Source organism: Heterodontus francisci, chromosome 7 (genome assembly GCF_036365525.1).
Source record: "Heterodontus francisci isolate sHetFra1 chromosome 7, sHetFra1.hap1, whole genome shotgun sequence".
NCBI classification, from domain to species: Eukaryota; Metazoa; Chordata; class Chondrichthyes; order Heterodontiformes; family Heterodontidae; genus Heterodontus; species Heterodontus francisci.
The window spans coordinates 115,254,054-115,539,990 of NC_090377.1; the positions used below are offsets into that span (position 1 = coordinate 115,254,054).

The following is a 285,937-nucleotide window of genomic DNA, read 5'->3' on the forward strand; positions in this document are numbered from 1 at the left end:
GAAACTGTCCGATGTTGGGATGCACGTTCCTGTTTCAGTAGCTGTCAGCTGTGAAACTCTGCAATGCTTTTAACAAACTGAGCAAACACAAAGCTGCTGTGCTGAGCACTCCTCCCTGCAACTGTCACAGAGAGCAAGGTGGGGGGGAAACAAAAAGAGAGAAGGGACAGAGGGAGAGTAACAAAGAGAGGGAGGGGGACAGAGAGAGAATGGGAAATCAGAGGGGGGGCAGAGAGAGGTGCGGAAAACTTTGAGAGGGGAACAGAGACGGGGGAACAAAGAGAGAGGGGGACAGAGAGAGGGCGGAAGCAGAGAGAGAGGGGAAAAACAGAGAGAGGGAGAAAACAGAGAGAGAAGGGGAAATCAGAGCGAGAGGGAGAACAGAGAGGGAGGAAACAGAGAGAGGGGGCAGAGAGGGGGAGACGAGGGGGTGCAAAGGGGGGACAGAGAGCGCGGGAAACATGGAGAGCGAGGACGACACAGAGGGGGGGAAACAACACAGACAGGGGGGAACACAGTGAGAGAGAGACAGAGACAGAGAGAGAGATCAAGGTCTCTCCTGACAAATAGACATCTATCCAGAATACTCTGCATCGCTACATCAAGTGTGCGAGCAGAGCTGGACTATTAATGCAAGCAAAAACAATGCCAGGCATGTCACTAAATCAGTTTTCAATACAGTGATGAGAAAGTAAATCAATAAATTAGTCTTCTCATTTAAAGCTTCTTCACAAAAATGCACATTTTTGTTGTTTTTATTAGTAAGATAAATTTTTAATGCCTTTATCTTTTGAAATTTGCTCACTGCCCCCTGCACTGCGCAAAAATCGTAATGCGGCCCTCTGTCCAAAAAGGTTAGACAACCCAGCTTTAGAGTGAAGACCGATGCAAAATACCTGTTCAATTCCTCTGCCATCTCCTTATTTTCCATTACTAATTCCCCATACTCACTTTCTATAGGACTGCCATACAGGCCCCCACCTGCCAAGAATGAGGCACATTAATTTTGCCACATGGACATTAAATTTCAATTTGTTGCTGGGAAGAAGAGAAGGCCTTTGACAAGGAATTGTCAGGCCCCTGGCCAGAAAGACATGTTTGCATATTAGCAGACAGTATTGGAACAAAGGAGCTATCCCCTGCTCCCATACAATACACAGAACAGACCTGGTCAAACCAGTGACTCATGTGATCACCCTGCTGGCCAACTTGGGGAGTGTTAAATTGTAGAGACACTGTTTGAACTGGCAGAAGGCAGTTTTGCTCCGGAACTGAGAACATCTCTCTCCTGTCTGCTCCCATCTCTTTTTCAGCAGCTTCAGAATCCATTGAAGACTCATGAACCCTAAGAGAGAAAAGTGTTCTACAGTGAACAAGATTTAAGAAGAATATTGGGCCCCAACGAAAAGCAAGCTCGACCTACAAGCAAGGACTATACAGTGAGCTCGAAGACCCGTAACCAAAAACTCCTCAGATATTGCCTCAAACTTTTCCACTTTATTTCTTTTGCTCTTTTCTGTTTCTATTTGCATGTCTGTATCATGTGCGCATGCTAGCGTGGGCATGTTGTGTATCCATAGGCGCCAACCAAATTAGAGTTTAAATTTAAGTTTTAATAAAATTTCACCTTCTTTAAATCTAAGAAAATCTGTTTGTGCTCATTTCTTTACCTTGTAATTGGAAAGTAGTGAACAAGGATTCACAAAAGGGGGAGCTAAAAGCACGGTGTGTTTAAAAATAAAACCCTGTTATAGTAAGACCAGGTGAAGACTGAAAGGGAACCCTAGACCCCTTTCTCACCTGGTCGTAACAGAAATTTGGGTGCTAGTGTCCAGGAATTGACCCACAGACAAACAAGAGAAAATGGAACTGGGAAGCCAAATTGTTCCCAATCAAAAAAGAGCAAGATTAATACAGGTTTTCTTGTGGTTGTGTGTGATTGAATACTAACACGTCTGCAACTGAAGCGAGTAGCTCTCTAAGCCAGGGTGAAGTAACTTGGAATAAGTTAAAAGCACTATCTATGGAAGAGTTGAGGAAAATGGCTGAGCAGCATGGGATCACTGTATGTGGCAAGGCTAGGAAGTCTGAACTCCTAAGGTTAGTGGCCAACCATTTTTCCCTTGAATCTGAAGACGCAGAAGCAATGTTAGAAGCAGACCCAGACAGGGTACTGATAGCAAATTTACAATTGGAACAAAGGAAACTTGAATTAGAAGAAAAAGAGGAGAGGCAGGAAAGGGAGAAAGAAAGAGCCTTCCAGAAGGAATGTGAAGAAAACAAAAGGCAGGAGAGAGAGAGCGAAAGAATATTCCAGAAAGAATGTGAAGAAATTGAGTTGAAACGGCTTGAGTTAACCAGGGGGTGACAGAGTCACCCCAGTGAAAGTATGGCCAATATGGAGGAGCATAATTCAGGGCTAGGTACAAAATTGCTAATACCTGCCCAACTAATTCCAAAATTCAATGAGGAAGATGTGGAGACATTTTTTGTGTCTTTTGAGAAACTGGCAAGGGGACTAAAATGGCCAGTTGAGACCTGGTCTCTTTCACTGCAAAACAAGCTAACTGGAAAAGCCCATGAGGTTTATTCCGTGTTGCCAGGTGAGAGTTCATCAAATTATGAATTGACCAAAAATGCTATCCTCGGAACATATTAATTAGTACCCGAAGCCTATTGCAAAATGTTCAGAACCCTCAAGAAGCAAGCTAATCTGGAGTTTGAAAGAAGTAAGCAGCTGGCTTTTGACCAGTGGCTGAGGGCTCTTAAAATACAGCTCAGCTATGAGAATCTCAGGGAAGTAGTTCTGTTAGAGGAATTTAAAAACTCTCTCCCACTCTCCATAAAGACACATGTAGAGGAGCAGTGGGTTCAGAGAGCCCAGCAAGCGGCCATTCTAGCTGATGAGTTTGCTTTAATTTATAAGTCGGTTTCCCGGGGGGAACCTTTCCTAGTCACCCCCAAAAATCTGAAAAGGACAAAGGGTGGGAAGCTGATATCTGCCCAGGCAGTCCTGGACGAGAACAGAAAGCAGGAGACACAGGGGGCCCTCCTCCAGCCAAAAAGGAATGTGGTGTGAGCAAGAGTGAGACCCGGAGACCTGTGTGCTTCCATTGTGTAATAAAGCAGGACATTTAAAAGCTGACTGCTGGAAACTAAAGGGAAAACAGGTAGGATTAATCAGGGCATACCTGCTCAGTGAAGATAGGGACAATGATGGAAAACACAGCAGAACAAGCCATGTCTTTAATTGCAGTAAGAGACCCAGGGAGCTTATTACTGCACATGCAGGAAAATTTAATAGGATTCCTGAAGGTCACCAGGGTTTTGTGTTTGAAGGGAGAGTAACCCCATACCCTCGAGTGGGGCCAGCAAGCCCATAGTAATTCTCAGGGACACAGGGTCATTAGACCCATTTTACTGGGAAAAGACCTGACCTTTCCCCCAGAGAGTGCAGTGAACACCAGTATAGTGGTGGATGGTATTCGAGGGCAGTGTATGCCTGTACCGACCGGGTGCACCTGGAGTGCGACCTAGTTTCCGGATCAGTGACTGTAGGGATTGTCCCTAGTTTGCCTGTGGACAGGGCTGACCTTCTCCTAGGTAATGATCTGGCAGGGGTGAAGGTGGTAGCCCCCCAACTAGTGAAAGAAAGACTGCAGGAGGTCAGAGAGACAGGGCAGTGGCAGGAGACAGTACCCTGCAGTTTCCCTAAATGTGTAGTGGATCAGACCCTGATCAAACCAGCTCCCCCAGAAGAGACTGTATTGACACTGCAGGCAAATGACCATGAGGTCTGCCTGTCCAAGACTTGCTTTGGAAAGTTAGGAGGCCCAGGGAATGAATTAAATGGATTTTCCCTAGCTGAGGCTCAGCGAGCTGACCCAGTACTAAGAGAGTTATCACAGGCTGCCCTGTCTGAAATTGAAGCAAAGGGAGTCCCTGATTGCTACTATTTAAAGAATGAGGTACTGATGAGGAAATGGAGTTCTCCTCAGAGACCTGAGAGCAAGGAGTGGGCAGTAGTTCACCAATTGGTGGTGCTGCAGAGGTACCGGAGAGAAATACTAAGAAGGGCTCACGAGACTACAGTAGCTGTACATGCCGGTAATATGAAAGACCAAAGCCCACATAAGACAGCAGTTTGACTGGCCAAAACTCCACAAAGATGTGGTGGAGTACTGCAGGAGTTACCACATGTGCCAGGTTGAGGGGAAACCCCAACCTACAGTGAAACCTGCACCCCTAAGTCCTGTGTTAGGAGGACCCTCCAGCAGAGGGCTGGTGAATATAAGGAACCTCTGCCGAGAACTAAAGGGGACTGGTAGGCACACGGCTGGCAAAAGGTTAGACAGGGAAGGGGAAAAAGTGACCAAGAGGGCGGGTTAAAGGAAGTCCGAGAGGAATGCCGGATGAAAACCCCGACTGTCCTGTTAGCCAACCCCGAAAAATGAGAAAAGTTAGACCCCACATCCTCCTACGTAAATGCAGACTCTAGAAGCACCCCACCAGACTTGCTAACAGCATTTACAGAAACCTACAGAGACAAAGAAAGACCTCTAAGCGGCAGAGAAACCTCATAATTGCCCTTATTTAAATACTAGTCTTAGATCCACTGTTCTCTCCCTCAAACTGAATATAAAATTCAATCATATTATGATCACTGCTGCCTAGGGGTGTCTTCACTATGAGGTCATTAATTAATCCTGGCTCGTTGCACAATACCAGGTCTAGTATAGCCTGCTCTCTGGTTGGCTCCAGAACATGCTGTTCTAAGAAATTATCCCAAAAACATTCTATGAACCCCTCATCTAGGCAACCTTTGCCCATCTGATTTTTCCAGTCTATATGTAGATTAAGATCTCCCATGATTGTCGCCGCACCTTTCTGACAAGCACCCATTATTTCTTCCCTTATACCCCGTCCTACAGTATGGTTACTGATAGGGGGGCTGTACACCACTCCCACAAGTGACGTTCTCATCTTGACCCAAACCACTTCTATATCCTGCTTTCCTGAACTTAGGTCATCCCTCTCTATTGTGCTAATACCATCATTATTTAACAAAGCCACCCCTCCACCTTTTCCTAGCTTCCTGTCCTTCCTAAATGTCATGTATCCTTCAATATCCAGGTCCCAATTTATGTCATCTTGCAGCCAGGTCTCTGTAATGATAATCAGATCGTACTTATTTATTTCTATTTGCATTATCAGTTCATCTGTTTTGTTTCGAATGCCACATGCATTTAGATACAGAGTCTTTAGTTTTGTCCTTTTATTATTTTTGTAACATTTAGCCTTGTCTGCTGATTTACTCTTAGATTTGTACTCACTGTTCCTTCCTGTCACAGTCTAGTTATCTTTTCCCATATTAATACTTATCCCTCTTGCCTTGTCGCTATTCTTTGATTTACCACATCTTCCCAAATTTGATCCCTTGTCCCAATATTTAGTTTAAAACCTTCGCTACTTCCCTAGTTATGCGGCTCAGTCGAACACTGGTCCCAGCACGGTTCAGGTGTAGACTGCCCCAATGGTACAGCCACCACTTTTCCCAGTATTGGTGCCAGTGCCCCACGAACTGGAACCCACTTTTACCATACCAGTTTTTGAGCCACTTATTTATTTTTCTCATCTTATTTGCCCTATTCCAATTTGCATGTAGCTCAGGTAATAATTCAGAGATTACCTTTGAAGTTCTGCTTCTTAATTTGGTGCCTAGCAAGGATCCTAAACAAGGAGCCAGTGTAGGTCAGTGAGCATAGGGGTGGTGATTGAATGGCATTTGGTGCAAGTTAGCACACGGGCAGCAGAGTTTTGGATGACCTCAAGTTTACGGAGGTTAGGATGTGGGAGGCCAGCCAGGAGCACATTGGAATTGTCAAGTCTAGAGGTAACAAATGTCTGGATGAGGGTTTCAGCAGTGGATTAGCTGAGGCAGGGGCGGAGTCAGGTGATGATATGGAGGTGGAAATAAGTGGTCTTAGTGATGGCACATGTGGTTGAAAGCTTATCTCGGGATCAAATATGACACCAAAGTTGCGAGCAGTTGATGAGCTGTACATGGACTTCCAAAAGGCATCTGATAAAGTGCCACATAATGGGCTTGTCAGCAAGGTTAGAGCCCATGGAATAAACAGGACAGCAGCAGCATGGATACAAAATTGGCTGAGTGACAGGAAACAGAATAATTTTGACTGGTTGTTTCTCAGACTGGAGGAAGGTATATAGTGGGGTTTCCCCAGGGATCAGTTTTGGGACCCCTGCTTTTCTTGATGTATATTAATGACCTAGACTTGGGTGTACAGGGCACAATTTCAAAATTTGTGGATGACACAAAACTTGGAAATGTTGTGAACTGTGAGGAGGACAGTGATAAACTTCAAGAAGACATAGACAGGCTGGTAGAATGGGCGGACAAATGGCAGATGAAATTTAATGCAGAAAAGTGTGAAGTGATTCATTTTGGTAGGAAAAACAAGGAGAGGCAATATAAATTAAAGGGTACAATTCTAAAGGGGAAGCAGGAGCAGAGGGACCTGGGGATATATGTGCACAAATCATTGAAAGTTGCAGGGCAGGTTGAAAAAGCCGTTAATAAAGCACATGGGATCCTGGACTTTATAAATAGGGGCATAGTGTACAACAAGGAAGTTAAGATAAATATACCTGTATAAAACACTGGTTTGGCCTCAACTGGAGTATTGTGTCCAGATCTGGGCACCACACTTTAGGAAGGATGTTAAGGCTTGACAGAGAGTGCAGAAAAGATGCATGAGAATTGTCCCAGGGATAAGGAACTACAGTTACATGGATAGGTTGGAGAAACTGGGGCTGTTCTCCATGGAGAAGGGAAGATTAAGAGGAGATTTGAGACAGGTGTTCAAAATAATGAGGGGACTGGACAGAGTAGATGAGAAGAAATTGTTCCCACTGGCAGAAGGATCCAGAACCAGAGGACACCGAATTAAAGTGATTGGCAAAAGAAGCAACAGTGACATGAGGATAAACTTTTTAATGCAGTGAGTGGTTAGGATCTGGAATACACTGTCTGAGAGTGTGGTGGATGCAAATTCAATTGAAGCTTTCAAAAGAGAATTGGATAATTATCAGAAGAGAAAAAATTTGCAGAGATATGGGAAAAAAGCAGGGGAGTGGGACCAGGTGAGTTGTTCTTGTGGAGAGTCGGCACTGACTCAACGGGCTGAATGGCCACTTTCTGTGCTGTAACCAGCCTCCAACAGTTGCCAGGGAGAGGGATGGAGTCGGTAGTTATGGAATGGAGTTTGTTGCAGGGACTGAAGACAATGGCTTCAGTATTCCCAATATTTAATTGGAGGAAATTTCTGCTCATCCAGTACTGGATAAGCAGTCTGACAACTTAGAGATGGTGGAGGGCTCAAGAGATAGGTGAGGTCGAGCTGGGTATCATCTGCGTACATGTGGAAACTGACACTGTGCTTTTGGATGATGTTGCTGAGGGACAGCATGTAGCTGAGAAACAGGAGGGGTCTGAAGATAGATCTTTGGGGTATACCAGAGGCGAAGGGGAAGAGAAACCATTGATGGCGATTCTCTGGCCAAGATGAGATAGATAAGAATTGAATCAGTTGACAGCAGTGCCACTCAGCTGAATGATGGTGGAGGGGTATTGGAGGAGGATGGTGTGGTCAACTGTGCAAAAGACTGCTGACAGATCGACAAGGACGAGGAGGGATAGTTTACCTTTGACACAGTCACATAGGATGTCATTTGTGACTTTGATAAGAGCTGTTTCGGTACTGTGGCAGAGGTGGAAACCTGATTGGAGGGATTCAAATGTGAAGCTCTGGGAAAGATGGGCACGAATGTGGGAAGCAACAACACGTTTGGAGAGGAGAGGAAGTTTGGAGATGGAGCAATAGTTTGTAAGGACGGAGAGGACAAGGATTGTTTTTTTTTAGGAGAATAATGACGGCAGATTTAAAGGAAAGAGGGACAACACCTGAAGAGAGAGAACCGCTAATAATATCGGCTAACATAGATACCAGGAGGGGAAGCTGGGTGGTCAGCAGTTTAATGGGAAGAAGGTCAAGAGAGCAGGAGGTGGGTCTCATGGACAAGATGAGCTTGAGGGGAGATAGGAGAGAAATTAGAAAAAGTTGCAAGTTTAGGGCTATGGCTGGGTGGGGGAAGGGAGGGGAGATCTTTAGAGGAAATTTGGCCTGGTGGGCTAGGGGAAGGGAGAGAAGTGACAGAGAAAGATGATCGGATGGTCTCAATCTTAGTGACAAAGAAATCCATGAGCTCTTTGTACTTATTGTTGGAGGTGAGGGTGGAGGAGACAGGGGAAAGGGGTTTAAGAAGACGGTTTGCAGTAGAGAAAAGAAGCCGGGGGCTATCTTTGCATTCCAGGATGATCTGGAATAGTGACCAGTTTTAGCAGATGAGAGCAGGACCTGACAGTGCTTTACGCCAGATCTGGTGGTGAATGGCTAAACCAGTTGTCCGCCATATCTGTTTAAGTCTGTATCCCTTGGACTTAAGAGAGAGATGAGAGCCATATCAGGGGTAACGGCCAGGGTGAGAGAGGGTAATGGTTTTAATGGGGATTAGGGCATCGAAGGGGGAGGTGAGGGTGCGGTTGAGCAAATCAATAGCTGCAGAACTGTTGTGGTGAATGGAGGGTCAAGTAGCTGGACAGTTGGGATTTTAAAAGTGCAATTCTAAGTGAACTGGGGGAGAGTTTTTGCCAGGGGCTGATACAAAAGGAAGTAGGGTTCGAAGGGGGAATGAGGATGTGGGTGGGAGAGTGATACAAGGAAGTGATCAGAGATGGCCTTATCTGTGATTGATACTATGGGGGTTACAAAACCACATAAGATGGCAAACTCAAAGGGGGTGGCTGTGAATATGGGTTGGGGAGTTTACATGGAGGGAGAGGTTAAGGTTGGATAAGAGGGCAGTGAACTCAGAGGAAAGAGAGCATGATGAGTTGAGATGGAGGTTGAAATCATTGAGAATAAGAGGTTGCTCGGTGCAGCGGGGGGGAAAGCAGTGAAGATATCTCGGTGAGAAAATTGGCATGGTACTTGGATGGGCGGTACAGAACCAGGATTTTAAATGAGTGGCGAGAGGGGTGGAACTAGGTGAGATGCTCAAAGGAGGAGAAAGTGCCAGAGGAGTAAGGGGACAGACCAAGGTGCGATTTGATTATAAGAGCCACACTGCCACCGCAACAGTCTGGGAGAGGCAAGTGGTGAAGGGTATAGCCAGGCAGGAAGGCATCAGTTAAAGGGAAGGTGTCATCACCCCAGAGCCAGGTTTCCGTCAAGACCAAGTTTGTTGATGCAATCATTCAAAATAAGTTCATGGATTGCAAGGGTCTTGTTCTTGAATGAACGGACATTCTGGAAGGAGATGTGGAGAGGGAGGTGATAACTGGACCACTAGCAGACTGCATAGGATCAGCACAGGGAAGAGTGAGTTAGACAGAGGAGAAGATTGGAAAGATCAGCCCCCAGCCAGCATGCTGGGTGCGGAGGTCGGTGAGATGGTAGGATGGGGTAGTTGTGGTTGCTACTCTTCAGGAGGCAGTGACAGGTTACTTGATGGGTCCTTTGGAGAATGCCAAAAGAAGCATAGAGGGAAGCTGTAGACTTATCTCAGAGGGAGTTAAGCCTGGGATGGCGACTGGAGAGCAGGAAGGTCGAGGAGTACTGAAGGATTGGGGTATGGATTTTGGAAGTCAGTGTACCCGAGAGGAGAGAAATGAAAGAAGGCGTAACGACAGGAGTTAGAAGGGTCGAGGAGGGGTAGAGAGAAAATAAATAAAAAGAGGGAAGAAAATAATAAAGTGGAAATGGAAGTGATGGGTTTGGGTCCGGTGTGGCAGCCAAAGTGCACCACTCAAGTTACAAAGGCTGCTTACAAGCATTAACAGCAATTCATATATCCTAGTAGTGACCAAGGAATAGAGACAATAGGTGAGAGTCCAAAGTTAAAGTCATAAGTCCTGCAATGGGTTAAAGTTAACAAAGCTAATTGGGAGTCAGTGCGCAGCATCAACAAATCGTTGTCCAAGTTCAGAGACAGGTGTGGCGGGCAAGTGGAGTCCAGAAGTTATTTGAAGGCTGGAGTATCAGAGGACGCACTGATGAAGGAATTCCCATTGGAATAAACATCCAGGACAGGTGCAGAATCAGTTGCAGGGCAGATGATGACGATCATTGGAGAGATATACAGTTCTGGAAAGAGCACAGCATTAGAGGAGCCATTTAGAACTGTGTGGCACTAGAGAGGGCACTGTGCCATTCCCCGCCCCAATCCCAATACCTAATCCCATTCACAATACCCAATCCAAGACCATTCCCTATACCCTAAACCATTCCCTGCACCAATCCTATAGGATCATAGGAGCAGGAATAGGCCATTCGGCCCTACGAGCCTGCTCCGCCAAATCTCCGATAGCCAATTCCATTTCCTGACCCAATTCCATTGCAAGTCCTGATCCCATTCCCAATACCCGATTATTATGTCTCAGTCCCTCCCACTGCGCCTAAGCGCTTCCGGTGCAGCAGACAGTGTTTCCGGTTCATGTGGTAGACGTTTTGACCATGGGAGCTGGGCCGGAGCTGCCGGATTACCGGAGCTGGAAGGCAGAGGAGACCCCGCTGGAGGCTGTACAGGAGAGGCTGCGGCGGCGGGGCCTGCGGGACCCCTGGGTTCGGTGGGTGACTGAGAGGGGGCGGTGGGGTAGGGGAAGAACTATCTATGTGACCTCTGTATGTGCCTGATTTTTGAGGTTAACTGTGTGTTGTCCATGCCGTGATATTCTGCACTAAGGTTGCGTGGCCTGATTACATTGAGTCTACAGCACCGAGCAGGCCATTTCCCCACCCTCACTCAACAGTGGCTAGCCCTGTTGCCTCTGAGCCAGAAGGTCATGAGTTCAAGTTCTCCAAAAAAAAATGCAGCAAAAAATCAAGGCTGATACTACAGTGCAGTACTGAGGGAGTGCTGCACTGTCGGAGATGCCGTCCTTTGGATGAAACTTCAAACAGAAGCCCCATCTGCTCCCTCAGGTAAACTCAATAGATCCCCTTACGCTATTTCAAAGAAGGGTAGGGGAGTTATCCCTGATGTCATGCTCTTCAATCAACATCACAAAAAGAGATTATCTGGTCCTTATATTGTTTTTGAGACCTAGCTGTGCACAAATTGCCTGTGGCGTTTCCTACATTACAACAGTGGTTATGCTGCAAGCGCCCCCACTTCCTGGATTGTAATACACTTTGGGACGTTCTGAGATCAAGAAAGGTGGTGTATAGATGCGTCATTCTTTTTAACTGGTCCCTGTCAGTGTTTATGCTCTGCACAAGTCTCCAGCCACTCTACTTATCTTGCCCTATTAGCAACATCCTTCTATTCCTTTTACCCTTGTGTTTATGTAGCTTTTAAATGCATCTGTGTTATTTGCCTCATCAATTCCCTGTGGTAGCGAGTTCCACATTCTCGCTACTCTCTGGGCAAAGAGCTTTCTCCTGAATTTCCTTTTGGATTTATTAGTGACAATCTTATATTTATAAACCCTAGTTCTGGTCTTCCCCACAAGTGGAAACATCTTTCCAGCTACCCTATGAAACCTTTTCACAATTTTAAAGAACTGTATCAGGTCACTCCTCAGTCTATGCTTTTCTAGAGAAAATAGACCCATCTGTTCAATCTTTCCTGATAGTTATAACCCCTTGGTTTTATTATCCTTGCAAATCTCTTTCACTTTCTCCAGTGCCTCTATGCCCTTATGACATGGAGACCAGAAATATGTGCAGTACTCGAAGTGTGTTCCATACAAGTTTAACATAAGTTCTGTGCTTTTCAATTCCATGCTTCTCCATTCTAATTGGTTTTATCAATACTGAAAATTTGTTTGGAACACTTGGAGGCATGCTGGTTACTGAGCTGCTGTGAGCATTTGTTGATGTTGATTGCAGGGCGAAAGTACTGACCAGCTCCAGCTGCAGATTCTCTGCTGGTTGGAGTAGGGTTGAGGGATAAATATTGGTTAGAATACTGGGGCTAACTCCCCTGCTGCTCTTAAAATAGTGCTGTGGGATCTTTTACATCTACCTGAGAGGTGGACAGGGCCTTGGTTTAATGTCTCACCTGAAAGACGGTGCCTCCAACAGTGCAGCACTCCTCAGTACTGCACTGGGACTGTCAGCCTAGATTTTTGTTAATTAGGACGATTTGGAGCCTTACGAAAACTCAGCAGTAATTGTGCCTATTTGGAAGTGTGCACGCTCTTGATCATGGGCAGTTGCTAAGAGCAATGTCTGTGTGATCCTTCTCCCTCTGACTGTTCACCTTTCCCACTGGCAGGGACAGGTCTATGTAAGCCCAGCTGTCTGATGGCTGCCTCACTGACCTATGCCCAGGGTGCCACGTGACCGCAAAGCACCGCCACCACTGACTGCTCACAAACTACTTAGCACCTGGAGACAGGAAGCAAAGCAGGCATACAAGCCAGCATGCAGAGGAATACTACTGCATGACGCATTGGCTAGACTTCTAGCTGTACACAGCCTTGGTCAGACTCTATCTGGAATGCTGCAATCAGTTCTGGACGTGGCACCTCAGGAAGATTATATTGACCTTGAAGGATGTAGAGTGCATATTCACCAGAATGATAACAGGGCTAAAGGGGTTAAGTATGAGAAAGGATTGCATATATTCCCTTCAGTTTAGGAGGTTGAGGGGTGATCTAATTGAGGCGTTCAGAATGTTAAATGACTCTATAGGGGAAATAACTTTGAAATTAGAGCCCCACTCCATTTAGGAGTGGAATCAGGAAGTATTTCTTCACAAAGGATGTAGAAATCTGGAACTCACTCCTCCAAAAGGCTGAACTGAAATTTTCAAGACTGAAGTAGATTGATTTCTTTTGTGTATAAGGCTATTAAAGGATATAGTGCAAAGGTGGGTAAGTGGAGTTGAGGTACAGATCAGCCATGTTCTGATTGAATAGCGGAACAGACCAGCAACTGAATTGCCTCCTCCTGTTCCACATGTAAGCCAACGACACCCAGCTGTACCTCACCACCACCCGTCTCAACCCCTCCACTGTCTCCATATTGTCATACAGCCTATTTGACATCCAGTACTGGATGAGTAGAAATTTCCTCCAATTAAATATTGAGAAGACCGAAGCCATTGTCTTCTGTCCCCACCACAAACTCTTCCCTAGCTACCAACTCCATCCTTCTCCCTGACAACTGTCTTGAGACTGAACCAGACTGTTCAACCTTGCTTTTCCCACTCCCTCTGCCCTCCAACTGCACAGTCTTCACACTTGCCCATCCCTCTCCCAGGATTTTCCTTCAGGCTGTCTATTGTCACCAGTCCAAACAGCAAATCAGTAATTTGTGTTGCTGTTGCTATTGGAAGCCTGTTGTTCAGCTGTTCTAAATATACTTGACTGCACGGCAGAGCTTGTGGCAGGATTGACCAAGTTTATACCCTCAGGTATTTGACCCTCAGATGAGCTTCCATCGCTAAGACTGCCTATTTCCACCTCTGTAACATCGCCTGTCTCCATCCCTGCCTCAGCTCATCTGCTGCTGTAAAGCTTATTCATGCCTTTGTTACCTCCAGACCTGACTATTCCAATGGTCTCCTGGCTGGCCTCCCATGTTTCACCCTCCATAAACTTGTAGTCATCCAAAATTCTGCAGCCTATATCCAAATTCACAGCAAGTCCCGTTCACCCATCTCCCTTGTGTTCACTGACCTACATTAGCTCCCGGTTGAATGACATCTCGATTTTAAAGTTCTCATCCTTGTTTTCAAATCCAACCGTGGCCTCGCCCTCTCCTAGCACTATAATCTTCCCCCAGCCTTACAACCCTCTGAGATCTCTGTGCTCCTCTTGCGCATCATCGATTTTATACATTGTGCCATTGGCAGCCGTGCCTTCAGCTGCTAGGGCCCTAAACTCTGAAATTTCCCCTCTCAACCTCTCTCTTTGCTCCTTTAAGAGTAAACCTACCTCTGGCCATCTACCCTGATAGTTCCTTACGTGACTTGGTGACAGATTTTGTTGACACTCCTGCGAAGCACCTTGGGGCATTTTACTATGTTAAAGGTTTTTAAAAAATCTTTCATGGGATGTGGGCGTCACTGGCAAGACTAGCATTTGTTGCCCATCCCTAATTGTCGTTGACAACTGAGTGGCTTGTTGGGCCATTTCAGAGGGCAGTTAAGAGTCAAGCACGTTGCTGTGGGTGTGGAGTTGCATGTAAGCCAGACCAGGTAAGGATGGCAGATTTCCTTCCATAAGGAGCATTGGTGAACGAGATGGGTATTTACGACAATTGATAGTCTCAGTAATGGTGATTATGAAACTCACTTTCAGTTCCAGATTTTCATTAGTTAATTGAATTTATTAAATTCCACCAGCTGCTGTGGTGGGATTTGAACCTGTGTCCCCCTGGGTATTAGCCTGGGCTTGTGGAGTACTAGTTCAGTGACATTGCCACTACGTCACTGTCTCTCTGACCTATATAACAAGTTGTTGATCAGTTGGGCATTAGTGATTTCCCCCTTTCTTTGAGGCATTGGTTGTCTATTGTCACCAGTCTCAACAGCAAACCAGTGATTTGGCTGCAATTGGTATTGGAAGTGCGTCCTTCAGCTTCTCTAAGTACATGTGACTGCGTGATGGAGTTGTGCCAGGGTTGACAGAGTTCATAGCCAATCCCTTAACTATTTTCTTTGCCTTGTATCTTCACAGCAATGAGGCCTGGAGGTTCAGTGGAGGCTTTGCTAAACCAATTGCCTTTAGCGATATCTTCTTTCGAGGCTTCAAGTGGGGGTTTGCAGCATTTGTTGTGGCTTTGGGTGTCGAATATGCACTATTATCTCCCAAGAAGAATGGAGGACATCACTAGAGAATGAAAACTGGAGAGCATTGCAATTATGCGGAACTTTCAGCATCTCCCCACCTTTCCACAGTCGGTGGGCTGTAACTAGTGTATGAGATGAGAAGCAAACTTCTGTATAGAATAAAACAATCTTGAATCTGCATCTGTGCGCTCAATCATATGTTTCTTTTGCAGGTTTTTCTCCATTGATTTCCTCTCCCTCTTTACTCGTGAAGCTGGTGACTATCCTATACCTGTTGCAGTGCTCATTCTTGTTTTTCCAGAGGGAACTGCGCCATTAGCTCTGGTGTTCTCCCAAGGATCTATCCTTGATTCTGTCCTATTGCTCATTTACATGCTGCTCCTCAGTGACGTCATCCAAAGGCAAGTCAGGTTCCATGTGTATGCTGACGACACCCAGCTATAGCTCTCCACCACCTTTCTTGACCCCTCCACTGTGCTGTCCAATGGATGAGCTGCAATTTCCTCCAGTTAAAGATTGGGAAAACTGAAGCCTTTACCTTTGGTCCACACCTCTGCCTCCAACCCCTCCCTCGCCACGATCCAGGCTGTTTGCAATGTCAGTATCCTATTTGACCCTAAGGTGAGCTTCTGACTCCCATATCCTTTCCAGCACCAAGAACACCTACTTCCACGTCTGTAACATCACTGATTTCTGCCCATTTTGGATGAGGGTTTCAGCAGCACATTTATCACTTCCAGACTATTTCAATGCTCTTCTGGCCGGCTTCCCATCTTCCACCCTACAAAAGCTTGAGCTCGCCCAAAACTGCTGCCTATTTCCTGGCTCACATCGAGTTCCATTCACCCATCACCCTCTGCTCACTGACCTACATTGGCTCCCAGTCCCCGAATGTCTCTGTTTTAAATTTCTCATCCTTGTGTTCAAATCCTTCTATGAGCTCACCCCTCCCTATCTCTAACCTCCTTGAGCCCTACAACTCTATACACTATTTCTTGTCCACCCCTGACTGCCTTCACCCCAGCCTTTGGCCATCTAGGCCCTAATTTCCACTGTAAACCCCTCTGCCTCTCCACCTTCTCCCCCTTTTAAGAATCTCCTTAAAGTTTTTGACCCAGCTTTTACTCACCCATCCTAATATCTCCTTTGCTCATTCAGTTGTTTTGTCTAATTTACACCCCTGCAAAGTACTTGGTATGTTTTGTGACTTTAAAATTGCTATTTGACCATAGCAGCATCACTTCACTGCTATTGTCACCCAGTGTCCATATATCTGCAGTTTAAGCAGGGGCATTAAGGCCAACTACAACACCCCAAGGCCACTTGTGCTGATGGCTTAAGTTGTTGAGACCAGATAGGGAACTTAATACCTTCCTGATCTGTGTGGTTAATTAATGTGGTCAGTCACTGCAGGAACACAAATGCAATATTTAAACACCCTGTACAGTGTTGGAGGAATCTTTGCAAATTTTCTCTAATGGAATTCCCCTTTACTACACAAACGGTTATGTTAGTGACTCAAGTGATTTCCGGTTCTGTGTTAGTAGATCTTTGGATTGACTGTTGGAAGCTCCGAAAGTGCTGGTGGTAAGTCTGGCTGCAAGAGGTCCAGTCTGTTGTTTGGGGGAGGGAAAAAAATAATGAAAGTCATGGCCAGAGTCTGCAGGAACAAAGTGGATGTGTGCAAGTTAATCTTTGGTGCAAATCAATGAGGTGACAGCAAGCTATGTGCTGAGTCGTTCAGCGGAACAGGTACCAGTACAAGGCTCTGACTCCTCCTTCCTGTGCACAGTGCAGTGAAATACAGGGGGTGTGGGGGATGGGATGGAGGGTGGGTGGTTGATGGGGGGGGGATTGGATGGGGGTGATTGGGGGGTGGAAGGGGTTTGATGGGTGGTTATGGGGGATGGGGGATTGATGGGAGATGGGGTGGGTTGAGGGTTTGATGGAGCGGGTGATGAGGGATTGGGGATGGGGGTGATTGAGGGGGTTGATGGGGATGAGGGGTGATGGTGAATGGGTGTGATCGGTGGGTGGTTGGGGATGATATGGGGTTTGATGGGGGTGGGGGGAGTGATTGGGGGTTTGATGGGGGTGGGGGGTAATTGGGGGATTTGAAGGGGTGGAGATTGGGGGGTTTGATGGGGAAGAGGGGATGGGGGAAGGTTGGAATTTGAAGGGGAAGAGGGGGTGTGTGTTGGGGATGGGGATGGAAGGGGGTGGAGAAGATGGGATGTTGAAGGGGAAGGGGGGGTGTTGATGGGGATGGGGGGGAAGGTGGGGGTGTTGGGGATGGGATGTGTTGGGGGGGGGATGGGGTGTGTGTTGGGAGGGATGGGGGAAGGGTGGGTGTTGGGGGAGGGGGGCATTGATGGGGATGCGGGGGAAGGGAGGTGGTGTTGGGGATGGGGGGGGAAGGGAGGTGGTGTTGATGGGGATGGGGGAGAAGGGAGGTGATGTTGATGGGGAAGGGGGTGTGGATGGGGTGGAAGAGGGGGGTTGTTGATGGGGAAGGGGGTGTTGGGGGGGGGAAGGGGGTGTTGATGGGGAAGAGGGGGGTTGTTGATGGGGAAGGGGGGTGTTGGGGGGGAAGGAGGTGTTGATGGGGAAGAGGGGGGTTGTTGATGGGGAAGGGGGGTGTTGGGGGGGGAAGAGGGGGGTTGTTGATGGGGAAGAGGGGGGTTGTTGATGGGGAAGGGGGGTGTTGGGGGGGGGAAGGAGGTGTTGATGGGGAAGAGGGGGGTTGTTGATGGGGAAGAGGGGGGTTGTTGATGGGGAAGGAGGTGTTGATGGGGAAGAGGGGGGTTGTTGATGGGGAAGGAGGTGTTGATGGGGAAGAGGGGGGTGTTGATGGGGAAGAGGGGTGTTGACGGGGGAAGGGGGGAAGAAGGGGAGTGTTGACGGGGGGAAGAAGGGGAGTGTTGACGGGGGGAAGAAGGGGAGTGTTGACGGGGGAAGGGGGGAAGAAGGGAGTGTTGACGGGGGAAGGGGGGGGTGTTGACGGGGGATGGGGGAAGTGGGGATGGGGATGAAGGGGAAGTAGGGATGGGGATGAAGGGAAAGGGGAGATGGGAAGGGGGGGAATTGGGGATGGGGATGAAGGGAAAGGGGAGATGGGAAGGGAAAGGGGAGATGGGAAGGGAAGGGGGGAATGGGGATGGAGGGAAGGGGGGAATTGGGGATGAAGGGAAGGGGGAGATGGGAAGGGAAGGGGGAGATGGGGATGGAGGGAAGGGGGGAATTGGGGATGGAGGGAAGGGGGGAATTGGGGATGAAGGGAATGGGGAGATAGGGAAGGGGGGAATTGGGGATGAAGGGAAGGGGGAGATGGGAAGGGAAGGGGGAGATGGGGATGGAGGGAAGGGGGGAATTGGGGATGAAGGGAAGGGGGAGATGGGAAGGGAAGGGGGAGATGGGGATGGAGGGAAGGGGGGAATTGGGGATGAAGGGAAGGGGGAGATGGGGATGGAGGGAAGGGGGGAATTGGGGATGAAGGGAAGGGGGAGATGGGGAAGGGAAGGGGGAGATGGGGATGGAGGGAAGGGGGGAATTGGGGATGAAGGGAAGGGGGAGATGGGGATGAAGGGAAGGGGGAGATGGGGAGATGGGAAGGGAAGGGGGAGATGGGGATGGAGGGAAGGGGGGGGGGAATTGGGGATGGGGATGAAGGGAAGGGGGAGAAGAGAAGGGAAGGGGGAGATGGGGATGGAGGGAAGGGAAGGGGGAGAAGGGAAGGGAAGGGGGAGAAGGGAAGGGGGGGATGGAGGGAAGGGAAGGGGGAGATGGGGATGGAGGGAAGGGAAGGGGGGGAATTGGGGATGGGGATGAAGGGAAGGGGGGGAATTGGGGATGGAGGGAAGGGAAGGGGGTTGTGGATGGGGGGATGGAGGGAAGGGAAGGGGGGTGTGGATGGGGGAATGGAGGGAAAGGAAGGGGGGGTGTTGGTGGGGAAGGGGGGGTGTTGGGGAAGGGGAGATGGGGATGGGGGAGACGTGGGGATTGATGGGGATGGGGGGAAGGGGAGAGGTTGATGGGGATGGGGGGGCGAAGGGGAGAGGTTGATGGGGATGGGGGGGCGAAGGGGAGGGGTTGATGGGGATGGGGGGGCGAAGGGGAGGGGTTGATGGGGATGGGGGGGCGAAGGGGAGGGGTTGATGGGGATGGGGGGGCGAAGGGGAGGGGTTGATGGGGATGGGGGAAGGGGAGGGGTTGTTGGGGATGGGGGGAAGGGGAGAGGTTGATGGGGATGGGGGGGCGAAGGGGAGGGGTTGATGGGAATGGGGGTAAGGGGAGATGGGGCTGGGGGAGACGTGGGGATGGATGGGGGGAAGGGGGGGTTGATGGGAATGGGGGGAAGGGGAGATGGGGCTGGGGGAGACGTGGGGATTGATGGGGATGGGGGGAAGGGGAGGTTGATGGGGATGGGGGCGGGGGGAGGTTGATGGGGATGGGGGGGGGCGAAGGGGAGGGGTTGATGGGGAAGGGGAGGTTGATGGGGATGGGGGGGCGAAGGGGAGTGGTTGATGTGGAAGTGGGGGTTGATGGGGATGGAGGGGGAAGGGGGGGTTGATGAGGATGGGGGAAAGGGGGGGTTGATGGGTGATGGGGGTGTTGATGGGGGGGCGTTGATGGCTGATGGGGGGGTTGATGGGTGATGGGGGTGTTGATGGGTGATGGGGGGGTTGATGGCTGATGGAGGGGTGATGGGGGGTTGATGGGGGTGATTGGGGTGATGGGTGATGGGGGGGTGATTGGGGGGTTGATGGGTGATGGGGGTGTTCAGGGGGTGGGGTTGATTGGTGATGGGGGTGTTGATGGGTGATTGGGTGGGTGATGGCGGTGTTCAGGGGGCGGGGTTGATGGGGGGGGGTTGATGGGTGATGGGGTGTTGATGGGTGATGGGGGGTGATTGGGGGGTTGATGGGTGATGGGGGTGTTCAGGGCGCGGGGTTGATGGGGGGGTTGATGGGTGATGGGGATGTTGATAGGGGGGTTGCTCGGTGATGGGTGGGGGTGATTGGGGGGTTGATGGGGGTGTTGATGGGTGATCGGTGATGGGGGGGGTGATGGGGTTGTGGATCGGTGATGGGGGTGTTGATCGGTGATGGGGGGGGTGATTGGGGGGTGTTGATCGGTGATGGGGGGGGTGATTGGGGGGGGGGTTGATGGGTGATGGGGGTGTTGATCGATGGGGGGGGGTGATTGGGGGGGGGGTTTGATGGGTGATGGGGGTGTTGATCGGTGATGGGGGGGTGATTGGGGGGTGTTGATCGGTGATGGGGGGGTGATTGGGGGGTGTTGATCGGTGATGGGGGGGTGATTGGGGGGTGTTGATCGGTGATGGGGGGGTGATTGGGGGGTGTTGATCGGTGATTGGGGGGTGTTGATCGGATGGGGGGGTGATTGGGGGGGGGGGTTGATGGGTGATGGGGGGTGTTGATCGGTGATGGGGGGGTGATTGGGGGTGGGTTGATGGGTGATGGGGGGTGTTGATCGGTGATGGGGGGGTGATTGGGGGTGGGTTGATGGGTGATGGGGGTGTTGATCGGTGATGGGGGGGTGATTGGGGGGGGGTTGATGGGTGATGGGGGTGTTGATCGGTGATGGGGGGGTGATTGGGGGGTGTTGATCTGTGATTGGGGGGTGTTGATCGGTGATGGGGGGTGATTGGGGGGTGTTGATCTGTGATTGGGGGGTGTTGATCGGTGATGGGGGGGTGATTGGGGGGTGTTGATCGGTGATTGGGGGGTGTTGATCGGATGGGGGGGTGATTGGGGGGGGGGTTGATGGGTGATGGGGGGGTGATTGGGGGGGGGTTGATGGGTGATGGGGGGGTGATTGGGGGGGGGTTGATCGGTGATGGGGGGGTGATTGGGGGGGGGTTGATGGGTGATGGGGGGGTGATTGGGGGGGGGTTGATGGGTGATGGGGGTGTTGATCGGTGATGGGGGGGTGATTGGGGGGGGGTTGATGGGTGATGGGGGTGTTGATCGGTGATGGGGGGGTGATTGGGGGGTGTTGATCTGTGATTGGGGGGTGTTGATCGGTGATGGGGGGTGATTGGGGGGGGGTTGATCGGTGATGGGGGGGTGATTGGGGGGGGGTTGATGGGTGATGGGGGGGTGATTGGGGGGGGGTTGATGGGTGATGGGGGTGTTGATCGGTGATGGGGGGGTGATTGGGGGGGGGTTGATGGGTGATGGGGGGGTGATTGGGGGGGGGTTGATGGGTGATGGGGGTGTTGATCGGTGATGGGGGGGTGATTGGGGGGGGGTTGATCGGTGATGGGGGGGTGATTGGGGGGGGGTTGATGGGTGATGGGGGTGTTGATCGGTGATGGGGGGGTGATTGGGGGGTGTTGATCTGTGATTGGGGGGTGTTGATCGGTGATGGGGGGTGATTGGGGGGGGGGTTGATGGGTGATGGGGGGGTGATTGGGGGGGGGTTGATGGGTGATGGGGGGGTGATTGGGGGGGGGTTGATCGGTGATGGGGGGGTGATTGGGGGGTGTTGATCGGTGATGGGGGGGTGATTGGGGGGTGTTGATCGGTGATGGGGGGGGTGATTGGGGGGTGTTGATCGGTGATTGGGGGGTGTTGATCGGATGGGGGGGTGATTGGGGGGGGGGTTGATGGGTGATGGGGGGGTGATTGGGGGGGGGTTGATGGGTGATGGGGGGGTGATTGGGGGGGGGTTGATCGGTGATGGGGGGGTGATTGGGGGGGGGGTTGATGGGTGATGGGGGGGTGATTGGGGGGTGTTGATCGGTGATGGGGGGGTGATTGGGGGGTGTTGATCGGTGATGGGGGGGTGATTGGGGGGTGTTGATCGGTGATGGGGGGGGGGTTGATGGGTGATGGGGGTGTTGATCGATGGGGGGGGTGATTGGGGGGGGGGTTGATGGGTGATGGGGGGGTGTTGATCGGTGATGGGGGGGTGATTGGGAGGTGTTGATCGGTGATGGGGGGGTGATTGGGGGGTGTTGATCGGTGATTGGGGGGGTGATTGGGGGGTGTTGATCGGTGATTGGGGGGTGTTGATCGGATGGGGGGGTGATTGGGGGGGGGTTGATGGGTGATGGGGGGGTGATTGGGGGGGGTTGATGGGTGATGGGGGTGTTGATGGGTGATGGGGGGGTGATTGGGGGGTGTTGATCGGTGATGGGGGGGTGATTGGGGGGTGTTGATGGGTGATGGGGGTGTTGATTGGGGGTTGATGGTTATTGGGGGAGGGTTGTTGGGGTATGGGGGGCGGTTATAGGGGCCTGTGCGCCCGGGCTCTAGTCAGAGGAGAGAGCGGATCGTAGGCTGGGATAGGTCCCGTTTCAGCCGGACCCGGATCCAGTGCAGTCCTGAGCGGGGTGCGGAACAGCCCAGATTCTGGGCCGGAAGCAGTTGTGTGAAGAGCTTTCGGTTTTATTTTCTCTTCGAGGATCGAGCTGAGGTCTAAGTGCAAGCCCGGACACGCGTACGGGTCGGTGTGATTCACTCCTGGGTATAATGCCTGAACTCCGCCCCGGGAACCTCCCGTTTCGCTGCTGGGCCCAGACGGAGGAAGATGTTGGAGGCCTAGGCCCTCAGCAGCAGCGGGTTAGAGTTTGTGGCCCAGGCTGGAGACTGGGCTTGTACTTTCTCCAGTATAGAGCGTGGTGGGGGAGGGGGGGATCTAATTGAAATATTTCAGATGATTAAAGGAGTTGATTGGGTAGAGAGAGAGAACTGGTGGGAGAGCCCAGAACAAAGGGGGCATAACCTTAAAATTAGAGCAGGGAACCAAGGTTGGTGGACTGAGCTAAGGTACAGGTATAGATGGAACAGGCTTGAGGGGCTGAATGGCCTCCTCCTGTTGCAATCAACAGACCAGGGGAGCTGAAAATCCTGGAATCAGATCAGCAACACCTCATTGAAAGCAACGGGAGGAGTGTTGGGTGCTGCTAGATGGACAAATCACAATGGGCTAAATGGCCTTCCTCAGTGGTAACTATGTTGGGAGGATGAGGCTCACTGCAGGATAGACAGATACAGATAGATAGAGATACAGCACTGAAACAAGATCTTCGGCCCACCGAGTCTGTGCTGACCATCAACCACCCATTTATACTAATCCTACACTAATTCCATATTCCTACCCACCTGTCCCTATATTTCCCTACCACCTACCTATACTAGGGACAATTTATAATGGCCAATTTACCTATCAACCTGCAAGTCTTTGGCATATGGGAGGAAACCGGAGCACCTGGAGGAAACCCACGCAGAGACAGGGAGAGCTTGCAAATTCCACACAGGCAGTACCCAGAATTGAACCCGGGTCGCTGGAGCTGTGAGGCTGCGGTGCTAACTGTGCCGCAGTGGTGAGCACTTACTGGATAGTGTGGGGTAAAGAATGTATACAGGCAGCAGAGGAATGGGAAGCTTCAGTCACTCGACTCCAAACTGGGAGTTTCCTGATCAGATCAGCACCAGGAACTCTGAGCAGTCCACCGCGGGTGTTCCCACCTTTGGTGTAAACTGGTTAAATCAAATCTGCCGTTTTCCTTCAGTTGCAGGAGTCCCTTTTACCTGGATGACAAGCCCAAAGGAGGAGGGCCTCTGATGCACAGCCGGTTCATGCATGCAATGGGCAGAGAAGCCATCATAATAGAGGCGGTGGAATGTTTGGGGTCGCTGAGCAGAATGTGGTTGAACATCGGCATCAGCAAGGAGCAGTAGGTTTGTAAATGGGGAAAGGTCCAAGGAATGAGCTGAAACCTACAGGGGTTATCACTGAGAGAGATGTCAAGGAGGGGAGGGAAATCAGGACCGGATTAAAATTGTAATATTGAATAAGGAGAATAAACAACCACACAATGAAAATGAATGGGAATAAAACAAACTGGCTCCAAAATAGATCAGTAAGGAAATGAAACTGGGAATAAGGAAATGTCAACTGTTAGACTAAAGAAAAAGAGCAAGACGGGGGAGTGGTGTTGGGTTTTGCTGAAAACATGGAATAGGGGTATTGGCGAGAGGAAGAAAACTGGGGGAGAGGGGTAGAGTTTTAATGAAACAGGATATTAGAGGGAGGGAGTTGAGGAGAGGGAGAGAGATTGGGTAGGGAAGAAGGGTTTTATTGAAACAGGAGACAGACTATTGGCAGATGGGGAGGGGAGACTGAACAATAGAAAATAGCTAACTATTAACTGTATATTATCTAATTGTCATGTGTTAAATACAGTGTAAATCTCCTTCTACACTGCCCCATCAAACACTCCCAGGGCAGGTACAGCATGGGTTCAATACAGAGTAAAGCTCCCTCTACACTGCCCATTAAATGTTCTGACCTAGAATTAAAAGTCTTAATGGAAAGTGTGGAGCCCTCCCCCTTGTTTCTAATACTTGCTGAGGTTCCATGGGTGTCAGTTGACCTGCAGTATGTCACCCCAAGCATCCACTCTGTGTGTGTTGGTCTGCCACGTGACTGGGGTGTTAATGAGCTGGGTGAAGATCCTGTCTGCAGTTAGCTACTTCTTGTAGGGATCACTCGCACTGATCAGTGTTGAGAATCTCAGCTGATAAATCTACCCATTGCCTAGCTCCAGCATGCTGATGCCTGACTGTGGTCATGATTGAGTGCATCTGAGCAAGTGCAGCTTTAGAATAAAGCCTGGGATTTTTCTCTTGGTCATGGGGCCAGTTGCACAGCACTTGGAGTATCCTGAACCAAAAAGCATTTATGGTCACTTAATTGATGTTCGTCTCCCCATTTAGGCCTCCTTCTGAGTTTCGTTAGATGCGAGAAAGGAGAAGTCGGTGGCGTCATCAGAAATGAGATCGCAGCACGAGATTATCAGTCGTTGGAACCTCAGCTTCCTCTAAGGGATCGTTGGGTTGCTTGCTTCAACCTTCTATGATGTTTAACCAAGGTGGTAGAGACATCAGAACTCTGGCTGTGGAAATAGCTGGCGAACTGTCACAAGAGGAAAGTGTCACCTTGGTGTATTTGTGCCTGGATTTTGTCAAAGACTACTCAGCCATTGGGGAAGTGAAACAGCTCTTCGAGATCCTGAGCAAGCAGAACCTGCTGAAGTTCGATTTCCTGACTGAACTGCTTTATCGAATAAGGAGATTCGATATCCTGAGAAGAATGAAGGTTGACCTGGTGTGTTTTGAGAGAAGTTTGAGAGCTGGTCAAGGATATGTGTCTTTATACAGGTAAAATTAATCTCTGAGTAATGGGATGGGTTCTATCCCTCCTGCCTTTGAAGGAAGCTAGGCTTCTCCATTTCCAACTCCCCTGAATATAGCGGATCACGTTCTGTTGGCAGCTGTGCTAAGCAGTTGTTTGCTGCAGTATGTGGCAATTTGTAGTGAATAGAGTCAAGTACAGCAGCAAGGAAGCTAATTTTATTCCCCAGGCTATTGTGCTCACAGTCACCCAACATCGCAATGCTCAAATTATCTTTTATGTGTTTTGGCTGGTCAGTGTCACCTTATGTCGGGGGTGGGGCGCAGTGTCGGTGACTCATCCAGGTAATGGGATGTGGATCCGATCTGAATGTTGATCTGCTCGTAGGAATGAGAATTATCCATTCAACCCCTCAGGTCTGTTCCACAATTCAAGTAGACCATGCTGATCTGTATCTTAACTCCATCTACCTGCCTTGGTTCCGCATTGCTTAAAATTCCCTTGCCTAAGTTGACCCCACAGCCTCAAAAGCTTTTTGGGGGACAGCGTTCCAGACTTCCACTGCCTTATGTATGAAGAAGTGCTTCCTGACATCATCCCAGAATGGCCTAGTTCCAATTCTTGTTCTGGACTGCCCAACCAGCCAAAATAGTTTCTCTTTATCTATCCTGTCAACTTCTTTAATCATCTTAAACACCTCAATTCAATTACTCCTTAATCTTTCATATTTAAGGGAGTATGAGCCTAGACTATTCAACCTGTTGGTACAAAGATAGGTGGGAAAGCAAGTTGTGAGGAGGACACAAAGAGTCTACAAAGAGACATAGATAGGTTAAGTGATTGGGCAAAAATCTGGAAAATGTGAGGTTGTCCAGTTTGATGGGAAGAATAAAAAAGCAGAATATTATTTAAATGGAGAGAAACTACAGAACGCTATGGTACAGAGGGACCTGGGTGTCCTCGTACATGAACCACGGAAAGTTAGCATGCAGGTACAGCAAGTAATTAGGAAGGCAAATGGAATTTTGGGCTTTATTGCCAGGGGGATGGAGTATAAAAGTAGGTAAGTCTTGCTAAAACTGTACAGGGCATTGGTGAGACCATACCTAGAGTACTGCATACAATTTTGGTCTCCTTGTTCGGGGAGGGATATACTTGCATTGGAGGCAGTTCGGAGAAGGTTTACGAGGTTGATTTCTGGAATTAAGGGGTTGCCTCATGAGGAAAGGTTGAGCAGTTTGGGCCTATGTTCATTGGAGTTTAGAAGAATGAGAGGTGATCTTATTGAAACATATAAGATTTTGAGGGGGCGTGACAGGGTAGATGCTGAGGGGATGTTTCCTCTTGTGGGGGAATCTAGAACTAGGGGGCACAGTTTCAAAATAAGGGGTCTCCCTTTTAAGACTGAGATGAGGAGGAATTTCTTCTCTCAGGAGGTTGTTAATCTTTGGAATTCTCTTCCCCAGAGAGCAATGGAGGCTGGGTTATTGAATATATTCAAGGCTGAGCTGGACAGATTTTTGATCTACAAGGGAGTCAAGGGTTCTGGGGGCAGGCAGGAAAGTGGAGTTAAGACCACAATCAGATCAGCCATGATCTTATTGAATGGCAGAGCAGGCTTGGGGGACCAAATGGCCTGCTCCTGCTCCTGTTTCATATGTTCTTATCTTCGGTGCTCATAATTTAACCTTTTTAGCCCTGGTATCATTCTGGTGAATCTAAGACAAATATATCTTCCTGCGGTGCCAGAAACTGAATGCAGTACTCTAAATGGGGACAGACCAAGGCTCTACATCTGTAACATAACTTCCACCCCTTTGTATTTCAGCCTCCTTGAGATAACTTTCCATTAGCTTTTTGAATTATTACTGGGGTTCTGGGTAACAGACTGTTGATGCGTTCAGAGTAACTAACTGATGCTTTGCATCTCTCTCTCTCGGTAATACAGGTTGCTGATGATGGACATCAGTGAAAATCTCTCGCAAGAAGATTTGCAATCTATTGTATTTTTATTACATTGTCAAGTACCGAAAGGCCGCCAGGAAGCAGTGAAGGTAATTTCATCATGACTGTGCTTTCCATCCTGGACTCGGGTCCATTGATGGTGGGTGCAAACCGCAGTTTGTGCGTAGGGAAGATAATTTTGGGGTGTGTCAAGTCAGCCCACCATGACCAAACGCTATAACCTGCAGCTCCTTTCATTAACCCAGCTATTATCTCCTATTTATTTTAGTTTCACATCGCAGAACAAGAAATTGCATCTTGACAGCATCTCATCACTGCTGTCAGCAAAGCACCAGATGAGTTACAGCCGCAGCTACTGTATAGATGGATGCTGCAGCCATTTTATGCACAGCAAGATCCCAAAGACGCACTTCATGCATAACAATAAATGGTTATATAGTCTGCAGCACAGAAAGCACTTGTTTTATTGATGAGTTTCCTCTGTGGCTCCATATGAAATGCCTTTGCATATACACATACACAACATCCACAGCATTGCCCTTTTCCATATAGTCCCTCACACTGCTGTCTTAATTTCCGAGCACTAGAACCAGCATTTGCTTCCTCGTTTGTTGGATTAGCCTGATCCAGAAAGCCATCCTGGACACATTTCCTTTCTGACACTCCCTTTTCTCTTTCATTCTCCTTTCTGTTTCCTCAACTAATTTTTTTCCCTTCAGGTTTTCTCACCCCTTCCCAGAGCACTAGTTTTTTTTAATATATTATTGTGGAAGTGGGCAAGGTGGTGGTGAGCCGCTGCCTTGAACGGCTGCAGTCCATGTGGTGTACATACACCCACAGTGCTTTGGGAGGGAGGGAGTTTCAGGTTTTTGACCCAGTGACAGTGAAGGAATGATATAGTTCCAAGTCAGGATGGTGAGTGACTTGGAGGGGAACATGCAGGTGGTGGTGTTCCCATGCGCCTGCTGTCCTTGTACTCCTGGAGGTTGGGTTTGGAAGGTGCTGTTGAAGAAGACTTGCCAAGTTGCTGCAGTGCATCTTGGAGTACACACTGCTACCACGTAACTTTGGTGAAGGGAGTGAATGTTTAAGGTGCTGGATGGGGTGCCAGTCAAGTGGGCTGCTTGGTTCTGAATGGTTTCGAACTTCTTGCGAGTTGCCTTATCCAGGCATGTGGAGAGTATTCTGCCAGAATCCTGACTTGTGCTTTTGTAGGCGGTGGAAGGGCATTGGGGAGTAAGAAGGTGAGTTACCCGCCACGGAATACTCAACCTCCGACCTGCTCTTGTAACCACAGTCTTTATGTGACTGGTCCACTTAGGTTTCTAGCCAATGGTGATCCCCAGGATGTTGATCGTGGCAGATTCAGCAATGGTAATGCCGTTGATGTCAAGGTTAGACTCTTCGTTGATGGAGATTGTCATTGCCTGGCACTTCTGTGGTTCGAATGTTACTTGCCACTTATTAGCCCAAGCCTGAATGTCATCCAGGCTTTGCTGCATGTGGACACTTCTGACCTAATGATTGATGAAGCAGCTGAAGATGGTTGAGCTTAGGCCACTACCTTGAGGAACTCCTGCAGTGATGTCCTGGGACTGAGATGATTAGCCTCCAACAAAACAACCATCTTTCTTTGTGCTAAGTATGACTTTAACCAGCGAAGAGTTTTTCTTCTGATTCCCATTGACTTCAATTTTGCTAGGGCTCCTTGATGCTACATTTGGTCAAATGCTGCCTTAATGTCAAGGGCAGTCACTGTCACCTCATCTCTGGAATTCAGCTCTTTTGTCCATGTTTGGACTGAGGCTGTAATGAAGTCTGGAGCTGAGTTGTCCTGTTGGAAGCCAAGCTGAATATTGGTGAGCAGGTTATTGCTGAGTAAGTGCTGTTTCATAGCACTGTCGACATCCCTTCCATCACTTTACTGATGGTCGAGAGTAGACTGATAAGGCAGTGATTGGCTGGATTGGATTTGTCCTGTTTTTTGTGGACAGAACATACCTGGGCAATTTTCCACATTGTCTGGTAGATGCTAGTGTTGTAGCTTTACTAGCACACCTTGGCTAGGAGCACAGTTAGATCTGGAGCACAAGTCTTCAGCACTGTAGCTGGGATCCTTTCGGGGCCCATCGTCTTTGATGTATCCAGTGCGCTCAGCTGTTTCTTGATCTCATGTAGAGGGATTCAAATTAGCTGTAGACTGGTATCTGTGATGGTGGGGATGTTAAGTGGAGGCCGAGATTGATCATCCACTCGGCACTTCTGCTGAAGATCTTTGCAAATGCTTCTGTCTTGTCTTTTACATTCATATACTGACTCCGCCATCATTGATGATGGCGATGTTCATGGAGCCTCCTCCTCCCATTAGCTCTTTGATTGTCCCCGACCATTCACATTGGATGTGCCTGGAATGTAGTGCTTTGATCTGATCTGTTGCTTGTGGGATCACCTTAGCTCTGTTTTTTAGCATGCTGCTTCTGCTGTTTTAGTATGCCATAGACCTATGTTGTAGTTTCAGCAGGTTGGCACCTCACTTTTAGGTATGCCTGGTGCTAGTCCTGGCATGCTTTCCTGAATTGCTCATTGAACCAGGGTTGATCCCCTGGCTTGATGGTAATGGTAGAGTGAGTGATATGCCGGGTCACGACGTTACAGATTGTAGTTGAATACAATTCTGCTGCTGCTGATGGCCCACAGCGCCTCATGGATGCCCAGTTTTGAGCTGCTAGATCTGTTCTGAATCGATAGTGCCACCTGACACAATGGAGGATGTCCTTGGTGTGACGTTACTCTCAGCCCTGTTGAAAAGAAGTCCATCCATCCTGCCCCAGAACTGGGCCTACTGCCCCAGAAATTGTAACCCTTCCCTCCTACACCATCTCTCCGGCCTTGTTCATCCAGCTTGTTGATCTAACAATTGAATCACCCAATATACTTTTTGAAAACCTTTTTGTCCACCATTTTTTTTTCTTAGGTGGAATTTCTGATATCTTTTTAAAAAAAAAGTTGTAAACCAAGTTACATATTACATAGCATGTGCGACACAGAAACAGGCATTCAGCTCATCGGATTCATGCTGCTATCTTTTATTCACGTGTTTCCTCCCACCCTACTTCGTCTCCCTCTATCAGCATATCTTTCTATTCCTTTCTCCCTCATGTACTTATTTATCTTCCACTTGAATGCATTTATGCTATTCGCCTCAACAGAGGACAGTTCATAACATAAGAAAGATTGAACTCCATTTTCGCATCCTATTCTTAGATTTTAGGGCACCACATGAATATATCGATTTCAGTTTTGAATACACTCAATGACTGAGTATCCATAGCTCTCTAGGGTAAAGAATTCCAAAGATTCACGTCCCTCTGAGTGAAGAAATTTCTCCTTAGCTCAGTCCTAATTGGCTGATCTCTTATTCTGAAACTATGCTCCCTAGTTCTTAGTCTCCAGCCGGGGAAAACACAATCTCAGCATCAACCCTGTCAAGTCTTTTAAGTATTGTATACATTTCAATGAGATCACCTCTCATTCTTCTAAACTCCAGAGAGTATGCGCCCATTCTACTCAATCTCTCCTCATTACACAGCCCTCTCATCCCAGGAATCAATCTAGTGAACCTTCATTGCACCTCCTCTAATATATCCTTCCTTAGGTAAGCAGACAAAAACTGTACACAGTACTTCAGGTATGGTCTCGCCAAAGCCCGATATAATTGCAGCAAAACTTCTTTACTCTTATACCCACTTGCATCCCCCCCCCTTGCAATAAAGGCTAACAACTATTTGCCTTCCTAATTGCTTGCTGTACCTGTATGTTAACTTACTGTGATTTGCATACAAGGACACCCAAATCACTCAGAATACCAACATTTACTAGTCTGTCACTTTTTAAAAAAAACAATTCTATGTTTCTACTCGTCCTACGAAAATGGATAATTTCACCCATCCCCACATTATATATTGTATATATTATCATCTTCTTCTTCGGCCTCCTTGTCCAGGGAGACAATGGGTAAGCCCCTGGAGGTGGTCAGTGGTTTGTGGAGCAGCACCTGGAGCGGCTATAAAGGCCAATTCTAGAGTGACAGACTCTTCCACAGGTGCTGCAGAAAAAATTGGTTGTCGGGGCTGTTACACAGTTGGCTCTCCCCTTGCGCTTCTGTCTTTTTTCCTGCCAATTGCTAAGTCTCTTCGACTCGCCACACTTTAGCCCCGCCTTTATGGCGGTCCGCCAGCTCTGGCGATTGCTGGCAACTGACTCCCACGACTTGTGATCAATGTTACAGGACTTCATGTCGCGTTTGCAGACATCTTTAAAGCAGAGACATGGACGGCCGGTAGGTCTGATACCAGTGGCGAGCTCGCTTCACAATGTGTCCTTGGGGATCCTGCCATCTTCCATGCGGCTCACATGGCCAAGCCATCTCAAGCGCCGCTGACTCAGTGGTGTGTATAAGCTGGGGATGTTGGCCGCCTCGAGGACTACTGTGTTGGAGATGCGGTCCTGCCACCTGATGCCAAGGATTCTCCGGAGGCAGTGAAGATGGAATGAATTGAGACGTCGCTCTTGGCTGACATATGTTGTCCAGGCCTCGCTGCCGTAGAGCAAGGTACTGAGGACACAGGCTTGATACACTCGGACTTTTGTGTTCCGTGTCAGTGCGCCATTTTCCCACACTCTCTTGGCTAGTCTGGACATAGCAGTGGAAGCCTTTCCCATGTGCTTGTTGATTTCTGCATCGAGAGACAGGTTACTGGTGATAGTTGAGCCTAGGTAGGTGAACTCTTGAACCACTTCCAGAGCATGGTCGCCGATATTGATGGATGGAGCATTTCTGACGTCCTGTCCCATGATATTCGTTTTCTTGAGGCTGATGGTTAGGCCAAATTCGTTGCAGGCAGCCGCAAACCTGTCCATGAGACTCTGCAGACACTCTTCAGTGTGAAATGTTAATGCAGCATCGTCAGCAAAGAGGAGTTCCCTGATGAGGACTTTCCGTACTTTGGTCTTCACTCTTAGATGGGCAAGGTTGAATAACCTGCCACCTGATCTTGTGTGGAGGAAACTTCCTTCTTCTGAAGACTTGAACGCATGTGAGAGCAGCAGGGAGAAGAAAATCCCAAACAGTGTAGGTGCGAGAACACAGCCCTGTTTCACGCCACTCAGGATAGGAAAGAGGTCTGATGAGGCACCGCTATGCTGAATTGTGCCTTTCATATTGTCATGGAATGAGGTGATGATGCTTAGTAGCTTTGGTGGTCATCCGATCTTTTCTAGTAGTCTGAAGAGACCACGTCTGCTGACGAGGTCAAAGGCTTTGGTGAGATAAACGAAAGCAATGTAGAGCGACATCTGTTGTTCGTGGCATTTCTCCTGTAGCTGACGAAGGGAGAACAGCATGTCAATGGTCAATCTCTCTGCTCGAAAGGCACACTGTGCCTCAGGGTAGACATGCTCGGCCAGCTTCTGGAGACTGTTTAAAGCAACTCGAGCAAAGACTTTCCCCACTATGCTGAGCAGGGAGATTCCACGGTAGTTGTTGCAGTCACCGCGGTCACCTTTGTTTTTATAGAGGGTGATGATATTGGCATCGCGCATGTCCTGGGGTACTGCTCCCTCGTCCCAGCACAGGCAAAGCAGTTCATAGAGTGCTGAGAGTATGGCAGGCTTAGCACTCTTGATTATTTCAGGGGTAATGCCGCCCTTCCCAGGGGCTTTTCCGCTGGCTAGAGAATCAATGGCATCACTGAGTTCTGATTTTGTTGGCTGTATGTCCAGCTCATCCATGACTGGCGGAGACTGGGCTGCATTGAGGGCAGTCTCAGTGACAACATTCTCCCTGGAGTACAGTTCTAGGTAGTGCTCAACCCAGCGGTCCATTTGCTTGCGTTGGTCAGTGATTGTGTCCCCTGATTTAGATTTGAGGGGGGCAATCTTCTTGATGGTTGGCCCAAAAGCTCTCTTAATGCCATCATACATTCCTCTGATGTTTCCGGTGTCTGAGGCCAGCTGAATATGACTGCATAGGTGTTGCCAGTAGTCACTTGTGCAGCGCCTGACTGTTCTTTGTGCAGCGCTTCTGGCTGCTTTAAGTGCTACGGATGTTAACTCGCTGGGGGCTTTTTTGTAGTTCAGCAGTGCAATGCACTTAGCGGTATATATTATGTGGATATATTACACTCTGTCCCCTCATCTAAGTCATTGATATGGATTGCAAATAGCTGAGGCTGAAGGACTGACCCTTGCAACATTCCACTAATTTACACCCTGCCATCCGGAAAATGACCCATCTATTCCTGGGTACAGATGGGATTGGACTGTTCTAGAACCTGGATGGACAGCAGTATCGGGTTTTATTGGGTTGATATTAATCAGTCAGATAATATTGGGTTATAATTTTGAGCATGTTCCTCTCTGTCTGCCATTCAAATTGGGATCTGTTCCCAAGCTAACGGAGGATTTCTATCTGCTAGACTTTCCTAGATTTAGTTGTCGATCTGGAAAAACTCGGCAAGATTGATGTGAATAATTTGGAAGTGGTGGAAGATTGTTTGCAGACTATTGGGAGAATGGATCTGAAAAAGAAGATCTTAAAATACAAACAAATGGGTGAGTGTGATTAAGCACTGGGGAGTGGGCAAACACTGGACAGAATAAACATTGGGGAGTGAACAAACAAGGGAGAATTAACACGGGGCGGGGGGCAAACAAGGGAGAATAAACACTGATGGAGGGGACAAACCACTGACGGAGGGGGTAAACACTGACGGAGGGAGCAAACACTGGAGGAGGGGAATTGCTGGGGTTATAATGGTTGGAGGGAGTTGCAGGTTATTGCTGGGATTGTATTGGTTAGACGGAGTTACAGTGTATTGCAGGGGTTGCCTGACTAATCTGATTGAATTTTTTGAGGAAGTGATTAAAGTCCTGGACAGGGGAATGTCTGGATGTTATATGGGCTTCCAGAAGACATTTAATGAAGTCCCTCATAAGAGACTGTTAGATAAAGTTGAAGTTCATGGAATTGAAGGCAAATTATTTACCCAATTAGGAAATAGTCTAAGCAGAAGGACACCGAGAGTAGGAATAATGGGCAGGTACTCTATTTAGCAGAATGTGACTAGTGGGATCCCACAGGGATCTATGTTGGGGCATCAACTATACGCCCTATTCATTAACGACTTAGCTGATGGGATGGAAAGCCACATTGTAAGCAGTGTAGATGGAAGCACAACATTCCAAAGAGATATTAATAGATTAAGTGAATGGGCAAAACTGTGGCAAATGGATTTTAATGTAGGGAAATGTGAGGTCATCCATTTTGAACCAAAAAGGATAGAACAGGGTACTTTCTAAATGGTGAAAAGCTAGAAACATTGGATGTCCAAAGAGAGTTGGGGGATGGCGGGGGGGGGGGGGTGTCCAGGAACAAAGTTCACTAAAATGTCGTGAACATGTACAGAAAATAATCAAAAAAGCTAATGGAATGCTGACCTTTCTATCTAGAGGAATAGAAAACAAGGGGGTAGCCGTTATGCTTCAGTTATACAAAGCCCTGGTTAGACCACACCTGGAATACTGAGAGCAGTTCTGGGCACCACAATTTAGGAAGGATATATTGGCATTGGAGGGAGTGCAGTGTAGATTTACCAGGATGATAGCCAGACTGCAAGGGTTAAGTAAGGGGACAGTAGCATAGTGATAATGTTATGGGGCTAATGCTCTGGAGACATTAGTTCAAATCCCTGGTTAGACCACACCTGGGGGAATTGAAATTCAGTTAATAAATCTGGAATAAAAAGCTCATCTGATTAAGAGCGACCATGCAACTACTGAAGAGTCGTAAAATCTGGTTCACTAATGTCCTTTAGGGAATGAAATCTGCCGTCCTTACCCGGTCTGGTATATATGTGACTCCAGGCCCACAGCAATGTAGTTGACTTTTAACTGCCCTCTGAAATGGCTGAACGAGCCACTCAGTTGTATCAAACCGCTTCAGCAAAGTTGAATAAGAATAAAACTGGACAGACCATCCGGCATTCATCTAGGCACCAGAAAACCCCCTCCCTAACGGCACTGTGGGTGTACCTACACCACACAGACTGCAGCGGTTCAAGAAAGAGACAAACCGCCTGCACAAGGGCAGTTAGGGATGGGCAATACATGTGCGGCCTAGCCAGTGATGCTCACATCCCAGAAACTAATTAAAAAATTACAAGGAGAGATTACACAAGCTAGAGTTGTGTTCCCTGGAATTTAGAAAGTTAAGGGATGATTTGATCAAAGTTTTCAAGATATTAAGGGGAACCGATAGGGTAGAGAGAGAATCTATTTCTGCTGGTTGGGGACTAAGGGGCATAATTTTAAAAATAAATAGAGCTAGATCTTTCAGGAGTGAAATTAGGAAACAATTCTTCATGCAAAAGGAGGTAGAAGTGTGGAATTCTCTTCCACAAACAGCAGTTGATGCTAAGTTATTTGTTAACTTTAAATCTGAGTTTGATGGATGTTTGTTAACAAAGGTATTTTTATTAAGGGATACGGGGCAAAGGCAGGTATATGGAGTTAGGTTAGAGATCAGCCATGATCTCATTGAATTGCAGAACAGACTCGAGGGGCTGATTGGCCTATTCCTGTTCCTATGTTAGATTGGCTAGAGGGAGTTACAGGTTATTGAAAAGGTTAGATTGGTTAAAGGGAGTTGGAGGTTAGTGACGATACTGTTGTAATCTCTGTCCGTTCTCATTCTCAGGTGCGTGTGCTCCTTCTGTGCGAAGATCCGATGCCTATCAGAATGTTATCCCAATTTCTGTTCCCTGTCAGGAGCATGGATTTGAGCGCACTCAGGTAGATATCTCTGGCAGTTATTAACAGTGTTGAACCAGTAAAGCATTGGGAATGTTCATAAATAAAGTTGAGTTTTGGAGCCTCCCAGCACCTCCTTTTCATATTTCGCACCTCACTCAGCCTTTGATAAATCGAGAGGGTGTTTTATGTCAGAACAAGCGCTGACTGGAGTTTGTGTGTATGTGTGGGATTAGCGGGGCTGGGTCTCTGGTTAGTGAAGTTGTGTGTGTGTTTGTGTAGTTAGCAGGGTGGGTGGGTGGTTATGCATGGTTAGTTTTCTGGTTCTCGCTGTATCTTTACGTTGCTGTCATTCTCACGTACCTATCAGCAGGTGAGCACTCTACTGCCGGTGTTTCGAAGCTGCAACAAGGATCAGTTATTGAGACAGCACGTTCACTCAAACTGCTCGAGATCATCAGAGGCCTCATGTAAGTAGCGCAAGCTGAATCCTGATATTAATCTCTGTGCCTGGTCTATGGGAGTAGTCACCTTAGAGTCCTAGAGTCATTTACGACACAGAAGGAGGCCATTTGACCCACCGAGTCCATGCCGGCTCTCCACAGAACTGTGCAGTCAGTTCCTTCTGCCAACTTTTACTAACCCTTGTGTTATGGTTAGAATTTGTGCGCAAACTATGCTCTGTTTAGAATTTAAGGCTTGGAGGATTGTGTTGGGATGGTTTAGGACAGAGAACAGGGGGAACTTTTTTTCATAAAGGGGTGTGAGGCTGTAGAATTCACTTAGTGATTGAAGCAGACACCATGTCAACATTTAATAATGAGTTAGGTAGGGGTAGAAGGAAAGGGGAGTAAAGGGATATGGGATTAGGATACCGCTCGTGTGGAGTGTAAACACCACCAGGGACTGGTTGGGTTAAACAGCCTGTTTGTGTTGTGATTTCAAGGTAACTCTTGTGCTCCGACCACTTCTTGGGCCTGGATGAGCACAGTTAAATGGAGTAACTTCAAAACAATGCAGCAGACTGCTGGGCACCTGAAATGGGGGAGAATGCCTGATGTTTCAGTTGCGACCCCTGATCAGATCCAGAATGAAGCTGCAGACTTGCTTAGTCTTGGTCTGACCGTTTTTTGACTGACTGAACAGTAAATGGTGGGGTTAAGGTGCTTTGGCACTGCCGGCTCTAGTGACTGGAGCAGAGCCTCCCCCTGAAACCTTCGCGCATTCTAGTGCACAGTCTGGTTTTGTTCCTCATTAGCTGTTTCTTCATATGTATGTGGAGTTTGGGGATTAACTGAAGGTTTAGTTACAGAGAGGGATCAGCTGCCTCACTTGTCGTACCTGCTTTTACTCTGCAGCTGAAGAGCATCATTCAGAGACACTGAGTAACCCAGTGCCCGAGACGGCCCAGGCTTCTGCACCAGGAACAGAGTGTGGTGTGCAGCAGGTAACAGTTGTCTCACATCGATGGAAGGACATACACACATCTGTGGGCTGGGCGGGGTAGTGACCCAAATTTGGGGAGGGGGTTCATACATTGGGGTAAAAAGTGCATGTGGAGGGGAAATGATGGAGCAGAGGAAGAAGGGTTGCACAAGGGAGGAGGATTGAATGCGGGGAAGGTGGAGTGGGATTCTGCATGGCGATCACAATTCCAAGTGGGGAAATGTGCGACCCTGGCAGATGTTGGATGAGGAGAGGATCACCGGCAAATATCCTGTTGAGGCTCCCGTGTCCTTGGGTTCTGGGACTGGGTACATGAGGTGGCAAGTGTCCTTAGGACCATACCCTCATGAGAGACAGCCCCTCTGGGTGAGGTGGGGAGTGAGGTTCATGCCTCCGTCCTCTACAGCGTGGAAACAAACCCCTCCACACTCCCCCCGCCTCCAAACGAATTAGGGATGACAGCTTAGGATCTGCTCTGTGATGAATGGTTCATAAACATCGCTGTTTAAACCAGTGCTGTGCTGCAGGCAACTGAGCCCACACCGGCCAATCAGCTTCACCGTCTGTTCTCCAGTGTGGTGCTCGAGTATCAGCTCAGCACTCCCGTCTTCTCAGCCTGACTTTTATGTGCTAGCGCTCTCATCTCTGAGCCAGAAAACGTGTAGGTTCAAGCACTACTCCCAAAGCCTTGAACACAAATTCTAGGCTGGCATTCCTCAATGCCAGTACCGAGGGAGTATTGCACTGTTGGAAGTGCCGTCTTTGGGTTGAGACCCAAAACCAAGGCCCTGTCTACTGTCTCATACTCAGGCCTAGGGCAGAATTTAGAGACGAGCAGGGGAGTTCTCCCCAGTGTCCTAGCCAGCATTTATCCCTCAACCAACATTGGTAAATCAGATGACCTGGTCATTTATCTCTTTGGTTTGTGGGAACTCACAGATCCCGACAACCGTGATTGTACTTCAAAAGTAATTGATTGGCTGTGAAGCACTTCCTGAAGTTGTGAAAGATGTTATAGGGATACAAGTTGTTCTTTGCAACACTGTGCTCTGTGTTACAGAATGTGCTGGAGAAGTACAGGATGCAGAGCACGCCCCTGGGCCTCTGTTTAATCATTGATTGTATTGGAACCGATGCAGGTAAGATGCTGTAACCTGGTCTGTGTGTGAGTCCATCAGCCAGTTGTAAGCACTGTGTGTTGTGACAGTGGTGGTAAGTGACCAGTAGCCTGGGCAGGCTCACCAACTATCTGTGCTTAGACAGCATCGTCAACATAATAGAATGTCCCAAAGTGCTTCAGATGCCAAGAACTGAATGCCAAGTGATGGAGGGAGAAGGTTATGGGCTTGCTGTGGACTAGGGCACCAGATTGGGAAGTGAAGTTCCAAATGTGTCAAAGTGGGTAGTGGGCCGAAGCTGAGGGAATGGAATTTGAAAGCAGCTAACCCGGACACACACAGCAGATTGACATTTCCTCTGTGGTACTGATGGAACAGATATTGTATGAGGGAGGCCCCCCATTACTAGTGACTCCTTATTCATTATCCCATTACTGGTATATCACCACCCCCCACCCCCATCAATTCCCAATGTATTGACCCCCCCCACCAAATTCCTTGTGTACTGGACACCCCCTCCCTCCATTCCCTGTGTACTGACTCTGTCCTCTTGCTCTCTGTTGGTTTCTTCAGATTTATTGAAGGAAACATTTGAGGCTTTGCAGTTCCGGGTTCTCCTCCACCTGTATGTAGAGCTGGATGATCTGAAGCAGATTCTGAGAGACACGTCAGAACGGAATGATCTGGCCGCCCTCGACTGCTTCGTGTGTTGCATTGTGAGCCGCGGGACGCCGGACAGCATATTGGCGATCAATGGGAACAGCCTCAGGCTCTCCTTTGAACAAATCCAGCAGTATTTCAAAGGGCAGAGCTGTCGGCCCCTACTGGGTAAGCCCAGGCTCTTCTTTATTCAGGATTTCCTCACAGCCACGAGCGACTCTGACGATGAATTGGAGACAGACACTGCTTGGAGTAATGGAGATGCCATTCAGGCTGACGGTAATGTCTGGGAGGAAGTAGTCCCTCAGGAAGCAGACATCCTGTGGAGTTGCTGCCAGGTGTCTGAGCGTCTGCTCTACCAAGCACCCCAGCAACCATCATCCTTCATGCGCACGTTGTCGGAGTGTCTGCGGAAACATCAGCACAGGTGAGTTCTGGAGGTGTCAGGTACACCAGGTAAACTCCGAGCCCCCGCCACAGGTAAACCTGGAGCCCACGCCACAGACCATCTTGGACAATACTGACTGCTCTTCTCTCTGGTCAAACCCCAACCTCTCATTAACTCGGGAGACGATCTCTCTGTCTTTTCTCTTGTACAACAAAATATTGAATGTGGGCAGCGTACAGCCCCCACCAGGCTCGATAGAAATGGGTCAGATGGTTATTGAGCAGTGCCTGCTCTATTGGTAATAATAACAGAAAGTTCTGGAAATACTCAGCAGGTCAGACAGCATCTGTGGGGAGAGACACAGTGTTAACAATTACTTGTCCCATTACCTTTTGCCTTACATTATCATCCCTTTTGTTATTTAATCTCTCCTGTCTTCCCCCCGCCCCCCCACTTGACCTTCACTGTTGTTCTTTCTCCTCTCTCCCTGCCTCTGTACTTGCTTAAAATCCATTACAACTTTTAACTTTTTCCAGTTCTGATCAAAGGTCACAGACCTGAAACGTTAACTCTGTTTCTGTCTCCACCGATGTTACCTAACTGGCTGAGCTTTTCCAGCATTTTCTGTTTGATTTCATGTTTCCACATTCTGCAGTATTTTGCTTTTGCAGATTTTATAGGGATTGGTCAGATGGTTATGTGTCTGCATTGCTGGGTTTCCCCATATGTGGTCTCATTGATGGCACACGCATTGCTCTCCGTCAAGAACTAACCATGTTTTGTAACAAGAAGGGGTCCACTCCCTGTGTGTTCAGCTGGTGTGTGGCCAGAGGTAGCAAATAATGCAGGTTTATGCCTGGGTTCCTGGCAGTAGTTACAATGCCTTCCTACTGCACCATATTCTCCTGACAAAACCCTCTCCTCCTCGGCACTCCCAACAGTCCCATTTACAATCTGAACCGCTCTTTCCAACCGCATTCTGAATGCCTTCATGGGCCTTCCTCTTGCATAACTAGGTAAGAAAGACTTAGCGATTAGGTTTTAGCATCAAGCCTAAGCAGAGACAAAGATTTCCTGCTGGAAGCACTTGGTGTGAGAAGGGGCAGAATATAATGTTGCCAAGCAGCCTACAGGTTTTGTCCTGTAGCCTGAAGCACTCACCACAAACCACACCCATAACTTAACTTGCTCCTCGACTGGGGAAAGGACCTGAATGGATGCTGTCCCTACTCCTGACTTCACAACCTCCCCACGTGTGCGCTTGTCCTGAAAGAAAGACGGGAGAGATTTAGTGGTCGACAAGTAAGAAGCTTTGGGGATGTGCATGTCAAGATCAAATAGTGACACTGGAGTGAGTAGGTGAAGGCAATACTAGTGAGGAGAGGAGGAGATGCAGAGTGTGGCTTAGGAATAGGGGGAGATGGAGTGAAATGTGCTGCAGTGAATGGAGGAGAATGCTGGTACTCAGGAGGGTGGGTGCTGAGTGCTGGGACCCCAAGTAATGCAGGTTATGCACAAAAATGATGGAAGATTGGAATTAGGAGTCTTAGCTTAGCAACCCGAGTCAGGTCATTTAACTTGCTATAGTGCTCCCATGACCTGGGGGCATTGCTCCTGGTGCTAACACCCTCTGTCACCTGTGCCAACTGTGGCCGAGCAGCTTAGCAGGATAACTTTCAACCACCTGATAAGAAGAGGACATCTCTCCTGCTCACTCCTCCTGGCACCCACTAAAGCAGCAACTTTGTGATAGACCCTCAGTGACAGTTTCCCACAACCAAAATGAACATCCCCTATAAGAGATGTAGGCTGCCTTTAAATGGCACCAGGACCCACCGCCCGCCCTTGTTCCATGAGGTGAGCTGCCAATCAATATTGCGATTAGTGCTGGTGGCTCACGTATGGATTCCTAGTTGCACCCATGTGATTGGATACATGCTCCCTGCACAGCCCCATTCTGAGTCCATGTGAATTTCTATCCCTGTGTGTAGCCACTTGAGACTGGGATTGTGAAAGACTGTGTGTGGTCATAAACAGGTCAGCAGGATGGGCAGATAGGGGGCAGCTGCAGCCCAATATGGAAAAGAGTGAGCTACTATATTGAGGTAAGAATAGAAACTCACTTTTAATGGTGAAATATTAGATGGAATCAAGGAGCTTGGGGAATGAAGAGACAGGAGCAGACCATTCAGCCCCTTGAGGCTGTTATGGCAGACAGTAGCGTAATGGTTAAAAAAGCATCGGGATCCTTGGCTTTATTAATAGAGGAGTAGAATACAAAAGCCAGGACGTTATGGTAAACCTTTATAAAACACTGGTTAGACCTCAGCTGGAATATTATGTCCAGTTCTGGGCACCACACTGTGGGAAAGATGTCAAGGACTTAGAGAGGGTGCAAAACAGATTTACTATGCTATAACAGTGAGAGATTCAGGTGTTTGTGCAGCAGGTCTCACAGTCTGTGATTCAGGTGTTTCCACTCTTTCTCTCTCCCTCTCATTCCAGGTTCGATTTGGTATCGGTGCTAACCGAGGTGAACAAACAAACTATGCTGAGAAACCGGCGACTGACCGGTGAGGAGCCTGCGCCCCTGGTCCTCCGACATACCCTGAGGAAAATGCTCATCTTCCCCTGATTGCACTCACAGCTCTCACATTACTCTGTAACCTTTGTTAGGAAACAGACTGATCACAATATGAAACCAACTTCACTATTACAAGAGCAGTCTCCGAGCATTGATGCCTGGGTGCCTAAAGAAGCAAGGCTTGAGGCACTGGGCTCATACAGGAGAGGAGACTCCAGTCCACTGAGAGATCTAGGCTGGGTGAGAGGGGTCTAAACTGGGGTAGAGGGATCAAGGGAAGGGAGGGATCTAGACTGGGATGGAGAGAGAGATCGAGGCTGCATGAGAGGGATCAAGGCAAGGAGGGATCTAGACCAGGGTAGAGACACCAAGGCAGGGAGGGATCTAGACTGGAATAGAGGGATTAAGGCAGGGAGGGATCTGGAGTGGGATGGAGGGAGGGATCTAGACTGGAGTAGAGGGATGAAGGCAGGGAGGGATCTGGAGTGGGATGGAGGGAGGGATCTAGACCGGAGTAGAGGGATGAAGGCAGGGAGGGATCTGGAGTGGGATGGAGGGAGGGATCTAGACCGGAGTAGAGGGATGAAGGCAGGGAGGGATCTAGATGGGATTGAGTGATCTAGGCTGGGCAGGGAGGGATCTAGACTGGGGTAGTGAGATCAAGGCAGGGAGGGGTGGAGGAATGCTGTGTGGACTATCAGAAGCACAGAATGCTGTATTATTTTTCATGTAATAAAACATTTCACTCAACGTGTTCAATTTGAGATCTTGTAACTGCCACTGTCATCGTTACATTTTTCAGTTCTGGGGCCTTTTCATGTTATCCATTAAGTGTCCTAAAAGTGTGATTACATGTAGTGTAGGTAATAAAGACATCCATTAACCAGAGTACTGGCTACAGTTCTGGGCCCTGGTACCCCCACATCTGGGTACAGGCTACAATTCTGGAGCATGGTCATCAACAGCTGGGTAGGGGGTACAGTTCTGGGTACTGCGGTGGTCATACCTGGAATACATAAGATAAGAGATAGGAGCAGGAAAGGGCCATTTGGCCCCTCAAGCCTGCTCTGCCATTCAATAAGATGATGGTTGATCTTCCACATCAACTCCACTTTCCTGTCCTTTTCCCATATCCCTTAATTCCCTCAGTGCCCAAAAATCTTATCGATCTCAGTCCTGAATATACTCAACGACTGAGCATCCACAGTTCTCTGGGGTAGAGAATTCCAAAGAACCACAACCCTTTGAGTGAAGGAATTTCTGATCTTAGCCCTAAATGGCCGACCCCCTATCCTCAGACTATGACCCCTTGTTCTAGACTTTCCAGCAGTGGAAACGGCCTCTAAGAATTTTATACATTTCAATGAGATCACCTCTCATTCTTCTAAAATCCAGTGAATATAGGCCCATTCTACTTAATCTGTCTTCATAGGACAACTCTTACATCCCAGGAGTCATAGAGAGATACAGCACTGAAACAGGACCTTTGGCCCACAGAGTCTGTATCTAGTGAATTATCACTGTATCCCCTCAAAAGCAAGCATGTCCTTCCTTAGATAAAAAGACCAAAACTGTCTGCACTCAGCACCTTGCTGTATGCCTGTGAAACATGGGCAATTTATAGATGCCAGGAAAAGAAGCTCAATAATTTCCATCGTCACTGTCTGCGGCGTATTATAGGTATATCCTGCTAAGACAAAATCACAAATGTGGCTGCCCTCTCGAAGGCAGAGCTCCCAAGATTGGCACTAATCAAACAGAGGCGGCTTTGGTAGTTAGGGCACATCCGTAGGATGGAAGATGGTCGCATACCCAAGGACGTTCTGTATGGTGAGGTAGCCAGGGCTAGACAACCCAGTGGGGCGCCCAAAGCTTTGCTTCATAGATGCTTGCAAGCATGACGTGAAGGTTCTAAATGTTGACTATCGCAACTGGGAGGCACTAGCTGGTGAAAGAGGGAAATGACAACACATCCTGTGAACTGGTGTGCACTACCATGATAACCAGTGCCTACAGCAGCTTGGCAACAGGTGCCAACGCCAAAAACAACAACTACAGTGTCATTTGGCAGCTTCATGCTGCCATCAGCAAAGGTGCACCAAGAGAAGACACCCTGCTGATTGTCCATCATCTTTCATAGATGGAAGGATGCCAACCTAACCAGCAATTCCAGGTGTGTGCTCATGAAATACCTATATAATTGCAGCAAAACTTCCTTATTCTTATACTCCAATTCCCTTACAATAAAAGCTAATGTACCATTTGCCCTCCTAATTGCTTACTGTACCTGCCAGTATAGTATAGACTAGTATAGAGTTGGGGTCAGCATGCGATGAGTCACCAGGCATGAGTGGCCTGCAGTCAGGGAAAGAATAGTTCATTTGTCAGCTCACTGGAGGGCGAGGACTGGCCTGCCAGACAGCTTCCTGTTGCTGTCGATAAGCATGGATGAGTCTGGCTCCAATCTGGCAGAGGGTATGTTGTGGAGCTTAACCTCTCCACAGCCCTCTGCTCCATCACCCTGTCATCCTGCAGTCCCAGAGGCATTGCCACTGCTGCCCTCCTACCTGTTGCAGCCTTTGTGTGGACCGGTCACTTACTCCTCTGCCCTTCCCCACTCTCACCACCACCATGAGGGTGTAGCAACAGTCTCCGGCAAATCCAGGAGCTCGCAACACCCTCCAAAAACAGTCCCTGGTGCTTTGGGAAACTGCAATAGAAAAAAATTGCTTGAAAGTTCTGGTGATGAGGCATTCCGCCAAATGACTTTGACGGTCTGCTCGGGGAACCATCCGACAGGATCCACCGTTTCCTTTTCCCGTAGGGCCTTGAGGACATTCCGTGCAGACCACTGCCTGATGGACCGGTGGTCAAAGGTGTTTTCCCGCAGAAACTGCTCCACGAAGGATAGGTGGTACGGCGCCGCCCAACTGCATGGTGCGTTCCGCGGCAATGTGACCAGGCCCATCCTTCGCAACACCGGGGACAGATAGAACCTCAGCACGTAGTGACACTTGGAGTTTGCGTACTGGGGATCTACACATAGCTTGATGCAGCCGCACACGAAGGTGGTCATCAGGATGAGGGCCACGTTGGGTACATTTTTCCCGCCCTTGTCCAGAGATTTGAACATCGTGTCCCTCCAAGCACCAAGACGTAGCTTGGCTGGTGGTGAGAAGGGCCCTCCCCGTCAGATCCTTCATGCACACCCGAAGTCTCGCCCCCTCCGCACAGTGCCCCCGCGTTGGCTGTGGTGGGGAAGAGACGGTCGCCCACCTCCTCCTGGAATGTGCCTTTGCAAAGCAGGTGTGGAAAGAGATGCAGTGGTTTTTGTCAAGGTTCATCCCAAGCAGCTCTGTAACACAGGAGTCTGTGCTCTACGGGCTGTTCCCAGGGACGCACACCGAGACAAACATCAACTGCTGCTGGAGGACTATCAATTCGGTGAAAGACGCCCTTTGGTCTGCCCGAAACTTGCTGGTCTTCCAGCGCAAAGAGTTGTCCACCACCGAATGTTGCAGACTGGCACATTCCAAGGTCCAGGACTACGTGCTGAGGGACGCACTAAAGCTTGGGGCAGCCGCAGCAAAGGCTCAATGGGGAAAGACCACAGTGTAAGGTTCCCCCACCAAGCTGGACTGAGGGGCTGGAACCATGGGAAGCCCCTCGAACTGTATCGTTAATATTCTCAATTGCTGTAAATGTAAAACTGTAATTGACATGACAATTGTGAAACGGAAGGGTTGGGAAGAAACTCATGACATTATTGAAAGAAACTGATCTCTTTTGCAATGTTTGTATTTTTTCGTGCTGTTTGGAAACTGTTTGGCAATGTAATTTTTACAGATTTTTATGAATAAAGTATATTTTGGAAAAAAAAATAGAAAAAAATTGCCTTCCCTGCAAGCACTGGGTATTTGCACTGTTTTCCTGGATATTTGCATTGTTTCCTGGGGTATTTGCACTCTGTTTCCAGGGTTTACCAGGGTAATTGCACTTGGTTTCCTGGGTAATTGCACTCTGTTTCCTGGGGTATTTGCAGTTTCCCTGGTTAATTGTACTGTGTTTCCCAGGTTATTTGTGTTCTGCTTCCCTGGGTATTTGCACTGTTTCCTGGGGTAATTGCACTTTGTTTCCTAGGGTAATTGCAAATTGTTTTTCGGGGTATTTGCACTCTGTTTCCCTGGGTAATCGCACAGTGTTTCCCTGGGTAATTGCACTTTATTTCCTGGGGTAGTTGCACTGTGGTTTCCTGGGTAATTCCCGGGGCATTTGCACTCTCTTTCCCTGGGTAATTGCACTTTGTTTCCCGGGGTATTTTCACTCTTTTCCCCTTGACGTTTGCACTCTGCTTTCTATGGTAATTGCTCTCTGTTTCCGAGGGTGCACTGTGCTTCCCTGGGGCATTTGGACTCCGTTTCAGTCGGTAATTGAACTGTGTTTTCTCGGGGTAAATGCACTGTGGTTTCCTGGGTATTTGCACTCTATTTCCCCGGGGTAATTGTACTTTGTTTCCCAGGTTATTTGCGTTCTGTTTCCCTGGGTATTGCACTCTTTTTCCCAGGGCAGATGCAGTCTGTTTCCAGGGGTATTTGCATTCTAATTCCCGGGGTAAATTCACTGTGTTTCCTCTGGGCAATTGCACTCTGTTTCTCCGGGATAATGACAATCTGTTTTCTGGGTGTTGTTCAGGGTATTTCCCCGGCTCCCGGAACCATCACTGCTGCAATGACTCAGCTCTCAGTCACCGAACACAAACTTCCGCATCCGATGATGAGGCCGCAGACCGGGCACCGATTCTGGTCGGTTCCGCCGCCGCCGACCCGGTACTCAGGTGAGTGCTGCTCGACCGCCGCCGCGACACAAACACAGGGAGCAAATCAGAGCCGCCACGGTCCCGGCCTGTCCCCGATCCGAGGGGCTGGAGCCGGCGGCAATGATACTGATACGTTCCGCAACAGCGATACAATGTATCCCCGGCAATGTAACTACTCTCGATCCGGCAACAGTGTAACAGACAGGGTAAATCAGCCAGTATTCCTGCTCCTGATCACTATCCAGTGATCCCTGAGTTAGAGAGACATGGGAAATCAGCCAGGCTTCCTGCTCCTGATCATTATCCAGTGATCCCTGAGTTAGAGAGAGGGGAAATCAGCCAGGCTTCCTGCTCCTGATCACTATCCAGTGATCCCTGAGTTGGAGAGAGGGGAAATCAGCCAGTGTTCCTGCTCCTGATCACTATCCAGTGATCCCTGAGTTAGAGAGAGGGGAAACCAGCCAGTGTTCCTGCTCACTATCCAGTGATCCCTGAGTTAGAGAGACAGGGGAAATCAGGCAGGCGTCCTGCTCCTGATCACTATCCAGTGATCCCTGAGTTAGAGAGAGGGGAAACCAGCCAGTGTTCCTGCTCCTGATCACTATCCAGTGATCCCTGAGTTAGAGAGACAGGGGAAATCAGGCAGGCGTCCTGCTCCTGATCACTATCCAGTGATCCCTGAGTTAGAGAGAGGGGAAATCAGCCAGGCTTCCTGCTCCTGATCACTATCCAGTGATCCCTGAGTTGGAGAGAGGGGAAATCAGCCAGTGTTCCTGCTCCTGATCACTATCCAGTGATCCCTGAGTTAGAGAGAGGGGAAACCAGCCAGTGTTCCTGCTCCTGATCACTATCCAGTGATCCCTGAGTTAGAGACAGGGGAAATCAGCCAGGCTTCCTGCTCCTGATCACGATCCAGTGATCTCTGGGTCAGAGAGACTGGGGAAATCAGCCAATGTTTCTGTTCCTGATCACTGTCAGTGATCCCTGAGTTAGAGAGACATGGGAAATCAGCCAGTGTTCCTGCTCCTGATCACTATCAAGTGATCCCTGAGTTTAGTTTAGTTTAGTTTAGAGATACAGCACTGAAACAGGCCCTTCGGCCCACCGAGTCTGTGCCGACCATCAACCACCCATTTATACTAATCCTACACTAATCCCATATTCCTACCACATCCCCACCTGTCCCTATATTTCCCTACCACCTACCTATACTAAGGGCAATTTATAATGGCCAATTTACCTACCAACCTGCAAGTCTTTTGGCTTGTGGGAGGAAACCGGAGCACCCGGACAAAACCCACGCAGACACAGGGAGAACTTGCAAACTCCACACAGGCAGGACCCAGAATTGAACCCGGGTCACTGGAGCTGTGAGGCTGCAGTGCTAACCACTGCACCACTGTGCCGCTTAGAGAGAGAGGGGAAATCAGCCAGTGTTCCTGCTCCTGATCACTGTCCAGTGATCCCTGAGTTAGAGAGACAGGGGAAATCAGCCAGGCTTCCTGCTCCTGATCACTATCCAGTGATCTTTGGGTCAGAGAGACAGGGGAAATCAGCCAGTGTTCCTGCTCCTGATCACTGTCCAGTGATCCCTGAGTTAGAGATAGACAGGGGAAATCAGCCAGTGTATCTGCTCCTGATCACTATCCAGTGATCCCTGAGTTAGAGAGAGACAGGGGAAATCAGCCAGTGTTCCTGCTCCTGATCACTATCCAGTGATCCCTGAGTTAGAGGGACGGGAAATCAGCCGGGCCTCCTGCTCCTGATCACTATCCAGTGATCCCTGAGTTAGAGAGAGAGGGGAAATCAGCCAGGCCTCCTGCTCCTGATCACTGTCTAGTGATCCCTGAGTTAGAGAGACAAGGGAATTCAGCCAGTGTCCCTGCTCAGGATCACTATCCAGTGATCCCTGGGGTTGGTGAGATGGGGAAATATGCCTGGGTGGTGGAGATAGGGTGTGGAAAAGGAAGGGTGTGTTTGTCAGAGTTGGGAGTTCACACGGTCTGTGAAGGGGTTCTAATGCCCATGTACTCTCTGCCAATGCAGGCATTTGAAGCCAGGATGGATGACACCAGTTTCCAGTTCCAAGCTCTTCTCAACCACATCAGTGAGAACCTGGGCTCCGATGAACTGAAGGCTATGAAGTTTCTTTGCCGAGATTTGTTGAACAGCAACCGGCTTGGAAAGGCTGATTCCGGGCACAAACTCTTCAGCTCTCTGCAAGAGCAGGGCCTTCTCGATGTGAACGATAACTTCATTGTCGCGGAGCTCCTGTACCGGATCAAACAATTCAAGCTCCTGAAGAAGATGAATTACGACAGACATCAGATCTGCAAGGAGCTGAAAGTTCCCGGGAAAGCAAGGATCTCATCATACAGGTGAGTTCGATGTTACTCATGGCCGACTGCTAGTTTGCCGACCCTCCTTCACACTCATCTCAGGTGGTTTGCAATGAGGGGAGCTGCTAGGGCTGCCTAAGCTGTGTGACGTCTGGCATTCCCTGCTGCTTCCCACTACAGCTGTCAAATCACATGGCCAGCAGTGGTGAGTATTCCCACATCTACAAATGAGCCGATCTCACCAGACACTGAAGCTCCCAATGGAGCAGCGGATTGGGGGAGGGGAACAGGAGAGAAGGACCACTGTTTAAAACAAAAAGTTACAGTATTTAAACATACCTGTACCTGCCCTGGGAGTGTTTGATGGGACAGTGTAGCGGAAGCTTTCCTCTGTATCTAACCCTGTGCTGTACCTGCCCTGGAAGTGTTTAATGGGTACAGTGGAAAGGGAGCTTTACTCTGTATCTAATCTGTGCTGCCCTCAGTATGTTTGATGAGACAGTGAACTGTATGAAAAGTTCTAAACAATATACCTTCACTTTCATTTTTGAAATGGATTTCTAATAGTTGAGTAGTTTTGCACTGAGTCAGATTCCTTCTCTGAAGAATTGGAGAGAATTCCATTTGAGCCAGCTTGCTCAGCTGCTGAGACCTGATTTATGTTGTAAACTTGCTTCTAATTGCAGACAGCTTTTGTTTGAGGTGTCAGAGGATATCACTATGAAGGACTTGGAGACTGTGAAACTTTTCTTGCACAACCATCTATCCAAATCTAAGCTGGAAAGTATCACAGTAAGTGCAATGGGTTGTGTTGTATTTGGTATCTAACACATTCCAGCCTGTATTATCTTGTGTACAGCATAGAATTTTATAGCACAGAGACCACTCAGTCTATCGCTCCTGCACCTTCTCTGTGAAAGAGCTATCCCCTTAGCTGCATTCCCCTGCCCTTTCCCCATATCTAGTACTTTGTTTTTCACTGAATTTCTTCTAGAATTTCAAAATTAAGAACAAAGAACAAAGAAAATTACAGCACAAGAACAGGCCCTTCGGCCCTCCAAGCCTGCGCCGATCCAGATCCTCTGTCTAAACATGTCGCCTATTTTCTAAGGGTCTGTATCTCTTTGCTTCCTGCCCATTCATGTATCTGTCTAGATACATCTTAAAAGACGCTATCGTGCCCGCGTCTACCACCTCCGCTGGCAACGCGTTCCAGGCACCCACCACCCTCTGCGTAAAGAACTTTCCACGCATATCCCCCCAAAACTTTTCCCCTCTCACTTTGAACTCGTGACCCCTAGTAATTGAATCCCCCACTCTAGGAAAAAGCTTCTTGCTATCCACCCTGTCTATACCTCTCATGATTTTGTACACCTCAATTAGGTCCCCCCTCAACCTCCGTCTTTCTAATGAAAATAATCCTAATCTACTCAACCTCTCTTCATAGCTAGCGCCCTCCATACCAGGCAACATCCTGGTGAACCTCCTCTGCACCCTCTCCAAAGCATCCACATCCTTTTGGTAATGTGGCGACCAGAACTGCACGCAGTATTCCAAATGTGGCCGAACCAAAGTCTTATACAACTGTAACATGACCTGCCAACCCTTGTACTCAGTACCCCGTCTGATGAAGGAAAGCATGCCGTATGCCTTCTTGACCACTCTATTGACCTGCGTTGCCACCTTCAGGGAACAATGGACCTGAACACCCAAATCTCTCTGTACATCAATTTTCCCCAGGACTTTTCCATTTACTGTATAGTTCACTCTTGAATTGGATCTTCCAAAATGCATCACCTCGCATTTGCCCTGATTGAACTCCATCTGCCATTTCTCTGCCCAACTCTCCAATCTATCTATATTCTGCTGTATTCTCTGACAGTCCCCTTCACTATCTGCTACTCCACCAATCTTAGTGTCGTCTGCAAACTTGCTAATCAGACCACCTATACTTTCCTCCAAATCATTTATGTATATCACAAACAACAGTGGTCCCAGCACGGATCCCTGTGGAACACCACTGGTCACACGTCTCCATTTTGAGAAACCCCCTTCCACTGCTACTCTCTGTCTCCTGTTGCCCAGCCAGTTCTTTATCCATCTCGCTAGTACACCCCGGACCCCATGCGACTTCACTTTCTCCATCAGCCTACCATGGGGAACCTTATCCTTACTGAAGTCCATGTATATGACATCTACAGCCCTTCCCTCATCAATCAACACGCAGATAGGAGGTTTGGTAAACCTTGGGGAGAAGTGTGAAAGATTCCAGGAAGACCACTGGGGTTGGGGGAATGAGCGAGCCAGGTGGCAGATGCAGTTTAATGTGAAATATATGGAGGAGGAGGAACAAGGAATGAGAGTGTACATTAAATGGAAAGGGACTAGAGGGTGTGAATGAACAGAGTCATAGAGTTATACAGCACAGAAACAGGCCCTTTGGCCCATCGTGTCTGCGCCGGCCATCAAGCCTATCTATTCTAATCCCATTTTCCAGCACTTGGCCTGTAGCCTTGTATGCTATAGCGTTTCAAGTGCTCATCTAAATACTTCTTAAAAGTTGTGAGGGTTTCTGCCTCTACCACTCCTTCAGGCAGTGCGTCCCAGATTCCAACCACCCTCTGGGTGAAAATTTCTTTCCTCAAATCCCCTCTAAACCTCCTGCCCCTTACCTTAAATCTATCCTCAATAACCCTTGGCTAATAGAAAAAGTTTCTTCCCATCTACCCTATCTATGCCCCTCATAATTTTGTATACCTCTATCAGGTCTCCTGTCAGCCTTCTCTGCTCTAAGGAAAATAACCCAAACATGTGCAGTCTCTCTTCATAGCTGAAATGCTCCAGCCCAGGCAACATCCTGGTGAATCTCCTCTGCACCCTCTCCAGTGCAATCACATCCTTCCTATAGTGTGGCGACCAGAACTGTACACAGTACTCCAACTGTGGCCTAACTAGCATTTTATACAGCTCCATCATAACCTCCCTGCTCTTATATTCTGTGCCTCGGCTAATAAAGGCAAGTGTCCCATATGCCTTCCTAACCATCTTATCTACCTGTGCTGCTGCCTTCAGTGATTTATGGACAAGTACACCAAGGTCCCTCTGACCCTCTGTACTTCCTAGGGTCCTACCATCCATTGTATATTCCCTTGCCTTGTTAATCCTCCCAAAATGCATCACCTCACACTTCTCAGGATTAAACTCCATTTGCCACTGCTCTGTCCATCTTACCAGCCCCTCTATATCGTGCTGTAATCTAAGGCTTTCCTCCTCACTATTTATGACACCACCAATTTTCGTGTCATCTGCGAACTTACTGATCATACCTCCTATATTCATGTCTAAATCATTAATGTACACTACAAACAGCAAGGTTTCCAGCACCGATCCCTGCAGTACACCACTAGTCACAGGCTTCCACTCGCAAAAACAACCCTCGACTATCACCCTCTTCCTCTTGCCACTAAGCCAATTTTGGATCCAATTTGCCAAATTGCCCTGGATCCCATGGGCTCTTACCTTCTTAACCAATCTCCCATGCTGGACCTTATCAAAAGCCTTACTGAAGTCCGTGTAGACTACATCAACTGCCTTGCCCTCATCTACACATCTAGTCACCTCCTCAAAATTCAATCAAATTTGTCAGACATGATCTCCCCTTGACAAAACCATGCTGACTATCCTTGATTAATCCCTGCTTCTCCAAGTGGAGATTAATCCTGTCCCTCAGAATTTTTTCCAGTAGTTTCCCTACCACTGATATTAGACTCACCGGCCTGTAATTACCTGGTTTATTCCTGCTACCCTTCTTGAATAATGGTACCACATTCACTGCCCTCCCTCTCCTGTACTGGTACCTCTCCTGTGGCCCAAAATAGAGACCCAAAAGTTCATATACCATAATTCTCTGAAGGGCTGAGTGAAGGGAGATAAAACCATTAACAGAGCAATATCAATTAGGGTTTTTTTGGAGAGTGTAAGAGTTAAGCAGTAATAAATATATGCCAATTAAATGGTTCGACAAGAGTTTGAGTACTGTGTATAGTTTTTGGTGTCCCATTATAGAAAGGACATTAAGATTATGGAGACAGTATAATGTGGATTCACTAGGATGATGCCAGGAATGGGAGACTATAGTAATGAGAGACCAGAGACAATTGGACTGTTTCCATCAGAGCAGAGAAAGCTAAGAGGATATGTAATTGAACTTTTTAAAATTAATGAATGATTTTGTTAGAGTGAATAAGGAAAGACAATTTGTTCTGTTTGAAGAGTCAGTGATGAGGGGTCATCAATTTAAAACTGACTTAGAATGAGGAGGGAGGGAGAAGAGCTTCCTTTGTACCGAGGGTTGGTGTATGGGCTTCTTTGCCCCAGGAAGTGGTTGAGGCAGAAACCATTGCATCTGATCTACATTGACTGTGCAGTCTCAAAGTCGTCAATTTAAAATACTCATCCTCTTGTTCAAATCTTTCCATGACCCTGCCCAGCCCTATCTCCCAAACCGAAGTCCTACAACTTGTCCTGACTCTCCCTTCCAAACTCTGGCCTTTTCTGCTTCTCTCCTCCCTCTCACTCCGCTATTGGTGGCTGCGCCTTGAGCTGCCTGGGCCCCAAGTTCCGGAAGTCCCTCCCCACTCCGCCTCTCTATCTCCCTTGTCTCCTTTAACACCATTCACAAAAGCCATCTTTTAGACCAAGCTTTTGGTTACCCCTCCTACTTTGCTTTTGTACAATCAAAAAATTACTGTTTATATTTAACATTGAGATGTTAATATATCTTTGTCTGATTAACCCTTCACTAACAGTTTGTAGTGTAACTGTGATGCCTCTCCCTCAGACAATGCTGGATGCCTTCATTGAAATGGAGAAGGAGGAATTGCTGGAAGAAGATAATATGGAGCTTCTGAAGGACATCTGCAAGCAACTTGGAGAGTATTTAGTGAAGAAGTTTGATCATTACAGACAGGAAGGTAATGGCCATTGAGCTCAGCCTAGTGTATGACTGGGGGAAATGTGGAGAATGGTCTGTGAGCATGAGTCTGTGGCCACGACAATGCAAATTACAACACCCCAATTCACTTCCTTAAAGAGAAGCTCCCTTTCTGCTGTGTGATATAGATTGGTGATTTCATTTAATCGGCCAGCTCTGATTGACTCCCACCTCAATCCTGCCCCCTTATTCCCAGAGTCCAAACTCTCCAGGGGTAACGAACCACTCAGCCCTTTGAGCCTGATCCATCATTCAATAAGTTCATTGGTGAACTGATTACTCCACATTTCCATCTACCCCCAATAACCTTTCACCCGCTTGCTTATCAATAATCTATCTACCTCTGCCTTAAAAATATTCAAAGACTCTGCTTCCACCGCCTTTTGAGGAAGAGAATTCTAAAGACTCACGACCCTCTGAGAGAACAAATTTCTCCTCATCTCAGTCTTAAATGGGCGACCCCTTTTTAAACAATGACCCCTAGTTCGAGATTCTCCCACAAGGGGAAACATACTTTCCGCATCCACCCTGTCAAGACCCCACAGGATCGTTTATGTTTCAATCAAGTCGCCTCTTACTTTTCTAAATTCCAGCGGATACAAGCCTAGCCTGTCCAATCTTTTCTCATAAGACAGCCTGCCCATTCCAGGTATCAGTCTAATAAACATTCTCTGAACTGCCTCCAATGCATTTACATCCTTCCTTAAATAAGGAGACCAGTCCTGTACACAGTACTCCAGATGTGGTCTCACCAATGCCCTGTATAACTGAAGCATAACCTCCCTACTTTTGTATTCAATTCCCCTCATGATAAACAATAACATTTATTTTATTTATTTAGAGATACAGCATTGAAACAGGCCCTTCGGCCTACTGAGTCTGTGCCAACCAACAACCACCCATTTATACTAATCCTACAGTAATCCCATATTCCCTACCACCTACCTACACTAGGGGCAATTTATAATGGCCAATTTACCTATCACCTGCAAGTCTTTGGTTGTGGGAGGAAACCAGAGCACTCGGCGAAAACCCGCACAGTCACAAGGAGAACTTGCAAACTCCGCACAGGCAGTATCCAGAATTGAACACGGGTCCCTGGAGCTGTGAGGCTGCGGTGCTAACCACTGCGCCACCCAAATAACATTCTATTAGCTTTCCTAATTACTTGCTGTACCTGCATACTAACCTTTTGCAATTCATGCATTAGGACACCCAGATCCCTCTGTATTTCAGAGCTCTGCAATCTCTCACCATTTAGATAATATGCTTTTTTAAAATTCTTCCTGCCAAAGTGGACAATTTCCCACTTTCCCACTTTATGCTCCATGTGCCAGGTCTTTGCCCACTCACTTATCCTATCTATATACCTTTGTGGTCCCCTTATACCTTCTTCACAAGTTACTTTCCTACCTATCTTTGTGTCATCAGCAAATTTAGCAACCATACCTTGGGTCCCTTCATCTAAGTCATTGATATAAATTGTGAAAATTTGAGGCCCCAGCACAGATCCCTGTGGCACACCACTCGTTACATCTTGCCAAACAGAAAATGACCCATTTATACCTACCCTCTGTTTCCTGTTAGCCAGCCAATCTTCTGTCCATGCCAATATGTTACCCCCTACACTATAAACTTTTATTTTCTGCAATAACCTTTGATGTGGCACCTTATCAAATGCCTTCTGGAAATCTAAGTACAATACATCTACTGGTTCCCCTTTATCCACAGCACATGTAACTCCCTCAAAGAACTCCAGTAAATTGGTTAAACATGATTTCCCTTTCACAAAACCATGTTGACTCTGCCTGATTACCTTGATTTTTTCTAAATGCCCTGCTATAACGTCTTTAATAATAGCTTCTAACATTTTCCCTGAGACAGATGTTAAGCTAACTGGCCTGTAGTTTCCTGCATTCTGTCTTCCTCCCTTTTTGAATAAACAAGTTACATTTGCTATTTTCCAATCTAACGGAACTTTTCCCGAATCTAGGGAATTTTGGAAAATTAAAACTAACACATCAACTATCTCACTAGCCACTTCTTTTAACACTCTGGGATGAAGTCCATCAGGACCCGGGGACTTGCAGCCCGCAGCTCCAACAATTTGTTCAGTACCACTTCCCTGGTGATTGTAATTTTCTTGAGTTCCTCTCTCCCTTCCATTTCCCGAATTACACCTAATACTGGGATGTTACTTGTATCATCAATAGTGAAGACCGATGCAAGATATCTGTTCAATTCATTTGTCATCTTCTAATTATCCATTATTAATTCCCCAGACTCATTTTCTATAGGACCAATGCTCACTTTGTTAACCCTTTTCTTTTTAAAATATCTATAGAAGCTCTTACTATCTGTTTTTATATTTCTAGCTTGCTTTCTTTTGTACTGTAATTTTACCTTCTTTATCAATCTTTTAGTCATTCTTTGCTGTTTTTTATATTCTGTCCAATTCTCTGACCGACCTTCCATCTTTGCGCATTATAGGCTTTTTCTTTAAGTTTGATATTATCTTTAACTGTTTTAGTTAACCACGGATGGTGGGTCCCACCCGTGGAATTTTTCTTTCTCATTGAAATGTATCTATTCTGCGTATTCTGAAATATCCCCTTAAATGGTAGTTGGGGGGGGGGGGGGTGGTTTCTCAGTTGGCCTCAGTTCCAGCTTGCAGGGGGCAGCGGCCAGTGGATGGTGGGAGGGTAAGCGGATGGTGGTCAGTAGGCAGCGGGTAGTGGATGGTGGTCAGTAGGGGGCAGTGGATGGCGGTCAGTAGGCAGGGGGCAGTGGATGGTAGGTAGCGGATGGCGGTCAGTGGGGAGCAGGCAGTGGATGGTGGTCAGTAGGCAGTGAGCAGTGGATGGTGGGCAGGTTAAGCGGATGGCAGTCAGTAGGCAGGGAGCAGGTTAAATGGATGGCGGTCAGTAGGCAGCGGGTAGTGGATGGTGGGCAGGTTTGGATGGCAGTCAGTAGGCAGTGAACAGTGGATGGTGGGCAGGTTAAGCGGATGGTGGTCAGCGGGCAGTGGATGGTGGGCAGGTTAAGCGGATGGTGGTCAGTAGGCAGTGAGCACTGGATGGTGAGCAGGTTAAGCGGATGGTGGTCAGCAGGCAGTGGATGCTGAGCAGGTTAAGCGGATGGTGGTCAGCAGGCAGTGGATGGTGAGCAGGTTAAGCGGATGGTAGTCAACGGGCAGTGGATGGTGAGCAGGTTAAGCAGATGGTAGTCAACGGGCAGTGGATGGTGGGCAGGTTAAGCGGATGGTAGTCAACGGGCAGTGGATGCTGAGCAGGTTAAGCGATGGTGGTCAGCAGGCAGTGGATGGTGGGCAGGTTAAGCGATGGTGGTCAGCGGGCAGTGGATGGTGGGCAGGGTAAGCGGATGGTGGTCAGCAGGCAGGGCAGGTGGCTCATGGTGAGTGCTGGACAGTGGGCAGGGTCGTCCACGAGACGGGCAGTGGTTCCAACCTTCCGTTCAAAATGGCTAAAGAGAGCAACAAAGATCAGTGACAGCTCACAACAGACCCCGGCACTCTACTCCTCTCCTACAAACATATGATTTTGGAGCAGGAGTAGGCCATTCAGCCCCTTCGAGCCTGCTTTGCCATTTAACAAGATCATGGCTGATCTGATAATGGCCTCAACTCCACTTTCCTACTATTGCCTACCCCCAATACCCTTAGAATCCCTTGTTAGTCAAGAATTTATCTACCTCAGCCTCCACCCCTCCCCGCCCCTTTCCTGTCCTCTTCCCTCTCCTCTCCTTTCTCCTCTCCAGGGCCCAGATGGGCTCTATACAGATCTAGTATTTGGGGCCGTTCCTTCTGTGTCTGCACTGTATTCGACTTCTGGAAATCAATGGGTGCTGGGTCTGACTGTAGGAACAACTACTCCCCACTCGAGATCCCCTACCCTAGCACAGATGGATAGTTTATATCTAAACTTGTAACTCTGCGGCCCTGTTGCTGATCTGTTCCTTTATTAATTCAGCAAGCGGGCAGGGTGAGAAATCTTCTCCGGTGCTGACTCCGACTCCCGAGACTGCCCCTTATGTTGTGATTCCTCGAGAGCCACCATATGTTGTCAGTATGCCTCATGCTCGTTGTGCTGTTAAGAATGGCTCATGTTCAGGGTGCACAATCTGACTAAGGGGACAGGCACCAACCATGAGTTCAGTGAGAACCTTTATAAAGCTCTGGTTTGTCCCAGACTGGAGTATTGTGCCCATTTCTGGTAACCACACTTTAGGAAGGATCTGAGGGTCCTTGGGAGGGTGGAGAGGAGATTTACCAGAATGATTCCAGGGATGAGGAATTTTAGCTACAAGGTTAGGTTGGAGAAGCTGGGGTTGCAATCCCTGGAGCAAAGGAGATTGAGGGGAGATTTGATAGAAGTGTACAAGATTATGATAGGCTTAGATAAGATAGACAAATAAAAGCTGTTTCCATTAGTTGATGGTACCAGGATTAGGGGCCATCGATTTGTGGTTCTGGGCAAGAGATACATAGGGGATGTGAGGAAGACCTTTTTATGCAGCGAGTGGTAATGGCTGGAACTCGCTGTCCAGGATGGTGGTGGAAGTGAAGATGATGAATGATTTCAAAAGGAAACTGGATGAACACTTGAGGGAAATAAACTTGCAGGGCTATGGGGATAGAGTGGGGGAATGGGACTGATTGGATTGTTCTGCAGAGAGACAGCATGGATTTTATGGGCCAAATGGCCGCTTCCTGTGCTGTAATGACTCTGAGAGGAGGAGGCAATATGAGAAGAGGAGAGCTTTGGGGAGGAAATGTGGTTGGAGGTGGAGGGAGTGGTTGGGTGGGGGGATGGGGATAATGAGGGTAGGGACTGGTAAGGGATGCAAGATGCTAACAACAGGCCCCTCCCATGCACTCTATGGGAGCTGGGATAACCCTTCTCCAATAATAGGATTCTCCCCCTCATTGTGAGCTGGGATAAACCCACTCCAAAAATAGGATTCTCCCCCTCATTGTGAGCTGGGATAACCCTTCTCCAATAATAGGATTCTCCCCCTCATTGTGAGCTGGGATAAACCCACTCCAATAATAGGATCCTCCCCCTCATTGGGAGCTGGGATAAACCCACTCCAATAATAGGATTCTCCCCCTCATTGGGAGCTGGGATAAACCCACTCCAATAATAGGATCCTCCCCCTCATTGGGAGCTGGGATAAACCCACTCCAATAATAGGATCCTCCCCCTCATTGGGAGCTGGGATAAACCCACTCCAATAATAGGATCCTCCCCCTCATTGGGAGCTGGGATAAACCCACTCCAATAATAGGATCCTCCCCCTCATTGGGAGCTGGGATAAACCCACTCCAATAATAGGATCCTCCCCTCATTGGGAGCTGGGATAAACCCACTCCAATAATAGGATCCTCCCCCTCATTGGGAGCTGGGATAAACCCACTCCAATAATAGGATCCTCCCCCTCATTGGGAGCTGGGATAAACCCACTCCAATAATAGGATCCTCCCCCTCATTGGGAGCTGGGATAAACCCACTCCAATAATAGGATCCTCCCCCTCATTGGGAGCTGGGATAAACCCACTCCAATAATAGGATCCTCCCCCTCATTGGGAGCTGGGATAAACCCACTCCAATAATAGGATCCTCCCCCTCATTGGGAGCTGGGATAAACCCACTCCAATAATAGGATCCTCCCCCTCATTGGGAGCTGGGATAAACCCACTCCAATAATAGGATCCTCCCCTCATTGGGAGCTGGGATAAACCCACTCCAATAATAGGATCCTCCCCCTCATTGGGAGCTGGGATAAACCCACTCCAATAATAGGATCCTCCCCCTCATTGGGAGCTGGGATAAACCCACTCCAATAATAGGATTCTCCCCCTCATTGGGAGCTGGGATAAACCCACTCCAATAATAGGATTCTCCCCCTCATTGGGAGCTGGGATAAACCCACTCCAATAATAGGATTCTCCCCCTCATTGGGAGCTGGGATAACCCCACCCCGAATAAATGCATCTCTGTCACCATCCTTTGACTGTATGAATGGAGACACAGAGGCCCATGATCAGTGTCTGCCAGGGGACAGGGTGTTGGAGAGGGTACTGCAGAGAGACCCTGTCCCATGTTTGAGTTCTACTGATAGGTACTGGAGCAGGCAGAGGATGGAAGACTGAGAGTGCTGATGGATACTGTGCAGCCAGAGTGTTACACTGCCCTTTGCTCTTTCACCTGCCACCTGACCAGCTCTGTGTATCCAAAGTTTTCAGTTGATACTTTAGGATTGACAGGGAACCTATCCTCAGACATAATCGCTTTCTGTTCAATGCAGGAATGGCCGAGACCCCTCAGGTTGCTCGAACCCCATAATTCATTATCGGCGGTATTGAGACAACTTGCTGGTGCGTTTAATTACACTACCGGGATTCACTTGGTAGCTTTTATCTTTCCTCTGGTCTTAAGTCTCAAGGGCAATTAGGGATGAGCAACAAATGCTGGCTTTGCCCGTGATGCTCACATCCCATGAACAAATTAAAAAAAAGACAAGTGACATGCCGTCAAATTACAAAAAAAGATACAATTAACAGATATTGGGTAGAGTGTGAATCTTGTGTTCCATCCGATCCTGCGTGTTTCCTGTCAGTCAAGTTTAGTTAAAATTGCATCCTGTGTGTGTGTGCCTGAGTGTGACTTTGTGTGTGTGCCTGAGTGTGACTGTGTGTGTGTGTGTGACTTTGTGACTGTGTGTTTGTGACTGTGTGAGTCTCTAAGTGTGTGTTTATGACTGAGTGTGTGTGCATTTCCGTGTGAGTGTGTGTGTTGTGTTTGTGAGTGTGTTGGTGGCTTGGCTGTAATGCCCCCAGGTGCGAATAGCTCATTTCTTGCATACAGAGGTTAATGAAAATCATTTTAACAAGTTGTCCTTCTGCCCCCTACCCTGGTTAGTTGACAGTGACAGACTGGGTCTGCAGACTCCACCTCTAACCTACCCTCTGTTTTATGTTCATATTTCAGTCTCACAGGATCAGCAAGCTCCTGTATCGGATTCACATAGCAACATCACGATTCAAGGTAACCAAATCCATCTGGAGAGGGGAGAGAGATGGACAGTGTTGGAGAGAAGAGAGAGTGAATAGACAGAGAGCTAGGGAGATGCTGAGAGGCAGAAAGCAGATGGTGAAAGCGAGATTGAATGAAAGAGGAAGGCACTGAGTGACAGAGGAGATGGAGCAAGAGTGAGTGAGTGTGGGAGACTGGGAAAGAGAGAGAAAGGTGAGAAGGCGAGAAAAAGGTAGATGATGTGTTGGAAAGTAATGAATGTGACTCCCATTTCTAAAAAAAAAAGACAAGCGACATGCCTTCAATTACAGACGAGAGTCTCGCCCTGACTGTATGGAAGGTGTTTGAGAATATGATGAGGGATCAATGAGGATGTATTGGGAATGGCAGTGTCTGATTGGTGAGAGCCAGCTAGGGTTAGGAGGCGCAGGTCAGGTCTGCCCAGTGTCCTAGGGTAAGGAGCTCACGTGTCTGATGGCTGAAGGGTGAGGCAGTGGATGGTATCAGTTGCGTTTCAGGAAGGCATTAGATGGAGTGCCACATAACAGACTGATTGATAGGGTACATGCCCCTGTGATAGATGGCAAAATATTCATCTGATTGAACAGCTTGGGAGGAATGCAGAGGAGATTCACTAGAATGATACCCGGTTTCCAAGAGATAGATTATGAGGAGAGATGGCATAAACTAGTCTTGTATTCCCTGGAATATGAATGGTTAAGGGATGATTTTATTGAGGTTTTCAGGATTTTGATGGGAATTGAAAGTGTAGACAGTGAGAAATATTTTCCACAGGTGGGGCAGTACAGCACAGAGGACATAACCTTAAAATTAGAGCCAGGCCATTCGGGAGAGAAGTTAGGAAACATTTCTTCACAGTAAGGGTGGCAGAAGTGTGGAACTCTCTCCCATGAAAAGTAGATGCTGGCTCAATTAATAATTTTAAATCTGACATTGATAGATTTTTGCTAGACCAGAGCATTAAGGGATATGAAGTCAAGGTGGGGGATGGAGTTAAAATACAGATCATGTCATGATCTCATTGAATGGCAGAATAGGCTTGAAGGGCTGAATGGCCTTTTGCTGTCCCTGTGTAAAAAATGTTTTGTGGGGAGGTATCAGGTGGAAACCAATTACCAGTGGAGACTTCTTGGTCTGGGCGCTGATTGTAATCTCTATAAAGTGACCGAGAGGCTGAAATATTTTCCTCTGATTGTAGGCGACTCCAAACTGGGTGCTGTGCTGCTCAAATATAATTCAAATTTGTATGGGTCCAGAGAACTTGGATCCAGGAAAGTTCTGCTGGGTGCAGCATTTCAAGGACAAAGAGACAGAATTTAAAATTAAAATTGCCTAAAGAAAATTGGGAATTTTTAAAGGCCAGGATTCCGGTATGCTTTATTTAACAGCTTTCTGCCACCTTCAAAGATTTGTGTATGTATACCCACAGGTCTTTCTGCTCCTGCACCCTGTTTAAAATTACACCATTTAATTGATATGGCAATGATGTGAATGCAGTCGGAAATGCAGCATTTGCCGATAACCTACCCCTTTTGCTTTTTTGCAGATATGAGGGAGCAGGATGGCAATACTTTCCCCAGCCAGAGTATCACCATGAACTCTCAGCTCCAGGTGGGAGTAATTCACGCACCTGCACCGTTTACTGATTCTCTGCTCTCGTCTAGTCTTTCCTGTTTAGTTTTTTTCATTCAGCTCCTAAAAATTAGAAATACTGATGGAATGTTAGCTTTTATCAGAAGGGTGCGAGTTACAACAGTGTGGAGGTTATGTTAGTTGTATAGAATTCTAATTAGACCCCATCTGGAGCACTGTGCTCAGTTCACTCAGGAAGGATATATTGGCTTTGTAGTGCAGATTCACCAGACTGATACTGGAGCTCGAACGGTTAAATTATGAGGGCAGGTTGCACAGGCTGTCCCCTTGAATGTAGAAGATTAAGGGTTGATCTCATTGAGGTGTTTAAGCTAATAGAGAGATATTATATTCTCTGGTGGGGGAGTCTAGAATAGGGGGGCATTTTACACAGAGGGTCCTGAAAATCTGGAACTCGCTCTCCTTAAAACCTGTTCATGCTGGGGCTCAATTGAAAATTTCCAAACTGAGAGATTGATTGATTTTTGTTGGATTAGGGGATTAAGAGATACAGAACCAAGACACACTAGGTGTGTGTGACTGATACTTAACAAACGGAGAATGTTGGGGACTGGATGCAGTGGTAATTTTCGATATTGTATCTCACACTCTCTTATTTGCAACAGAGTCTGGGCAGGTACAAAATGGAGAGTAACCCAAGGGGCTACTGTGTCATAATTAACAACAGTAACTTCAAAGAGATGCCAGAACGCAGAGGGACTAACGTGGATGCAGGTAATTATTGGAATCATTGACTTGTTGTCCCTGAACCTTTGTAGCTCTGGGCCTGGTGAGTGAGGCTGGAACCGTTTCACTATTGGGCCAACTTCTGTCCCCACAGAGCGACTCGAGAGGGTCTTCAGGTGGCTGACGTTCCAGGTGATCCGGTTCGAGAACCTTACGGCTGAAGAGATGCGAGAGAAAATGAACTGTTACCGGGAGAAGGATCACACGTCCCATGATTGCTTTATCTGCTGCATCCTGACCCACGGCGAGAGGGGTGTGATGTGTGGCACAGATGGAGAGCAGATCCCCATTCAAGAAATCACCTCCTTATTCTCGGCCTCACAATGCCACTCCCTCCGGCAAAAGCCCAAGCTCTTCTTCATCCAGGCTTGTCAGGGCTCCAAAAAACAGGACGGTGTTGGCATCGAGTCCAGCAGGGTTGAGACCGAGTCCAGCAGGGTTGAGACCGAGTCCAGCAGGGTTGAGACCGAGTCCAGCAGGGTTGGGAGCGAGTCCAGCAGGGTTGGGGCCGAGCCCAGCAGCGTTGGGGCCGAGCCCAGCAGCGTTGGGGCCGAGCCCAGCAGCGTTGGGACCGAGCCCAGCAGGGTTGAGACCGAGCCCAGCAGAGTTGAGACAGTGCCCAGCAGCGTTGAGACCGAGCCCAGCAGGGTTGAGACAGTGCCCAGCAGCGTTGAGACCGAGCCCAGCAGCGTTGGGACCGAGCCCAGCAGCGTTGGGACCGAGCCCAGCAGCGTTGGGACCGAGCCCAGCAGCGTTGGGACCGAGCCCAGCAGCATTGGGACCGAGCCCAGCAGCGTCAGCCCCATGCTGGAGTCGGATGCAGTCAGCAGCACGAGTGCCACCATCCCTGATGAGGCAGACTTCCTCCTGGGCATGGCAACAGTGGAGGGATACGTCTCATTCCGACATATTCAACAGGGCACCTGGTATATCCAATCGCTATGCGAGAACCTGGAGAAACACTGCCCCAGGTACCAGGCCTGCCCACACTGACGGGGGAAATGGGGCACTGGGAGCACATGTGGTGGGGAGGAGAGAGCGTGGGCCACACGGGGAAACAGAAAGTGTGGGACACCCGAGGTGAGGCAGACAGTTGGACACGGAGAGAGGGAGACAGAGTGGGACACATGGAGAGAGACACCAAGAGAGATGGAGTGCATCACACGGGGAGAGAGAGTGAGAGAGAGAGAGAAACTGTGTGTGGGACACACAGGGAGACAGAGAAATGGGAAGAGGGATTGTGAGACAAATGGGGAGAGAGGGAGTGGGGAGAGAGTGTGGGACACATGGGGAGAGAGAGATATGGGGAGAGGGATTGTGAGACAAATGGGGAGAGAGGGAGTAGGGAGAGAGAGTGTGGGACACATGGGGAGAGAGGGAGTGGGGAGAGAGAGTGTGGGACACATGGGGAGAGAGAGACATGGGGAGAGGGATTGTGAGACAAATGGGGAGAGAGGGAGTGGGGAGTGAGAGAATGGGTTATGCACAGTGAGTGTGGGACATACAGGGAGTGAGAGTGTGGGACACAAAGAGTGGACATGTCTCGGGGTATCAGGAGTGGTGGTTGGGTGTGTCGTGTATCTCTCCCAGCACAGGCTGCTGGCCTGCTCACTCGGCAGGACTGGCCTGGCCTTGTTGCACTGGGAGTGACTGCGATGATTGGAGCGCCTGTAACTGTAACTGACGGGACTGTCTGTTCCTTTCCAGCGAGGACCTGCTGAGCATTCTGACCATCGTCAACCGGGATGTCAGTGTGAAAAAAGACAAGAAAGACAAGACTCAAATGCCGCAGCCCCGTTACACCCTCAGGGAGAAACTTTATTTCCCCGTGACTCAAAGCTTCAGTAATTTCATCAACTGCTCATAGCGTCTCCACTGCAGTGCCGGGAGCAGTGAGCTAGGGTCTCCTGTGGATCCTGGGGTCCCTGATGATGTGTGCTGGATGGCAGGGGTAGAGATGGTGGATGGAGTCTGTCTGATCTTCTCTGTCTGATGGACTCTTTGTTTCAATGGCATTGCTGCTGCTTAAGCCGAACCCTGGGCTCTGTGTCTGGGTCTGCTTTGAGCCAAAGTGAAGAGTTTATATATTACACCGTTAGGCAGATTATTTTGCAATAAACTTGGCAGTGTTTTCTAGCAAATTTTTTTTACATTTTATAAGAATTAAAAAATTGAAGCAATTGTGAGGGGCTGAGAGTGAGGCTTTAACTTAATGCTGAATGTTCTCTGCACGAGCTCTGACTTTGTATTTCCCTCTCTGGCTGTAAGATAATCTTGTGCGTTTCTTCCTTGCTGAATCCTCCCTTCCCTCCCCAGCAGTACCTCATCCGAGTGGCCATTCCTCATCTGCCAACACAGGCAGTTAGTGTGACTGGGTCATTCGACCAGGGCTAGCATTGCAGGCAGGTTAATCCTCTGCTCATTGGCTGCTCCCACCCATTGTCCAGCAAGGGTGGCTAGATGCAGTGCGGGGCAGGTACCCAGAGTGAGATTCCCTGCCTTAGCCCAGGGGAGCTACTATATTCTGATCACAGACCCACTCTGAGCTTCTCAGTGAATAATAACGTATTGCACATGTTTCAACTTTGAAGAGTGTCTTACCTTGAAAATATGTATCGAAAGAGCAGATCCACAATTTTAAATTAGCAAGTTTATTACCTGACAGAAATTACTGTGACTGTCCCTTCAACACTTGATTACTGGTGCTCTGTTGTGATATGTTCACTCTTCACACCTGCTACTGTTCACACTCCCTCTATTGTTCACACTCTGCCGCTCACACGCACTCCCTCTGCTGCACGCACTGTCTCATAGATGTCTTTCGTTTCTCTAATTTCTCTCAGTGTGAGACACTTGGAGGCATAATGTCACCTGCGCTTTAATTATTGTTTGCCTGTGTCAGTGTCTATGTGTATGGTTGTATGCATTTCTGTCTGTGTCTGTGTGCAAATGCAGATACACAGGTGTGCATGTCTGCGTGTGCTTGCATGTGTTCGTTCATGTCTGTGCACTTGTGTGCATGTAAACGTGAATGTGTATTTATGTGTGTGGGTGTATTTCTGTGCCTGCATGTATTTAACCAATAAATTCTCATAGATGTAATCAGTCTTTCCCTGGCTGATGTGCGAAGGCTGAACCCTCACCCTCCTGGCTGGAGGATGTCTGCTTATATTGAGAAGTGCCAGCAAAGAGATTGGGCACCTCTGCTATTGTCTTCCATGCTCAGTCCCATTGCCCACTGTGGCTGCTCTCCTTCATTATCTCCTCCACTGGTGTCTCCTGACCCAGAAACTCGATCAGCTCAAAGTAGGAGAAGACCCAGGGCCTGGTGATGCTTTGTGACTGCTCCAGACCGATAACCTCCACTAACAGGTTACGATGAAACATTAGGTCACGTTCCATCAGCCCCTTTTGCCTGGAAGAAAACAGTAGACAGTCAGTAACAGGGAGTGAGATTCAGGAGGGGTGGGGGGTGTGCATCACGGGGGGAGAGAGGGTGGGGATCGGGGTGGGGGGGAGAGAGCGAGGGGATGGGGGGAGAGAGAGTGGGGAACGGCGAAAGTGGGGATCACGGGGGAGAGAGGGTGGGGATGGGGCGGAGAGTGCATGGGGAGCAGGGGGGGGAGAGAGAGTGGGGAGCAGGGGGGGGAGAGAGAGTGGGGAGCAGGGGGGGGAGAGAGAGTGGGGAGCGGCGGGGAGAGAGAATGGGGAGCGGGGGTTAGAGAGAGTGGGGAGCGGGGGGGAACGAGGGTGGGGATGGGCGGGGGTGGGGATCGGGGGGAGAGACAGAGAGAGTGGGGATCAGGGATAGAGTGAGTGGGGATCGCATGGGAGAGTGGGGTTTAGATGGGGGTGAGAGGAGAGAGTTGGTTTGGTGGTACGAGTGGAAAGGTTGCAGTTAGATCATACATGAGAAGTTTCGGGTGCTCTGAGCCCTAGTGTAACAGCCACTCAGATATAGGGAGGGTGAGACGGCCAGGCCCCACCTGGAGAAAGAGAGGCTCATGGCAGCTAAAAGGTTCTGGTCCAGTCTGGGAGTACAGTGCTCTGTGTGCCTGGGTTCAGTCCGGGAGTACAGTGCACTGTCTGTCTGAGTCCTGTCCGGGAGAACAGTACAGTATGTGTCTGGGTCCAGTCTGGGAGTGCAGTGCAGTGTGTCTGGGTCCAGTCTGGGAGTGCAATGCTGTGTGTCTGGGTCCAGTCTGGGAGTGCAGTGCTGTGTGTCTGGGTCCAGTCTGGGAGTACAGTGCTCTGTGTGCCTGGGTCCAGTCTGGGAGTGCAGTGCTGTGTGTCTGGGTCCAGTCTGGGAGTGCAGTGCTGTGTGTCTGGGTCCAGTCTGGGAGTGCAGTGCTGTGTGTCTGGGTCCAGTCTGGGAGTACAGTGCTCTGTGTGCCTGCGTCCAGTCTGGGAGTGCAGTGCTGTGTGTCTGGGTCCAGTCTGGGAGTACAGTGCTCTGTGTGCCTGGGTCCAGTCTGGGAGTGCAGTGCCGTGTGTCTGGGTCCAGTCTGGGAGTACAGTGCTCTGTGTGCCTGGGTCCAGTCTGGGAGTGCAGTGCCGTGTGTCTGGGTCCAGTCTGGGAGTACAGTGCTCTGTGTGCCTGGGTCCAGTCTGGGAGTACAGTGCTCTGTGTGTCTGGGTCCAGTCTGGGAGTACTGAGCTGTGTGTGCCTGGGTCCAGTCTGGGAGTACAGTGCTCTGTGTCTGGGTCCAGTCTGGGAGTACAGTGCTCTGTGTGCCTGGGTCCAGTCTGGGAGTGCAGTGCTGTGTGTCTGGGTCCAGTCTGGGAGTACAGTGCTCTGTGTGCCTAGGCCCAGTCTGGGAGTACAGTGCTCTGTGTGTCTGGGTCCAGTCTGGGAGTACAGTGCTCTGTGTGTCTGGGTCCAGTCTGGGAGTGCAGTGCTGTGTGTCTGGGTCCAGTCTGGGAGTACAGTGCTCTGTGTGTCTGGGTCCAGTCTGGGAGTACAGTGCTCTGTGTGTCTGGGTCCAGTCTGGGAGTGCAGTGCTGTGTGTCTGGGTCCAGTCTGGGAGTACAGTGCTCTGTGTGCCTGGGTCCAGTCTGGGAGTACAGTGCTCTGTGTGTCTGGGTCCAGTCTGGGAGTGCAGTGCTGTGTGCCTGGGTCCAGTCTGGGAGTGCAGTGCTCTGTGTGCCTGGGTCCAGTCTGGGAGTGCAGTGCTGTGTGTCTGGGTCCAGTCTGGGAGTACAGTGCTCTGTGTGCCTGGGTCCAGTCTGGGAGTACAGTGCTCTGTGTGTCTGGGTCCAGTCTGGGAGTACAGTGCTCTGTGTGCCTGGGTCCAGTCTGGGAGTGCAGTGCTGTGTGTCTGGGTCCAGTCTGGGAGTGCAGTGCCGTGTGTCTGGGTCCAGTCTGGGAGTACAGTGCTCTGTGTGCCTAGGCCCAGTCTGGGAGTACAGTGCTCTGTGTGTCTGGGTCCAGTCTGGGAGTACAGTGCTCTGTGTGCCTGGGTCCAGTCTGGGAGTGCAGTGATCTGTGTGCCTGGGTCCAGTCTGGGAGTGCAGTGCTGTGTGTCTGGGTCCAGTCTGGGAGTGCAGTGCTGTGTGTCTGGGTCCAGTCTGGGAGTACAGTGCTCTGTGTGCCTGGGTCCAGTCTGGGAGTGCAGTGCTGTGTGTCTGGGTCCAGTCTGGGAGTGCAGTGCTGTGTGTCTGGGTCCAGTCTGGGAGTACAGTGCTCTGTGTGCCTAGGCCCAGTCTGGGAGTACAGTGCTCTGTGTGCCTGGGTCCAGTCTGGGAGTGCAGTGCTGTGTGTCTGGGTCCAGTCTGGGAGTGCAGTGCTGTGTGCCTGGGTCCAGTCTGGGAGTACAGTGCTCTGTGTGCCTGGGTCCAGTCTGGGAGTACAGAGCTCTGTGTGTCTGGGTCCAGTCTGGGAGTACAGAGCTCTGTGTGTCTGGGTCCAGTCTGGGAGTACAGTGCTGTTTGGCTGGGACACTGTGACACTCACCGCAGTAAGAACACTGCTTCCTGCATTGCCTCCTCCATCAGACACTTGCTCCTCTCTCCTTCCTTCCTCCGTCGTTCTTCTTGATACTCCTTCTCTTGCTGTTCTTTGATCTGCTTCAGTCTCAGGTACTCTAGTCTCTGTGGTTCATCCATTCCCTTCAGGAGCTGTTCCTCCTCCTCCAGCTGCTTCTGCCATTCCCTCTGCAGTCTCTCTGTCTCCTCTGAGATTGGAGCAAGGGGACAAACACACACTGCTTAGACACTGCACACACCAGCCTCACCCCTTCACCCCACCATCCCTTCATCTCTTAACTCGTTCCCACAGGTCTTGTCTCTTTCTGTGCTAAACATCTAAACACCTGGTGTCCTCCAGAACCGCCCATGTGATGTATGTTTGGTTAGTCTGCTCCCACCTTAGTATGTTTAGTTAGTTTAGCTAAGAGACATGTACAAAGGGTCCTGGGTGTTCTTGTCAATAAGTCACTGAAAGCTAACATGCAGGTGCAGCATGCAGTTAGGAAGGCTAATGGTATGTTAGTCTTTATCGCAAGAGGATTTCAGTACAGGAGTAGTGAAGTCTTGCTTCACTTGTATAGAACTGTGTGCGGTTTTGGTCTCCTTACTTTAGGAAGGATATTATTGCCATAGAGGGAGTGCAACGAAGGTTCACCAGACTTGTTCCCGGGATGGTGGGACTGTCCTATGAAGAGAGATTGGGGAAACTGGGCCTGTATTCTCTGTAGTTTTGAAGAATGAGAGGTGATCTCATTGAAACCTACAAAATTCTGAAAGGGATAGACAGGGTAGATGCAGCTAAGATATTTCCCCTGGTTGGGGGAGTTTAAAAGTTCTCCCTGTGTCTGCGTGGGTTTTCTCCGGGTGCTCCGGTTTCCTCCCACAAGCCAAAAGACTTGCAGGTTGATAGGGAAATTGGCCATTATAAATTGTCACTAGTATAGGTAGGTGGTAGGGAAATATAGGGACAGGTGGGGATGTTTGGTAGGAATATGGGATTAGCGTAGGATTAGTATAAATGGGTGGTTGATGTTCGGCACAGACTCGGTGGGCCGAAGGGCCTGTTTCAGTGCTGTATCTCTAATCTAATCTAAAACCAGGGGACACAATTTCAAAATAAGGGGGAAGGCACTTAGGACAAAGATGAAAGATTTCTTTACTCAAAGGGTTGTGAATCTTTGGAATTATCTACCCCAGAGGGCTGTGGAAGCTCAGTCATTGAGTATGTTCAAAGCAGAGATTGACAGATTTCTAAATACAGATGACATAAGGGGATATGAGGATAGTGTGGGAGAAAAGGCATTGAAGTGGATGATCAACCATGATCATACTGAATGGTGGGGCAGGCTCGATGGGCTGAATGGCCTACTCCTGTTCCTATTTTCCTCTGTTCCTACTGAGTCTTCAGTAATTTGAACATTAACTCTTCTATTCCATTCTAGCTATATACAACTTTACCTACAGCTGTGTGACTCCTCTGAGGTTGCTGCATCTCCCTCCAAGTCTTTCTCATATGTGATCTCTTACATCATCATGATGGGATGTATTCCTTACACTGTCTCAAACATTAACCCTTTCAAACCCTTATACTGCATCTCCCCCCAAGACTTTATCCATATTTGTATTTATACATTCACTTTTATATTTTTACATACTATCCCATCTCCCCCCAAGTCTCTGACATCACAGGAGGCTTCACACCTCTCCCTGACAATGATGTTGTTAGACGTGGGAGATCGGTAATCTTTCTCTGAACTCTTGTTTCTTGACTTGGACGGCCTTCATTGAGGTGTGTAGTATCCGATGCTTTCTGAATTTCAGCTTCAACATCTGGTTCATCCAAATGTATGACTGATTGATGTCTTTAATGAATAGGAATACAATTCCTCCTGTTTCTTCTTATAGCACCTTCTGAAATATGTACTAAATAAGATCACTGTTGATTCTCATCTCTCTAGACAATTACTCCTTCTCTACCTTGGTCTCGTACCCATACCTTTTGTCCTTCTGTCAACTTAGGTAGGTTCCTGGTATGATATTTCCTATTATAATTATAGGCTTGTTGCTTTCAGTAAGACTTCTCTCTGTCTTGAACTCTCTGATAATCCTGGACTTCTAGCCCTGGAAGTAACTTTTTGGGTAGGATTGGAAGTTGTGTTCCAAGCTTCCTTCCCATCAACAGTTCTGATCCACATAGTAATGGAGTAGTTCTGTAATTCAGGAGTGTCATTTGAAAATCTTCATTTTTCTTCAATAGTGCTTTGATAGTTCTGGCTCCTCTCTCGGCTTCATCATTTGATTGTGGATATCTAGGGGAACTTGTAAGATGTACAAATCCACGGTTTTCTGCAAAGTGCGTGCAGTAGTTGTTTGCAAATTGTGGTCCATTATCTGGTCAGGTATACCATGTGTTGCAAAGATTTCCTGTAACACTTGAATGACTGTCTCAGCTGTCGTGTGCAAATGTTTGACCTCAATCCACCTTGTAAAGTAATGGATGACAATCAGGTAGGATTTCCATTAAACATAATAGATCCATCCCCAGATGTTCCCACTGTCACAGACCTGTAATTACGTTTACACCTCGGATTAAAAACAGTGTGTGTGCCTTTAAGACTCTGTTAAAAACAGTGCACTTTTAAGGGAGAGAAACTTCTGGAATTTTTGAAACAGTGTGTCACAGCTGCATTCTTTGTTACCCTGGGCAACAGCAGGAGAGAGAGAGAGAGGTCATATGGTAATGTTTCCATTTTGACTGTGTGTAGAACTGGCAGAAACAGGCTGAGACCAGTTAGAGATTAGAGATACAGCACTGAAACAGGCCCTTCGGCCCACTGAGTCTGTGCCGAACCACCCATTTACACTAATCCTATATTCCTACCACATCCCCACCTGTCCCTATATTTCCCTACCACCTACCTATACTAGGGACAATTGCTAATGGCCAATTTACCTATCAACCTGCAAGTCTTTGGCATGTGGGAGGAAACCGGAGCACCCGGAGGAAACCGACGCAGACACAGGGAGAACTTGCAAACTCCACACAGGCAGTACCCAGAATTGAACCCGGGTTCCTGGAGCTGTGAGGCCGCAGTGCTAACCACTGCGCCACTGAGACTTTCCAGCAAGGCAAACTGAAGAGAAAAGGAGCTATTTTATTCTGTATCAGCAAAAATTCTACAGGAAGCAACAAGCCAAGTTAATTCCCTGAGTAAAAAAAAGAAAAGCTTTTCTTTTTTAAGAAATTGTTTTGCTTGCTGTGCTCATCATCCTAAGAACTGTTTAATGCTACTGCAGCTGAAGAGTTGAATGCCTATCTACCAAAGGACTATTTTCATCAAATCCAGATGAAGACTTCAAGTGACCTTTGACCATTTCCACACTGGAAGACCTCATCGATCAGGAACGTAATCCACAAAAACTTCCTTATTTTATTTATTATCAAGAGAGCTAATTTTTGAAAACTCCACTTTTAAAACCAGTTGACTGTTAGTTTTTGAATGTATGTGTGTGAACGAGGGAGTTAGATCAAATTAAGAAGTTATAAGGTCTTTAGACATAGGTTTATCTTAATAGTGATTAAGATTTAGTTTTTTAAAAATGAATAGTTAACTTGTCTAAAGATACCTGGTTTGGTCTGTTTCAATCTGGGGTTACTAGAATGTTTAATTTGGTTGTTTTTCCGATTGGGTGTGAAAGCTTAAATAATATGCTGTGACCTGTGGAGTGACGAGACTGAATTGACAGTGCGTTGCTCCTGCCGCGATCGTAACACCATAGTCTGGTTGGGAATTGGGTTGAGATAAGGGGTTCCCTCTGACCCTGTCTGTGCACTGTGCATGCCTGGCAATTAGAAATAATTTCTTCTTCTCTCGATATTCCTGGCCACCACATGGATGACTGAGCTTGTACTCTACATTTCGTTACATCCACGTGACCCTGGTGTATTTTCTCTAAGATGTCTACCCAGAGTGAGTCCGGAATCACCAGCCTCTCATCATATACCAGGAAATCATCCACAATAGTAAAGTGTCTTCTGTGTTTGAAGAAGATTTTCATCACTGTACCACTGGGACGCAGCTGTGGCCAACCTTGAGTGCAATATTAGTGGATACAGATGCATTCCTCATCTTGCATCTGAGCATGATGAATCTCTTGGTGCTTTTTTGCGCTTGCCGGCTATTGTGATGCAGTGAACGGAGAATATGACTCAGTCTCATTAATAAAGTTAACATCCTGTTGTGTAGGATGGTCAACTGTAGCTCTGGACAATGCATCTGCTGTTGTTTGCAGCTTGCCCTGTACATGTACTGTTTCATACGTGAATCTCATTAGCCTCAACTGGAATCTCTAGATTCATGGAGGCACCCCAATGAGTTCCTTTTCATCAAGTAAGGAAACTAGGGATTTGTGGCCTGTCTCTATGACAACCTTTAAGCCAATGATATAATTTTAGAACTTCTCACAAGCCCATGTGACTGTGAGAGCTTTTTTCTCCGTGAGGGCGTATCTCGTCTCAGTCAATGCGCATGACGCATAATAAACAGGTCTACAACATCCATCTGACTATTCTTGAAAAATGACTGCCCCTAACCCTGTAGATGAGGCATCTGCTGCAATTGTGATTGGCAATGAGAAGTTAAGATGTGCTAAGATATCCGGCAAAATCAGCATCTCCTTGATCCTTTGAAATGCCTGCTCCTGGTATGCATCCAAACACCATGCTTGAGCTTTCCTTAATAGTTGTCTTAAGGGTTCAGTAACTGGTGCTAGATTGGACAGAAATTTTGTCAGCTGATTAGCCATTCCAAGGAATCATTGAAGATCTTGGACAGCAGTAGGAAGTGGGAATTCACTAATGGCTCTTGTATTTTGTGGGTCTGCCATTACGCCGTTGCCACTGACAATGTGTCCTAAGAAACAAATAGACGTTATCGAGAATTCACACTTTTCATTAAATGTCAGGCCTCCTTGTTGACTATTAAAAACTGCTCTAACCCTCAGGTCATGTTCTTCAATGGATTCACCATAGACTAAGATGTTTTTGTATGGCATATTACTCCTTTGAAGCCCAGTAGAATATTCAACATACCTCTTTGGAATATTTCCAGTGCTGATGTTATGCTGAATGGTAAACGATTAAAACAAAATCTGCTGAACCGAGTAGTGAAGGTTATCAATAACCTTGACTTCTTATCCAAAGGAACTTGCCAAAAGCCATTATTTGCAACAAGCTTCGTGAACAAGGTACTTTTGGATAACTTTGCCAAACTTACGTCCACTGAGGACATTGGATGAACTTCTCTTGCCTTATTAAGTTAAGTCTATACAAATGCGAAGATCATTGTTGGGTTTAGGAACTGGAACCATTCTCGAACACTCCTCTGTAGGTTCAGCGACAGGAGAAATGACTCCCATCCTGGTCATCTCTTCTAGCTGATGTTGGACTTACTCCATTAGTGGGTGTTGTATCTTCCTAGGCGTGAAATGACATGCTGGTTTAACATCTTTCTGCAATGTAATGTATTCGGTCTTCAGTCTTCTTAGACCAGTAAATAATTTTGGAAAGTGAAATTTTTGGAAGTGATTCCTGGATTCTTGTTGCTTAACTTCTTCCACTTTTCTTATAAGATGAAGGTCAATACAAGCTCTTCTATTTAAGAGAGAGAATTCCTGATTTCGTAGAACTTACTGTGTTTCCAATATCTGCTTTCCCTTGTACTGGAGTGTTGTCTGTAGCTTTCCCTTGACTTTCAGTTCAATCCCTCCTGGGCCATGTAACTGAGTTTCTGTAGGTAGCACGTATGTATTGATAACTATAGTTTATTGTCTGATAAGACCATTACACTTGCTCCAGTGTCTAATTTAAAATTGGTGATATGTCTGTTGACATATGTAGATGCAGACCAAAGTGCCTGATTAGGATCACTGATCTCACCAAGGAAGTTTTCTGAATTCTCTCCTGGTGGAGATTATTCAACTTCATTAATGACTCCATGCTTGCAGACTTTTTCTTTTGAACTGGTGGGAGTAGAGATTTTACTCTGGCACATCTTCCCAAAATGGCCTATTTTCTTGCAGTGGAAGTATTCTGCTTTGTTTGCAGGACACTGTTCATGCCTGTGGGTCTTTTTGGTGTCACAGCGCTGGTGGGTTTAATGGTGTCTTGCACATTTACCCTCCCCACCCCCCCAACCCCCGCCGTGTACCTTCTTTTCTAGTGGTTCGTTTATAACCCTCTGATTAAGGAACTGTACGGTTGCTGGAGGTTTCCTGAACCAAGGTCTCTCTTCACCTCTCAGGATTGTTCTTCTGGACCTCTGCTTGTCTCATCAGCTGAATTGCTTTGTTTAAGGTGAGGTCTTTCTTAGACTGTGATAAATCTGATAAAGATTCATCAGCAATACTTACTACAATGCAGTCTCTTATTAATTCTGCTTTTAGGTCTCCATATTTGCATCCTTCAGCTAGTCTGTAAATGTCATTAATCAAAGCATCAACTGTTTCACCTTGTTTCTAGACCCTTCTGTTATAAAGTGCCCTTTCCAAAATCTTATTGTTCCTCAGGTTGAAATAGCTATCAATGGCTTTTAAAACATCATCAAATTTCTCTAATGTTTCATTAATCCCTTGTCTTGCAATAACATCATCTGCTATTGCTCCAGTGGAATACAGCAATGTATTAACTTGCTCTGCTTCAGACTGGCTGTCAACTTTGGAAGCAATTCTGTATCTCAAAAATCTTTTTCACCAGAGTGACCAACTTTGAGTTTGATTTGGTCCTTCCATGTGTCCAAACATCTCTGGAATTGTGAATTTAAAATCCATGGCTTTCTATTTGGTTTACTTTAAAAAATTTTCCCTCCGGTATCGGAAGTTTCCCACACTTTTCAGCCTCGCATTGACTCACGCTGTGGTCATTGTTTCTCCCGATGAAATCTTACTGCTGGACTCTGTATTTATTTCCTTCTTTCTTTAAACGCAGTTTTGTAGTGTTTTTGCGATACTCTTTTTACTCCCTTCACTTAGAGTATTGAGCAGTTGCTGACTTTTTGTTTTGTTTCTTTCACTACATGTAACGGTGCCAACCTTGTATCTGTCCTCACTAAGGACTTTTGATTTTCCGGTGCTGCCTACCTGGTGCCATTAGGAACAAATTTTTATCCTCTTTAAGTGTTGCTCACCAGATCCCTGACCATTGCTTGGTTTTCCGACTCAGCCTGCGATTGCTGGGGCAGAATTTTTTTTTCACAGACTACCTGCCTCTGTGGTGCAGCCTGAATGCATCTACAAGCCGATTCCCCGGCTCTCTGTGCCTCCTTCATCCACGGAGCAGCTCTGGAGCTTTTCCACAGCCTCTTCTCGAGTTCTGCAGATCTGGCTGCACGTGAAGAACCACTGCTGTTCACCACATTGTACGTTTGGTTATTCTGCTGCCACCTTAGTATATTTGGTTAGTCTGGATAAGAGAGCTTACTGAGTTTTCAGTAGATCCAATATTAACTCTTCTATTGCATTGTAACTATATACAGCTTTACATAAGTCTGTGTGACTCCTCTGAAGCCATGCTGCATCTCCCTCCAAGTCTCTCTCACAGGTGATCTCTTATATCATCATGATGGGAGGTATTCCTTACACTGTCTCAACATTAACCCTTTCAGACTGTTATACTACACCATGTGGCTGGACAATGTTGACTTGGTGCATGATATCATAGCCCGATCCCACATGCAGTTTCCATCATATGAGACCCCTATGACCAGCTGGAAGCAGCTTATCAGTTGCTGGTCATGTACAGTGGACTTTATGTAAAACTACTTGCAACGCAACAGCTTCCTCACATTTGGTCTTCCATTCATGCAAAAGATGCACGTGTTCCCTGTCTTTTGTCAGGTTCAATCTTGAAGTCTCTATATACTATCAAGCTGTGAACTGAAGTAATCACCTTTAACTCTGTACTTACAAAAGTTTAGCAACTGTGATCCTTTCTGCATGTAACAATAATTGGGCCTTGAACCTTGGAACTTCTAAGGACTTTATGAAAATAATCTATTGAATGGCTGTCCATGTACTAAGCTTTCTCTCTCGTGCTTGCTCCAAAGAAAACACAGGCAGGATTTACTCAGCAATTGCACTTTTTCTGTTTATCTGAAAGCTGTTGATGTGTCCAGTGGGCGGATTATTCTGAGTCTCCACCTTCCTCCCCCACGTCATTATGGGACCTCACACACTTGGGTGACTTATCGAAGAGTCCTGGGTGCATTGCTCACAGTTTGTTTTATCCGTGGATGTTAATGAATGGAAAATTGCAGTCAAAATTAGGAGGTGTTTTCATAGGATAGATGGGGAGAGAGAGTTTCCAGTGACAGGAGGGTTGGTAGCCAAAGCGCACAGATTTAAGATAATTGGCAAGAACCAGAGGAGATGGGAATTTTTTTACGCAGTGATTTATTATCAGGAATGCACTGCCAGAAAGGGTGGTGGAATCAGAAACTTTCAAAAGGGAATTGGATAAATATCTGAAGAGAGAGGGTGGGGTGGGGTGGGGTGGGGTTCGTGCAGCTAACTGGACAGCTCTTTCAAAGAGGCGGAATGGACTCCTTCTGTACTGCATGATTCTATGATACGATAAACCTGCGCTTTTCCAATCAGCCACCCGTTGGGTGTGAGGCCTGTGTGTGGCTCAGGGTTTCAGCATATTCCACCCCATCTATGTATGTTTTGATATGGAATGCACTGCCTGAGAGTGTGGTGGAGGCAGGTTCAATTGAAGGCAATTAAACTGTTAGATGTGAAGGAAGAATGTGCAGGGTTACAGGGAGAAGGCAGGGAATGGAACAAGTAAATTGCTCGTTCAGAGAGCTGGTGCTGACACGATCGGCCGAATGGCTGCCTTCTGCACTGTAACAATTCTGTGCTTCTGTGATGGTGCCAGCTCATCCCGCCCTGATTGGCAATTCAATCTTTGGGTTTTTCTACACTCTCCATTGAAGGAACCTGTACCAGTGTTTACCTGGGTAAAGCACTCAACTTCAGTGAGGGGGTCTCAACTCTCACTGTACTCTTTTGGCAAGATTAGCACATGCGCCATTAGACTGAGACCCAATCTCCAGAACCCACCTCTCTCTCCTCCTGCCCCCTCTCTCTCTCTCACTCTGCTCCTCCCTCCCCTCTCTCCCCCTGCTCCTGCTCCCCTCTCTCTCCTGCACCCCTCTCTCCCCCTGCTCCTGTTCCCCCTCTCTCCCTCTGCTCCTGCTCCCCTCTCTCCCCCTGCTCCTGCTCCCCTCTCTCCCCCTGCTCCTGTTCCCCCTCTCTCCCCCTGCTCCTGTTCCCCCTCTCTCCCCCTGCTCCTGTTCCCCCTCTCTCCCCCTGCTCCTGTTCCCCCTCTCTCCCCCTGCTCCTGCTCCCCTCTCTCCCTCTGCTCCTGCTCCCCTCTCTCCCCCTGCTCCTGTTCCCCCTCTCCCCCTGCTCCTGGCCCCTCCCTCTCCCCCTGCTCCTGCCTTCCCCCTCTCCCCCTGCTCCTATACCTTCTTTCTCCCCCTGCTCCTGCCCCCCACTTTCCCCCTGCTCCTGCTCCCCCCTCTCCCCCTACTCCTGCTCCCCCCTCTCCCCCTGCTCCTGGCCCCTCCCTCTCCCCCTGCTCCTGGCCCCTCCCTCTCCCTTGCTCCTGCCCCCTTCTCTCCCCCTGCTCCCCCTCTTCCCCTGCTCCTGCTCCTGCTCCCCCTCTCTTCTCCTGCTCCTGGCTCCTGCCCCCCTCTCTTCCCCTGCTCCTCCTCTCTCCCCCTGCCCCCTCCCTCCCCCTGCTCCTGCTCCCCCTCTCTTCCCCTGCTCCTGCCCCCTTCCCCCGCTCCTGCCCCCCTCTCTCCCCCTGCTCCTGCCCCCTTTCTCCTCCTGCCCCCCTCTCTCCACCTGCCCCGCTCTCTCCACCTGCCCCCTCCCTCCCTCCCTCTGCCCCCTCTCTCCCACCTGCCCCCCTCTCACCCCCCTGCCCCCCTCTCACCCCCCTGCCCCCTCTCTCCCCTTCCCCCCTCTCTTCCCCTGCCCCCCCTCTCCCCCTGCCCCCCCCTCTCCCCCCTGCCCATCTCTCCCCCCTACCCCTCTCTCCCCCCTGCCCCCTCTCTCCCCCCTGCCCCCTCTCTGCCCCCTGCCCCCTCTTTCCCCCCTGCTTTCCTCTCTCGCCCCTGCTCCTGCCCCCTCTCTCCCCTGCTCCTGTCCCCCTCTTTTCCCCTGCTCCTGCTCTCTCTCGCTCGCTCTTTCTTGCTCTCCTCTCTCTCTACTCTCTCTCTCTCTCCCCCTGCTCCTGCACCCACTCTCTCTCTCTCTCTCTCTCTCTCTCTCTCTCTCTCCCCCCAACCCCCCCACCCCATCCTCCCGCTCCTGCCCATATGTGTCGCAGTGACATCTCCTGTACATGTACAGTACACAGTGGGTCAGTGGGAGCTGAAGTCAGTGTTGGTGTTCCTGTAGACGTATGGGCCCCAGTGATGTTTGTTGCACACACACCTGCTCTCTCTGCCAGGCTCCTCTCTTTTCTGTGCTGTATTTCCTGGACCTTTCTCCGATACTCCTCCCGTTGCCTCTGGTCCCATTCCCGTTCTTGCTGCTCCCTATGTCGTCGGCTCTGCTCGGCCTCCTGCTGCTGTCTTGCTTCGTGCTCGTGCTGTTGCTTTTTATTCCTGCAAATCACAAGCAAAGGCTAGACGGGCGATCAATTGTTGTGGTGGGGTGGGGGGCACCACTTGCGCCATTACCACGTCAACAGGCTCAACTGCAGGTTATATGTCTGTGGGAGGGTGGGGGAAGCGGCCAGAGATCCCATACGTTACTGTACCAATGCGCAGGCTCCTCCTTCATTCCTCAGGAATTGGGTGAGATCCCCCCCTAACCCCAGCCACCAGCTGTGCCAGGGGCTGTCTGGGACCCTCAGTGTGTAACCTGCTGGTACCATTGCCCCTGACTTGGTGCGAGGGTGGGTGAGCTGCTGTACAAACACGACAAATAGTAATTGAAAGCTAACTTATCCACGTCCACAAACTGCTGCTACCTGATCTCCTCCTCTTTCCTCCTCTGATCGTCATCCAGTTCCTGTTGGATTTGTTTCTCTAGCTCCAGTCGCCTCTGCTCGCTGCGATCCTGTTGTTCACCATTAGGCCGCTGTCGACCCTCCAGCCTGCTGCTCCCTGACTGTATGAGGTGCTTTGACCCTGGTACAGCTGAGGTCCCCAGCGGGCTTTCCTAATTGGACATAAAGGCAGTTAGCGTGCGGCTCCCAGTAAAAGGCTCCCACTGGATTTTAACACAATTGCTGGGGAGAAATAGCTTTAGGCCCATTTTGGAGCCTGAACAGGAAGATTTGCCCACTTTACCAGGAAGAATATAGGCCCCTTTATCTCAACAACTTGACTTTAAAAAAGCACCATTAATGTAGTAAAACATCCCAAGGCACTTCGCAGGGGCATTAAAAAACAAAATTTGACATAAGGAGATATTAAGTGAGATGACTAAAAGCTTGGTTAAAGAGGTAGGATTTTTAAGGAATGTCTTAAAGGAGGAAAGCGAGGTAGAGAGGTGTTGGGTGGGAATTCCAGAGCTTAGGATCGAGGCAACTAAATGGTGGAGCAAATCGGGGATGCTCAGAGGTTGGAATTTGAAGAGTGCAGATATCTCGGAGGGTTGTTGGGCAAGAAAAGATTACAGAGATAGGGAGGGACAAGGCAATGGAGGGATTTGAACACAAAGATGAGAGTTTTAAAATCAAGATGTTGCTTGACTGGGAGCCAGTGTAGGTCAGCAAGCACAGGGGTGATGGGGGAGCGGGACTTGGTGCAGGCATAGACAGCAGAGTTTTCAATGACCCAAAGTTTACAAAGGGTGGAATGTGAGAGAATGTGAGAATGGGGAAGCACTCCCATTCCTCTTGGCCCACACGCAGTGCTGGAAAGGTACCTAACCGCTGGATCTTCCCTTCGGCTGCTGGGTTTCCTGAGGTCCAGGACACCTGGCCGGCCAACAAGGGTAAAACCTAAAATGGAGGTAAAATCTGAGGCATGCAGCCTCCCTAAAATATTTAAATGAACAGATGGATCACTCGCCTCCTGTTAAAGGTGAAAGTGGCTGGGCTCAAGGTGGGTTGGGTTTGAAATAAAAACAAGAAATGATGGAACCACTGGGTTGGGTTTGAGTTTGAGATTTTTAACACAGCCCAAACCCATTCATTCTTTTTGCCGGGGGGGGGGGAGTGGGGGGTGGGGGGTGGAGGGTGGCGTTAAAATTCCCGCCACTTAATCAGAACAGCTCTGACTATTTCTCTGAATACACCAGTCTTTCCCACTCAGCTGCTGACTGACCACTTCCTGTGCCGTATGCAAATTTCACACTGATATATTCTCCCAGTATCACTTACTCCAGTTCGTTCTCGCCGCCTGCCCTGATCCGTCGCTGGGCCTTTGGTTGTGGTGTCAGTGAAGGGGGAGTTTGGGTCCTGGTCAGCAGTGATGGCCTTGACTGCTGACACCGAGGTCGGAGTGTTCCTTCTCCTCGGTGAGTGTAGGGCCCCACCTGCCTCAGAGCTGGGCTGTGCATCCTCCTCTCTCTCCTCCTCATCACCACCCCCTCTCATTGCCTCCTTCTTCCCCAGTTTGGAAGTTGTCTTCTGCTTCACCGGAGGCAGGTGTCGTTGCCTTCCTATCGTTTCCCTGGGCCGTCCTAAACAAATGAAGGGCAGGTTTGATTTACTTTCCAAGTTCAGTATGGCTACTATTCTATCAATTCCATCTGGATGAGCTAGTGAAAAGCAATCGAGAGCATTAGAGGGAGTCAGTGGACACACTCGGGGCTGGGCGAGTCAGTGGACTCATTTGAGACGGGGGAGTCAGTGGACTCACTCGAGACGGGGCGAGTCAGTGGACACACTTGGGGCTGGGCGAGTCAGTGGACTCATTCGAGACGGGGGAGTCAGTGGATTCACTCGAGACAGGGCGAGTCAGTGGACTCACTCGAGACAGGGTGAGTCAGTGGACTCACTCGAGACGGGGGAGTCAGTGGACTCACTTGCGACGGGGGAGTCAGTGGACTCACTCGGGGCTGGGGGAGTTTGTGGACTCACTCGGGTCAGGGCGAGTCAGTGGACTCACTCGGGGCTGGGGGGGTCAGTGGACTCACTCGGGGCTGGGGGAGATTGTGGGCTCACTCGGGGCTGGGGGAGTCAGTGGAATCACTCGGGGCTGGGGGAGTCAGTGGACTCACTCGGGGCTGGGGGAGTCAGTGGATTCACTCGGGGCAGGGGGAGTCAGTGGACTCACTCGGGGCAGGGGAAATCAGTGGACTCACTCAGGGCAGGGGGAGTCTGTGGACTCACTCGGGGCAGGGGGAGTCTGTGGACTCACTCGGGGCAGGGGGAGTCAGTGGACTCACTCGGGGCTGGGGGAGTTTGTGGACTCACTCGGGTCAGGGCGAGTCAGTGGACTCACTCGGGGCAGGGGGAGTCAGTGGACTCACTCGGGACAGGGGGAGTCAGTGGACTCACTCGGGGCTGGGGGAGTCAGTGGACTCACTCGGGGCTGGGGGAGTCAGTGGACTCACTCGGGGCAGGGGGAGTCAGTGGACTCACTCGGGGCCGGTCGAGTCAGTGGACTCACTCGGGGCCGGTCGAGTCAGTGGACTCACTCGGGGCAGGGGGAGTCTGTGGACTCACTCGGGGCAGGGGGAGTCAGTGGACTCACTCGGGGCTGGGGGAGTTTGTGGACTCACTCGGGTCAGGGCGAGTCAGTGGACTCACTCGGGGCAGGGGGAGTCAGTGGACTCACTCGGGGCAGGGGGAGTCAGTGGACTCACTCGGGGCTGGGGGAGTCAGTGGACTCACTCGGGGCTGGGGGAGTCAGTGGACTCACTCGGGGCTGGGGGAGTCAGTGGACTCACTCGGGGCAGGGGGAGTCAGTGGACTCACTCGGGGCCGGTCGAGTCAGTGGACTCACTCGGGGCTGGGGGAGTCTGTGGACTCACTCGGGTCAGGGCGAGTCAGTGGACTCACTCGGGGCTGGGGGCGTCTGTGGACTCACTCGGGTCAGTGCGGGTCAGTGGACTCACTCGGGTCAGGGCGAGTCAGTGGACTCACTCGGGGCCGGTCGAGTCAGTGGACTCACTCGGGGCTGGGGGAGTCAGTGGAATCACTCGGGACGGGGGAGTCAGTGGACTCACTCATGACAGGGGGAGTCAGTGGACTCACTCGGGGCTGGGGGGAGTCAGTGGACTCACTCGGGGCTGGGGGAGTCAGTGGACTCGCTCGGGGCTGGGGGAGTCAGTGGACTCACTCGGGGCCGGTCGAGTCAGTGGACTCACTCGGGGCCGGTCGAGTCAGTGGATTCACTCGGGGCTGGGGGAGTTTGTGGACTCACTCGGGTCAGGGCGAGTCTGTGGACTCACTCGGGGCAGGGGGAGTCAGTGGACTCACTCGGGGCCGGTCGAGTAAGTGGACTCACTCGGGGCCGGGGGAGTTTGTGGACTCACTCGGGTCAGGGCGAGTCAGTGGACTCACTCGGGGTCGGTCGAGTCAGTGAACTCACTCGGGGCCGGGGGAGTTTGTGGACTCACTCGGGTCAGGGCGAGTCTGTGGACTCACTTGGGGCCGGTCGAGTCAGTGGAGTGATGGCAGGTCAGCAGCTGAATGTGTTTGACCACAGGCTGTGCCAGTGACATGATTAGGAGATACCAGGACCTGTCAGTGAGGCACATGCCGGCCCTGTGACATGTTTTATTCATTCACGGGATGTGGGCATCACTGGCAAGGTCAGCATTTGTTGCCCACCCCTAATTGCCCTTGAGAAGTGGTGGTGAACCACCTAAAACTGAGTGGTTTGCTCGGCCATTTCAGAGGACATTTAGGAGTCAACCACATTGCTGTGGGTCTGGACTCACATGTCGGCCAGACCGGGTAAAGATGGCAGATTTCCTTCCTTTAAAGCACCTTCGTGAACCAGATTTCTTTTTTCACAACAATTCAGTAGTTTCTGGTCACCATTACTGACACTAACTTTTTATTCCAGATTTATTTAATTAATTAATTGAATTTAAATTCCCCAGCTGCCATGGTGGGATTTGAACACATATCTCTGAATCATTAGTGCTGGCCTCTGGATTACTAGTCCAGTAACATCACCACTATCGAACAGAACCCCTAAGGGATATCAGCATCAGGAGCCTTCAAGACCACCAGTGACATCACCAGAAGTTGCACGGCAGCCCAGTGACACCATTCCCATATATCTCACCTACAATAAACTCAGCACGTTTATTGTTCTTGTTTCTCTCATTGTTCAGGCCCGATGCCTGGTTTGGCCCCTGTGAGTTCCTCGGCCCTGATGGTTTGTTTGGTCCCGATGCCTGGTTTGGCCCCTGTGAGTTCCTTGGCCCTGATGGTTTGTTCAGGCCCGATGCCTGGTTTGGCCCCTGTGAGTTCCTCGGCCCTGATGGTTTGTTCGGGCCCGCTGTCTGGTTTGGCCCCTGTGAGTTCCTCGGCCCTGATGGTTTGTTCGGGCCCGATGTCTGGTTTGGCCCCTGTGAGTTCCTCGGCCCTGATGGTTTGTTCGGGCCCGATGTCTGGTTTGGCCCCTGTGAGTTCCTCGGCCCTGATGGTTTGTTCGGGCCCGATGTCTGGTTTGGCCCCTGTGAGTTCCTCGGCACTTCAAAGCTGCTGGGCACTGAGTCGTTGCCCTGAGTATTTGGATCTTGATTGGGATTTTTCTGTCCTTTCTTTCTTTTGCTCTTTTGTTTCTTCTGTGGACAGAAAGCAATTTTATAAACATTTGTTCCTACATTGTCCTCAGGCTGGACACCTACTGACTCAATCCTAGGCCTCATCCCAGAAAATACACTCATTGCCGAGTCACAGCTCATACAGCTATATGTGTACCTGGAGTTTTCATCACATGACCTCCCAACTCTAAATGAGCCCCAACCACTGCACCACCCCCCCAAACAAACTGCATTTCCCTATCTCCAATATTTTATAACTATTCAAAGAAAATGAAGCCACACCATTTTTTAATGCCCTGGTAATTCTTTTCCTAACTTGTTCACAGCAACATCCAGTAGATTGATATTTAATTCCAGGAGACTCCAGGACGACTCAGGAGGTCTGGAGCCTGCTCCCAGTCTGGATCCATCAAACTGCTCCGATAGGCCCTAGGCCAGGCAGAGCAACCTGCTCCCAGGCCCTCGGGCCCACGCTGGACAGATTAACCTGCTCCCAGGCCCCAGGCCAGGCAGATAAACCAGCTTTGGCAGCTATTCAGGCCTTAATTTAGTTACCCTTCAGGCCCAGATGGAGAGGATTTCCACTGTGTCTAACTCACGGTCTTGATTCCAGTGCTTCCCTCGCTGAGTTGGTTCCACAGTTTGGCCTCCTGGTCTTCTGCATCTGTCCCAGAATCCTCTGTATCCACAAGGCCTTCCTTTACCAGAAGATTTCTCCTTCCACTGGGATTGGGGGAACATCCATCATCACTGCACAGAACATAACACAGCCCACAGTTAAGCACCTGGAGGGACACTGAAGGGAAAGGTCTGGGTTTGGAACCAGGACAGCAGCATGCTCATCCATGCCTGTCCAGTATGGAGGGGAGTCTGGCCACCGGTCCCAACTAAAGCCGTGTCATGCTCTGCACTCAGCAGAGTCCTGATGGGTTACAGAAGGGCAGGAATCTCCTCTTCAAGATTGCCGTCTGTCCCACTGTACTCACCCCAGCCACAACACAGGGTGTGGGGAGGTGGCGACAGTACTGACAGTGAGTAGGGGAATCTCAATGAGTTATTTCTCTGTTACAGAGGCTGTTTTATGGGAACAATCCCTCAGGTGAGATCTGTGTCTGAAGCCCTCTGCACTCTCTAATATAAAGTGGGAGAACGCAGGAAAACCTGCAAACTCAGAGAATGAAACAGCACAGAAAGAGGCCATTCAACCATCATGTCTCTGCTGGCTCCTTGAAAGAGCTATCTAATTAGTCCCATTCCGCTGCTCTTTCCCCACAGCCCTGAAACTTCTTCCTTTTGAAGTATTTATCCAATTCCCTTTTGAAAGTTACTATCGAATCTGCTTCCACCGCCCCTTCGGACAGTGCTTTCCAGATCACAACAGCGTAAAAAAAAAAATCACATCACCCCGCTGGATCTTCTAACAATTACCTTAAATCTGTGTCCTTTTATTACCAACCCTCCTGCCAATAAAAACAGTTTCAACAAATCTGCTCTATCAACAATAATAAAGTAACACTCACACTGCATGGAGACTGCACAATGTCCCCAGCTCCTCAGCTGTAGATAAGCTGCTAGGTTCTGTCTGGGGCCAACCTGACAGGGAGGAGATCACAGCAGATTTTCCATGATTGGAACCTGGGGACAGAGAATAGCACAGTCAGTGAGAAAGGTGCTTGTCTGGTAGCAGATCCACATAGCACTCCAGCGGAAAGGGTAGCAACACAGTATTCCTGAAAGTCAAGAGTTCACTCCAGCTTTCTGTTTAAAGAATCATAACATTTTCATCCTGGTTAGATACAGAGTAAAGCTCCCTCTACACTGTCCCCATTCAACACTCCCAGGGCAGGTACAGTACGGGGTTAGGTACACAGTAAAGCTCCCTCTACACTGTCCCCATTCAACACTCCCAGGGCAGGTACAGTACGGGGTTAGGTACACAGTAAAGCTCCCTCTACACTGTCCCCATTCAACACTCCCAGGACAGGTACAGTTCGGGGTTAGGTACACAGTAAAGTTCCCTCTACACTGTCCCCCATCAAACACTCCCAGGACAGGTACAGTTCGGGGTTAGGTACAGAGTAAAGTTCCCTCTACACTGTCCCCCATTAAACACTCCCAGGACAGGTACAGTTCGGGGTTAGGTACAGAGTAAAGTTCCCTCTACACTGTCCCCCATCAAACACTCCCAGGACAGGTACAGTTCGGGGTTAGGTACAGAGTAAAGTTCCCTCTACACTGTCCCCCATTAAACACTCCCAGGACAGGTACAGTTCGGGGTTAGGTACAGAGTAAAGTTCCCTCTACACTGTCCCCCATTAAACACTCCCAGGACAGGTACAGTTCGGGGTTAGGTACAGAGTAAAGTTCCCTCTACACTGTCCCCCATCAAACACTCCCAGGACAGGTACAGTTCGGGGTTAGGTACAGAGTAAAGTTCCCTCTACACTGTCCCCCATCAAACACTCCCAGGACAGGTACAGTTCGGGGTTAGGTACAGAGTAAAGTTCCCTCTACACTGTCCCCCATCAAACACTCCCAGGACAGGTACAGTTCGGGGTTAGGTACAGAGTAAAGTTCCCTCTACACTGTCCCCATTAAACACTCCCAGGACTGGTACAGTTCGGGGTTAGGTACAGAGTAAAGTTCCCTCTACACTGTCCCCCATCAAACACTCCCAGGACAGGTACAGTTCGGGGTTAGGTACAGAGTAAAGTTCCCTCTACACTGTCCCCATTAAACACTCCCAGGACTGGTACAGTTCGGAGTTAGGTACAGAGTAAAGTTCCCTCTACACTGTGGTTCTGAAGTAGAGTCCTAGCTGATGCGAGTCATTAACTCTGTTTCTCTCTCCACAGATGCTGCCAGACCTGCTGAGTATTTCCAGCACTTTCTCTTTTTATTTCAAATTTCTACCATCCGCAGTATTTTGCTTTTCATTATTTTGTGATTGTGTAGTGTTCTTTGCTGCTTTGTGTGTTATTCAAGACGTAGATTCTTTAAATGTTTTATTGGACAGAAATCTCCTGTTGAGCAAGAAGCTCACACAGCCCACGTGCGGGGATGTCCTGAGGATTAGTTTATAATCCACCCCTTACCCTGTGCAGCATGTTTCATGTCCTGGGCTGCCTTTCCCTCATGTACTGAGTCGTAGACTGAGCCCTGATGGGACTGATAAGGTTGACGCAGATTTCCATCTTCATCCAGCATCATCTCCTCCAGATAGCCAGGGGCTACTGGGCACTGGTGGTTGCCCTTTGTCCTTCTGTCCGAGCTGACCTTTGCCCCTCTGGCTGTTCCGTCCTCTGGTCTTCCTGCCAATTCAACACTCATTTGATGTTAGCAGAATAAAGGCACAAGTCACCAGTTTAAACTCTGGCCTCTCATCTCCTCATGGTCAGTTACTCCGCGACTTCCCCTTTAATGAAATGCCCATCGGTGGGAGTTACACGCAGGTTTCCTGGATCTGCTCAGTTCCCATTGTGAAAAACAGGTGTAAAATGGGTGTAAGCAGCGGAACTACCTGTAGACCCCCCTGCAACCTTTAAAAAGACAGTTCAGCCTGTGCTATGCAGATTGCAAACAACCAGGTAAAGAGAGGGAATAGGGCTGGGCCCTCTCACTTCACTTGCTACAAACACAGTGCATTGTCACAACAAACTTTTTTATTAGATGTACAGAGTTAGGACCCACTCAAGCACCATCAGGACCTGGATGGCAGCAGGGCAGGACCTCATCCAGAAGGACACAGTGCTTCACGGATGGAGACACCCCCGACCCATCGCAGAGCAGCTTCAAGGCAGGAGGCACAAGATCCCTGGGTGCAGCTGCACCAATCTGGCCAGGGGCGTGACTCATGCTGCCAGGAAGGAGGTGGCATTACCACTGTCCGACTTCCTCACCCCCAGGACTGGCACTCAGTCCAATTCCCTCACCTCCTGGAATCCTGACCAGTGATGCACAAAAATCAATGTACTCACCAGGGCTGGCAAGGTAACAGACTGGGTACTCTTTCTCCTCTCCTTCCTTGCCCACCTTGGGCACGAGAAACTCTTCAACCTCTAAAGCAACACTTCCACAACTAACCCTCCACACCGCTCTCCAGTTAAGGACGGTTCTGTTTCCTGCAGTATGTTACACAATTCTCCAGCTCCAGTAACTGGAACACACATCCCAAAAACCTCTTCCTCCACTTAAACAGCCTCACAACCCCCTCATCTCTTACTTCAGTTCTCCCACACCCCTGCACACACATTCAACAGCCCACCTTACCCTCATTCACTCCACTGCCTGCCATACCCTCATTCACTCCACTGCCTTACCCTCATTCACTCCACTGCCTTACCTTCATTCACACCACTGCCCGCCTTACCCTCATTCACTCCACTGCCTGCCTTACCCTCATTCACTCCACTGCCATACCCTCATTCACTCCACTGCCTGCCTTACCCTCATTCACACCACTGCCTGCCTTACCCTCATTCACTCCACTGCCATACCCTCATTCACTCCACTGCCTTACCCTCATTCACTCCACTGCCTGCCTTACCCTCATTCAGACCACTGCCTTACCCTCATTCACTCCACTGCCTGCCTTACCCTCATTCACTCCACTGCCTGCCTTACCCTCATTCACGCCACTGCCTGCCTTACGCTCATTCACTCCTCTGCCTGCCTTACCCTCATTCACACCACTGCCTCACCCTCATTCACACCACTGCCTTACCCTCATTCACTCCACTGCCTGCCTTACCCTCATTCACACCACTGCCTTACCCTCATTCACTCCACTGCCTGCCTTACCCTCATTCACACCACTGCCTTACCCTCATTCACTCCACTGCCTGCCTTACCCTCATTAACTCCACTGCCTTACCCTCATTAACTCCACGGCCTGCCTTACCCTCATTCACACCACTGCCTTACCCTCATTCACTCCACTGCCTGCCTTACCCTCATTCACACCACTGCCTTACCCTCATTCACTCCACTGCCTGCCTTACCCTCATTCACTCCACTGCCTTACCCTCATTAACTCCACGGCCTGCCTTACCCTCATTCACACCACTGCCTTACCCTCATTCACTCCACTGCCTGCCTTACCCTCATTCACTCCACTGCCTTACCCTCATTAACTCCACGGCCTGCCTTACCCTCATTCACACCACTGCCTTACCCTCATTCACACCACTGCCTTACCCTCATTCACACCACTGCCTTACCCTCATTCACTCCACTGCCTGCCTTACCCTCATTCACACCACTGCCTGCCTTACCCTCATTCACTCCACTGCCTGCCTTACCCTCATTCACACCACTGCCTTACCCTCATTCACTCCACTGCCTGCCTTACCCTCATTCACTCCACTGCCTTACCCTCATTCACTCCACTGCCTGCCTTACCCTCATTCACTCCACTGCCTGACTTACCCTCATTCACACCACTGCCTGCCTTACCCTCATTCACTCCACTGCCTGCCTTACCCTCATTCACTCCATTGCCTGCCTTACCCTCATTCACACCACAGCCTGCCTTACCCTCATTCACACCACAGCCTGCCTTACCCTCATTCACTCCATTGCCTGCCTTACCCTCATTCACACCACTGCCTGCCTTACCCTCATTCACTCCACTGCCTTACCCTCATTCATTCCACTGCCTGCCTTACCCTCATTCACACCACTGCCTTACCCTCATTCACTCCACTGCCTGCCTTACCCTCATTCACTCCACTGCCTTACCCTCATTCACACCACTGCCTTACCCTCATTCACTCCACTGCCTGCCTTACCCTCATTCACACCACTGCCTTACCCTCATTCACTCCACTGCCTGCCTTACCCTCATTCACACCACTGCCTTACCCTCATTCACTCCACTGCCTGCCTTACCCTCATTCACTCCACTGCCTTACCCTCATTCACACCACTGCCTTACCCTCATTCACTCCACTGCCTGCCTTACCCTCATTCACACCACTGCCTTACCCTCATTCACTCCACTGCCTGCCTTACCCTCATTCACACCACTGCCTTACCCTCATTCACACCACTGCCTTACCCTCATTCACTCCACTGCCTGCCTTACCCTCATTCACACCACTGCCTTACCCTCATTCACTCCACTGCCTGCCTTACCCTCATTCACACCACTGCCTTACCCTCATTCACTCCACTGCCTGCCTTACCCTCATTCACACCACTGCCTTACCCTCATTCACTCCACTGCCTGCCTTACCCTCATTCACACCACTGCCTTACCCTCATTCACACCACTGCCTTACCCTCATTCACTCCACTGCCTTACCCTCATTCACTCCACTGCCTGCCTTACCCTCATTCACACCACTGCCTTACCCTCATTCACTCCACTGCCTTACCCTCATTCACACCACTGCCTTACCCTCATTCACTCCACTGCCTGCCTTACCCTCATTCACACCACTGCCTTACCCTCATTCACTCCACTGCCTGCCTTACCCTCATTCACACCACTGCCTTACCCTCATTCACTCCACTGCCTGCCTTACCCTCATTCACACCACTGCCTTACCCTCATTCACTCCACTGCCTGCCTTACCCTCATTCACACCACTGCCTTACCCTCATTCACACCACTGCCTTACCCTCATTCACTCCACTGCCTTACCCTCATTCACTCCACTGCCTGCCTTACCCTCATTCACACCACTGCCTGCCTTACCCTCATTCACTCCACTGCCTGCCTTACCCTCATTCAGATCACTGCCTTACCCTCATTCACTCTACTGCCTGCCTTACCCTCATTCACACCACTGCCTGCCTTACCCTCATTCACTCCACTGCCTTACCCTCATTCACTCCACTGCCCGCCTTACCCTCATTCCACTGCCTGCCTTACCCTCATTCACACCACTGCCTTACCCTCATTCACTCCACTGCCTGCCTTACCCTCATTCACACCACTGCCTGCCTTACCCTCATTCACTCCACTGCCTGCCTTACCCTCATTCACACCACTGCCTGCCTTACCCTCATTCACTCCACTGCCTTACCCTCATTCACTCCACTGCCCGCCTTACCCTCATTCACTCCACTGCCTGCCTTACCCTCATTCACACCACTGCCTTACCCTCATTCACTCCACTGCCTGCCTTACCCTCATTCACACCACTGCCTGCCTTACCCTCATTCACACCACTGCCTGCCTTACCCTCATTCACTCCACTGCCTGCCTTACCCTCATTCACACCACTGCCTGCCTTACCCTCATTCACACCACTGCCTGCCTTACCCTCATTCACGCAACGGCCTGCCTTACCCTCATTCACTCCACTGCCTCCCTTACCCTCATTCACTCCACTGCCTCCCTTACCCTCATTGACACCACTGCCTTACCCTCATTCACTCCACTGCCTTACCCTCATTCACACCACTGCCTTACCCTCATTCACTCCACTGCCTGCCTTACCCTCATTCACTCCACTGCCTTACCCTCATTCACACCACTGCCTGCCCTACCCTCATTCACTCCACTGCCTTACCCTCATTCACTCCACTGCCTGCCTTACCCTCATTCACTCCACTGCCTGCCTTACACTCATTCACACCACTGCCTTACCCTCATTCACTCCACTGCCTGCCTTACCCTCATTCACACCACTGCCTGCCTTACCCTCATTCACTCCACTGCCATACCCTCATTCACTCCACTGCCTTACTCTCATTCACTCCACTGCCTGCCTTACCCTCATTCAGACCACTGCCTTACCCTCATTCACTCCACTGCCTGCCTTACCCTCATTCACTCCACTGCCTTACCCTCATTAACTCCACGGCCTGCCTTACCCTCATTCACACCACTGCCTTACCCTCATTCACTCCACTGCCTGCCTTACCCTCATTCACACCACTGCCTTACCCTCATTCACTCCACTGCCTGCCTTACCCTCATTCACACCACTGCCTGCCTTACCCTCATTCACTCCACTGCCTGCCTTACCCTCATTCACACCACTGCCTTACCCTCATTCACTCCACTGCCTGCCTTACCCTCATTCACTCCACTGCCTTACCCTCATTCACTCCACTGCCTGCCTTACCCTCATTCACTCCACTGCCTGACTTACCCTCATTCACACCACTGCCTGCCTTACCCTCATTCACTCCACTGCCTGCCTTACCCTCATTCACTCCATTGCCTGCCTTACCCTCATTCACACCACAGCCTGCCTTACCCTCATTCACACCACAGCCTGCCTTACCCTCATTCACTCCACTGCCTGCCTTACCCTCATTCACTCCACTGCCTTACCCTCATTCACACCACTGCCTTACCCTCATTCACTCCACTGCCTGCCTTACCCTCATTCACACCACTGCCTTACCCTCATTCACTCCACTGCCTGCCTTACCCTCATTCACACCACTGCCTTACCCTCATTCACTCCACTGCCTGCCTTACCCTCATTCACTCCACTGCCTTACCCTCATTCACACCACTGCCTTACCCTCATTCACTCCACTGCCTGCCTTACCCTCATTCACACCACTGCCTTACCCTCATTCACTCCACTGCCTGCCTTACCCTCATTCACACCACTGCCTTACCCTCATTCACTCCACTGCCTTACCCTCATTCACACCACTGCCTTACCCTCATTCACTCCACTGCCTGCCTTACCCTCATTCACACCACTGCCTTACCCTCATTCACTCCACTGCCTGCCTTACCCTCATTCACACCACTGCCTTACCCTCATTCACTCCACTGCCTGCCTTACCCTCATTCACACCACTGCCTTACCCTCATTCACTCCACTGCCTGCCTTACCCTCATTCACACCACTGCCTTACCCTCATTCACTCCACTGCCTGCCTTACCCTCATTCACACCACTGCCTTACCCTCATTCACTCCACTGCCTGCCTTACCCTCATTCACACCACTGCCTTACCCTCATTCACACCACTGCCTTACCCTCATTCACTCCACTGCCTGCCTTACCCTCATTCACACCACTGCCTGCCTTACCCTCATTCACTCCACTGCCTGCCTTACCCTCATTCAGATCACTGCCTTACCCTCATTCACTCTACTGCCTGCCTTACCCTCATTCACACCACTGCCTGCCTTACCCTCATTCACTCCACTGCCTTACCCTCATTCACTCCACTGCCCGCCTTACCCTCATTCACTCCACTGCCTGCCTTACCCTCATTCACACCACTGCCTTACCCTCATTCACTCCACTGCCTGCCTTACCCTCATTCACACCACTGCCTGCCTTACCCTCATTCACTCCATTGCCTGCCTTACCCTCATTCACACCACTGCCTGCCTTACCCTCATTCACTCCACTGCCTTACCCTCATTCACTCCACTGCCCGCCTTACCCTCATTCACTCCACTGCCTGCCTTACCCTCATTCACACCACTGCCTTACCCTCATTCACTCCACTGCCTGCCTTACCCTCATTCACACCACTGCCTGCCTTACCCTCATTCACACCACTGCCTGCCTTACCCTCATTCACTCCACTGCCTGCCTTACCCTCATTCACACCACTGCCTGCCTTACCCTCATTCACGCAACTGCCTGCCTTACGCTCATTCACACCACTGCCTGCCTTACCCTCATTCACTCCACTGCCTCCCTTACCCTCATTGACACCACTGCCTTACCCTCATTCACTCCACTGCCTTACCCTCATTCACACCACTGCCTTACCCTCATTCACTCCACTGCCTGCCTTACCCTCATTCACTCCACTGCCTTACCCTCATTCACACCACTGCCTGCCCTACCCTCATTCACTCCACTGCCTTACCCTCATTCACTCCACTGCCTGCCTTACCCTCATTCACTCCACTGCCTGCCTTACCCTCATTCACACCACTGCCTTACCCTCATTCACTCCACTGCCTGCCTTACCCTCATTCACACCACTGCCTGCCTTACCCTCATTCACTCCACTGCCATACCCTCATTCACTCCACTGCCTTACTCTCATTCACTCCACTGCCTGCCTTACCCTCATTCAGACCACTGCCTTACCCTCATTCACTCCACTGCCTGCCTTACCCTCATTCACTCCACTGCCTGCCTTACCCTCATTCACGCCACTGCCTGCCTTACGCTCATTCACTCCTCTGCCTGCCTTACCCTCATTCACACCACTGCCTTACCCTCATTCACTCCACTGCCTTACCCTCATTCACACCACTGCCTTACCCTCATTCACACCACTGCCTTACCCTCATTCACTCCACTGCCTGCCTTACCCTCATTCACACCACTGCCTTACCCTCATTCACTCCACTGCCTTACCCTCATTAACTCCACGGCCTGCCTTACCCTCATTCACACCACTGCCTTACCCTCATTCACTCCACTGCCTGCCTTACCTTCATTCACACCACTGCCTTACCCTCATTCACTCCACTGCCTGCCTTACCCTCATTCACACCACTGCCTGCCTTACCCTCATTCACTCCACTGCCTGCCTTACCCTCATTCACACCACTGCCTTACCCTCATTCACTCCACTGCCTGCCTTACCCTCATTCACTCCACTGCCTTACCCTCATTCACTCCACTGCCTGCCTTACCCTCATTCACTCCACTGCCTGACTTACCCTCATTCACTCCACTGCCTGCCTTACCCTCATTCACTCCACTGCCTTACCCTCATTCACTCCACTGCCTGCCTTACCCTCATTCACTCCACTGCCTGACTTACCCTCATTCACTCCACTGCCTGCCTTACCCTCATTCACACCACTGCCTTACCCTCATTCACTCCACTGCCTGCCTTACCCTCATTCACACCACTGCCTGCCTTACCCTCATTCACTCCACTGCCTGCCTTACCCTCATTCACACCACTGCCTTACCCTCATTCACTCCACTGCCTGCCTTACCCTCATTCACTCCACTGCCTTACCCTCATTCACTCCACTGCCTGCCTTACCCTCATTCACTCCACTGCCTGACTTACCCTCATTCACACCACTGCCTGCCTTACCCTCATTCACTCCACTGCCTGCCTTACCCTCATTCACTCCATTGCCTGCCTTACCCTCATTCACACCACAGCCTGCCTTACCCTCATTCACACCACAGCCTGCCTTACCCTCATTCACTCCACTGCCTGCCTTACCCTCATTCACTCCACTGCCTTACCCTCATTCACACCACTGCCTTACCCTCATTCACTCCACTGCCTGCCTTACCCTCATTCACACCACTGCCTTACCCTCATTCACTCCACTGCCTGCCTTACCCTCATTCACACCACTGCCTTACCCTCATTCACTCCACTGCCTGCCTTACCCTCATTCACTCCACTGCCTTACCCTCATTCACACCACTGCCTTACCCTCATTCACTCCACTGCCTGCCTTACCCTCATTCACACCACTGCCTTACCCTCATTCACTCCACTGCCTGCCTTACCCTCATTCACACCACTGCCTTACCCTCATTCACTCCACTGCCTTACCCTCATTCACACCACTGCCTTACCCTCATTCACTCCACTGCCTGCCTTACCCTCATTCACACCACTGCCTTACCCTCATTCACTCCACTGCCTGCCTTACCCTCATTCACACCACTGCCTTACCCTCATTCACTCCACTGCCTGCCTTACCCTCATTCACACCACTGCCTTACCCTCATTCACTCCACTGCCTGCCTTACCCTCATTCACACCACTGCCTTACCCTCATTCACTCCACTGCCTGCCTTACCCTCATTCACACCACTGCCTTACCCTCATTCACTCCACTGCCTGCCTTACCCTCATTCACACCACTGCCTTACCCTCATTCACACCACTGCCTTACCCTCATTCACTCCACTGCCTGCCTTACCCTCATTCACACCACTGCCTGCCTTACCCTCATTCACTCCACTGCCTGCCTTACCCTCATTCAGATCACTGCCTTACCCTCATTCACTCTACTGCCTGCCTTACCCTCATTCACACCACTGCCTGCCTTACCCTCATTCACTCCACTGCCTTACCCTCATTCACTCCACTGCCCGCCTTACCCTCATTCACTCCACTGCCTGCCTTACCCTCATTCACACCACTGCCTTACCCTCATTCACTCCACTGCCTGCCTTACCCTCATTCACACCACTGCCTGCCTTACCCTCATTCACTCCATTGCCTGCCTTACCCTCATTCACACCACTGCCTGCCTTACCCTCATTCACTCCACTGCCTTACCCTCATTCACTCCACTGCCCGCCTTACCCTCATTCACTCCACTGCCTGCCTTACCCTCATTCACACCACTGCCTTACCCTCATTCACTCCACTGCCTGCCTTACCCTCATTCACACCACTGCCTGCCTTACCCTCATTCACACCACTGCCTGCCTTACCCTCATTCACTCCACTGCCTGCCTTACCCTCATTCACACCACTGCCTGCCTTACCCTCATTCACGCAACTGCCTGCCTTACGCTCATTCACACCACTGCCTGCCTTACCCTCATTCACTCCACTGCCTCCCTTACCCTCATTGACACCACTGCCTTACCCTCATTCACTCCACTGCCTTACCCTCATTCACACCACTGCCTTACCCTCATTCACTCCACTGCCTGCCTTACCCTCATTCACTCCACTGCCTTACCCTCATTCACACCACTGCCTGCCCTACCCTCATTCACTCCACTGCCTTACCCTCATTCACTCCACTGCCTGCCTTACCCTCATTCACTCCACTGCCTGCCTTACCCTCATTCACACCACTGCCTTACCCTCATTCACTCCACTGCCTGCCTTACCCTCATTCACACCACTGCCTGCCTTACCCTCATTCACTCCACTGCCATACCCTCATTCACTCCACTGCCTTACTCTCATTCACTCCACTGCCTGCCTTACCCTCATTCAGACCACTGCCTTACCCTCATTCACTCCACTGCCTGCCTTACCCTCATTCACTCCACTGCCTGCCTTACCCTCATTCACGCCACTGCCTGCCTTACGCTCATTCACTCCTCTGCCTGCCTTACCCTCATTCACACCACTGCCTTACCCTCATTCACTCCACTGCCTTACCCTCATTCACACCACTGCCTTACCCTCATTCACACCACTGCCTTACCCTCATTCACTCCACTGCCTGCCTTACCCTCATTCACACCACTGCCTTACCCTCATTCACTCCACTGCCTTACCCTCATTAACTCCACGGCCTGCCTTACCCTCATTCACACCACTGCCTTACCCTCATTCACTCCACTGCCTGCCTTACCTTCATTCACACCACTGCCTTACCCTCATTCACTCCACTGCCTGCCTTACCCTCATTCACACCACTGCCTGCCTTACCCTCATTCACTCCACTGCCTGCCTTACCCTCATTCACACCACTGCCTTACCCTCATTCACTCCACTGCCTGCCTTACCCTCATTCACTCCACTGCCTTACCCTCATTCACTCCACTGCCTGCCTTACCCTCATTCACTCCACTGCCTGACTTACCCTCATTCACTCCACTGCCTGCCTTACCCTCATTCACTCCACTGCCTGCCTTACCCTCATTCACACCACTGCCTGCCTTACCCTCATTCACTCCACTGCCTTACCCTCATTCACTCCACTGCCTCCCTTACCCTCATTCACACCACTGCCTTACCCTCATTCACTCCACTGCCTGCCTTACCCTCATTCACTCCACTGCCTTACCCTCATTCACACCACTGCCTTACCCTCATTCACTCCACTGCCTGCCTTACCCTCATTCACACCACTGCCTTACCCTCATTCACTCCACTGCCTGCCTTACCCTCATTCACACCACTGCCTTACCCTCATTCACTCCACTGCCTGCCTTACCCACATTCACTCCACTGCCTTACCCTCATTCACTCCACTGCCTGCCTTACCCTCATTCACTCCACTGCCTGCCTTACCCTCATTCACACCACTGCCTGCCTTACCCTCATTCACATCACTGCCTTACCCTCATTCACTCTACTGCCTGCCTTACCCTCATTCACACCACTGCCTGCCTTACCCTCATTCACTCCACTGCCTTACCCTCATTCACTCCACTGCCTGCCTTACCCTCATTCACACCACTGCCCGTTTTACCCTCATTCATTCCACTGCCTCCCTTACCCTCATTCACATCACTGCCTTACGCTCATTCACTCCTCTGCCTGCCTTACCCTCATTGACACCACTGCCTTACCCTCATTCACTCCACTGCCTTACCCTCATTCACACCACTGCCTTACCCTCATTCACTCCACTGCCTGCCTTACCCTCATTCACTCCACTGCCTTACCCTCATTCACACCACTGCCTGCCCTACCCTCATTCACTCCACTGCCTTACCCTCATTCACTCCACTGCCTGCCTTACCCTCATTCACACCACTGCCTTACCCTCATTCACTCGACTGCCTGCCTTACCCTCATTCACACCACTGCCTGCCTTACCCTCATTCACTCCACTGCCATACCCTCATTCACTCCACTGCCTTACCCTCATTCACTCCACTGCCTGCCTTACCCTCATTCAGACCACTGCCTTACCCTCATTCACTCCACTGCCTGCCTTACCCTCATTCACTCCACTGCCTGCCTTACCCTCATTCACACCACTGCCTGCCTTACCCTCATTCACTCCACTGCCTTACCCTCATTCACTCCACTGCCTGCCTTACCCTCATTCACACCACTGCCTGCCTTACCCTCATTCACTCCACTGCCATACCCTCATTCACTCCACTGCCTTACCCTCATTCACTCCACTGCCTGCCTTACCCTCATTCACACCACTGCCTGCCTTACCCTCATTCACACCACTGCCTTACCCTCATTCACTCCACTGCCTGCCTTACCCTCATTCACACCACTGCCTTACCCTCATTCACACCACTGCCTGCCTTACCCTCATTCACTCCACTGCCTGCCTTACCCTCATTCACACCACTGCCTGCCTTACCCTCATTCACTCCACTGCCTTACCCTCATTCACTCCACTGCCTGCCTTACCCTGATTCACTCCACTGCCTTCCCCTCATTCACTCCACTGCCTGCCTTCCCCTCATTCACTCCACTGCCTGCCTTCCCCTCATTCACTCCAATGCCCGCTTTACCCTCATTCACTCCACTGTGGGACAACTGGCCATTGAATACACACTAATGAAATTGACTACTGTAGGGGACTTCCCACCTTTAAACCCCTGAGCCCCTTCAAGGGCATCGCCGGGTAGCCCATGAGCACTCAGTTAACTGTTGTCTGCATGACAACAGAAGGAGCCATATCTTCTCCTGAGATGTCCTGACTACAGGTGAGTGGGTGGGAGAACCCTGTGAGTCATGGTCAGAAGCAAGTGCAGGTCTCTGTCGAGAAAAGTCCGAAGGGAAATGTGTTCAGAACGTGTTTCGAGCTACAGAAATCATTGTATGAAGTTTGCAGAATCTTCAGGATCTCAGACTCTTCACTTTTATCTGTCTCCACTCATCCTGGTGCCTGTACCTCACTCTGAGTACCAGGGGTGAGAGTGGCCAAAGACCAAAAGGTTTGTAAATCAGTGGCCGAAGATAAAAAAGTCTGAAAATGTTTTTTCACAAGGAATCATGTAATGATAGCACTGTTAATGATCTGTAATATCCTGATCTATTTCCATAATGTGCTATTAGACTGCTAATAAAATGAAGAACGAGGTGTTCTTAGCAACTTTGCCCCATATAGCTGCCAGGTCTCAGACGAAGGGTAGTATAATAGCATCTAACATACATTGCAGCTCATTTAGGGTTAGACATGTAGAGACAGGAGTAGGAGGCTAATGACAAACAATAAATTCAGTTAAGCTAATTGTACAGAATTTTTTTTGGTTTTCCTAATAATGTAACTGTGATCAATTAATTTGTTCGATGATGCAGCCAAACTGGGCAGAGGAGTTGCAGTTCGGACTAGAAACGTATGCAGCACAGCTTCCAGGCCCCTTCAAATGTGTTGACCGCTCACTCCCCACCCCTACCACACCCACCCCCCACCCAATTGGCCGCTTGCTCGCTTGCTTCCTGCCTTCCCGCACCACCACCCCCCAACCCAGTGGGCTGTTCGCCACGCGCCTGCTCGGTGGGTGGTGACATCATTATGTGGTGGAATCAATACATGCAAGCACAGATTCATACTGGCAAGTGCTTGGATGCACTGATGACGTTGGCGATCACTCTGCGCGTGCTCTGCATTGTCAGGAGACACAGTGTTCTTTTTAAAGTCGGTCTTTTGGTCAAGGTAGGAGAGGAAGAAGCCAATGGCAGATTCCTGAAACCCCAATGTCGGAAATCTGCCATTTGGCAGAAATGTCTCATTCCTGCTGAGCACACAAGCAGATCAATGCCAGGAAACTCCCATCTGCTGTGTCCAATGTGTCTCAGTCTCTCACCCCGAGTGGATTGCTGTCTAGTAGGGTTGTGGCCTAAAGTCAGTGTTTGAATGGCCGCCTGGTGAGTGGAGGCTCATCCTCCAGTCAGGCTGTCCCTTACCTGCGGAATTTCCATCAGGGTCAGTCCGTCTCCGACCCCTTTGCCTGAAAGCCTAAAAAAATGAGCAGAAAAGAAATGAGGTACGAAGGTTTCCCAGTCTGTGAGAATATTCCGAACAGAGCTGTAAAGCAGTGAATATTTTGACTAAAACAGATCAGATACTTTGCACAGGCTGCCGGAGCATCCCTCTATAACAGGAGGAGAAAGCTGAATTGGAACAGGACCTCCAGCCTTTGGCCCATTGATGAGAGAACCAACACAAAGCCCTGAACAGCCTGTGGATCACCTCAATGAAGCATTCAGGCTTTATATGAACCACCAGCTGAGCTCAAATCCTACCTGCCGAAGCCGTGAAATTGGATTCAATAAATTGGCATCAAAGAGGGAATCTGCCAGATTGTTATAAAAACTCAACTAGTTCGCTAATGTCCTTCAGAGAGAGGAACATATACCCACCCCCAACCCCCAACCTCAGCCCCCACTCAACCCAGTCTGGACTACATGTGACTCCAGTCCCACACTACATGTTTGACTCTTGGGGCAACAAGGAAGGACTGTAAACCAGGTCTTGCCAGTCACCATCATTACAAGAATAATTTTTTTTTTAAAGAACTGATGTGTAGGGAGGCCTGGATTCTAACCGCTCCACGTCACTTACTGGTTAATTCTGGGCTTCTAACCTACCTTCGTACCTTCCTGCCCAGTTATTCTGACCAGCAGGCCTTGTTTGCCCTGCACTGGTTTCAGCTGACATGGTGCCTGGTGAGGGGATCGCAGAGTCAGTTCCCTATTTTCACATCCTTCTCATACTAGAGGCTCTGGTGGGTTTTAGGGCCTCTCAGCTGATCCCTACGACAGAATCTTCTCTCTGACTGAACGTTGCCCAGCTGTTGCCACAAAGCTATCTCAGAGCGGGTACCATTCCTCAGTGAGGAGCCTTGTGTAGGTTCCCCCCTGCCCGAGTCTTCAAAAGCAACGAGACTCAGGAGTGGAACTGAATGACTTACCCAACTCAGGGAGTCAAAAAACGTCACCGATCGTCTGTGGGCTACCACCTGACAACTCTTCGAAGCCAACACCTCCAGAAGCGGTGGCACACAGAATCAGAGAATGCTAAGCTTCTCAAAGATCATCACCTTCCTTATCACCCCAAGCCACATCATATAGAATCCAAATGCAACTGGGAAAAGGGAGGGGATTAATCCGTTCAAGTCAAACCAGAACAGTCCCAGTTACCTCAGCCCCAGTCAGTGACAGAGGACACAAGACACCAAACAATAATGCAACTTCCTTGAATCCCAATCTCTGTGGCTGAACTCTGGCTGAGATTATGGAGCAGGCTAGGAAAGACCCAAGCAGAGGATGGCATCAACGAGTGCCTCCTCATTGAGGCCTGTGAACAGACAATGCTCCTGACAGCTTTGGCAACTTCTCAAGATTCTGAAGTCAGTCATAATAGACCACAAAACCAAGCAAAGACAGAGCGATCAGGCTAATGATTTATTTGGAAGAGCTGGAGCAGAGACGTCACCTCAAGTGCCTTCACTTCTCCATATCAGGATTTAGGAATGTTGTGGGACCACCTTAGGAAGGGATCACCTTAAGAATGGACCACCTTAAAAGCTGTAAGTGAAGGTCACCAGAGGAAATGATGTCGTGTCACACATGACCAGGGAGTTTGGGTGTAGCCTTGACAGAGTGAGATGTGTTTATATGTGGCTCATGCAGTAACTGTTTGCAGATATAGCTTGACTTGGCCATCTGAGAGAAATAGACTTGCAGGGCTATGGGGATCGAGCCGGGGAGTGGGACTGACAGCATAGCTCCATGGAGAACTGGTATCGAATCGATGGGCCGAATGGACTCCTTCTGTGCCATAAATGACCCTATGACTCTATTGACTCTATGACACCATATATATTCTACTTTAAGTTATCATAAAACCCCACATTTTCTTTGGATATTACTGGCAGTCCTTTGAGCCTTACAGTAGTTTACACATCAAAGGAACATTTTACATGTGGCAATGTTTGGGATATATTTTTTCTGAAAGCCACCAAATATTACGTCGTGGCAACATTTGATTTTTTCTGAAGAAACACCAAGAGCAAACAACCAACAATCGATTGCTTACCTGGAGTGGCTAAAGATCCGGCAGGAGACCCTGCAGCACTGCAATGAGCTAAGGTACAGACAGGATGCAGGGAGGTTTTGAAACTCTGTGAGTACAGCAGGCAATTTGCCAGGAGATCGGAGCTTTCAACTAATCTGGCAGTGGGTCGAAAAATTTGAAAAGCAGTAGCTGAAGCCATAACTGTTTTAGTTTTCCCATTTTTTTGCTTCATGGGTGGGGCCTAACCTGAAAAGGGAGGGAAGAACTCAACAGCACCACTGGAGGCCCACAGTACAGTGAGAAAGCCTGGTTGTGACAGCTGCTGGTACTGCAAGCTGCAGCCTTCTAAAAAAAACCTCTCAGGTAAAAAAAAGCTCACAGTTAAAAAATAAGAGCCAGCCTGTATAAACAAAGAACAGCTCTCTCTCTTTAAGAATGAAACAATGTAGTCTCATTCTTAAAGGGGCAGGCCTGCAAAAAAGAATCTGTTTAAACAAGAAAAAGGAGATGTGCCTTTGAAAAAAAAACCTGTAAAAAGACCTATATTTATACAAAAGCAGGATCATTAACACAATGGCTTTCAGATATCAAATTATAGATTGGAAGGGGTTGGACATAGCGTCTGAATTTAAACTGTTTTGACAACGAATGGGACTGTGTTTCCTGGATCAAGAAGTGAGTGAACCAGAGAAATAAGCTATCAAAATCAAGATCACACTGGGTAAAGAGAGCCTGCAATGGATTAATACATCAGGATTGTCGGCTGCAGATCAGAAGGACCCTAGCAAGATATGGACTTTGCTGGAGCAAAAACTGAAGGTAAAGATCAATTTCCGAGTACATAGTTTTGAGCTTACGACCTACCGGTAAAGACAAGGTGAGTCCATTGACCAGTTTGTGGCAAGATGCCGAAACAAAGCTCAATATTGTGACTTTACTGATGCTGAATTGTCAGAACGGGTTATAGAGCTGGTAATCGCATCTACCCCACTAGAGGCCTTTCAAAAAGACCTGCTAGAAAAGTAGAAAGGGCACACCATGGATGTGCTTCTCAGTCATGGGAGGAAATTTGAAGCCATCATGGCTGGGAGCCAACAGTTACAAGCATTGGGGTGGCTATGATGATTGGTACGGTAACCAAGGCTCAGAAGTCTGCTAAGTCTTGTGGCAAATGTGGCCTGACTCACCCAATTCACAGTTGTCCAGCATACCAGGACCAGTGCAAAGCTTGTGGCATGTGAAGACATTGAACAAGGCAATGCAGAAGGCCGAGCTCAGATACTGCACAGAGGAATGTGGTAGATCACGTGCAGAGAGAGTGTCTGCAAGACAAGATGGAAAATGCAGCAAAAGGTATGCCAGCACACAACAAAAGTCCAAGTAGGTACATCAGGTCAGCAGAGAGGCAGATTGTCAGGAGGACAAGGATGAAGAATGCACTTGTGTGAACAGCGAGCAAGCATTTCACATAGTTAATTTGGATCAACGTGTCAAAAGTGCAAATATTCTGCCCATCTGCATACTGAAGGACATGTATCTAAAGAAATGGGAATCTGTAATACGACCCACCACAGCTAGGCTGACTGCCTACAATGTTTCTCCAATCAAGTGCATTGAAATGATAAACTTGCAGTGCAGCTACGGAAGCTCCGAATGGCTACCATAAATGTCTTATATTGTAGACGCAACTGGATCAGCTATCACAGGGCTTCCGGTATGCTGAGATTTCTGAATTGTCACAATACGAGGTCAGCACTGCACTGGTAGGTATGCAAGGTTGCAACACGAAGTGCATTGAGTTGGTTAGAGACCTGAAACTACTTTATCCAGACAGGTTTGATGCAATCGTCAATTTCAAGGGTGATGCCATATCACATGTGAGGGAGGATGCAGTTCCTAATATTAATTTGCCAAGGAAGTGCAACGTGCACATTCAAGAGAAGCTTAAAGTGAATCTGGACGAGATGGAGTGAAAGGGAGCCAAGTACACCAGCATTTCAGTTGATGCAGCTCCATTACCTGCATGCTGAAGAAAGATGGCAATCTCAGGATTTGCTCAGGCCCACGGTGACTGAATTTAGCCCTCAAGACATGCCCACATAAAATCCCGATCCTGGAGGAGCTGAATCCTCAGTTTACTGGTTCTAAGTATTTTTCAAAGCTCAAAGCAAAGCATGGCTACTGGCCTGTCCACTTAGCCAAGAAGTCCCAGCTACTCAACTTTTAGAATGTCATTCAGGAGATACTGTTTTAGATGGTTACTGTTTGGTTCATGCATCAGCCAGGGCATTTTCCAACAATACATGGACAGGATAACGGAAAATGTCCTGGGCTGTACCTGTATAGCCGTGACGTTGCGGTGGCGAGGTGGACCAAGGCAAAGCATGACCGAAACTTGCATTTGCTAACACTGACCGCTCGTCGTGAGGGCCTTGTGTTTCATAGCAAGAAGTGCCAGGTCAACGTCAGGCACATCAACTTCTTTGGGTCAATATATTCCGCCACAGGAATACGCTCAGACCCAGTTAAGATCAAAGATATCAAAGCCATTCCAACTCCTCAGTACCAGGAAGACCTATATCGGTGCCAAGGCCTGTTCAACATTTTGGCCCCGTACATCCCCAATTTCGCTGAGTGAACAGCACTGCTTAGGGAACTGCTGCATAAAGATACCCCTTACTTGTGGCAGGAAGACCACCAGCAGGTGTTTGAGTCTTTAAAGTTAGCTCTGTCGAGTCAAGACAGGGTGCTACAGTATTACAACCTGACCAAACATACTATTTTATTCTTTTTTTAGAGAGAGATTTACTCTGTATCTAACCCCTTTTTTTTGTTTTTTGTTTTTTTTCTTTTTCTTTTAAAGGTGGCCTTTATACCCCAGGCCCCTTTTATGTATTTCATGTCAAGGGGTCTTTATTCCTCAGGCCCCCTCTTATATACATTTTATAAAATAACTTTATTAAAAAAAAAACTCAAATTAAAATGCCATTCTCGGCGTCAATTATGCACTCCAGTCCCCGCAGTTCCCACCGGCTGCGGAAGGCCTCAAGCGTACCGGCGGACACCGTATGCTCCTTCTCCAGTGACACCCGGGTGCGAACGTAACCGTGGAAGAGGGGCAGGCAATCAGGGAGGATGGACCCACCCCCCGACGGCCCGCAGCCTGGACCTGTGAATTGCCACCTTGGCCAGGCCCAGGAGCAGACCGACGAGGAGATCCTGCTCCCGGCCCACGCCCCTCCACACCGGGTGCCCAAAGATCAGGAGCGTGGGGCTGAAGTGCACCAAACAGACCATGCTCGAGGTCGACGTGTCCCAGAGTGGATTAGGCGTGTGCATCATGCAGGCAGTGAAGCCAATCGCCTTCGCATTGAAGAGTTTGTCGTAAAGCCAATCCAATTATTCTAACATCGAAGGTGAAACGTTAGCTCTGGTTTTTGGTATGGCTAGGTTTCACACCTACTTGTTTGGAAAACATTTTCCCATGGAGACTGATCACAAGCCACTTGAAACTATATGATGCAAACTACTCACCTGTGCTCCTCCGCGGTTGCAGAGGCTTTTGGTGAAGGCCCAGGGCTACAATTGTGACATCTGATCTAAATCGGGCAGCAAAATGGTCACATCGGACACTCTGAGCAAGTTGCCTAACCCGAATATAGATGCAGATGTCTCACAGATTTGCATGTCCACAATGTGGATACTGTGATTGAAGATGTCCTGAAAATTGACCTCATGAGTTTTGGACCCTACAAATGTGAGCAGCTAAGCGATGAGATGGTATGTGACCCTACTCTATCGTTGTTGTGGAAGGTGATTGTGGAAGGAAGGCCTGACACCATACAGGAAATAATCCAATTTCTATGCTGTTTGTGGGTGTATAGAGATGAGCTCAGTATATCACAAGGATTGATTTTCAAAGGTAAACAAGTCCTGATACCCGAGGCTCTGTGTTCTGAAATTCTAACCCAACTGCATCAAGGGCATTTAGAAATAGAACGTACCAGACGACCTGCCAGAGAGACGGTCGACTGACCAGGAATCAACAGTAATGTTGAGACAGTGGTGAAATCCTGTGAGGCATGTCAAAGTTCTCAGCCAAAGCAACAGAAGGAAACCCTTGATTCCAGATGAAACACCTTCACATCCATAGGCGAAGATCGGCACAGGTATATTTCACATTTAAGGTGATGATTTCCTCCTTGTTATGGATTACTTCACCAAGTTTCTGATCATCAAGCAGATACAAAATACATCAGTGCAGTGGTCGCTGATATAGTCAGTGCTCTGTTCAGCCTATTTGGTGTGTCGGAAGAAATTATCTCCGATAATGGACCGTAATATGCAGGAAGACCATTCCAAGACATGTGTGCCAGGTGGGACTCCGTCAGGTGACATTGTCACTACATTATCCAAAGTCCAATGGTATGACTGAACACATTGTGCGCACCATCAAATTGCTAATTTTAAATTGTCGACAGACAGGACAAGATCTCAAGGTTGCAATGCTGCACCTCTGAGCTACTCCATCAGACATGGGCTTACCGTCACCTGCAGAGTTGATGTTTGGAAGGCAGGTAAGAACTACCCTGCCCAGTCATCATCACTCTAAGTTTTCCACAGTAAAGGATATACTTCTGTCAAAACAAGGGAAGATGAATCGTATGACAGGTAAGCAGGACCAGAATTAGCTAGATTGCGAGTAGACAGAAGGTCAGAGTCTTCAATCATGCATCGGGATCTTGGTATCCTGTAGAGGTTGCTAGGATATGCGACCAACCCAGATCGTATGAGGTCCAGACACCCAATGGTGTGATTCTCAGATGGAACTGAAGTCAACTCAGAGAGCTGTACGTCAACAGTACATGTGACAATCCTGTGGCATTTTGGACATGTTCAAAAACAAAGTCTGTAGATGAATGTATGAAAGTACAGAGGCTCCGAGCACAGAGGACGAACAAGCTAACCAGAGTTCTGAGTCACCAGAGTCTCAGAGGAGTCATCAAGACGAGCTCAGCTCTGGGAAGAGGTTTATGATAACAAGATCGGGACGAGTAAACAAACCTCCGCTACGTTTTAGAGAGTGTTAAACTTGCTCACTTGTAAATAACATTTTGTTTTAATATGTGTAGTTTGGCTGAACTGCAACATCATTGTATATTGTACATATGTTTTTATCTTTGACGAAAAGGGGGGATATTGTGGGACCACCTCAAGAAGGGACCACCTTAAGAAAGGACCACTTTAAGAGTTGTAAGTGAAGGTCACCAGAGGAAATTATGTCGCATCACACATGACCAGGGAGTTGTGGGTGTAGCCCGACAGAGTGGGATGTGTTTAGATGTGGCTCATGCAGTAACTGTTTTTGTGTGTGTGTGTGTATATATATATATATGTTCTACTTTAAGTTATAATAAAAGCCCATATTTTCTTTGGATGTTATTTGTAGTCCTGTGAGTCTTACAATGGTTTACACATCAAAGGAACAAGTATTATTACAGGCAGTGCTCCGGGTACACTGTCCCCATCAAACACCCCCAGGGCAGGTACAGCACGGATTAAATACAGAGTAAAGCTCCCTCTACACTCTCCCATCAAACACTCACAGGACAGGTATATATAGCACGGGGTTAGATACAGAGTAAAGCTCCTCTCAAAAAAAAAATGGGGTTAGATACAAAGTAAAGCTCCCTCTACACTGTCCCATCAAACATTCCCAGGGCAGGCACAGCAAGGGGTTAGATACAGAGCAAAGCTCCCTCTACACTGTCCCATCAAACACTCCCAGGGCAGGCACAGCACGGGGGTTAGATACAGAGCAAAGCTCCCTCTACACTGTCCCGTCAAACACTCCCAGGACAGGTACAGCACGGGGGTTAGATACAAAAAAAAAACAAAAAAAAAACGGGGTTAGATACAGAGTAAAGCTCCAAGAAAAAAAAACAGGGTTAGATACAGAGTAAAGCTCCCTCTACAATGAACCTCAGCTGTGTCGAGATGACATTTGTTTATTTCTTGCACTGGCCATTCTGTAAAGTCCTTTCGTGGTCACTGGGGCCTGTTTGGAGGTCAGATCCCATTGGGAGAGATACCATTCCCCCCCTTGGCTGAGTTCTGACGTATTTGCACAGTTGTGCATTGACAGTGCTGTAATGTAGGTAAGCTTTGCTTAGTGGATCCAGTGAAGCAGAATTGTGCCCTGGAGAAACTAACATGACACTGACCTTCCTTGTATGCCTTTGTTCTGAGTTCATGTGTGTTGACACTGGAGACTGACAAAGCTCTCCGTCGCTCCCGTAAACAATGTCGCCAGCTACATCAAAAAGTAATCAGAAGGAAGGGATGTCACTGAATAAAACTGAATCAAAAAAATCTCACACCTCAGAAGGAGGTCATTCAGCCCATCATACTTGTGCCGGCTCTTTGAAAGAGCTATCCAATTAGTCTACTCCCTTGTGCTTTCCCCATATTCCTGCAGATTTTTCCTTTTCAGGCATTTATCCAATTCCCTGTTGAAAGTTACTACTGAATCGACTGCCACTGCCCTTTCAGGCAGCGCATTCCAGATCACAACACCTTGCTGCGTAAAACCATTTCTCCACATCTGCCCCTCTGGTATTCTTCTCAAACTTTGCCCAAAAAAAGGAAAGATTTTTTCTCCGTCACTAGACTTTCATCATCCAGTCGTCTGCCTTGTATAAACATGTAGACAGGTTTACTGATCTCCCGCTGGGAGCAGGAGACACCGCTGGGAATAATTCCCAGTTCGGGTGGGCGCCTGACATGCAGAGAACACAGAAAAGGCCTCCCTGGGACTGGGAAATCCACCCTGGAGGAATTTGTATGTGTTTGGTCTGTGAGAGACTGAAAGATTTTTATTCACGGTTATTTCTTCCGACATTACTTAATCCCAGGAGCTCAGGCGCAGGTTGACAGAGCAAATAATTCGGGTCCCTACGTACATGTTGCACCAGGGATCACTGGACAGTGATCAGGAGTCATAAGGTTGCGGGTTTCAGCTGCACTCCACCAACTTCAGCACATAACCTAGGCTGACACTTCAGTGCGGCACTGAGGGAGTGCTGCACTGTTGGAGGTGCTGTCTTTAGGATGAGCCATTAAACCGAGGCCCCATCTGCTGTCTCAGGTGGACGTAAAAGATCCCATGGCACTATTTGAAGAAGAGCAGGGGAGACCTCCCCTGGTCTGACCAATTGGTCCTGACCAATATTTATCCCTCAATCAACATCACTAAAAAACAAATTAAGTGGTCATTATCACATTTCTGTTTGTGGGATCTTGCTGTGTGCAGTTTGGCTGCCACGTTTCCTACATTATAAGAGTGACTGCACTTCAATAGTACTTCATTGGTTGTAAAGCGGTTTGGGATATCCTGAGGATGTGAAAGATGCTATATAAATGCAGGTTTTGCTCCTTAACTGCAAACAGTAATGGGCTTAATGAGACTGATTCAATCAGTTCCCACAGTTTTCACTGGGGCGGTGGGCCGGTAGTGGTGGGGGGGGGGGGGGTGGGGGTGGGGGTAATTAACCCTTTACACACAGGAGTATTATTTTAACACAAACATGAAGACACCTTGTGAATGGGCGAGACATGAACCACTGACTCTTAGCAGTGTTGCACTTCCTCCAGGTGAATAGCAAGACTTCATGGGTTGGTAGCGAATGAGTGGCCGCATGAGGCATGGGTCAGAAAGCTGTGCATCATGGGTACCCAATCACAGGAGGAAAAACTGCCCCTGAGCGGGCAACAAAAAGGATTTCTGGGTATCAGCAATGCCAGTCCTGAGGAAAGGTTAAGGAAGTTGTGCCTTTACAAAAAGGTAAGTTCCAGATGGTCGGACTAAAGTTTTCAGAGGTATAAAGGGATGGAGGGAAATTGTTCCCTAAGGTGAAGGTTTAAATCCCAGGGGGCTACAGATTAGAAATGGGCAATTCAGGAGGAACTTTACCCAAAGGATAACCAAGGGAATGACGAAGAAGTATCGATTGGATCAAGATTGGGTTCCCTCAATCGTTGGGCCCATTGGTCTGTTTCTACCCTCAGAAATTAATATCTAGTATCAGACCCTGATCTACTCCCTGTCTGAGGTGGTTGGCATCTCTATGTTCATTCCCATTCAATAACTCACCTTCTAGCCCCTGCTCAGTAACTAGTCCGACCTTCTCGTCACTGAAACCACACTCAAGTGGCAGGTGCCCTGTAAAGTAAAGGAACCCAGTTACCATGGAGACATCACGCAGGAGAAACCTGTTTGTAGAGCATTCCAGATCTAAAGACCAGCCTACCCAACTCCCCTGACCCCCACACCACCCCCCCGCCCATCAGATCACTGCTGGCTACATGGTTCCAGGTTTCCAATCTTAGAACCAGGATCAGAAAATGAAAACAGAAAATACTGGAAAACTCTTGACAGGTCAGCAAACATCTATGGGGAAGGAACGAGGGTTAACGATTCAGGTCGATGACCTTTCAGCAGAACTGGTGAGACTCTGAGACCTGAAATGTTGACCCTCACTTAGTCTCTCCACTGACACTGCCTGACTTGCTGAGTGTTTCCAGCATTGTCTCTCTCTACATTTGTTTTCAGCCTCTGCAGTATTCTGCTCCTTGTTTTGGAGGTTTTGGGGTGAAGACAGACCAAGAGACTTAACAGTAACACGATGGTGTGGCTGGTCGGAGGGAGGTAGGAGTGGAATCCAGAGCATCAGATCATCAGTGGTGGCGTGAGACTGGATCACCGTTCTGGAGTTTGTTTCATTATCTTTAGGAAATGGGGAGTACTAATACACAATGTTGCTTCATGAGCCTATATGGGTGGTGGAATCCACAATAAAGGAGAGGATACATGGGCTGTGGGGACAGGTTAAACACACACACACACACACACTGGGTGTCACTCACACACATTGGGTGTCTCAAACTCACACTCACACACACTGGGTGTCTCTCTCTCTCTCACACACACTGGGTGTCTCTCTCTCTCACAGACACACACACATACACACGCACACACTGGGTGTCACACACACACACACACTGGGTGTCTCTCTCTCTCTCACACACACACACACACAAACACACACTGGGTGTCACACACACACACACACACTCGGTGTCACACACACACACACAAACACGCACTGGATATCTGACACACACACACACACACACACACGCACACACACACTGGATGTCTCACACACACACGCACACACACACACACACACTGACACATACACAAACACACACACTGGGTGTCACACATACACACACACTCTCACACAGACTTGGTATCACAAACACACACACACTGGGTGTGTCACACACACACCCACACTGGGTGACATACACACACACTGGGTGTCTCACACACACACTGGATGTCTGACTCTCACACACACGCACACACTGGGTGTCTCTCTCACACACACACACACACACAAACACACTGGGTGTCACACACACACGCACATAAACACACACTGGATGTCTGACAGTCACACACACACACTGGGTGTCTCTCTCTCACACACACACACACACACACTCGGTGTCACACACACACACAAACACACACTGGATGTCTGACACTCACACACACACACACTGGGTATCTCTCTCACACACACACACACTCGGTGTCACACACACACAAACACACACTGGATATCTCACACACACACACACTGGATGTCTCACACACACACACACACACACACACACACACTGACACATACACAAACACACACACACACACACACTGGGTGTCACACATACACACACACTCTCACACAGACTTGGTATCACAAACACACACAGGCACACTGGGTGTCTCACACACACACACACACCCACACACACCCACACTGGGTGACATACACACACACACTGGGTGCCACACACACACACACACACACACACACTGGGTGCCACACTGACACACACACACACACACTGGGTGTCACACTGACACACACACTCACACACACTGGGTGTCACACACACACACACACACACACACACTGGGTGCCACACTGACACACACACTCACACACACTGGGTGTCACACACACACACACTCACACACACTGGGTGTCACATGCACACACACACACACACCGGGTGTTCATACACACACACAGACACACACACACACACACAGGGTTCCACACTGACACACACACTGACACACACACTGACACACACACACGCGCGCGCTCTCACACACACTAGGTGTCACACACACACACTGGGCTGGATTTTGTTCTCAGCCCGACATTGGGTTTCATGGTGAGGGGGTGGGGGCCGCAGAATCGGACGGCAGTGGCTGTCACGGAGCCCGACATCGAAATGGCCGTGCCCGATCTTCCCGACAGCAGAGAGGCTCCGTGGCAGCACCTCCGCCGCTCTGCGACGGGACCCTACTTTACATATTTAAAATACCTCCCTGCATAAATTTAAATTTAATTCCCCGCGATCTGACTTTCAGTTCCCAATCTTGAGCAGGTCGTGCGGTACTCACGTGACTTCGCTTTCCCATCCAGGAGATGCTGGCACCACCGAGGTGGGCAAGGGGTTAACTCTGCATTATATGAACTGTTTGCAGAGCTGGCAGCCTTTTAAAAATGGCACCAGCACCTGCTCCGGCATCAAGTGATGCCGTGAACGGCATCGTCAATGCCTCCCGCACTAAGTGATTGAGGTGGGCAGCTGCCATCAATATGTTAAGCTGCCGCTTCCGACGATGGGACAACAAGGTCTGACCCTGGGTGCCTCCCACACACACACACCAGGGGCTGGATTTTGTGCAGACAGCAGGGCTCCTGATGCCAGGCTGAAAAGGCAGGGAGAGCCCGCCTCTGCATTCTGTCTGACCCCCGGAGCGATCCTCTGGTCTTTTGGGGTCAAGGTTTATGGGGCGGGATCCCCGTCCTTTTAAACACTTAATAGGGATGGGGATCCTGCCCACAAGAGCTGCCGGCCAATCACAGCAGGTTAACAGCAACGGCAGCACCACTGGGGATTGGTGGGCCCCAGGGCCAGCATTGGAACTCCAGAGAAGAGGTAGGTGAGCTGGAGTCACCGGGGCCAGTTTGGAAGGCCCCAGCGAGGGGTGGGGTTGGTGGGTGCGGGTGGGCATTCGGTCCAGAGGGAGGGGGGTCCCGGAGGAGTACAGAGGTTCCAGGGTGCGGGGGGGAGGGGGTCTCCTCCATGGGTCACAAATTGTCCATGAAGGAGGATCCACCCCTCCCACCCCTCCTAAGCCCGCAGGGAGGCTACCTCATTTTCCAAGACGTCCTCCCCATGCAGCGGAGGCCCCCCCATGCCGCTGGTAAGATCCCAGCAGTGATCGGAAGAAGCCCTTAATTGGCCGTTAATAGGCCACTTAAGAGCCTCAATTGTCCTTTGGGTGGGAAGGCCAATGTCAGCCTATCGCGCCCCTTGGAAGATTGGGTCCGGCAATCCCGGCAGTGTGTTTCGCAGCGCCTGCTGTCGCTCTGAATCTCAGGCCTCCCCCTACCCTGCCACAGAACCCGAGGTCAGGCTGGGAACAAAATCCAGCCCCCTGACACCCACACACACTGGGTGTCACACACATACACACTGGGTGTAGCGTGCGCGCGTGCACACACAAATACACACATGCTGGGTGTAGCGTACACACCCACACACTCTGTGTGTAATTAAAACATTTTTTAAAAATATTCATTTATGGGATGTGGGCATCGCTGGCCAGGCCAGCATTTATTGCCCATCCCTAATTGCCCTGGAGAAGATGATGGTGAGATGCCTTCTTGAACTGCTGCAGTCCATTTCGGGTAGGTACACCCACAGTGCTGTTAGGAAGGGAGTTCCAGGATTTTGACCCAGTGACAGTGAAGGAACAGTGATACAGTTCCAAGTCAGGATGGTGTGTGACTTGGAGGGGAAATTGCAGGCAGTGGTGTTCCCATGCATCTGCTGTCCTTGTCCTTCTAGTTGGTAGAGGTCGTGGGTTTGGAAGGTGCTGTCTAAGCAGCCTTGGTGCGTTGTTGCAGTGCATCTTGTAGATGGTATACACTGCTGCCACTGTGCGTCGGTGGTGGAGGGAGTGAATGTTTGTGGATGGGGTGCCAATCAAGCGGGCTGCTTTGTCCTGGATGGTGTCGAGCTTCTTGAGTGTTGTTGGAGCTGCACCCATCAGGCAAGTGGAGAGTATTCCATCACACTCCTGACTTGTGCCTTGTAGATGGTGGACAGGCTTTGGGGAGTCAGGAGGTGAGTTACTCGCCTCAGGATTCCTAGCCTCTGACCTGCTCTTGTAGCCACGGTATTTATATGGCTACTCCAGTTCAGTTTCTGGTCAATGGTAACCCCCAGGATGTTGATAGTGGTGGATTCAGCGATGGTAATGCCATTGAATATCAAGGGGAGATGGTTAGATTCTCTCTTGTTGGAGATGGTTATTGCCTGGCACTTGTGTGGTGCGAATGTTACTTGCCACTTATCAGCCCGAGCCTGGATATCGTCCAGCTCTTGCTGCATTTCTACACGGACTGCTTCAGTATCTGAGGAGTCACGAATGGTGCTGAACATTGTGCAATCATCAGCGAACATCCCCCTTTCTGACCTCATGATTGAAGGAAGGTCATTGATGAAGCAGCTGAAGATGGTTGGGCCTAGGACACTACCCTGAGGTACTCCTGCAGTGATGTCCTGGAGCTCAGATGATTGACCTCCAACAACCACAACCATCTTCCTTTGCGCTAGGTATGACTCCAGCCAACGGAGGGTTTTCCCCCTGATTCCCATTGACCTCAGTTTTGCTAGGGCTCCTTGATGCCATACTTGGTCAAATGCTGCCTTGATGTCAATGGCAGTCACTCTCACCTCATCTCTTGAGTTCAGCTCTTTTGTCCATGTTTGAACCAAGGCTGTAATGAGGTCAGGAGCTGAGTGGCCCTGGCGGAACCCAAACTGAACGTCACTGAGCAGGTTATTGCTAAGCAAATGCCGCTTGATGGCACTGTTGTTGACACCTTCCATCACTTTACTGATAATTGAGAGTAGGTTGATGGGGCGGTAATTGGCCGGGTTGGACTTGTCCTGCTTTTTGTGTACAGGACATACCTGGGCAATTTTCTACATTGCAGGGTAGATGCCAGTGTTGTAGCTATAATGGAACAGCTTGGCTAGGGGCGTGGCAAGTTCTGGAGCACAGGTCTTCAGTACTATTGCTGGAATATTATCAGGGCCCATAGCTTTTGCAGTATCCAGTGCCTTCAGTCGTTTCTTGATATCACATGGAGTGAATCGAATTGGCTGAAGTCCGGCATCTGTAATGCTGGGGACTTCAGGAGGAGGCCGAGATGAATCATCCACTTGGCAATTCTGGCTGAAGATTGTTGCAAATGCTTCAGCCTTATCTTTCGCACTGATGTGCTGGGCTCCCCCATCATTGAGGATGGGGATATTTGTGGAGCCACCTCCTCCAGTTAGTTGTTTAATTGTCCACCACCATTCATGGCTGGATGTGGCAGGACTGCAGAGCTTAGATCTGATCCGTTGGTTATGGGATCGCTTAGCTCTGTCTATCGCATGCTGCTTACGCAGTTTTGCATGCAGATAGTCCTGTGTTATAGCTTCACCAGGTTGACACCTCATTTTGAGGTCTGCCCGATGCTGCTCCTGGCATGCCCTCCTGCACTCTTCATTGAACCAGGGTTGGTCTCCTGGCTTGATGGTAATGGTAGAGTGGGGGATATGCTGGGCCATGAGGTTACAGATTGTGGTTGAGTACAATTCTGCTGCTGCTGATGGCCCACAGCGCCTCATGGATGCCCAGTTTTGCATTGCTAGATCTGTTTGAAATCTATCCCATTTAGCACAGTGGTCGTGAAGGAGGGTATCCTCAATGTGAAGGCGGGACTTCGTCTCCACAACGACTGTGCGGTGGTCACTCCTACCAATACTGTCATGGACAGATACATCTGTGGCAGGCAGATTGGTGAGGACGAGGTCAGGTATGTTTTCCCCTCTTGTTGGTTCCCTCACCACCTGCCGCACACCCAGTCTAGCAGATATATCCTTTGGGACTGGGCCAGCTCGGTCAGTAGTGGTGCTACCGAGCCACTCTTGGTGATGGACATTGAAGTCCCCCACCCAGAGTACATTCTGTGCCCTTGCCACCCTCAATGCTTCCTCCAAGTGCTGTTCAACATGGAGTACTGAGTCATCAGCTGAGGGAGGGCGGTAGGTGGTAATCAGCAGGAGGTTTCCTTGCCCATATTTGATCTGATGCCATGAGACTTTATGGGGTCCAGAGTAGATGTTGAGGACTCCCAGGGCAACTCCTTCCCTACTGTATACCACTGTGCCACCACCTCTGGTAGGTCTGTCCTGCCGGTGGGACAGGACATACCCGGGGATGGTGATGGCAGTGTCTGGGACATTGTTTGTAAGGTATGATTCCGTGAGTATGACTATGTCAGGCTGTTGCTTGACTAGTCAGTGGGACAGCTCTCCCAACTTTGGCACAAGCCCCCAGATGTTATTAAGGAGGAATTTGCAGGGTCGACTGGGCTGGGTTTGCCGTTGTAGTTTCCGGTGCCTAGGTCGATGTCGGGTGATCCGTCCGGTTTCATTCTTTTTTATTGACTTTGTAGCGGTTAGGTACAACTGAGTGGCTTGCTAGGCCATTTCAGAGGGCATGTAAGAGTCAACCACATTGCTGTGCGTCTGGAGTCACATGTAGGCCAGACCAGGTAAGGACAGCTGATTTCCTTCCCGAAAGGACATTAGTGACCCAGATGGGTTTTTACAACAATCGACAATGGTTTCATGGCCATCATTAGACTCGCTTTTAATTCCAGATTTATTAATTAAATTCAAATTCCACCTTCTGCTGCTGTGGGATTCGAACCCATGTCCCCAGAGAAATACCCTGGGTCTCTGGGTTACTAGTCCAGTGACAATACCAGTACGCCACTGCCTCCCCTTCATAATACGCACACACTGGGTGTAGCACGCACACACACACACACACTGGGTATAGCGTGCACACACAGATACACCCACACACTGGGTGTCACACACACACTGGGTGTAGCACCCACACACACTGGGTGTAGCGCACACACGCACACGCACACACACTGGGTGTAGTGCACACACACACACACACACACACACACACACACACACACACACATGTACTATACAGACATACTACAGACTGGACAGAGAACAGCCTCATCTGTGATCACATGACTCAGGTTGCAAGCAAACCGTGCAATGACCTAACACGTAATGAGGGACAAGCCACTCGCTTCAAACCTTCTCCTTCCCCTCAGAGACGAGTGTTTACTAGGAGCTGAGACTGCCCCAATTTCCAGAGCCCAGAGCCAGGAGAGTTGCTCACCTTCCCGACGAGGGAAACGTGCCATGAAACTGCCATTGGGACCTCGGATAGGTCCCAACAAGGAGAGTCGCACAATCTCACCATCAGGAGCCATGAGAAGGCTGCCCACCGAGATGTCCTTGTGAACGTCTGGAAAAAGAAAGAGAAAAATGCAGATCACAGCCAACAATCTGACCAAATTGTCACCTCAGAGGCTCAGCAAGACTCCAACTACATTACAGTCCCACACACAACAGTCATTCTTAACATCTGAAAAAATCTATGTTATGCGAATACACAGTCATTTTTCTTGCTATATCCAAGCTTGCTGACAACACTAAGTCTGGTGGCACAGCAATAGTGAGGAAAGATATTAGCTCTGACGATGTGGAATCTGTATGGGTAGAGCTGAGAAACACTAAGGGCCAAAAAAGGATTGTGGGGGTTGTATATCGACCTTTAAACTGTAGTGGTGATGTTTGGAATGGCATTAAACAGGAAATTAGGGACGCATGCGTTAAAGGAACATCTGCAATTATGGGCAACTTTAATCTGCATATAGATTGGGCAAATCAAATTAGTCACAATACCGTAGAAGAGGAATTCTTGGAGTGTATACGGGATGGTTTTCTGGACCAATACGTTGAGGAACCAACTAGAGAACAGGCCATCCTAGACTGGGTATTGTGCAATGAGAGAGGAATAATTGACAATCTAGTGGTGTGAGACCCCTTGGGGATGTGCGACCGTAATATGATAGAATTCTTCATCAAGATGGAGAGTGACGTAGTTGATTCTGAGTCTAGGGTCCTGAATCTTAGTAAAGGAAACTATGAAGGTATGAGGTGCGAGTTGGCTATGACGGATTGGGAAACATTACTTAAAGGGATGACGGTGGATAAGCAATGGCAAACATTTAGAGAGCACGTGGATGAACTGCAACAATTGTTTATCCCTGTCTGACGCAAAAGTAAAATGGGAAAGGTAACCAAACCATGGTTTACAAGGGAAATTAGAGATAGCATTAGATCCAAGGAAGAGGCATACAAATTCACCAGAAAACAACAGACCTGAGGATTGGGAGCAGTTTAGAATTCAGCAAAGGAGGACCAAGGGATTGATTAAGAAGGGGAAAATAGAGTACAAGAGCAAGCTTGTGGGGAACATTAAAACTGACTGTAAAAGTTTCGATAGATATGTGAAGAGAAAAAGATTAGTGAAGACAAATGTAGGTCCCTTACAGTCAGGAACAGGGGAATTTATTATGGGGAGCAAAGAAATGGCTGACCAACTAAATGCATACTTTAGTTCTGTCTTCACAAAGGAGGACACAAATAACATACCAGAAATGCTGGGGAACACAGGGCTTAGTGAGACAGAGGAACGGAAGGAAATCAGTATTAGTAGAGAAATGGTATTGGGGAAATTGATGGGATTGAAGGCCAATAAATCCCCAGGGCCTGATGGTATGCATTCCAGAGTACTTAAGGAAGTGGCCCTAGATATAGTGGATGCATTGGTGGTCATCTTCCAAGATTCTAGAGACTCTGGAACAGTTCCTACAGATTGGAGGGTAGCTAATGTAACCCCACTATTTAAAAAGGGAGGTAGAGAGAAAACAGGGAATTATAGACCAGTCAGTCTGACGTCGGTAGTGGGGAAAATTCTAAAGTCCATTATCAAAGATTTTATAGCAGAGCACTTGGAGAGCAGTGGTAGAGTCGGATAGAGTCTGCATGGATTTACGAAAGGGAAATAACGCTTGACAAATCTACTAGAATTCTTTGAGGATGTAACTCGTAGAGTTGATGAGGGGGAGCCAGTGGATGTGGTTTATTTGGACTTTCAGAAGGCTTTTGACAAAGTCCCATATAAGAGATTAGCGTGTAAAATTAAAGCGCATGGGATTGGGGGTAGTGTATTGCGATGGATAGAAAATTGGTTGGCGGACAGGAAACAAAGCATAGGGATAAATGGGTCTTTTTCCGAATGGCAGGCAGTGACGAGTGGGGTACCGCAGGAATCGCTGTTAGGACCCCAGCTATTGACAATATATATTAATGATTTAGATGAGGGAACTAAATGTAATATCTCCAAATTTGCAGATGACACAAAACTGGGTGGGAGGGTGAGTTGTGAGGAGGATGCAGAGAGGCTTCAGGGTGATTTGGACAAGTTGACTGAGTGGGAAAATGCATTGCAGATGCAGTATAATGTGGATAAATGTGAGGTTATCCACTTTGGTAGCAAAAACAGGAAGGCAGATTATTATCTGAACGGCTATAAACTGAGAGAGGGGAATATGCAGCGAGATTCGGGTGTCCTTGTACACCAGTCGCTGAAGGTAAACATGCAGGTCCAACAGGTGGTAAAAAAGGCAAATGGTACGTTGGCCTTCATAGCGAGAGGATTAGAGTACAGGAGCAGGGATGTCTTGCTGCAATTATACAGGACCTTGGTGAGGCCACACCTGGAATATTGTGTGCAGTTTTGGTCTCCTTTTCTGAGGAAAGATGTCCTTGCTATAGAGGGAGTGCAGCGAAGGTTTACCAGACTGATTCCTGGGATGGCGGGACTGACATATGAGGAGAGTTTGAGTCAGTTAGGATTATATTCGCTGGAGTTCAGAAGAGTGAGGGGGGATCTCATAGAAACCTATAAAAGTCTAACAGGACTTGACAGGGTAGATGCAGGAAGGATGTTCTCGATGGTGGGGGTGTCCAGAACTAGGGCTCATAGTCTAAGGATATGGGGTAAACCTTTCAAGACTGAGGTGAGAAAAAATTTCTTCACCCAGAGAGTGGTGAGCCTGTGGAATTCGCTACCACAGAAAGCAGTTGAGGCCAAAACATTGAATGTTTTCAAGAAGGAATTAGATATAGCTCTTGGGTTTAAAGAGATCAAAGGGTATGGGGCGAAAGTGGGAACAGTTACTGAGTTGGATGATCAGCCATGATCGTAATGAATGGCAGAGCAGGCTCGAAGGCCCGAATGGCCTACTGTTGCTCCTATTTTCTATGCTTCTATGTTTCGATGTGTAGATTGGAACAGAAAGTTGCAAAGGGACATTGATAGTTTAAGTGAGTGGCCAAAACTGTGGCAGATGGAGTTTAATGTGGGGCAATGTGAGGTTATCCACTTTGGACCCAAGAAAGAAAGATCAGAGTATTTTCTAAATGCTGAGAAGGTAGGAACTGTGGAGCAGCAGAGAGATTTAGAGATCCAAATACAGAAATCGCTAAAAGCTAGTGGACAAGTACGAAATATAATTATAAAGGCGAATGGAATGCAAGCCTTCATCTCAAATGGGTGGAAGTTATGTTACAATTATATGAAACTCTGGTCAGACCCCATCCGGAGTAACTGCATTCATTTCCAGGCACTGCACCTCAGGAAGGATATATTGGTCCTGGTGGGGGTGCAGTGCAGATACACCAGAATGATAGATCTAATTGAGGGGTTTAAGATAATTAAATAATTTGATCGGGTAGATAGAGAAACCATTTCCTCTGGTTGGGGTGTACAGAACAAGGGGGCAGAATCTTAAAGTGTGAGCCAGGCCATTCCGAAGTGATGTCAGGAAGCACTTCCTCACACAACGGGTGGTGGAAATCTGGAACTCTCTATCCCTCAAAAAGCTGTTGAGGTTGGGGGTCAGTTGAAAATTCCAAACTGGAATTTGATAGATATTTGTCAGGTAAGGATACTAAGGGTTACAGAACCAAGGTGGATAAATAGAGTTGAGATACTTCAGCCATGACCTAATTGATTGGTGGAACAGGCTCGAGGGGCTGAATGGCCTCCTCCCCTTATTATTCCAGTGTTTATCCGCACCCCCGCTCCCTCCCTAGCCTCTGTATCACAGTCCTTGCCTACCCTTCAGTTTCTTGGGCACGGTGCCTCGAACAATGCCTGGTGATGAAGTCTTGTTTCTACGTGCTTTGCGCCTGAAGCTTGCCTTATTTCTGTGCTTCCCTGGACCTCTCGCCTCTTGAATTGGAGGCAGCAGCGGTAGCACTGGCCCTGGCTTCACACTCTGATCACCAACCTCTAGATGGGGTGGGGGGGGGAAGCGAGAAAGATTAGTAAAACCAGCCTTCACGTACAGTCAGAAATCAGTCAGTAAATTACCCATGGGTGAGCTGGAACTGCCAAGGGGCAATCTGAACCCTGACCACCTTGCTCACTTTGCATGTGATACAGTTTTAAACTGCTCTGCTGAGTTAGTGAGAAGGAGACTCACGGGAACGGATGAATCCTGCTCCAATGACATCATCAGGGCCCAACTGCTATTTACATCGTGGGTCTGAGCCAGGGTAGGTCAGAAAATTTGAAGCCTGTAGAGGCCCAAAGAGGTGACCAACAGAGGCCCCTCTCTGAGCTCCACATTGCGACGGAGAGAGAGTCCTCTCACTGAGCTCCGCACTGGGACAGAGAGAGGCCTCTCAATGAGCTCAGGACTGGGACAGAGAGAGTCCCCTCTCTGAGCTCCACACTGGGACAGAGAGGGATCACTCACTGATCTCCACACTGGGACAGAGAGAGTCCTCTCTCTGAGCTCCACACTGGGACAGAGAGGGATCACTCACTGATCTCCACACTGGGACAGAGAGAGGCCTCTCAATGAGCTCCACACTGGGACAGAGAGGGATCACTCACTGATCTCCACACTGGGACAGAGAGAGGACCCCCACTGAGCTCCAGACTGGGACAGAGAGAGGTCCCTCACTGAGCTCCTCACTGGGACAGAGAGAGGTCCTTCACTGAGCTCCACACTGGGACAGAGAGAAATCCCTCACTGAGCTCCGCACTGGGACAGAGAGAGGTCCCTCACTGAGCTCCTCACTGGGACAGAGAGAGGTCCTTCACTGATCTCCACACTGGGACAGAGAGAGGCCTCTCAATGAGCGCCACTCTGGGACAGAGAGGGATCACTCACTGATCTCCACACTGGGACAGAGAGAGGCCCCCCACTGAGCTCCAGACTGGGACAGAGAGAGGTCCCACACTGAGCTCCACACTGGGATAGAGAGAGGTCCCTCACTGAGCTCCTCACTGGGACAGAGAGAGGTCCTTCACTGATCTCCACACTGGGACAGAGAGAGGCCTCTCACTGAGCTCCACACTGGGACAGAGAGAGGCCCCTCATTGCGCTCCACACTGGGACAGAGAGGTCCCTCACTGAGCTCTGCACTGGGACAGAGAGAGGTCCCTCACTGCGCTCCACACTGGGACAGAGAGAGGTCCCTCACTGAGCTTCGCACTGGGACAGAGCGAGGCCCCTCACTGAGCTCCACACTGGGAAAGAGAGTGGCCCCTTACTGAGCTCCAGACTATGGCAGAGAGAGGCTCCAGACTGGGACAGATCGAGGCCCCTCACTGAGCTCCACACTGGGACAGAGAGGGATCACTCACTGATCTCCACACTGGGACAGAGAGAGGCCTCTCAATGAGCTCCACACTGGGACAGAGAGGGGTCCCTCACTGATCTCCACACTGGGACAGAGAGAGATCCCTCACTGAGCTCCTCACTGGGACAGAGAGAGGTCCTTCACTGATCTCCACACTGGGACAGAGAAAGGCCTCTCACTGAGCTCCACATTGGGACAGAGAGAGGCCCCTCACTGAGCTCCACACTGGGACAGAGAGAGGCCCCTCAGTGAGCTCCAGACTGGGACAGAGAGAGGTCCTTCACTGATCTCCACACTGGGATAGAGAGAGGTCCCTCAATGAGCTCCACACTGGGACAGAGAGGGATCACTCACTGATCTCCACACTGGGACAGAGAGAGGCCTCTCAATGAGCTCCACACTGGGACAGAGAGGGATCACTCACTGATCTCCACACTGGGACAGTGAGAGGCCTCTCAATGAGCTCCACACTGGGACAGAGAGGGATCACTCACTGATCTCCACACTGGGACAGAGAGAGGACCCCCACTGAGCTCCAGACTGGGACAGAGAGAGGTCCCTCACTGAGCTCCTCACTGGGACAGAGAGAGGTCCTTCACTGAGCTCCAGACTGGGACAGAGAGAGATCCCTCACTGAGCTCCGCACTGGGACAGAGAGAGGTCCCTCACTGAGCTCCTCACTGGGACAGAGAGAGGTCCTTCACTGATCTCCACACTGGGACAGAGAGAGGCCTCTCAATGAGCGCCACTCTGGGACAGAGAGGGATCACTCACTGATCTCCACACTGGGACAGAGAGAGGCCCCCCACTGAGCTCCAGACTGGGACAGAGAGAGGTCCCACACTGAGCTCCACACTGGGATAGAGAGAGGTCCCTCACTGAGCTCCTCACTGGGACAGAGAGAGGTCCTTCACTGATCCCCACACTGGGACAGAGAGGCCTCTCACTGAGCTCCACACTGGGACAGAGAGAGGCCCCTCACTGAGCTCCACACTGGGACAGAGAGAGGCCCCTCATTGCGCTCCACACTGGGACAGAGAGGTCCCTCACTGAGCTCTGCACTGGGACAGAGAGAGGTCCCTCACTGCGCTCCACACTGGGACAGAGAGAGGTCCCTCACTGAGCTTCGCACTGGGACAGAGCGAGGCCCCTCACTGAGCTCCACACTGGGAAAGAGAGTGGCCCCTTACTGAGCTCCAGACTATGGCAGAGAGAGGCTCCAGACTGGGACAGAGCGAGGCCCCTCACTGAGCTCCACACTGGGATAGAGAGAGGTCCCTCAATGAGCTCCACACTGGGACAGAGAGGGATCACTCACTGATCTCCACACTGGGACAGAGAGAGGCCTCTCAATGAGCTCCACACTGGGACAGAGAGGGGTCCCTCACTGATCTCCACACTGGGACAGAGAGAGATCCCTCACTGAGCTCCTCACTGGGACAGAGAGAGGTCCTTCACTGATCTCCACACTGGGACAGAGAAAGGCCTCTCACTGAGCTCCACATTGGGACAGAGAGAGGCCCCTCACTGAGCTCCACACTGGGACAGAGAGAGGCCCCTCTGAGCTCCAGACTGGGACAGAGAGAGGTCCTTCACTGATCTCTACACTGGGATAGAGAGAGGTCCCTCAATGAGCTCCACACTGGGACAGAGAGGGATCACTCACTGATCTCCACACTGGGACAGAGAGAGGCCTCTCAATGAGCTCCACACTGGGACAGAGAGGGGTCCCTCACTGATCTCCACACTGGGACAGAGAGAGATCCCTCACTGAGCTCCTCACTGGGACAGAGAGAGGTCCTTCACTGATCTCCACACTGGGACAGAGAAAGGCCTCTCACTGAGCTCCACATTGGGACAGAGAGAGGCCCCTCACTGAGCTCCACACTGGGACAGAGAGAGGCCCCTCACTGAGCTCCAGACTGGGACAGAGAGAGGTCCTTCACTGATGTCTACACTGGGATAGAGAGAGGTCCCTCAATGAGCTCCACACTGGGACAGAGAGGGATCACTCACTGATCTCCACACTGGGACAGAGAAAGGCCTCTCAATGAGCTCTACACTGGGACAGAGAGAGGTCCCTCAATGAGCTCCACACTGGGACAGAGAGAGGGCACTCACTGAGCTCCACACTGGGACAGAGAGAGGTCCCTCAATGATCTCCACACTGGGACAGAGAGAGGCCTCTCAATGAGCTCTACACTGGGACAGAGAGGTCCCTCAATGAGCTCCACACTGGGACAGAGAGAGGTCCCTCACTGAGCTCCACACTGGGACAGAGAGAGGTCCCTCAATGAGCTCCACACTGGGATAGAGAGAGGTCCTTCACTGAGCTCCACACTGGGATAGAGAGAGGGGCAATGACAATCACAAGCAATACAATCCATTCCTCACCTTCCAACAGAGTCCCATCTTCCTCCATCCTGATTCCCATGAATCCAACCGTTTTTCCCTCCATCCCCATGTGGCTGGATATCTCTGGAAAAATTCCAACATTCCCTCTATCCAGGCCTGATCTCCGCTCTCTGCTGATTCGTTCTTCATTGATCTGGTCGGCCTGGTCCAGTCCTTCTATTCTGGAGGTTTCTGTAGAATCAGGAGCTTCCGACTTTCCTTTGTTTTCTAAGAGACAGAATGACAAAAATAGAATCACGGGAATTGCAGCACGGAAGGAGGCCATTCGGCCCATCTCACCTGCTCCAGTCCAATCTGGACCTGATCACTCAAATCCCCTCCGCCACCCTTTCCCCGTATCCTTTTGGAATCTTTTGAAATATTTATCCTGTTCCATTAGGAGGAGTTCAAAGGGACAATTTTCCTATGTTTGCTGCACAAGTTTGCTAATCCTTCTCTCGTGACCCGCACTGACCCCAAACTTCCTCTGTCCCTGTTCCTGAATACAGGGCAGGAATGTAAATGTAAAATTTACTCCACATTCTTGTCAGAGACTGATATTATCAAGATAGTTTGGGGTTTTTGAAAAATAATCATTTTTCCTGCTTCAAGGACGTGTGTCACAATGCCGATTCTCTTTTACATTTTGTCACAGAGGAAGCTTTCAGTTCTGTGCCTCGCTCCATTTTGTGAAGGAGCCTTATTGGACATCAAAGAGCAGCAATGACCAATCCCGTTGAAAACTGATGGTCTTAGTCTGGTCCTGGGCTGCACCAAAGCAACAGCCTCCATACCACAGAGTAAAGAATCCTGAACGGACACCGGCTCTATTCCCCACCCCGGTAAAGAGAAACCTCGGTAAAACCTGTACCCTCCCAATTCTCACACAATCCTTCTTCATGTACACACTGATTTATCCTGTTCTACTCCTGGGACACAGAGGACCTTCACTGAGCTCCACACTGGGACACAGAGGACCTTCACTGAGCTCTACACTGGGACACAGAGGACCTTCACTGAGCTCCACACTGGGGCAGAGATAGACCCCTCACTGAGCTCCACACAGGGACAGAGAGAGGCCCCTCACTGAGTTCCACACTAGGGCGGAGAGAGGGCACTCACTGAGCTCCATACTGGGACAGAGAGAGGGCACTCACTGAGCTCCATACTGGGACAGAGAGAGGTCACCCACTGAGCACCACACTGCGGCAGACAGAGGGCACTCACTGAGCTCCACACTGGGCAGAGAGAGGGCACTCACTGAGCTCCACACTGGGGCAGAGAGAGGGCACTCACTGAGCTCCATACTGGGACAGAGAGAGGCCACCCACTGAGCTCCACACTGGGGCAGAGAGAGGGCACTCACTGAGCTCCACACTGGGACAGAGAGAGGCCCCCCCCCAAACTGAGTCGACACTGGGGTAGAGAGAGGGCACTCACTGAGCTCCACACTGGGGCAGAGAGAGGGCACTCACTGAGCTCCACACTGGGGCAGAGAGAGGGCACTCACTGAGCTCCACACTGGGACAGAGAGAGGCCCCTCCCCGAGCTCCACACTGGGGCGGAGAGAGGTCCACCACTGAGCTCCACACTGGGGCAGACAGAGGCCCCCCTCTGAGCTCCACACTGGGACAGAGAGAGGCCCCTCACTGAGCTCCACACTGGGATAGAGAGAGGGGCAATGACAATCACAAGCAATGCAATCCATTCCTCACCTTCCAACAGAGTCCCATCTTCCTCCATCCTGATTCCCATGAATCCAACCATTTTTCCCTCCATCCCCATGTGGCTGGATATCTCTGGTAAAATTCCAGCATTCCCTCTATCCAGGCCTGAGCTCCGCTCTCTGCTAATTCGTTCTTCATTGATCCGGTTGGCCTGGTCCAGTCCTTCCATTCTGGAGGTTTCTGTAGAATCAAGAGCTTCCGACTTTCCTTTGTTTTCTAAGAGACAGAATGACAAAAATAGAATCACGGGAATTGCAGCACGGAAGGAGGCCATTCGGCCCATCTCACCTGCTCCAGTCCAATCTGGACTTGTTCACTCACATTTTTGCATCAATGCAAAAGACAAAGCTGAAGCATCTGCATCCATCTTCAGCCAGAAGTGCCGAATGGATGATCCATCTTGGCCTCCTCCTGAAGAACCCAGAATCACAGACGCCAGTTCTCAGCCAATCTGATTCACTCCACTGGGCCCTGACAACATTCCGGCAATAGTACTCAAGACCTGTGCTCCAAAACCTGCCGCAGCCATGCTGTTCCAGTACAGCTACAACACTGGTATCTACCCGGCAATGTGGAAAATTGCCCAGGTATGTCCTGTACACAAAAAGCAGGACAAATGTAACTTGGCAAATTACTGCTCTATCAGCCTACTCCCGATCAGCAGCAAAGCAATGGAAGGGGTTGTTGACAGTGCTATCAAGCGGCACTTGCTCAGCAATAAGCTGCTCACTGCAGGAGTTCCTCAGGGTAGTGTCCTAGGCCCAACCATCTTCAGCTGCTTCATCAATGACCTTCCCTCCATCATAAGGTCAGAAGTGGGGATGTTCGCTGATGATTGCACAATGTTCAGCACCATTCACGACTCTTCAGATACTGAAGCAGCCCATGTCACAAAACCTGGACAACATCCAGGCTTGGGCTGATAAGTGGCAAGTAACATTTGCACCACAAAAGTGCCGGGCAATGACCATTTCCAACAAGAGAGAATCTAACCATCTCCTCTTAACATTCAGCGGAATTATCATCGCTGAATCCCCCACTATCAACATTCTGGGGGTCACCAATGACCAGAAACTGAACTGGAGTAGCCACATAAATACTGTGGCTACAAGAGCAGGTCAGAGGTTGGGAATTCTGCAGCAAGTAACTCACCTCCTAACTCTCCAATGCCTGTCCACCATCTACAAGGCATAAGTCAAGAATGTGATGAAATACTCTCCACTTGCCTGAATGGGTGCAGCTCCAAAAACATTCAAGAATCTCAACACCATCTAGGACAAAGCAGCCCGCTTGATTGGCACCCCATCACAAACATTCAGTCCCTGCACCACCGATGCTCAGTGGCAGCAGTGTGTACCATCTACAAGATGCACTGCAGCAACTCAGCAAGGCCCCTTCGACAGCACCTTCCAAACCCGCGACCTCTACCACCTGAAAGGACAAGAGCAGCAGATGCATGGTAACACCACTGCCTGCAAGTACCCCTCCAAGCCACACACCATCCTGACTTGGAACTATATCGCCGTTCCTTCACTGTCGCTGGGTCAAAATTCTGGAACTCCCTTCCTAACAGCACTGTGGGTGTACCGACCCCACATGGGCTGCAGCGGGTGAAGAGGGCAGCTCACCACCACCTTCTCAAGGGCAATTAGGGATGGCAATAAATGCTGGTCTAGCCAGTGATGCCCACATCCCACGAACGAATAAAAAAAATCCCCTCCCTCGCCCTTTCCCTGTATCCATTTCTAATCTTTACAAATACTTATTGTGTTCCATTAGGTGGAGATAAAAGTGGCAATTTCCGAAGTTAGATGTCCTAATGGAATGCTGGCCTTTCTATCTAGAGAGCTAGAATACAAGGGGGTAGAAGTCATGCTTCAGTTATACAAAGCCCTGGTGGAACCACACCTGGAGTATTGTGAACAGTTCTGGGCATCACACCTTAGAAAGGATATATTGGCCTTGGAGGGAGTGCAGCGTAGATTTACCAGAATGATATCTGGATTCTAAGGGTTAAGCTATGAGCAGCGATTAAACAAACCAGGGTTCTATTCCCTGGAATTTAGACAGTTAAGGGGTGACTTGATCACAGAGATCGACCGTCGACATGCTGTTCTCCCTTCGTCAGATACAGGAGAAATGCCGTGAACAACAGATGCCCCTCTACATTGCTTTCATTGATCTCATCAAAGCCTTTGACCTCGTCAGCAGATGTGGTCTCTTCAGACTACTAGAAAAGATTGGATGCCCACCAAAGCTACTAAGTATCATCACCTCATTCCATGACAATATGAAAGGCACAATTCAACATGGTGGCTCCTCATCAGACCCCTTTCCTATCCTGAGTGGCATGAAACAGGGCTGTGTTCTCGCACCCACACTTTTTGGGGTTTTCTTCTCCCTGCTGCTTTCACATGCGTTCAAGTCCTCTGAAAAAGGAATTTTCCTCCACACAAAGTCAGGGGGCAGGTTGTTCAACCTTGCCCGTCTAAGAGCGAAGTCCAAAGTACGGAAAGTCCTCATCAGGGAACTCCTCTTTGCTGACGATGCTGCGTTAACATCTCACACTGAAGAGTGCCTGCAGAGTCTCATCGACAAGTTTGCGGCTGCCTGCAATGAATTTGGCCTAACCATCAGCCTCAAGAAAATGAACATCATGGGGCAGGACGTCAGAAATGCTCCATCCATCAATATTGGCGACCATGCTCTGGAAGTGGTTCAAGAGTTCACCTACCTAGGCTCAACTATCACCAGTAACCTGTCTCTAGATGCAGAAATCAACAGCGCATGGGAAAGGCTTCCACTGCTATGTCCAGACTGGCCAAGAGAGTGTGGGAAAATGGTGCACTGACACGGAACACAAATGTATCAAACCTGTGTCCTCAGTACCTTGCTCTATGGCAGCGAGGCCTGGACAACGTATGTCAGCCAAGAGCGACGTCTCAATTCATTCCATCTTCGCTGCCTCCGGAGAATACTTGGCATCAGGTGGCAGGTCCGCATCTCCAACACAGAAGTCCTCGAGGTGGCCAACATCCCCAGCTTATACACCCTACTGAGTCAGCGGCGCTTGAGATGGCTTGGCCATGTGAGCCGCATGGAAGATGGCAGGATCCCCAAAGACACATTGTACAGCGAGCTCGCCACTGGTATCAGACCCACTGGCCGTCCATGTCTCCACTTTAAAGACGTCTGCAAACGCGACATGAAGTCCTGTGACATTGATCACAAGTCGTGGGAGTCAGTTGCCAGCGTTCACCAGAGCTGGAGGGCAGCCATAAAGGTGGGGCTAAAGTGTGGCGAGTCGACGAGACTTAGCAGTTGGCAGGAAAAAAGACAGAGGCGCAAGGAGAGAGCCAACTGTGTAACAGCCCCGACAAACAAATTTTTCTGCAGCACCTGTGGAAGAGTCTGTCACTCTAGAATTGGCCTTTATAGCCACTCCAGGCGCTGCTCCACACACCACTGACCACCTCCAGGCGCTTACCCATTGTCTCTCGAGACAAGGAGGCCAAAGAAGATCACAGTTTTCAAGATATTAAGGGGAACTGATAATGTAGATTGGGATTCTGCTATTACGGGATTTTAGATAGGGGACATAGTCTAACAATTAGAGCCAGAGCTTTCAGGAGTAAAATTAGGAAACACTTCTACACAACAAGAGTGGTAGAAGTTTGGAACTCCCTTCTGCAAATGGCAATTGATGCTAGATCAATTGTTCAGTTTGAAATCTCAGATTGATAGATATTTGTTAACCAAAGGCATTCAGGGATATGGGGCAAAGGTTACAGATCAACCATGATCTCATTGAATGGTGGAACAGGCTTGAGGGGCTGAATGGCCTACTCCTGTTCTTAAATTCCTAAATCTGAGAGACAGATATGCTACAGAGGAAAAATAGATGCCAATCCTTTACTCCTGAACAACATCAAACCAAACATCCTCTGTGTCTGCACCTGAATATGCTGCAAGGATATAAATGTAAAGTTTCCTCCAAATTAATTTCAGAGGGCTTTTTACCCAGATTTCCTCTATTAGAGTGATGACAGGGGCAAACTGCCCCATAACAACGAGGGACGTCTGATTCCAGACTGCTGTTGATCAATCTTATGGGACAGGCTGATATTGTCAAGATAGTTTTGGGCTTTTGAATAGCGAACAACTTTCCTGCTTCAGAACACGTGTCACAATGTCATTGCTCTTTTTCACTTCGTCACGGGGACAGCTTTTAGTTAGGTGCCTCCCTGCTACTTTTGTGAGAAGCCTTACTGGGGGAGCCAAAGAGCAACAACATCAAACCCCATTGACAGCTGAAGGTCTTGGCTGGATCTGGGTCTGAAGCTAGGCCTGGGGCTGGGCTTGTGCATGGGTATGGGCCAGAGCCTGTGCTAAGTCACTAACAACTGCCTCCTTCCTGCAGAGGCAACAATCCTGATCATTCACCTGCTCTATCCGCCTGGTAGAAGGAAACCTCGGGAATAACCAACACCCATTTATTCTCACACCATCATTCTTCACACCAAAACTTAATTTCCCCGTTCTGCTCCAATGACATCATCATTGCACGGAACTATATTAACCATGGGCCTCAGCCAGGGAGGCCAGAAAATCCTGGGCCTGAAGAGATGACAAACGGAGACCCCTTAGAGCTCTACACTGGGGCAGACTGAGATCATCCTCACAAAGCCCCACATTGGAGCAGAGAGAGGCCCTTCATTGAGCTCCGCACTGGGGAAGATAGAGGCCCTTCACTGAGCTCCGCACTGGGGAAGATAGAGGCCCTTCATTGAGCTCCGCACTGGGGAAGATAGAGGCCCTTCACTGAGCTCCGCACTGGGGAAGATAGAGGCCCTTCACTGAGCTCCGCACTGGGGTAGAGGCCCTTCACTGAGCTCCACACTGGGGAAGATAGAGGCCCCTCACTGAGCTCCACACTGGGGCAGAGAGAGGATGAATAACAATTGCAAACAATACAATCCAGTTCTCACCTTCCACCTGACTCCCATCTTCCTCCATCCTGATTCCTATGAATCCGACTATCTTTCCCTCCATCTCCATGTGGCTGGATATCTCTGGTAAAATTCCAACATTCCCTCTATCCAGTCCTGAGCTCTGCTCTCTGCTGATTGTATAATCCCCAATGATCCGGTCGGCCTGGTCCAGTCCTTCCATTCTGGAGGTTTCTGTAGAATCAGGAGCTTCCGACTTTCCTTTGTTTTCTAAGAGACAGAGTGACAAAAATAGAATCACGGGAATTGCAGCACGGAAGGAGGTCATTCGGCCCATCTCACCTGCTCCAGTCCAATCTGGACCTGTTCACTCAAATCCCCTCCGCCACCCTTTCCCCGTATCCTTTTGGAATCTTTTGAAATATTTATCCTGTTCCATTAGGAGGAGTTCAAAGGGACAATTTTCCTATGTTTGCTGCACAAGTTTGCTAATCCTTCTCTCGTGACCCGCACTGACCCCAAACTTCCTCTGTCCCTGTTCCTGAATACAGGGCAGGAATGTAAATGTAAAATTTACTCCACATTCTTGTCAGAGACTGATATTATCAAGATAGTTTGGGGTTTTTGAAAAATAATCATTTTTCCTGCTTCAAGGACGTGTGTCACAATGCCGATTCTCTTTTACATTTTGTCACAGAGGAAGCTTTCAGTTCTGTGCCTCGCTCCATTTTGTGAAGGAGCCTTATTGGGCATCAAAGAGCAGCAATGACCAATCCCGTTGAAAACTGATGGCCTTAGCCTGGTCCTGGGCTGCACCAAAGCAACAGCCTCCATACCACAGAGTAAAGAATCCTGAACGGACACCGGCTCTATTCCCCACCCCGGTAAAGAGATACCTCGGTAAAACCTGTACCCTCCCAATTCTCACACAATCCTTCTTCATGTACACACTGATTTATCCTGTTCTACTCCTGGGACACAGAGGACCTTCACTGAGCTCCACACTGGGACACAGAGGACCTTCACTGAGCTCCACACTGGGGCACAGAGGACCTTCACTGAGCTCCACACAGGGACAGAGATAGACCCCAAACGGAGTGCCACACTGGGACAGAGAGAGGCCCCTCACTGGGCTCCAGACTGGGACAGAGAGAGGCCCTTCACTGAGCTCCACACTGGGACAGAGAGAGGCCCCTCACTGAGCTCCACATTGGGACAGAGAGAGGCCCTCACTGAGCTCCACACTTGGACAGAGAGAGGCCCTTCATTGAGCTCCAGACTGGGACAGAGATAGGCCTCTCACTGAGCTCCACACTGGGCAGAGAGAGGCCCCTCACTGAGCTCCACACTGGGACAGAGATAGACCCCAAACTGAGCTCCACACTGGGATAGACAGTGGCCCCTCACTGAGCTGCACACTGGGACAGAGAGAGGCTCTTCACTGAGCTCCACACTGGGCAGAAAGAGGCCCCTTACTGAGGTCTACACTGGGACAGAGAGAGGCACCTCACTGAGCTCCACACTGGGACAGAGATAAACCCCAAACCGAGCTCCACACTGGGACAGAGAGAGGCCCCTCACTGAGCTCCACACTGGGACAGAGAGAGGCCCCTCATTGAGCTCCACACTGGGCAGAGAGAGGCCCCTCACTGAGCTCCACACTGGGACAGAGATAGACCCCAAACTGAGCTCCACACTGGGCAGAGAGAGGCCTCTCACTGAGCTCCACACTGGGCAGAGCGAGGGCCCTCACTGAACTCCACACTGGGACAGAGATAGACCCCAAACTGAGCTCCACACTGGGCAGAGAGAGGCCCCTTACTGAGGTCTACACTGGGACAGAGAGAGGCCCCTCACTGAGCTCCACACTGGGACAGAGATAGACCCCAAACTGAGCTCCACACTGGGCAGAGAGAGGCCTCTCACTGAGCTCCACACTGGGCAGAGCGAGGGCCCTCACTGAACTCCACACTGGGACAGAGATAGACCCCAAACTGAGCTCCACACTGGGCAGAGAGAGGCCCCTTACTGAGGTCTACACTGGGACAGAGAGAGGCCCCTCACTGAGCTCTACACTGGGACAGAGAGAGGCCCCTCACTGAGCTCCACACTGGGACAGAGAGAGGCCCCTCACTGAGCTCTACACTGGGACAGAGAGAGGCCCCTCACTGAGCTCCACACTGGGACAGAGAGAGGCCCCTCACTGAGCTCTACATTGGGCAGAGAGAGGCCCCTCACTGAGCTCTACATTGGGCAGAGAGAGGCCCCTCACTGAGCTCCACACTGGGGCAGGGAGAGGATGAATAACAATCACAGACAACACAATTCATTCCTCACCTTCCAAAAGACTTTCAGCTTCCTCCACTCTGATTCCCATGAATCCGATTATCTTTCCCTCCATCTCCATGTGGCTGGATAGCTCTGGTAAAATTCCAACATTCCCTCCATTCAGGCCTGAGCTCTGCTCTCTGCTGATTGTATAATCCCCAATGATCCGGTCGGCCTGGTCCAGTCCTTCCATTCTGGAGGTTTCTGTCGAATCAGGAGCTTCCGACTTTCCTTTGTTTTCTAAGAGACAGAGTGACAAAAATAGAATCACGGGAATTGCAGCACGGAAGGAGGCCATTCGGCCCATCTCACCTGCTCCAGTCCAATCTGGACCTGTTCACTCAAATCCCCTCCGCCACCCTTTCCCCGTATCCTTTTGGAATCTTTTGAAATATTTATCCAGTTCCATTAGGAGGAGTTCAAAGGGACAATTTTCCTATGTTTGCTGCACAAGTTTGCTAATCCTTCTCTCGTGACCCGCACTGACCCCAAACTTCCTCTGTCCCTGTTCCTGAATACAGGGCAGGAATGTAAATGTAAAATTTACTCCACATTCTTGTCAGAGACTGATATTATCAAGATAGTTTGGGGTTTTTGAAAAATAATCATTTTTCCTGCTTCAAGGACGTGTGTCACAATGCCGATTCTCTTTTACATTTTGTCACAGAGGAAGCTTTCAGTTCTGTGCCTCGCTCCATTTTGTGAAGGAGCCTTATTGGGCATCAAAGAGCAGCAATGACCAATCCCGTTGAAAACTGATGGCCTTAGTCTGGTCCTGGGCTGCACCAAAGCAACAGCCTCCATACCACAGAGTAAAGAATCCTGAACGGACACCGGCTCTATTCCCCACCCCGGTAAAGAGAAACCTCGGTAAAACCTGTACCCTCCCAATTCTCACACAATCCTTCTTCATGTACACACTGATTTATCCTGTTCTACTCCTGGGACACAGAGGACCTTCACTGAGCTCCACACTGGGACACAGAGGACCTTCACTGAGCTCCACACTGGGACACAGAGGACCTTCACTGAGCTCCACACTGGGACACAGAGGACCTTCACTGAGCTCTACAATGGGACAGACTGAGGTCCCTCATTAAGCTGTGCACTGGGACAAAGATAGACCTCTCACTAGGCTCCACACTGGGGCAGACAGTGGCCCCTCACTGAGCTCCATGCTGGGTCAGAGAGCGGCCCTAAACTGAGCTCCACACTAGCCCAGACAGGGGCCCCTCACTGAGCTCCACGCTGATGCAGAGAGAAGCTCCACACTGGGGCAGAGAAAGGCCCCTCACTGAGCTCCACGCTGTTGCAGAGAGAAGCTCCACACTGGGGCAGAGAAAGGCCCCTCACTGAGCTCCACGCTGTTGCAGAGAGAGGCTCCACACTGGGGCAGAGAAAGGCCCCTCACTGAGCTCCACACTGGGATAGACAGTGGCCCCTCACTGAGCTCCACACTGGGGCAGAGAGAGGATGAATAACAATCACAGACAACACAATTCCTTCCTCACCTTCCAAAAGACTTTCATCTTCCTCCACACTGATTCCTATGAACCCGACTATTTTTCCCTCTATCTCCATGTGGCTGCATATCTCTGGTAAAATTCCAGCATTCCCTCCATTCAGGCCTGAGCTCTGCTCTCTGCTGATTGTATAATCCCCAATGATCCGGTTGGCCTGGTCCAGTCCTTCCATTCTGGAGGTTTCCGTAGAATCAGGAGCTTCCAACTTTCTTTTGTTTTCTAAGAGACAGAGTGACAAAAATAGAATCACGGGAATTGCAGCACGGAAGGAGGCCATTCGGCCCTTCTCACCTGCTCCAGTCCAATCTGGACCTGTTCACTCAAATCCCCGCACCCGCCCTTTCCCCGTATCCTTTTGGAATCTTTTGAAATATTTATCCTGTTCCATTAGGTGGAGTTCGAAGGGGCAATTTTCTTAAGTTTGCTGCCCAAATCTGGGAGACAAATGCTCTACAGGCGGAATAATAGATGCTAATCCTTCTCTCCTGACCCGCACTGACCCCAAACCTCCTCTGTCCCTGCTCCTGAAAACAGTGCAGCAATGTAAATGTAAAATTTCCTCAAATTAGTTTTAGAGAGCTTTCTATCCACGTTTCCTCTGATAGAACAGAGTGAAGTCAGGGCCAAACTGCCCCATAACAACCAGCAGACTGCTGTTGATCAATCTTATGGGACAGGCTGATATTGTCAAGATAGTTTTGGGCTTTTGAATAGCGAACAACTTTCCTGCTTCAGAACACGTGTCACAATGTCATTGCTCTTTTTACAGAGTCAGAAGCAGCTTTTAATTAGGTGCCTCCCCCATTTTCGGTAGGGGCCCATTTGGAGACAAAGAGCAACAACATGAAACCCCATTGACAGCTGTAGGCCTTGGACTGGGCCTGGGGTTGTGGTTAGGTCTGGGACTGGGCTGAGGCACTAACGAATGTTTCCCCACCACCGAGAACAAAATCCCAACCGTACACCTGCTCTATCCTGCCTGGTACAGAGAGAAACCTGACGTTCAAACCAGCACCCATGTATCCTCACACCATCATTCTTCATCATCACAGTTAGATATCCTGTTCCTTCACATTGGCACCATGATAGGGCCCTCACTTAGTCAGACTGTGGCATTCTCTCTCTTTGTTACGGTCCCTAATTTGGTGCCAGCATATGTTAACATTAATCCTTTGGACCCTTGATCCAATTTTCAGAAATATTCACCTCATTGATTTAAGCAGCTTCTCCAACCCACTTTGCCAGATCCTGATTGGCCCAGGGCTAAAGCGTTCTCTAATTTCACCCGTGTTATGGAGTACAATTGAGGTCAGGTTAAAGTGACTATAATTTTTCAAGATGATTCCTTTTCCTTTTTTGAATGGGAATGTTAGAATCACACCCTCCACTCCTTGGGGATAATATCTGCCCACAAACATTTTTGGATATTCTGGTTTTCCAGGTTAGGTAGAGAGTAAAGCTCCCTTGACACTGTCCCATCAAACACTCCCAGGGCAGGAACAGCACAGATTGAGGTGGAGATTGGGTTGGAGCTGTAGCTGGATTGAGCAATGTTTGGGTTGGGGTGAAGCAGTTGTTGGGTTGGGTTTGGGGCCGGGGTTGAGATGGGGGAGCGAGTTGGGATGGGGGTGTTTGAGGGGGGTTGATATGGGCTGGGGTTAAGGTTAGGGTTGGTGGCTCAGCCAGCGCTGGTCTAGTGTCTGAGGTAATGGTTGCCATCTCCTGTTGCTGTGCTGTTCCCCTCAGCACGAATATATCTCTCGTTCCCTACCTGTCCCCTCATCTTGGATATCTTCTCCCTTCTTCTTTGGATGGCTGATGTCCATCAACGGGGGCAGAACCAATCTCTGTTTGAGTTGCGCTGCTTCAGGATTTGCTCCTCCCCTTCGTCTCCCAGCATGCCGTGCTGCTGCTACAGACCTTCTCCTAGTTCTGGGCAGTTTCAACATCTCCAGCTGTTCCATATCAAAGCACATTATTGGTCAAAGTACAAGACACGGAAAGGAGAACAGACTAACACACGCACTCCTTCAACAGGTTCCTGTACATGTACAGTACACAGCAAGTAAACGGGAATGATTCACTCCTGTCTGGTTCTGTACAGCCCATATGTGTCTCAGTACTGAAGCACTCCCATAGTACTGCACCAGCAATTTGGGCTTGAACCCTCAATCATGTGAGTCAGGGATGAGAGTGATATTCCCTGAGCAAAGTTACCATTCAGTCCATATACTTTCTGAACAGGCCGACTGAACCGAGAGAATGGTGAGTTGGAAGTTTGACAGTGTTGTTTCTCGATGGGGCTGGGATTCCTAAATGCCTGAACATTCTGAATGGATTTACAAGAAGAGGGTCACGGTTAGCCCTAATGCCAAGTCTTACCTCACCACTGCCGTCTTCCTCAATTGGTCGCAGTCCTGCTCCAATCTCTGAGTGGATAGGCGGAAGCTGCAATTGTCCGGTCGTAGAGTTGGGAGGCTCCATATGTTGTCTTGAACCGCACTGGCCATTGGTTCTGCTTTTCACTGGGTTAGGGGGACAGGTCACTGCAGGTGTGAGAGTTCAGGTCAGTGCAGATGTGAGAAGTCAGGTCAGTGCAGATGTGAGAGGTCAGGTCACAGCAGATGTGAGAGGTCAGGTCACGGCATGTGTGAGAGGTCAGGCCAGTGCAGAGGTCTGAGGTCAGGTTAGTGCTGATGTGAGAGGTCGGGTCAGTGCAGAGGTGAGAGGTCAGATTAGTGCATATGTGAGACGTCAGGTCACAGCATATGTGAGAGGTCAGGTCACAGCAGATGTGAGAGGTCAGGTCACGGTAGATGTGAGAGGTCAGGTCACGGCAGATGTGAGAGGTCAGGTCAGTGCAGATGTGAGAGGTCAGGTCAGTGCAGATGTGAAAGAGCAGCAATGAACAAAGAAAAAGCCACAAAGGGCTCCAGTAGAAACTCAGACTGAACCCTAGGAGTGAATATGTGACCAACTGCCCCAATTTGGAAAGGGTTTGATGGCCATCTCCCTCCCTCCTGTCTCACACCCGCTAACAATTCCCAGGATTAGAGCAACTGATTGGAGGAGATAGCCCTGCATCAAGGGCCCTGCCATTGCAAGCTATGAACCCAGCACAGGACATCACTTTAACCCCTCTGCACCCACCCTACATCTCAATCTTCCCTCATGTACCTCAATCTTCCCGCCACCATGTACCTTAGTGTCTCTCCTCATGTACTTCAACTTTCTCACTGTTTACTTCAGTCTCCCTCTTCCCCCATGTACCTCAGTCTCTCTCTGTCCATGTACCTAAGTCTTTCTCCCCATGTACCCTGCTCTCTCTGTGTACCTCAGTCCCCCTCCCAACCCCGCGTACCATAGTTTCCACACCCCACACAATGCTGCCACAACAACCTCCCCCTCCCTCGTACCACAGTCGCTCTGAACCCTGCTCTCTCCTGCATACCGATCCCCAGGGCTGTTGCATTCTGACAGATAGTGGAACACCCCTTTTAATAACACTCACCACTCAAGCCTCTCCTCGCCCCAGCCAGCGGCCCCCCGTAATAGGTCATTCGGGATTTCCGACTGCACAGCTGAGAGGAATCGATTGTTGGCCGTCCCAGCATGCTGGACTTCTGCCCATGGCCCCTCCCTTTGTCAGGCTGACCTCCGCTTAGGGGGTTGGGGGGAGGCTGTGGGACAGAGATAGTTCCTAATGAGAATCCAAGAACATCATGGAATCAATGCAAAGGTGGAGCGGGAGTGGGAAATCGGAGGGGGCTGGGGGTTGGGGGGAAGGGCTGGTGCCAGGATGTTGGAGAATGACTGGAAACCCAAACCAGGCAATGATTGGAATGAGCAGGAATTCCCCAGCTCTCTGCCTGGTTCCAATTTCATTCCCCACCATTTACAGTGTCGCACAGCAATTTGAGCGGGTCTGTCACCAGGATTGCTGACACTGCAGAGGCAACAGACGGATATGAGGGGAGAAACAGAGGGGTATGAGGGGAGCAGTAGAGGAGTGTGAGGGGAGAAATAGAGGGGTATGAGGGGAGAAACAGAGGGGTATGAGGGGAGAAACAGAGGGGTATGAGGGGAGCAGTAGAGGAGTGTGAGGGGAGAAATAGAGGGGTATGAGGAGAGAAACAGAGGGGTACGAGGGGAGAAACAGAGGGGTATGAGGGGAGCAGTAGAGGAGTATGAGGAGAGAAATAGAGGGGTATGAGGGGAGCAGTAGAGGATAATGAGGGGAGAAACAGAGGGGTATGAGGGGAGCAGTAGAGGAGTGTGAGAGGAGAAATAGAGGGGTATGAGGGGAGAAACAGAGGGGTATGAGGGGAGAAACAGAGGGGTATGAGGGGAGCAGTAGAGGAGTGTGAGGGGAGAAATAGAGGGGTATGAGGGGGGAAACAGAGGGGTACGAGGGGAGAAACAGAGGGGTATGAGGGGAGTAGTAGAGGAGTATGAGGGGAGAAATAGAGGGGTATGAGGGGAGCAGTAGAGGGGTATGAGGGGAGCAGTAGAGGACTATGAGGAGAGAAACAGAGGGGTATGAGGGTAGAAACAGAGGGGTATGAAGGGAGAAATAGTGGGGTATGATGGGAGCAGTAGAGGAGTATGAGGAGAGAAACAGAGGGGTATGAGGGGAGAAATAGAGGGGTAGGAGGGAGCAGTAGAGGACTATGAGGAGAGAAACAGAGGGGTATGATGGGAGCAGTAGAGGAGTATGAGGAGAGAAACAGAGGGGTATCAGGGTAGAAACAGAGGGGTAGGAGGGAGCAGTAGAGGAGTATGAGGGGAGCAGCAGAGGGGTATGAGGGGAACAGCAGAGGGGTATGAGGGGAGCAGTAGAGGACTATGAGGAGAGAAAAAGAGGAGTAGTTTGGGAGAAATAGAGGGGTATGAGGGGAGCAGTGGAGGAGTATGAGGGGAGAAATATAGGGGTATGAGAAACAGAGGTGTATGAGGGGAAGAGCAGAGGGGTATGAGGGGAGAAACAGAGGCGTATGAGGGGAGCAGTAGAGGGGTATGAGGGGAGCAGCAGAGGGGTATGAGGGGAACAGCAGAGGGGTATGAGGGGAGAAACAGAGGGGTATGAGGGGAGAAACAGAGGGGTATGAGGGGAGCAGTAGAGGAGTATGAGGGGAGCAGCAGAGGGGTATGATGGGAACAGCAGAGGGGTATGAGGGGAGAAACAGAGGGGTATGAGGGGAGAAACAGAGGGGTATGAGGGGAGCAGTAGAGGGGTATGAGGGGAGAAACAGAGGGGTATGAGGGGACCAACAGAGGGGTATGAGGGGAGAAACAGAGGGGTATGAGGGGAACAGTAGAGGACTATGAGGAGAGAAACAGAGGGGTATGAGGGTAGAAATAGAGGGGTATGAGGGGAGAAACAGAGGGGTATGAGGGGAGAAACAGAGGGGTATGAGGGGAGCAGTAGAGGGGTATGAGGGGAGAAACAGAGGGGTATGAGGGGAACAGTAGAGGACTATGAGGAGAGAAACAGAGGTGTATGAGGGGAGAAACAGAGGGGTATGAGGGGAGCAGTAGAGGGGTATGAGGGGAGAAACAGAGGGGTATGAGGGGACCAACAGAGGGGTATGAGGGGAGAAACAGAGGGGTATGAGGGGAGAAACAGAGGGGTATGAGGGGACCAACAGAGGGGTATGAGGGGAGAAACAGAGGGGTATGAGGAGAGAAACAGAGGGGTATGAGGGGACCAACAGAGGGGTATGAGGGGAGAAACAGAGGGGTATGAGGGGAGAAAGAGAGGGGTATGAGGGGAGCAGTAGAGGGGTATGAGGGGAGAAACAGAGGGGTATGAGGGGAGAAACAGAGGGGTATGAGGGGAGCAGTAGAGGGGTATGAGGGGAGAAACAGAGGGGTATGAGGGGACCAACAGAGGGGTATGAGGGGAGAAACAGAGGGGTATGAGGGGAACAGTAGAGGACTATGAGGAGAGAAACAGAGGGGTATGAGGGTAGAAATAGAGGGGTATGAGGGGAGAAACAGAGGGGTATGAGGGGAGAAACAGAGGGGTATGAGGGGAGAAACAGAGGGGTATGAGGGGAGCAGTAGAGGGGTATGAGGGGAGAAACAGAGGGGTATGAGGGGAACAGTAGAGGACTATGAGGAGAGAAACAGAGGTGTATGAGGGGAGAAACAGAGGGGTATGAGGGGAGCAGTAGAGGGGTATGAGGGGAGAAACAGAGGGGTATGAGGGGACCAACAGAGGGGTATGAGGGGAGAAACAGAGGGGTATGAGGGGAGAAACAGAGGGGTATGAGGGGACCAACAGAGGGGTATGAGGGGAGAAACAGAGGGGTATGAGGGGAGAAACAGAGGGGTATGAGGGGACCAACAGAGGGGTATGAGGGGAGAAACAGAGGGGTATGAGGGGAACAGTAGAGGACTATGAGGAGAGAAACAGAGGGGTATGAGGGGAGAAACAGAGGGGTATGAGGGGAGCAGTAGAGGGGTATGAGGGGAGAAACAGAGGGGTATGAGGGGACCAACAGAGGGGTATGAGGGGAGAAACAGAGGGGTATGAGGGGAACAGTAGAGGACTATGAGGAGAGAAACAGAGGGGTATGAGGGGAGAAACAGAGGGGTATGAGGCAAGCAGTAGAGGGGTATGAAGGGAGAAACAGAGGGGTATGAGGGGAACAGTAGAGGACTATGAGGAGAGAAACAGAGGGGTATGAGGGTAGAAATAGAGGGGTATGAGGGGAGAAACAGAGGGTATGCTCCTCTGGCAAACATCTCTCACCCTGTCTAACCCTTGCAGGGTACCTTGTACCTGTTGAGCCTCTTCCTTGATCTGCTGCAGGTCACTGGGTGGTATTGACATCACAGCGTCGAGACTAGACTCCCGCAGGTCTTCAAACTCCTCTCCACTCTCCCTCTTCATCCATCTTTCACTTCCCCCACACCTGTTCCTGTCAGACTGCATTCCTCTATCCTCAGCAGCAGTGCTGGAGCAGGACTCACCTTAACAAACAAAAATGCTTTAGTTTATTTAAACACTGTGACCATCTCCTTTCCTGACGCACCTGCAGGGCATTCATTAGAGTCGAGATCTGAACAAAACAGTAATGGGGAAGGCTCAGACTGGTGGCATTGGACCTTCCTTACTGCCAGGTGTGGGTTGGTATTCCTAGTTTAACTGCCGAAAACCCACATTCTAGGCTCCAGCCAGGATGTACCAGGGTGATGGGTTAATAGTGTTTAATCTTAACTAGCTGTTCACTAGGGATAATTCACGTGAGGTACACAATGCAGCACTTTCCAGCTGAATTAAACAATGATATTGGGAAAGATTCCTTCAAAATGTTTGGAACAATTAGCCAGTCAGGATATGATACGATTGGAGTTAATGGGCCTTTGGGATGGGCTTTCGTTAAAGATTATGATTAAGAAATAAGGGAAATCCATCTATATTCCTATATCATACTTGCATATTGTTTACATTTAGATTTGCTTTATCATCCCAAATGGACACTCACTTTCCTCTTTATGCCTTGCTAACCCAACAATAAGTTAATGGTGTGTTGAAAGAAAAAGGATTAGTACAGATAGGGTGTTAATGGACTGAAAATTGAACAGCTGCAAGTACAAACATGAAAAAAAAACTGTGAAATATTGTTTGCCTTTGCTCCACGACCTTCTGGTCAGCTATTCTGTGACCTTGTCCTATTTACACCTTCTCCTTTGTTATCTCTTGCCCCACCCCCGCTTTACTTGCTTATAACCTTTTACATTTCTAATATTTGCCAGTTCTGAAGAAGGGTCACTGACCTGAAACGTTAACTCTGCTTCTCTCTCCACAGATGCTGCCAGATCTGCTGAGTATTTCCAGCATTTCTTGTTTTTATTTCAGATTTCCAGCATCTGCAGTATTTTGCTTTTATTTTATAATTACGATGCTGGTTGTAACAGTAACTCTTTATTAAATGGTGATGATTAATCCATCCTTGGAATGCAGTCCCAGGTCTCCAGCTTGTATCTATATTATTTCACACTGTGAACAGTGTGGGTTACTGTAGATGTCCCACACCTATGACTGGTGCTGCATCAACACCAACAGTTCACCATAGGTCTGTTGGGCCACAGGCTCTGCTCTGATAACCACACTGACTCTAATTTAGTGTTGATGGATGTTCAGTACCTGGATCAAGAGCTGTCTCCTCCTCCTCTGAACATGGCCAAGTCCGGTAGAGGTGAGCAAACGGAAGGCAGGGAAGGACGAGATAGGGTCGAGGCACCTCAGACAAGTCATATTTAGCCTGCTGCTGAAGGAAGGAGTTCAGGGAAGTGCCTCTGAGCAGGTTTGGGTCACTGATACAACCTGTGCAGACAGATACATTTTCTATTAATATCGGGATGTACAGTGGAGTGACAGGGGAGTTTCAGGGCTTGTACAGCAGAGAGGCCAGGGGTTTGGAGCCCATAGAGTACAGAGTAGCATTATACCCCATCCAGCTCCCCACCCTCACACACAATGTACCCCATCCAGCTCCCCACCCTCACACACAATGTACCCCATCCAGCTCCCCACCCTCACACACACTGTATCCCATCCAGCTCCCCACCCTCACACACACTGTATCCCATCCAGCTCCCCACCCTCACACACAATGTACCCCATCCAGCTCCCCACCCTCACACACAATGTACCCCATCCAGCTCCCCACCCTCACACACAATGTACCCCATCCAGCTCCCCACCCTAACACACACTGTATCCCATCCAGCTCCCCACCCTCATACACACTGTACCCCATCCAGCTCCCCACCCTCACACACAATGTACCCCATCCAGCTCCCCACCCTCACACACACTGTACCCCATCCAGCTCCCCACCTTCTCACACACACTGTACCCCATCCAACTCCTCACCTTCTCACACACACTGTATCCCATCCAGCTCCCCACCCTCACACACAATGTACCCCATCCAGCTCCCCACCCTAACACACACTGTATCCCATCCAGCTCCCCACCCTCACACACAATGTACCCCATCCAGCTCCCCACCCTAACACACAATGTACCCCATCCAGCTCCCCACCCTAACACACACTGTATCCCATCCAGCTCCCCACCCTCACACACACTGTACCCCATCCAGCTCCCCACCCTCACACACAATGTACCCCATCCAGCTCCCCACCCTCACACACACTGTACCCCATCCAACTCCGCACCCTCACACACACTGTACCCCATCCAACTCTCCACCCTCACACACACTGTACCCCATCCAACTCCTCACCTTCTCACACACACTGTATCCCATCCAGCTCCCCACCTTCTCACACACACTGTACCCCATCCAACTCCTCACCCTCACACACACTCTGTACCCCATCCAACTCCTTACCCACACGCACACTGTACCCTATCCAACTCCTCACCCTCACACGCACACTGTACCCTATCCAACTCCTCACCCTCACACACACACTGTACCCCATCCAACTCCTCACCCTCACACACATTGTACCCTATCCAACTCCTCACCCTCACACGCACACTGTACCCTATCCAACTCCTCACCCTCACACACACACTGTACCCCATCCAACTCCTTACCCTCACGCACACTGTACCCTATCCAACTCCTCACCCTCACACGCACACTGTACCCTATCCAACTCCTCACCCTCACACACACACTGTACCCCATCCAACTCCTCACCCTCACACACATTGTACCCTATCCAACTCCTCACCCTCACACACACACTGTACCCCATCCAACTCCCCACCCTCACACACACTGTACCCCATCCAACTCCTCACCCTCACGCACACTGTACCCTATCCAACTCCTCACCCTCACACACACACTGTACCCCATCCAACTCCCCACCCTCACACACACTGTACCCCATCCAACTCCTCACCCTCACACACACTCTGTACCCCATCCAACTCCACACCCTCTCACACACACTGTACGCCATCCAACTCCTCACCCTCACACACACTCTGTACCCCATCCAACTCCGCACCCTCTCTCACACTGTACCCCATCCAGCTCCTCACCCGCACACACACTGTACCCCATCCAACTCCGCACCCTCTCTCACACTGTACCCCATCCAGCTCCTCACCCTCACACACTCTGTACCCCATCCAACTCCTCACCTTCTCACACACACTGTACCCCATCCAGCTCCCCACCCTCACACACACTCTGTACCCCATCCAACTCCCCACCCTCTCACACACACTGTACCCCATCCAACTCCTCACCCTCTCACACACTCTGTACCCCATCCAACTCCCCACCCTCTCACACACACTGTACCCCATCCAACTCCTCACCTTCTCACACACACTGTACCCCATCCAACCCCTCACCCTCACACACACTCTGTACCCTATCCAACTCCTCACCCTCTCACACACACTGTACCCCATCCAGCTCCTCACCCTCACACACACTGTACCCCATCCAACCCCTCACCCTCACACACACACTGTACCCCATCCAACTCCTCACCTTCTCACACACACTGTACCCCATCCAACTCCTCACCTTCGCACACACACTGTACCCCATCCAACTCCTCACCCTCACACACACACTGTACCCCATCGAGCTCCCCACCCTCACACACACTGTACCCCATCCAACTCCTCACTCTCTCACACACACTGTACCCCATACAACTCCCCACCCTCACACACACTGTACCCCATCCAGCTCCTCACCCTCACACACACTGTACCCCATCCAACTCCTCACCTTCTCACACACACTGTACCCCATCCAACTCCCCACCCTCTCACACACTGTACCCCATCCAAATCCCCACCCTCTCACACACTGTACCCCATCCAGCTCCTCATCCTCACACACACTGTACCCCCTACAACCGCCCACCCTCTCACTCACACTGTACCCCATCCAACCCCCCACCCTCACACACACTGTACCCCATCCAACTCCCCACCCTCACACACACTGTACCCCATCCAACTCCCCACCCTCTCACACACTGTACCCCATCCAGCTCCTCATCCTCACACACACTGTACCCCCTACAACCGCCCACCCTCTCACTCACACTGTACCCCATCCAACCCCCCACCCTCACACACACTGTACCCCATCCAACTCCCCACCCTCACACACACTGTACCCCATCCAATTCCCCACCCTCTCACACAGGTAAGGCAGATGAACTCAGAGCATGGATCGGTACGTGGGATTGTGATATTATAGCTATTAGGGAAACGTGGTTGAGGGATGGGCCGGACTGGCAGCTCAATGTTCCGGGGTACCGATGCTTCCGGCGTGACAGAGGTGGAGGTAAGAGAGGAGGGGGAGTTGCATTATTCATTCGGGAGAATATCACGGCAGTACTTAGAGAGGATATCCCAGGGGGAATGTCCAGCGAGGCCATATGGGTAGAACTTAGAAATAAGAAAGGGGTGATCACTTTAATGGGATTATACTATAGGCCCCCCAGTAGTCAGAGGGAATTGGAAGAGCATATATGTAGGGAAATCACAGATAGGGGTAGGAATTACAGGGTTGTAATAGTCGGTGATTTTAACTTCCCTAATATTGACTGGGACTGCCTTCGTGCTAAGGGATCAGATGGGGAAGAATTTGTTAAGTGTGTCCAGGATAGTTTTCTGCAGTAGTATGTGGATGGCCCTACTGGAGAAGGGGCTACACGATCTTCTTTTAGGAAGTGAGGATGGGCAGGTGGGTGATGTGTCAGTGGGGGAGCACTTTGGGACCAGTGACCATAACTCTATTAGCTTCAAGATAGTTATAGAAAAGGTTAGGACTGGTCCTCAGGTTGAAGTCCTAAATTTGGGGAAGTCTAATTTCGATGGCATCAGGTAGGAACTCTCAAAAGTTGAATGGAAGAGGCTGTTTACAGGTAAAGGGATGTCTGGCAAGTGGGAGGCTTTTAAAAGTGAGATAGGAAGAGTTCAGGGCTGGCATGTTCCTGTTAGATAGAAGGGCAAGGTTGGCAAGTTTAGGGAACCTTGGTTGACGAGGGATATTGAGGGTCTGGTCAAGGCAAAGAAGGAGGCATATGTCAGGTATAGGCAGCTGGGATTGAGTATGTCCCTTGAGGAGTATAGGGGATGTAGGACTACACTTAAGAAGGAAATTAGGAGGGCGAAAAGAGGGCATGAGATTTCCCTGGCAGATAAGATAAAGGAGAATCCTAAAAGATTCTATAAGTATATTAAGAGTAAAAGGGTAGCTAGGGAGAGAGTAGGTCCCCTTAAAGATCAGTGTGGTAATCTACGTGTGGAGCCACAGGAAATGGGCGAGGTCTTAAATGAATACTTCTCGTCTGTATTTACCGTAGAGAAGGTCATGGAAGCTAGTGAGTTCAAGGGAGGGAACAGCGATATCCTGGAGCATTTCAACATGAGAAAGGAGGAAGTTGTTGGAGGTTTTGAAGCGCATTAAGGTGGATAAATCCCCAGGGCCTGACCAGGTGTATCCTATGGGAAGCAAGGGAGGAGATTGCTGGGGTCCTGGCAGAGATTTTTGTATCATCGTTAGCAACAGGTGAGGTACCAGAAGACTGGAGGATGGCTAATGTTGTGCCTTTATTTAAGAAGGGCAGCAGGGATAAGCCAGGGAACTACAGGCTGGTGAGCCTTACATCAGTGGTGGGAAAGTTATTGGAAGGGATTCTGAGAGACAGGATTTATATGCATTTGGAAAGGCATGGTCTGATTAGGGATAGTCAACATGGCTTTGTGCGTGGGAAATCATGTCTCACGAATTTGATTGAGTTTTTTGAGGAGGTGACCAAGAGGATTGATGAGGGCAGGGTGGTGGACGTTGTCTACATGGACTTTAGCAAGGCCTTTGACAAGGTCCCGCATGGTAGGCTGGTCCAGAAGGTTCGAACACATGGGATCCAGGGTGAGCTAGCAAATTGGATACAAAATTGGCTTGGTGATAGGAGGCAGAGGGTGGTAGTGGAGGGTTGTTTTTCAGATTGGAGGCCGGTGACCAGTGGTGTGCCGCAGGGATCGGTGCTGGGCCCTCTGTTGTTTGTCATATATATTATTGACTTGGATGTGAATGTAAGGGGCATGATTAGTAAGTTTGCAGATGACACCAAAATTGGTGGTATAGTGGATAGTGAAGAAGGTTGTCTAAGGTTACGACAGGATATAGATAAACTGGGAAAGTGGGCAAGGGATTGGCAAATGAAATTTAACGCAGACAAGTGTGAGGTGATGCATTTTGGGAAGTTAAACCAGGGCAGGACATATACAGTGAATGGCAGGCCCCTGGTGAGTGTTGTTGAGCAGAGAGAATTTGGGGTGCAAGTACATAGTTCCCTGAAAGTGGCAACACAGGTAGACAGGGTGGTGAAGAAGGCATATGGCATGCTTGCCTTCATCGGCCGAGGCATTGAGTACAAGAGTTGGGACATCATGTTACAGTTGTACATAACGTTGGTTAGGCCACATTTGGAGTACTGTGTGCAGTTCTGGTCGCTACACTACAGGAAAGATGTGATTAAGCTAGAGAGGGTGCAGAAAAGATTCACAAGGATGTTGCCTGGTTTGGAGGGCTTGAGTTATAAAGAGAGATTGGATAGATTAGATTAGATTAGATTAGAGATACAGCACTGAAACAGGCCCTTCGGCCCACCGAGTCTGTGCCGAACATCAACCACTCATTTATACTAATCCTACACTAATCCCATATTCCTACCAAACATCCCCACCTGTCCCTATATTTCCCTATCACCTACCTATATAGGCTGGGTCTGTTTTCCCTGGAGCGAAGGAGGCTGAGACGGGACATGATAGAGGTATATAAAATAATGAGAGGCATAGATAATGTAGATAGCCAGAGTCTGTTTCTCATGGTAGAGGTGTCTAAAACTAGATTTAAGGTGAGAAGGAGTTTTAAAGGGGATCAAAGGGGTAAATGTTTCACGCAAAGAATAGTGGGTATCTGGAATGAGCTGCCAGAGGAGGTGGTGGAGGCAAGAACAGTAGCAACATTTAAGAGGCATCTGGACAGGTACTTGAATGAGCAAGGCATAGAGGGATATGGAATTAATGCAGGCAGGTGGGATTAGTATAGATAGGCATTATGGTCGGCATGGACGCGGTGGGCTGAAGGGCCTGTTTCTCTGCTGTACAACTCCATGACTCTATGACACATTGTACCCCATCCAACTCCCCCACTCACATATACTGTACCCCATCCAACTCCCCACCTCTCACAAACACACTGTACCCCATCCAATTCCCCACACTCTCACACACACACTGTACCCCATCCCACTCCCTACCCTCTCACACACATGCTGTACCCCATCCAACTCCCCACCCTCTCACACACACACTGTACCCCATTCAACTCCCCACCCTCTCACACACACTGTACTCCATCCAACTCCCCACCCTCTCACACACACACTGTACCCCATTCAACTCCCCACCCTCTCACACACACTGTACCCCATACAACTCCCCACCCTCTCACACACACACTGTACCCCATTCAACTCCCCACCCTCTCACACACACTGTACCCCATCCAACTCCCCACCCTCTCACACACACACTGTACCCCATTCAACTCTCCACCCTCTCACACACACTGTACCCCATCCAATTCCCCACACTCTCACACACACACTGTACCCAGCCAACTCTCCACCCTCACATATACTGTACCCCATCCAACTCCCCACCCTATCACACACACACTGTACCCCATCCCACTCCCCACCCTCTCACACACATGCTGTACCTCATCCAACTCCCCACCCTCTCACAGACACTGTACCCCATCCAACTCCCCACCCTCTCACACACACACTGTACCCCATTCAGCTCCCCACCCTCTCAGACACACACTGTACCCCATCCCACTCCCCACCCTCTCACACACATGCTGTACCTCATCCAACTCCCCACCCTCTCACAGACACTGTACCCCATCCAACTCCCCACCCTCTCACACACACACTGTACCCCATTCAACTCCCCACCCTCTCACACACACACTGTACCCCATTCAACTCCCCACCCTCTCACACACACTGTACCCCATTCAACTCCCCACCCTCTCACACACACTGTACCCCATCCAACTCCCCACCCTTTCACACACACACTGTACCCCATTCAACTCCCCACCCTCTCACACACACGCTGTACCCCATCCAACTCTCCATCCTCTCACACACTGTACCCCATCCAATTCCCCACCTTCTCTCACACACACTGTATCCCATCCAACTCCCCACCCTCTCACACACACTGTACCCCATCCAACTCTCCATCCTCTCACACACACACTGTATCCCATCCAACTCCCCACCCTCTCACACACTGTACCCCATCCAATTCCCCACTTTCTCACACACACACTGTACCCCATCCAACTCCCCACCTTCTCACACACACTGTATCCCATCCAACCCTCCCAAACACACTGTATCCCATCCAACTCCCCACCCTCTCACACACACTGTACCCCATCCAACTCTCCATCCTCTCACACACACACTGTACCCCATCCAACTCCCCACCTTCTCACACACACTGTATCCCATCCAACCCTCCCAAACACACTGTACCCCATCCAACTCTCCATCCTCTCACATACACACTGTATCCCATCCAACTCCCCACCCTCTCACACACACTGTACCCCATCCAACTCTCCAACCTCTCACACACACACTGTACCCCATCCAACTCCCCACCTTCTCACACACACTGTATCCCATCCAACCCTCCACCCTCCCAAACACACTGTACCCTATCCAACTCTTCACGCTCTCACACACACACTGTACCCCATCCAACTTCCCACCCTCTCACACACACTGTACCCCATCCAACTGCTCACCCTCTCACACACACTGTACCCCATCCAACTGCTCACCCTCTCACACACACTGTACTCTATCCAATTCCCCACTGATGATTGCACAATGTTCAGCACCATTCGTGACTCCTCAGATATTGAAGCAGTCCGTGTCGAAATGCAGCAAGACCTGGACAATATCCAGGCTTGGGCTGATAAGTGGCAAGTAACATTCGCGCCACACAAGTGCCAGGCAATGATCATCTCTAGCAAGAGAGAATCTAACCATCTCCCCTTGACATTCAATAGAATTACTATCGCTGAATCCCCCACTGTCAATGTCCTAGGGGCTATCATTGACCAGAAAATGAACTGGAGTAGCCATATAAATACCATAGCTACAAAATCAGGTCAGAGGCTAGGAATCCTGAGGCCTGACACCCCAAAGCCTGTCCACCATCAATAAGGCACAAGTCAGGAGTGTGATGGAATACTCTCTACTTGCCTGGATGGGTGCAGCTCCAACAACACTCAAGAAGCTCGACACCATCCAGGACAAAGCAGCCCGCTTGATTGGCACCCCATCTACAAACATTCACTCCCTCCACCACCGATGCACAGTGGCAGCACTGTGTACCATCTGCAAGATGCACTGCAGCAATGCACCAAGGCTCCTTAGACAGCACCTTCCAAACCCGCGACCTCTACCAACTAGAAGGACAAGGGCAGCAAATGCATGGGAGCACCACCACCTGCAAGTTCCCCTCCAAGTCACACACCATCCTGACTTGGAACTGTATCACCGTTTCTTCACTGTCACTGGGTCAAAATCCTGCAACTCCCTTCCTAACAGCACTGTGGGTGTACCTATCCCAAATGGACTGCAGCGGTTCAAGAAGGCAGCTCACCACCACCTTCTCAAGGGCAATTGGGGATGGGTAATAAATGCTGGTCTGGCCAGCGACGCCCAAATCCCATGAATGAATAAAAAAAACACACTGTGCCCCATCCAATTCCCCACCCTCTCACACGCACACTGTACCCTACCCAACTGCCCACCATCACACACACACACTGTATCCCATCCAACCCCCCACCCTCACACACACACTGTACTCCATCCAATTCCCCACTCTCTCACACACACACTGCACTCCATCCAACCCTCCACCCTCTTGCACACACATACACACAGTACCCTATCCAACTCTCAAACCTTTCATAGATTCTGAATTCATTCTGTTTCCCTCCAACTCAGATCCACTCCTACTTGGGCAGCTGGTGATGTATGGGAGTGGGTTGCTCTCTCCTTTTAGTGCTGCATTGAGTGGAGTCTATGCCTTCTGTGTACTGTAAGCTGGAATACAGGTGAGATCAGCTATCAAAATTGCCACTGCTGAGAGCTGTGAATGACCTCCTTCAATACATATACTGCCATACTCAGTTAGGCACAGCACTGGGAGAGGGCTCCTGAATCACAGAATCACAGAATAATACAGTGCAGAAGAGGACCTTCGGCCCATCGAGTCTGCACCGATGCATTAAAGACACCTGACCTGTCTACCTGTCCTGGTTTGTGCTGATCACTTCTGATCTTGCCCCCAAAACATTGGCCATTGGTGTGTAACCTGACAACTGATGGGAGCCAAAACATGTCCTTAGGAACCTCTCACCCACCACCTCATTCTGGACTTCACCTGAAGTACAGGGATCCTTGCCAGAAATCTGTCTACTCAAGAGTCTATGCACTGTCATGAACAGAATGACAGCCATGATGAAATAAACAATGAAATGGAAGAATTATGAATTTATAAAAGTCAACTGCTAAACAAAATCACAAGAACAGGGACACTTAAACACAGTCAAAATGGAATAGCAGCCATGTGACTCCCTCCTGTACTGGAAATCCACAAACTCGTCTGCAAAGATGAGGCTAGTTAACCTCATCTGAAATACGTCTGGGGCAGAATCCCTTTGAAATTGAAAGGAGCTATTGCAAATTAATGACTCTGATTGACATGAATGGATTAACAGAGGATGCTGGAGACAGTCTGGTTCATAGCCAAACCAAGATGAATAAGCTGTGAAGCAGCAACATTATAACAAAATAATTCCCATGCAAACATGAAACGATGGCCATGGTTATCGTGTTTTGGCCCATTGTGTGGTCACAACAGGGGAGAATGCCATATATCACAACAGAAACTAATGTGAGAGATTTTTACCTTAAATAGGTAGCTCTCTGAAGAGAGCAAGGAGAGATCAAGCCAACATCACAGAAATCATGTGAGAAGGATTCAGCAGGCAAGAGAAGAACCCAGCTGACCAGGAACAGCCACCACAGCTGATACATCACAAAGTGGCTTTGAGACTAACCATCAATGAAGGTAACAAATTGCATACCACCAGCTTTGGGCTGTATTACACTAGAGCTCTACAATACTGCTACAAATTCAAGACTGAGAATAATCAGGCATGCAACTTTTAATAAACAAAGACTTTTCCTCCCGAGAACACGCAATAATCTTCTGTAAACCATGAGCACTTACCTCCCTCGGGACTTTAAACCATCGCTTACCCTTTTCTCTCTACCTATCTATTCTTGAGTATGTATGTGTGGGTGAGCGTGTGTGAGTGAGATTGCAATCATTTTGGGATTTGTTTAAAAATAGTTATCTTTTCTTTATCTATGAGAAAACCTGTCATTCGTCTGTTTATTTGGCCCTAAAGACTCTCAGGGATTAAAGCATCATTTTTATAAAACACGTTTGCAGTCAGTTGGGAGGTGAACAGTGGGAACCATCCACCCCCTTTCCACCGGTCTGTAACAGCAGGATTTGAAAACAACTCTCAGGGGTTAAAGTTCACTGCTCCATCCAAGTCCTTGGCATGTTACCTACATCAACCAATCTGATGCTCTGACAGGGTACAAACAGAATGGATCATACTCACCTGACCGTCGCAGCCGATGCAGGAGGGCGGGGTTACAGGTCTCAGTCAGGCAGGCGAGGTATCGCTTGGCCGAGTAGCCAGGACGGATTTTGCGGTTTCCCGGGTGATTCTTGCTCCCAATGAGGAAGTACAGGTAGGGCTCCACTTGCTTTGGGCCAGAACTGTCCTGGGAGCAAAGCAACAATACTTCCTTCAGGCAAACTGTTCAAAGAGGGAGAGGCGTCTAATCATAGTGGACACAAGTTAAAACATTTATATTCTCATTTGTAGGAAAAAGAAAACATCAGTAGGCCTGAACTGCCCCACCCTTTCCTAATAAATCAACCCCACACTCCCACCTACTCACTACATCCCTCCTGCCCACCTATCACTTTGGGTTAAGGGTGAAGGGTAAAGGGGTGGGGAACAGCATTGGGTGAGGGGCAAGATCACAGAAATGTTTGGTCGGTGTCTCTTCCACCAGTCTATCATCAAGAGGCACTGGTTCCTTGTCTTGGGATGCCGGGATGCTGCCTAACCCATCCACAATGTCTGATCCATTGCATCAACCATTTAGACATGGCTGATCTCCTGCCTAACCCGTCTAGATGTGGATGATCCTTATCCCTGATGATGCTGTCATACCCACCTCTCTGCGGCCATACGCGAGGACTGCCCTGGCCAGGTCCCTCAGGGTGCTAAGCCGAAGTCTTGCCATTCGTTTCCACTTCACCCCGTGCTGGCGCTGCCAGGATTGCAAGGCCAGCTCCTCGGAGTAGAGTACCAGGGCACCTCGCCGCGTGCTGTAGGTTTTGGGAGGTGCTGGGTTGTGATGATCATGTAGGAAGCCTTCAGAATCATGCAGCTTCAGAGAAACGCAGACAGAATTCCTCCGGGACCTCCAGTTAAAATAATCCTGGAAAAGGCAAACAAGGAAGAGCAATGCAATACAATCCTGGGATAACGGAGGGTCAGTCTGGAGCTGGGCATCCACCGTGGAGAGACTGGGAGTGCTTGAAGAATGAATCAATTCATTCATATTGGAAACCATCACAAAACCTTACAGCCCAGAAGGAGACCGTTCGGCCCATCATGCTTAGCGATTCAATTAGTCCCACTTCTCCTGCTCTTTCCCCATAACCCTGCAAACTTTTCCTCCACCCCTTCAGGCAGTGAATTCCAGATAGTAACAAATTGTTAGAATCATACAATCAGAGAAAGTTTATGGTGCATCATCTCTGCGCCGGCTGGAAAACCCCAACCTAATCCCAATTTCCAGCATACAAACATACATATGAACATATGAATTAGGAGCAGGAGTAGGCCACTCAACCCCTCCACCATTCTCCACCATTCTACAGGATCATGGCTGATCTGATTGCAACATCAACTCCACATTCCTGACTACCGCCGATAACCTTCCACCCCCTTGCTTATCAAGAATCTATCTACCTTTAAATTAAACATACTCAAATACTCTGCTTCCACCGCCTTTTGAGGATGAGAGTTCCAAAGACACATGACCCTCTGAGAGAAAAGATTTCTCCTCATCTCTGTCTTAAATGGGCAACCCCTTATTTTTAAACAGTGACCCCTAGTTCTAGATTCTCCCACAAGGGAAACATCCTTTCTACATCCACCCTGTCAAGACCCCTCAGGATCTGATATGTTTCAAACAACTCGCCTTTTATTCTTCTAAACTTTGGCGGATACAAGCCAAGCCAGTCCAACTTTTCCCCTTAAGACAACCCACCCACTCCAGGTATTCGTCTAGTAAACCTTCTCTGAACTGCTTGCAGCACATTAACATCCTTCCTTAAATAAGGAGACCAATACTGTACACAATACTCCAGATGTGGTCTCACCAATGCTCTGTTTAACCGAAGCATAACCTCCTTACTTTTGTATTCAATTCCCCTTGCAATAAATGATAACATTCTGTTTGCTCTCCTAATTACTTGCTGGACCTGTATACTAACCTTTCGCGATTCATGCACCAGAACACCTCTGTATCTCAGAGCTCTGCAATCTCTCACCAGTTAGATAAAATGCTTCTTTTTTATTCTGCCTGCCAAAATGGACAATTTCACATTTTACCACATTATATTCCATTTGCCAGATCTTTGCCCACTCACTTAACCTATCTATATCCCTTTGTCGCCCCCTTCTGGCCTCTTCACAAGTTACTTTCCTACCTATCTTTGTGTCATCAGCAAATTTAGCAACCATACCTTCGGTCCCTTCATCCAAGTCATTTTTATAAATTGTAAAATATCGAGGCTCCAGCACTGATCCCTGTGGCACACCACTCGTAACATCTTGCCAACCAGAAAATGACCCATTTATGCCTACTCTCTGTTTCCTGTTAGCTAGCCAATCTTCTATCCATGCTGTCATGTAGAGCCTCCTACCTGCCAAGAATGAGGTATATTAATTTTGTCATATGAACATTGATTTTAAACTGTTGCTGGAGTGAGGAAATGACTTGTTAAACAGATCAGCCGTGGCTGGAAAAAATATTTGCATACTAACAGACAGTGCTTGTAGGGACAAAGGGGCTATTCCCTACTCCAATTTAACCTACTATAGACTTTGAGCACTATGTATTGTATGTAAGAAGAGGCATTCCAGGGTCAGCTAAGACAAGAGAATCTACAAACAGACATGGTCAGACCAGCTAGCCACATGAATAACTTGCTTGGCAACCTGGGTTTTTTCTGAATTGTACAAAGACTTTGAACTCAGAAAGACTGTTTGCTCCTGGAGTGAGAAGACCTCTCCTGTCTGCTCCCATCTCTTTCTCACAAGCCCCTGGATCCACTGAGGACACATGAACTTCAAGAGAGAAAAGTCTCCAACATCGAACAAGGTTTAAGAAGAATACTGGGACCCAACAAAAAGCAAGACCTACCTACAATCAAGGACTTTACAACGAGTTTGAAGAACAGTAACCAAAACCATCTTCAGATATTGCCTCAAACTTTTCCACTTTATTTCTTCTGCTCTTTTCTGTTTCTATCTGCATATGTGTATCGTGAATGCATGCTGGCATGGGCGCGTTGCGTATCCACAGGCGTTAACTGAATTAGAGTTTAAGTTTAATAAAGTCCAAACTTTTTCTTTAAACCTAAGAATACCCGTTTGGCTAGTTTCTTTGCCTTATAAATGGAAGGTAGTGAACAAGGATTCACAAAGGGGGAGCTAAGAAAACTGTGTTTAAAATAAAACCCTGTTACGGTAAGACCAGGTGAAGTCTGAGAGGAAGTCCTAGACCCCTTTCTCACCTGGTCATAATAGAAATTTGGGGGCTACCGTCCTGTATTTTACCCACAGACAAATGAGGAAATTAGAGGTGGGAAGCCAAATTGTTCCCAATCAAACAAGAGCAAGATTCCAATACAGGTTTACTTGTGGTTGTGTGTGATTGAATACTAACATGTCTGCAACTGAAGCTAGTATCTCTCCAAGTCAGGATGAAGTAACTTGGGATAAGTTAAAAGCACTGTCTGTGAAGGAGTTGAGGAACATGGCTGAGCAGTGTGGGATCACTGTACATGGCAAGGCTATGAAGTCTGAACTCCTAAGAGTAGTGGCCAACCATTTTTCCCTTGAATCTGAAGAAGCAGAAACAGGGTTAGAAGTAGACTCCGACAGGGTAACTGCTAGCAAAGATACAATTGGAACAGAGGAAACTTGAATTTGAGGAAAAGGAACGAGAGAGAGAGGAGAGAGAGAGAGAAAGAATATCCTGGAAGGCATGCGAAGAGAGAGAGCTGATGTGGCTTGAGTTAATTAGGGGGCGACAGAATAACCCTAGTGAAAGCATGGCCAATATGGAGGAGCGTAATTCAGGGCTGGGTATAGAAATGTTAAAACTATCTCAACTAATCCCAAATTTCAATGATAACGATGTGGAAGCATTTTTTGTGTCTTTTGAGAAACTGGCAAGGCAGCTAAAATGGCCTGCTGAGACCTGACTTCTTTTATTACAAAGCAAGCTAATCTGAACAGGCCATGAGTTTATTCCCTGTTGCCAGATGAGAGTTCATCAAATTATGAACTGACAAAAAATGCTATCCTTGGGGCGTATGAATTAGTACCCGAAGCCTATCGCCAAAAGTTTAGAACCCTCAAGAGAGTAGCTGAAGTGAATGTTGGTCCCTTGGAGGATGAGACTGGGGAGTTAATACAGGGGAACACAGAAATGGCAGAGACACTAAATCAGTATTTTGCCTCAGTTTTCACGGTGGAGGACACTAGTACCATCCCAATAGTAACAGGTAATGTAGGGGTTATAGAAAGAGAGGAACTGAGAAAAATCATCATCACTAGGAAAAAAGTACTGAGAAAACTATTGGAACTGAAGGCAGACAAGTCCCCAGGGCCTGATGGCCTACATCCTAGGGTCTTAAAGGAAATGGCAGCGGAGATGGTGGATCCATTGGTTATAATATTCCAGAATTCCCTGGATGCGGGAAAGGTTCCAGTGGATTGGAAAAATGCTAATATGACGCCCTTATTCAAAAAGGGAGGGAGGCAGAAAGTAGGAAACTATAAACCAGTTAGTTTAACATCTGTTGTTGGGAAATTGTTAGAATTCATTATTAAGGAAGTAATAACAGAACATTTAGAAAGTCAAAACGCAATCCATCAGAGTCAGCATGGTTTTATGAAGGGTAAATCGTGTTTGACTAATTTGCTAGAGTTCTTCGAAGCTGTGATAAGCAGAGTGGATAATGGGGATCCTGTAGATGTAGTTTATCTGGACTTGCAGAAGGCATTTGATAAGGTGCCGCACAAAAGGTTAATACACAAGGTAAGATCACATGGGGTTAGGGGCAAATTATTGGCTTGGATAGAGTATTGGCTGACCAACAGAAAACAAAGAGTCAGGATAAATGGGTCTTTTTCTGGTTGGCAAGATATAACTAGTGGGGTGCCACAGTGTTTGGTCCTTGGGCCCCAACTATTTACAATATATATTAATGACTTGGATGCAGGGATAGAAGGTACTATCGCCAAATTTGCAGATGACACTAAAATAGGTGGGATAGTAAGTTGCAATAAAGAAATAAGAAATTTACAAATGGATATGGATAGGTTAGGTGAATGGGCCAAAATTTGGCAGATGGCGTTTAACGTGGTTAAGTGTGAGGTTATCCATTTTAGTCCGAAGAATAGAAAGGCAAATTATTATCTAAATGGAGAGAAACTTCAGAGTGCTTTGGTGCAGATGGATCTGGGTGTCCTCGTGCATGAATCTCAGAAAACTAGTATGCAGGTACAGCAGGTAATAAGGAAGGCAAATTGAATTTTGGCATTTATTGCTAAAGGAATAGAGTATAAAAGTAGGGAAGTGTTGCTGCAACTGTACAAGGAATTAGTGAGACCGCACCTGGAGTATTGTGTACAGGTTTGGTCCCCTTACTTGAGGAGGGAAATAGTTGCATTGGAGGCAGTTCAGAGGAGGTTCACTAGATTGATTCCAGGGATGAGGGGCTTGTCTTATGAAGAGAGATTGAGCAGTTTAGGCCTTTACTCTCTAGAGTTCAGAAGAATGAGAGGAGATCTAATTGAGGTATATAAGATGATTAAGGGGGTTGACAAAGTAGACGTAGAGAGGATGTTTCCTCTGGTGGGGCAATCTAGAACGAGAGATTATAGTTTTAGGATAAGGGGTAGCAGATTTAAAACAGAGATGAGGAGAAATTACTTCTCTCAAACGGTCGTGAGTCTGTGGAATTCACTACCCCAGAGTGCGGTGGATGCCGGGACATTGAGCAAATTTAAGGAGGAGATAGACAGATTTTTAATTAATAATGGGTTGAAGGGTTATGACGAACGGGCAGGAAAGTGGAGTTGAGGCCAAAATGAGCTCAGCCATAATTGTATTGAATGGTGGGGCAGGCTCGAGGGGTTGAATTGCTCCTAATTCTTATGTTCTAATGTTCAAGAAGCAAGCTAATCAAACTTATCTGGAGTTTGAAAGAAGTAACCAGCTGGCTCTTGACCAGTGGCTGAGTGCACTTAAAGTACAACTCAGCTATGAGAATCTTAGAGAAGTAATTCTATTAGAGAAATTTAAACACTCTCTCCCACTCCCCATAAAGATCTATGTAGGATCCATGTAGAGAGCCCGACAAGCGGCCGTTCTGGCTGATGAATTTGCTTTAATTTATAAGTTGCTTTTCCAGTGGAGAACCTTCCTAGTCACCCCCACAAATCCGAAAAGGACCAAAGGTGGGACAATGATAGGAGCCCAAGTAGTCCTGGGAGAGAAAGAAAAGCAGGAGACACAGGGGGTTCTCCTCCAGCCAAAAAGGAAGGTGTTGTGAGCAAGAGTGAAACCTGGAGACCTGTGTGCTTCCATTGTAATAAGGCAAGTCATCTAAAAGCTGACCGCTGGAAATTAAAGGGAAAAACCGGTAGGGTTAGTCAGGATACACCCACTTAGTGAAGACAGGACCCTGAAGGAAAGCACAGCAGAACAAGCTGTGGCTTTGACTGCAGTAAGAGTGAGACCCAGGAAGTTCACGGCTGCAAATGCAGAAAAATTTAATAGGATTCCTGAAGGTTATCAGGGTTTTGTGTTTGAAGGGAAAATAACCCCATACCCCTCGAGTGGGGCAAGCAAGCCCATAGTAATTCTCAGGGACACAGGGGCACTTTTACTGGGAAAAGGCTTGACCTTTCCCCCAGAGGAGTGCAGTGAACACCAGAATGGTGGTGAATGGTATTGGAAGGCAGTGTATGCCTGTACCTGTACACCAGGTGCACCTGGAGTGCGACCTAGTTTCGGGACCGGTGACCGTAGTGATTGTCCCTAGTTTGCGTGTGGACGGGGTTGACCTGCTCCTAGGTAATGATCTGGTGGGGATGAAGGTGTAGCCCCCCCAGTAGTGAAAGAAAGACCGCAGGAGGTCAGAGAGACAGGGCCGTGGCAGGAGACGGTCCCCTGCAGTTTCCCGGAATGTGTAGAGGATCAGGCCGTGATCAAACCAGCTCCCCCAGAGGAGACTGAATTGGCACTGGAGGCAGATGACCATGAGGTCTGCATGTCCGTGACTTTCTTTGGGAGGTTAGGAATTAAATAAATTTTCTCTAGCTGAGGCTCAGCGAGCCAACCCAGTGTTGCGAGAGTTAGCACAGGCTGCCCAGTCTGAAATTGAAGCAAAGGGAGTCCCTGATTGCTACTATTTAAAGAATGAGGTACTGATGAGGAAATGGAGTTCTCCTCACAGACCTGAGAGCAAGGAGTGGACAGTGGGTCACCAGTTAGCGGTGCCGCAGAGGTACCAGGAAGAAATATTAAGAAGGGCCCACAAGACTACAGTGGCTGTATATGCCGGTAATCGAGAGACCAAAGCCCGCATAAGACAGCAGTTTAACCGGCCAAAACTCCACAAAGATGTGGTGGAGTACTGCAGGAGTTGTCACATGTGCCAGGTTGAGGGGAAATCCCAACCTACAGTGAAACCTGCACCCCTAAATCCTGTTAGGAGAACCCTCCAGCAGAGGGCTGGTGAACTGTAAGGGACTCCTGCCGGAACAAAAGGGGACAGGAAGGCACACGACTGGCAAAAGGTTAGAAAGGGAAGGGGAGAAAGCAACCAAGAGGGCAGGTTGAAGGAAGTCTGGGAGGAATCCCAGATGAAAACCCCTACTATCTGGTCAGCCAAACCCAAAAAATTTGGAAAGTTAGACCCCCATATCTTCCTGTGTAAATACAGACACTAGAAGCACCCCACCAGAGTTGCTAACAGCATTTACAGGAACCTACCAAGACAAAGAAAGTCCCCTATGGAGCAGAGAAACTGTGAGGGTGATGCCTCACCTAGTCCAAGTGCCACAGGGGAGTGCAGTAGAGGCTGCACAAATACCTGAAAGCAGCAATATACCAGAGGACAAAGGGGAGATTAGCAAAGAATCCTCCCCCACAGTCAGAAAAAAAGAGAACCACCTGAAGTCAAAAGTCTTTGCATGACTCAGCAAAGCACTGAAAGTGAGTTCAGGATAGACCTGCCCACTACTGACTCTCCTGAGAAAAAAGTTCCAACTTAGGGCTAATTAAATCTAACCAACCCCTCCCCCCTCCCTTTGCAGACGTCAACAGAAACGCTAGGCAATCATGGGAATGGGCAAACTGAAGAAAAACTTCTCCAAAGAACACCATGTTTATTGGGATGCCAAAAAGAGGGTAGTTAAGACAGCACTGGCATGAAGAAAAGAAAGGTTGTAATAAGTTTGACGATTTATGAATGAATGTGACTAATGAGAGTGAGAGAGACATGCCTTTTCCCCCCTGTATCTTATATTTTCTCTCTCGACCCTTTTTAATGAAATGTGCTTTTCTCAAATCCCATTTCATCCCACTGGAAGCGGAGGTGTCATGCAGACCCCTGCCCCCCACCTAAGTGCCCACTCACTTAACCTATCTATATCCCTCTGTAGCCTCCTTATGACCTCTTCACAACTTACTTTCCTACTTATCTTTGTGTCATCAGCAAATTTAGCAACCATACCTTCGGTCCCTTCATCCAAGTCATTTGTATAAATTGCAAAAAGTGGAGGCCCCAGCACAGATCCCTGCGGCACACCACTCGTAACATCTTGCCAACCAGAAAATGACCCATTTATGCCTACTCTCTGTTTCCTGTTAGCTAGCTTCTATCTATGCAGTCATGCAGAGCCCTGCACCTGCCAAGAATGAGGGATATTAATTTTGTCATACGAACATTGATTCTAAACTGTTGCTGGAGCGAGGAAATGACTTGTTAAACAGATCAGCCGTGGCTGGAGAAAACATTTGCATACTAACAGACAGTACTTGTAGGGATAAAAGGGCTATTCCCGACTCTGATTAAACCCACTATAGACTTTGAGCACCATGTATTGTGTGTAAGAAGAGACATTCCAGGGTCGACTAAGACAAGAGAATCCACAAACAGACGTGGTCAGACCAGCTAGTCACATAAATAACTTGCTTGGCAACCTGGGTTTTTTCTGAATTGTACAAAGAGTTTGAACTCAGAAAGACTGTTTGCTCCTGGAGTGAGAAGACCTCTCCTATCTGCTCCCATCTCTTTCTCACAAGCCCCTGGACCCACTGAGGCCACATGAATAAGGTTGAAGAAGAATAATGGGCCCCAAGGAAAAGCAAGACCTACCTACACTCAAGGACTTTACAGCGAGTTTGAAGAAGTTACCAAAACCATCTTCAGATATTGCCTCAAACTTTTCCACTTTATTTCTTCTGCTCTTTTCAGTTTCTATCTGCATATGTGTATTGCGTACGCATGCTAGTGTGGGCGCGTCACGTATCCGTAGATGTTAATCAAATTAGAGTTTAAGTTTAATAAAGTTTAACCTTTTTTCTTTAAACCTAAGAATACCTGTTTGGCTAGTTTCTTTGCCTTATGATAGGAAGTTAGCGAACAAGGATTCACCAAGGGGGGAGCTAAGAAAACTGTGTTTAAAATAAAACCCTGTTACAGTAAGACCAGGTGAAGTCTGAGAGGGAATCCTAGACCCCTTTCTCACCGAGTCATAACAATGTCAATATGTTACCCCCTACACCATGATCTTTTATTTTCCACAATAAACTTTGACGTGGCACCTTATCAAATGCCTTCTGGAAATCTAAGTACAGTATATCCACCTGTTCCCCTTTATCCACAACACATGTTACTTCTTTAAAGAACTCCAATAAATTGGTTAATCATGATTTCCATTTTATAAAACCATGTTGACTCTGCCTAATTACCTTGAATTTTTTGAAGTGCCTTGCTATAATATCTTTAATGATAGCTTCTAACATTATCCCTATGACAGATGTTAACCTAATTCTCCTGTAGTTTCCTGCTTTCCGTCTCCCTCCCTTTTTGAATAAAGGAGTTACATTTTCTATTTTCCAATTGAATGGAACCTTCCCTGAATGTAGGGAATTTTGGAAAATTAAAACCAACGCATCAACTAACTCACTAGCCACTACTTTTAAGATCCTAGGATGACGTCCATCCGGACCCAGGGCCTTGTCACCCCGCAGCTCCAATAATTTGCTCAGTACCACTTCCCTGGTGATTGTAATTTTCTTGAGTTCCTCTCTGTCTTCCATTTCCTGATTTACAGTTCTTTCTGGGATGTTACTCGTATCCTCTGTAGTGGAGACCAATGCAAAATACCTGTTCAATTTATCTGCCACTTCCTTATTTTCCCTTATTAATTCCCTAGACTCACTTTCTATAGGATCAATGCTCACTTTGTTAACTCTTTTCTTTTTTAAGTATCTATAGAAACTCTTACTATCTGTTTTTATATTTCCAGCCAGTTTTCTCTTGGACTCTAATTTTTCCCTCCTTATTAATTTTATAGTCATTCTCTGCGTTTTTTTATATTCTGTCCAATCGTCTGACCTGCCTCCCATCTTTGCACAATTATATGCTTTTTCTTTAAGTTTGATACTATCTTTAACTTTTTTAGTTAACCACGGATGGTGGGTCTTCCCCTTGGAATTTTTCTTTCTCATTGGAATGTATCTATTCTGTATATTCTGAAATATATCCTTAAATGTCTGCCATTGCATCTCTATTGACCTATCCCTTAACCTAATTTGCCAGTTCACTTTAGCTAGGTTTGCTTTCGTGCCCTCATAACTGCCCTTATTTAAATACTAGTCTTAGACCCACTCTTCTCTCCCTCAAACTGAATGTAAAATTCAATTATATTATGATCACTGCTGCCTAGGGATGCCTTCACTTATTAATTAATTAATTAACCCTATCTTGTTGCACAATACCTGTTGGCTGCTCTCTGGTTGGCTCCAGAATGTGCTGTTCTAAAAAACTATCCTGAAAACATTTTATGAACTCCTCATCTATGTTACCTTTGCCTATCTGATTTTTCCAGTCTATATGTAAATTTCTCATCCACAGCTGTTACAAAAATTTCTAAATTCACTTGTAAAAGCCCTTCAAAACACTCCCACAGGGGATGCTGAGACCAAGTGGGCCCACATCAGAGACGCCATCTATAAGTCAGCTTTGACCACCTACGGCAAACGTGCGAAGAGGAATGCAGACTGGTTTCAATCTCATATTGAAGAACTGGAACCTGTCATACTGCTAAGCGCATTGCACTGTTGAACTACAAGAAAGCCCCCAGCGAGTTAACATCCGTAGCACTTAAAGCAGCCAGAAGCACTGTACAAAGAACAGCCAGGCGCTGCGCAAATGACTACTGGCAACACCTATGCAGTCATATTCAGCTGGCCTCAGACACTGGAAACATCAGAGGAATGTATGATGGCATTAAGAGAGCTTTTGGGCCAACCATCAAGAAGACTGCCCCCCCTCAAATCTAAATCAGGGGACACAATCACTGACCAACGCAAGCAAATGGACCGCTGGGTTGAGCACTGCCTAGAACTGTACTCCAGGGAGAATGTTGTCACTGAGACTGCCCTCAATGCAGCCCAGCCTCTACCAGTCATGGATGAGCTGGACGTACAGCCAACAAAATCAGAACTCGGTGATGCCATTGATTCTCTAGCCAGCAGAAAAGCCCCTGGGAAGGACAGCATTACCCCTGAAATAATCAAGAGTGCCAAGCCTGTTATACTCTCAGCACTCACTGAACTGCTTTGCCTGTGCTGGGACGAGGGAGCAGTACCTCAGGACTTCCGCGATGCCAATATCATCACCCTCTATAAAAACAAAGGTGACCGCGGTGACTGCAACTACTGTGGAATCTCCCTGCTCAGCGTAGTGGGGAAAGTCTTTGCTCGAGTCGCTTTAAACAGGCTCCAGAAGCTGGCCGAGCTCGTCTACCCTGAGGCACAGTGTGGCTTTCGTGCAGAGAGATCGACCATTGACATGCTGTTCTCCCTTCGTCAGATACAGGAGAAATGCCGCGAACAACAGATGCCCCTCTACATTGCTTTCATTGATCTCACCAAAGCCTTTGACCTCGTCAGCAGACGTGGTCTCTTCAGACTATTAGAAAAGATTGGATGTCCACCAAAGCTACTAAGTATCATCACCTCATTCCATGACAATATGAAAGGCACAATTCAGCATAGCGGTGCCTCATCAGACCCCTTTCCTATCCTGAGTGGCGTGAAACAGGGCTGTGTTCTCGCACCCACACTGTTTGGGATTTTCTTCTCCCTGCTGCTTTCACATGCGTTCAAGTCTTCAGAAGAAGGAATTTTCCTCCACACAAGATCAGGGGGCAGGTTGTTCAACCTTGCCCGTCTAAGAGCGAAGTCCATAGTACGGAAAGTCCTCATCAGGGAACTCCTCTTTGCTGACGATGCTGCTTTAACATCTCACACTGAAGAGTGTCTGCAGAGTCTCATCGACAGGTTTGCGGCTGCCTGCAACGAATTTGGCTCCATCCATCAATATCGGCAACCACGCTCTGGAAGTGGTTCAAGAGTTCACCTACCAAGGCTCAACTATCACCAGTAACCTGTCTCTAGATGCAGAAATCAACAAGCGCATGGGAAAGGCTTCTACTGCTATGTCCAGACTGGCCAAGAGAGTGTGGGAAAATGGCGCACTGACACGGAACACAAAAGTCCGAGTGTATCAAGCCTATGTCCTCAGTACCTTGCTCTATGGCAGCGAGGCCTGGACAATGTATGTCAGCCAAGAGCGACGTCTCAATTCATTCCATTTTCGCTACCTCCGGAGAATACTTGGCATCAGGTGGCAGGACCGTATCTCCAACACAGAAGTCCTTGAGGTGGCCAACATCCCCAGCTTATACACCCTACTGAGTCAGCGGCGCTTGAGATGGCTTGGCCATGTGAGCCGCATGGAAGATGGCAGGATCCCCAAAGACACATTGTACAGCGAGCTCGCCACTGGTATCAGACCCGCCGGCCGTCCATGTCTTCGCTTTAAAGACGTCTGCAAACGTGACATGAAGTCCTGTGACATTGATCACAAGTCGTGGGAGTCAGTTGCCAGCGTTCACCAGAACTGGCGGGCAGCCATAAAGGCGGGGCTACAGTGTGGCGAGTCGAGGAGACTTAGCAGTTGGCAGGAAAGAAGACAGAAGCGCAAGGGGAGAGCCAACTGTGTAACAGCCCCGACAAACAAATTTTTCTGCAGCACCTGTGGAAGAGTCTGTCACTCTAGAATTAGCCTTTATAGCCACTCCAGGCGCTGCTCCACAAACCACTGACCACCTCCAGGCGCTTACCCATTGTCTCTCGAGATAAGGAGGCCAAAGAAGAAGAAGAAGAAGAATATGTAAATTAAACTCTCCCATGATTATCGTCGTACCTTTCTGACAATGTCCCATTATTTCTTCCTTTATACCCCATCGTACCACAAGGTTTCTGTTAGGGGGCCTGTACACCACTTCTACAAGTGACTTCTTGCCTTTACCATTTCTCATCTCTACCCAAACCACTTCTACATTCTGCTTTTCTGAACTTAGGTCAGCCTTCTCTATTGTGCCAATACTATCATTAATTAACAGAGCCACCATCCACCCATCTACCTATTCCTAGCTTCCTGTCCTTCCTAAATGTCATGTACCTTTCAATACTCAGGTCCCAGTCTATGTCATCTTGCAGCCATGTCTCTGTAATAGCTATCAGATCGTACTTACTTATTTCTATTTGCACTATCAGTTCTTCTGTTTTGTTTGGAATGCTACATGCATTCAGATACATCTGCTGATTTACTTTTAGATTTGTACTTACTGTCCCTTCCTGTCACAGTCTGTTTATCTTTTCCTATATTAATATCTTTCTCTTTTGCCTTGTCACTACTCTTTGATTTACCACATCTTCCTAAATCTGATCCCTTGCCCCCACTATTTAGTTTAAAACCTTCTCTACTTCCCTAGTTTTGCGGCTCGCTAGAATGCCAGTCCCAGCACGGTTCAGGTCTAGACTGTCCTAATGATACAGCCCCACTTTCTCCAGTGCTGGTGCCAGTGCCCCATAAGCTGGAACCCACTTCTACCACCCCAATCTTTGAGCCAGGCGTTCATTTCTCTGATATTATTTGCCCTATTCCAATTTGCATGTCGTTCAGGTAATAATCCAGAGATATTATTACCTTTGAGGTTCTGCTTCTTAATTTTGTGCCATGCTTCTCACACTGACTATGCAGAACATTTTTCCTTGTCCTGCCTATGTCGTTGGTACCTACATGGACCACAATGACTGGATCCTCCCCCATCCACTGTAAGTTCCTCTCCTGCCTTGAGCAGATGTCCTGAACCCTGGCACTGGGCAGGCAACACAACCTTCTGGACTCTCACACTTTGCTGCAGAGAACAGTGTCAATCCCCCTCACTATACTGTCCCCTACTACCACTACTTTCCTTTTTGCTCCCCCGCAGTTGAATGGCTTCCTGTACCATGGTGCTATGGCCAGTCTGCACATCCACACAACAGCCCTTGCTCCTATCCATACAAGCTCCAAGAACCTCAAACTTGTTGCTCAATTGCAAGGGCTGAGGCTCCTTCACTCCTACTTTCTCGATCCCCTTACCTGCCTGACTCGCAGTGACACCCTTCTGTCCCTGATCACTGGCCAAATCAGACGACCCTATCCTAAGATTTGTGACTGCCTTCTAGAACAAAGGTCCAGGTAAATTTTCCCCTCCCTGATGCAGAGCACTGTCAGCAGCTTGGCCCCCAGCTCAACTACTCTGAGCGGAAGCTCCACAGGCTGCAGACACTTACCACAGGCATGGTTGCCATGGCATCCAGGAACTCCCACATACTGCAGCCACGACACATCACCTGTCCTGCCATCTATATTGTGATAATTAAATTAAATTTATTTTTCATAATTAATTTATAGTTCCCCTCTTCACCAAACTCCCTTCTTCACAATCTGTGCACTCAAGCAGCACTCTGAAAAACAATGATGCGCCAGCTTTGCTAGAGCTCAGAAACCAGTTTAAGCTAGCCTTGAAGGTTACGGCACTTCAGGAACATCTCCAGGCCCTTTTAAAATGAGTTGAGGGTTTCTCCCTCTACCACCCTTTCAGGCAGTGAGCACCAGACCCCCACCACCCTCTGGGTGTCAAAATGTTTCCTCCTTCCCCCCTCTAATGCTCCTATCAATCCCTTTAAACCAATGCCCCCTAATCACTGACCCCTCTAAGGTATATAGGCCCTACCCATCCACTCTATCCAGGCTCCTCCTAATTTCGTACATCTCAATCAGATCTCCCCTCAGCCTCCTCTGTTCCAAGGAGAACACCCCAGCCTATCCAATTTTTCCAGTTCTGGCAACATCCTCGTAAATTTCTTTTGTACTCTCTCTAGTGCAAGTACCTCCTTTGTTGTTATCATGTTGTCACCAGTTCTTTTGCCAATTATCTTAAATCTGTGTCTCCTGGTTACTGACCTCCTGCCCTTGGAAACAGTTTCTCCCTATCTACTCTATCAAAACACATCTCTCTGCAGCGTAGATCATTCCCTGTCTGTCCTGTGCCTTCCCAAGACAGCTCAGCACAGCATCCGGTGGTACCCACTGCCCCATGATCTCTGGGGAGAGTCAGCCTGACCCTCTCCCTGAGCCTTTCACTCCCTCACCCATTCCCTGTGCCCCTCTCCAACCTTTTCCCCCTCACCCACTCACTGTGCCCCTCTCCCCTGACCCCTCCCTGTGCCTCTCTCCAACCTTCTCCCCGACCCACTCCCTGTGCCCTTCTCCCCGACCCATCCCTGTGCCCTTCTGCAACCTTCTCCCCCTGACCCCTCCATCTGCCCCTCTCCAACCTTCTCCCCGACCCACTCCCTGTGCCCCTCTCCAACCTTCTCCCCCTGACCCACTCCCTGTGCCCTTCTCCCCGACCCATCCCTGTGCCCTTCTGCAACCTTCTCCCCCTGACCCACTCCCTGTGCCCCTGTCCAACCTCGCCCCTTGACCCACTCCCTGTGCCCTCGCCAACCTTCTCCCCGGACCACTCCCCTTGACCCACTCCCCTGACCCATTCCCTATGTCCCTCTCCAACCTTCTCCCCGGACTCCTCCCTGTGCCCCTCTCCCCTGAACCACTCCATGTGCCCCTCTCCAACCTTATTCCTCTGACCCTCTTCCTCTGCCACTATCTCCCCACCCCTGATCCCCCCTGTGCCCCTCTTCCTCTGACCCACTCCCTGTGTCCCACTCCATCCTTCTCCCCCGTGATCCCCTCCCTGTGCCTCTCTCCCCCTGACACCTTCTTGTGCCCCTCTCCAACCTTCACCTCCTGACCCCCTCCCTGTGCTCCTCCCGCCTGACCCCCTCCCTGTGCTCCTCTCCCCGAACCTTCCCTGTGCCCCTCTCCCCGATTCCTCCCTGCGCCCCTCTCTAACCCTCTATCACTGACCCCTCCCTGTGCCCCTCTCCCCTGACCCACTCCCTGTGCCCCTCTCCAACCTTCTCCCCGGACCCCTCCCTGTGCCCCTCTCCCCTGAACCACTCCATGTGCCCCTCTCCAACCTTATTCCTCTGACCCTCTTCCTCTGCCACTATCTCCCCACCCCTGATCCCCCCTGTGCCCCTCTTCCTCTGACCCACTCCCTGTGTCCCACTCCATCCTTCTCCCCCGTGATCCCCTCCCTGTGCCTCTCTCCCCCTGACACCTTCTTGTGCCCCTCTCCAACCTTCACCTCCTGACCCCCTCCCTGTGCTCCTCCCGCCTGACCCCCTCCCTGTGCTCCTCTCCCCGAACCTTCCCTGTGCCCCTCTCCCCGATTCCTCCCTGCGCCCCTCTCTAACCCTCTATCACTGACCCCTCCCTGTGCCCCTCTCCCCTGACCCACTCCCTGTGCCCCTCTCCAACCTTCTCCCCGGACCCCTCCCTGTGCCCATCTCCCCTGAACCACTCCCTGTGCCCCTCTCCAACCTTATTCCTCTGACCCTCTTCCTCTGCCGCTCTCTCCTGACCCCTCCATGTGCCCCTCACCCCTGATCCCCCCTGTGCCCCTCTTCCTCTGACCCCTTCCTGGACCCCCTCCACTGATCCCTCCCTGTGCCCCTCTCACCTGATCTCTCCCTGTGCCCCTTTCCAATCCTCTGTCCCTGACCCCTCCTTTTGACTTTATCCAATCCTCTGTCCCTGATCCCCTCCCTGTGGCCATCTCCCCTAACCCTTTCTTTGCCGCTCTCCAACCCCCTCTCCCTGAAACCCCCTCCACTGTGCCCCTCTCCCCTGACCCCTCCCTGTACTCTTCTCTGACCCTCCTTGTGCCCCTCTCCCCCAATCCAGTCCCTGTGACTCTATACCCGTGACCTTCTCCCCGACCCTTTCTCCCTGACCCTCCCTGTGCCCTCTGTCTCTCACCTCTGCTTCCATTCTCACAGGGGTATTAATTCTGTCGGTGTTCCCATTCCTGGGTGTGATTATTAATACTCGGTGAGAAGGGAGTCACTATTTTTCTTGCTGAATGTGAATGGTCGGTCAGTAATGACACTGGCTTTCTGATGACCGCCAACACTGACCCTGTCAAACTACATGGGGTCAGGGGAGGTCAGTTTGGGGTTCCAAGGTCTAGATGTACCCCACTTCCGCGAGACCAACTCTCCCTCCCCTCTGCCCTGGGCTGCAGGGAAGGCTGGGTTCTGAACCCCAGCCTTACTCCTGGCATTGCTACCCCTCTCCTGCCTGATTTACGGCAGGCATGCAGGGTAGGCCTGTGGATTCCCACCTTCCCTGGATTACTCAACTCATTAAACAGAGGATCCCAATTGCTTGGTTCACCTGTGCTTCAAAGTAAACGTCCAATCGCTCGTGTTCCCTGGTCACCAGGTCTCCACAGCCACGGCTCAGTAGGGACAGATTCCACATCCTGCTCCCCTGCCCAATCTTCCTTCGTCCTCTCTTCTCCGATCTAAATTTCCCTCAGAAAATTCCCGCAGTGTCAATTGGAAGGAGCAGTGGGAGTGGAATCCCAGTGGAACGGCATCTCAGTGGATCCCTGATCCTGCTGGACCAGCAGCCTGGTGGAACCCTAGTCCCAGTGGATGAATCCTGTTGGAACAGAATCCCAGTGGATCCCTAGTCCCAGTGGAATAGAATCCTAGTGGAACAGAATCCCAGTGGATCCCAAATCTGGTAGATCTCAAATCCTGGTGGATCCTGGATCCTGTGTCCTGATGGATCCCAACTCCCTGTGGAAGAATGGAGCTTCGGGCCTGGAGGCTGGAGCTAGTGCCTGCTGACAGCTCTCAGTCTCGCCTTTGCCTCTCTGTGTGCAGTGTTAGTTGGTTGCCTGGGAAACAGAAAGACGCAGCTGACAGAGAACAAACAGGCCACAGACACACTAAAGAGCAAGCTTACATTTACTTCTGTGCCAAACATAGAGAACAAAGTGTGATTCTAAACCCCTTTATTACCATCATTTCAAAGCAAGAGTCCCTGTAATTAGACACAGTCTGTTCCGTCTGAAATGCCTGAGTCTGTCTGATCCGCCTGTCCGCCTGTCAGTCTGATGAGCTTCTATTTTGCAGTTTACTCAACTAAACCTGTAATAGGGGCAGGTCAGAGCACTGGCCAGGTGGCTGGTGACAGGCCCCCGTATCAGCTGGGAACAGGTTCTGACAACTATCAGACACCTCCATACACCTAGTTACTGACCAGTGACTGTGAATGTCTCACCATGATTGATGCTGCCCTGTCTGCTTGTTAGCCTATTGTCCCTTCCTGGCAGAATATGCTGGACAGAGAGTTTAACAATAGTAATAGGATAGTAGCAACTACATCAGGGAAAACTAGTATAAAGTTAAAAAATGTAGCCGTATCTGAATGCACGAAGCATTCGTAACAACACCAATGCATTAATGGCACAAGTACACTTAAATGGTTTGATCTTGTCATCAGTACTGAGTCATGGTTGCAAGGTGACCAAGGTTCGGAATTAAATCTTCCAGGGTACTTGACTTTTAGAAGAGAGAGACAAAATGGAAAAGGAGGTGGGATATCCCTGATAATAAAAACTGAGATAAAGGGAGTAATGAGAAAGGATCTTAGCCCAGAAAATCAGGATGTAGAATCAGTATTGGCCGGCAGTTCTTGGAGGTGGGACATCCTGCCTCAGGGGGCAGAAGCCACGACCTCAGGCAATTCATTCTCCGAGCCACGCAAAATAGTGCCGTGGCTTGCAGGACTGGCGGAGGCAGGTTCGCCCCGGACTTTCCAGCTGGTGGGCGGGACCACCTCCTCCGTGTTAAATCCTGGCCAATGGATGCATTCGTTTTGAATTTCCAGAATTCCCTAGATTCTAGAACAGGTTGAAAGGTAGCAAATGTAATCCTGCTAAACAAGAAAGGAGGGAGAGAGAAAACAGCCTGATATCAGTCGTGGGGGAAGTACTCAAATTTATTATTAAGGACGTGGTAACAGGGCACTAGGAAAATCATAATACGATTAGGCAAAATTAATATGGTTTTATGAAAGGGAAATTGTATTTGACGTATCTATCTGAGTTTTTTGAGGATGTAATTAGTATCACTTGGCAGCTACACATGCGGCACTTGAGTCAGAACCTGTTTCTCAAGGATTGGCCTTCACAGCCATCAGCAAAGGTGCACCCAGAGAAGACACCCCACCTAAATGGATTGTTTGCTGCGTGTCCTTCATCTTCCGTAGATGGAAGAATGCCAACCAATTAGCATGGTACATAAAGGATGAAGCAATGGATGTAGTATATTTAGATTGTCAGAAGGCAGTTGATGAGGTGTCACACAAATTGGTACACATGATTAGGTTTCATGGGATTGGAGGTAATATATTAGCATGAATTGAGGATTGGTTAATAAACATAAATCAGAGTGTAGAAATAAGTGGGTGATTGTTGGGATGGCAGGTTGTAACTGGTGGTATGTTGCAAGGATCAGTCCTTGAGCCTCAGCTATTTACAATCTGTATCAATGACATAAAAAAGGAGACTGAGAGTAATTTTTCCAAGTTTGCTGATGATACAAAGCTAGGTGGGAAAGTAATCTGTGAGGAGGACACAAAGAGGCTGCAAAAGGATGGTTAAGTGATTGGGCAAGAAGGTGGCAGATGGAGTATAATGTGGGGAAGTATGAAAATAACTACTTTAGTTGGCAGAATAGAAAAGGTGGTGAACTAGTAAATGTTAGTATTCAGAGTGATTTGGGTGTCCTTGTCTACAAATCACAGAAAGGTAACATGCAGGTACAGCAAGCAATTAGGGAGGCAAATGATATGTTAGTCTTTATTGCAAGGGGTCTGGAGTATAAGAGTAAGGAAATCTTGATGCAATTATGTAGAGCTTTGTCGAGAGCACACCTGTGTACAGTTTTGGTCTCCTTCCCTAAGGAAGGATAAAAACAAAATACTGTGGATGCTGGCAATCTGAAATAAAATCAGAAAATGTTGGAAACACTCAGAAGGTCTGGCAGTATCTGTGGAGAAAGAAACACAGTTAACATTTCAGGGTTGTGACCTTTCATCAAATTATGACCTTTCTAATGAAAGGACCCGAAACTTTAACTCTATTTCTCTCCACAGATGCTGCCTGACCTGCTGAGTATTTCCAGAACTTACTGTTTCTATTATCTAAGGAAGGATATACTCCCTTAGAGGGAGTGCAACATAGGTTCACTGGATTGATTCCTGGAATGAGGGAGCTGCCTTGTGAGGGGAGATTGAGCAGAATGGGACAAAAGCAAAATACTGCAGATGCTGGAAATCTGAAATAAGGATAGAAAATGCTGGTAACACTCAGGAGGTGAGGCAGCATCTGTGGACAAAGAAACAGAGTTAACGGGCTGGATTTTATCTGGCTGACGGGCTGGGAAGTGGGTGGGGCTGGGGCCGGGGGAGCACAGATAAAATGGCATGGTGTCATGCAGCATTGCCCAACATTGTCCTGCCCCCCTGTGCACTGAGAGCCAATTAATCCACGTAAGTGGGCCACTTAAGGGCCACTTCCTGCCTCCTTGGCATTTAGCCAATGTCGGAGGAGCCCGCTGCCAGCTGGTGATACCACCTGTGAGACCTGACAGCCTCCTAGCAGGCAGACGGTGGCAGGGTCCCTTCTCTAGGGGTAATCCATGGCCCATGGTGGGCCTCCCAGTGGTGATGGCTGCTCCCATGATCTGACCACTCCCTGCCCTCACTAACCACCCCCCACCCCCTCGCTGGGGCCTGCCTGACTGGCCTGCACAATCTTTGCCTCTCCTGAGCTAGTTGATGCCGGGGAGGGAAATAATAATGCTGATCTCACTGGTCCCGAGATTTACCGTGCGGGACGTGAGATAGACCAGGTGTCAGTGGAATCACCCTCCCCCCAGCAGCACCCGTGAGGTCTCACGGTCGTGATTTTCCAATATACTTGGCACCATGTTTGATCCTGAGCTTGGTTTCAGGCCCCATACTTGCCTCACTGCAAAAACCTCTGTTTCCACAATACTGCTCAGCTCCAGGCTATCTCTGCACACTTGCTCTGACGTTTACACATGTGCCTTCGTCACCTCCAGTGTCATTTACTCCAATGCTGTTGCTGGCCTCCCACCCTCCATTCTCCACTAATTACAGTTTTCTACACTAAATCTTGCTCATCCATCACCCCTGCCCTTGCTGGCTACATCCATTTCCTGTCCCCCAATGCCTTATTTAAAATCACCTGCGGATATTAACTCCTTATCTCTCTCTTTCTCTATGTAAATGGCTTATAAATAGATCCCCCATACTTCAAATTCTTTCCTTCACTGCCAATATCTGAAACCTTTTCTATAACACACCTCTCCACTGTTGTACAGTTGGGCGGGACTGCTCTCACCTGGTTCTCTTCTGATCTATCCAATCATGATCAGCGAATCACCTGCAATGACATCTCTAAGGTGGTTAGGAAGACATATGGGATACTTGCCTTTATTAGCCGAGGCATAGAATACAAGAGCAGGGAGGTTATGATGGAGCTGTATAAAACGCTAGTTAGACCACAGCTGGAGTACTGTGTACAGATCTGGGCCCCACACTGTAGGAAGGATGTGATTGCACTGGAGAGGTTACAGAGGAGATTCACCAGGATGTTGCCTGGGCTGGAGCATTTCAGCCATGAAGAGGGACTGGATAGGCTAGGGTTGTTTTCCTTAAAGCAGAGAAGGCTGAGGGAGGACTTGATTGAGGTATACAAAATTATGAGGGGCATAGATAGGGTAGATAGGAAGATAGATCTAATGAATACATGGCTGGAGAGATGGTGCAGGAGGGAGGACTTTAGATTCCTGACATTGGGACCATTTCTGAGGGAGGTGGGACCTGTACAACCTGGATGGGCTGCAAATCAACAGGGCTGTGACCAATAAGCTCACAGGGAATTTTGCTCATGCTGTTGGGGAGGGTTTAGAAAAGCTTGACAGGGGATGGGAATCTGAGAGTAGATTCAGAAGGGAGAGGAGAAAAGTAACAAATTGAAGGCGGAAAATTAGCAAATGTATTGGGAAGGCAGAGGAAACAAAGGCTAGAAAATAGAAACAAGAAAGTTTGGCAGTGCTAAATTGTATATACTTCAATGCAAGAAATCTAGGGAATAAGGCAGATGAACTGAGAACACAGATTAACACATGAGAGTATGATATTATAGCTTTAACTGAGACATGGCTGAAAGGAGGGCAGGAATGGCAACTTAACATTCTTGGTTACAGGCTTTTCAGGTGAGATAGAGAGGGAGATTTTTTTTAAAAAGAGGGTGGGGTCACAATGTTGGTTAAAGAAACAATTATAACTGTGAGGAGGGATGGTATGGTAGAAGGATCATCAAATGAAGCCAGTTCTGGTGAAGGGTCACTGACCTGAAATGTTAACTCTGCTTCTCTCTCCACAGATGCTGCCAGACCTGCTGAGTATTTCCAGCATTTCTTGTTTGTGTATCAAATGAAGCCATATGGGTTGAACTGAAGAACAAAAGTGGGGAAATCACACTACTGGGAGTGTACTATAGATCGCCAAAACAGTCAGAAGGAGATAGAACAGCAAATATTTAGCAAATCTCTGAAAAGTGCAAAAATAATAAGCTGTAATAGTGGGGGATTTCAACTACCCTAACATTAACTGGAATAGAATGAGTGTGAAAGGCATAGAGGAAGCAGAATTCTTACATGTATTCAGGAAAACTTTTTCAGCCAGTACGTAGCAAGCCCAACAAGAGAGGGGGTGGGTCGGGGGGGGGGGGGGGGGTGGGAGTTTGTTCTGGACTCAGCTTTAGGGAATGAAGCTGGGCAGGTGGAAGAGGTATCAGTTGGGGAGCATTTTGGTGGAAATGGTCATAGTTCAGTTGGATTTAGAATAGTTATGGAAAAGGACAAAGATAGACCAGGAATAAAAGTTCTCAACTGGGGAAAAGCTAATTTTACTAAGCTGAGATGTGATTTAGCTAAAGTGGACTGGAAACAGCTACTTGAAGTTAAATCAGTGCCGGATCAGTGGGAGGCATTCAAGGAAGAGATAGTGAAGATTCAGAGAAAGTATATTCCCTTAAAGAAAAAGGGTGGGACTAACAAATACAAAGCCCCCCCTGGATGTCAAGGGGCTTAAAGGGGAGGAAAAGAAAAAAAGGGAAGATTATGACAGACACCGATGGCTCAATACTGTAACAAAACCTAGAGGAGTATAAAAAGTATAGGGGTGAAATTCATTATTCTTTATGAATACTTTGCATCTTTTTTCACAAAACAGAGCGATGATACAGACATTGCAATCAAAAAAGAGGAGTGTAAAAATTAGATGAAATGAACATAGTGACAGAGGAAGTATTAAGATGTTTAACATTGTTGAAAGTGGATAAATCCCCAGTCCCGCACAAAATGTATCCTATGCTGTTAATGGAAGCAAGACAAGAAATATAGAAAGGTCTGAGCATCATTTCCGAATCCTCTCTGGCTACAGGTGTGGTGCCAGAGGACTGGAGGACAGCTCACACTGTATTATTGTTTAAAAAGGGAAAAAAGGATAGACCAAGTAATGACAGGCCAGTCAGCTGGTGGGAAAACTATTCGGAAAAAATTTGAGAGACAGGATATAACTTCATTTAGAAAGACACAGATTAATCAAAGACAGCACAAATTTGTTAAGGGATGTTCATGTCTAACACGATTGAATTTTCTGAGGAGGAAACAAGGAGGGTTGATGAGGGTAGTGCATTTGATGCAGTCTGTTTGGATTTTAGCAAGGCTTTTGATAATGTTCCACATGGCAGACACATCACAAACGTAAAAGCTCATAAGATCCAAGGCAAAGTGGCAAGTTAGATCCAAAATTAGCTGAGAGGCAGGAAGCAAAGGGTAATGGTCAATGAGTATGTTTTGTGACTGGGAGGCTGTTTCTAGTGGGGTTCCACAGGGTCAGTACTAGGTCCCTTGCTTTTTGTGGTATATATCAATGATTTGGACTTGAATGTAGGGGGTATGATTAAGAAGTTGCAGATGATATAAAAATTGTCTGTGTGGTTGATAATGAAGGGGAAAGCTGTAGACTGCAGGAAGAAATCAATTGTTACAGCCATGTGGTGCGATGTGTGTGGTTCCCACTGTTCAACTCCACCACGCATCCCCCCCCCCCCACCACCCTGACCACAGACAGTGTGTTTTGTTCTTAGGGTTTAACCCCTTGGTGTTTTATTTTTCAAATAAACAGACAGCGGCAAGTTTTCTTGTAGGTTTAAAAACAGAAAATCAGTTGTTTATAGATCAATACGCCTTATCCTGAAATTGTCACAACTATATTCACTCACGTTTTCACTTGCACTCACACACAAGAAAAGACAGATAGAGAGGGAAAAAGGGGGAAGTGACTTTTAGTGGGGGGAAGTCACGATAAACCTGTTGAATTCTCTTGGAAATCGAGTTCTCGTTGGTTGCAGGCCTGAGATGATTGTAGTTTTGATTGAAAGTTCAGTTGAAGATGGTAGATCACTTCTAGTTCACTGTGTCTAGTGTAGATGTAGGATTCTACAGCTGGGAACCTGTCTTCTCGTTTGCTGGAAAACACGCAGCTGGATGTTGTTTCTCTTCTCTTTCTTTCTCTGACGTCTCTCTCTTCAGGTTGTCTTTTTTAAGGTAAAGCTATGTTACTTCTCACCTCCGGGTAGGAGACACTCTGGTCTCTTCCCCATGGTGATCACACAATGGTCCAGGACATGGCTACTTCACACCTTCTTTGTTTCAGAAGAAGACATTCAATTCTGGAATGTTTTAGGATGGGTGTAGGATGTGTTGAATTGACACCTCTTAGCTTTGAAGATTTGTCCTTTGCCCTTGTCAGACAGTTTGAATATACAAAGGCCAAGCCTTTTCTCTTTGATGGCCATTTTGGAGTATTGTTCACTTTTTAAAAGAAAGATTAATTTGTAAAAGACAAAGTCAGTTTTTATAACTCTTCAAATTTTGTTCATGATTGTTGTATCATTGTACCTCTTGTGTGCGTGACACAATGGATTAGTCAGGTGGGCAGAACAGTGGCAAATGGAGTTCAATCTGGAAAAGTGTGAGGTTATGCATTTGGGGAAGGCTAACAAGGCAGGGGAATACACAATAAATGGTGGGATACTGATAAGTGCAAAGGAACAGAAGGACCTTGGAGTGCATGGCCACAGATCCCTGAATGTGACTGGAAAGGTAGATAAGGTGGTCAGGAAGCCATACAGGATACTTGCCTTTAGTAGGCGAGGCACAGCATATAAGAGGTAATGCTGGAACTGTAAAAAACACTGGTGAGTCCACAGCTGGAGTACTATGTGCAGTTATGATCACTGCACTATAGGAAAGATGTGATTGCACTGGAAAGAGTACAGAGGAGATTTACAAGGATGTTGTCTGGACTGGAGAATTTTAGTTATGAGGAAAGATTGGATAGGCTAGTGCTGTTTTCTCCGGGTGCTCCGGTTTCCTCCCACAAGCCAAAAGACTTGCAGGTTGGTAGGTAAATTGGCCATTATAAATTGTCACTAGTATAGGTAGGTGGTAGGGAAATATAGGGACAGGTGGGGATGTTTGGTAGGAATATGGGATTAGTGTAGGATTAGTATAAATGGGTGGTTGATGGTCGGCACAGACTCGGTGGGCCGAAGGGCCTGTTTCAGTGCTGTATCTCTAATCTAATCTAATCTAATCTAATCTAACAGAGGAGGCTGCGGAAAGACCTAATTGAAGTGTATAAAATTATTGAGGGGTCTGGATAGAGTAGATAGGAAAGCCCTATTCCCCTTGGTTGCTGGGTCCATAACCTGGGGGGGGGGGGGGGTGGGTTTGCATAGATTTAGGGAAGAGGGAGGAGGTTTGGAGGGGATTTGAAGGGAAATATTTTGACCCAGAGGGTGGTGGGGATCTGAAGCCCGCTGCCTGTAAGGATGGTAGAGGCAGAAACCCTCCTAACATTTAAAAACTACTTGGATATGTACTTGAAGTGCTGTAAGCCACAGAGCTATGGACCAAGAGCTAGAAAGTGGGATTAGGCTGGATGGAAACTTGTCAACCAATGCAGACATGATGGGCTGAATGATCCCCTTCCGTGCTGTAAATTTCTATGATTCTGTGATTCAGTAAAATCACTTTCTCCAATCATTTTATTCAAATCAGGGCTTGACTTCATCACAACACAGCAAGAGCTCAACAGGATACTTTCAAATCTGTGACAGCAGAGGGCAGATTGGACCACCATACTGAACCATTGGAGTAACCCAAAGAATTAAACCAGCACAGTGAACGAACATACTGAACCGGATTGAACCAATGTGCATTTAAGCATCAAAGGTCAAAAGTTACTGAGGAGATCAGCCTCAAATATTAACGGGTAGTGACCAGTCTGGGAGTGGGTGTGGGAGGGGGAAAGCTGTGGGAGTGAACTGTCCATTTGGCTACCCACCCTCCCCCTCCTCCATTCCCTTTATTACCACTAGATCCAGATTGCTTTTTGTGAGGAATTGATGGTCGCAGATGTCAGAAATAAATATGAGAAGAAAAATGTTGGTTTGGATCCAGGCCTAGAAGCAGCCATGTCAAAATAGGAGGGTTAGTTAAATCTTTAGCATACTGAAGGAAGCTACAGAAAGGATATTGATAGGTTGGGGGAATGGGCTAGAAAATGGCAGGTGGAATTCAGTGTCAGTAAGCGTGAGATGATGTATTTTGATAAAAGAAATGAACAGCAGTGATGATATTCTGAATGGAAGTAGGGTCAGTGCTTTGAAAGAACAGAGGGATTTGGGAGACAGATTCACAGGACATTAAAGGCAACACCTCAGGTTGATAAGACAGGAAGAGGAAGTAATAATATTCATGAGAAGGTAATAAATGTAATAAAAACTCCAACTTCTTCCAGTTCTGAGAAAAGTCATCAGCCTGAAATATTAAGTCTCTTTCTCTCTCTGCAGATGATGCCAGACGTGCTGAGTCTTTCCAGTATTTTCTGTTTTTCTATTCAAAATGTTTTTTTTTTCAGAGTTGATCATATTCCCTTCGAGCAACAAGTATCGATCTCGTGGATCATCGGCTTCTTCAAATCCTTATCTTTCTACCAAACGTTTCAGAAGAAAGATCCGGAAGCAGCTGAAGCCTCACTTGAAAGAATGGATCAAAAGCAAGAGTAAAAATGAAAATGGGAAGTTAATTGATCAGCTTGCCATTGCTCAGGATCTCATTGGAGGGGCGACTGAACACAAACACTGACCAGGCCTCGGGTGGGCTTTAGGCCATGTTTACAGACAAGTGCGGGGTGAAATCAATCCTGGATGTTGTACGTTTAGACCAATGGTTTATGAGGTGGCCATCATTATCACCACATTTTACTCTGTTTACCCTCCCAAAACTGGCAAAAAACAGGTGGCATTTCAGAGGAAAACCCAAGCTCACACCTCAGGACATTGTGTGTCGTCAGGGAATAAATAATTATTGACTAAAATGGGAGCATATCAAATACCCAATAAACTAAAAGCTCGATTGTAACTCGGGATGGGGTGGGGGAGGGGCCATGTGGACAAGAGGGGAACTGTCCCCTCGTCAGCAGTGTGAGGCTCAGGAAAGGAGCAAGTTAAAACCTGAACCTGCAGGAAGAAAGAAGGGAAGAACTTGCATTTCTATAGCGCCAGTCACAATCTCAGGACATCTCAAAGCATTTATAGCCAATGACGTACTTTTGAAGAGTAATCATTCTTGTAATGTAGGAAATGCGGCAGCCAATTTGCAGGATCCCACAAATGTCACTGTGATAATGATCCGATAATTTGCTGTAGTGATGTTAGGGTGAGGGATAAATATTGACCAGGTCACCGGGACGAATTCCCAAGCTCCTCTTTAAAAGAGTGTCAAGGAATCGTTCAAGTAAACTTGGAAGGGGAGACTGGGCCTTGGTTTAACGTTTCACTTGAAAGATGGCACCTCTGACAATGCAGCACTCCCTCAGTACTGGCACTGCAGTGTCAGTCTGGATTATGGGCTCAAGTCTCTGGAGGGGGTCTTGAACCTATGACCCTGTGACTCAGAGGTGAGAGTGACACCAACTGAGTCACGGGTGACAACAGGGCCTTGAGTGATTTTAACAGTCACTCCACCTGGTTTCCACCAGTGTGAATAAAATAGAAGCAGTTTGATTGGGTTGGTGATGGCCAATGATAAACAAGTGAGCAAGAGGAAATTGATCAATCTGATCAGCTGGGGTTCTTTTCCCCGCCCAAGACTACCAATCACTAAGCAGCCAGTACTATACTACTAACCAATGGCATTACTCAAACAATTGCTTCATCATTTTCCCTCTTCACTCATGAGAGTTTGTAACAAACATGCAAAAAAATGTGCATAATTCTGAAAAGACTCATTGAATTATTCAGTGTAAACTGAAATCTACCCTGGGGGAGCTAGGGGAGAAGGAAATTGCCCTGGCATTTCCGTGGGAATTTTCTGACAGGATTGGAAAACCTACCAGAGAAATGGCATGAGTGGTAGTTTCTGCTGTTTCTCTGGGAATCCAGCCAATCGATCTCCTGTCGGAGCTGAAGCAAGAGGTCAGGGCCACACCTGCAGAAATCTGGGCTAATATCTTTCGTAATTGTATAAACAACTTAGAAAAATTAGTGAGCTTTTGAGGGCAGAGAAAAGGATAAACAAATGTCCCATCCCACACAAATACTGCAAATCCACTGTGAATAAAACCTCTGAGGACAGTAGAACATGAGATGTGGGTGTTGCTGGCTTATTGCTCATCCCTAATTGCCCATGAGGAGGTGGTGATGAGCCGCCTTCAGGAATCGCTGCAATCCATCTGGTGTAGGTACACCCACAGTGCTATTAGACAGGCAGTTCCAGGATTTTGACCCAGCAACAGTGAAGAAATGGTGATATGGTTCCAAGTCAGGATGGTGTGTGACTTGGAGGGAAGCTTGCAGGTGGTAGTGTTCCCATGCATCTGCTGTCCTTGTCCTTCTAGGTGGTAGAGGTCACGGGCTTGGAAGGTGCTGTCTAGGGAGCCTTGGTGAGTTGCTGCAGTGCATCTTGTAGATGGTACACACTGTGCGCCGGTGGTGGAGGGAATGAATGGTTAAGGTGGTGAATGGGGCACCAATCAAGCAGGCTGCTTTGTCCTGGATGGTGTTGAGCTTCTTGAGTATTGTTGGAGCTGCACCCATTGAGGCAAGTGGAGAGTATTCCATCACACTCCTGACTTGTGCCTTGTAGATGGTGGACAGGCTTTGGGAAGTCAGGAGGTGAGTACAATGAAAAGCCTTTTTATGTTGTCTGATGCAGCATATTGAAATGTGTTGAGTTCAGTTGATTGAAGATCTCAAACAGATTTATTAACAGCTAACTATTAAATACAGCACAGGACTTGTCTCTTGGTGCTACAGCAGCAAAATGAGCCTGGCATGTAGTCACATGATTGCATCCTGGCTCTTGATTCATTGGCATACTAAGATCTTAAAGATACATTACTCTTAAAGGCAATCAGATAACATCCCCCTTTCTTTCCAATGATAAGTCTCGTATGTTAAAAATAGAAACATATAACATTAAATAACATCAAAATTATTTACACAAGTATACATTTTATGAACTTTACAAATATAGAGGCTCAAAGGTCCATAGGTCGTCTCGGTGGTTTGACAACTCTTGCTCGGGGAGTTTGCGTCTCATCTGTTGCTGTTCTTTCTGAAGTTTCTCCCTCTCTGCATTCAGTTTCTGTTGCTCTGCCTTCAGCCAGCTAACATACTCTGTTGCTTTTCTTAAGATGATCACATTTGAGGCCTTGTCATTCTTGGAAAGTTCTGGCACCTCATCTCGAAGAGCCAACAGACAATGCTTTAACTCATTCCACCTCTGCCTCTTGCATGTCCTTCACCTCTCCTTATCCTCCACATCAGAGGCTTGGGGCTCAAGGCTGAGGACTTGTTGGGGGAAGAGTACTTGGTCTCATGAAGATACCTGTCCGTTCTGGCTCGTTGTGGTGCTGCCAGTTTTCTAGAGAGCAGAAGTGAAGGTGCAGCATAGTTTTGCTGTTGCTGGGTATCCAGACTACACTGTTTGATGCTGGTCAGAGTCTGCGAGCGGGTTCCAGTCCTTGGAGATTTCCCCTGGGCAATGCTCTCATGGATAGTTATCACTGGTAGTCCTGCCACTGCTGATCCGCTCGTGGCTACTAGGTAGAACGGTTATGGTTTTCATGCCAACTTGTCATCGCCGCATTGCATTATTAATGTGCCACTGCAAGGGATGGGTGACCCGTTGTTAGCAGATACCTTGAAAGTTGTCAGTTGTATCATTTATTTCCAGCAATTCCGGTACATATCTTTGAGGGCTGGTCGGATATTTGCACTAGCGCTGGTGTCAATCTTGACCTTCAGTGTCTGTTTGCCAGCTTTCTTTGGGCATGTGATGCTAATAGTGGTAAAGGCTTTCAGTTGTTGGACTTCCTCCAAATGATGTGTCATGTTCACAATGTGGAATCCTTGCTCGTCTTCTGACTGAGACTTGCTCCGACCTGAGTCTTGCCTCAGGTCTGTTTTGCTTTGGCTTCATGTATCGGCTTGCATTAATGCAGGTCTCTCGTGCTTTCCTTGCTGCTGTTGCCCTGTCTTCTGTTTGTTTGTGTTCTGCCGTGACTTCTGGCTATGTCTTTGGAGCCAGAATTCCTGCATAGGCTGGCCCAGTGTCCCTTTACACTGCACGCCTTGCATGAAATACAGGAAACTTAAGGAAGGATATACTAGCATTGGAGGCAGTTCAGAAAAGGTTCCCGAGGCTGATTCCTGGGATGAAGGGGTTGTCTTATCAACAACGGCTGAATAGGTTAGGCCTTTATTCATTGGAGTTTAGAAGAATGAGAGGTGATCTTATTGAAACATATAAGATTCTAAGGGGGCTTGACAGGGTAGATGTTGAGAATATGTTTCCACTGGTGGGGAATCTCGAACTAGGGGATATAGTTACAGAATAAGGGGTCACACATTTAAAACTGAGATGCAAAGGAATTTCTTCTCTCAGAGGGTGGTAAATCTCTGGAATTCTCTGCCTCAGAGAGTTGTGGAGGCTAGGTCACTAAATATATTTAAAGAGGAGGTAGATAGATTTTTGAAATCTCGGGGAGTCGAGGGTTATGTGGAGCAGGTCTGAAAGAGGAGTTGAAGCCTGGGACAGATCAGCCATGACCTTATTGAATGGCGGGGCAGGCTTGAGGAGCTGAATTGCCTGTTCTTGCTCCTATTTCTTATGTTCGTATGTGAGTGGAGCCTACCACACTTACCGCACAACTTGCTTGCCCTTTTCGACCTGGTTATGGTGCCAATACGGTTGGTTGCAGATCATACTGTCCATCCACACTGGCTTTGTATTTTCTGCCATCTTCCAACAGTGCATCAATGCTGTGACCTTTCTTTTTCCCCCCGAGAGGTCTTTCTGCAATGCTTCAATGGGTGTTGATACAAACACCAGCTCCATTATTTGGTCTGACAGCTCAGCATTCGTTGCCCTTACTACGGCATCCACTGACGAACTGGTCTATTGATTCCTGTGGCTGTTGCCTGTAGGACATCAATTCCAGGTGGTGAATTTGAAAATTCACTCTTAATCTGAGTTGATCTTACAGCACATTTCATATCTTTGTGGGAGTTTTCTGGTCCTCTTCCGATATGCCTGAGGTATTGATTCTATGTAATCCCTCATTTCCAATTGCTATCATTATTTTACAGCTTGCTTTTCTGGTTCTGTAATTACTTGGTCTGTGAAGCATAACTGCATTCTTTGTTTGAACAATTGGAACAGGTAGGATATTAATGGCCTTCTAGTTCATACTGGGAAATTTGGTATCTATTTTCCTGCTATTCTTTTTCTTTAAAACTTGCTTTATGAACTTACTTTAAGACCTGGTTCTGTGATTCTGTACTGCTTCCCTTTAAAAAAATTCTCTTCTTTAGACTGGCTGGTTTGATTGACAGGAACAGCTGTGCAATAGGCATTTCAAGTATTTTTCAAACTAGGGTTTGTTTATATAGACGATCAGTAGGTAATTCTTCATGGTTAAGTGGTTTTATGAGTTTAAAAAAAAAATTCAGGCTGAGTAAATGAAAGCTCTTCCTGCTGGAGTGATTTAATGGGTTTTATTTGTACCTCTCGCTGTGAGCTGCGTGAATAGAGGATTCCCGTACTTTTTGCTGTCGGGCGCCACCTGTAATGGCGCTGACCTGATCAGCCTGGGGGAAACTTTGAAAACAATCAATCAGCCTGAGATAGGGATTGGGTTTTCCATGATCTGTTTCTTTTACTGAGCCGTTAAAGAAACAAATTTGCAAGCACCTCAAAGTTTTTTTAAAACTGGGGTTCCTGCACCAACGGCACACTGACTCACCTGATCGCAGTGATTGATTTTCAGTCTGTCATTCAGCTCTATCTTCTACAGTTGGAGATGATTTTTTTTTCTTCTTTATGGGACAGTGTTTCTTTTGACTTTCTCACTTTTGGATATAGGTCATTTTTAAAGTTGTTTTCCTGTGGTGTTCAATCTTGGATCTTATCTTCTCACCACAGCTGCCACCATGTAATGAGAAGTTTTTTATGTTGTCTGGTTCAATTGATTGAAGATCTCAAACAGGTTTCTTAATAGCTAACAATATACAACACAGAGCTATCTATTTATAGGACCTGCCTCTTGGTGTTACAGCAGCAGCAGAGAGCCTGGAATGTAGTCATACACTACTCTTAAAGGCAATCACACAATAGTGAGTTACTCACTACTGAATTCCCAGCCTCTGACCTGCTCTTGTAGCCAAAGCATTTATATTGGCTGATCCAGTTAAGTTTCTGGTCAGCTCAGTGTCTTTATTGCATTAAGTGACTGAGTGCATTTTACCAGACTTTCCAATGTGCCCATACAGTGAGTTAACTGCAGTGGACGTTCAACTCATTACACTTTATTTCTTTCAGGCTTCTGCAGACTGTGGGAGTTTCTTCCAGTCATACTGTGTTGGAAATGAAATGGAATGCTTTCTGTTTACTGGCAAACAAATCTGGGTGAGGTCTGCCGACACTGAGTGACAGCGTCTCCCAGGCCAATCGCATCAAGAGGTTATCTCCAATCCCTTAAATAGGACGTCAAATCTATGTTTCACAATGAAGTGTTGCTAGATCGTAGTTTGAACACAGACGACATACACAATACACTGGCAGGCGGGCGAGGGGAATGTTCATCTTCAGCAGGGACCAAGAGTTGGCAGTATTGGATCGGAGGCACATTCTAAACCCTGCCCCATTTTCCTGTCCACTGGGGACGATTTCAACTCCCGTGGGAGTTCAGATTCGAGCAATACGCTTACTGTGCATTTTCTGTTTCTCTCGGACAATCGAGGGGCTCCCCCGACTCAGTCAGGACCCTTGTGAACAGATGTAAGTTGGGGTTCGAGGATGTAGTTTGGACCCTGATGTGATTTTAACTACTCAGCGAGTGCAAAACTGCCAGAGTCCCAGTGGAGGCTGTGGCAGGTAAGGAAAGGAGTGGGAGAGTTCTCCCGGGGCCTAACGAAAGAGACTGAGACATTGTTGACCCAGGCTCCCACCTACTCCTTCCCCCGCTTCCCTCACTTCCCTCCTCCTCACTACCACTAAACCCCCTCGAACTCCTTCGTATGAATTACCATAATACCCGTCTTGGCAGCCTCTGTCCTATCCTCACAGGCTAGGATGGGAAGTCGGTCTGCATGCATCAAATGCACTGGGCTTCTCCTTCCCACCCCCCAATCCCCCGCACCAACCACCTCCCCCAATCTCTCACACCTCCCCACCACTCCTCATCTGCACCTCCTTCTTCCCATCCCCCGCACCATAGAAACATAAAAAAATTACGGCACAGAAGGAGGCCATTCATCCCACTGTGTCTGCGCCAGCCAAAAAAAAACTAGCCTCCCAATCTAATCCCACCTTCCAGCACCAGGTCCATAGCCTTGCAGTTTACAGCACTTCAGGTGCAGGTCCGGGTACCTTTTAAATCAGTTGAGGGTTTCTGCCTCCACCACCATTCCTGGCAGCGAATTCCAGACACCCACCACACTCTGGGTGAAAAAGATTTTCCTCATGTCCCCTCTAATCCTTCTACCAATCACCTTAAATCTGTGCCCCTGGTAATTGACCTCTCCTCCAGGGGAAACAGGTCCTTCCTGTCTACTCAATCAAGGCCCCTCATAACTTTGTACATCTCAAATAAGTCACCCCTCAGCCTCCTCTGTTCTAAGGAAAACAACCCTAGCCTATCCAATCTTTCCTCATAGCTGCAACTTTTGAACCCTGGCAACATTCTTGTGAATCTCCTCTGTACTCTCTCCAGAGCAATTATGTCCTTCCTGTAATGTGTTGACCAGAACTGTCCACAATACTCCAGCTGTGGCCGAACCAGCGTTTTATACAGTTCCAGCATTGCATCCCTGCTTTTGTATTCTATACCTCGGCCAATAAAGGAAAGCATTCCATATGCCTTCTTCGCCACTCTATCTACCTGTCCTGACACATTCAGGGACCTGTGGACATGCACTCCCAGGTCTCTCACTTCTTTTGCCCCTCTCAATATCCTCCCGTTTATTGTGTATTTTATTGTGTATTCCCTCGCTTTATTTGCCCTCCCCAAATGCATTACCTCACACTTCTCTGGATTGAATTGCATTTGCCACTTTTCCACCCACTCAATCAAACCATTGATATCATTCTGGAGTCTATGGCTATCCTCCTCACTATCCACTACACGGCCAATTTTTGTGTTATCAGCAAATTTCCCAATCATGCCTGCCACATTTAAGTCCAAAGTATTAATATATACCACAAACAGCAAGGGTCCCAACACTGAGCCCTGTGGAACGCCACTGGAAACCGCTTTGCATTCGCAAAAACATCCGTCGACTACTACCCTTTGTTTCCTCTCACTGAGCCAATTTTGGATCCAACCTGCCACATTCCCCTGTATCCCATGTGCTTTCATTTTACTGACCAGTTTGTTCGATGCCTTACTAAAATCCAGGTAAACCACATCCACTGCACTACCCTCATCAATCCACCTTGGCGCAGTGGTTAGCATCGCAGCCTCACAGCTCCAGCGACCCGGGTTCAAATCTGGGTACTGCCTGTGTGGAGTTTGCAAGTTCTCCCTGTGACTGTGTGGGTTTCCTCCGGGTGCTCCGGTTTCCTCCCACATGCCAAAGACTTGCAAGGTGATAGGTTAATTGGCCATTATAAATTGTCCCTAGTATAGGTAGGTGGTAGGGAAATATAGGGACAGGTGGGGATGTGGTAGGAATACGGAATTAGGGTAGGGTTAGTATAAGTGGGTGGTTGATGGTCGGCACAGACTCGGTGGGCCGAAGGGCCGGTTTCAGTGCTGTATCTCTAAACTAAAACTTGTTATTTCCTCAAAAAATTCAATCAGTTCATAAGTCATGATCTTCCCTTAACAAATCCATGCTGACTATCCCTGATTAATCTGTTCCTATCTAAATGGCAATTTAGCCTGTCTCTCAGAATTGACTAATAATTTACCCACCATCGAGGTCAGACTGACCAGCCTACAATTATTTGGCCTATCCCTCACACCCTTTTTAAACAACGATATCATGTTTGCAGACCTCCAATCCTCTGGCAGCTCGCCCGTATCTAGTGAGGATTTGAAGATGATCCTCAGCGCATCCATTATTTTCTCCCTGGCTTCCTTTAACAACCTGGGATGCAAAACATCCGGCCTTGACAACTGATCCACTTTCAAGGATGTCAGACCTTCTAGTACTTCTTCTCTCATTATGCTCATCATATCTAAAATTTCACACTGTTCCTCTATTACTACAATGTCTGGATCAACCCTCTCCTTTGTGAAGACAGAGACAAAAAACTCATTAAGAACCCTGCCCACATCTTCTGCATCAGATCCCTTGTACATCTCTGATTGGCCTTACCCTTTCCTTAGTTATCCTCTTGCTCTTAATTTATTCAGAGATACAGCACTGAAACAGGCCCTTCAGCCCACCGAGTCTGTGCTGACCAACAACCACCCATTTATACTAATCCTACATTAATCCCATATTCCTTACCACATCCCCACCATCTACCTACACTAGGAGCAATTTACAATGGCCAATATACCTATCAACCTGCTAGTCTTTGGCTGTGGGAAGAAACTGGAGCACCCAGCAGAAACCCACGTGGTCACAGGGAGAACTTGCAAATTCCACACAGGCAGTACCCAGAACTGAACCCAGGTTGCTGGAGCTGTGAGGCTGCAGTGCTGACCACTGTGCCACCCTGATAAAACATCTCTGGGCTTTCCTTGATTTTACCTGCCAATAATTTTTCATTTCCTCTCTTTGCTTTTCTAATTTCCATTTTTACTTCACCCCTGCACTTTCTATACTCCTCTAGGCTTTCTAAAGTATTAAGATATTTGTGATCGTCATAAGCTTTCTTTTTCTGCTTTAACTTACCTTGTAAGCTTCTAGATAACCAGGGGGCTCTAGATTTGGCAGTACCACCCTTTATCTTTGTGGGGACATGCCTACACTGTGCCTGTAGTATCTCGCTCTTGAACACCTCCCATTGGTTTGCCACTGATTTTCCTTCAAGTAGCTGTATCCACTCTACTTTCGCCAGATCACCTCACAGTTTCGTAAAATTTGCCTGCCCCCAATTTAGAGCTTTTACTCCTGTTTTATCTTTGTCCTTTTCCATGATAATGCTAAAACTAACTGTATTATGGTCACTATCTCCAAAATGGTCACCCACTGCTACTTCATCCACTTGCCCAGCTTCATTACCGAAGACTAAATCTAGAATTGCGCCCCCTCTCGTTGGGCTTGTTATGTGCTGGCTAAGAAAGTTCTCTTGAATGCAGTTTAAGAATTACGTGTCCTCTGTGCCCTTCACACTGTTTGTATCTCAGTTGATATTGGAGTAGTTTGAAATCCCCAACTATTATTGCCCTACAGTTTTGCACTCAGAAATTTGCCTATATATTTGTTCTTCTACCTCTCTCTCACTATTTGGGGGTCTATAGTACACTCCTAGTAGTGTGGCTGACCCTTTTTTATTTCTGAACTCAACCCATATGGCCTCATTTGATGATTCATTTAGCATACCATCCCTCCTCACAGCTGTTATTGATTCCTTAACTAATAATGCTACACCCCCTCCTTTTTTATCCCCCTCTCTATCCTGCCTTAAAACTCTATATCCCGGGATGTTGAGCTGCGATTCTTGCCCCTCTTTAAGCCAAGTTTCTGTTATAGCAATGATATCGTGTTGCCGTGTGTCTATCTGTGCCCTCAGTTCATTGGCTTTGTTTAATATACTCCTTGTATTCAAATAAATACCTTTTAACACTGCCAAATTCCTGTGCTGCAGACTTTTTAACCTTTGCTCCTTTTATTTTTCAGAGTCATTCGTTAATATTCTGCCTCCCGTTCCCTGCACTGAAATTGTCCTATCTGAAACTGCCCTCAGGTTCCCATCCCCCTGCCAAACTAGTTTAAACCATCCCCAACAGCACTAGCAAACCTTCCTGCAAGGATATTTCTCCCAGTCCTGTTCAGGTGTAGACCGTCCGGCTTGTACAGGTTCCACCTGCCCCAAAACCCGTCCCAATGTCCCAGAAATCTGAAATCTGAACCCTCACCCTACAGAATGCTCTGTAGCCGTTCGGTGATATCTATGACCCTTGCACCGGGGAGGCAACATAGCATCCTGGAATCACATCTGTTCCCCTAACTATAGAATCCCCCACCACTATTGCTCTCTTGTCTTTTCTCCTCCCTCCCTGCACAGCTGAGCCACCCATGGAGCTCTGGTCATGACTCTCGCAACACTCTTCAGAGGAACCCTCTCTCCCATCGGTACTCAGAACTGAATACCAGTTAGAGAGTGGGATGCCCTCCGGGGACTCCTGCACTACCTGCCTTGACTTCTTTGTCTGTCTGGCAGCCACCCAGTCCCTCTCTGCCTGTGCTCTCTTAAGCTCCTGGGTGACTACCTCCTGAAACGTGCTATCCACGTAACTCTCTGCCTCGCAGATGCACTATAGTGACTCCAGCCACCGCTCGAGTTCTGAAACCCAGAGCTCAAGCTTCTGCAGCCGGTGAAACTTCCTGCAGATGTGTTTGTCAAGGACACATGGTGAGTCCATGACTTCCCACATAACCACAGAAGGCACATTCCACTTGGCCGAGCTGCCCTGCTATTACTAAGCTTTACAAACTAATTATTACTAATGTAATAAGTAGAATAACTTACCAGTTACTTGTCAATCAGCTTCTTCCCTGTACCATGGAGGCTGAAAAGGCAGAAAAGAAAAACAAGCGACCAAAGAACACCTCCTTCCCCTAGTCAGCGAAGTCCCTCACGCACCAACTCTCAGCCTTACACTCTGTCCAAACAGCACTTTCTAATTAGTAATTAATAATAAATCAAAATAACTAAAAACCTTAGTAGTACTAACCTTACCACATACAAGGTCGCTGTTTCAGTGTTTAAACAAATAACGTTTTCTCTCTCATTATTTAAGCTATTTCCAGGCAATAGCAGCTGTTACTTACCAACCAATCAGCTTACGGATTTCCCGTGATGTCACTGTTAGTTATTTTTCCACTTGCCAACCCAGACAGAGAGAGAGAGAGAGAGAGCGAGAGACTCCCGCTCCGCTCCCGGAAACTCCGAGATCCGCAGACTCTCGCTCCACTCCGGAACCTCCTGTGTCTGCCGATTCCCGCTCCACTCTCGGAACCTCCTGTGTCTGCCGATTCCCGCTCCACTCCCGGAACCTCCTGTGTCCACAGACTCCCACTCCGCTCCCGGTTCCTCCGAGATCCGCAGACGCCTGCTCCGCTACCGGAACCTCCTAGATCCGCAGACTCCCGCTCCACTCCGGAACCTCCTGTGTCTGCCGATTCCCGCTCCACTCCCGGAACTTCCTGTGTCCACAGACTCCCACTCCGCTCCCGGTTCCTCCGAGATCCGCAGACGCCTGCTCCGCTACCGGAACCTCCTAGATCCGCAGACTCCCGCTCCACTCCGGAACCTCCTGTGTCTGCCGATTCCCGCTCCACTCCCGGAACTTCCTGTGTCCACAGACTCCCACTCCGCTCCCGGTTCCTCCTAGATCCGCAGATGCCCGTTCCGCTACCGGAACCTCCTGTGACCGCTGACTCCGGTTCCGCTCCTGGTTCCTCCTTGATCCACAGACTCTTGCTGCGCTCCCGAAACCTCCTGTGTCCACTGACTCCCACTCTGCTCCCGGAACCTCCTAGATCCGCAGACTCTCACTCCGCTCCCGGAACCTCCTAGATCCGTAGACTCCTGCTCCGCTCCCGGAACCTCCTGTATCCACGGACTCCCGCTGCGCTCCTGGAACCTCCTAGATCCTCCGACTCCTGCTCCGCTCCCGGAACCTCCTAGATCCGTAGACTCCTGCTCCGCTCCCGGAACCTCCTGTATCCACAGACTCCCGCTGCGCTCCTGGAACCTCCTAGGTCCTCCGACTCCCGCTCCGCACCCGGAACCTCCTGTATCCACGGACTCCCGCTGCGCTCCTGGAACCTCCTAGATCCTCCGACTCCCGCTCCGCTTCCGGTTCCTCCTGTGTCCACAGACTCCCGCTCCGCTCCCGGAAACTCCTAGCTCCGCCGACTCCCGCTCCGCTCCCAGTACCTCCTGTGTCCACAGACTCCCGCTCCGCTCCCGGTTCCTCCTTGGTCCACAGACTCCCGCTCTGTTCCCGGATCCTCCTGGATCCACAGACTCCCGCTCCGCTCCCGAAACTTCCTAGGTCCGCCGACTCCCGCTCTGCTCCCAGTTCCTCCTGTGTCCACAGACTCCCGCTCTGTTCCCGGGTCCTCCTGGATCCACAGACTCCTGCTCCGCTCCCGAAACCTCCTAGCTCCGCCGACTCCCGCTCTGTTCCCGGGTCCTCCTGGATCCACAGACTCCCGCTCCGCTCCCGAAACTTCCTAGCTCCACCGACTCCCGCTCCGCTCCCAGTACCTCCTGTGTCCACAGACTCCCGCTCCGCTCCCGGTTCCTCCTTGATCCACAGACTCCCGCTCTGTTCCCGGGTCCTCCTGGATCCACAGACTACCGCTCCGCTCCCGAAACTTCCTAGGCCCCCCGACTCCCGCTCCGCTCCCAGTACCTCCTTGATCCACAGACTCCCGCTCCGCTCCCGGTTCCTCCTAGGTCTGCCGACTGCCGCTTTGCTCTTCCAGGTAACCTCACTCTTCCCCTCCCTGCACCTCCCTCGACCCTCCCTTCTTTCTCCGCTGATGCCAGTCCTGCTTCCTCCCTGCTTCCTCTCTCCTCTCTGAACCCCTCGCTCCTGCATCCTCACTTTCTCCTCCTCCATCCTCCCCTCCTCCTCCCCCCTCATCTTCTCCCCTCCTCCCTTTCATCCAACTACTCCCTCCCCCTAGCACCCTTCCTGACCTCACCCCCCTCATTTGCCCATTCGACTCCTCCTTTCCCCCTCCACCCCCTCCTCCTTTCCCCCATCCCCTCATGCACCTCCCTGTGGACCCCCCGCCATCCCTCCACTGCCACTCCTGCCCACCCCTCACCCAAGCTCCTCTCCATCCCCATCTCCATATCATCCAGCTTCCCGTACAGGAATTAATTTGGAAAGGATTGAAAGGACAGTGAGGCCTGGTTTTGACGTTTGGTCGATTGCCAAGCTTGTGAATAATAAAACACTTCAGGGTATTAATGTTCAGGTTTGACAGGGTGGACTAAATTCCAACACCACATGGAGCTTGTGATTGGAAGCTGGGTTTGTTGAATTTGTCACCTGATGTTCTTTCCTGTTACTGGTGAGTGATGGATGTGTTCAAGTCCAGGCAGATTTTAAGATTCAGAGCATTGTTTGTACTGCTCCTTATACCAGATTGCTGTCTCGCTAGATGACAGAAGACGAAGAGGGTTTGGGCTGTGGAGAACCAGGTTATTTTCTGCACAAAGAACAACAACTCCCAAAGTGCCTTTGCAGGTAAGTTAAGGGAGAGGGTGCCCCAAGATGGAGGTGGCCTCTCTCCAACTGTTTCAAATGTAAAATCAAAACTGGCCTCACCATTGTGGGAAGGGGCACCCTGTCCACATGGCGGCCCGCAGCTGTAACTGAAGTCAAGTAGGCTGGGGGTGGGGGGAGGGGGGGCCTCTGAGCTTGCCGGGAGCACTGGTCCATTGGTCTGCTGCTGGGAGGCTGCTCCCAGGTAGCTGGCCTCTTCCCAGCGCCTCTGGGACCTGAAGGCCCACTGGAAAAATCCAGTTGGCCTCTGACAATCGGCCTTAGTCGGCCCTTAACTAGTTGAAATAAGAAGACAAAGTGCTGGAAATACTCAGCAGTTCTGGCACCATCTGTGGAGAGAGAAACAGTGAACATTTCATGTCTGTGTCCTTTCATCAGAACCTGCTGAGTATTTCCAGCACTTTCTGTTCTTTCAGATTTCCAGCATTCGCAGTATTTTGCTTTTACCTTAACAAGTTGAATCGGCTACCTGCCGCTTGTAGGACGGCCTCACCCACCCCTTCCTGCTGCCTGGAAAATGGCCCAGGGGGTGGGATGGAGTCGGGGAACCGTCTCGTTGCCCGGCAACTCAAAATTCCACACCCGCCCTCCTCCGTTCAGAGACTGTGCAGCATTTTGGTAAGAATCTAAAAACACTCCCTTAGCAATTATCATGATTGATCACGTTTAATTGACGTAATCTTCTCTGATTCTAAACTGCACTGTTAGCAGCTCTGGTAAGTTGCTGTTTGGGATAGAAATGCGATACTGTACTCATGTGCCCCCTGGCTTGACGTAGTCATGTGACCTCTACCATGAGGCACTCTGACTGCAGGCAGCCATCACAAACAGTTTCATTAAAGACACAGTACACACCAGACTGTTATCCTGTGAGCTCATAACATGGTGTCAGAGTGGAGCTGAGAGTGAGTGTTGAAGAGCTGTTTAGAAACACAGCTACAGAACTAAAGTCACAGGAATGGTCACAACTGCTAAAAGCTGCTAAAAGCTACAGGAAGCCACAGAAAAGGAATAGAGAAACAGCTGAAAGCACAGGGTATGAAATTGGCTGCAAATGTTTCCTCTGCCTGTGCCAGTCGAAATGAAAGGTGGTATGAAGCAGAACTGGCAGTTTTTACACTCGCAATGGCAAAATTATGAAATTACAACAAATTTAATTATCAAACCAGAGCAGCTACAAGTAGCTACACTTTTATCACTGTTAGGGAGAGACTGTTACAAAGTGTATTCCACCTTAAATCTCCCTGAAGAGCATAAAAAACAGATATCTGAAAGTTTGAACACCTTGAAATCACACTTTGAACACCAAGTGAATGTAACCTACGAACAGTATGTGTACAATATTAGAGCCCAAGGTGAAAAAGAGTGCATTGATCAGTATGTGACTGCATTAACACAGCTCGCAGAATCCTGTGAATTTGCACTCTAAAAGATGGTCTAATTAAAGACAAGATTGTATTAGGCATAAGAGATCCCTCAGTGAGAGCACGTCTACTGAGAGAAGACAAACTGACTATCAGGAAAGCGATTGACATGTGCAGAAGTGGTGAGGTTGTAAATCAGCAGCGGTACCATATTCATGGCAGAACAGACCAGGCCTTGCATTATGCTGATAGACATTCCAGGCCGAAAGGGCAGAAAGATCACAGACAAAGGGCAGGATTCAAATACTGCTGAGGGGATCACGTACAGGAAAAGAAGGCATGTTCAGCATGGGGAGAGCAGTGTTCTCACTGCAAGAAGCTGAATCATTTGGCACACAAATGTTTGGTTGGAAGGAAGCACAACAAACAGGTACTGATGGCCACTGGAGGGATGTCAGCTGATGATTCTGACGAATCACGAAACACCATACAACAGGTTGGTTCAGTCAGATTGATAGGTGATGAATGGTTTGTGACTGTTGGAATGATGACTGCAGAAGGAGAATATCAAGTCAACATAAAGTGCCAGACAGACACCGGTGCATCATGCAACATCATGATCTTCACAGACCTCTGCGAAGTAGCTCAACATGGCGATCCAAAAATGAAATCATCAAAAGTAAGTTTGAGGCTATATGATGGCACCAAACTAGTGCCGCGAAGACAAATAACTCTGAGAGCCCAATGCAATGACAAGAATTAAGACCTGCAGTTCCAGATCATAGACAATAAGCAAAAGACACTCATCTCAGCCGCAGCAAGTCTAAAGCTTGGACTGGTAACCCTCAATGCACAAAAGAGATTTGCAACGTGTCACAGCGCACTAAACCATTAACCACGGAAGAGATCCGAGAGGAGTACAATGATGTATTTACAGGTCTAGGATGTCTTCCAGGAGAACATCATCGTGAAGTCGATGAGAGGGTAAGACCAATTCAGCATCTGCCAAGGAAAGTTCAGCTGCCCTCAAGGCCAGGCTGAAAGACAAGATAGAAGAGCTGGAAAAGAAGGGAGTAATCAAGAAAGTGACAACCCCGACAGAATGAAATTAGCAGCATGATAACAGTGAAACAACTGGGAAAACTGAGAGTATGCATTGACCCAAAGGATCTAAATAAAACTCTGAAGAGATCTCACTCACCCATACCAACCATTGGCAAAAAATCTTCATGACCCTAGATATGAAGGATGGTTCCTGGCAAGTGAAGTTGGATGAAAGCAGCAGCTTTCTAACTACATTTTGGATACCGTTCGGGAGATACCGATGGTTGCGCATGCCGTTTGGCATTTCCATGGCCCCAGAGCAGATTCAACACAGAAAACATGAGATAGTGATCTTCCCAGAGTTGAAGTGAGAGTGGATGATCTGCTAGTTTATGGATGTGGAGACTCAGTGGAAGAAGACATTGCTGACCATGATCAAAATCTAGTGCGACTGAGGGACAGAGCTCGCCAGATGAACCGGAAGCTGAAAAAAAAAATTGCAATTAAAGATGCCCAAAGTCAAGTACATAGGTCATGTACTGACAGAAAAAGGTCTTTGCCCAGATCCTGAAAAGATGAGAGCAGGAGCAGCGATGCGATGAACAACAGATGTAAAAGCAATGCAACGATTTGTTGGATTCGTCAACTATTTAGCCAAATTTTTGCCCAATTTGTCATCGGAGTGTGAACCATTCCAGCAACTCACTGCCAAGGATGTGCAGTGGTATTGGGGCACAGAACAAGAAGCAGTGTTCACTAAAATCAAGCAACTAGTGACTGCAAAGCCAGTGCTGAAATACTATGATGTAAAAGATGAAGTTACTGTGCAGTGTGACGCCAGCGAGACAGGACTTGGAGCAACCCTAATGCAGCAAGAACAATCGGTTCCATTTGTATCCAGGACGTTAATGCAAACGGAACGATGCTATGCTCAGATCGAGAAAGAGTGCCTGGCCATTGTCTTTGCTTGTAAACATTCTCATCAATTGCGACTTGGAAGAGACAAAGTGACAGTCAAGCCCAACCACAACCCACTACAAAGCATTTTCCTCAAGCCGTTACTAACTGCTTCAAAGCGTCTGCAAAGGATGTTACTCCGTTTACAAAGATACTATCTGGAAGTGACATACAAGCAAGGGAAACAGATGTACATCACTGACATGCTGTCGAGAGCTGCTCTCCCTATGAGTACAGAGGATGCTACAACAGAGTGTGAAATCTTCCAGATCCAACATGAAGCTGCAGCTCGACATGATCGGGAAGTCATCAACCCAGCAGAGACATTGAATCTGACTGACATGCACCTTGTTCAAATCAAGCGAACTACCCAACAAGATCCAACTCTCCAAGTGTTGCAAGAAATAGTGATGAAAGGATGGCCTGACAGCAACAAGGACACTCCTGTGATCACAGCAGTGTATTGGGCTCACAGAGATGAATTGACATCCCAATATGGCATTGTGCACAAAGGAAATAGAGTCATTATCCCGAAGGAGTTGAGAGGAGAGATGCTAAAGCGCATCATGCAAGCAACCAAGGAATTGAGTTGAGTCTGAGGAAGGTGAGAGAAGTGCTCTACTGGCCAAACATGAGCAATAAAATCAAGGACCACATCAGCCAGGGCAGTGAGTGTCACGAGTACCAAGCTAAGCAAACTAAAGAGTCGCTGATGGCACATGACATCCCAGACAGACCATGGATGAAGCTGGGAGTAGACATCTTCACTCTCGCAGGAACTGATTATCTTGTTATTATAAACCAGCTGACTTCAATGACGACCGGTGAGATTATAGATTACCTGAAAGCACACTTCAGTCATTACGGCATTCCAGACATAGTTTTGACAGACAATGGCCCTCAGTTCACGAGTGAAGAATTTAGCCACTTCAAAAAGGATTGGGAAATCCAACACCATCCTTCCTCACCACACTATCCCCGGTCAAATGGAAAGGCTGAGGTGGCAGTGAAAATCGCCAAAGGAATCATAAAGGAATTGAGCAAATCTGGCACAGATGTGTACAAGGGAATTCTCAAGTGGTGAAACACACCTACTGAAGACATGGAAAGTAGTCCAGTACAAAGACTAATGTCACGCCGCACCCAAACTACTCTTCCAATTGTAAAAAAGCTACTGAAGCCAGAACTAGTAACAGGTGTGAGTGACAATAACAAGGTGAAATGGCAGAAAGTCAAATTTCACGTTGACAGAACTACCAAAACATTGCTAGAAATGAGCATTGGAGAGCCAGTAAGAGTACAAACCTTCAATACTCTCAACAAGAGTCAGCCCAACTGGCAACTTGGGACCTGCGTAGAGCAGTTGTCACCTCAATTGTATGCGGTGGAAGTGAACGTCCAGGTATACTGTCGCAAGCACAGGCACACACGTACAATTGGAGAAGCTGTTCCGTCACAGCAGGCGGCATATCAGGAAGGTGAGAACTCACCAACTGCACAGACCCAGAACAACCATCAGCTCCAGAGGTCCACAGCACCCCAACAATGGATACGGAACAGCAACAGTTACCATGGCAACAAGTGACAAGGGAACGACACTTGCCGGAGAAGGAAAATCAACCAGATGAACAACCAACGATAACGTGCACGCGCACTATTAAGAGACAAGCACAATTTAATGACTATGTGTGCAATGCCTGTGCAGAGTCTGACAAGAATTACAAACTACTAATGCATGAGAACGTTGTGTGCATTGTGGGTAACTTGGCAACTCACAATGTCAATGATAATGCATGCACTTTTCTTTGTATGACAAGGGGGATGTTTGGGATAGAAATGCAATACTGTACTAATGTGCTTCCTGGCTTGCAGTAGTCATGTGACTCCCACCATGAGACACTCTGACTGCAGGCAGCCATCACAAGCAGTTTCATTAAAGACACAGTACACACCAGACTGTTGTCCTGCGAGCTCATAACAGTTGTGTTCCAAACAACTTTTAGAAACCCAGCACATTTAACTCAATGCTTTAAATGTTTTATTTTAATTTTTGACTGCGTTTACAATATAAAGTTAATTTTTAATGGTGTTGGTGTACTGTGGTTCATTGTGATGAGAGTTGTGACTGAGCTGTTCAATATGTCTATAAAATGTGGAATGAGAAAAGGCCATTCAGACAATCATAATGAGACTAACTCAGAGGCACGTTGGGAGCAGGGAGGGCTTTGACATTGAGTGAGGGAGGCGGAAGTTAACTCAGTGCATCTGTCAGCGGCATTTCAACACAGCCAGCTCACTATTATTTTGGCGTTGATTGTGTGGCAGTGGGTGTGAAGAGGACCCGCATGGTGCGATCTCAACTCCAATATCTAAAGGGCCAATTCATCCACCTCCCTGCAGCCCCCCTTTCCCATAATTTACGGTCTCCCTCTTCCCATTCCCACTCCCTCCCGCATTCTCTGCACCACCCCCTCTTACCCCTCCCCGTTCCCCTGCACCTTCCCCTCTCATCGCTTCCCATTCTCTTCTCCCCTTCCCCACATCTCCAGCTTCCTGCCTGGGAAATCACCCCGTTGCCTTCGACTGAAGGGAAAGTGGTGGGCGGTGCCTGGTGATTGATCGATTCCAAAGCCGTCAATCTTTCCACTATGTCAAAGTTGAACGTTATCACTGACATGTTTTATTATTTGTGCTCAATTCCAGCACAACACGGAGCTTGTGATTGGAAGCTGGGCTTGTTCACTTTGGGGCTTAATGTTCTTTCCTGTCACTGGTGAGTGATGGGTGTGTTCAGGTCCTGGTGGATTTTAAGATTCAGAGTATTGTTGGTACTGCCCCGAATACAGCAATGTCCTTCAGCTAGATGGCAGAAAAACCCATTCGGGCTGTGGAAAACAAGGTTATTAGGCTGTACAAAGAACCAAAACTCCCAAAATGTGAGTTATGTCATAAATCCAAGCAGATTTATTCCATCCTGCTTCACATGTGATACATCCATATAACTAGGGTACAGTGTGAGAGACCCCAGGGTACATTGTGAGGGATCAGGATATAATGTGAGGGACCCTGGGGTATACTGTGGAATTATGGCCAACACGGACTGTGGGCCGGAAAAAGTTGCCTTAAAATGTAAGCAACTAAACAGCAGATCAGAATGGCAGGAGTTCAGTCTTCGTGTGGTCAGTGGAGTAGCAGTGTTTTGGCGGCAGAGTCCCGGAATTTGGAACACACATTTTAGCAAAGAGTGTGCAGGACTGGGAGATGTGCAGTGGGCAGGGTCAGAGGTCAGGGTTTGGGGATTGGCAAGGAGTCCCAGGTAACTTTAAATTAGCTATTCACTTGTAGTTAGTCCTGAAATACACCTACTGTTGGCGCCAGGGCGATGTAAACAGTGGAACAGAGAAAGAGGGGCCAAGGATAGAAGTGCCCAGCTGCTGGCCAGACCTGTAGACGTGTAACCTCTCATGAAACAAGTTTAAAAGCCAGAGCCTTTCTGATGAAAGATCACAGACCTGAAACGTTATCTCTGTTTCTCTTTCCAGAGCTGCAGCCTGATCTGTTGAGCATTTCCTGCACTTTCTGTTTTTATTTCAGATTTCCAGCATCTGCAGTATTTTGCTTTCATTCTGGCAGAGGTCCAGTTGCTCGATTAGACACCAACATGGCGAGATGTTTTTTTGAGGAGCAGGAATTCGCTGCCTTGTATCAGAAATTCAGGCTTCCTTCACCTGCTGAAATCAACAATCTCATCCTCAACTATCTGCAGAGAAAGGTGAGAATGTGGCTGATCCAAAAATCAGCGTTCTGGGTCAGACGGTCAGGAGTTCAAGTCCCAGTCCAGAGACATGAACACGTAATCCTGACTGACATTCCCAATGCAGTACCGAGGCAGTGTGCACTATTGCCTTTCAGATGAGATGTTAAACTGAGGCCCTGTCTGCCCTCAGGTAAATGTAAAAGATCCCATGGCACTATTTCGAAGGAGAGGAGGGGAGTTGTCCCCGGTGTCCTGACCAACATTTATCCTCAATCAACATCACAAAAACAGATTATCTGGTCATTATCACATTGCTGCTTGTGGGAGCTTGCTGTGCACAAATTGGCTGTTACTGTAAAGCATTTTGAGACATCCTGAGATTGCAAAAGACTGGATAAAGAAATGTACTTGGGTGTGCAGGGTACAATTTCAAAATCTGCAGATGACACAAAACTTGAAAGTATAGTGGACAGCGAGGAGGATAGTGTTAAACTTCAAGAGGACATAGACAGGCTGGTGTATAGGGTGGACACATGACAGATGAAATTTAATGCAGAGAAGTGTCAGGTAATTCGTTTTGGTCGCAAGAACAAAGAGAGGTAATATGAAAATGAAGGGTGTCTATCTAAAGGGGGTGCAGGAGCCATGGGACCTGGGGGTATATGTGCACAAATCATTGACGGTGGCAGGACAGGTTGAGAAAGTGTTTAAAAAGGCATACAGGATCCTGGGCTTCAGAAATAGAGGCATAGAGTACAAAAGCAAAGACGTTAATGGTGAACCTTTATAATACACCTGTTTGCCCTCAACTGGAGAATTTTGTACATTTCTGGACACCACACTTTAGGAAGGATGTGAAGGCTTTAGAGGGGGTGCAGAAAAGATTAACTAGAATATTTCCAGGGCTAAGGGACCTCAGTTACGTGGATTGATAGGAGAAGCTGGGGTTGTTCTCCTTCGAGAACAGGTTAAGAGAAGATTTGATAGAGGTTTTCAAAATCATGGGAGGGTTTGGACAGAGGAGATAGGGAGAAACTGTTTCTTTTGGTGAAAGGGTCAAGGACTAGAGGACTTCGATTTAAGGTGAATGGCAAAAGAACTAAAGGCGACGTGGAAAAACTTTTTTATGCAGTGAGTGGTTAGAATCTGGAATGCACTGCCTGAGAGTTTGGTGGAGGCAGCTTCAATCGAGCCTTTCAAAAGGGAATTGGATAATTATCCAAAGAGAAATTTTGCAGGGCTATGGGAAAAAGGGCAGGGAGTGGGACTTGGTGAGTTGCTCTTGCAGAGAGCTGGCATGGATACGATGGGCCAAATGGCCTCCTTCTGTGTTGTAACTGCTCTATGATTCTACGATAAGTCTATGTTTCTTCTCTAGTGGCCAATCTGTTACACTTTGATTTGTCTAAATACTTTTGAAGTGTGATATTGCCTTTAAATATTTTCCAGCAGTGACTGGGATTTATAGTTAAGTGTAAAATACATGGAAATCTGTGAAATGAAACCTTAGTAATTTTCAGAATTTAATAGTTAAATGTTGGGGATACTTTTTCCAATGTCAACTTGATTGTTACCAGTCCTCTCACCACTGGGTAGTTCGCCATCACCAACACCACCTACTTCCACCTCCATAACATTGTCCAGCTCCACTCCTGCCTCAACTCATCTGCTGCTGAAACCCTCATCCATGTCTTTGTAACCTCTAGACTTGACTTTCCAACACCCTCCTGGCCGGCTTCTCACATTCTACACTCCGGAAACTTGAACTCATCCAATATTCTGCTGTCTGTGTCCTAACTCACACCAAGAGCCACTCACCCATCATCCAGGTCCGACAACTCCTTGATCCTGGTTTTCAAATTTCAATTCTGACGTCTTGTTCATTCTCAATTTTAGGCACTCCACTAATGGCGGCCGTGCCTTCACCTGCCAAATCCCTAAGTTCTGGAATTCTCTCCCTAAACCTCCCCAACTTTCCTCCTTGAAGACGTTCCTTAAAACCGACCTCTTTGACCACACTGTCAGTCATTTATCCCAAATTTTCTTCATGTGGTTCCTGAGAAATGGCTTGGGATGATTTACTTCATTAAAGGCTCTATATAAATGTGAATTGTTGTAGTATTCTCACCGTGGGGTAATGATCTCATCTCTGAGTGAGAATGGCAGGTTCACAATTCACTGCAGATTTGAGCTTACAACCTCAGCGCAGTACTGTGGGCGAGCTGCCCTGTCAGAAGTGCTGACTTTCAGATATGCTGTTATAATGAAGTCCTATTAGCCTGTTCTGTTTAAACTTTTGGAAAAAGAGCAGGAATTCTCCTGGTGTCCAGGTGTAAGAACTAGGGTCGACAACTCCGCTTGGACATGTTCCTAGAGATTTCATCACATGATCACCCACCACCAGCTGCTCTATCCCCAGTCAAACAGCCTTTTCCGCAACTCCAGTGTATTTGTAACCAATCAACTGAAGTGTTTAGAAGAAGAGAAAAGATACAAACCTTTTCTTTAATGCCCTACAATTTTTATCTCTGGCTGTTTCTCGCAGCAGTATCCGGAAAATCATTCCATAATTCCAGAGACTGCAAGACAATCCTGGAGGGTTGGCAATGCTTAGTAAGAACCAGATATAACTCCTCCTCCTGGCAAGCTGTATCAGGAGGCTCTTTTGGAATGTGAAGCCCAGACCATTAATATGGCTGCGGCCTAACACCTCCAGAGCAAACAACCAGTCAGTCACTGGAAAATTAAATTTCTACCCAATTAAATCTGTCTTTTTGTTGTGTTAAAGGTGAGTGTTAATTCTTCTTATGCAGATCACAGTGAGTGACTAGATTAATTAATTTGGGGTTTCTTGCCTTTATTGTGTCTCCAGTTGAGGACTATATGGTTTCTGCCATTTCTAGGAACTCAATGTGCAGGCTTTCCAATAAAGCTATCAGGCACAGAATTACTGAACGCAAGTTTTTTTCTGGGGTGGGGAGATGGTGGTGGTAGTGAAGAGATGGATGTGTCAGTAAAATAATCTCAACTCGGGGTGTGCTTTGTATGGGTCAACACTTAACAAATCTCCTGGACTGCCTCCAAACCCAGGAGAAAAGTCATAGGGCATTCAGAACACAGTTTTGTTTACTGATTGTAAAAATATCGGACATGGGAATAAAACTGGCTGTTTGGATGATTCTTGATCGTTGGTCAATCGGGTAATGAGGAGCGTGTTCTCTTTCTGATGACCATTGGGTAATGAAGAGACAGTTGACTTTCTGATTGGCTGTGGGTGTGTTGGCAGACCAATGGCGGGAGGTTTGAAGTGGGGTACTTGAAGGCACCTCCAGGAATATCTCCAACCAGAGTTGACAATCTTAATGCTCACCCACCTTCCACTGCTTGGTCCCATCGGTTGACCCAAGAAGCAGTTAGAATGTGCAGTTGTATAAAGTGCTGTTATAATAATTGGACATGGAATTACTGAGCGCAGTTATTTCTGGGGGGACAGAGGGTGAAGAGGTTTGTGTTTGATTAAAATGTGATTCCCTTTTCAGAAGGGGAAGCCCTTCAGCCTGGCAGTGGATGTGGGATGTGGCTCAGGTCAGAGCTCCCGGGGACTGGCTTCTTACTTTGAAAAAGTGGTTGGAATTGATATGAGTGGAGCTCAGATTGAAGAGGCCAAGAAACTGGATAGACCTGATAATGTCTCTTACAGGTAACCATAGTAATCTGAAGATTTTACAGAGCACAAAAACTAAAGTTGCAGCCTTTCTCATTTTGTTGAGGGTGATCAATTTTAGTTTCAGTAGTTCGATCGCATTCAGAGAGATCTAGACAAATAAAGTTCATGACCATGAAAATTCTTGATGCATTTTAATATAACTTAATGGATGATAACAGGAAATATGAATCTTGGATGCAGATGCAATGAGTTTTCATGAGAAAGTTGGAAAAGGATTTGGATGTGAAAATTGGTCATTGACTGAAAGCATTGTGTCAAAATGCTGCCATTATCAGCAAGCATAGAATCGCAGATAGTTTAAGGCACAGAATGAGGCCACTTGGCCCATCCTGTCTGTGCCAGCCGAAAAACGATCCACCTGTTCGAATCCCACCTTCCCGCATTTGATCCGTAGCACTGCAGCTTACGGGACTTGAAGTGCATATCCAGACTCCTTTTGATCGAGTTGAGGGTCTCTGCCTCAACCACCCTTTCAGGCAGTGAGTTCCATACCATCACCACGCTCTGTGTGAAAAGGTTTTTCCTTATCTCCCCTCTAATCTTTTTACCAATCACTTTAAATCAATGCCCCCTCGTCACTGACTGCTCTGCGAAGGTGAATGGACCCTTCACCTCCACTCTATCCAAGCCCCTCAAAATTTTGTACATTTCAATCAGATCATCCCACAGCCTTCTCTGTTCCAAGGTGAACAACCCCAGCCTACCTAATCTTTTCTCATAGGTGCATTTTTCCAGACCTGGCAACATCCTCGAAAATCTCTTCTGTACCCTCTCTCGTGCAATTACATCTTATCTGTAATGAGGTGCCCAGAACTGCACACAGTACTCAAGTTGTGGCCTAACCAATGAGTTATACAGTTCCAGCATAACCTCCTTGCTCTTGTCTTCTATACCTCGGTTAATAAAGGAAAGGATTCCATCTGTCTTCTTAACCACCTTACCAACCTGTCCTGCTACCTTCAGGGATCTGTGGACATTCACTCCAAGGTCCCTCACTTCCTCTATACTTCTCAGTATTTTCCCATTAATCGTGTATTCATTTTCCTTGTTTGACCTCCCCAAATGCATCACCTCACACTTCTCCAAGTTGAATTTCATTTGCCACTTTTCTACCCATTTGACCAGACCATCAATATCTTCTGCAGCCCGCAGCTATCCTCCTCGCTATCTCCCACACGGCCAAACTTTGTGTCGTCCACAAATTTCTTGATCGTGCCCCCAACATTTATGTCCAAATCGTTAATATACACCACAAAAAGGAGGGGACCCTGTACTGAGCCCTGCGGAACACCATTGGAAACAGCCCTCCAGTCGCTAAAACAGTCGTCAATAATTACCCTTTGTTTCCTGCCACTGAGCCAATTTTGTATCCACCTTGCTGCATTTCTCTGGATCCCATGAGATTTTTTTTTTAACCAGTTTGCCATGTGGGACCTTGTTAAAAGCCTTGCTAAAATCCATGTAGACCACATCAACTGCACTACCCTCATCTATCTTCCTTGTTACTTCTTCAAAAAATTCGATCAAGTTGGTCATCTTCCCATAACAAATCCATGCTGACTATCCTTGATTAAACTATGCCTTTCTAAGTGACAGTTTATCTTGTCTCTCAGAATAGATTCCAATAATTTGCCCACTAAAGAGGTTAGACTGTCTGGCTTGTAATTATTTGATCTATCCTTCACTCCCATTTTAAACATCGGTACAATGTTAGCAGTTCTCCAATCCTCCGGCATCACACCTGTATCCAGTGAGGACTGGAAAATTATGGTCAGACCCTCTGCTATTTCCTCTCTTGCTTCTTTTAACAGCCGAGGATGCATTTCATCTGGCCCTGGTGATTTATCAACTTTCAAGGATGCTAATCCCATTAATACATCCTCGCTCCCTATGTTTATCACATCCAATAATTCACACTCTTCCTCCTTGACCACCGGATCTGCAGTGTCCCCCTCTTTTGTGAAGACAGACGCAAAGCATTCATTAAAAACCAGACCAATATCTTCCGCCTCTACACATAGGTTACCTTTTTGGTCTTTTATGGTCCCTACTCTCTCCTTAGTTATCCTCTGACTCTTAACATATTGATAAAATATCTTTGGGTTCACCTTGATTTTGCTTGCCAATATTCTTTCATGCCCTCTCTTTGCTTTCCTAATTTCCTTTTTGATTTCACCCCTCCACTTTCTATACTCCTCTCGGCTTTCTGTAGTATTGAGTTCTTGGTGTCGGACATAAGCTTTCCTTTTCTGCCTTATCTTACCCTGTAGGCTCCTTGACATCCATGGGGCCCTAGATTTGGCCGCCTCACCCTTTTTCTTTGTGGAAACATGTTTACCCTGAACCCTTTGAATCTCCCCTTTGAATGCCTCCCACTGTTCTGACACAGGTTTACCTTCAAGTAGCTGTTTCCAGTCCACTTTCACTAAATCACTCCTCAGTTTAGCAAAATTAGAGAATCTAATCTCCCCTTGATATTCAATGGCATTACCATCACTGAATCCCCCACTATCAACATCCAAGGGGCTACCATTGACCAGAAACTGAACTGGAGTAGCGATATAAATACTATGGCTACAAGAGCAGGTCAGAGGCTAGGAATCCTGTGGTGAGTAACTCACCTCCTGACTCCACCAAGCCCGTCCACCATCCGCAAGGCACAAGTCAGCAGTGTGATGGAATACTCTCTACTTGCCTGGATGGGTGCAGCTCCAACAACACTCAAGAAGCTCGACACCATCCAGGACAAAGCAGCCCGCTTGATTGGCACTCCATCCACAAATATTCACTCCCTCCACCACCGATGCACAGTGGCAGCAGTGTGCACCATCTACAAGATGCTCTGCAGCAATGCACCTAGGCTCCTGAGACAGCACCTTCCAAACCCATGACCTCTACCAATTAGAAGGACAAGGGGAGCAAATGCATGGGAACACCACTATCTGCAAGTTCCCCTCCAAGTCAAACACCATCCTGACTTGGAACTTTATCGCCGTTCCTTCACTAACGGCACTGTGGGTGTACCGTCACCACATGGACTGCAGTGGTTCAAGAAGGCAGCTCACCACCACCTTCTCAAGGGCAATTAGGAATGGGCAATAAATGCTGGCCTAGTCAGTGACGCCCACATCCCTGAATGAATCAAAAAAAATTGATTATAAATTAAATGTTAATCCTGTATAATTTATTGGTTTGTTCACAATTAGAATGTGAACAATGGTGGACATGCAAAGACTCGCTGGTCTATCTAGCCTGTCCCATATTACTGCCATGACTTGTCCATCACAATATATACACTCCCCACCCCATCCAAAACTATGTGATTTCCTGGGTGAGCTGAGGAACCGGATAAACCCAGGCAATTCAGTGGGGAACATGGAGGAAATTTCTCTCTGAGCTTCTTTGATGATCAAAGCTCATCCAGGAGCTGGCTCTGGACCTGATGAATGTTACCAGATATTTACCTCTTGTAGAAGATCATCTCCATCCCAGGCAGAAACAAGTCCAGGACTCACTTGAAGGAATTCAGTGAATCAGCGTGTGCCAAATGGGACTGCAGCCTGTTCCACAGGTCCATTATTCTCCGGGAGAAGAGCTACCTGCTGACATCAAACCTAGATGTTGCCTTATACAATTTAAAATTGTGGCCTCTGTTCCTTCCTAATCTAGTTAGTTGAAACAAACTGTCCACTCAAACGCAATCTAATCCCTTTATCATCTTATGAACCTTAAATCAATTCAGCCCAAGGTCTACACTTCTCTAAAGTGTGGAGTCTATTTACCTGCTATTCCCAACCCCAAACCTGGGTAAGTAAGATGCTTTAGATCTTGAGACCTCTGCACCCTTTCCAAAGCCTCAATATCACCATTTAGAAAGCATTCTGTTCTCCCAAAGTGGAAGATGTAAGTACACAGAAATCCATTTCTCACAGTTTACCTATCAATGTCTTTTTTTGTAATTTTATGCTTCCATCTACACTGCTTACAAAGATGCCTGTCTTTGTGCCAAACTTGGATGTGACTCTCTATCCCATTATCTAAGTCGTTAATAAATATGATGAATAGTTGAGGCCTCAACACAGATCCCTTTTGTATTTGAAGTGAATTAATATTTGATAAAGGAGAAAAATAGATTATTGGGAATGAGCAGGGGAGTAGGATTTATTGGATAGTTCTTTCAAAGAGCCAGGATACGAATGATGGGCTGAATGGCCTCCTTCTATTGTCCTATGTCGGTTACTCCTGTCAGAAACTCCTATTTTCTGTATGCCTTTATCATGGAAGAATTCATGGGTTGAATTTTATGGAGCTGTCTGGGCTCCTGACGCCAGGACCAAAAGGTGAGGGGAGCCTGCTGCATTCCTTTGTAGACAACCCCAGCTCTATTTAACAGCACTCGGGCAATTAACTGCCCAGCGCCATGATTCCTATTACTTTAAAGGCTGGGATCCTGTTGGCCAATCAGAGGGCCGGCAGCTCAGTCGTATCTGCATCTCCACTGGGAGCGATGACCACTGCCCATTGTACAAGAAGCCTGGGACCAGGGCCACCTCTGGAGCACCGGACCACAGCAAAGTGTTGCGGGGTCACCGGACCAATCCGGCAGGTACTCGCTGAGTCGGGGGATTGTGGGGTGGGTGATTGTTGAGGGCAGGGGGCTGTTGACAGAGGGACGGCCTTTGCTGCGAGGGGCCCTCCATTGGCCACAAATTGCTTTGTTTTACTGGGCGACCTCCCTACATGGCAGGGCTCCCACCAGCCACTGGTATAATACCAGCAGAGGTGGGGAGAGGCCCTGAAGTGGCCATTAATTGGCTACTTAAGAGCCTCAATTGGTCTCTGGGTGGAAAGGCCATCTTCGCCCTTTTCTGTCCCTGACAATATAGTATGCTGAGGGAAGGCACTCCGACTGCCGCTTTCTGGTGCTATTTTATGAGCATACCTCCCACCCCGGCACCAATCCTGTCTCCCAGGGCTCATAAAATTCCAGCGCACATCTGGGACACTAGATGTCATTGGGAAATTCATTTAAAACTGCAGAGATACTGAAGCTGTTGTATTCCTGTGATTCACTCGACAGAGTGGGCCTAGCGGAGGAGCTGGAGTTTGAGGATGGTTCCGTTGACCTGGTGACAGTGGGAGTAGCAGCACATTGGTTTAATATGGAGACGTTTATGAAGGAGGTTGACAGGATTCTAAAACCCAAAGGATGTATAGCTCTCTATTGCTACAGAGGTCCCTATGTGTTACATAACGACGACTGCTCTGAGGATCCGAACCAGATTGTTCAAGACGTAAGTAAAATGAAAGGAACAGAGGCTTGCCTTTATATAGCGACTTTCACAACATCAGTACATCCCAAAGTGCTTTACAATCAATGAAGTGTTTTCAGTGTTGTAATGTAGCAGCCAATTTGCACACAGCAAGCTCCCACAAACATGATAATGACCAGATAATCTGTTTTAATGATGTTGGTTGAGGGATAAATATTGGCCAGGATTCCCTGGAGAACTCACCAACCTCAGGATAATATAATAGGAACTTTTTTACTCAACTGCAAAGACAGACAGAGGGTCTTGGTTCAACATTTCATCTGAAAGACAGCACCTCCAACAGTGCAGCATTCCCTCAATGCTGGACTGGAATGCCAGTTCTCGATATTTGTGCTCAAGTATCTGGAATGGGGCTTGAACCTTCTGACTTAGAGATAAGATTACCATCAACTGAGCCATGGCTGATGTAGGAGGCTTAGTAGTATTAAGAGTTTTAAAAAAAACTAGGAGGTCTGTGTGCCTTTAAGACTGAAACAAAGACTGTGAACAGGGACTGAATGTTGACATGTGGTGTCTGGAATGCAGGCTGCAAGGCAATTTGCATCCAAGCAACAGGAAGATTTTACGACAATCTTATGACTTCTGTAGAAAAACTTTAGTTTCAGTTCTGCAGAGTGAAACAGAACAGAACTGAAATCTCAATAAAGTTTCCACAGTTGGACTGCTACTTTAAAATTTAAATAGACCTGTTGCTACAATCTGTTGCTGAAAGATCTGTGTGAGGCCTGCTGAAGATGAACTACCTTGAACGCCAACTCACCGTAGACTGTTTATTAATAAACTGCTGCCACTGTGCATTGGTCGTGGAGGGAGTGAATGTTTGTAGATGGGGTGCCAATCAAGCTGGCTGCTTTGTCCTGGATGATGTCGAGCTTCTTGAGTGTTGTTGGAGCTGCACCCATCAGGCAAGTGGAGAATATTCCATCACGCTGCTGACTTGTGCCCTGTAGATGGTGGACAGGCTTTGGCGTGTCAGGAGGTGAGTTACTCACCTCAGGATTCCTAGCCTCTGACCTGCTCTTGTAGCCATAGTATTTATATCGATACTCCGGTTCAGTTTCTGGTCAATGAAAGCCCCTAAGATGTTGGTAGTGGGGGATTCAGCGATGGTAATGCCATTGAATGTCAAGGGGAGATGGTTAGATTCTCTCTTGTTGGAGGTGGTCATTGCCTGGCACTTGTGTGACGCAAATGTTACTTGCCACTTATCAGCCCAAGCCTGGATATCGTCCAGGTCATGCTACATTTCTACATGGACTGCTTCAGTATCTGAGGAGTCATGAATGGTTCTGAACATTGTGCAATCATCAGCGAACATCCCCCTTTCTGACCTTATGATTGAAGGAAGGTCATTGATGAAGCAGCTGAAGATGGTTGGGCCTAGGACACTACCCTGAAGAACTCCTGCAGTGATGTCTTGGAACTGCGATGATTGACCTCCAACAACCACAACCATCTTCCTTTGCGCTAGGTATGACTCCAGCCAGCGGAGGGTGTTCCCCCTAATTCCCATTGACCTCAGTTTTGCTTGGGCTCCTTGATGCCATACTCGGTCAAATGCTGCCTTGATGTCAAGGTCAGTCACTCTCACCTCACCTCACCTCTTGAGTTCAGCTCTTCTGTCCATGTTTGAACCAAGGATGTAATGAGGTCAGGAGCTGAGTGGCCATGGCCCAACCCAAACTGAACGTCACTGAGCAGGTTATTGCTAAGCAAGTGCCGCTTGATGGCACTGTTGATGACACCTTCCATCACTTTACTGATGATTGAGAGTAGGCTGATGAGGCGGTAATTGGCCGAGTTGGACTTGTCCTGCTTTTTGTGTACAGGACATACCTGGGCAATTTTCCACATTGCAGGGCAGATGCCAGTGTTGTAGCTGTACTGGAACAGCTTGGCTAGGGGCGCGGCAAGTTCTGGAGCACAGGTCTTCAGTACTATTGCCGGAATATTGTGAGGGCCCATAGCCTTTGCAGTATCCAGTGCCACCACCTCTGCTGGGTCTGTCCTGCCAGTGGGACAGGACATACCCAGGGATGGTGATGGCAGTGTCTGGGACATTGTCTGTCAGGTATGGTTCCGTGAATATGACTATGTCAGGCTGTTGCTTGACTAGTCTGTGGGACAGCCCTCCCAACTTTGACACAAGCCCCCAGATGTTAGTAAGGAGGACTTTGCAGGGTTGACAGGGCTCGGTTTGGCATTGTCGGTGCCGGTTGGTCCGTCCGGTTTCATTCCTTTTTATTGACTTCGTAGCGGGTCGATACAACTGAGTGGCTTGATAGGCCATTTCAGTGGGCATGTAAGAGTCAACCACATTGCTGTGGGTCTGGAGTCACAAGTAGGCCAGACCAGGTAAGGACAGGAGATTTCCTTCCCTAAAGGACATTAGTGAACCAGATGGGTTCTTACAACAATCGACGATGGTTTCATGGTCATCATTCGACCCGCTTTATAAATTCCAGATTGACTAATTGAATTCAAATTCCACCCATGCTGTGGTGGGATTTGAACCCATGTCCCCAGAACAAACCCTGCGTCTCTGGGTTACAAGTCCAGTGACAATACCACTACGCCACCACCTCCCGCTATTGTTGTTGTCTAACTGCATTCCAGTGCTGCACCTGTTTCCAGTGGTAACACAACTTCCAACACTTGATGTGTCACAAAAGTGATTTTACTGTGATTAAAAATATGTTCAAAGACGAAAAGAGAAAAATTATCTCCCTTGCAACTTCTCCATGGGTTCGACAGCTCACAGTATATTTTGTTTGTGCAAGCTTGGCCTCAGTAGAAAACTAACGAATGTCCATTGAGTACCTTTAATTTGGCACTCGTCTGGAAACTACAACCCTTCTTCCTGATTTGTTCACACGTACCCAGAATCTGGGAGACTCCATTTACTCTCTCTGTAACCTACAACCTGTAACCTTTAATAAAAGCAAAATACTGCGGATGCTGGAAATCTGAAATAAAAACAAGAAATGCTTGAAATACTCAGCAGGTCTGGCAGCATCTGTGGAGAGAGAAGCAGAGTTAACGTTTCAGGTCAGTGTCCCTTCTTCAGAACTGACAAATATTAGAAATGTGAAAGGTTATAAACAAGTAAAGTGGGGGTGGGACAAGAGACAACAAAGAGAAGGTGCTATCGACACCTTCTCCTTTGTTATCTCTTGCCCCAGCCCCGCTTTACTTGCTTATAACCTTTCACATTTCTAATATTTGTCAGTTCTGAAGAAGGTCAAGGACCTGAAACGTTAGCTCTGCTTCTCTCTCCACAGATGCTGCCAGACCTGCTGTAACCTTTAACCTCTGCTTTGATAGGAGAATGACCTTTCATTCCGAGCAGGGGCAAATTTCTTTCCTGCACCTCCTGTAGCACAACCTCCAAAGAGAGGGTTTTCCCACATCCCTCTGTTGCATTTTTCAGCACAGTGACTGTCCAGGCGACAGGAAAGAAAAAGATCATGTATGCTTAATAGCAAGCAGCAGCACTTTGAGAGCTGCTGCCTGATTGGATTTTCTGCCTTTCAGCTAAGCTGGCCAGGTTTACTGTGCACAAACAAGACAAGCTATTAAAGTTAGGAGGACGGGCTGACATCCCAACTCCAGCAAGGCCAAGCCACCTGGTGACCACTGTGAAGCTGCCTAGGCCATGAATACTGACAGCCTGATTCTGCAATGTTGCGGCTCAGTGTCCGAAAGAAGTGGTTTTATTGCAGTAGCTGTATCTGGGCTTCCTATGAACAAATTGTTTTTAATAAGAGTTTAATTTGAGCATGTTTGAACACACAGTATCACAATACAAATTAGACCTATCATGCAATGTGTTAATTCTTGTTATTGTACATTCTATTTGTAGCTGTTCATAACTCTAACCCCCTGTCAGAGTAAAGCAACGAAAATTGTATTGAATGAATACAAGGAGATATTTGATGCTATCACTTTCCCTGACAAAGAGAGGTAAATGTATAACACATATTTGTAATTATACACCAACTTCTAAAATCATTATCAATGAAATCATATTGTTTCGTATTATTGTGCCTGGATTCTGTCTGGGGGAATAGTATTAGATTTAACATTAACTGTGATATGATACTTCTGGCAGCAATCTGAGACTTACGGACATTAGTAGGTCGAGAATGATGATAGAGTGGTTACAGCACAGAAGGAGGCCATTTGGTCAGTTGACTCCTTTACTGGAGTCTAAGACTTTCTCTGGAACGCTATTAAAACAAACCCAACAAAACAACAATGTCCTCCCTTACTTTATTCTTTCCAGTGCTCTCCTTCCCTGTCTTATTTACATTTAGGTTGCTTTACATTTCTTGTGGATTCCTCCCCACCATCTTACTATCTTAAAGCCTTTGCAACCACCGCCCCCACCCCACCCCTCTATTTACCCTTTCCTCTGACACGGGTCCCATCCCAGTTCAGATAGAGCCCGTCCCATCGGTAAAGCTCCTTCCTGGTGCCAGTGTCCCATGAAAAAGAATCCCTCTTTCCCACACTGGCCCTTTAGCCATGTGTTAATTCTCCTGATCTGTCTGCTCCTGTGCCAATTTGTATATGACTCAGGAAATAATCCAGGGATTATTACCCTCAAGGTCCTGCTTATTAATTTAGAGCCTAATTCCTCATACTCTTTCAGCAGGATCTCATTCCTGTTCCTAACTATGTTGTTTGTTCCAACATAGACCACGACAACTGGATTTACCCTCTCCCTTTCCCAGTTCCTCTCCAGTTGCTGTGAGATATCCCCTACCCTCACATTGGGTAGACAACACACCCTTTGGGATTCTCGTTCTTGGCTGCCGAGGACTCTATCCCCCTAATTATAGATTTATGATCACATTTCTACTCTGCTCATCCCCGTCTTGGACAGCCTTCTGAGCCACTGTGCCCTGGTCTGCATTGTGGCTGTTCACCCTGCAGTCTTTCTCTTTGTCCTCAGAGGTAGTGAGTACATCGTACCTCTTGGCCAAGTTTAGACAATAAAAACCCTAATACTCACCAACCAATCATCTACCTGCTGTCCTGTGACATCACTCCTTGAATAATTGTTGTTGATTTGTTCTGGCAGTGCTCTCTCTCTCTCTCTCTGCCTCTGCTTTCTCCCTGCCGTGCTCTCAGACCTTCCACAGTTTCCACAGTGCTCACTTGCTCACTATCTCTCTCTCTCTCCACCATTGCTTTATACCTGCTGTGCTCTTGGACCTCATAACTGAAGTCCCTCAACCCTGGAAACATTCTTGTAAATTTTTTCTGAACCCTCTGTAAAGCTTTCACATCCTTCCTAAAGTGCAATGTCCAGAACTGGACTCAATACTCCAGCGCTGGCCCATCTGTGTCAAAGTGTGTGTAGTCTCTGCCCTCTTGAAAAGGGCATCCGTGAACTGCCTAATGGCCTAATGAGATGCGAACTGCGAGAGGTCCACAGCTGATCCCGGGAATGACCTGGTTGCATAGAAGTTGAGAGCGCCCGAGACCTAGACGGCTGTAGGGTAGGAGACTGTCATGGGGGCCTTGAGGCCTCAGGTTATTGTGGATCAGATCTGCCTGGATAGGTGCAGCCTCCTACAGCACTGGCGCTCTGTCATTTTCAGATAGTTCACTCTAGGACTGTGCACCCAATATCTTGGGTAGCACCTTCCTCCCCTTGCATCCGCCCCACTCTGCTCCTCTGACCTCCAGCTGTGCAGGAGGTTGAATCTGCCGCCGCTCATCCTGGCTGCTCTGTCCAACGTCAGAGTTTGCTGTTCGCATCTGACCTCCGTCAACTGGGCCTTGTGTGTTCACCAGGCCTTCCCCTACAACCCTACCTGCTGCAGTGATGCCAGTGGGCTCATGTCCCTCTCCAGTTTCTTGCCATTCACCACCAAGAAATTCAACTCTTCCAGCTGCAACAATATCCACACTGAAGCACATCTGAAGCAGTTGAGCTTTATTTGATGACTCTGCTTTATTTTAATCAGTCCTTTCCATAACCCTCATGGCCCTCCACACTGTTCATGTCTTCACAAACCTACTGTATTTCCTCCCCCACTGCCCTGCCCTGCCCTGTCCCGCACCCCCACCCCCACCCCATGGTGTCTTTCCTATTCCCAGTCCTTAAAAATAGTTCCCTGAAACTGATAAGCCTGTTAATGAGCTCAATAGGCAATTCATTGTTTGTGTTCCCTCGTTGCTGGCTGCACTTTAAATTTGGCTACAATACGCTTGGTCCCTTCATTCAAAGTCATTAATATAGATCATAAATAGTTAAGGCCCCAACACTGATCACTAGTTACAGTTTGCCAACCTTAAAATGCCTCATTCATTCTGATGCTGTTTCCTGTTAGTTAGCCAATCCTCTATCCATGCTAATATATTACCCCCAATACCATGAGCTCTTATCTTGTGTTGTAATCTTTTATATGGCACCTTATCAAATGCCTTTTGGAAATCAAAATGCACTGCATCTCTGGGTTCTGCTTTATCCACCTTAATTGTTACATCCTCAAAGAAGTCTAACAAATTCTTCAAACATGTTTTCTTTTTCTTAAAACCATGTTGACTCTGCCTGATTGCATTATGATTTTCAAAGTGTTCTGCTGCTACTTCCTTAATAATGGATTCTAGCATTTTCCCAATGACAGATGTTAGGCTAACTGGCCTATAGTTTCCTGCTTTCTGTCTCCTCTTCTTGAACAGAGGTGTTACATTTTCAGTTTTCCAATCCGCTGGGACCTTTCCAGAATCTGGGGAATTTTGGAAGGACAACCAATGCATCCACTATCTCTGCAGCCACTTCTTTTGAGACCCAAGGATGCAGGCCATCAGGTCCGAGGGACTTGTCACCCTTTAGTCCCATTAGTTTTTTTAGTACATTTTCTCTGTTGATAGTGATTGCTTTACGTTCCTCTCTCCCTTGTTCCACTTGATTTTCTGCTATTCTTGGGATGCTTTTTGTGTTTTCTACTGTGAAGGCAGATACAAAATGGTTGTTCAAAGTCTTTGCCATTTCCTTGTTTCCCATTATTAATTCCCCAGTCTCCTCTTCTAAGGGACCAATACTTACTTTAGCTATTCTCTTCCTTTTTAAATATTTGTAGAAGCTTACTGTCTGTTTCAGTGTTTCTTGCTCGTTTAGTCTCATACTCTAATTTCTCCCTTTCTTAACCATCCTTTGCTGGTTTCTCAATTTTTCCCAATCTTCTGGGCTGCCACTAATCTTCACAGCATTGTACGCCTTTTCTTTCAATTCGCTACTATCCTTAACATCCTTAGTTAGTCACATACGATGCATCCTTCTCATCGAGTTTTTCTTTCTCAATGGAATATATCTTTGCTGAGTTATGAAATATCTCCTTAAATGTCTGCCACTGTTTCTCTACCATCTTGCTTTTTCGCCTACTTTTCCAGTGCACTTTAGCCAACTCTGCCTTCATCCCCTTCATTGCCTTTATTTCAGTTTAAGTCCCTCGTTTCAGACCCAAATTACTCACCCTCAAACTGAATGTGAAATTCTATCTCCTCTATTCCTGTCTTTTAAGTCTCCTGCTTCTCTGACTACTGCACTTTCCCAATGTTATCCATACCTGGAAGTTGTCATGCTCGGAGGAGTCATGATGAAATAAACAACAAATTAAAGAATTATGAAAATAAAAAGTCAGATCTTAAACTGCACCACAAGAACACGGACCTGTGTCACAGACAAAATGCAGTAGTAGTCAGGTGACCTTCTAAGGTAGATAAGTCCCCAGGGCCTGATGGGATCTACCCTGGAATACTGAGGGAGGCAAGGGAAGAAATTGCTGGGGCCTTGACAGAAATCTTTGCATCCTCATTGGCTACAGGTGAGGTCCCAGAGGACTGGAAAATAGCCAATGTTGTTCCTTTGTTTAAGAAGGGTGGTAAGGATAATCCAGGAAATTATAGGCCGGTGAGCCTTACGTCAGTGGTAGGGAAACTATTAGAGAGGATTCTTCGGGACCGGATTTACTCCCATTTGGAAACAAACGAACTTATTAGCGAGAGACAGCATGGTTTTATAAAGGGGAGGTCGTGTCTTACTAATTTGATTGAGTTTTTTGAGGAACTGACGAAGATGATTGATGAGGGAAGGGCGGTGGATGTTGTCCATATGGAATTTAGTAAAGCCTTTGACAAGGGCCCGCATGGCAGACTGGTGCAAAAGGTGAAGTCACACGGGATCAGAGGTGAGCTGGCAAGATGGATACAGAACTGGCTCAGTACCAGTGGATGGGTGTTTTTCTGAATGGAGGGATGTGACCAGTGGTGTTCCGCAGGGATCAGTGCTGGGACCTTTGCTGTTTGTAGTATATATAAATGATTTGGAGGAAAATGTAGCTGGTCTGATTAGTAAGTTTGCGGACGACACAAAGGTTGGTGGAGTTGTGGATAATGATGAGGATTGTCAGAGGATACAGCAGGATATAGATCGGTTGGAGACTTGGGCGGAGAAATGGCAGATGGAGTTTCATCCGGACAAATGTGAGGTAATGCATTTTGGAAGGTCTAATGCAGGTGGGAGGTATACAGTAAATGGCAGAACCCTCAGGAGTATTGACAGGCAGAGAGATCTGGGCGTACAGGTCCATAGGTCACTGAAAGTGGCAACGCAGGTGGATAAGGTAGTCAAGAAGGCATACGGCATGCTTGCCTTCATCAGTCGGGGCATAGAGTATAAAAATTGGCAAGTCATGTTGCAGCTGTACAGAACCTTAGTTAGGCCACACTTAGAATATTGCGTGCAATTCTGGTCGCCACACTACCAGAAGGATGTGGAGGCTCTGGAGAGGGTACAGAGAAGGTTTACCAGGATGTTGCCTTGTCTGGAAGGCATTAGCTATGAGGAGACGTTGGAAAAACTCGGATTGTTTTCACTGGAACGACGGAGGTGGAGGGGCGACATGATAGAGGTTTACAAAGTTATGAGCAGCATGGACAGAGTGGATAGTCAGAAGTTTTTTCCCAGGGTGTAAGAGCCAGTTACTAGGGGACATAGGTTGAAGGTGAGAGGGGCAAAGTTTAGAGGGGATGTGCGAGGCAAGTTTTTTACACAGAGGGTGGTGAGTGCCTGGAACTTGCCACCGGGGGAGGTGGTGGAAGCAGGTACGATAGCGACGTTTAAGAGACATTTTGACAAATACACGAATAGGATGGGAATAGAGGGATATGGGCCGCGGAAGTGCAGAAGGTGTTAGTTTCGGCAGGCATCAAGATCGGCGCAGGCTTGGAGGACCGAATGGCCTGTTTCTGTGCTGTACTGTTCTTTGTTCTTTGCTCTTTGTATTGGAAATATACACCTCTGTCTATGAGGATGAAACTCTGGGGAGAATCTATTGAAATTGAAAGGAGCACCATTGCATATTTATGACTCCTATGTACATGAATGAACTAACAAAGGGTTCTGGAGGCAAGTTAACTCACAGCCCAAACCAAAATGAATAGGTGAAAAGTAGCACCATTACAATAGAATGGTCCCCAATTCAGACATCTCAGACATCAATAGCTAGCCATGGTTTCCATATCCTGGTCCATTGTATAGTCACACCAGGGGAGATGGCCCTTTGTCATCTGAAAGAGACTCAAATGTGATGGAATTTTACCTTAAAAGATAACCCTCTAGAGATTGAAGGTGAGATCAAGCCAAGACCACAGAAAGCCTGTTTCCAGCCACAGTCTGTCAGGGGCGCCAGCTAAACAAAAGAATCCTACTGAACGAGAACTGACTAAGCACTACAGCATAGATATTACAAAGTGACTTTGAGACTCTCCATCTGTGATGTTAAATCAAATTCATGCCATCAACCTTGGGCTGATTTTAACTACCAGAGCTCTACAATACCACAGCAAGTTCAAGACTGCAAACATCCAGGCCTGTATCTTTGAAAAAAGACTTTCCTCCCGAGACAATTCAACAGTATTCTGTAAACCATGAACTCTTACATCACCTTGGACTTTAATTGCATCCTACTCTTTTCTCTCTATCACTCTCTTCCTGTGTATGTACATATGTATGCGTGTACATGAGTCAGTGAAGGTGGCAACCGTTTCAGGATTTGTTTAAAATAAATAGTTGTCTTCATTTTTTAAAAAAAAAAACAAGGAGAAAACCTGTCATTTGTATGTTTATTTGACCCTAAAATGACTTAGGGACTGACGCACCACTTTTAACAAAACAGGATTGCAGTCAGTTAACAGGTGAAAAGTGGAAGCCACCTACATCACTTACCACCCGTTGACAACAAAGGCAGAACAGTTCTTGGGTTAATACAAAAGGTAAAACAGAACAATATGTATAGATATATTCTTGATATTACATTTGTCATGAAGGGAACTGTGATGAAATATGAAATGAACTGGAGATATTATGAAATAAAAGTCAACTGTTGAACTGAATCACAAAAAAAGGACACATTTGTGCTGCAGACAAGATGGAGTAGAGGTCAGTTGACCCCTCCTGTACTGCCAATAAACATGTCTCTCTGTTGAAAATGAAACCCATTATTCATGTTTCAATTCGTTTTGGGGGAAACACACTAAAATGAAGAACAGCTCATTCCATGCTAACAGCTCATATCTGCAGGAATGGAGCTAACAAAGCCTTTTGCAGACAGACTGACTCTGAAACCAAGGCTGAAATAGTAGGTGTGAAATAACACCTAGTTATCAAAATGGGCCATATTCAGATGCCATCATGTAACAACGATTCCAATATCCTGGAATATTGTATGAATCACCTCAGGAGAGAGACCCCTGAGTCACCTGACTGACAACACAACCTGACAAGTTTCTACCTTAAAAGGTATCTCTCTGGAGAGAGAGAGAGGCAGAACAGCAAGAGAGAAGGTCTTTTTCCCGATAGAATAGCTGTGGGACAGTTCTAACTAAGCAGGAACCCCACTGATAACATCTTTTGACTACTGCAGCAGAGTAATTGCTAGGTGACTTTTGGAACTCCCAATTTGTGAAAGTTAACCAGGATTTCCACCATTGACTTCAGATTGAGTCTTAACCACATACAGCCTGTGACACTATATCCTTTTCAAGACAATGAACATTTCAGGCCTGCACAGCTGAAAGATTTCCTCCCTGAAAGAGGTATTTTAAAACAATAACTCTTTTACAACAGTTGGCCGGCAATTGCATTTTACCCTGTTTCTTTTCTCGTGTGTGTGTGTGTGTATTTGAATGCATCAGTGGGTGAAGTCGCGAACATTTTTCGGTTATTGCATAAAAAATATTGCTTTTGCTTTTTAACCAAATAGACATTTTGCCGTTTGTCTAGTTATTTGACCCTTAAAACACTTGGGGACTAAGGCAGTATTTTTAAACATGACAGAGAGGAAATGATAGGGGTGGTTTCCCTTTTCACCTCTCAACTGAATGCAGACAGTGTTTGTATTGGAATTGTGTTTTAACCCTTGAGCATTTTAATGCTCAATAAAGAGAAAAATTCCAGGTTTTCTCATAGATTTATTCAACAAAAACCTGCAAATTCACAACTTCACCTTCACACATGGGAAAAGATAGAGACAAAAGGACAGCATGCATTTAGGTCTGGTGCTTGGTTTTTAAAAAACTGTTCATTGTGAAACCTTGTTTGTTTTCCCGGGAGGAAAATTTAAACAGTGCAGACCTTTAATTCCTTTCCTCCTGGTTCACTGGAGTCAAACTTTGGAGTGTTTCAGGTGGATGGATGCTTTGCTGCAGAATTCTTTAAGTAAATCTCAGTTACAGTTCAATGATGAAGATCCTGTTTCAATCTCTCAGATGGGGAGTTTTCAAAGGTCACCCTTTCGTCTCTGCCTGTAGGTAGTTTTTAAAGATGGTATTCGGCAGGGACTTTTCCTTGGCTAGAATAGGGGATATTGGCGGAAGCGGGGTCAAACTCATCGATTGGTGTAGGGGAGGGTGGGAAGGAGTAAAGTTCACAGTTTATAAACTGTGTTTGGGTTGCGGGGGGAGAAGGTCAAGTGCACAAGGTAAGTATTTTGAGGGGGGAGAGGGCAAGGAATGAATTGTATGGTTATTGGGGGGGTGGTGGTGGGAGAGGGGCTAGAAACATATATTACATTTTTTTGAATCAATTTCAAATCACTATCACTTTAAATAGTTAAAATAAACGGAAGTGCTCAAAGTCCTTTAAAAATGGCGTCGGTGCCTGTATAATGGTGCCTGACACCATTGCCCGGGATGGATAGCCTGACTCCTCCACGCCATCGGTGTGGGCGGTCCACCCCGGCCATTTAAATGAGCCGTCGTGCTGACGCTCTCGGCAGCTCCGCTATATGCGGTCCACCATTGCTAACGTCCGCCGCTGGTTTTGGCGGTGGACATGTAAAATGCAGTCTTCTATGTCTGCAAAGGTCATTATTAGTCCAACTAGTTGAAAAAGGTAGCCATTAACATTGAGTGGGGCCATTAGCATTTCTAATGCTTTCTTCAAGGCTGGTCCAGAGATGATGATGGGTTCAGTCTCCAGCAGTCACTATGTATATTCACAGCACAGGGGAGGTCACCTGAACTTTTACTCCATTTTGTCTTGTCGAAAAAGTGTGTCTATTTTTGGGGGGTTAATTGATTAGTTCATTATTGCTCCTTGTGTGAGCGTGACAATGTATAGTAGTAGTCTAACAGAGCTTGTTAATTAAGCTTTCGTCATAATAAGCAACCAGTGAATATACTGGAGGCTGATTCAGATACCCCAACACCCTCCAAGGATGCAAACAATGTAACGTCATACATTAACTTTTATTCTTACATTAATGGCATATTGATTGTTACAGAGCTGAAGACATTTATGTCAAGTTCAAGATGCCTGTCTCGGGGATAATTGGGTTTCTGAAATCCTTGAGTTTTTATCAAGCCTATCTGAGGAAAGATCCGGAAAATGCTAAAGCCTCACTGGAAAGAACTGAACAAAGGTATAAAGCTATATGAAGAGCAGATCCTTTTAGCTGATCTGCCTAATGATTCTTGATTGGACCACACTGTGGAGTTATCTAAGGCCTCCCAGCTCCACTGACTCTCATAGGCTGCCCAGGATCAGTGGTGGTTCCCCTATTGCTCCTAATTCAGGTTAATGACTCAGATTCAGAAAAGCTAAACAAACGGATCAAATTTGCAGAGAGTACAAATTTGAACTGGGTGCGGGGCAGTTAAATCAGAAAAAAAAGCACCTGGGGACTGACTTTCAATCAAATATGGAACTGGGCAAATTTTAATCCAGATTACTGTGAAGTAATGGACATAAGAACATACACGGGTTACATCTATACTCCATCTGTTCAGGAATGGGTGTTATTACATATAGGTTTAGAATTAATTCCTCAAGATCTTTAGCTTTAAAGGCATTTAGCGACTTTCATACAAATTAAGCAGACAATGATAACTATTATCTATAATAATTACACACCTCCTGTACAAGTAACTGAAGACTTCGCCATTCTCAAGCTTGAGATGACCTGCTGGCCAAGCCTTGCTGTTTTCTGAAGTATTTTTTCTTAACTCCCACTTCATAAACCTTTCTTTCCCACCTGCCTTGTGTCACATGTCCCATAGCATTACCTCATTCACTTAGCTGCAATAACTCCAGTGTTAACAAGAGTCATTCCCCAAACCTTCACTTTGACTGAACTGTCACATCACTCAACTGGAGATGTCTACAGGAACACAGACCCTCTATAGAGACATTACCCAGCTGTCCTCAGAGGAGTCACTACCTGAAGCCATAGCTTCTTGACTTGATGGGCAGAACATGTCCAGAGAGATCTCAATGCTCAGTGATCAATGGCAGCCGTCAAGGTCAATGAACAGTTTGTGGCCTCTTGGTGAATCTCCTTATCAGCTGAAACACATTCTGACTGAAATCCCTTTTTCTAATTGAACGTTGCCAACAGAAACTCACATAAAAACTAGTGTTAATACAAAGAATTAACCCTTTCCTTACAGACCGCCACACTGCCCAGCCCCCGACAGTCTGAATACATAACTAAAGGTGTCACAAAACATCATATTGTCAGCATCATGTATCTATCTCAATCTGTTCTGTCATGCAAATTGGTCCCCATTTGTTTTACACAACATATCATCACCTGGAATTAAAACATGGTCTTATTTTATCTCCAGTGTGGATAATTTAAATATCCATTTTGGGGATTCACACAGACTTGGAATTTCCATCCCTCATCCCACAGACAGGTGCTAGTGTGGTTAACTCTATCTTGATGGGTTCCTCCTCTATGGAACACGTGTCAACTTCTCAATGAAAAGGTTTTCTCCCTCTCCTGAGCCACATTAACCATTTCATGTAACAGTGTTGTCAGCATGGCTGATCCTGGCTGAGCCCTGATCTTCCACAGAAATACATCACACATTCCACATACTGATTCAGGTGCAACAGATCACATCTACACACATCCCGGTATCCCAAAATAATGCCACACCTGACTGCAGATACAAACCACTCAGGAGGGGCTGGGATTGGGGAGGTGGTGAGACACGTAGATGTCCTGATAACAGCTGCTGTATTAAAGGAAGTGGGTATGTACACAGTGTGTTCCAGATGTATTTCCTGGATTTAACTGCCCCCCACCATCTCCTGCCCCTCATTGTGAGGGGTTTGAATATTAAGGCTGCAGTTTGTAAACTCAGGTTAGTTAACCTGACTTACTCCACTCTGATCAGACCCAGCAACAGAAGGACTTGTAATTGTTGTAGTAGCTGTAGTCCCAAAGGTATCACTCCGCCTTAGAGGGGAACAGTTGGTGATGTTTTGCTTGAGAGTCATGACTTCACAAGCGTGGGGTAAAGCGAGAAGCCAGGTCTCCATGACGCCGTGACATAAAAGAGCCAGTTGGGGAATTGAACCCACATTGCTGGAATTTTCCTACATTACACTCCAGCTGCCTAGCCAACTGAGCTAACCCACCCCATACTTGCAGTTGTAAAATAATATAATACAGGACACAGATAGAGGAATTCGATGACACATGCCTGCAAATACCCAGTATGTTATGTCAATTTCCTGTTCAACATTTCATCAGGTGCCAAATGATTATCATAGAGAGAGAGAGAAACAACACTGAAACAGGCCATTCGGCCCACCGAATCCACACCAACCATCCATTTATACTAATCCCTTTTATTTCCCCCTCGCACATCCCCACCTTCCCTCAATTCTCCTACCACCTACCAACACGAGGGGCAATTTTTTTTTTTTACAATGGCCAATTTAACCTATCAACCTCCAAGTCTTTGGCATGTGGGAGAAAACCAGAGCACCCGGAGGAAACCCACACAGTCACAGGGAGAACTTGTAAACTCTGTAAAGGGTGGGGTGAACTGATGCCGAATACAGGTGGATAGTGGACATCAGGGCACCAGGCAGTGGTCTTAGATTTCCTGCATGTGTCACTGCTGATTCCAATCTCTGTCTACACACCTCACTGGGCTATGGGGAAAGGGCAGGGGATGTGGGATTAATTGGTTGCTCTTTCAAAGAGCCGGCACAGGCTCGATGGACTGAATGGTCTCGATCCATGCTGTATAAGGCTGTGATTCTATTGTCTGTCTGATGGGCTCCACCACAACATCTTCACATTGTTTTCTATAAGTTGAATATACCAGCTGAAATTTTATGGGAGGCGGATGGACTAAAAAGATCCGACCTGTATTTTGCGGGTGCCCGGGCTTCAATTGGTGTGAGGCGGGGCTTCCACCCGCTTGAGGTAGGAAGTCCCACCTAATAGAGCTGCCGGCCAATCAACAGGCGGGCAGCTCTTAGTCCCAGCAGTGCCACTGGGAGCTGTGGCCACAGATGGGACTGCAGCCCAGCATGAAGGAAGGATACCTGGGAGCTGCGACAGCAGGCAAGTTTTGGTTGCTTCGCAGGGGGTAATCGGTCGGGCCCTGGTTAGGCAAGCTCGATTGGAGGGAAGGGGGTCGTGTTGTGTCTTGGGGGTAGTTGGGGTAGCAGGGGCAGCCCTCCATCAGGCATAGGGTGTCCGATCATGAGGGCCACCCTGGAATGCTTGGAGACTGCCTGGTTTTGCCAGGCGGCTTCTCCGGTCCTCGGCTGCCTGACCAACCACACATAAAATCGGCGTTTAAGGGCCTTTATTGGCCTGGGGAAGGCGGGCCTCGTTTATCACCCCAGCCGCTTTACATAAAGTGGCGGCGGAGGAGGGAGCAGGTCAGGAAGGCCTCCCGGAACCTCCCGCTCCATTTTACACCGCCCCCCCCGCCACCATCCCGCTTGCCGGGATGGCGTAAAATTCCAGCCACCATCAACAAGGCACAAGTCAGGAATGTGATGGAATACTCTCCACTTGCCTTAATGGGTGCAGCTCCAACAACACTCAAGAAGCTCCACACCATCCAGGAAAAAGCAGCCCACTTGATTGGCATTCCATCCACCACCTTAAACATTCACTCCCTCCACCACCGACGCACAGTGGCAGCAGTGTGTACCATCTGCAAGATGCACTGCAGCAACTCACCAAGGCTACTTCGATAGTGCCTCCCAAACCCGCGACCTAGACGGCCAAGGGCAGCAGATGCATGCGAACACCACCACCTGCAAGTTCCCCTCCAAGTCACACACCATCCTGACTTGGAACTACATCGCCGTTCCTTCTCTGTGGCTGGGTCAAAATCCTGGAACTCCCTTCCAAACAGCACATGGGGGTGTCCCTACCCAACATGGACTGCAGCGGTTCAAGAAGGCAGCTCACCACCACCTTCTCAAGGGCAATTAGTGATGGGCAATAAATGTTGGCCTGGCCAGTGATGCCCACATCCCTTGAATTAATAAAAAAAGATTAAACTTTAATTTTCACTCGCTCTCCCTCTAGACTTCTGAAGGCCATGGGAGTGTCCAGTGAAACCGCCGTGGAATTCAGTGTCAAATATTTTTGCCTCTTGGCGAGCAAACCTGAGAGATGTTCACAGCCTTCCTCCCAGAATCCTTCTTGTGACACAGACTAACTTCTATCAAAAGACCCTCTGACTCTCCCAGGACAGGATTTAATCAGAAATGGATCCAATTTGAAAACGGCATAAATAAACGGATTGTCCGAGGAATTTAAAAAATACTTTCAGTGTGGTTCAATTATAGTCAGTTTTTATTGAATAAAGGGCATAGAATAGAAATAGAATTGTAGAAATTTTAAGGCACAGAAAGAGGTCACTTGGCCCTTCGTGTCTGTGCTGGCCGAAAAACAATCCACCCATTCTAATCCCACCTTCCAGCATTTGGTCCGTAGCCCTGCAGCTAACGGCACTTGAGGTGCATATCCAGACTCCTTTTGAATGAGTTGAGGGTCTCTGACTCAACAACCCTTTCAGGCAGTGAGTTCCAGATCCCAACCCCCCTCTGGGTGAAAAAGGTATTCCTCATCTCCCCTCTAATTCTTTTACCAATCACTTTAAATCTCTGCCCCCTCATCGCTGACCTCTCTGCTGAGGTGAATAGACCCGTCACCTCCACTCTATCCAGGCCCCTCAAAATTTTGTACATTTCAATCAGATCTCCCCTCAGCCTTCTCTGTTTTAAGGAGAACAACCCCAGCCTATCCAATCTTTCCTCATAGGTGCATTTTTCTGGTCCTGGCAACATCCTTGTAAATCTCCTCTGTACCCTCTCTAGTGCAATTGCATCCTTTCTGTAATGAGGTGACTAGAACTGCACACAGTACTCAAGTTGTGGCCTAAGCAATGAGTTATACAGTTCCAGCATAACCTCCTTGCTCATATATTCTATACCTCAGCTAATAAAGGAAAGGATTCCATATGCCTTCTTAACCACCTTATCGACTGTCCTGCTACTTTCAGGGATCTGTGGACATTCCAAGGTCCCTCACTTCCTCTACACTTCTCAGTATTTTCCCATTAATCGTGTATTCCTTTGCCTTGTTTGACCTCCTCAAATGCATCACCTCACACTTCTCCAAGTTGAATTCCATTTTCCACTTTTCCGACAATCTGACCAGACTATCAATATCTTCCTGCAGCCTGCAGCTGTCCTCCTCACAATCTACCACAGGCCAATCTTTGTGTCGTCCGCAAACTTCTTGATCGTGCCCCCTATATTTATTTGCAAATCGTTAATATACACCACAAAAAAGGAGGGGACCCTGTACTGAGCCCTGAGGAACGCCACTGGAAACAGCCCTCCAATCGCCAAAACACCCGTCAACAATTACTCTTTGTTTCCTGCCACTGAGCCAAATTTTTATCCACCTTGCTGCATTTCCCTGGATCCCATGAGCTTTTATTTTTTCAACCAGTCTGCCATGTGGCACCTTGTCAAAAGCCTTGGCTAAAATCCATGTAGACCACATCAACTCCACTACCCTCACCTATCTTCCTTGTTACTTCTTCAAAAAATTCGATCAAGTTGGTCAAACAAGACCTTCCCTTAACAAATCCATGCTGACGATCCTTGATTAATCTATGCCTTACTAAGTGACAGTTTATCTTGTCTCTCAGAATAGATTCCAATAATTTGTCCACGACTGAGGTCGGACTGACTGGCCTGTAATTATTCAGCCTATCCTACGCTCCCTTTTTAAACAGAGGTACAACGTTAGTAATTCTCCAATCCTTCAGCAACACACCTAAATCCAGTGAGGACTGGAAAATGATGGTCAGACCCTCTGCTATTTCCTCTCTTGCTTCTTTTAACAGCCCAGGATGCATTTAATCTGGCCCTGATGATTTATCAACTTTCAAGGACGCTAATCCCATTAATACTTCCTCTCTCCCGATGTGTACCACATCCAATACTTCACACCCCTCTTCCTTAACTATAATATCTGCATCGTCCCCCTCTTTAGTGAAGACAGACGCAAAGTATTCATTCAGAACCATGCCAATATCTTCTGTTCTTACTCATAGGTTACCCTTTTGGTCTTTTATGGGCCCTACTCTCTCCTTAGTTGTCCTCTTACTCTGAATGTAATGCACCTCAAGAATTCTGCTCCCACAATTCCTTTCACACTAAAACTATCCCAGTTAATATTGGGATAATTAAAATACCCTATTACTTCCCTATTGTTCCTGCACTTCTCAGAGATTTGCCTACATATCTGTTCTTCTATTTCCCTCTGCCTGTTTGGGCGTCTATAGTACACTACCTGCAGTGTGATTGGCCCTTTTTTGGTCCTTAGCTCAATCCATATGGCCTTATTTGATGAACCTTCCAACATATCATCCCGCCTCACAGCTGTAATAGTTTCCTTGACCAAAATTGCCACCACCCCTCCTTTCTTATCTCCCTCCCTATCATAGAGTCATCGAGTTTCTTCAGCACAGAAACAGTCCATTCAGCCTATCGTGTCTGTGCCGGCCATCAAGCACCTAAATATTCTAATCCCATTTTCCAGCACTTGTCCCGTATGCTATGCTGTGCCGTGTATGCTATGGCGTCTGAAAATCCTGTAACCAGGAATGTTGAGCTGCCATTCCTGTCCCTTCTTCAGCCATGTTTCTGTAATAGGGGTCAGGTCGGGTAGCAGGTCTTTACATCAGTACATGGGTAAAGGCCTGCTACCTGACCCGACCCCAAAGGATCCCGATGACATGTGTTAGGTTAGGTTCGGGTCGGGTCGGACTTCCGGGTCCGGTATTCAGGCTCGGGTCGGGTTTCCTTTGTACACCTTTAATTGAAATAGATACCCTTGAGCACTGCCAAACGCTTTATTTTCCAACCCTGGTTTCCTCTGCCTTCCAGACTCATCCATTAATTTTCCGCCTTCCATTTTAATTTCTGATTTTGTCCTAGCTGAGTCGACCTTCAGGTCCCCATCTCCCTGCCAAACTAGTTTAAACCCTCCCCAACAGCACGAGCAAAACGTCCCGCAAGGAACTCAGTCCTGGCTCTGTTCAGATGCAACCCATCCAGCCTGTACAGGTCCCATCTGCCCCAGAGCTGGTCCCAATGTCCCAGGGATCTGAAGCCCTCCCTCCTGCACCATCTTTCCAGCCATGCATTCATCTGTCTTATCCTTCTATTTCTATACTCACTTGCTCGTGGCACTGGGAGCAATCCAGAGATTACTACTTTTGAGGTCCTGCTTACTAATTTCTTCCCTAGCTCCCTAAATGTTGACTGCAAGACCATATCCCTCTTTCTACTTATGTCGTTGGTTCCGTGAACTGTGAACCGTGACTGCTGGCTGTTCACCCTCACCCTTCAGGATGCTCTGTAGCCGCTCAGTGACATCTTTGACCCTGGCACCAGAAACAACACACTCTCTTGGATTCACGTCTGCGGCCACAGAAACGCCTGTCTGTTCCCCTGACTGTTGAATCACCTATCACTATGGCTCTTCCAGTCTTCCCTGTACCCCCCTGTGCAGCTGAGACACCCGTGGTACCACGGACTTGGCTCTGGCTGCACTCCCCAGGTAAAGCATCACTTCCTCAGTGTTCAGCACTGAATACCTGTTAGAGAGTGAGATGCACTCAAGGGTCTCCTGCACTATCTGCCTGATTCTTTTTGACTGTCTGGTGATCACCCATTCCCTCTCTCCCTGCATACTCGTAAGCTGTGGAGTGACCACATCTATAAACGTGCTATCTACGTAGCTCAAATCCTCATGAATGCACCGCAGTGTCACCAGCTGCTGCTCAAGTTGCAAAACCGGAGCTCAAACTGCTGCAATTGACGACACTTCCTGCACTAATGGTTCTCCAGGATATGGGAAGCATTCTCAAGCTCCCACATAGCATGGGAGGTGCACTCTTGAGGTTGACGCAACCCTGCCATTCCTTTATTTATTCGTTGACCCTTTGCTACTGCTAAAAAAAAACTTTAACAATATTACAACACCTTCGAATTATTAATAATACCTTACTAGTACTGATAAATTCTGCTAAAATAATCAATACAGTTCACTAGTTAAAATAAAACTTACTCAAAAAAAACAGCTACTCACTTGTTTCTAATTATGAAGCTATTTACACACACACCCTAACAGTAGTGTACTAATCCAGCTATTTCGTGTTATTTCCTAACAGCAGTTACTCAGCAACCTTGCAGCTTTCTGTGACATTACTGCACACTTTGTTTTTTTAAACTCCGGTGTGCCTGGACTTCTGTCTGCTGCTCTCCTGGAAGGTAAGTGCTCGAGGCATGTTCTCCCTGCAGGTCCACTCCTGTCCCGGAAGGCAAATGCTCAAGGCATGCTCCTCACGCAAGTCCATTCCTGTCCTGGGGCTGAGATGATTGGCATCCAACAACCACAACCATCTTCCTTTGTGCCAGGTATGACACCAGCCAGGGTAGAGTTTTCCACAATTCCCATTGACTTGAATTTTACTAGGACTCCTTGATATCAATGACAGTCACTCTCACCGCACCTCTGGAATTCAGCTCTTTTGTTCATGTTTGGACCAAGGCTGTAATGAGGTCTGGAACCACCTGGCCCTCGTGGAACCCAAACTGAGTATCAGTGAGCAAGCTATTGCTGAGTTATTGCAGTTTGTTAGCACTGTCAATGACAATTCCCATCACTTTTCTGGTGATTGAGAATAGGGCAATAATTGCATTGGTTCTGCTTTTTGTGGACAGGACATATCTGAGCAATTTTCCACATTGCCAGGCAGATGTCAGTGTTGTAACTGTATTGGAACAGCTTGGTAGGGGCGTGGCTGGTTCTGGAGCACAAGTCTTCAGCACGACAACCGGACTGTTGTCAATACCCATAGCCTTTGTGTATCTAATGTGCTCAGCCATTTCTTGATATCACATCAAGTGAAGTGAATTGGCTGAAGACTGGCTTCGCTGATCTTGGGAAACTCAAGAGGAGGCCGAGATGGATCATCCACTCAGCACTTCTGGTTACAGATGGTTGCAAATGTTTCAGCCTTGTCTTCTGCGCTCCTGTGCTGGGCTCTGCCATCATTGAGGGATCGAAGGACAATGGGCTGAAATTTATGTTCAGCGGCCACAAACAATGGCGACCCACATGCGCGGACCATAGTTCACGGAGCCAACGTGATATTAAACATGGTGGCTCATTGACGTGGAGGGGGCGGGCGGTCCGTCCCCTGCAATGTCATCAGGCGCCACTGCACAGGCATCGACGCCATTTTTAAAGGGCTTCGAGCCCCACATTGCAATTTACATTTTTAAAGGGAAATGTGTTGTAAAAAGTTTAATTTTTTGATCTAGCCCCTCTCCCACCACCCACCCAACAACCATACATTTAATGTGCACCTGACCTTCCCCCCTCCACAAAGTTCACAAACTTGAATATTTACCCCATCCCACCATCCCCTACACCAATCAAATTACTCTGACACCGCTCCCCGCCACCGCACAGAGAAACTTACCTGCTCCCCACCACCCTCCACCACCAGTGTTACGCCTTGGATCTCCAGATGGAGATCTGATGGCACGGGAGTGCTGGCTGTCGGCACTAATATTGGAGCGGAATGACAGAGGGCGTGAGTAAGTAATTCATTCCTTCATTTGCATTTTTTTGAATATGTAAATTGGGCTCCCATTTCCGAGCAGCGGATGGGGTAGTGGGGGCAGCCTGAGGCCTGTCCACCGCCGGCAATATTGGGTCGAATCTTCCCAGCGTCGAGGCCGTGCTGGGTCTTTGGCAGAGGCATTTTGCTGCACACCCCTCCCCTCCCCCAGCCAGGAGTCACGATGTCAGGGGGCGACTGTAAAATCCAGCCCAATGTATCGTTCTTAAGGTGTGATGTCCAGAACTGCTCATTATACTACAGGTGTGGTCTAACCAGGGCTTTGTGTATAAACTGAAATATACATTCATATTCTCTGCTATGAATGGGTTCGTGGAGGCCACAAATGAACAATTAACCCCACACTGTGGTAGGCCCCAGGAATCCAATTCTTACAATGCAACAACAACTTGTATTGTTCGGAATGAATACAAAGAAATATTTGATGCCATCACGTTCTCTGACAAAGGGAGGTGAGACTGGATAATACAGCAAACAATCTTTGAACTAAGTCTCAAAAAACTGTGAATTGATGCTTGCGGATATCACCCCTGAATGACCCCTGGCTCCAATTCATAGTTTATGTCCCCATGTTCTGGACTCGCCCTCCAGCAGAAATAATTTGTCTTCATATTAAACACCTCAAACAACCTCTTAATCTTTGATTCGTAATCTGCTTGTATTATTAACCTGCAACGTTCTTTGGTTTGGCTAAACTTTCACACTGAGCACATGCAGATATCTGTGTGTTATCCCTCATGATGCATACATCGGAAGTATCATTGCTAATTTAGCACTTGCTACCGCGGCAGGTTCTATCCCCTCTCCTGATATGGCATTCTCCTGTGGGTGGACCAGAGATGGGATATAATCTCGAGCTGGATCTGTTTCTGGAGATCACCACATACAGTAGGCTGGTATCCTACAGAATAAATCAAGGTCATTGTGATCTCCTGGACTGCTGACTGAAGAGATTGGAGAGGAATGTTCAGGATATTTTCTGCTCTGAACGGCCTAGATTTCCAGCTGTTTTCTCTCACCTCTCCCATGGCTCTAGAAGGGTGGGGAGTATCCGTATTGTGATGCACAAGGGGATCAGAGTGATATGAGCTGGCAGAGTCCAACAAGATAGTGCAAATGGGGCAGACAGGATGGGAAGAAGGTCGATGAGATTAACCCCCTGCTGGGGGAAGGTTAAGAGAGGAGGATGGGGCAGTTGTTGCTGTTCCATCACAACAATTTAAAGATAAAGATCGAGTCTTGATCAAAATCCTGGAAGACAGAAAGTCAAATCCAGGCACAGGTAACATCACAAGCACATAGCATGTATGACAGCAGTGAGTGCCTCAATGAACACTTCAGGGAACACAAGGAGAGGCACAGAGGGAAGATGTGGGTTATCCAAGGGGAATTCAAGCTCGGAAGTGTAGCAGGAGAGGAGGAAGGCAGAGAAACTGTGCTGGGTTGGAGGAGGGATTAGGGTGGACAAAGTACCCAAGGGAGGAGAAATGAGAAGAGGTTTTACTGGGAGGTAAGGAAGGGGAGGAGTCAGGAGACAAGGTCCCAAGAGAAAACAGGAGGAAAGAAGGAGAGGTAGAAATAATAGATGTGGTCAAGAGCAGCAGCCAGAATGCACACACGAGTAGATACAGTGGGAACTCCAGTTATATAGGATAGCAGAGATTAGAAGAGACAAGCTCTGTTCTTAGATAGAGGACGTTCCCCCTGACTTCAGTTGCCATGTTACACCATGGATATTCAAAATGTTAATGTTCCAATATTTAATTAACCCACTGTCAGCCCACAGAGTAAACCTTCACTGGATCAACAACCCCACCAAACACGAAAGTACTCCACAAAGCAAAGCCCACAAACCCAACAGAAGTTGTCACTTTTTTAATCATTCTCCCACTAGATGGTTTGCTGAGTAAAAGGTTTGATCCCAGGTCTGTGAGGGAATTCAGCACAGTGAGGGAAGAGGTGCATTTCTCTCTCCGGGTTTTGGAACTTGAACGGCAGCTGGAGTCACTACGGGGCATCCACGAGGCTGGAACTTCATGGATAGCAAATTTCTGGAGGTGGTCACCCCGCAGCTTAACAATGTGCAGGCAGAGAGGGAGTGGGTGACCACAAGGAGGACAAGACAGGCAGGGCAGGGATCCCATGAGTGCATCTCACTCTCCAACCAGTATTTGGTTCTGAATACTGGTGAGAGTGATGGTTCCTCTGGGGAGTGCAGCCAGAGCCAAGTCCATGGCATCATGTGTGGCTGAGCTGACTAGTGGGGGAGGAAGAAGAGTAGAAGAGCAATAGTGGTAGGGGATTTGATATTGGGAACAGATAGGTGCTCTGCGGCCACTGTTGTGACACCAGGATCATATGTTGCCTCCCTGGTGCCAGGGTCAAGGACATCACTGAGCGGCTGCGGGACGTTCTGAATGGGGAGGGTGAACAGCCAGAGGTTGTGGTCTGTATTGGCACCAATGACATAGACATAAAGAGAGATGAGGACCTGAAGGCCGAATTTAGGGAGAGAAATTGAAAAGCAGGACCTCAAAGATAGTAATATCCCAATTAATCCTGGTGCCACCTGCTGGTGAGTGCAGAAAGAGGAAGATAGATCTCATGAATACAAGGCTGGAAAGATGGTGCAGGAGGGAGGACTTTAGATTCCTGATATTGGGACCACTTCTAGGGAGGGGGGGGTGGGACCTGTACAAGCCAAATGGGCTGCAGCTCAACAGGGCTGGGACCCAGATACTCACAGGGAATTTTGCTCGTGATGTTGGGGAGGGTTTAAAATATCTTGACAGGGGATGGGAACCTGAGAGTAGATTCAGAAGGGAGAGGAGAAAAGTAGCAAATGGAAAGCAGACAATTAGTAAGTGTGTTTGGAAGGCAGAGGAAACAAAGGCTCGAAAATAGACAAGGTAGTTTGATAGTGCTAAATGATATATCCTTCAATGCAAGAAGTCTAGGGAATAAGGCAGATGAGCTGAGGACACAGATTGACACATAGGAGTATGATATTATAGCTGTTACTGAGACATTGCTGAAAGAAGGGCAGGAATGGCAAGTCAACATTCCTGGTTACTGGGTTTTCAGACGAGATAGAGAGAGGGTTAAAGAAGAGGGTGGTGTGGCATCATTGATTAAGAAAACAAATCGAACTGTGGGGTGTGGGGGGGTGGGGGGGAAGATATGGAACAGGAATCATCAAATGAGGCCATATGGGTTAAACTGAAGAACAGAAATGGGGCAATCACACTGCTGGGAGTGTACTACAGGTCGCCAAACAGTCAGAGGGAGATAGAAGAACAAATATGAAGCAAATCTCTGAGAAGTGCAAAAATAATACTGCAGTAATAGTGGGGGATTTAAACTAAACCCAATATTAATTGGGATAGAATTAGTGTGAAAGGCACAGAGAGAGCGGAATTCTTAAAATGTATTCATGAAAACTTTTTCAGCCAGTGCGTAGCAAGCCCAACAAGAGAGGAGGCTGTTCTGGACTTAGCTTTAGGGAATGAAGCTGAGCAGGTGGAAGGGGTATCAATGGGGGTGCACTTTGGTGGAAGTGATCATAATTCAATTAGATTTACATTAATTATGGAAAAGGTCAAAGAAAGACCAGGAATAAAAGAGCTCAACTGGGGAAAGCTAATTTTACTAAGCTGAGATGTGATTTAGCTAAAGTGGACTGAAATCAGCGACTTGAAGGTCAATCAGTGCCAGATCATTCGGAGGCATCAAGGAAGAGCTAATGAGGATTCAGAGCAAGTATGTTCCCTTAACCAAAAAGGGTGGGACTAACAAATCCAGAGCCCCTGAATGTCGAGGGTCTTAAAGGAGAGGATAAAGAAAGAAGGACAATCTGATAACAGGGCTCAATATTGCGGAAAACCTAGTGGAGTATAAAAAATGGAGGGGTGAAAAAAATTGGTAAGTAAAATCAATGAAAAAACAAAGATTTTTTAAATAAATATAGCTAACAGCGTACTAATGTTTGAATCGGGGGAAAGTGATAGACCAAGTAATTCCAGGCCAGTCAGCCCAACCCTGGTGGTGGGAAAACTGTTTCAAAAAATTCTGAGAGACGGGATAAAGCTTCATTTAGAAAGACAGTCAACATGGATTTGTTAAAGGAAGGGCATGTCTGACTAACATGAGTGAATTTTTTTGAGGAGGTAACAAGGTGGGTTAATGAGGGTAGTGCATTTGATGCAGTCTATATGGATTTTAGCAAGGCTTTTTATAAGGTCCCACATGGCAGACTGTCACAAAAGTAATAACCCATGGGGTACAAGGCAAAATGGCAAGTTGGATCCAAAATCAGCTGAGAGGCAGGAAGCAAAGGAAATTGGCTGATGGGTAGTTTTGTGATTGGAAGGCTGTTTCCAGTGGGGTTCCACAAGGCTCAGTACTAGGTCCCTTGCTTTTTGCAGTACATATCAATGATTTGGACTTGAATGTAGGGATCTGATTAAGAAGTTGCAGATGATATAAAAATTGGCTGTGTGGTTGATAATGAAGGGGAAAGCTGCAGAGGGACGGGATTGAATTAACTTTGCATTTCTCCCACCACAATCAGAATCGTATATTTTGATTGGGGGCTTTGACTTGAGCAGTCGATTGTAACAGTACATATTCATTTCATTCACTCCTCCATCTTACAATAACTACAGCTGACATTGCTTATAGCAGCCATTTCAGGTTCAAGTTTAAATTTTTTCATCATCCTTCCTTTGGATGACGTACCATGTAAACATTACATTTCTTTTGGTTACGTGTCATCAAATTGGGTTGTAGTTTCGTGCGCAAGTTTGTATTATTTTAGCAAACTTACAGGAAAAGCCCATGAGGTTTATTCACTGTTGCCTGATGAGAGTTCATCAGACTATGAGATTTTAAAATGCTATCCTGGGTACATATGAGCTAGTACCAAAGGTGTACCGCCAAAAATTCTGAACCCTCCGAAAACAGCCTAAATAAACTTACCTTGAGTTTGAAAAGTTAAGCAGCTTGCTTTCAACCAATGCGTACGGGTACTGAAGATAGAGTCCACCAATGAAAACCTCAGAGAAGTGATCCTCCTCGACGAGTTCAAAAGCTCACTTCCCCTTTCCATAAGAAACCACTTGGAAGAACAAAACGTTCCAGGAGCCAGGTAGGCAGCAATCCTGGCCCAATTCACAAGCCCTTGCCCCAAGGGAAACCCTTCCCTAGTCAGCTCCAAAATCCTGAAAAGAATAGAAGGTGGGAGGGTGATAGGAGGATGAACAGCCCTGGGCAAGAAGGGAGAGCTGGAAACACAGGGGGCCCTCCTCAGGCCAAAAAGGTGGGTGTTGAGAGCAGGAGTGACGCCCAAAAACCTGTATGTTTCCATTGTAACAAGGCAGGTCACCTTCGAGCTGACTGCTGGAAGTTACAGAGAAAACCCATAAGTTTAGTCAGGGTACACAGACCAGTGCAGGAAAAGGGGCCCTGATGGAAAGCACAGCAGACCAGGCTGTGTCTCTAACTGCGGCAGTAAAACCTATCGCTGTGAGTGTGGGAAAACTTAGCGAAATCCCAGAGAGTTACCAAGATTTTGTTTCCAGAGGAAAAGTGACCCCCATACCTCTCGAGTGAGGTGAGTAAGCCCACAGTCATCCTCAGGGATACAGGGGCCACCCAATCCCTCATTCTGGGAAGACTGCTAGTAAATAGTATGGGTGGAAAGTATATGCCCATAACTTTATACCGGGTGCACCTGGAGTGCGACCTTGTTTCAACACCAGTAACCATGGGGATTGTCCTTAGTTTACATTTGGATGGAGTCGACCTGCTCCTGGGTAATGATCTGGCGAGGGCAAAGGTGGTAGCATCTCCAGTGGTATTTGAAAGACCAAAAAAGGTCAGGGAGACAGAGCAGTTACAGGAAAAGGTCCCTGGCATTCTCCCTGACTGTGTGGTGACCTGGTCCATGGCCAAACAAGCTCCGTCAGAGGAGGCTGAACTGGCACTGCAGACAGATGACCCAACTGTCTGGTTATCTGAATCCTTCTTTGGGAAGTTAGAGGGCCCAGAGGATGGATTAAGCAGGTCTTCCTTGGTCGAGACTCAACAAGTCGACACAGGGTTAAAAAAGTTAGCACAGACTGCCCAAACTGAAGCTGAAGCAGAGGGAGTTCCAGAGTGCGACTATTTAAAGGATGAGGTGCTGATGAAGAAGTGGAAACCCCCTCACAGACCTGCAGATGAAGAGTGGACAGTGGTTCACCAGGTAGTGGTGTCGCCGAGGTACCGTAGGGAAATATTGAGAATAGTCCACGACATTCCAATGGCTGGACATGTCGCTATCAGAAAAACCTAAGGCCACATCATACAGTATTTTCACAGGCCACAACTCCACAAGGATGTGGTGGAGTTCTGTGAGACTTGCTACATGTGCCAGGTTGTGGGGAAGCCTCAACCTGCAATAAAACCTGCACCCTTAATTCCCATATTGGCTTTTGGGGAACCGTTCAGCAGAGTGCTGGCAGATTGTGTGAGACACATGCCGAAAACAAATGGGGCTACCAGTATCTGCTCACCATTATGGATGTGGCTACTCAATTTCCAGAGTCTATCCCTCAAAGAACTATCTCTGACAAGGTAATGGTGTAGGGACTAACCCAGTGTTCACCCAATATGGTCTGCCTGCTGAGATCCAGTCGGATCAGGCCACAAATTTTATGTCCAGTATTTTTCAAAAAGTCATGGGTAATCTGGGCATAACCCAACTAAAGTCCTCAGCCTACCACCCACAGTCACAAGGGACTTTGCAGCAGTACCACCGGACCCTAAAGACAATGATCAGTCATGACTGGGACAAAGGGCCGGGATTTCTTCTGTTTGTGACCAGGCGCACACCCAATGAGTCCACTGGCTTTAGTTCCTTTGAATTAGTTTATGGACACGAGGTGAGAGGTCCTTTAAAACTAGTCAAGGAGAGGGTTTTGGGACACAGGGATGAATCTTCCCTGTTAGACTACATCTCCATGTTCCGAGAATGGCTCACGAGAGCCTGTGCGGTGGCTCAGGAACACCTCAAAACCTCCCAGACAGCTATGAATAGGCAGGCGGATAAACATGCCAAGGCCAGAATATTTCAGCCCACAGGCCATGTGTTAGTGCTATTACTAATGCAGCGATAATCATTGAAAGCCCAATTCAGTGGCCCATACAGAGTGGTAAAGAGAAGGTAAATTATATAATTGACGCCACAGATCGTAGGAAAAAGCAAAGGCTGTGCCATTTCAATCTGTTAAAAGAATATCACAGCCATGAAGGGGCAAACAAGCACAGCTCTGTAAGGCAGTCAGGAAAGAGGAGGGTGAAAGGGACAGTCAGGATGAGTTAGAAGGAGGCCAGGAGGATTCCCAAATCAAACCCCCTACCATCCGGTTCGCTAACAATGAAATGTTAGGGAAATTGGACACCGTACTCTCCTATTTAAACACAGAACAGAGAGGAGATCTAACAAGGCTTCTCAGCATTTAAAGAGATCTGCAGGGGCAAACCAGGGTGCACGACCCTAACCCTACACCATGTGGATGCAGGAGAGACCCCTCCCATAAAAAATCCCTATCGCCAAGGTCCCAGGAAACTGACCCAGGTTCAGGAGGAAGTTCAGAATGAAGACCTAGAAATTAAAGATTTAAATTCTGAAGGGAGACACCGAAAAGCTCATAAGCCAAAGGAAAACCCTAAGTCCAAGAAGGTATTTGTGACAGATTTGGAGGGTGTGATGGTGGTGGTGACTGCAATTCAAGTATCCTAACTGAGGAGGAATTGTGGGCCAGGTTGGATGAGCTGGAACAACAGGGATGCAGGACGAAATTGATTGGTGGTCTCAAGCTGCAAGGAAAAAAAATCCAGCACTGGGTTAAAGTACAAAATGACTGAAAGACTTCAAGACATGTTTAAAACTTTGCCTGACAAAGTGTCTTATGATGTTATGGTGCCATTTGGCCCACTTGCATTTATGCCAGGTAACCTCACTCTTCCCCTCCCTGCACCTCCCTCGACCCTCCCTTCTTTCTCCCCCGATGCCAGTCCCGCTTCCTCCCTGCTTCCTCTCTCCTCTCTGAACCCCTCGCTCCTGCATCCTCACTTTCTCCTCCTCCATCCTCCCCTCCTCCTCCCCCCTCATCTTCTCCCCTCCTCCCTTTCATCCCACTACTCCCTCTTCCGAGCACCCCTCCTGACCTCTCCGCTCCTGACCTCTCCTCCCCCATCTCCCCATTCCACTCCTCCTTTCCCCCCTCCACCCCCTCTTCCTTTCCCCCATCCCCTCATGCACCTCCCTGTGGCCCCCCCGCCATCCCTCCACTGCCACTCCTGCCCACCCCTCACCCAAGCTCCTCTCCATCCCCATCCCCATATCATCCAGCTTCCCGTACAGGAATTAATTTGGATAGGATTTAAAGGACAGTGAGGCCTGGTTTTGACATTTGGCCGATTGCCAAGCTTGTGAATAATAAAACACTTCAGGTCATTAATGTTCAGGTTTGACAGGGTGGACTAAATTCCAACACCACATAGAGCTTGTGATTGGAAGCTGGGCTTGTTGAATTTGTCACCTGATGTTCTTTCCTGCTACTGGTGAGTAATGGATGTGTTCAAGTCCAGGCAGATTTTAAGATTCAGAGCATTGTTTGTACTGCTCCTTATACCAGATTGCTGTCTCGCTAGATGACAGAAGACGAAGAGGGTTTGTGCTGTGGAGAACCAGGTTATTTTTTGCACAAAGAACAACAACTCCCAAAGTGCCTTTGCAGGTAAGTTAAGGGAGAGGGTGCCCCAAGATGGAGGTGGCCTCTCTCCAACTGTTTCAAATGTAAAATCAAAACCGGCCTCACCATTGTGGGAAGGGGCACCCTGTCCGCATGGCGGCCCACAGCTGTAACTGAAGTCAAGTAGGCTGGGGGTGGGGGGAGGGGGGGGGGCCTCTGAGCTTGCCGGGAGCACTGGTCCATTGGTCTGCTGCTGGGAGGCTGCTCCCAGGTAGCTGGCCTCTTCCCAGCACCTCTGGGACCTGAAGGCCCACTGGAAAAATCCAGTTGGCCTCTGACAATCGGCCTTAGTCAGCCCTTAACTAGTTGAAATAAGACAAAGTGCTGGAAATACTCAGCAGTTCTGGCACCATCTGTGGAGAGAGAAACAGTGAACATTTCATGTCTGTGGCCTTTCATCAGAACCTGATGAGTATTTCCAGCACTTTCTGTTCTTTCAGATTTCCAGCATTTGCAGTATTTTGCTTTTACCTTAACAAGTTAAATCGGCTACCTGCCGCTTGTAGGAGGGCCTCACCCACCCCTTCCTGCCGCCTGGAAAATAGCGCAGGGGGTGGGATGGATTCGGGGAACCGGATCGTTGCCCGGCAACGCAGTATTCAACACCCGCCCTCCTCCGTTCAGAGACTGTGCAGCCTTTTGCTAAGAATCTAAAAACACTCCCTTAGCAATTATCATGATAGATCACGTTTAATTGATGTAATCTTCTCTGATTCTAAACTGCACTGTTAGCAGCTCTAGTAAGTTGCTGTTTGGGATAGAAATGCGATACTGTACTCATGTGGCTCCTGGTTTGACGTAGTCATGTGACCTCTACCATGAGGCACTCTGACTGCAGGCAGCCATCACAAGCAGTTTCATTAAAGACACAGTACACACCAGACTGTTATCCTGTGAGCTCAGAACATGGTGTCAGAGTGGAGCTGAGAGTGAGTTTCAGAGATACAGCACTGAAACAGGCCCTTCGGCCCACCGAGTCTGTGCCGACCATCAACCACCCATTTATACTAATCCTACACTAATCCCATATTCCTACCACATCCCCACCTGTCCCTATATTTCCCTACCACCTACCTACACTAGGGGCAAATTCTAATGGCCAATTTACCTATCAACCTGCAAGTCTTTTGGCGTGTGGGAGGAAACCGGAGCACCCGGAGGAAACCCACGCAGACACAGGGAGAACTTGCAAACTCCACACAGGCAGTACCCGGAATTGAACCCGGGCGCTGGAGCTGTGAGGCTGCGGTACTAACCACTGCGCCACTGTGCCGCCCTGTGTTGAAGAGCTGTTTAGAAGCACAGCTACAGAACGAAGGTCACAGGAATGGTCACAACTGCTAAAAGCTGCTAAAAGCTACAGGAAGCCACAGAAAAGTAATAGAGAAACAGCTGAAAGCACAGGGTATGAAATTGGCTGCAAATGTTTCCTCTGCCTGTGCCAGTCGAAATGAAAGGTGGTATGAAGCAGAACTGGCAGTTTTTCCACTCGCAATGGCAAAATTATGAAATTACAACAAAATTAATTAGCAAACCAGAGCAGCTACAAGTAGCTACACTTTTATTACTGTTGGGGAGAGACTGTTACAAAGTGTATTCCACCCTAAATCTCTCTGAAGAGCATAAAAAACAGACATCAGAAAGTTTAAACACCTTGAAGTCACACTCTGAACCCCAAGTGAACATAACCTATGAACAGTATGTGTTCAATATTAGAGCCCAAGGTGAAAAAAAGTCCATTAATCAGTATGTGACTGAATTAACACAGCTCGCAGAATCCTGTGAATTTGCACTCTAAAAGATGGTCTAATTAAAGACAAGATTGTATTAGGCAAAAGAGATCCCTCAGTGAGAGCACGTCTACTGAGAGAAGACAAACTGACTATCAGGAAAGCGATTGACATGTGCAGAAGTGGTGAGGTTGTAAATCAGCAGCTGTACCATATTCATGGCAGAACAGACCAGGCCTTGCATTATGCTGATAGACATTCCAGGCCGAAAGGGCAGAAAGATCACAGACAAAGGGCAGGATTCAAATACTGCTGAGGGGATCACGTACAGGAAAAGAAGGCTTGTTTAGTGTGGGGAGAACAGTGTTCTCACTGCAAGAAGCTGATTCATTCGGCACACAAATGTTTGGTTGGAAGGAAGCACAACAAACAGGTACGGATGGCCACTGGAGAGATGTCAGCTGATGATTCTGACAAATCACTATACACCATACAACAGGTTGGTTCAGTCAGATTGATAGGTGATGAATGGTTTGTGACTGTTGGAATGATGACTGCAGAAGGAGAATATCAAGTCAACATAAAGTGCCAGATAGACACCGGTGCATCATGCAACATCATGATCTTCACAGACCTCTGCGAAGTAGCTCAACATGGCGATCCAAAAATGAAATCATCAAAAGTATGTTTGAGGCTATATGATGGCACCAAACTAGTGCCGAGAAGACAAATTACTCTGAGAGCCCAATGCAATGACAAGAGTTAAGATCTGGAGTTCCAGATCATAGACGGCAAGCAAAAGCCACTCATCTCAGCCGCAGCAAGTCCAAAGCTTGGACTGGTAACCCTCAACGCGCAAAAGAGATTTGCAACGTGTCGCAGCGCACTAAACCATTGACCACGGAAGAGATCCTAGAGGAGTACAATGATGTATTTACAGGTCTAGGATGTCTTCCAGGAGAACATCATCATGAAGTTGATGAGAGGGTAAGACCAATTCAGCATCTGCCAAGGAAAGTTCAGCTGCCCTCAAGGCCAGCCTGAAAGACAAGATAGAAGAGCTGGAAAAGAAGGGAGTAATCAAGAAAGTGACAACCCTGACAGAATGAAATTAGCAGCATGGTAACAGTGAAACAACCGGGAAAACTGAGAGTATGTATTGACCCAAAGGATCTAAATAAAACTCTGAAGAGATCTCACTCACCCATACCAACCATTGGCAAAAAATCTTCATGACCCTAGATATGAAGGATGGTTACTGGCAAGTGAAGTTGGATGAAAGCAGCAGCTTTCTAACTACATTCTGGATACCGTTCGGGAGATACCGATGGTTGCGCATGCCGTTTGGCATTTCCATGGCCCCAGAGGAGATTCAACACAGAAAACATGAGATAGTGATCTTCCCAGAGTTGAAGTGAGAGTGGATGATCTGCTAGTTTATGGATGTGGAGACTCAATGGAAGAAGACATTACTGACCATGATCAAAATCTAGTGCGACTGAGGGACAGAGCTCGCCAGATGAACCGGAAGCTGAAACAAAAATTGCAATTAAAGATGCCAAAAGTCAAGTACATAGGTCATGTACTGACAGAAAAAAGGTCTTTGCCCAGATCCTGAAAAGAAGAGAGCAGGAGCAGCGATGCGGTGAACAACAGATGTAAAAGCAATGCAACGATTTGTTGGATTCGTCAACTATTAAGCAAAATTTTTGCCCAATTTGTCATCGGAGTGTGAACCATTAAAGCAACTCACTGCCAAGGATGTGCAGTGGTATTGGGGCACAGAACAAGAAGCAGTGTTCACTAAAATCAAGCAACTAGTGACTGCAAAGCCAGTGCTGAAATACTATGATGTAAAAGATGAAGTTACTGTGCAGTGTGACGCCAGCGAGACAGGACTTGGAGCAACCCTAATGCAGCAAGAACAATCGGTTCCATTTGTATCCAGGACGTTAATGCAAACGGAACGATGCTATGCTCAGATCGAGAAAGAGTGCCTGGCCATTGTCTTTGCTTGTGAACATTCTCATCAATTGCGACTTGGAAGAGACAAAGTGACAGTCAAGTCCAACCACAAGCCACTTCAAAGCATTTTCCTCAAGCCGTTACTATCTGCTTCAAAGCGTCTGCAAAGGATGTTACTCCGTTTACAAAGATACTATCTGGAAGTGACATACAAGCAAGGGAAACAGATGTACATCACTGACATGCTGTCGAGAGCTGCTCTCCCTATGAGTACAGAGGATGTTACAACAGAGTGTGAAATCTTCCAGATCCAACATGAAGCTGCAGCTCGACATGCTCTGGAAGTCATCAACCCAGCAGAGACATTGAATCTGACTGACATGCACCTTGTTCAAATCAAGCGAACTACCCAACAAGATCCAACTCTCCAAGTGTTGCAAGAAATATTGATGAAAGGATGGCCTGACAGCAACAAGGACACTCCTGTGATCACAGCAGTGTATTGGGCTCACAGAGATGAATTGACAACCCAATATGGCATTGTGCACAAAGGAAATAGAATCATTATCCCTAAGGAGTTGAGAGGAGAGATGCTAAAGCGCATCATGCAAGCAACCAAGGAATTGAGTTGAGTCTGAGGAAGGTGAGAGAAGTGCTCTACTGGCCAAACATGAACAATGAAATCAAGGACCACATCAGCCAGGGCAGTGAGTGTAACGAGTACCAAGCTAAGCAAACTAAAGAGTCGCTGATGGCACATGACATCCCAGACAGACCATGGATGAAGCTGGGAGTAGACATCTTCACTCTCGCAGGAACTAATTATCTTGTCAATGTAAACCAGCTGACTTCAATGACTACCGGTGAGATTATAGATTACCTGAAAGCACACTTCAGTCGTTACGGTATTCCAGACATTGTTTTGACAGACAATGGCCCTCAGTACACGAGTGAAGAATTTAGCCACTTCAAAAAGGATTGGGAAATCCAACACCATCCTTCATCACCACACTATCCCCGGTCAAATGGAAAGGCTGAGGTGGCAGTGAAAATCGCCAAAGGAATCATAAAGGAATTGAGCAAATCTGGCACAGATGTGTACAAGGCAATTCTCAAGTGGTGAAACACACCTACTGAAGACATGGAAAGTAGTCCAGTACAAAGACTAATGTCACGCCGCACCCAAACTACTCTTCCAATTGTAAAAAAGCTACTGAAGCCAGAACTAGTAACAGGTGTGAGTGACAATAACAAGGTGAAATGGCAGAAAGTCAAATTTCACATTGACAGAACTACCAAAACATTGCCAGAAATGAGCATTGGAGAGCCAGTAAGAGTACAAACCTTCAATACTCTCAACAAGAGTCAGCCCAACTGGCAACTTGGGACCTGTGTCGAGCAGTTGTCACCTCAATTGTACGCGGTGGAGGTGAACGTCCAGAATGACAAACAACGAATGCATGAGAACTTAAACAAAAACAAGAAATGCTGGATTCACTCAGCAGGTCTGGCAGCATCTGTGGAAAGAGAAGCAGAGTTAACGTTTCGGGTCAGTGACCCTTCTTCGGAAGTTCCGAAGAAGGGTCACTGACCCGAAACGTTAACTCTGCTTCTCTTTCCACAGATGCTGCCAGACCTGCTGAGTGAATCCAGCATTTCTTGTTTTTGTTTCAGATTTCCAGCATCCGCAGTATTTTGCTTTTATTTTAATGCATGAGAACTTGTTGTTCATAGTGGGTAACTAGACAACTCACAATGTCAATGATAATGCATGCACCTTTTTTTTGTCTGACAAGGGGGATTTTTGGGATAGAAATTCAAAACTTTACTAATTTGCCTCCTGGCTTGCCGTAGTCATGTGACTTCCACCATGAGACACTCTGACTGCAGGCAGCCATCACAAGCAGTTTTACAAAAGACAGGGCACACACCAGACTGTTGTCCTGCGAGCTCAGAACAGTTGTGTTCCAAACAGCTTTTAGAAACCCAGCACATTTAACTCAATGCTTTAAATGTTTTATTTTAATTTTTGACTGCGTTTACAATATAAAGTTAATTTTTAATGGTGTTGGTGTACCGTGGTTCATTGTGATGAGAGTTGTGACTGAGCTGTTCAATATGTCTATAAAATGTGGAATGAGAAAAGGCCATTCAGACAATCATATTGAGACTAACTCAGAGGCACGTTGGGAGCAGGGAGGGCTTTGACATTGAGTGAGGGAGGCGGAAGTAATCTCAGTGCATCTGTCAGCTGCATTTCAACACAGCCAGCTCACTATTATTTTGGCGTTGATTGTGTGGCAGTGGGTGTGAAGAGGACCCGCATGGTGCGATCTCAACTCCAATATCTAAAGGGCCAATTCATCCCCCTTGCTCCAGCCCCCCCTTCCCATAATTCCCCGTCTCCCTCTTCCCATTCCCACTCCCTCCTGCATTCTCTGCACCACCCCTCTTACCCCTCCCCGTTCCCCTGCACCTTCCCCTCCCTCCGCTTCCCATTCTCTTCCCCTCTTCCCCACATCTCCAGCTTCCTGCCTGGGAAATCACCCCGTTGCCTTCGACTGAAGGGAAAGTGGTGGGCGGTGTGTGGCGATTGATCGATTCCAAAGCCATCGATCTTTCCACTATGTCAAAGTTGAACGTTATCACTGACATGTTTTATTATTTGTGCTCAATTCCAGCACAACACGGAGCTTGTGATTGGAAGCTGGGCTTGTTCACTTTGGGGCTTAATGATCTTTCCTGTCCCTGGTGAGTGATGGGTGTGTTCAGGTCCTGGAGGATTTTAAAATTCAGAGTATTGTTGGTACTGCCCCGAATACAGCAATGTCCTTCAGCTAGATGACAGAAAAACCCATTTGGGCTGTGGAAAACAAGGTTATTAGGCTGTACAAAGAACCAAAACTCCCAAATTGTGAGTTATGTCATAAATCCAAGCAGATTTATTCCATCCTGCCTCACATGTGATACATCCATATAACTCGGGTACAGTGTGAGAGACCCCAGGGTACATTGTGAGGGATCAGGATATAATGTGAGGGACCCTGGGGTATACTGTGGAATTATGGCCAACACGGACTGTGGGCCGGAAAAAGTTGCCTTAAAATGTAAGCAACTAAACAGCAGGTCAGAATGGCAGGAGTTCAGTCTTAGTGTGGTCAGTGGAGTAGCAGTGTTTTGGTGGCAGAGTCCAGGAATTTGGAAGATACCTTTTAGCAAAGAGTTTGCAGGACCGGGTGATGTGCAGTGGGCAGGGTCAGAGGTCAGGGTTTGGGGATTGGCAAGGAGTCCCAGGTAACTTTAAATTAGCTATTCACTTGTAGTTAGTCCTGAAATTCACCTACTGTTGGAGCCAGGGCGATGTAAACAGTGGAACAGAGAAAGAGGGGCCAAGGATAGAAGTGCCCAGCTGCTGGCCAGACCTGTAGACGTGTAACCTCTCATGAAACAAGTTTAAAAGCCGGAGCCTTTCTGATGAAAGATCACAGACCTGAAACGTTAACTCTGTTTCTCTTTCCAGAGCTGCAGCCTGATCTGTTGAGTATTTCCTGCACTTTCTGTTTTTATTTCAGATTTCCAGCATCTGCAGTATTTTGCTTTCATTCTGGCAGAGGTCCAGTTGCTCGATTAGACACCAACATGGCGAGATGTTTTTTTGAGGAGCAGGAAGTCGCTGCCTTGAATCAGAAATTCAGCCTTTCTTCACCTGCTGAAATCAACAATCTCATCCTCAACTATCTGCAGAGAAAGGTGAGAATGTGGCCGATCCAAAAATCAGCATCTGGGTCAGACGGTCAGGAGTTCAAGTCCCAGTCCAGAGACATGAACACGTAATCCTGACTGACATTCCCAATGCAGTACCGAGGCAGTGTGCACTATTGCCTTTCAGATGAGATGTTAAACTGAGGCCCTGTCTGCCCTCAGGTGAATGTAAAAGATCCCATGGCACTATTTCGAAGAAGAGTAGGGGAGTTGTCCCCGGTGTCCTGACCAACATTTATCCTCAATCAACATCAGAAAAACAGATTATCTGGTCATTATCACATTGCTGCTTGTGGGAGCTTGCTGTGCACAAATTGGCTGTTGCTGTAAAGCATTTTGAGACATCCTGAGATTGCAAAAGACTGGATAAAGAAATGTACTTGGGTGTGCAGGGGACAATTTCAAAATCTGCAGATGACACAAAACTTGAAAGTATAGTGGACAGCGAGGAGGATAGTGTTAAACTTCAAGAGGACATCGACAGGCTGGTGTATAGGGTGGACACATGACAGATATAATTTAATGCAGAGAAGTGTCAGGTAATTCTTTTTGGTCGCAAGAACAAAGATAGGCAATATAAAAATGAAGGGTGTCTATCTAAAGGGGGTGCAGGAGCCGTGGGACCTGGGGGTATATGTGCACAAATCATTGACGGTGGCAGGACAGGTTGAGAAAGTGTTTAAAAAGGCAAACAGGATCCTGGGCTTTAGAAATAGAGGCATAGAGTACAAAAGCAAAGATGTTAATGGTGAACCTTTATAATACACCTGTTTGCCCTCAATTGGAGAATTTTGTACATTTCTGGACACCACACTTTCGGAAGGATGTGAAGGCCTTAGAGGGGGTGCAGAAAAGATTAACTAGAATATTTCCGGGGCAAAGGTCCCTCTGTTATATGGATTGATAGGAGAAGCTGGGGTTGTTCTCCTTCGAGAAGAGGTTAAGAGAAGATTTGATAGAGTTTTTCAAAATCATGAGAGGGTTTGGACAGAGGAGATAGGGAGAAACAGTTCCCATTGGTGAAAGGATCAAGAACGAGATGACATCGATTTCAGGTGAATGGCAAAAGAACTAAAGGCGACGTGAAAAATCTTTTTTAAGCAGTGAGTGGTTAGAATCTGGAATGCACTGCCTGAGAGTTTGGTGGAGGCAGCTTCAATCGAACCTTTCAAAAGGGAATTGGATAATTATCCAAAGAGAAATTTTGCAGGGCTAAGGGGAAAAGGGCAGGGAGTGGGACTTGGTGAGTTGCTCTTGCAGAGAGCTGGCATGGATACGATGGGCCAAATGGCCTCCTTCTGTGTTGTAACTGTTCTATGATTCTACGATAAGTCTATGTTTCTTCTCTAGTGGCCAATCTGTTACACTTTGATTTGTCTAAATACTTTTGAAGTGTGATATTGCCTTTAAATATTTTCCAGCAGTGACTGGGATTTATAGTTAAGTGTAAAATACATGGAAATCTGTGAAATGAAACCTTAGTAATTTTCAGAATTTAATAGTTAAATGTTGGGGATACTTTTTCCAATGTCAACTTGATTGTTACCAGTCCTCTCACCACTGGGTAGTTCGCCATCACCAACACCACCTACTTCCACCTCCATTACATTGTCCAGCTCCACTCCTGCCTCAACTCATCTGCTGCTGAAACCCTCATCCATGTCTTTGTAACCTCTAGACTTGACTTTCCAACACCCTCCTGGCCGGCTTCTCACATTCTACACTCTGGAAACTTGAACTCATCCAATATTCTGCTGTCTGTGTCCTAACTCACACCAAGAGCCACTCACCCATCATCCAGGTCCGGCAACTCCTTGATCCTGGTTTTCAAATTTCAATTCTGACGTCTTGTTCATTCTCAATTTTAGGCACTCCACGACTGGCGGCCGTGCCTTCACCTGCCAAATCCCTAAGTTCTGGAATTCTCTCCCTAAACCTCCCCAACTTTCCTCCTTGAAGACGCTCCTTAAAATCTACCTCTTTGACCACACTGTCAGTCATTTATCCCACATTTTCTTCATGTGGTTCCTGAGAAATGGCTTGGGATGTTTTACTTCATTAAAGGCTCTATATAAATGTGAATTGTTGTAGTATTCTCATCGTGGGGTAATGATCTCATCTCTGAGTGAGAAGATGGCAGGTTCACAATTCACTGCAGATTTGAGCTTACAACCTCAGCGCAGTACTGAGGGTGAGCTGCCCTGTCAGAAGTGCTGACTTTCAGATATGCTGTTATAATGAAGTCCTATTAGCCTGTTCTGTTTAAACTTTTGGAAAAAGAGCAGGAATTCTCCTGGTGTCCAGGTGTAAGAACTAGGGTCGACAACTCCGCTTGGACATGTTCCTAGAGATTTCATCACATGATCACCCACCACCAGCTGCCCCATCCCCAGTCAAACAGCCTTTTCCGCAACTCCAGTGTACTTGTCACCAATCAACTGAAGTGTTTAGAAGAAGAGAAAAGATACAAACCTTTTCTTTGATGCCCTACAATTTTTATCTCCGGCTGTTTCTCGCAGCAGTATCCGGAAAATCATTCCATAATTCCAGAGACTGCAAGACAATCCTGGAGGGTTGGCAATGCTTCGGAAGAACCAGATATAACTCCTCCTCCTGGCAAGCTGTATCAGGAGGCTCTTTTGGAATGTGAAGCCCAGACCATTAATATGGCTGCGGCCTAACACCTCCAGAGCAAACAACCAGTCAGTCACTGGAAAATTAAATTTCTACCCAATTAAATCTGTCTTTTTGTTGTGTTAAAGGTGAGTGTTAATTCTGCTTATACAGATCACAGTGAGTGACTAGATTAATTAATTTGGGGTTTCTTGCCTTTATTGTGTCTTCAGTTGAGGACTATATGGTTTCTGCCATTTCTAGGAACTCAATGTGCAGGCTTTCCAATAAAGCTATCAGGCACAGAATTACTGAACGCAAGTTTTTTTCTGGGGTGGGGAGATGGTGGTGATAGTGAAGAGATGGATGTGTCAGTAAAATAATCTCGACTCGGGGTGTGCTTTGTATGGGTCAACACTTAACAAATCTCCTGGACTGCCTCCAAACCCAGGAGAAAAATCAAAGGGCATTCAGAACACAGTTTTGTTTACTGATTGTAAAAATATCGGACATGGGAATAAAAATGGCTGTTTGGATGATTCTTGTTCGTTGGTCAATCGGGTAATGAGGAGCGTGTTCTCTTTCTGATGACCCTTGGGTAATGAAGAGATAGTTGACTTTCTGATTGGCTGTGGGTGTGTTGGCAGACCAATGGCGGGAGTGTTGAAGTTGGGGGACAGAGGGTGAAGAGATGTTTGTTTGATTAAAATGTGATTCCCTTTTCAGAAGGGGAAGCCCTTCAGCCTGGCAGTGGATGTGGGATGTGGCTCAGGTCAGAGCTCCCGGGGACTGGCTTCTTACTTTGAAAAAGTGGTTGGAATTGATCTGAGTGGAGCTCAGATTGAAGAGGCCAAGAAACTGGATAGACCTGATAATGTCTCTTACAGGTAACCATAGTAATCTGAAGATTTTATAGAGCACAAAAACTAAAGTTGCAGCCTTTCTCATTTTGTTGAGGGTGATCAATTTTAGTTTCAGTAGTTCGATCGCATTCAAAGAGATCTAGACAAATAAAGTTCGTGACCATGAAAATTCTTGATGCATTTTAATATAATTTATTGGATGATAACAGGAAATATGAATCTTGGATGCAGATGCAATGAGTTTTCATGAGAAAGTTGGAAAAGGATTTGGATGTGATAATTGGTCATTGACTGAAAGCATTGTGTCAAAATGCTGTCATTATCAGCAATCAAGTATTGTGAAGCATAGAATCACAGATAGTTTAAGGCACAGAATGATCCACCTATTCCACCTTCCCGCATTTGATCCGTAGCCCTGCAGCTTATGGGACGTGAGGTGTCTATCCAGACTCCTTTTGATCGAGTTGAGGGTCTCTGCCTCAACTATCCTTCGCTCCCTTTTTAAACAGATGTACAATGTTAGCAGTTCTCCAATCCTCCGGCATCACACCTGTATCCAGTGAGGACTGGAAAATGATGGTCAGACCCTCTGCTATTTCCTCTCTTGCTTCTTTTAACAGCCTAGGAAGCATTTCATCTGGCCCTGGTGATTTATCAACTATTAAGGATGCTAATCCCATTCTCCTTCCTCTCTCCCTATGTTTATCACATCCAATAATTCACACTCCTCCTCCTTGACTACCATATCTGCATTGTCCCCCTCTTTTGTGAAGACAGACGCAAAGCATTCATGAAAAACCATACCAATATCTTCCGTTTCTACACATAGGTTACCTTTTTGGTCTTTTATGGGCCCTACTCTCTCCTTAGTTATCCTCTTACTCTTAACGTATTGATAAAATATCATTGGGTTCACCTTGATTTTGCTTGCCAATATTCTTTCATGCCCTCTCTTTGCTTTCCTAATTTCCTTTTTGATTTCATCCCTCCACTTTCTATACTCCTCTCGGCTTTCTGTAGTATTGAGTTCTTGGTGTCGGACATAAGCTTTCCTTTTCTGCCTTATTTTACCCGATAGGCTCCTTGACACCCATGGGGCCCTAGATTTGGCCGCTTCACCATTTTTCTTTGTGGAAACATGTTTACCCTGAACCCCTTGAATCTCCCCTTTGAATGTCTCCCACTGTTCACACACCATCCTGACTTGGAACTATATCGCCGTTCCTTCACTGTCGCTGGGTCAAAATCCTGGAACTCCCTTCCTAACAGCACTGTGGGTGTACCTACACCGCATGCACTGCAGTGGTTCAAGAAGGCAGCTCACCACCACCTTCTCAAGGGCAATTAGGAATGGGCAATAAATGCTGGCCTAGCCAGTGACGCCCACATCCCATGAATGAAAAAAAAAATAACTTGATTATAAATTAAATGTTAATCCTGTATAATTTATTGGTTTGGTTACAATTAGAATGTGAACAATGGTGGACATGTAAAGACTCGCTGGTCTATCTAGCCTTTCCCATATTACTGCCATGCCTTGTCTATCACAATATATACACTCCCCACCCCATCCAAAACTATGTGATTTCCTGGGTGATCTGAGGAACCGGATAAACCCAGGCAATTCAGTGGGGAACATGGAGGAAATTTCTCTCTGAGCCTCTTTGATGATCAAAGCTCGTCCAGGAGCTGGCTCTGGACCTGATGAATGTTACCAGATATTTACCTCTTGTAGAAGATCATCTCCACCCCAGGCAGAAACAAGTCCAGGACTCACTTGAAGGAATTCAGTGAATCAGCGTGTGCCGAATGGGACTGCAGCCTGTTCCACAGGTCCATTATTCTCCGGGAGAAGAGCTACCCGCTGACATCAAACCTAGATCTTGCCTTATACAATTTAAAATTGTGGCCTCTGATCCTTCCTAATCTATTTAGAACATAGAACATAGAACAGTACAGCACAGTATAGGCCCTTCGGCCCACGATGTTGTGCCGACCCTTTAACCTACTCTAAGATCAAACTACCTGCATACCCTTCATTCTACTATCATCCATGTACCTCTCCAAGAGTCGCTTAAATGTCCCTAATGTATCTGCTTCCACTACCACCGCTGGCAGTGCATTCCACGCACCCACCACTCTCTGTGCAAAGAACCTACCTCTGACATCCCCCCTAAACCTACCTCCAATCACCTTAAAATTATGCCCCCTGGTGATAGCCCTTTCCACCCTGGGAAAATGTCTCTGGCTATCCACACTATCTATGTCTCTCATCATCTTGTACACCTCTATCAAGTCACCTCTCATCCTTCTTCGCTCCAATGAGAAAAGCCTGAGCTCCCTCAACCTTTCTTCGTAAGACATGCCCTCCAGTCCAGGCAGCATCCTTGTAAATCTCCTCTGCACCCTCTCTAAAGCTTCCACATCCTTCCTATAATGAGGCGACCAGAACTGAACACAATATTCCAAGTGTGGTCTAACCAGGGCCTTATAGAGCTGCAGCATAACCTCGCGGCTCTTAAACTCAATCCCCCTGTTAATGAAAGCCAACACACCATACGCCTTCTTAACAACCCTATCAACTTGGGTGGCAACTTTGAGCGATCTATGGACGTGGACCCCAAGATCCCTCTGTTCCTCCACACTGCCAAGAATCCTGTCTTTAAGCCTGTATTCTGCATTCAAATTTGACCTTCCAAAATGAATCACTTCACACTTTTCCAGTTTGAACTCCAGCTGCCACTTCTCAGCCCAGCTCTGCATCATGTCAATGTCCCGTTGCAACCTACAACAGCCCTCCACACTATCCACAACTCCAGCAACCTTTGTGTCATCGGCAAACTTGCTAACCCAGCCTTCCACTTCCTCATCCAAGTCATTTATAAAAATCACAAAGAGCAGAGGTCCCAGAACAGATCCTTGTGGAACACCACTGGTCACCGAGCTCCAGGCTGAATACTTTCCATCTACTACCACCCCCTGTCTTCTATGGGCCAGCCAATTCTGTATCCAGACAGCCAAATTTCCCTGTATCCCATGCCTCCTTACTTTCTGAAAGAGCCTACCATGGGGAACCTTATCAAACGCCTTGCTGAAATCCATATACACCACATCCACTGCTCTTCCTTCATCAATGTGTTTTGTTACATCCTCAAAGAATTCAATAAGGCTTGTGAGGCATGACCTGCCCCTCACAAAGCCATGCTGTCTGTCTCTAATCAAACTATACTTTTCCAAATAATCATAAATCCTGTCTCTCAGAATCCTCTCCAATAATTTGCCCACCACCGACCTAAGACTGACTGGTCTGTAATTCCCAGGGTTATCCCTATTCCCTTTCTTGAACAAGGGAATAATATTTGCCACCCTCCAATCATCTGGTACTACTCCAGTGGACAGTGAGGACGCAAAGATCATCGCCAAAGGCGGGGCAATCTCCTCCCTCGTTTCCCATAATAACCTTGGGTATATCCCGTCTGGCCCCGGGGACTTATCTGTCCTCATGCCTTTCAAAATTTCCAGCACATCCTCCCTCTTAACATCAACTTGTTCGAGCTGTCCTCACAAATGACCAGGTCCCTCTCACTAGTGAATACTGAAGCAAAGTATTCATTTAGGACCTCCCCTACCTCCTCTGACTCCAGGCACAAGTTCCCTCCACTATCCCTGATTGGCCCTACCCTTACTCTGGCCATCCTCATGTTCCTCACATAAGTGTAGAACGCCTTGGGATTTTCCTTAATCCTACCCGCCAAGACTTTTTCATATCCCCTTCTAGCTCTCCTAAGTCCATTCTTCAGTTCCTTCCTGGCTACCTTGTAACCCTCTGGAGCCCTGTCTGATCCTTGCTTCCTCAACCTTAAGTAAGCTTCCTTCTTCCTCTTGACTTGCTGCCCCATATCTCTTGTCATCCAAGGTTCCTTCACCCTTCCATCCCTTCCTTGCCTCATCAGGACAAACCTATCCAGCAGTCGCAGCAAGTGCTCCCTAAACAACCTCCACATTTCTGTCGTGCATTTCCCCGAGAACATCTGTTCCCAATTTATGCTCCCCAGTTCCTGCCTAATAGCATTGTAATTCCCCCTCCCCCAATTAAATATTTTCCCATCCCGTCTGCTCCTATCCCTCTCCATGACTATAGTAAAGGTCAGGGAGTTGTGATCACTATCACCGAATTGCTCTCCCACCAAGAGATCTGCCACCTGGCCTGGTTCGTTGCCAAGCACCAAGTCCAACATAGCCTCCCCTCTAGTCGGCCTATCTACATACTGAGTCAGGAAACCTTCCTGGACACACTTGACAAAAACTGCTCCATCCAGACTATTTGCACTAAGGAGGTTCCAATCAATATTAGGGAAGTTGAAGTCACCCATGACAACAACCCTGTTACTTCTGCACCTTTCCAAAATCTGCCTCCCAATCTGTTCCTCCGTGTCTCTGTTGCTATTGGGGGGTCTATAGAAAACTCCCAATAAAGTGACTGCTCCTTTCCTGTTTCTGACTTCCACCCATACTGACTCAGTAGACAAACCCTCCTCGACGACCTCCCTTTCTGCAGCTGTGATACTATCCCTGATTAGCAATGCCACTCCCCCACCTCCTTTACCTCCCTCCCCATTCCTTTTGAAACATCTAAACCCCGGAATATCCAACATCCATTCCTGCCCCTGTGATATCCAAGTCTCCGTAATGGCCACAACATCGTAGCTCCAAGTACTGATCCATGCTCTAAGTTCATCACCCTTATTCCTGACACTTCTTGCATTAAAATAGACACACTTCAACCCATCATACTGGCTGCAACTTTGCCCTGTCAACTGTCTAACCTTCCTCACAGACTCTCTGCACTCTGTATCTGCCTGTTCAACAGCTACCCCATCCACTGATCCGTAGCTTCGGTTCCCATCCCCCTGCCAAACTAGTTTAAACCCTCCCGAAGAGCTCTAGCAAACCTCCCGCCCAGGATATTGGTGCCCCTCCTGTTCAGATGCAACCCGTCCTTCTTGTACAGGTCCCACCTTCCCCAGAAGGTATCCCAATGAGCCACATATCTGAAACCCTCCCTCCTACACCAGCTCTGTAGCCACGTGTTCAGCTGCACTCGCTCTCTGTTTCTAGCCTCACTAGCACGTGGCACCGGTATCAATCCTAAGATTACAACTCTGCTCGTCCTGCCTTTTAGCTTCTATCCTAACTCCCTATATTCACTTTTCAGTTCCTCATCCCTTTTCCTAGCTATGTCATTGGTACCGATGTGTACCACGACTTCTGGCTGCTCCCCCTCCCCCTGAAGAATCCTGTGGACTCGATCCGAGACATCCCTGACCCTGGCACCCGGTAGGCAACATACCATCTGGGAGTCTCGTTCGCGAACACAAAATCTCCTGTCTGTTCCTCTAACCATTGAATCTCGTATCACTATCGCTCTCCTATTCTCCCCCCTTCCCTTCTGAGCCACAGAGCCAGGCTCAGTGCCAGAGACCTGGCCGCTGTGGCTTTCCCCTGGTAGGCTGTCCCCCCCAACCGTATCCAAAACGGTATACTTATTATTGAGGGGAACGGCCACAGGGGATCCCTGCACTGTCTGCCTATTCCCTTTCCCTCCCCTGACGATCACCCAGCTACCTTTATCCTGTAACTTAGGTGTCACTACTTCCCTATAACTGCTCTCTATCACCCCTCAGCCTCCTGAATGATCCGAAGTTCATCCAGCTCCAGCTCCACTTCCCTAACGCGGTCTGTGAGGAGCTGGAGTTGGGTGCACTTCTCACAGGTGAAGTCAGCAGGGACACAAGTGGTGACCCTTACCTCCCACATCCTGCAAGAGGAGCATGCAACTGCCCTAGCTTCCATCCCCTCTGCTCTAAATTGACAAAAGAGATTTTTAAAAAAAGGAAAAACCTTACCTTACCAAACCCTCCACACAAGAGTCCTTTTTTTTGGTTAGAGCAGGAGGTTGGGTGGGAGACACTACACGTGTAGTGTCTCGGGTTTAGCCACTGCCCGAATATATAAGTTCACTTACCCAGCAGTCCCCATGTCCGCGTCCGCCAAATCCCAAGGTATGTATTTTAAATCTCCACTTACCTTCCCGGCTGCCCCCTGGCTTGTACTCTCTCCGGCTCCGCTGCTCCAAACAGGAAACAAACTGTCCACTCAAACACAATCTAATCCCTTTATCATCTTATCAACCTTAAATCAATTCAGCCCAAGGTCTACACTTCTCTAAAGTGTGGAGTCCATTTACTTGCTATTCCCAACCCCAATCCTGGGTAAGTAAGATGCTTTAGATCTTGAGATCTCTGCACCCTTTCCAAAGCCTCAATATCACCATTTAGAAAGCATTTTGATCTCCCAAAGTGGAAGATGTAAGTACACAGAAATCAATTTGCCACATTTTTGCCAATCAATATCTTTTTTTGTAATTTTATGCTTACAAAGATGCCTGTCTTTGTGCCAAACTTGGATGTGACTCTCTATCCCATCATCTAAGTCGTTAATAAATATGATGAATAGTTGAGGCCTCAACACAGATCCCTTTTGTATTTGAAGTGAATTAATATTTGATACGGGAGAAAAATAGATTATTGGGAAGGAGCAGAGGAGTAGGGTTAATTGGATAGTTCTTTCAAAGAGCCAGGATAGGAATGATGGGCTGAATGGCCTCCTTCTTTGCTGTGAAATTCTATTGTCCTATGTCGGTTACTCCTGTCAGAAACTCCTATTTTCGATATGCCTTTATCATGGAAGAATTCATGGGCTGAATTTTATGGAGCTGTCTGGGGTTCCGACGCCTGGACCAAAAGGTGAGGGGAGCCTGCTGCATTCCTTTGTAGACAACCCCAGCTCTATTTAACAGCATTCAGGCAATTAACTGCCCAGCGACATGATTCCTATTCCTTTAAAGGCTGGGATCTTGCTTCCCCGACCTGTTGGCCAATCAGAGGGCCAGCAGCTCAGTTGTATCTGCATCTCCACTGGGAGCGATGACCACTGTCCTAAGTACAAGAGGCCTGGGACCAGGGCCATCCCTGGAGCACTGGACCACAGCAAAGTGCTGTGGAGTCACCGGGCCAATCCGGCAGACACTAGCTGAGGTGGGGGGATGTGGGGTGGGTGATTGTTGAGCATGGGGGGCTGTTAACAGAGGGACGGCCTTTGTCACGAGGGGCCCTCCATCGGCCACAGATTGCCATGTTTTACTGGGCGACCTCCCTACATGGCAGGGCTCCCACCAGCCACTGGTAAAATACCAGCAGAGGTGGGGAGAGGCCCTGAAGTGGCCATTAATTGGCTACTTAAGAGCCTCAATTGGTCTCTTGGTGGAAAGGCCATCTTCGCCCTTTTCTGTCCCTGACAATATAGTATGCCGAGGGAAGGTGATCGGCACTCCGACTGCCGCTTTCTGGTGCTATTTTATGAGCACACCCCCCACCCCCCACCCCCACCACAATCCTGTCTCCCAGGGCTCATAAAATTCCAGCGCACATCTGGGATACTAGATGTCATTGGGAAATTCATTTAAAACTGCAGAGATACTGAAGCTGTTGTATTCCTGTGATTCACTCGACAGAGTGGGCCTTGCGGAGGAGCTGGAGTTTGAGGATGGTTCCGTTGACCTGGTGACAGTGGGAGTAGCAGCACATTGGTTTGATATGGAGAAGTTTATGAAGGAGGTTGACAGGATTCTAAAACCCAAAGGATGTATAGCTCTCTATTGCTATACAGTTCCCCATGTGTTTCATAACGACAACTGCTCTGAGGATCCGAACCAGATTGTTCAAGACGTAAGTAAAATGAAAGGAACAGAGGCTTGCATTTATATAGTGACTTTCACAACATCAGTACATCCCAAAGTGCTTTATAGTCAATGAAGTGTTGTCATTGTTGTAATGTAGCAGCGAATTTGCACACAGCAAGCTCCCACAAGCATGATAATGACCAGATAATCTGTTTTCATGATGTTGGTTGAGGGATAAATATTGGCCACGGCTCCCTGGAGAACTCACCAACCTCAAGATAGTATAATAGGAACATTTTTACTCAACTGCAAAGACAGACAGAGGGCCTTGGTTCAACATTTCATCTGAAAGACAGCACCTCCAACAGTGCAGCACTCCCTCAATGCTGGACTGGAATGCCAGTTCTAGATATTTGTGCTCAAGTATCTGGAATGGGGCTTGAACCCACAACCTTCTGACTTCATGTTAAGATTACAATCAACTGAGTCATGGCTGATGTAGGAGGCTTAGTAGTGTTAAGAGTTTTGTTTTTTTATAAAAAAAAACTAGGAGATCTGTGTGCCTTTAAGACTGAAACAAAGACTGTGAACAGTGACTGAATGTTGACATTTGGTGTCTGGAATGCAGGCTGCAAGCCAATTTGTGTCCAATTAACAGGAAGATTTTACGACAGTCTTATGGCTTCTGTAGAAAGACTTTAGTTTCAGTTCTGCAGAGGGAAACAGAACAGAACTGAAATCTCAAGAAAGTTTCCACTGTTGGACTGCTACTTTAAAATTTAAATAGGCCTGTTGCTACAATCTGTTGCTGAAAGATCTGTGTGAGGCCTGCTGAAGATGAACTACCTTGAACGCCAACTCACCGTAGACTGTTCATTAATTTCACCTGGAGAGATATCGAGTGATATCTGACTGTTCAACTCTGGGACACCTCACTGATCCAGAAAATGCTACCAGAAGACACAGCCCAGCTATTTAATTATTTCTAAGAAACTGTCCTCAAGTAAATATTTCGGTTTTCCTCGGTTAACCGATTTTTGAATATATGTGTGTGCACGAGGGTTAAGAAGATTAAGGAGTTATAAAATCTCATCATACAAATAGATTCATCTCATTATGGTTTAAAACTTGGTTTATTAATAAATAGTTAATTTTGTTGTTGTTTAAAGAAACCTGGTTTGGCGTGCTTTATTCTGGGGATGAATAAAGTGATTAATTTGGCTATTTTCTGGTCGGTGGGAACTTTACTAATATGCTGCGTCCTGTGGAGTAGTGGGTCTGAATTAACAGTGCATTACTCCCACCTTGGTCATAACAGTAGCCTAACTAATTTCTACTCAAACAGAAAATTGTTCTCAATGCTGTAAAGATGAAAGTACATATTGTACAATGTGCATTTAATTTACATTTAAGAATTGGCTGGAGGACTTGGTTGTTTGTATTGGATCCAACCCAACTGGGAGTGCTAAATATGGTTGTGTAGGGACAATTTATTCTTTTTCTAAGCCAAGTACTTGTACCTTGATTTGGACACAAGATAAATGTCCACCTATAATCTTCTTCTTCTTCTTCTTCTTCTTTGGCCTCCTTGTCTCGAGAGACAATGGGTAAGCACCTAGAGGTGGTCAGTGGTTTGTGAAGCAGCGCCTGGAATGGCCATAAAGGCCAATATTTGAGTGATAGACTCTTCCACAGGCGCTGCAGATAAAATTGGTTGTTGGGGCTGTTACACAGTTGGCTCTCTCCTTGCGCTTCTGTCTTTTTTTCCTGCCAACTGCTAAGTCTCGCCACTCTTTAGCCCTGCCTTTATGGCTGTCCACCAGGTCTGGCAACTGACTCCCAAGACTTGTGGTCAATGTTACAGGACTTCATGTCTTAAGACATCTTTAAAGCGGAGACATGGACGGCCAGTGGGTCTGATACCAGTGGCGAGCTCGCTGTACAATGCGTCCTTGGGGATCCTGCCATCTTCCATGCGGCTCACATGGCCAAGCCATCTCAAGCACCGCTGGCTCAGTAGAGTGTATATGCTGGGGATGTTGGCCGCCTCGAAGACTTCTTCGTTGGAGATACGGTCCTGCAACCTGATGCCAAGGATTCTGCGGAGGCAGCGAAGTTGGAATGAATTGAGACGTCACTCTTGGCTGACATATGTTGTCCAGGCCTCACTGCCATAAAGTAAGGTACTGAGGACACAGGCTTGATACACTCGGACTTTTGTGTTCCGTGTCAGTGCGCCATTTTCCCACAGTCTCTTGGCCAGACTGGACATAGCAGCGGACGCCTTTCCCATGCTCTTGTTGATTTCTGTATCGAGGGACAGGTTACTGGTGATAGTTGAGCCTCGGTAGGTGAACTCTTGAACCACTTCCAGAGCGTGGTCGCTGAGATTGATGGATGGAGCATTTCTGCCATCCTGTCCCATGATGCTTCACCTATAATATTGCATTGATTATTCCTCAATCAGACTTGTTTCCCAAGGTAATGTAAGCTTGAGGGACACTTTCATACATACAACTGTTCTTTTAGAAACCTTTTACAATTTCACGAAAATTAACAAAGGACAATTTGATGAAGGTCTCTAATCCAAGTGTGGAGCCCTGTGTGGGTGAAATTGGGCACACAATGCATTCTTGACTCAGAGAATGATAACTAAATGATTACTATTGTACATAGATGATAACCTAAATGACAAAGAAAGGTATTTTCTTTACTTATTGAAACCCTTGTAAACCTCACATCACATTTAGATATTATACATTCCTCCATGATGGTGAAATCTTTGTGGTTAAAAGTGCCAACCTCCTCCCAGTTGCAGTAGGTTGGATCTCCCAGACCTTTCTCAAAATCAATGTCATTTTTGCTCACTTCTCCAAGGACTTTCGACCTGGACGTCGTGAATAAGGTGATTCCTGGGGATCCTGCTGGTCTTTTCCTTCTCCACAAACTTCAATTCCCAAAACAGGTTCAAGTCTTCGCAGCCTTTTGTTTTTTCAATTTTTCCTGAGAGCAGGTATACCCTCTCTCTCTCTTTCTCTCTCGCTCTCTGTCTTGGGGCTGCCAATGCTGGTTGTCTTCCTCTCTTACAACCTCCCTCACTCTGCCACTGCTGGTTTCCTTTCTTACAGCCCGTCTGCCTTCATAAAATCTGTTAAATTTATGTGGATTCAAAAGTCAATAGCCCATTGTCCATTTCCAATATGTAAAGTCCACAAGTCTGGCTTCAGCAACACCACCTGGGCTTTTCATTGTTTTCAGGAGTTAGCAGCTGCCATGCACATTTACATCCTCAGAATCACTGACTCCTTGGTTTAGGATACTAAAGTTTGGGAGGGTAAAACCCATTGTTTTTCAGGTGTCATGCCCCTGCAGACCCTGCTTTTCAAAGAAAGTCTTTACTCTGTGTTCTTTGTTATCCTGGTAACCAAGATTTCTGTCTTGTCTTTCAGTAGAGTTGATGTAAGATCACCTGACTTCTCTGACTCCAGTTTAAACTTTTAAAAATCACAGATTTTAAAACATAATATCGTTACGCCATGAATGAATGAAAGAAATCTCTTCAAATGTTTTGGTGTCAAATTTTGTTTGGTGCTCCTGCGAAGATCCTTCGGAGGTTTGACCATATGAAAGGTGCTATATAAATGCAAATGGTCGCTTTTCTTAAATTCATTCATGGGATGTGGGTGTTGCTGGCCAGGCCAGCATTTATTGCCCATCCCTAATTGCCCTTGAGAAGGTGGTGGTGAGCTGCCTTCTTGAACCGCTGCAGTCCATTTGGGGTAGGTATCCCCACAGTGCTGTTAGGAAGGGAGTTCCAGGATTTTGACCCAGTGACAGTGAAGGAACGGCGATATAGTTCCAAGTCAGGATGTTGTGTGACTTGGAGGGGAACTTGCAGGTGGTGGTGTTCCCATGCATTTGCTGCCCTTGTCCTTCTAGTTGGTAGACGTAGCAGGTTTGGAAGGTACTGTCTAAGGAGCCTTGGTGAGTTGTTGCAGTGCATCTTGTAGATGGTATAGACAACTGCCACTGTGCGTCAGTGGTGGAGGGAGTGAATGTTTGTAGATGGGGTGCCAATCAAGTGGGCTGCTTTGTCCTGGATGGTGTTGAGCTTCTTGAGTGTTGTTGAAGTTGCACCCATCAGGCAAGTGGAGAGTATTCCATCACACTCCTGACTTGTGCCCTGTAGATGGTGGACAGGCTTTGGGGAGTCAGGAGGTGAGTTACTCGCCTCAGGATTCCTCGCCTCTGACCTGCTCTTGTAGCCACATTATTTATATGGCTACTCCAGTTCAGTTTCTGGTCAATGATAGCCCCTAAGATGTTGATAGTGGGGGATTCAGCGATGATAATGCCATTGAATGTCAAGGGGAGATGGTTAGATTCTCTCTTGTTGGAGATGGTCATTGCCTGGCACTTGTGTGGCGCGAATGTTACTTGCCACTTATCAGCCCAAGCCTAGATATTGTCCAGGTCTTGCTGCATTTCTACACGGACTGCTTCAGTATCTGAGGAGTCATGAATGGTGCTGAACATTGTGCAATCATCAGCGAACATCCCCACTTCTGACCTTATGATTGAAGGAAGGTCATTGATGAAGCAGCTGTAGATGGTTGGGCCTAGGACACTACCCTGAGGAACTCCTGCAGTGATGTCCTGGAACTGAGATGATTGACCTCCAACAACCACAACCATCTTCCTTTGCGCTAGGTATGACTCCAGCCGGCGGAGGGTTTTCCCCCTGATTCCCATTGAATTCAGTTTTGCTAGGGCTCCTTGATGCCATGCTCGGTCAAATGCTGCCCTGATGTCACGGGCAGTCACTCTCACCTCACCTCTTGAGTTCAGCTCTTCTGTCCATGTTTGAACCAAGGCTGTAATGAGGTCAGGAGCTGAGTGGCCCTGGCGGAACCAAAACTGATGATCACTGAGCAGGTTATTGCTAAGCAAGTTCCGCTTGATGGCACTGTTGATGACACCTTCCATCACTTTATTGATGATTGAGACTAGGCTGATGGGGCGGTAATTGTCCTGGTTGGCCTTGTCCTGCTTTTTGTGTACAGGACATACCTGGGCAATTTTCCTCATTGAAGGGTAGATCCCAGTGTTGTAGCTATACCAGAACAGCTTGGCTAGGGGCGCAGCAAGTTCTGGTACACAGGTCTTCAGTACTATTGCCAGTATCTTGTCAGGGCCCATAGCTTTTGCAGTATTCAGTGCCTTCAGTCGTTCCTTGATATCACGCGGAGTGAATCGAATTGGCTGATGTCTGGCATCTGTGATGCTGGGGACTTCAGGAGGAGGCCGAGATGGATCATTAACTCGGCACTTCTGGCTGAAGATTGTTGCAAATGCTTCAGCCTTATCGTTCGCATTGATGTGCTGGGCTCCCCCATCATTGAGGATGAGGATATTTGTGGAGCCACCTCCTCCAGTTAGTTGTTTAATTGTCCACCACCATTCACGGCTGGATGTGGCAGGACTGCAGAGCTTAGGTCTGATCCGTTGGTTATGGGATCGCTCAGCTCTGTCTATCGCATGCTACTTACGCAGTTTGGCACGCAGATAGACCTGTGTTATAGCTTCACCAGGTTGACACCTCATTTTGAGGAATGCCTGGTGCTGCTCCTGGCATGCCCTCCTGCACTCTCCATTGAACCAGGGTTGGTCTCCTGGCTTGATGGTAATGGTAGAGTGGGGGATATGCCGGGCCATGAGGTTACAGATTGTGGTTGAGTACAATTCTGTTGCTGATGGCCCACAGCGCCTCATGGATGCCCAGTTTTGCATTGCTAGATCTGTTCGCAATCTATCCCATTTAGCACAGAAGTAGTGCCACATAACATGATAGAGGGTATCCTCAATGCGAAGGCGGGACTTCATCTCCACAAGGACTGTGCGGTGGTCACTCCGACCAATACTGTCATTGACAGATGCATCTGCAGCAGGCAGATTGGTGAGGACGAGGTCAGGTATGTTTTTCCCTCTTGTTGGTTCCCTCACCACCTGCCGCAGACCCAGTCCAGCAGATATGTCCTTTAGGACTCGGCCAGCTCGGTCAGTAGTGGCTCTACCAAGCCACTCTCGGTGATGGAATTGAAGTCCCCCACCCAGAGTACATTTTGTGCCCTCACCACCCTCTGTGCTTTCTCCAAGTGCTGTTCAACATGGAGGAGTACAGACTAATCAGCTGAGGGAGGGCCGTAGGTGGTCATCAGCAGGAGGTTTCCTTTTCCATGTTTGATCTGATGCCATGAGACTTCATGTGGTCCAGAGTCGATGTTGAGGACTCCCGGGGCAACTCCCTCCCTACTGTATACCACTGTGTCACCACCTCTGCTGGGTCTGTCCTGCCAGTGGGACAGGACATACCCGGGGATGGTGATGGCAGTGTCTGGGACATTGTATTTCAGGTATGGTTCCGTGAATATGACTATGTCAGGCTGTTGCTTGACTAGTCTGTGGGACAGCTCTCCCAACTTTGACACAAGCCCCCAGATGTTAGTAAGGAGGACTTTGTAAGGTTGACAGGGCTGGGTTTGCCATTGTCGGTGCCGGGTGGTCCATCCGGTTTCATTCCTTTTTATTGACTTTGTAGCAGTTAGATACAACTGAGTGGCTTGATAGGCCATTTCAGTGGGCATGTAAGAGTCAACCACATTGCTGTGGGTCTGGAGTCACATGTAGGCCAGACCAGGTAAGGACAGGAGATTTCCTTCCCTAAAGGACATTAGTGAACCAGATGGGTTTTTACAACAATCGACGATGGTTTCATGGTCATCATTAGACTAGCTTTTTAAATTCCAGATTGATTAATTGAATTCAAATTCCACCTTCTGCTGTGGTGGGATTTGAACCCATGTCCCCAGAACAAACCCTGGGTCTCTGGGTTACAAGTCCAGTGACAATACCACTACGCCACCACCTCCCGCTATTGTTGTTGTCTAACTGCATTCCAGTGCTGCACCTGTTTCCAGTGGTAACACAACTTCCAACACTTGATGTGTCACAAAAGTGATTTTACTGTGATTAAAAATATGTTCAAAGAAGAAAAGTGAAAAATTATCTCCCTTGTAACTTCTCCATGGGTTCTACAGCTCACAGTATATTTTGTGTGGGCAAGCTTGGCCTCAGGAGAAAACTAACGAATGTCCATTGAGTACCTTTAATTTGGCACTCGTCTGGAAACTACAACCCTTCTTCCTGATTTGTTCACACGTACCCAGAATCTGGGAGACTCCATTTACTCTCTCTGTAACCTACAACCTGTAACCTTTAATAAAAGCAAAATACTGCGGATGCTGGAAATTTGAAATAAAAACAAGAAATGCTGGAAATACTCAGCAGGTCTGGCAGCATCTGTGGAGAGAGAAGCAGAGTTAACGTTTCAGGTCAGTGACCCTTCTTGAGAACTGGCAAATATTAGAAATGTGAAAAGTTATAAGCAAGTAAAGCGGGGGTGGGGCAAGAGATAACAAAGGAGATTGTCCTACCTACACCTTCTCCTCTGTTATCTCTTGCCCCACCCCCGCTTTACTTGCTTATAACCTTTCACATTTCCAATATTTGGCAGTTCTCAAGAAGGGTCACTGACCTGAAACGTTAACTCTGCTTCCCTCTCCACAGATGCTGCCAGACCTGCTGTAACCTTTAACCTCTACTTTGATAAGAGGGTGACTTTCATTCTGAGCAGGGGCAAATTTCTTTCCTGCACCTCCTGTCGCACAACCTCCAAAGAGAGGGTTTTCCCACATCCCTCTGTTGCATTTTTCAGCACAGTGACTGTCCAGGCGACAGGAAAGAAAAAGATCATGTCTGCTTAATAGCAAGCAGCAGCACTTTAAGTGCTGCTGCCTGATTGGATTTTCTGCCTTTCAGCTAAGCTGGCCAGGTTTACTGTGCACAAACAAGACAAGCTATTAAAGTTAGGAGGACGGGCTAACATCCCAACTCCAGCAAGGCCAAGCCACCTGGTGACCACTGTGAAGCTGCCTAGGCCATGAATACTGACAGCCTGATTCTGCGATGTTGCAGCTCAGTGTCCGATGGAAGTGGTTTTATTGCAGTAGCTGGATCTGGGCTTCCTATGAACAAATTGTTTTTAATAAGAGTTTAATTTGAGCATGTTTGAACGCACAGTATCGCAATACAAATTAGACGTATCATGCAATGTGTTAATTCTTTCTATTGTACCTTCTATTTGTAGCTGTTCACAACTCTAACCCCCTGTGAGAGTAGAAGAACGAAAATTATATGGAATGAATACAAGGAGATATTCGATGCTATCACTTTCCCTGACAAAGAGAGGTAAATGTATAAGACATATTTGTAATTATACACCAACTTCTAAAATCATTATCAATGAAATCATATTGTTTCGTATTATTGTGCCTGGATTCTGTCTGGGGGAATAATATTAGATTTAACATTAACTGTGATATGATACTTCTGGCAGCAATCTGAGACTTACGGACATTAGTAGGTCTAGAATGATGATAGAGTGGTTACAGCACAGAAGGAGGCCATTTGGTCAGTTGAGTCCTTTACTGGAGTCTAAGACTTTCTCTGGAATGCTACTAATACAAACCCAACAAAGCAACAATGTCCTCCCTTAGTTTATTCTTTCCAGTGCTCTCCTTCCCTGTTTTATTTACATTTAGGTTGCTTTATATTTCTTGTGGATTCCTCCCCACCATCTTACTATCTTAAAGCCTTTGCAACCACCGCCCCCACCCCACCCCTCTATTTACCCTTTCCTCTGACACGGGTCCCATCCCAGTTCAGATAGAGCCCGTTCCATCGGTAAAGCTCCTTCCTGGTGCCAGTGTCCCATGAAAAAGAATCCCTCTTTCCCACACTGGCCCTTTAGCCATGTGTTAATTCTCCTGATCTGTCTGCTCCTGTGGCAAGATGTATGTGACTCAGGAAATAATCCAGGGATTATTACCCTCAAGGTCCTGCTTATTAATTTAGAGCCTAATTCCTCATACTCTTGCAGGAGGATCTCATTCCTGTTCCTAACTATGTTGTTTGTTCCAACATGGACCACGACAATTGGATTTACCCTCTCCCTTTCCCTGTTCCTCTCCAGTTGCTGTGAGATATCCCTTACCCTCACACCCTTTGGGATTCTCGTTCTTGGCTGCCGAGGACTCTATCCCCCGAATTATAAACATCTGATCACATTTCTACTCTGCTCTTCCCCGTCTTGGACAGCTTTCTGAGCCACTGTGCCCTGGTCTGCATTGTGGCTGTTCTCCCTGCAGTCTTTCTCTTTGTCCTCACAGGTAGTGAGTACCTTGTACCTCTTGGATAGGACCAGTGTCACGGGAGCTCCTTCTCAACCTCTCCTAAATCCCAGCTACCCGGCTCCCTATCAGTCACAGCCTCTCTTTCCTGAACCTGTGTTTCCCTCTCGGATGTGACTCTATTCTGGATAAAACTGTCCAGAATTTCCTCCCCCTCCCTTATGTGTTTACGAATTCTACTCTGAGCCAGAGATGGAGACATCTTCTGCAGACGTGTTTTCCTGGGACAGTCTCACCGTTCACCAACTCCCAGATTTGGCAGCCCAGACACACAGTCTGCTCTGCCATATCATAGACTAGCCTAGTTTTATTTTTTTAATGAGTTAAAGTTTTTATTTAATGATTATTTGTAGTTTTATTAATTAGTTTAACTTGCTAAGCTATGAATATATTGCAGTACTTGATAGATTCCCGGTCCCAGTTTAAACCATTGGTCAAATTTAGACAAAAAAACATTAATACTCACCAACCAATCATCTGCCTGTTGTCCTCTGACATCACTCCTTGAATAGTTGTTGTTGATTTGTTCTGGCAGTGCGTTCGGGCGCTCTCTCTTTCTCTCTCTCTCTCTCTCTCTCTCTCTCACTCTCTCTCTATCTCTCTCTCTCTCTTTCTCTCTCTTTCTCTCTCTCTCTCTCTTTCTCTCTCTCTCTCTTTCTTTCTCTCTCTCCCTTTCTCACTCTCTCTCTCTCTCTCTCTCTCTGCCTCTGCTTTATCCCTGCCGTGCTCTCAGACCTTCCAGTTTTCACAGTGCTCATTTACTCACTATCTCTCTCTCTGCCCCTCTCTCTCTCCCTCTCTCTCTCCACCATTACGTTATGTCTGCTGTGCTCTTGGACCTCATAACTGAAGTCCCTCAACCCTGGAAACATTCTTGTAAATTTTTTTCTGAACCCTCTGTAAAGCTTTCACATCCTTCCTAAAGTGCAATGTCCAGAACTGGACTCAATACTCCAGCGCTGGCCCATCTGTGTCAAAGTGTGTGTAGTCTCTGCCCTCTTGAAAAGGGCATCCGTGAACTGCCTAATGGCCTAATGAGATGCGAACTGCGAGAGGTCCACAGCTGATCCCGGGAATGACCTGGTTGCATAGAAGTTGAGAGCACCCGAGACCTAGACGGCTGTAGGGTAGGAGACTGTCATGGGGGCCACGAGGCCTCAGGTCATTGTGGATCAGATCTGCCTGGATAGGTGTAGCCTCCTACAGCACTGGCGCTCTGTCATTTCCAGGTAGTTCACTCTAGGACTGTGCACCCGATATCTTGGGTAGCACCTTCCTCCCCTTGCATCCACCCCACTCTGCTCCTCTGACCTCCAGCTGCATAGGAGGTTGAATCTGCCGCCGCTCATCCTGGCTGCTCTGTCCAATGTCAGAGTTGGCTGTTAGTTAGTTAGAGATACAGCACTGAAACAGGCCCTTCGGCCCACCGAGTCTGTGCCGCCCATCAACCACCCATTTATACTAATCCTACACTAATCCCATATTCCTACCACATCCCCACCTGTCACAATATTTTCCTACCACCTACCTATACTCGGGACAATTTATAATGGCCAATTTACCTATCAACCTGCAAGTCTTTTGGCATGTGGGAGGAAACCGGAGCACCCAGAGGAAACCCACGCAGACACAGGGAGAACTTGCAAACTCCACACAGGCAGTACCCAGAATTGAACCCGGGTCGCTGGAGCTGTGAGGCTGCGGTGCTAACCACTGCATTCCCACCTGACCTCCGTCAGCTGGGCCTTGTGTGTTCACCAGGCCTTCCCCTACAACCCTACCTGCTGCAGTGATGCCAGTGGGCTCATGTTCCTCTCCAGTTTCTTGCCATTCACCACCAAGAAATTCAACTCTTCCAGCTGCAACAATATCCAGACTGAGGCACATTTGAAGCAGTTGAGCTTTATTTGATGACTCTGCTTTATTTTAATCAGCCCTTTCCATAACCCTCATGGCCCTCCACACTGTTCATGTCTTCACAAACCTACTGTATTTCCACCCCCACTGCCCTGCCCTGCCCTGCCCTGCCCCGCCCCGCACCCCACCCCCACCCCCACCCCATGGCGCCTTTCCTATTCCCAGTCCTTAAAAATAGTTCCCTGAAACTGATAAGCCTGTTAATGAGCTCAATAGGCAATTCATTGTTTGTGTTCCCTCGTTGCTGGCTGCACTTTAAATTTGGCTACAATACACTTGGTCCCTTCATTCAAAGTCATTAATATAGATCATAAATAGTTAAGGCCCCAACACTGATCACTAGTTACAGTTTGCCAACCTTAAAATGCCTCATTCATTCTGATGCTGTTTCCTGTTAGTTAGCCAATCCTCTATCCATGCTAATATATTACCCCCAATACCATGAGCTCTTATCTTGTGTTGTAATCTTTTATATGGCACCTTATCAAATGCCTTTTGGAAATCAAAATGCACTGCATCTCTGGGTTCTGCTTTATCCACCTTAATTGTTACATCCTCAAAGAAGTCTAACAAATTCTTCAAACATGTTTTCTCTTTCTTAAAACCATGTTGACTCTGCCTGATTGCATTATGATTTTCAAAGTGTCCTGCTACTACTTCCTGAATAATGGATTCTAGCATTTTCCCAATGACAGATGTTAGGCTAACTGGCCTATAGTTTCCTGCTTTCTGTCTCCTCTTCTTGAACAGAGGTGTTACATTTTCAGTTTTCCAATCCGCTGGTACCTTTCCAGAATCTAAGGAATTTTGGAAGGACAACCAATGCATCCACTATCTCTGCAGCCACTTCTTTTGAGACCCAAGGATGCAGGCCATCAGGTCCGAGGGACTTGTCACCCTTTAGTTCCATTAGTTTTTTCAGTACATTTTCTCTGTTGATAGTGATTGCTTTATGTTCCTCTCTCCCTTGTTCCACTTGATTTTCTGCTATTCTTGGGATGCTTTTTGTGTTTTCTACTGTGAAGACAGATACAAAATAGTTGTTCAAAGTCTCTGCCATTTCCTTGTTTCCCATTATTAATTCCCCGGTCTCCTCTTCTAAGGGACCAATACTTACTTTAGCTATTCTCTTCCTTTTTAAATATTTGTAGAAGCTTGCTATCTGTTTTAATGTTTCTTGCTAGTTTAGTCTCATACTCTAATTTCTCCTTTTCTTATCCATCCTTTGCTGGTTTCTAAATTTTTCCCAATCTTCTGGGCTGCCACTAATCTTCACAGCATTGTACGCCTTTTCTTTCAATTTGCTACTATCCTTAACATCCTTAGTTAGTCACATATGATGCATCCTTCTCAGAGAGTCTTTCTTTCTCAATCGAATATATCTTTGCTGAGTTGTGAAATATCTCCTTAAATGTCTGCCACTGTTTCTCTACCATCTTGCTTTTTAGCCTACTTTTCCAGTGCACTTTAGCCAACTCTGCCTTCATCCCCTTCATTGCCTTTATTTAAGTTTAAAACCCTAGTTTCGGACCCAAATTTCTCACCTGCAAACTGAATGTGAAATTCTATCTCCTCTATTCCTGTCTTTTAAGACTCCTGCTTCTCTGACTACTGCACTTTCCCAATGTTATCCATACCTGGAAGTTGTCATGCTCGGAGGAGCCATGATGAAATAAACAACGAATTAAAGAATTATGAAAATAAAAAGTCAGCTCTTAAACTGCACCATAAGAACACAGACTCTTGTGTCACAGACAAAATGGAGTAGTAGTCAGGTGACCCTCTCCTGTGCTGGAAATATACACCTCTGTCTATGAGGATGAAACTCGTTAACCATGTCTGAAATAGCTCTGGGGAGAATCTATTGAAATTGAAAGGAGCACCATTGCATATTTATGACTCCTATGTACATGAATGAACTAACAAAGGGTTCTGGAGGCAAGTTAACTCACAGCCCAAACCAAAATGAATAGGTGTAAAGTAGCACCATTACAACAGAATGGTCCCCCATTCAGACATCTCAGACATCAATAGATAGCCATGGTTTCCATATCCTGGACCATTGTATAGTCACACCAGGGAAGAGGGCCCTTTGTTATCTGAAAGAGACTCAAATGTGATGGAATTTTACCTTAAAAGATAACCCTCTAGAGATTGAAGGTGAGATCAAGCCAAGACCACAGAAAGCCTGTTTCCAGCCACAGTCTGTCAGGGACTCCAGCTAAACAAAAGAATCCTACTGAACGAGAACTAAATAAGCACTACAGCATAGAAATTACAAAGTGACTTTGAGACTCTCCATCTGTGATGGTAAATCAAATTCATGCCATCAACCTTGGGCTGATTTTAACTACTAGAGCTCTACAATACCACAGCAAGTTCAAGACTGCAAACATCCAGGCCTGTATCTTTTAAAAAAGACTTTCCTCCCGAGACAATTCAACAGTATTCTGTAAACCATGAACTCTGGCATCACCTTGGACATTAATTGCATACTACTCTTTTCTCTCTATCAATCTATTCTTGTGTATGTACGTGTGTGTGCGAGTACATGAGTCGGTGAAGGTTGCAACCATTTCGGGATTTGTTTAAACTAAATAGTATCATCCTTTTTTTAAAAAACCGAGGAGAAAACCTATCATATGTTTGTTCATTTGACCCTAAAATCACTCAGGGACTAAAACACCATTTTTAACAAAACACGATTGCAGTCAGTTAACAGGTGAAAAGTGGAAGCCACCTACTTCACTTGCCACCTGTTGACAACAAAGGCAGAACAGTTCTTGGGTTAATACAAAAGGTAAAACAGAACAATATGTATCGATATATTCTTGATATTACATTTGTCACGCTCATGAAGGGAACTGTGATGAAATATGAAATGAACTGGAGATATTATGAAATAAAAGTCAACTGTTGGACTGAATCACATAAAAAGGACACATTTGTGCTGCAGACAAGATGGAGTAGAGGTCAGTTGACCCCTCCTGTACTGCCAATAAACATGTCTCTCTGTTGAAAATGAAACCCATTATTCATGTTTGAATTTGTTTTGGGGAAAACACACTGAAATGAATAACAGCTCATTCCATGCTAACAACTCATATCTGCAGGAATGGAGCTAACAAAGCCTTTTGCAGACAGACTGACTCCAAAACCAAGGCCGAAATAGTAGGTGTGAAATAACAACTAGTTATCAAAATGGGCCATATTCAGATGCCATCATGTAACAACGATTCCAATATCCTGGAACATTGTATGAATCACCTCAGGGGAGAGACCCCTGAGTCACCTGACTGACAACACAACCTGACAAGTTTCTACCTTAAAAGGTATCTCTCTGGAGAGAGAGAGAGGCAGAACAGCAAGAGAGAAGGTCTTTTTCCTGATAGAATAGCTGTGGGACAGTTCTAACTAAGCAGGAGCCCCAGTGATAACATCTTTTGACTACTGCAGCAGAGAAATTGCTAGGTGACTTTTGGAACTCCCAATTTGTGAAAGTTAACCAGGATTTCCACCATTGACTTCAGATTTAGGGTTAACCACATAGAGCCTGTGACACTATATCCTTTTCAAGACAATGAACATTTCAGGCCTGCACAGCTGAAAGATTTCCTCCCTGAAAGCTTCTCAAGGTATTATTAAACAACAATTCTTTTACAACAAGAAATGCTGGAACCACTCAGCAGGTCTGGCAACATCTGTGGAAAGAGAAGCAGAATTAACGTTTCGGGTCAGTGACCCTTCATCCGAACTGACAAATATTAGAAACGTCACAGGTTATAAGCAAGTGAGGTGGGGGTGGGACAAGAGGTAACAAAGGAGGTCTAGATTGGACCAGGCCGCATAGCTGACCAAAAGTGTCACGGAGCAAAGGCAAACAACATGTTAATGGTGTGTTGAAAGACAAAGCATTAGTCCAAATTAGGTGTTAATACACTGAATATTGAACAGCAGCAAGTGCAAACCTGAAAAAAACAGTGGGTAAGCAAACTGAACAAACTGAGATGAAATGAAATAAATGCAAAAAAAAGATTGTAAAAAATGTAAAAAAAGAATGTGAAAAGAAAGAAAAAAAAATCACTAAAAATGAAAGTAAAATGGGGGGCTGTCATGCTCTGAAATTATTGAACTCAATGTTCAGTCCGGCAGGCTGTAGTGTGCCTAATCGGTAGATGAGATGCTGTTCCTCGAGCTTGCGTTGATGTTCACTGGAACACTCATGTGTGTGTGTGTGTGTGTGTGTTTGAATGCGTCAGTGGGTGAAGTCGCGAACATTTTTCGGTTATTGCAGAAAAAATATTGATTTTTCTTTTTAACCAATGAGACTTTTTGCGGTTTGTCTTGTTATTTGACCCTTAAAACACTCGGGGACTAAGGCAGTATTTTGAAACCGGACAGAGAGGAAATGATCGGGGTGGTTTCCCTTTTCACCTCTCAACTGAATGCAGACAGTGTTTGTATTGGAATTGTGTTTTAACCCTTGAGCATTTTAATGCTCAATAAAGAGAAAAATTCATGGTTTTCTCATAGATTTTTTAAACAAAAACCTGCAAATTCACAACTTCACCTTCACCCATGGGAAAAGATAGAGACTAAAGGACAGCATGCATTTAGGTCTGGTGCTTGGTTTTTAAAAAATGTTCATTGTGAAACCTTGTTTGTTTTCCCGGGAGGAAAATTTAAACAGTGCAGACCTTTAATTCCTTTCCTCCTGGTTCACTGGAGTCAAACTTTGGAGTGTTTCAGGTGGATGGATGCTTTGCTGCAGAATTCTTTAAGTAAATCTCAGTTACAGTTCAATGACGAAGATCCTGTTTCAATCTCTCAGATGGGGAGTTTTCAAAGGTCACCCTTTCGTCTCTGCCTGTAGGTAGTTTTTAAAGATGGTATTCGGCAGGGACTTTTCCTTGGCTGGAATAGGGGAAATTGGCAGAAGCGGGGTCAAACTCATCGATTGGTGTAGGGGATGGTGGGAAGGAGTAAAGTTCACAGTTTATAAACTGTGGTTGGGGGGCGGGGGGTGGTTGGGGGGAAGGTCAAGTGCACAAGGTAAGTATTTTGAGGGGGGAGAGGGCAAGGAATGAATTGTATGGTTATTGGGGGGGGGGGAGGTGGGAGAGGGGCTAGAAACAAAAATTAAATTTTTTTGAATCAATTTCAAATCACTATCACTTTAAATAGTTAAAATAAACGGAAGTGCTCAAAGTCCTTTAAAAATGGCGTCGGTGCCTGCATAATGGTGCCTGACACCATTGCCGGGGATGAACAGCCTGACTCCTCCACGCCATCGGTGTGGGCGGTCCACCCCGGCCATTTAAATGAGCCGTCGTGCTGACTATCTCGGCGGCTCCGCTATATGCGGTCCACCATTGCTAATGTCCGCCGCTGGTTTTGGTGGTGGACATGTAAAATGCAGTCTTCTATGTCTGCAAAGGTCATTATTAGTCCAACTAGTTGAAAAAGGTAGCCATTAACATTGAGTGGGGCCATTAGCATTTCTAATGCTTTCTTCAAGGCTGGTCCAGAGATGATGATGGGTTCAGTCTCCAGCAGTCACTATGTATATTCACAGCACAGGGGAGGTCACCTGACCTTTTACTCCATTTTGTCTTGTAGAAAAAGTGTGTCTATTTTTGGGAGGTTAATTCATTAGTTCATTATTGCTCCTTGTGTGAGCGTGACAATGTATAGCAGTAGTCTAACAGAGCTTGTTAAATAAGCTTTTGTCACAATAAGCAACCAGTGAATATACTGGAGGCTGTTTCAAATACCCCAACACCCTCCAAGGATGCAAACTATGTAAAGTCATACAATAATTTTTATTCTTACATTAATGGCATATTGATTGTTACAGAGCTGAAGACATTTCTGTCAAGTTCAAGATGCCTGTCCCGTGGATCATTGGGTTTCTGAAAGCCTACAGTTTATATCAAGCCTATCTGAGGAAAGATCCGGAAAATGCTACAGCCTCACTGGAAAGAACTGAACAAAGGTATAAAGCTATATGAAAAGCAGATCCTTTTAGCTGATCTGCCTAATGATTCTTGATTGGACCACACTGTGGAGTTATCTAAGGCCTCCCAGCTCCGCTGACTCTCATAGGCTGCCCAGGATCAGTGGTGGTTCCCCTATTGCTCCTAATTCAGGTTAATGACTCAGATTCAGAAAAGATAAACAAACTGATCAAATTTGCAGAGAGTACAAATTTGAACTGGGTGCGGGGCAGTTAAATCAGAAAAAAAAGCACCTGGGGACTGACTTTCAATCAAATATGGAACTGGGCAAATTTTAAACAGATTTCTGTGAAGTAATGGACATAAGAACATACACGGGTTACATCTATACTCCATCTGTTCAGGAATGGGTGTTCTTACATATAGGTTTAGAATTAATTCCTCAAGATCTTTAGCTTTAAAGGCATTTAGCGACTTTCATACAAATTAAGCAGACAATGATAACTATTATCTATAATAATTACACACCTCCTGTACAAGTAACTGAAGACTTCACCATTCTCAAGCTTGAGATGACCTGCTGGCCAAGCCTTGCTGTTTTCTGAAGTATCTTTTCTTAACTCCCACTTCATAAACCTTTCTTTCTCCCCGCCTTGTGTCACATGTCCCATAGCATTACCTCATTCACTTAGCTGCAATAACTCCAGTGTTAACAAGAGTCATTCCCCAAGCCTTCACCTTGACTGGCTAAAGGTGACACCACATCACTGCACCACCCCCCCACCCCCCACTCCCCAGCACTTACCCTGTCTCAACCAAGGACACCTGTACTTCCTTACTCTGTTAACAAGAGTCACTCCCCAAGCCTTCACCTTGACTGAACTGTCAATCACATCACTCCACTGGAGATGTCTACAGGAACACAGACCCTCTATAGAGACATTACCCAGCTGTCCTCAGAGGAGTCACTACCTGAAGCCATAGCTTCTTGACTTGATGGGCAGAACATGTCCAGAGAGATCTCAATGCTAAGTGATCAATGGCAGCCGTCAAGGTCAATGAACAGTTTGTGGCCTCTTGGTGAATCTCCTTATCAGCTGAAACACATTCTGACTGAAATCCCTTTTTCTAATTGAACGTTGCCAACAGAAACTCACATAAAAACTAGTGTTAATACAAAGAATTAACCCTTTCCTTACAGACCGCCACACTGCCCAGCCCCCGACAGTCTGAATACATAACTAAAGGTGTCACAAAACATCATATCGTCAGCATCATGTATCTATCTCAATCTGTTCTGTCATGCAAATTGGTCCCCATTTGTTTTACACAGCATATCATCACCTGGAATTAAAACATGGTCTTATTTTATCTCCAGTGTGGATAATTTAAATATCCATTTTGGGGATTCACACAGACTTGGAATTTCCATCCCTCATCCCACAGACAGGTGCTAGTGTGGTTAACTCTATCTTGATGGGTTCCTCCTCTATGGAACACGTGTCAACTTCTCAATGAAAAGGTTTTCTCCCTCTCCTGAGCCACATTAACCATTTCATGTAACAGTGTTGTCAGCATGGCTGATCCTGGCTGAGCCCTGATCTTCCACAGAAATACATCACACATTCCACATACTGATTCAGGTGCAACAGATCACATCTACACACATCCCGGTATCCCAAAATAATGCCACACCTGACTGCAGATACAAACCACTCAGGAGGGGCTGGGATTGGGGAGGTGGTGAGACACGTAGATGTCCTGATAACAGCTGCTGTATTAAAGGAAGTGGGTATGTACACAGTGTGTTCCAGATGTATTTCCTGGATTTAACTGCCCCCCACCATCTCCTGCCCCTCATTGTGAGGGGTTTGAATATTAAGGCTGCAGTTTGTAAACTCAGGTTAGTTAACCTGACTTACTCCACTCTGATCAGACCCAGCAACAGAAGGACTAGTAATTGTTGGAGTAGCTGTAGTCCCAAAGGTATCACTCCGCCTTAGAGGGGAACAGTTGGTGATGTTTTGCTTGAGAGTCATGACTTCACAAGCGTGGGGTAAAGCGAGAAGCCAGGTCTCCATGACGCCGTGACATAAAAGAGCCAGTTGGGGAATTGAACCCACATTGCTGGAATTTTCCTACATTACACTCCAGCTGCCTAGCCAACTGAGCTAACCCACCCCATACTTGCAGTTGTAAAATAATATAATACAGGACACAGATAGAGGAATTCGATGACACATGCCTGCAAATACCCAGTATGTTATGTCAATTTCCTGTTCAACATTTCATCAGGTGCCAAATGATTATCATAGAGAGAGAGAGAAACAACACTGAAACAGGCCATTCGGCCCACCGAATCCACACCAACCATCCATTTATACTAATCCCTTTTATTTCCCCCTCGCACATCCCCACCTTCCCTCAATTCTCCTACCACCTACCAACACGAGGGGCAATTTTTTTTTTTTACAATGGCCAATTTAACCTATCAACCTCCAAGTCTTTGGCATGTGGGAGAAAACCAGAGCACCCGGAGGAAACCCACACAGTCACAGGGAGAACTTGTAAACTCTGTAAAGGGTGGGGTGAACTGATGCCGAATACAGGTGGATAGTGGACATCAGGGCACCAGGCAGTGGTCTTAGATTTCCTGCATGTGTCACTGCTGATTCCAATCTCTGTCTACACACCTCACTGGGCTATGGGGAAAGGGCAGGGGATGTGGGATTAATTGGTTGCTCTTTCAAAGAGCCGGCACAGGCTCGATGGACTGAATGGTCTCGATCCATGCTGTATAAGGCTGTGATTCTATTGTCTGTCTGATGGGCTCCACCACAACATCTTCACATTGTTTTCTATAAGTTGAATATACCAGCTGAAATTTTATGGGAGGCGGATGGACTAAAAAGATCCGACCTGTATTTTGCGGGTGCCCGGGCTTCAATTGGTGTGAGGCGGGGCTTCCACCCGCTTGAGGTAGGAAGTCCCACCTAATAGAGCTGCCGGCCAATCAACAGGCGGGCAGCTCTTGGTCCCAGCAGTGCCACTGGGAGCTGTGGCCACAGATGGGACTGCAGCCCAGCATGAAGGAAGGATACCTGGGAGCTGCGACAGCAGGCAAGTTTTGGTTGCTTCGCAGGGGGTAATCGGTCGGGCCCTGGTTAGGCAAGCTCGATTGGAGGGAAGGGGGTCGTGTTGTGTCTTGGGGGTAGTTGGGGTAGCAGGGGCAGCCCTCCATCAGGCATAGGGTGTCCGATCATGAGGGCCACCCTGGAATGCTTGGAGACTGCCTGGTTTTGCCAGGCGGCTTCTCCGGTCCTCGGCTGCCTGACCAACCACACATAAAATCGGCGTTTAAGGGCCTTTATTGGCCTGGGGAAGGCGGGCCTCGTTTATCACCCCAGCCGCTTTACATAAAGTGGCGGCGGAGGAGGGAGCAGGTCAGGAAGGCCTCCCGGAACCTCCCGCACCATTTTACGCCGCCCCCCCCGCCACCATCCCGCTTGCCGGGATGGCGTAAAATTCCAGCCACCATCAACAAGGCACAAGTCAGGAATGTGATGGAATACTCTTCACTTGCCTTAATGGGTGCAGCTCCAACAACACTCAAGAAGCTCCACACCATCCAGGAAAAAGCAGCCCACTTGATTGGCATTCCATCCACCACCTTAAACATTCACTCCCTCCACCACCGACGCACAGTGGCAGCAGTGTGTACCATCTGCAAGATGCACTGCAGCAACTCACCAAGGCTACTTTGATAGTGCCTCCCAAACCCGCGACCTAGACGGCCAAGGGCAGCAGATGCATGGGAACACCACCACCTGCAAGTTCCCCTCCAAGTCACACACCATCCTGACTTGGAACTACATCGCCGTTCCTTCTCTGTGGCTGGGTCAAAATCCTGGAACTCCCTTCCAAACAGCACATGGGGGTGTCCCTACCCAACATGGACTGCAGCGGTTCAAGAAGGCAGCTCACCACCACCTTCTCAAGGGCAATTAGTGATGGGCAATAAATGTTGGCCTGGCCAACATCCCGTGAATTAATAAAAAAAAGATTAAACTGTAATTTTCACTCGCTCTCCCTCTAGACTTCTGAAGGCCATGGGAGTGTCCAGTGAAACCGCCGTGGAATTCAGTGTCAAATATTTTTGCCTCTTGGCGAGCAAACCTGAGAGATGTTCACAGCCTTCCTCCCAGAATCCTTCTTGTGACACAGACTAACTTCTATCAAAAGACCCTCTGACTCTCCCAGGACAGGATTTAATCAGAAATGGATCCAATTTGAAAACGCCATAAATAAACGGATTGTCCGAGGAATTTAAAAAATACTTTCAGTGTGGTTCAATTATAGTCAGTTTTTATTGAATAAAGGGCATAGAATAGAAATAGAATTGTAGAAATTTTAAGGCACAGAAAGAGGTCACTTGGCCCTTCGTGTCTGTGCTGGCCGAAAAACAATCCACCCATTCTAATCCCACCTTCCAGCATTTGGTTCGTAGCCCTGCAGCTAACGGCACTTGAGGTGCATATCCAGACTCCTTTTGAATGAGTTGAGGGTCTCTGACTCAACAACCCTTTCAGGCAGTGAGTTCCAGATCCCAACCCCCCTCTGGGTGAAAAAGGTATT

General features: G+C 47.7%; 6 protein-coding genes across 22 annotated transcripts; 5 read left to right on the plus strand and 1 right to left on the minus strand.

The window, feature by feature from the left end:
* Positions 1 to 10,545: 10,545 nt before the first annotated feature.
* On the plus strand, positions 10,546 to 15,061 carry ndufb3 (NADH:ubiquinone oxidoreductase subunit B3). The gene is made up of 2 exons (XM_068034628.1): positions 10,546 to 10,708; positions 14,771 to 15,061. The coding sequence occupies exons 1-2, from the start codon at positions 10,596 to 10,598 to the stop codon at positions 14,925 to 14,927; spliced, it is 270 nt and encodes an 89-aa protein (XP_067890729.1). The 5' UTR covers positions 10,546 to 10,595; the 3' UTR covers positions 14,928 to 15,061.
* A 1,357-nt stretch (positions 15,062 to 16,418) lies between these two features.
* LOC137372251 (CASP8 and FADD-like apoptosis regulator) lies at positions 16,419 to 44,706 on the plus strand. 6 transcript variants are annotated; one of them, XM_068035944.1, is made up of 11 exons: positions 16,419 to 16,470; positions 23,426 to 23,594; positions 24,633 to 25,076; positions 26,999 to 27,104; positions 33,492 to 33,627; positions 35,771 to 35,865; positions 36,194 to 36,293; positions 37,182 to 37,270; positions 38,330 to 38,408; positions 38,961 to 39,474; positions 41,941 to 44,704. In XM_068035944.1, the coding sequence occupies exons 3-11, from the start codon at positions 24,772 to 24,774 to the stop codon at positions 42,068 to 42,070; spliced, it is 1,554 nt and encodes a 517-aa protein (XP_067892045.1). In that variant the 5' UTR covers positions 16,419 to 16,470; positions 23,426 to 23,594; positions 24,633 to 24,771; the 3' UTR covers positions 42,071 to 44,704. The 6 variants fall into 6 exon arrangements, with proteins under 6 accessions (XP_067892045.1, XP_067892049.1, XP_067892044.1 ...); XM_068035948.1 differs by lacking the exon at positions 16,419 to 16,470 and adding an exon at positions 22,145 to 22,356 and having other exon boundaries at positions 36,197 to 36,293; positions 41,941 to 44,706; XM_068035943.1 differs by lacking the exon at positions 16,419 to 16,470 and adding an exon at positions 22,146 to 22,356.
* Positions 44,707 to 46,729: 2,023 nt separating this feature from the next.
* Positions 46,730 to 65,763, plus strand: LOC137372250 (caspase-8-like). Of its 2 annotated transcripts, none has more exons than XM_068035942.1 (9): positions 46,730 to 46,853; positions 48,882 to 49,213; positions 49,861 to 49,966; positions 54,015 to 54,147; positions 61,178 to 61,234; positions 62,790 to 62,854; positions 63,502 to 63,610; positions 63,717 to 64,593; positions 65,330 to 65,763. In XM_068035942.1, exons 2-9 carry the CDS (start codon positions 48,897 to 48,899, stop codon positions 65,487 to 65,489), a joined length of 1,824 nt encoding a protein of 607 aa, XP_067892043.1. In that variant the 5' UTR covers positions 46,730 to 46,853; positions 48,882 to 48,896; the 3' UTR covers positions 65,490 to 65,763. The 2 variants fall into 2 exon arrangements, with proteins under 2 accessions (XP_067892043.1, XP_067892041.1); XM_068035940.1 differs by lacking the exon at positions 46,730 to 46,853 and adding an exon at positions 46,890 to 47,041.
* LOC137372249 (uncharacterized protein KIAA2012-like) lies at positions 65,424 to 174,613 on the minus strand. Of its 4 annotated transcripts, none has more exons than XM_068035937.1 (27): positions 174,174 to 174,613; positions 157,103 to 157,369; positions 156,475 to 156,640; positions 145,851 to 146,030; positions 144,453 to 144,673; positions 141,207 to 141,375; positions 140,078 to 140,220; positions 139,467 to 139,650; positions 137,684 to 137,914; positions 136,182 to 136,412; positions 133,884 to 134,114; positions 128,884 to 129,111; positions 127,169 to 127,396; positions 123,240 to 123,413; positions 119,385 to 119,513; positions 112,113 to 112,181; positions 110,185 to 110,273; positions 101,848 to 101,899; positions 88,435 to 88,650; positions 86,860 to 86,974; positions 85,939 to 86,089; positions 84,856 to 85,360; positions 81,993 to 82,294; positions 80,634 to 80,824; positions 80,093 to 80,265; positions 69,576 to 69,795; positions 65,424 to 67,037 (listed from the first exon to the last, which is right to left on the minus strand). In XM_068035937.1, the coding sequence occupies exons 1-27, from the start codon at positions 174,258 to 174,260 to the stop codon at positions 66,845 to 66,847; spliced, it is 5,145 nt and encodes a 1,714-aa protein (XP_067892038.1). In that variant the 5' UTR covers positions 174,261 to 174,613; the 3' UTR covers positions 65,424 to 66,844. The 4 variants fall into 4 exon arrangements, with proteins under 4 accessions (XP_067892038.1, XP_067892037.1, XP_067892039.1 ...); XM_068035936.1 differs by having other exon boundaries at positions 140,078 to 140,241; XM_068035938.1 differs by having other exon boundaries at positions 140,078 to 140,241; positions 144,483 to 144,673; positions 174,174 to 174,612.
* Positions 174,614 to 197,717: 23,104 nt separating this feature from the next.
* On the plus strand, positions 197,718 to 231,223 carry LOC137372252 (putative methyltransferase DDB_G0268948). Of its 2 annotated transcripts, none has more exons than XM_068035949.1 (7): positions 197,718 to 197,912; positions 204,911 to 205,088; positions 208,613 to 208,773; positions 213,881 to 214,094; positions 217,996 to 218,096; positions 226,934 to 227,071; positions 231,002 to 231,223. In XM_068035949.1, the coding sequence occupies exons 1-7, from the start codon at positions 197,827 to 197,829 to the stop codon at positions 231,132 to 231,134; spliced, it is 1,011 nt and encodes a 336-aa protein (XP_067892050.1). In that variant the 5' UTR covers positions 197,718 to 197,826; the 3' UTR covers positions 231,135 to 231,223. The 2 variants fall into 2 exon arrangements, with proteins under 2 accessions (XP_067892050.1, XP_067892051.1); XM_068035950.1 differs by having other exon boundaries at positions 197,823 to 197,912; positions 204,859 to 205,088.
* Positions 231,224 to 235,216: 3,993 nt separating this feature from the next.
* On the plus strand, positions 235,217 to 285,619 carry LOC137371776 (putative methyltransferase DDB_G0268948). Of its 7 annotated transcripts, none has more exons than XM_068034631.1 (8): positions 235,218 to 235,269; positions 245,346 to 245,431; positions 252,714 to 252,891; positions 256,243 to 256,403; positions 263,953 to 264,166; positions 272,327 to 272,427; positions 281,203 to 281,340; positions 285,399 to 285,619. In XM_068034631.1, exons 2-8 carry the CDS (start codon positions 245,346 to 245,348, stop codon positions 285,529 to 285,531), a joined length of 1,011 nt encoding a protein of 336 aa, XP_067890732.1. In that variant the 5' UTR covers positions 235,218 to 235,269; the 3' UTR covers positions 285,532 to 285,619. The 7 variants fall into 7 exon arrangements, with proteins under 7 accessions (XP_067890736.1, XP_067890732.1, XP_067890731.1 ...); XM_068034630.1 differs by having other exon boundaries at positions 235,228 to 235,269; positions 245,330 to 245,431; XM_068034632.1 differs by lacking the exon at positions 235,218 to 235,269 and adding an exon at positions 235,351 to 235,416.
* The last annotated feature ends 318 nt before the right edge of the window (positions 285,620 to 285,937 follow it).

What these genes read in the sequence shown, in the direction of transcription:
- LOC137372251 (XM_068035944.1), top strand. Translation starts at nt 24,772, where the DNA reads ATGATGTTTAACCAAGGTGGTAGAGACATCAGAACTCTGGCTGTGGAA. An exon ending in GGATATGTGTCTTTATACAG is followed by an intron (nt 25,077 to 26,998) that starts GTAAAATTAATC and finishes TCGGTAATACAG; the next exon opens with GTTGCTGATGATGGACATCA. An exon ending in GCCGCCAGGAAGCAGTGAAG is followed by an intron (nt 27,105 to 33,491) that starts GTAATTTCATCA and finishes TCTATCTGCTAG; the next exon opens with ACTTTCCTAGATTTAGTTGT.
- LOC137372249 (XM_068035936.1), bottom strand. Translation starts at nt 174,260, where the DNA reads ATGTGGAATCTGTCCCTACTGAGCCGTGGCTGTGGAGACCTGGTGACC. An exon ending in GGAGACAGCTCTTGATCCAG is followed by an intron (nt 144,674 to 145,850) that starts GTACTGAACATC and finishes TTGTTTGTTAAG; the next exon opens with GTGAGTCCTGCTCCAGCACT. An exon ending in CGTGCCCAAGAAACTGAAGG is followed by an intron (nt 119,514 to 123,239) that starts GTAGGCAAGGAC and finishes TTCTTTTTCCAG; the next exon opens with ACGTTCACAAGGACATCTCG.
- LOC137372250 (XM_068035940.1), top strand. Translation starts at nt 46,988, where the DNA reads ATGTATCCCCGGCAATGTAACTACTCTCGATCCGGCAACAGTGTAACA. An exon ending in GCAAGGATCTCATCATACAG is followed by an intron (nt 49,214 to 49,860) that starts GTGAGTTCGATG and finishes TTCTAATTGCAG; the next exon opens with ACAGCTTTTGTTTGAGGTGT. An exon ending in AGGGACTAACGTGGATGCAG is followed by an intron (nt 63,611 to 63,716) that starts GTAATTATTGGA and finishes CTGTCCCCACAG; the next exon opens with AGCGACTCGAGAGGGTCTTC.
- ndufb3 (XM_068034628.1), top strand. Translation starts at nt 10,596, where the DNA reads ATGGGAGCTGGGCCGGAGCTGCCGGATTACCGGAGCTGGAAGGCAGAG. An exon ending in CTGCGGGACCCCTGGGTTCG is followed by an intron (nt 10,709 to 14,770) that starts GTGGGTGACTGA and finishes GTATCTTCACAG; the next exon opens with CAATGAGGCCTGGAGGTTCA.
- LOC137371776 (XM_068034631.1), top strand. Translation starts at nt 245,346, where the DNA reads ATGACAGAAGACGAAGAGGGTTTGTGCTGTGGAGAACCAGGTTATTTT. An exon ending in CTCCCAAAGTGCCTTTGCAG is followed by an intron (nt 245,432 to 252,713) that starts GTAAGTTAAGGG and finishes TTTTTATTTCAG; the next exon opens with ATTTCCAGCATCTGCAGTAT. An exon ending in TCAACTATCTGCAGAGAAAG is followed by an intron (nt 252,892 to 256,242) that starts GTGAGAATGTGG and finishes TTCCCTTTTCAG; the next exon opens with AAGGGGAAGCCCTTCAGCCT.
- LOC137372252 (XM_068035949.1), top strand. Translation starts at nt 197,827, where the DNA reads ATGACAGAAGACGAAGAGGGTTTGGGCTGTGGAGAACCAGGTTATTTT. An exon ending in CTCCCAAAGTGCCTTTGCAG is followed by an intron (nt 197,913 to 204,910) that starts GTAAGTTAAGGG and finishes TTTTTATTTCAG; the next exon opens with ATTTCCAGCATCTGCAGTAT. An exon ending in CCTGATAATGTCTCTTACAG is followed by an intron (nt 208,774 to 213,880) that starts GTAACCATAGTA and finishes TTCACTCGACAG; the next exon opens with AGTGGGCCTAGCGGAGGAGC.